This window comes from Lonchura striata, chromosome 10, assembly GCF_046129695.1.
Source record: "Lonchura striata isolate bLonStr1 chromosome 10, bLonStr1.mat, whole genome shotgun sequence".
Taxonomy (NCBI): Eukaryota; Metazoa; Chordata; class Aves; order Passeriformes; family Estrildidae; genus Lonchura; species Lonchura striata.
The window spans coordinates 13,051,149-13,339,506 of NC_134612.1; the positions used below are offsets into that span (position 1 = coordinate 13,051,149).

General features: G+C 38.9%; 2 protein-coding genes across 4 annotated transcripts; one reads left to right on the forward strand and one right to left on the reverse strand.

Annotated features, from left to right (window-relative positions):
- Positions 1-20,664: 20,664 nt before the first annotated feature.
- SLC9A9 (solute carrier family 9 member A9) lies at positions 20,665-200,988 on the reverse strand. Of its 2 annotated transcripts, none has more exons than XM_077785661.1 (16): positions 200,668-200,988; positions 194,866-195,068; positions 191,912-191,992; positions 191,225-191,301; positions 160,351-160,466; positions 152,260-152,365; positions 129,591-129,729; positions 128,647-128,752; positions 118,578-118,666; positions 99,672-99,785; positions 98,109-98,220; positions 92,599-92,752; positions 68,884-68,932; positions 63,733-63,812; positions 23,099-23,204; positions 20,665-22,593 (listed from the first exon to the last, which is right to left on the reverse strand). In XM_077785661.1, exons 1-16 carry the CDS (start codon positions 200,840-200,842, stop codon positions 22,372-22,374), a joined length of 1,929 nt encoding a protein of 642 aa, XP_077641787.1. In that variant the 5' UTR covers positions 200,843-200,988; the 3' UTR covers positions 20,665-22,371. The 2 variants fall into 2 exon arrangements, with proteins under 2 accessions (XP_077641787.1, XP_021392594.1); XM_021536919.3 differs by having other exon boundaries at positions 20,666-22,593; positions 191,912-191,989.
- Positions 200,989-225,207: 24,219 nt separating this feature from the next.
- On the forward strand, positions 225,208-243,567 carry DIPK2A (divergent protein kinase domain 2A). 2 transcript variants are annotated; one of them, XM_021536915.2, is made up of 3 exons: positions 225,208-225,918; positions 237,530-237,833; positions 240,213-243,567. In XM_021536915.2, exons 1-3 carry the CDS (start codon positions 225,265-225,267, stop codon positions 240,542-240,544), a joined length of 1,290 nt encoding a protein of 429 aa, XP_021392590.1. In that variant the 5' UTR covers positions 225,208-225,264; the 3' UTR covers positions 240,545-243,567. The 2 variants fall into 2 exon arrangements, with proteins under 2 accessions (XP_021392590.1, XP_031361504.1); XM_031505644.2 differs by lacking the exon at positions 225,208-225,918 and adding an exon at positions 226,209-226,346.
- Positions 243,568-288,358: the final 44,791 nt, after the last annotated feature.

Here is a 288,358-nt window from a genome sequence, read left to right on the forward strand (position 1 = left end):
AACAGTGAGAGTGACTGAGAGCATGACACTTCTACGACTGGTAGAAGCTAAAATTGAAATGAGAGATTTGCTTCAAAAGAATAATATAAGGTGTATATTGCTTTGATGGCATTCCTTGAAGTCATAACCTTTTCTATATGAAGCTTGCTGTACGATGTCTGAGAAGGCTGAATGTAAATTGGTGCATCCTCTGAAAAGCTGGAACACTTTAGGGATCATGTTTAAGCAATTAGATTTGAAATCTTACTCCTGGTGTCAGGCCCTGGGCAACAGGAACAGCGTCATCTCTGGTCAGTAGATGGTTGTCTCTGCTCTGTGCAGTGATGCTGCTGGCTCAGACAGTAAGGCAGTGTGTAGGATCCTGGAATTATGATCTGATGAAAAGGCTGCTGACCATACACCAAATACCTTGTTCATCCTGCAGATGATCTCTTTCCTGTATAATATGGCATATAAGTTATTTTCCACCTATTACACTGATTCCCTTGAATAAAATGTATCTCTCAATCATTCTGTATGTTAATTCTTCTGGCTGCTTGTAAAAGTATTTTGTGATAAATTCATGGAGAGAAATTGCTTAAGGTTGCCTCAGAAAAAGTTAGGCACAAGTCAATTCTGTTTCCAATTGCAAAGCCTGGCTTTCAATTATGCATGCTATTGAAGAATTTCTCCCCAGTGAGTAGCCAGTCTTATGAGGCAGTGTGCTTTCAGGGGAGGTTCTTCAGTAGCTGTATCCCTAATACCAGCACATATGGGAGCTTTTTGAGCAGTTCTGCAGGAATGTACATCATCTTGCTAGACCATATGTTCATAAGGAACAGGAATGTAGAAGTCTTCTAGTATTTTTCAGGCACAATTATTAAACTGTTTCCTGTTTTTTCAGTCCAAGTGATCAACTGTGGCATTAGCATCATGTGGGGAGTTGTGATAACATGTGCAGGATAGGTTTCTCTGAGGAAAACAAGATGTAGAGTTTAAGGGATTAGTAGGAGCATACCTTTACTTCAGTCCAGGGTAGAACTGAGACTTGTGAAAACTCAAGAACAACAGCTGTGGTAAAGCTCCCCTCTGAAAGCAGCCATGCTTTTGAAGCATGGGCTGAGCTATTGAGAGTAAACTTGGGATCCTGAATGGGTTTGTGCAGGCCCTGGTGGATCCCAGGGATCTGCAGTCTTACTGATATAGATAGGAGCTGTCTAGCCCAAAACTAGTTCGAGTGTTTTCTTATGTACTGCAGATACAGTTCTTGACTGCATTGCAGATAAACTGTATATATAACTTGATTTATGTATGTACATATTTATTCACCCTGAAACAGAGAAACACAAAGACTGTGTGCAGCATTATCCTTGCTGTGCAAAGTCTTCCAATGACAATAAGCTGTCCAGGGAAAAACTGTGACTTATTTGCCTAAAATGAATAAAGTTTTCCAACTGCTTAGTAGGATTTCTTACAATTTTGACATCAGCTTGCATCATCTTAAAGATGGATGCACGCTGATGCACAGCAAAAATAGTTGAGGAAGCTGTCTCTGAGTTACCTTCTGAGTGTCCTGTGATACCAGTGTAGTGTGTGTGATGCTCATTGTGGTTAACATTTGGTGAACTGCTGGCACCTCAGGTAACATGGGAAAATTGGAGAGCATATGCCCAAACTGTCATTAAGATTTTTAAAAAGGATTCCTTTATTATGGCCTTCTTTAACTCTTTGAGGGAATGACTGCAATTTCTATTTATGTTCAATGAAATATTTAAGTATGTGAAAGTAGTGATATGTGAAGTGTCACAAAAAATACTGTAATCTGTAGCAAAAAGAATGAAGTGCACCCCCAGCGCTTCATCGGGGAGGGGGGAATAGCAATTTAGCCAAAGGTTCAGAGAGAATTTTGTCTTCACCTGCCTTTTTGAAGTTTGTGAACATTAGGCAGAGGCAGACTTAAAATTCAACATGGCTCTAATTGGTGACTGAGGAAAGAAGGTGTATTTGTGTATCAGCTGGAAAAATGTGCTTTCAAGGACTTGGCTTTGTTAATCTTGGATCTGATTTCAAATTGACTGACTTGCAAAACAGCCCTTTAAACTTAGATAATGCTTCAGAACGACTGTCAAAATAGGCAAAAACCCAAAAAAGTCCCACATTTCTAACCCTGTAGTATATGGGAAAGAAGATCTAGGAGCAGCATGGCTGACTCTTGTAAGTGATGTGCTGCAGGCATCCAGCTGTGTAGATGTAAGGCTTCTTCCTCTGGAAACACATGTGCTTCCCTCTGTGTCTGCCGAGGCATTATCCAAACTCAAACATACAATATTTTCTCAGGAATGGAACTGCATTTTTAAATGCTCTAGTGGCCTCATCAAAGAGTCTGGAAGAAACACAGTTGACTGCTGTATACATTTGAAGACAGAGGAACAATCATGCCTTTTCCAAACAGGGTTACGTGGAACAGAGATTGTAGAGGTAATGCTTGTCCAGAGGAAGTGGTGAGATTTTATATAGTCTCCCAAGCTGTCCTATGCAACTTTGTCCCACAGTTCCAGCAGCAAATCTAGGATTTTTCAGATGCATCTGTACATTTATGGTACGATTCAAGCATGAAGAGGATTAATCTGCTGCTGTTCTGGGTTCAGGTTTTGCAAAAATATATTTGCCTGGTTAGGAGTTCTTTGGTTATTTAAGAGTTTGTAGGATTCAAAGAAAGCAGAGTAGCTTATAGACTGATGCTAGAAAGAGCTGATCAAAAGTTGGTGTGTGTTTAAACAGTTTTCAGTTTGCCTTTCAATTCAATTTTCACACTCAAACTTTGTGTGTTGTGTGTGTGCTTTTCAATAAAATGGGGGGAAAAGTAAGTACTTATTTTGATTCCCACCCTTCCCCCCCCAGTAATAAAGTAGGGTTTTGGATTATTTCACCAACATAACCCTTGTTCTCTGAAAAAAATTGTTGGAAATATAATTTTGATCTAGTTGAACACTCATTTTGAACACATATTGGTATTTTTCAAGAGAACATAATCTGAAAATGTAAATAAAAATAGGTATTAAAATATCTTCAAGAATCCTCATCTACATTTTTAAAAAACATGTGTGCTGAGTTTGACATGGGGCTGTGAATGTTTTTGTTCCCTTGGAACTGCATTTCTTTGAGTTTGGAAATGGATGGAGAGAAAATGCTCTGTCATTACTTGCTCTTTGATGGGAGACAAATGGTGCTCTCCATGTGCCCAGTGTTTGTGAGGGGGCATTGCACGGACTTGTGTGTTGTGTCATTTCATGTTACAAGAGAGGCTCAGCCTTGGACAAAACAGACCTTGGTGAGGTCTGGGGCTCCCTGGAGCTGCCTGTGGTGCTGGAAGCAGCAGAGCTGGAGAAGCAGCCTGGCTGATGCTGCACACAGAGCTGTTTTCCAGGGCACCTCTGCATCTGCAGGTTATCAGCTGCAAATTGCTGTTGCCAAGCCTGGTCTTCTCCAAGTCTGTACATGTGTGTCAGCAAATTACAGCAGGGGAACAAGTGGCCTGGCACTCCTGGCTCGGCTTACTCCCAAAAAAAGATCCACCTTCACAATCTAAATTTCTCTTGACTGTAGGGAAGCAGGACATGAGTTTAATATTCTGGATAATAAACAGGATACTGGATTAAAGCAGGGATAATGCAGCAGACACAGAATTGTTTGTGCTGCTCTGCTTGTCTCTTCAGGCTTTTTGCCTAGCTGGCCAATACCCAGGGAACACAAACTGCTGTGGTTCACTCCAGGAGAGCAGCAACTGAGAGAAACTGGTTGGGAATTAAGTCCTGGTTCCCATTCCTGATGATGAGAGGCACTAAGCGAGTGCAGCAAGGGATTTGATGGTTTTTCTAAGGAAAGCAGCTTGACAGTACTCCAGAGGGAATGGCAGCTGCTCAGGGAAAAGGAGCAAAGCATTGGGTGCAGTGGTGCATAAGGCCAAGCCTACAGCTGTAACAGAAAATGTTATTTTAGAAGTTCTGAGCTGACTCAAATAACAGTCTGGCTGAACAACTTCAACATGTAACACTGCCATGATGAAGGCACTGTGAGAGACCTGCCTGAAGCACCAGGGCAGCTGGAGGTCAGCAACTGAGGAAGCAAAGCAGAGCAGCCTGTGGAGAAGTCTCAGGCTTGATCAGGGTCCAAGTGGGAGTGTGGCTGTGCTGGGAGCTCACCTGGATGCAGAGAGAAACTGTGCAGGCAGGGGAGCTGCCCTGGGGCATGTGCAGACAGGGAATAGAGTCAGTTCTGCACTTGAGGTTGTCACAGGCACTCGGGATGTGTGTCATGGGAAAGTGCCCACAAGCAAAAAAGGGGAGAAAAGTCAGGAAGCCTGCTAGTGTCCACTGTGATGAAAATTAAAAGGGGAAGAATGGAGCATGGAGAGAGAAATGGGGAAACTGGAATATTGAAATGTAGTGGGCAAGAGGGATTTGGAGGCTGAAAATATTTTTTGGGACCAAATTCTGGGAGCTGCTTTTACTACAAATGATCCTGTTCCTCTGTGCCATAAGTTTCTCCCCTTTGTTAAACTGGGACACTAACAATTGTCAATCTAATGTTGTGGGTATGTGCCCATCATTTTTGTGTGGGAAGGCCCAGAGACCACAGTCAGAGGCTGAGTCTTGATACCAAGTGTTGTAAACACCAGAAATGCCCAGCCAGCTTTTAAAATAATTCATCTGCAATTTAAGTGTATTTATGTACCACTCTAAGGAAGCTGTTAGGAGAGTCCCAGCAATATGCTACAGCCAAGAAAAAGAGGACATAGGTGGGAAGTGAAGAATAACTGTGAAATGGCAAAAATAAAATAAATGAAGCTTGCAGATTTTTAGTTCTTAGATATAGACAGGAAATAAAGGCATATAGGCAGAACTGAGAATGGTCTTTCCTGACCTTTCAGTACAGATGAAGATTAAAACCAAATAAGACTTGTGATGCTTAGGAGAAAGGGGCACAGAATTAGAATGGATTATGCTGCTCCTGCTGTGAGAATAAAGGTCATCATAAGTTCTTACTCTGTTACTTCTGTGGCTTAATATGGTGTATATTGGTAATTATATGATTTGGAATCATAAAAGGACTATTTGGTGTCTTGTATGTGTTAACTGGCCCAAATATGGTGCCAGATTTTGTGGTGTGGTTGTAGTTTTTTTTTGTTTTGTTTTTGGGTTTTTTTGTTTCTTTTTCCAAATGAATAGTATAGGCAGAGTGCATTCAATCCCAATCTGGTTAAGAGGGAGGGTTGTTAAATGGGAAGTGGTTTATTGATTACTATTTTTGCAAGCTGTGATAGCTTACCTTTATCATTTTAAGAGATTCTTGTTTTGCCCTTTCACATAGTGCAAGGTCATAGAACAATTGATTTGGCATTTGGTACAATTTGCAGTTAAAGGGATGGGTGAGAAACTAAAATGGTTACAGTGTTTGCTTTACTTCCTGCTCTTCTCACCTCCCCCATATGATTATTTGCTGCATTTTCAAGGAAGATTAATAGTCAGATTGTCAATCGGTATACAGATTTCAGTTTGATCAAATGCTCAGCTGGATCCAATAGTTTTCTCCAGCAGGTGTTGAAGATAGAATTCTTCTGCCCTTATCCACACCCTCGCTCCCTTTCCCTTCACTAAGAGAGCAGCAAATCCATATTACATGCTGTTATCCAAAAGTGTAATTCAACATTTGGGATGTGTGCATCATTGTTTTTTATTTTCTGTATTAAATCCTTTATAAAGCTCTTGTCTAACATTACAGCTTTTAAATTGTAAAAAAGTGTGATTTGACTTTTGTCTGAACACAGAATTTTGAATTTTTTTTAAAAAACTGGACCACACCAGAAACTAACACTCAATAAACTATCTATGACAAAGATGCTCTATTGTGATGTTAGATATTGATTTGACATAATGTCCCTCATAATGCAGCATCTCTTTCTCCATAGGGGATAGAGAGGTCCTGCTGTGTTTGAGCATTGTCAAAACTGGTGGGGATTTTTCTGCAGTGTGGATGGGCAGTGGTTTGGCATTTGGGTTGGAACAAAAGCAGCAGCAGCTCAGTTCCAGCAGCTGTTTGACACTCCTGCCATGGCAGAATTCCCCAGCAGCACAGCTGGGTATCCCCTCCGTGCTGCCAGGGCTGGGCAGGAAGGGCCTGGGCACCTGGACAATGCCTGGCACTGCCCTGTCAGTCACAGGCACTGTACAACTGCTGCTCTGTGCCCAGCACTCACTGCAGGCTGGGACGAAACACATTGTGACATGTTAGCTAGAGTTTATGGTAGTTTATGTCCAGAACAGGTCATATGGGCTATAGGGTCCAATGGAGACACTATTCTTGGTACTGGGGACAAAAATGAAATATAGACTGCAGATATGTCTTTCCTTTTTCTTTATGAAGAGGAGTTTGTGATTAGAATAATTTGTCATAGAGCTGATGCAAAAAGACAAACCAGCTTATGCTATCTGGTATCTAAGACCATTTTAACTTTAAAGAAGACTGTAAGGAGCAAATTGTCCTTAACCCTGTTTTCACAATGAAAACGAGTAAATATAATGAAAACAGAGAAATCTAATAAGCCTTTTGTCACTAGTGATGATCAGACACAGATATCACTAGCCCAATTCTTTCTGTGCAACCTCTCTAGGTAATAGATTGCTCCTCGTGCTTTCTTAAGCGACATATTCTGTTAACAAGCTCTATTTAGAATGTGCAAAGAGTTAATTATATCCAGTACTTAATGAGTTCTTAGCTTCTGAGAATTTCTCTGGCTGAGGCTGAGAACTGTTGACATTTTTCATAGGCAAACAGTTTGCTGTTATCTCTGCTGCGGTGAATAGCTGTAATTGCTTTACCTCTGTAGGTGCTGGTTGGTACTAGAGCAGAGAGGTGGATAATAGGAATGGGAATTCCCTGAGAAAACTGCTATAAAAAAGTGCTGTGTAAATTCCAAGTTTCCTACTTTTTGTATCCTTGCTCTTTCAAGCCACCCAGCTTCAGGAAAAGCAGCTGTGTATAATGAACTACCTGTGCTATGGAACCATTTAGAGAGGAAATGTGGGGATGAGGTGGCAATTCCCCTAGACCTGGAAATAACATGAAGATGCACGATTATTCCTTTACTTCATAAGGGAACTGGGCTTTGTGTTTATAATATTAGATAAGCTTATTAATATTGCAGTTTCTTCATCTTTATAAACTGCACTTGAAGATGTGGGGAAGGCTTAAACTGTCTGTTGTTCCCACCTAATTTTATCTCTAACAAAAATCTGTGCTTGAGAGCTATTGCCTTTCATGTCTTAGAGCTGAGGATGCCCAGCACTGGACAGGAGGGAACCTTTTGTTTGTTTTCTTCTGATGTAAATCAGGACTAAAAATCCACGGATGTGCTGACATGGTTATGGTGAAAGAGAGAAGAATGGACCCCTATGTTGTTATTGTGGTCTTTTTGATTTTTTTTTTTTTTTTAATCGGGATTCTGGCTACTGCAGTGGAACATTGCATGTGTGAATGATAATGACAAATGAATCAGGAAATGTATGGAGGACAGCATGTCAGGAAATGGCAGTTAATATCAGCTGAAAATAAAATGAGCTGTGTACAGCACTTAACACAGCCAGGAATGAAAAGGACAGGAGCAATAGTTAATATGGCTTCTTTCATCATATTTAATTTTTTTCATGGGCCTGAAAGCCTGAAAATAATCTGGAGGCAGCAGACTTTGTCTAATCCCCAGGCACCTCCCCCTTTTCCAATGTAACTAGGGGAACCTGGCATTAGTCATCCCTGCAGGTGACTGGGGAGCAAGAGGGATTTATGGCTGAGAAGTGAAGGGTTTAGAAGTCAGCCACAATTCATCTAATCACAGCTACTGAACTGACTTCAATTAGAGAGCATTTGGTGTGTTGTTGGCAAGCTTTCCATCTATCATAAACAAAGACACCAAACTAACAAAAATACTTGCCAGCCTCCTTACCTCCTACATGAAAACATTAAAAAGGCAAATGGCAAAGACATATCTGATAACGAATTATTACTGGCAGGAATGGGAGAGCATCTATTGATCTGCTTCATGTAGGCATGTCTGTAACTCAGATGGCTGTGTTAAGATGAAGTAGCAGGTAGAGATATGAGTTTTAGTATTGGCAAAGAAAGAATCTGCCTGCAATAATTATATGCATGGGCAAATAATCTTTTAAAGCAAATCAAAGTGAAGCTTGGTCCAAATTCAACTCTACTATACTGTACTGAGGGCAGTAGTGTTACACCAAGGATGGATTTGTCTTTTAGGCCTTCACAAAGGGGATGTTATTGAGGCTGGTTGAAAGAATTGCCAGTACAGTGGGTCTCAGGAGGGGGTATTCAGAGCAGTAAAAGCCCTGGCCTTTTTTTTGCCAGGCGAGTACTGCAGCCAGCGCAGAGGGCTCTGTGTTCCCCTCTGTGCCACAGGGAGGGATCTTTCTTTTTGTGCAAGGGAAAGGTAGTGATGAGAGAGAGAGAGATGGCAGCCTACCTGCCTATAGGAGTAGTCATTAACATGAGAGGAAATAATCAGCCCTTTGTCTGGAGAGGTGGAAACAGCCAGCAGCCTTGCTGAACAAACGAATATGTTCAGCCAGGTTATGCACATCTCTGCTGGGGCAGGAAAAGGAAGCAGTTGTAAAGCAAGTGCAAAGCTCATGTGGTAGTGCTATTCTGTTTTATTTATGGTTCATAGTGCTTTCAACTCTGGCTTCTTTGTCCTCAGCTAAAGAAAAGCAGTGCTGGACATCCCCAGACAAACAGCCTTCCAAAAAATGACTGTAAAATGATTCTGTTGATTCAGTGAGTGGTAATGTTTTTTCCTGACTCAGTCCTATAGCACTAGGAGGCCAGGGGATACTGTATCTGTCATTTATCTCAACACTAATAATGAGCTCTTGGTAACTTCTGACAGAGAAGGCACCTGTTCATCTTTCTGAGAAAATGTAAGAGATATATTCATGTGGAGAGTCAGCTGCTTCAGAAAGAAAAATTAGGTTATTCCAAATGAAATGTTTGTCCATTGATTTACACATGCCTGTAAAGGTGTAAGGGCTAAAAGTACCACTTCTCTGCTTAAATTTTCACTCTAAAAAGTGGAAGTGAAGAGAAAGGCTTTCCTTGGCTCATGCTCCAGTCTTTCCCAGCTGAGATGAACTTGGCTTGGGCTGTTTAAAAAAGCAGAAAAAGTAAACTCATTTTCTGGGAGAACATTAAAATCTTCAAGTTTCTGAAGGGTGTAAATGCCAAGAAGAAAGAGGCTTCATTTCCATAATGATGAGCAACATGCTGGGAGCAACAGATTGAAATTAAGGGAAGAAAAATTTAGGCTTTATATCATGAAATATTGTCTTTCAATGGAGCCTATGTGCCACTGGCACATTCTCAGGAAGAGGCACACCATGTCAGCAACTGACTCTTTTAAAAGTGGGGAAGCTGAGACACTGATCCCCTAGTCCTGGCAGTAGCTGGTGAAGGTGTGATGGTTTGAGACCAGCACGTTCAGTGAGACTGAGGTTATCATTTTGTTTGTGCCTCGTGCTGAGTGCTGGCATATGTGTCAGAGATTTGGGTCAGTGCTGTGCTCCTCAGCAGGAGGGATGCAGTGCTTTCCAAGCTTTGGGCATGTGTAGGCACCATGACTTCAGATCTGAGAAACTGCCTGAAAAGCTAATTGTGAAATAATTTATTTTCAACATAGTATTAAATATATAAGTATGTATTAAATATTTTATGTGGCCCTTTGGCACTGGAAAACTGGAGTACCTAGAGGAGATCAGGAGACTGGCACTGGTGACCATGTGCACAGGCTTGAAGCAAAAACAAGGTGACAGATGAAGGAAAGAGTCAAAACCAGAGTTACAATAGGAAAATCAAACCACAATTCTCAGCCTTTTCAAACTTGGGGTAGAGATCCTTTAGGCCTTGGCTTCTGGCCACTCCCAGAACTGGTAGCACAATGCTTGTTCCTCTCAAAATGTGGCTGTTGTCTACTCTGTAGAGTTTTTGCAAGAGAAACAAGAAGCAGCCTCTGATGCAATCTGCTCCCAGCAGATGGGTCAGTTTTTGTGTTCAGCCTCAGCTCTCTGCTGCTCTGAATATAAGCCCACCATAATTCTATCCATCTGAACACACATTCCCCAGCCCATCTGCAGCTTGTCATCCAACAGGGGCAAAGCAACAGATTTTTGTTGGAGGAAATGAGACCCCTCAGTTATCTAATGGTTGCTGATTTGCACAGAATTGCTTCCAGCAAACACAATTTATTGCTTTGCTGATTAAGGCTAGGTGAATTCAAATTGTTAATTTCCTCATTAATATTTTCAGTGGGGTGGGGATAGGAAATTAAAGCCCCACAAAACCACCACTCCCCCCTCTGAAGGTGAGGAAACAGAGCAGGAATGCTTTATATGGCATGTCCTCAGTAAGAATTGTTCAGCCAGCAAGAAGACGTCGAGAATAAACCCACTCTCATAAATGTTCTCCTTTAACTGCTCTTACCAACATCCCAGCTGTGTAAGAGCAGTGCCTAAGTCCCCTGGCCTCCTACTCCTTGGAGCACTGACCTCGAGTTCATCTTCTGCTCCAGCAGAAGCGATGGTTGCAAAGGCTCTCACAGCTTCGCCTCCCGGTACCGCAGCGTGTCTGAGTTCAGCTGAGGGCAGGCGCTGCTGCCCCGGGCTGGGTTGCTTGGCAGCCCTGGCAAAGGAGGCCAGACACATGCACAGTGACAGGGGGCTGGCACGCCTGGCCTGGGAAACCTCCTAAGCTACATTCCCCAAAATACGGGGACGAGGCGGCTCCATTTATGCATCTGATTCCCAGGTGCAGAGGAAAGTGGTGCTTTAGGGTGAAAGGCAGACAGGGTATTTTTGGTGTTATCCCCTTTAAGTTCAAAGTTCAGTGAAATAAATTGATGTTTGCCTTCTGAGTTTTTAAATTTCTCAAATCAAGCTGGTCTCCATCCTTCAAAAATAAACCTGTAAAATATAAAAAGGCAAGCCAGGTTCCTAGTCAGAAGGATATATTCTCTGAGAAAAACCAATTGGTAGTGCATTAGAGAAATTGGCTGCTCTGTTCAGATGTATGCACTGTTCCACTCTTCAGATTGCTGGAAAACCTACTTTAGGTATTTGAATTCACACCACTGATGCAAGGCAGGAAAAAGCAGCATCACAGAAAAGGAAACATTTACAGGGTGATGGCCACTGTGCATGGCAGGCCCCTTTCTTAACACAGGAATACTGCCTGCTGGAACTAAATCCTCAGGATGCAGTTTTTTACTCATAATGGCAAAACCAAAGCTGGGCTGATGCACACATTAAGAGTTCTACAGGCAGATCTGAAGTTAAGATCACACTGGGTCCCCATAACTCCTCTCTTAGGTGAACCATGCCTGTTTTGCTGACATCTGAGAATCAGGATGGTTAGAACTTGGGTGTTGTTGGGCTGTTGTGAGGGTTGCCAGCAGCATCTGTGTCATCAGCCCTGGAAATACAGGTGGGAGGCACGTGGGGAGCTGCCTGGGGGTCCCAGCTCTGCTGGCTGGGAGGTGTCCCAGGGCTGCAGTCTGTGAGAGCTGCTGCTCCTTGTCCAGCCCCCAGCACTGCTGGCATCCCTGAGCCAGCTCTGCTCTGAGCGCTGAGATTGCCCCTGTGATCTCCTGGCCTCCCTCAAACTGAATCACACTTCATGTTTTAAAATGTCCTAATTGCACTAAATAATTTAAAGAGATGGGGTGAAAAAAGCAAGGCAAAAAAAAAAAAAAAAAAAGAAAACTGATGCTTCTCAGTTACTTTTGTGCATGCAGCTTTCTTTTGAGCAATAACAAATTAGATTTTGTGGAGAAATAAAGGCATTTTTCTGTTGCTTGGTTTGAAAAAGATATTTTTAGTTTGTCCAAGAGAAACTCTGAAGAAAATTAAAGCGTTTTCTTCTAATGTAGAAGTCCTGATTTTTATACTCAGAGGTGATTTTACTAGGAAAATGATTCATATACTTTGTCTCTCCAAAAAAGTTTTTTCCTGTTTTCTAAATTTTGTTAGATACATTCTTTTTTCCTCAGAATTTTTCTTAAAAAATCACCACACCAAAATAAACCCAAACTTTGCAAACTCAATGTGCCAAGTTCTCCCAAATATATGATTCCTATTGTATAGGTTCCCTTTTCACATAAAAATATATGACACTTGAAAATATCTTTTTTCCTTGTAAGAGGATAAAATTAATGTTTGCCAAAAGGACAGCTTATATAAATGACTTATCATTTTATTTTTAATAGAAATCTGTCAGCTATGTGCAGCTGGGTGTTTAATTCATAGTGAATAATTTATGCAAGAAATTTATCTTTTATGTATTCACAAACTGGAGTTAAGCCTGAAATTAAGATTATGTTAAAAAAAGAATTTGACAGATGCTTTTGCTCGTGATCATATTAATAGGCAGTTGTCCTTCCTTTAACTAGTGTGAGTTTCCTGGCTTTGTCGTCATGTTCCCATTTAAACCTCTGGGGGATTTGAGGGCTTGTCATGGAAAAAGATGATTGCTGTGGGATGGAGTTTATTTGGGTGAAGCCGATGGGGAGCCAGGAAAGACAGGAAGTGAGCTGCTTTGAGAGTGCTGGAGTTAATGTGATAAATGACATTCTTTGCTATCCTGTCACTGGCTGGAGCAGAGAGATACTTCTCCTTTCTTATCTGGGAGGCCCTGTGCAAGTCCTGCATCCCCAGAGGGGCTGTGGGCTGTAGTAATTGGGCTGGAAGCAGCCTAAAACCACTGTTAGTTAAAGTTCAAAGAGACATGTTAGTGTTTTTATGGTGGTTAATCCTAGGGGAGAGAGAAATTGCTTCTATCTGAAATACTTACTCCCCTTCTGTACTAGAATAGAAGCCTGAAATTTCTTGAGGACATTAACCATTATTGTGTTGTAACTGAATTATTTTAAGATTTGCTTGTGAATTTAGGTATAGTATATGGGCAAATAACATCACTATATTAATTTTTAATGCATAAAATTAATAATAAATGGGCAAAATTTTACCACAACAATCAAAATTATTAATGTTAGACTTCTGTTCCATGGAACCTCTAATGAAATCATCACAACACTGTACAGTCTTTAATTTTGATGCAAAGACACTTTTTTGTTGCAAAATATTTGAGTGGTATTTTTGGCCAGTTCTACAGTAAGTGCCCTGCAAAAACAATAGATAATTTAACTATGCCTGAGTCACTGTGAATTCCATAACCTATGGCAACACTGCAGTGGAACAGCAAAGGCATGATTGTCCAAGAAGGAATAAATATAAATGAACCAGCAGTGAATGCCAAGGGTTCTCTGAGTTTGTCCTGTCAGCTCTTGCACTGACTTTGCCACTTTCTGCACTGCTGAGACAAGAAAGAATATTCTTGTCTCTATAGTGGGGGACAGAAGAGGACATGGCTGATTCTCAGGGCAGGAGGGTTTATGGCTGCCTTCAAAGGGATGTTGCTTGCTGACCCTTCCCTTCATACACTGCATTTTTCATGGCTCTTGAGGCAGATCTGGCCCTTCTGAAGATGACAGGAGGACAGTTTGCCATCTTCAGGGAAGCAGCAGCATAACACTGTGACAGCAGACACTGAGGATAAGTGCTGGGAATGAGGGATTTGTTTCTCCTGCCTCCGGGGCTGGTGGCTTCTTGTCAAAGCAGTTTACCTGGGAGTAGAGTCTGGAAATACTTGCAGGAGGAGAGTGGGGAGGGTGCATTTCTTGCCTGCCTGGAATGGCTGCTGTCCATGCAGGTGAGGGCAGGCTCCTCTTTCCCTGGGAGCTTGTGGAGCATCCTTTGAGGGTCCTTCACAGAACTCTGCTTAGGGAAGCCCCAGTGCCTCATCCTCAGCAGTTAGGCAGCTGATACCACTGTGTCTGGGAAGTTGGAAGAGAGTTTGCTGAGGTATCATTTGTTAAGTAGGTGAAAATAGATTGAAAAGCCAGGGATAAGGGCTGAAAGCTGTACTTTAAGGAAAGTAGATAATAATGGAATTCCTTCATTGTACTGTGGTCTGAAGGCTTTTAAAAAATGTTGTAGCTGTAACATAGCTTGCTAATTATTCAGATTTTAATTTCTAGGTAATAAAATCTCTAAGAATCATGTGATGACAGGTGATGTATTAGTGAAATTGGCTAGTGTAATTAGAAAATCTTTTAAATCATCCTAGTTTCAAAGAGTTTGAGTCTCTACTTCATAGTATGAAGATGTATGATGGTGAATTCATGTAAACTGGGGACTTCTTTCACTGTGGCAAAAAGTGAAAGCATTAGAGCTTCTCAATTTATGCCTGAAGGAGAAACCTCAGAGATGTTATGAATTATTTTCCTTGTATGCAGTATATTCCAGTATAAACTGCAGAGCTTATCTATGTAGCTGCTTGTGAAGTGTATTTTCTTCATGTTTTCAGGATTTGGAAGAACAGATGGTGAAAGATCTTCTAAATAAACTGAGTCCCAGCCAGGGCTCTCTATATGCATAAATCCTGGATCCTAAAACCACAAAGAATGCAGGAACTTTAGGCACTGGTTCATGCTTCTCTAGCCCTGCACTATTGTGACCTGGAATTATAAGTTTTTGTATAGAAGCTTCAGAAAAAATCCCTATCAACTAAGGCTGTTTTGAGCACGAGGCCAAATCACACAGAAGGCATATGCTGGAGCAGCCAAGGGAAAATAACCTGCAACACACTGGGCTTCCACACAAATTATGGCTCTGCTGAGAATTCATGCAGACTGTTCCACACCACCTTGACTGGGAGGCTGAACAAAAGAGGAGGTCATCACTCCTCATGCTTAGCCTGGTCCACCCCAGGTAGCCTTCAAAAAAGAAAAAGGAAATAGAAAAACCTCAAACCAAATCCAGCACCAGTGGTCTGAAGGGGGTCAGTCCTGTTTCAGTTGCTAATTTATTCCTTACACAGAAGCTGAGTCACCCTGTGATAAAATCAATTTCATTCCTGGAATGGGGAGCTTATTTTGCCAATCAAAGTAAGGTGTGTTTTATGCTGTATTTTTGTCTTGGATGCTCTGCTGGGAGCAGTGTGTGTTTTGGCACTTCTATGGACTAAATTCAGTGTGTCTTTAGGGCTGTAATAGATTTCAGTGTGAGTTCTTGAGTATTCATCACTTGCAAAATTTTATTAGTACACACTAAGTGTGTCACTACTTGTTCATTGAGGGTAGTGTATGAACAGAAAGGAATATTGCAAATTATTTTTATAGCTGCATGTACAGAAGGTGGAGATGTCTGTAAAATAGCCATAAGAATTCTATTCCTTGTGAAGTTCAGCTGGAATCCTGCCTTTGGTTACAACATGTGCCAATAGTGCTCCTTAGGTGTATGTGGGTTATTTAGGTGAAAGTAAATTTTTGGCAACTGTGGTTTACAGTTATCCTACCAGAGCACCTGAACTACATTAAGAATTGGGGAATCTGCATCCATGTACCTTTTTACTGAAATTCTCTTCCAGTGCCTGAAACTTTGAGTTCAGGGATAGATCACTGCAGTTTTCCTGTGAACCAGGCTGGTGTGAAACCCTGTCAGATGATGGCATCTGGGGGAGCTCATGCAGAGGGGGGAGGATGCTTGTTCAGAGCCAAATATACTCCATTACTGGTGTTTAGGCCTTCAAATATCAGGGGTTCGGTGGTTGTAGACAGATTCTTGCTGTAAACGAAACAGTTAAGAAATAGAGCAGTGTTTTAATTTTTTTTTTTTGCATGGGCCTGATGGTTCATTCAGTAGAAACTGGAGTACTTGTCTCAAGTGTCCACTTCACATTAGCTTTCATCAGGAAAGATGCTCCAGTCACTTCTCTAATCAGCAGTGGCAGCAGTACTCTCTGAGTACCAGTAGAAAAACGTGCCTGGACCATGAAAGAGCAAGAGAGCAGCACCACATTCCCTGCTCTGCCAGCTGGAAATGTCTGCTTGGTTTGCTGCAGTTAAACGTGAGCTCTCCCATGGGTGAGGGGGTTGTCCCTCCTGGAGATCCTCAGGCTGTGGGAATTTGTGCAAAGGCTAAAGAGAGGGTTTGGATTTGGGGTGTGTGTTGGTGTTCCTGCCTGTGTGCCAGCCCCTCCTGGAGCAGTGCAATCCTGTGTGCCCAGGCTTGTGAGAGCCCATCCTCACAGGGAGAGAAAACCATGCAGACAGAGTGCTCTTATCATGCTGCTCCTGGCACTGGAAATCTCTTGTCAGCCTCACTGAGAATGGCTCTGCAGCTTTTTGTAAGGGTTTTTCCTCCTTTTGGTTCCTCTAGTTAAAAATACATGAGCTCTTGCTCTTGGCATCTGCAGTGATAGAGAAGTGCCTAAAGGATATTGCAATGTGTTTGAGCCCCTGATTTTGAGCACCACTACCACTTGGGGTAGAAGTTATGTAGTTCATGCAATCTTGCATCATATTAGTTTCTTTTTGAAGAACTATTTAAAATTGGGGTGGGTGTGGGTATCACGCAGAGGGAGAATAGGACTTCATAATACTGTTAGCTCAAGGGATGGGAAAAGTAAAGTTTTCATCTTAAAGATAAGCCAGAAAAAGTATAAGAGACAACTAAGTGAAGAAAATGAATAGCTGGTGAAGGAGGGAGGGATGAAATCGGAGGGCTGAAGAACTTACATCTTCAGTCATTTTTTCACCCTTCTGCAAATACAAGGCTTGTCTTGCTTTTATTGCTTTCCAACAGTGCTATTGGAGGATTAGCCTTTCAGCTTTGGTCTTTCTACTTAATTTTCTTTAAATTTGGTCAATTTTCAGCCAGTAGCTGTTCCTGCTTTTAAGTCTGTGGAATACCTAAGGTTTGCAATATAGTAGTGTCAGAGCTATCTATAGCTCAGTAAATTTTTAGAATTTTTGAGATAATCCTTAGTTTCTCACACTGCTTAATTTGGGTTTTAGCCTGCAGTTGCTATGAATATGTTTCTGATCTTTTTCAATTTGAATCTCCTTGGCAATGATTCTTTTCACCCTTGCTCCCCCTTTCCTTCCTTCATCATTCATTTTTTGGTGTCATCTTTTATATTTTCATTTCCAGTCAGGCATAGATTCTAAAGTTACTTTACCTCTGGAATAAGGAAATCTCATTATGCTTATGGGATATTATCCTCTTTCAATTCACTTATATATAACTTGTTCTAGATTTACGTGATACCTAATATAATGGACTAAAATTATTTCTTTCAGTGTTTAGATTGTTGGGTGTAAGGCTCCATGTAGTCTCATGTCCTTATTCAGTAGAGTACCCATACTTTTTTTATGTCCATTTGCTTTTGCTGTAGCACATCAGAAGCAGACAGCTTTGTGGTAAATAATGATGTAGAACAGTAGCTGGAAAATGCTCCTGGATATTCTCTACTGCTTCCTGCACCAGAATTTCAAGGTCTGCTGGGTCCCTAGAAAGATGATATTAATTTGATGTGCTCAGATTTGGGAGCCTCTGAGGTCTGAAACAATATTTGTTCTTCCATACCTCAGATATGATTGTTGTAGGGTAATAATATTGACCAGTAACACTGAATTAGTTGGGGAAAATGTAGCTTCTGTTCTGACAATGGTGGTGGGGGAAAAAAGGTTTATTTGTAAGCAGAATCATTCCTGTTGCAGGTCTGCAGCAGAGCTTGTGCAGCCCTTGCTGCCTCCCCCGGTGTGGGGAGAGAACTCTGCCCAGAGCCAGAAGGGCTGGTGTGGGAGGAAGCCAGTGTGTGCTTGTTTACAGTGGGACAACTGGAGGGATTGGAATTCCAGTTTCCTAATTTGAGATACAAAGCCTGTGGGCTTTTCCTGTGGAATTCCGTGACATGTGGGATGATCTTGGCTGGTGGCTTTTCCAGCACTGCTGGGCCCGTGCAGAGCCAAAGGTGGAGATGGACACCTGACACACCTTGGGGAAACCTGCAGGAAAGTTTCTTTTTCACAGAGGAAAGACAAACCTGGGCCATAGTTTGGCACCATGGGGCTGACTGACACTGTTTTGGTTTTTAAGAATTAGTCTGCATTTTTCAAGATATGCCAGGATATTGAGTAGGCAGTTTTAAGACTGGAAGTGTGACTTGCACCACTAAGCTGTTGAAGAGAATATTCACCTGGCTGATGCCCATCACTGCACTAGGCTGTCTTACTCTTTTAATCACTTGAAAGGCATGAATAAAGAGAGAAATAATTCTTATATTGGCAAAGTTTTCTTTTGTACTGTTCAGAAACTTGCACTCTACTATGTGAGCATGATGTAAAAATGTATAGGTTACCAAGAGCAAAAACCCCAAAACACCAATAGACCAATATTCAAGGAAACATGTTTTGTGTCACTCTCCTGAACAGTAATCTATATCTACCACAAAAACTAATTACTGAGCCCAAGGAGGGATGAGGTTTCATCATCTGAAAACTGATAGGTTATGGGACCAAGGCTGTGGGATAAATTAATATTTGATTAAAAAATTTGGGTCAACTGGAGAATTTTCAAGTTCTGAAATGCAGTTTCTAAAATAAAATTTTGACAAGTCCTTTACAGTTCACTAAGCAGAACTCGTGTCTGTTGGGATTATATTGCCAGAGATGAGCTTCCCTGTATTAAGTTATTTAAAATGCTCAGAACTGGTTTGCTTTAAGATGTCAATAAAGGCTATTTTCCACTTTGCTTGAAGGAAGTAGGGGAAAAACAATTTTGTCTTTAGAAGCATAGAATCACAAAATATATGAGTTGGAACTAGTATTTTACAATTTCTGCAGTGGCTTTCAGGATCTTGTCTTGGTCCTCTGAAGTTTATAGTTAATATTTGTATCCTAGGAATTCTCAATCTCTGTGAAAACAAAGAATTTCAAAAGCAGGCAAAAGTGTAATGCTCCTGTGCATCTAAAATACAGATCTGACTATTATTTATGTTGTACAAATATATACAGCACTCAGGCTGTTACAGGGCTCACATTGCTTGATGGCTGATAGCAAAACACAGTGGAAGAAAGGAAAGAGACCAGCTCAGCAAGGCACAGGAATAAGCTGCTAGGTTAAAAAGGTGTGAGCTGCTCTCAGCACTTCAAGGCAATTAGTTTCCTGGCTGATGCTGTACACAGGGTTCATCAGTTTGGAGATAACCTTTATGTTGTTACCATTGAAAGGTTTAAGCTTTTAACACAGCAACATAAGTGTTCACTTCCAATGGCCATTATTTTCAGTGAGGTTACCAAATATTGCACTTCTCTGTGAAAGTTATCATAGTGATCTGATATTTTCAGTGTCTTTTTGGACTGGCTCTGCTGTATAGCCAGGATCTGTTCCACTGTTTTCAAACTTAGCAAAATGCTCTTCATAGTTCTGTATAAAATGCTAGTTATTACTTTTGAAACCTGAAAGGTTTAGCAGCATTCCAGATTTCCACCTTGCTTCACATTTTGGCCTTCATTTTGAATATGTAGTCGCTACATTTTTGACAATATATATTACATTTCATTTTCCAAGCAGACGTTTATTAGATTAAGTCAGATAGAAGGAATAGCCTCATATTGATAGTGAATGACTTGCACATTCAGACAAACACTCTGTGATATTGAGTAGCTTAAATCTCCAGTGTATAAACTGTAAATTAACATTGAAGACCTCTCTTAACATTCATTACTCTGTTTAAACAGTCATGCAGAATTACTAGTTGTCAGTAATTTTTTCTTGAATACAAATATGTAATTTGTTCTGATGTTGTAACTATCTTGAGCTGTGTGTCATGAAAAGAGTATCTTAAAATAGGGAAATGGTGAGTGTAATGGACAATTGAGACTCTTATTGCCCTTTAGCAGAAGCTTCAGGTTTGCTTGCAGCTCATATTGCTAATTTTCCTAAAAGCCAATGATACTTTGGTTGCTGAGCATGATCCCAGATGATAAATACCCTTCCTGCTGGGACCACTGATTCAGCCTCTTTGGTAGTCTTAGCATAAAAATCTGAGCTGGGAAATGTGAAGTATGACTTGTCTGTCATAAGGGATGACTTTCTTTATCAAGTAAAGTACCCCTTAAAGGCATAGGGGAAGAACAGTGTGAAAAGTATTTGTTGCAGACTTTTTTTATAAACAGAGAACTGCAGACCCCAGAGCTCTCCATTAATCATTGTACAAATGTGAGAAATCTGGGCATAGGCACAATGAATAAATCAGTCAGGAAGCCCCTGTACAGTATGCTGCAGGATGCATTTCAGAGTAGAATCTAAGAGCAAAATTATTGAAGAGCTTGTCATTTCCAGTTCATGTTGCAGTTGTGAAAAACAACTTTGCATCTTCGTTATGCTACAGCACTTTATTGATTTCCAGGATAATCTAAGGACTGGAATCCATGCTTCCCAAGAAATTTAGTAAACCTGGTGACACGCCTCAATACTTCCAGAGGGTGAAACCTGAAACTGGCTGCTGTAGTCAGGATGGTGTTAGCACCTACCCCAAGAGCTTCTTGCTGTGTTGCCACACTTTCACCTCACTCCAGGGTCTGCTGCTTCTCTTTCCTCTGTTCTCTGCTGTTTCCCAGTACTTGGCCACAAAACCTTTCTTTCTTACCCATTCTCCATTCCTTCTTGCAAGCTGCTGCATGTTTTTCCCAGCCCATGTAGCTAAACAAAGCAAAGCATGGAGTTGGAAATTCAATAGTTCTAAGAACTTATCATGCCTGAATATTATTTATTTTAAACCACATGAGGATTAAGGCCCTTTGAAAACTCTTGATTAGAGTTTAGGGAAAAAAATAAAAAGCCAGTTTAAGCTTCTGATCTTTTGTAACAGCACATACAACTACATTGTGTTCAAATTTGTGCTTAAAATGGTTGTTCTAGAGTCACATATAACCAGAAATTAATTACATAGGAAAATAATGACTAAAAATTGATTATATTTGTATTTTAGGTGAAATTAAGACCTATTAATCTTTATGAATATTAATAGAGAGAGTTTGATTTTAATTCTTCTAGATCACAAATTTCTTCTTGCCCATTATCTTTGTATACTAAGAATGATCTTCCTTAAAAGCTCCTGATGTCTTGACTTTCTTAGTAGGAACATCATCATGCATAGTTAGTTGAAACTTCTGCTGTGAGGAAAGGCACATGCTCTAACAAGAGAAGCCTGGCTCTGTCCCTGGTTTTGCACTGCTTAGCTCTGCTGTGTGCCAAAGCTATCTGCACTAATGCTTCATAGTATCTGACAGCCAGCTGTATGTATGGCTGGGCAGTTGCTTATCCATTTACTGTCTTTATACAGGACAATGAACACTTTGAAACCTCTCTTGTGTGGTGTGGGTTTTTTTTTTTCCTTTTGTATCTAACCACCACAGTCCTCATTTCTAGTGTAACACTGAGTGCCCAGCATAAGTAGAGAGACAGACAAATTTATCCTTGGAGCAGGCAGTCTGAAGATATAACTGTTTTGCAGAAATATTTGATTAGAAACAACTCTTCTTAAACAGTAAAAAAAGAAACATTTGAGTTCTTAAATAAAAGTATATGTTCAGAATGATCTTTCAAAACAAGAAAGCCTTTCCCCCCATTAAAGCTTTGCTTGTTGCCAGGCTGTAATGACAAATGCCTTTTGGAACAGCTACTGGTTTTAAATAGTGGTTTTGCCCATTCAGTGCTGCCATGAAGGATGTTTGTTGCTGATTTCATACACCTCAATGTCTCCTAGTATCAGTGTTCAGTTTGTGGCAGCCTAGTGAAACCCTCTGTGGACCAGGCTATAAGGTGCATTTAGAAAGCAAATATTTGGCTGGATGTCAGGAAGAGTCTCTACCGTGGCTATGAGGCTTTATCTATCAAGACTGAGGTGCTGCAATGCATGTTTTAGGCATCCTCAGATCACACACTCCTTGGACAAGGAATCTTCTGCTTCTTCCTTATAAATCTAGTAGCTACTGAGTAGTTATGTGGGGATTTTGTCAAGACCAGCTATAGAAAAGAGCTGTCATCATGTGAGCAAGAATGTTAGGAAGCTATTTCTCTTCATTTCAACCTACTGAAGACTCTAAGTGATATTCAAAGGCCTGTGTACATGTGAGGGGCACAGTACAGCCAAGTGCTGAGACAAAACATTACTGTAATGGATTTACAGTGGACTGCCCTATGTTTTTGTCCTTAAAACTGCTACAGTCATAAAACCTGCATATGGTTGTAGATATATGGATATGATTGCAAATTCCTTTCCTGGTAGGAGCAGGCATTTAGTTGCTGAAATCTAAATTTTCTTTGATTTTTGTGCTTAGTACATTTTTTCTGACCTGTGGTTTACATAACAGGATCTTTTGTTTCATTGTTTCTGTCTTCTTTCTTGTGATTAACATTACATTGCTCATGCCCATGAATTCTTCTGGGGTTGACCTGCAGTGTGTTGAAGCTGGAGTTTGTATCCTCCTAATCCTAGGTCTCCTTCCTGAATATCTTCCTTGCCTGTAGCCTGGATGGAGGCTGTGCTGTCCTGTGCTGGCACTGGTATGTGAGCAGATGATTCATAGTTTTCAGTCAGTTCATCATTATTGATGATATAAACTGTGTCACCATCCTTCAGTTGGTCCTGTATTCAAACAAAGAAAAAGATCTGTGGAAGAGAGACTCTTGAGGGAGATTTTTGTTAAAGCTTAAATGAACAAGAACTCTGATGCAATTTCACTTTCATTTTGTTTCATTACTTGCTTATTTTCTCAGGTGTTCATTTACCACCTTGCAAATTAAAGCCAATAGTTGCTTACCATGTTCTGTTCTCAAGCAGTGTTGAGAACCATAACTTAGCCTTCAGGTGTTTTAGATAATTTCAGTGCTTAAATATTGCTGATGGGTAGCCAATACGTTCAGTGTCTGGATGAATTATTTAGAATATATCACTCACATTTGAAGTTCATAGTATTTAGTGGCCATTCATGAAAATGTACCTTGTTGTCTATTTCACAACTGAATAAATTGTATAGTTCTTAGCATTAAAATTAAAAATTTTTAGAAAAGGAACTGTACTGAAGTGTTCAACCTAAAGTGGCAGGTTTTGGCTAGTACCTTGAGCACAATGACCCAAGCTGGGTACTTACCCCATATGCCCTGGGGCTGGTCAGAAGCCTGGCAACAGGGCTGCACCATTCAGGCAAGGTTGATGTGAGAGGTGGCCCAGCGTGGGTTAGGAGAGGCTTTAGATATCTGTGAGGTTTGTTAAAGGATATTTGCAGTAGTGATACTGGTGGCAACATGCTGCTCTATTACACTAAGAAATTTCATTTTAAAGCACGAGAAAATAATCTAATGAAAAGGAAATATATAAAATACTATCTCCTTATCCCCGCCACCTCCCCCATTACTACATACACTCACCTGTCATCAGTCTTGTGGAAGGTTTTTCAGTAACAGGAAAAAACAACCTGAAAGCTCCCTCACAACCCAAACTCATGATGCTCAAAACCTATCTTGAAAGGCTATCAGAATGGCTGAAGGGAATGTCATGGCATACATAATGCAGCAAAAGCTGAAATACAGGAAGTGTATACTAGATTGCCTCCTGATCAAATTGCATAAGAAATCAGACTTGGAGCAAGAACAGAAGAGTAAACAAGACAATTTAAGATGCCATTCTATCAGCTAATTTATATAAGAACAGCAGCAAAGGTTTTCTTAAACGCGTATCTTTAGGCTTTTGAAAAAATCAATATAATTCTTTAACAGACAAAGCGTATTTCATCAAATATTAAATTCCTTTATTACTGGGAGTACATGTAAGTTTTTCTCTGTAATATTTATCTTCATCATTCAATGCATTTCTATTCCACTTCATACATCAACTCTTCTCTACATAAAATTATGTAAGTTGGGAACAGGCTTTATGCTATTGTCTCATACCTGTCTTTCCAATCTTTTTATCCAGAAGTGCTTTATTGAGATAAAAGAAAAACCTCACCTAGAGCAATTACATCATCTGCGTGTCTGTCAATAGCAGCTCTCCCGTGAGTCCTTCAAGTTGCCTTATCTTCTCTGCCATTTTTACTCGCAAAGTAATTTTCAGTGTTCTTTGGGAAGCAGACCTGTCAGCTATTTTTGCTGCAAGGGAAAATTTACTTTATTGATTTGTCGTCCCACTTTCTCTCCCTTGCTCTTTCTTTTGCTTTCTCACTTATGCCATTACCCCCAGTCTTTCTCTCTGCCTCCTTAAACAGGAAAGGAACAAATGTAACAGTAGTGATTCAGGTTCTATAGCAATATTGTGGAAATACTGAGGAAGGAACACTGGGCCTTGGGCCTATCCACACCAGTGCCTCCTTTTCTTTCATTGTTAGCTGTTTAAGGTATCACTGCTTTACACACACTCTTTATACTGAAGAGGTGTAAAATATGCTTCCAATCTCAGTTAAAAATTAAAAGGCCAAATAATTTGCTGTGTCCTATATGCTACAGACATGGAAATTGTTCTGCAGTTGTGTTTGTACATGCACATTTTGTATTTGTTTTTAAAAGTTAAGCTGCATCTGTCAGAAGATTGGGTGATTTCTTCACTCAAGGTCATATACTGAGTTTGTGTGAAAAATTGAGTCTACTTCAGAAAAGATAGTGAGATCTTAATATAAATTCTTATCAGAATTATGATCAAGGTGAGAATCTCATGCGGTCTGATTGTGGTAGGGAAAGTTTAGATTTGTCTCATTTCTTTTAGAGTAAAATCAAGCCAAACAATCTTATCTGATCCATTCCCAATTTGATCTGAAACCTCCAAACTGGCAGGCTATTAAGAGCTTTTATTAAGAGGCAAAGTATGAAAGCCATTAATTAGAGTTGCTCTGTTTTCAGCACTTCAGAAAAACCTAATTAAAAGGCCAAAAATGGAAATACAAGCCTCATTCTAAGTTTTTAATCTTTGGGAATATTTGCTTTGTTATTGCAAGCAACTTGAATTGTTTGAACTAAGTTGTCGGACTGGGCATGAAAAATAAAGGCTTGTAAGGGAAGCTGCATTTGATTATACTGAGTTCTGTCTGCTCTGTTCTTTCATTCTTTTCCAGAATAAGTAATTGAAGATGAGTATTACCCTACCTTTCCTAATCCGATGATGTCTGAGCTAGGCCTTACTTGTAAGCAGCCTTAGCATTTCCTAATGAGCATTTATCCCACTCTGTAAAAATGAGTCCTGTTTTTGCCCATGCTAGCACAGAGCCTTGACCACACAGAGTAGGAGGGGCTGTGTGCTGAAGCAGACAATCCACCCAGCCACCACAGAAATCTTCAGTCCCTTGGGCCACCACTACTTTTAGTGTAAACTTTTGCCTGGTGTGTTTAACGGGCTGGCATTTATGTATGTGGACATTCTGAAGTTGAGTGATTACTCCATTTTGCAACAGGTTCTCTAAATCCCCTTCATTTTGCATTTGCTCTGAAACATTCATTGTGTGCTGTCTGTGCTTCTGCTCTGAAACCTCTTGAGATGCAGTTTAAAGTGAATGCAATTTTCTTGTGCTTGTTGTGTTGATTCTGTAATAAATTATTTATCTTGTTCCTTATTTAACTAGTTATTATTCAGCCCACTCAAGGAACTTAAATTGTGCTGGCCTATTTTTCATTGTTTTAATAACCTGTGCAATAAATGTTTCCTCTTTATAGTTGACACAGTTCCTTTATAGTATTACAGACATAACCACATTGTTTAGGGCAGCATAAAAGAGGAAGAAAAAAAATCTGTGTGCAGTGCTGGCATTTCAAAAGCATATCAGATGTGGGTCCTACAGCATTTTAAGGCTGGCAAGAAGCCTTATCACACTCCAGCTGCTCTGGTTGCATCTCCAGGGAGATGTAATTTAAATAGTGTAATAGAAAAAGGTAGATGCTGCACTAAGGCTGCTTTAAAAAATTGGAAAAAAACAAAGTGCAAACCTCTTGGCATAACTGGGAAATTACAGACAGACCAAGTTTGCGCCTGCCCCATTCAGGGATGGGGAGGAGACAGCAGGGCAGCTGCTTTGCCCTCCAGCCCTCCCTGGGCAGCACAGCCCACCCACACCACACAACAGCCTTTCTTAAAGAATGCTGTTACTATTGGAAAAGTGGCAACTTCTGAGTTGTGAAACTGGATTAAGAATGCCAATATAGGCATGTGCACAGAATTTTAATCCATATATAATGCAGGAATGTTACCCTGCCCTGCTTTTATAATCAAATACCCATTTTCCCATTGATCTCCTGGCTTCCACTCTCAGTTTACATGCCCAGAAATGTTACCCTGGTTTGCCTCATTGCTGTTTGGCCATCCCTTTGCCCAGGCAGTTTCAGTCTTGTCAGGCACAGTTCTTTTCCCTTTCTGTCTCATTGACACCAGGCTCAATAACTAAATCTGCTTCCTCAGTCCTGGTTCAGCTTCTGTCTATTCCGTTTGACTGATCTGATGTTCTCTTTGCTCTAAATCTCATGAGGATTTATCAGGAATCAAACCATGGAATTGTGATTTTTTTTTTTTTAACATTGTCTGAAACAAATATCTATTATTGAAATCTTCCTCCTGTGTAGCTTCTACTTCACAAAGATACAGGTAACCTGAAAGAACATTTTTAAGTGAGAAGTCACAGGTAAATCTGAGGAGAAATGCTACTGCAATTAGCTGTATTGCAGAATGTTTAGGTTTTCCATGACACAGAAAAATTGAAGATGTAGAAAAAATTTTTGACTTAATACTAGGACAAAAAATCAGAACCTAAAAATTTCTGTGACCATACTTTGTTTAATTGATGTGTTCTGTCTAATTTTGAGGATGTTGGCAAAATTCAGTATCTTTTTGATAAAATAGCATTAGCATGTTCAACTTGAGAAAGATATTCTGGCAGAAATGTTGTGGCTGTTTAGACTTGGACTTCAGAGTTCACTTTCCTTTTGCTGGAGGAGCAGAGTCCTAGTCCAGCTGTGACTCTGCTATGAAAAATATCATAGGAAGAGAGAAATAACTTGCTGGGGAGAACAACTGCCCCCCCATAAACCAACCACAACAACAAAGAAATTCAAACCCAAGCACCCCACCCACCCCTCAACAAAGCAGCAGCTGTGGTCCCAGGTGGATATACACCTGGCAGCTCTGTCAAGCCCTGCATTTGGCCCCAAAGGTGGTTTGCCTTTTGCCTCATCACATAATGGGGGCTCTGTAACAGAAGGCAATCCCATCCTCCTCAAAGGAAAATATACTTTGGGGCTTTATTTACTATTAAAAAGTCCCAAAGTGTAGGCATTTGTATATTCTATATTTGTATCTTTAGATACTTGTACCTATATGCAAAGTATATAGGATTTGATACTAATCAAAATTACATAGAACAATTTTTCGGAGGATTTTCTTATGTCATACTGCTATAAATGCACAATTGTTACATATGTTGTTTGGTATTCTGCAGCAGCCATGAATCTCTAGAAACTAATGTCACCACTCCCCAAATCCATCCTTTGTGCAATGTTTTTGAGATTCCTTGAGCTTTTCAGCTTTTTGTTTTAGTGTCTTTTTGTGAATATTTTGGAGTTTCAATTTGCAGATTACTTATGAGTTTTTAATATTACTTTTTGTTGTGTTTAAGAAGAAATATTATTTAGAAAGGTATGAAAGTAGTCACTTCTATTTTTTCAATCTGTTTTGTTTTTGTTTTTGTTTTTTTTTTTTTTTTTTTTTTTTTGTTGTTTTTTTGTGGGTTTTTTTTGCAATAAGGGGACCTCACATTTTGCTCTTTGTTAGAGTTCAGTTTGTGTTTGTGGCTTTTTTGTAAAGGATGGTTTGGTATAAGTTATGTGTTAGCCTAAGGAGCAAACACTCCCATTTTGGTAGCATTTGACTGGGAGCAGGCAAACCCTGAAACTTTCCTCTGGCTGAGCTGTGCATGTGGCTGACTCCTGCTAGCAGCTGACTGAGATTATTGGGGTGCTGAAGAGCCCAGCTTGTGTACGTGAGTGAGCTGGGGAGGCATCGCCAGCTCTGGAGTGCATGTGCAGCAGGTTAAAGTGCCCAAAGGAGGGGAGGTGTTTTAGAGGGAGTTCTCCTCCTGGCTCTTGCAAGAGAGCTCTACATGCTCTTGTGTACCATGGAATTTGTAGAGAATGGGGAGTTATCAGTAGACACTGGTTGAAAAATTGGGTAATGGTTATGTTAGGTGTAATTGTTAGAATAGCAGATGTGTTTTTGAAAAATTTGTGAGATGTACAGTGATTTAACATGTAAAGATAAATTAATCTGCACTGTGGAGAAATCACTAAGTCTGGTATAAATTATATTCTAATTTTAACTTATAGCTGTTACTAGCAAATTCTCTTCTAGTTCTTTGACTTTTTTTAATCTTTTCAAGGATTAAAAAAAATTAAAAAGTCTGCTACTGTTGTAACTTAAAATGCTAAACAATTGAGGATGAAAGGAATAATACTGTAGCTCTGCAAAGTCAAATCATCAGGTCTCTTTTTTTAAAGGATTCATTCTGTCTTTGTCTTTCTCCAGTCTGAAAGAAGGAAGAGTAATGAAAATCAGTATTAATAAGATCTGGTTCAATGTGAATTTATGGGAAAGTCTGATTTAAATTCCAGATCCAGATGTAATGTCAGACCCTAAGAATTAACTCTGCCTTTTTTGTAGAATAGGGCTAAAAATATGCTGCTTTATACTTTGAAACTGGAAACATTGCAGAGATGTGGGCAAAATGGAGGAAGTTAGTGAAATTAATCTTAGTCACAAATTTTTATATATAAGCAGTTGCAGACTGAGAAGTGGCTTGTTCTCTTATGTGTGTTGAGTAAGATGTCTGGGGGATTTGCAGACCACAGTCTTAGTTACTTAGATCACTACTTAGTCTTGTAGTTATCTCCCTGAGGCAGAGCAAATCAAGACATCTTACTCAAGTTATTTGAAGTCTATTATATCCTGAATATAACACCTCCATGTAAGTAAAAATCAGAGACCTAAATGGAAACCTGCTTTTATAACTGCTGAGTGGTAATGCAGCTACTCTTGAAAATGGAAGGATAGAGCATGCAAAGGATGAAAGAATACTCATATAAGATAAAAAATATATGAAGAGACAAATTAACTTTAGAAAAAAGGTTTGGAAGATGTAGACTCTTTATCTACAAGGCAGATAAAGAGTAGAAGAAAAACTTTCCCTGCCATCAGTTGTATCATAACAATAATTCTTCATAATCATAACAATGATTCTTCATCTGACAAAAACCAGTAACCACCACTCAAAACAGCCTCCAACCTTTCCCAAACAAAACAAGCACTACCACCTCTACCACCAAAATCAAAACAAATCAAATGAAAAATACCAAAAACTTGCAACCAACTAAACAGCACCACCAGAGATGCATCAGAGTCAGCTACATAAAATGAATAGGCAAGACTGCTGCACTAATCACATTGTGCTCAGTATGTGCATGGACTTTTCTGAAAAATGTGTGTGATTTTAAGTTGACATCATTGGTATCCCTTATTTCCAGACACATTTCAGCAGGATATCAGGCAGACATCTAACCTGCCAGTCTTACTTTTTCATCAGCAAAGAGAAATGGCCAAATCCAAGACCATTAAGTCCAGCACTGAAGGATAAGACTAATTGGAACTAATTGAGGTTAGGATGAGTTTCTTTCCCTTTCTTGACTGTAAAACAGTCTAAACAATTAAATTAGATGTAGATGACTAATAATTAAGTATCTAAAACTTGGTGAAATGAATCTCGCTTCAGAAGGTGAGACTATAGAATTCCTAAGGTAAAATATAAGAATTCAAACACAATGTCCTCCATATCAAGGAAATTAGGACTATAAAAGGCATCCATTTTCATAATTAGAAAACACTACATTAAATACATCTAGAAGAAAAAGAAAGGTAAAAAGCATATAAATTTCTGTGTAAGAAGTATGGTACCAAACCCAGCAAAAACTTCAAACATGTTTAGCTAGTGAAAACCTGGGTATACATGGGATTCATGAAAAGAAATTTGACCTCTGAAAACTTAAAAGGATTTCCTGGCATGTGTTAAGGCATAGAAACTTCTCAGGACAATCCAAAATTCCTCTGCCTGTAGTTTGGCAATAGGGTTTCTTTTCCTGCAGAAGAGGAACTTCTGCACATGGTACATTTAACATGATTACAGAACTGGAGATACCATAGGTATGAGTAAGATAAATTATTGCATTAGAAAGGATGAACTTTGTTGTGACCTGGCTGTGCACGGATGCTTAAAGCCTTAGAAAGTCTCTGGTGCTAGCTGCCTCAGGTGAGATCACTTTGAAGCTCTTCACTTGAAGTACAGCTTTTGTATAAAACACTTGAACTCTGGTGCTGGCAGAGTGACGTAATTTAGAAGCACAGGCAAGTTAGCAGGGGTTTCTGCACTCTGTGTGGAAGATTGTTTCATGAGATTGTCCTTGGCATCACCATCTGGCAGAGAAGTATTCCAGAAAGCAGATGTGTGAAGAATGTGAACTGGCAGGAGTTACACCCCTTACTAATGATAGTTTAATACCAGTGGCACCACAAATCTAATAATTTGCACGGTGTAGGGAAATAAACCTCAGACATTAAATACAGTGAAATATAAGTACAAATTGGTTTTGATTAAGTAAATTACTTCAATATCACAGAGGAGAACAGAGGTCTGATTCAAATGAAGTGAAAGCTTTCAGAAACCTTTCATCAATAAATTATGTCAGGTAAAATGAATCCACACCAAGACAGCTCCTGAGGATAGCAGTGGTTGTAGTGTCTCCACCCTGTAACAGGAGAACCTTGGGACCAGGAGCATGATGGAGGTAGAGAGTAACAAGAGAATATGTGAGCAAGAGTTTCCAAACCAATGGGCTGTATTCTCCTCAAGCTAAAATACTGCAGTGAAAGCAAGGCAAGAAAATGGCTGCTAGAACTTTGTGAGTAACAGCTGGGTTAATAGTCCTGCTATGGGCCTCTGGTGATGCAGATGGAGAGCTAAAGCCAAAGCACCAAAATTATGTTCCAATAGAAATAATTATTTTGTATTTTTTCAATAAGTCACATGAGATATTTAATCAAATACATGACATATAGCAGCAAAATAACAGATCTGTGGAGAGGGTTTTTGAGAAATCTCCAGCTTCTGCATTGCCATGAGTCAAAGAATGCTCTCGGTGTTTTAAAGGTACAACTTGAAAGGGAAGTACAATCCCTTATAAGAAAAATCCTGTAAAGAACTTCTTTTCTTGTAGAATTTAGTAGAAGGACAAGCAACAAAAGTGGAAGAAGGCTTGGAGGAACAATGTCTCTTTTATTCTGATGCTTGCTTGTTTTCGTAAAGGTTCTAAAAAAAAAAATAGAAACAAAAGTGATCATTCTCTATATATTTTAGAAAAAGAAAATCTGTATAAAGATAATAGAATCTCTCTGTCAGAAGACTGCTATAAAGAATAAAACACAAGATTGGTGTCATGTCAGAAGGGAGCAGTAGCTCCAAGAAAAATGAAAATTCTGGAAAAGCTTTTTGAAGACTGTTTGGTACAGTAGTGAAGGTAGACTGGAGTGCTGCTGTCTTAGCCCAGTATGAGTGTGCAAAGAGAACTTGTAATCAGGGTTGTTTGTGTCCCTATGGAATGTAAAAGCAGGATCCCAACATGAGCTGTGCTGGGTGAAGCCCTTGAGCGAGCTGACAGCACCTGCAGAGCATACAGTGCAGTCATGGAAATATAGCATTGCTTTTTGTGTGATTGTGAGAAACCATGCTCATTCCAGATATGGAAGTAGATTCAAAAGCTGTGTGGCAAGATCAGGACATGGTTTGGCTTTTTGCAGGAGTGTATTTTACTAAATGGCATGTTGTAGTTCAGGCCAGATTGGTAATGAGTAAGAAGTGCTGGGACTGGCTTAAAATAAGCAGTCCTTGGATCTCCCTGTGCTGAGCTGCTGAGAGCAGAAGAACCTTTGTAAAGTCTTGCTAATAGTCTGTTTAGTTTAAATACATCCTCTGAAAATCGCTGCTCCTATGAGCAGGTTGGTCCAAAGACTGCATTCCGATTCTCCAGCAGCTTTTTCCAATGTGTAACCCATGTTACAGACACAATTATCTAGTTGGATGAAGTTGGAACTCTTTAATAGGTTTGTAAAGAAAGCACATTAAGAAGGGGAGGGTTCAGTGTTGAAGATGTGAAGACACATTGCCTAGGAATAGGTTCTGCTGTGATCCAAAGAAAGCAGCCTTCTGGCAAGCCAGATCTTTGCTGTTGTAAGGATATTTTAATACACAGAAAGACCTGCTAGAAAGCCCTCACAAAATAATGTTCCCTAAGAGATATGGAAATTCGATTGCAAAGAACAAATTAGGATAATTAATTATGGCCCATATCTAATAATAAAATAGTTTAGTGAACATGGAAAGAAATGAGGTATTTATTCTCATATTAGTTTAAAATTCTGTGTAGACAAACCAGAATACTTTATGAACAGTGCCAGATTAAAAAAACAGAGCAGAGGATACATATTAAGAGATCAAACTGCCTTTTGATCAGCAGAGCAGCTTATCAAATATAAATCAGAAATATGAAAAGCAAATGCCTGATCTCCAGCCAGGATGGCTCATCTCCTTGCTCCTGTCCCTGCACTCATCTGAGCAGGACAATTGTCTTGAAAGGACCTGAGGCTTTCCTGTGAGCCTGTGAATGCTGGCAAGCTGTGAGTGGGGACAGTGAGATGTGATGGGCAAAGCTGGAGAAACATGGGGCAGGTCATGGGTGGGAACAAGACAGATTTTTGCAAGCATGACGAGTGACTTCTGTAGTTGGTATCAGTCCCTTGTGTTGATTGCCAGGACACTGCACACACACACTGGTGCTGCCCCTGATACCAATACAGACTGTGACAGAGGTGGGGAAAAGTACAGTACAGCATGAATGAGCATGAGGTTTTTTCATGCTGTGTTTTATTACAGGGGGAGAGGTCACTTGTTTAGGGTATCGGTCATGAGCTGCTCATAATAGAAAAGCCAGAAATATTGTGCATAAGTAGGTGTAGCTATTCTATTAACGTGATTTAGTTAAGAAACACATTTATTGAGATCACTGTTTTTGTTTCCCATCTTTGACAAATCCTGTGGTAACTCATGATCCAGAGTGGATACCAAAACTGTTTGCTACTCAGATTTCACTCTAGTCTTTTTTAAAAATTTTTTTTTTTGATGTGTGGTCAAATTATTGGTTGGTAGCTGCTGCTGGATTGGATGACAACATTTAGATAGCTAAAGCTATTGTTCTGGTTTTCCCATGAGAAAGCATAAGAAGGAATTTGGTCACTTGAAGACACTTGACATGGAGTTCTGACAGAATTTTGTTGTTTGCAGAGGGGACCTGTTTTGAGCAGTGCAGCACACTTGCATCACTCTGCAGTCTGCTGGGGAAGGGAAATGAAGCATGGTCCTTTCTTCTCTGGGGCTTCAGTGCTCATGATTTATGTTAGCTGCCTTGTTTGCTTTGTTTTCCCAAAATTCCTATGGCTGGAACATATCAGATACAAAAATGACTTCTAAGCCTGTGAGAGGAGCATGGATAGCCAGGTCCCATAAATAACTGATCTTCTGCAATGGTGAGACCAGAGCTAACTCAGCAACAGCCCCGAGCACTCTGGGGCAGGGAACAGGATCAAGGGAAGAACTGAAGTCATGTTGGGACCAAGTGGAAGAGCTTTGAGCAGCTGCAGCTGTAACATGCTTAGAACTTAACTTTCTATATGAGCTAAAGCAGTGGATAAGGCACTCTGTGTGTGAACTGCAGAAGTCCTGTGAGGTGGTTGGAAGTGAAAATCAGAATATAATATACATTATCTTGAGCTGTGCTTCAAACTGAGTTTGTGTTAGTTTTGTGTGCTCTAAGGGCTGAATTGTTTGTGGGAAGCTGTAATAAATGCTTGGCCAGAGATTCACCATTAAGATTTACAGGCAAGGCATTCCTTGGGAAATCCACCACTGACTGAGGCCATGGAGTTCTCCAAGCTCCTGCCAAAATGAGGGGCAGCACTGCCAGAGACACCTGATTTAGCAAGGCTTTCCAGCACTTTGGTATGGCCCACTACATCTGGATTTGTCTTGTTAATTAATAATCCAAACCAAGGGTCACTTGTTCTGTATTAGGACAATGATAACTTCTAATAATTTTTGAAATCAAAATCCATGATGGCATCTTAAAGAAAAAAAAAATGGGCAAAAAATCCCAAACACATCACCCCAAAATAGAAACCTAAGCCTCCCAATAAACCTTTTGAAAATATGGAAACGTAAAACACATTGCAAAGCTCATTGGGTAACTTAGCAGTAGCAGTCACATTTTTGAGTACTTAATGATTTTTATGTAACACTGCAGTACAGAAATTGCTGGCATCAAGGTATGTCCTTGAAGATGCAAAGCTTGCAGTGCTGTCCCAGGAAATGAGCTGCCTGGAAAATTCAAGTCAAATTCTTAAAACAAAAAGAAAATAAAAAGGGGAACAGCAAAGGCTCAAATAAATGTAAGTTTTCAAGAAATTTTAGAATAGACTACATTTATCATCATCTGGTTTACAGTGAAATCTAGGGACCAAGTACAAAATAGGCTTAATATTCTAAATTGTCAAAAATTATACTGGTTTGCCGTTTTTATTAGTGAATTATAACTAGTTTAATATTACATAACAGAAATCTTAAAAATTAATTTTCAGGTGTTTGGTATGAGAAACCTTTGCCAACCCCTGTAATATAACCATTGCCCTTTTAAGCTGTATTTGGCTCTTTTTTCCTGTGGCTGTTAAGGAAGAAGAGAACTGTAACACAAGAACAATAACATGTATTTAACCTACATATAAAGCTGTCCAGAAAGTTTTTATAGAAAATAGGTCTTGTCAGACCAATCTGATTTTATCCTGAGATGAAATTACAAGTCTGATAAAAATGACATGCCTTTAATGAGCTTTGTTAAGGCATTTGGAAAGGCCTGATGATAAAATTCCCTCTACAGTATCAATAAGACACAAATTGGTTAAGAATTGGCTGGTTGATAGATGTTAAATAGCATTTGCCAGTGAAGAGCTGCCATGAATTGGTGAGTGTTTCAATGCAGGTTTGAGAAAGGTCAATGGAAAATTTAATATTCAATAATTTCACCACCATGAAGTTGCTCATGAAAGCTCATGTGGATGATGCAGACAAAATCCCAGTAAGGACAGAGTAGTCACATAACCATACCTTGAATGCTTGGTAAGATGTTCTGTTATAAATGGTGTTTTGTAATTGCATTCCTGAAAAAAAATAAGTGATGATGGCCAAACTTCCCTGCAGTGCCTGTCAGTTGTAGCACCAAGACTTTTCATGAGCTCCAAGGAAAGCAATGCATGGAAACAGTGAGTAAAGAATTAAAGCAGTGTGCCAGTCTTTTGTGTCAGACAGAAGGAAGACCAGAGCTGAAATACTATGTCCAGTGTGGTGATCCATGTTTTAAAGTGGTTATCAAAAAGTTGGAAAATTTCTAAGGAAGATCCCACTAATTCATCTCACAAAATACAAAAAATATAAGAAAAAGGAAAATAGTGACTTAATGAACTCTTTAAGTACATTTTCATGGGTAACACACAACATGATACTGGAATGTATATTTAAAAAAATAAATTAATGCAGGCAATGAACTAAATCTGTGATAAAAGATCTAAGATATTTTAACAGTGACTACTCAGTGGTAAATATTCCTAAGAAAAGAAAAGATATCTTCATTGTTGGTATTTTCTGATCAGGAATGGATACCTTCCTGACACATGGCGTCCTTTAGCATGCACAAATTTCTGAAATCAATGCAGGATGAAAACTGTGTCTCTGATGGCCAGGACTTCAGACTTGATAATGTAAAAGACCATGTGCAGCCTAAAATTCAGGCTTTATTAGTTTAATTAACACCTTTAGAAGGTATTTGTAGCTAGGAAAGCCAGAGAAGTACTTCAAGTTAATTCTTTCTGCTAAGTTAGTTAAGTATCTGAGGAAATATTCAGTCTTCAAATTACACTTTATTTTGGTCTTCCTAGTTGTCCTGGGTTATATCTGTGTCACTACACTTGCTAAACCCTATCTAGTTACTCAGCTCTGCTTCATTTATCTTGCTAGCATTCTGTAGGAGCACATCAACTTGGATCCTCTTTGTTCCAGCAGTGGAATAAGCACTTCATTGTCTTTGTGTGTGAACCTGTAGTTCTTCAATGAATTTTACAATCCTGTATTGGCTTTGTACTCAATTATAGTTATTAGCTTGAGGTTTGTTCACAAAGCAACACTTAACTCATTTAGCATATTGAGAAAAATGCTTTGTGCAATTTATTTAGAATTTAAGTAGATTTTTTTTTTGTTCTTGTTAAACTCCTATTTCTAACATAGGAGAATACATTTACAGTAATTGACTATTCTCTCTTATTCTGGGGAAAAAAAAAGTCTGCAAATTGCATTGTAGACCTTGTGGAAATTGACACCAGTTCAAAGATTCCTCTGTTTCTGCAGAATTGTTAGCAAGGTGCAAAGGGAAAGCACTGTCTCAGCCAGAACACGATTAGTGATGAACAGCATTCAGAGGCTCAAATGTTTATTCTGCTGCAGGTGTTGAACAAAATAGGTGTCCCTGGCAATAGATACCTTCAGTACTGTCACAGAAGCTGACTTAAAGCCCAGTTAAGTAGACTCAATCTCTGTGAACATGATGATGATGAATGTTTCCCTGGTGAACAGCTGGAAGATTACCAGGCAGTGGCAGTATCTGCAGCAGCAGTTCAGTGTGTGGCCATAGATCGCCCTGGACAGCCAGGCCCATCTCTGCATGCTGTGCCTTTCTTCACCCCTGTGCTCTGCAGCTCCTATCCTGGTGCTCTGCACAGTCTCTGCTTCTCCTGCCCAGGGACTGCTTTTCCCTCCTTTCTGCCTGGCCACTGGTGCCTGTGCTCCCCGAGGAGCAGAGCTGGGTGTGACCAGCTGTGCACAGCTGGGCCGGGATGCTGCAGGGAGGGAGCTGGGCTGGGACAGGCTGCTCCAGTGCCTCTGCCTGAGACAGCTTCTCTACCAGGTGCATCCCTTGCTCATCTTCTGGGAGCTAAGGGACCTCCAACACAGAGATGCTGCTATGGTCTCCAAAAATCTGATCAGCTTTTTGTCCACAAGGCTTCATAATGTGGCAGTAGCCGATATCTGGTGTGTGAACAATAATCTGTGACTGTCAATGTCATGAAAGATTTAAATAAGTTGCCTCTCTTTAGCTATACTTCCTCAGCCCACAGAAATAACCTGAAAGTGTCAATTTCCTTTCATTCATTTTTATCATTGGCATAGATAAGAGATTGAAACCTTTACTAAAAATATCTATTTTTCACTCTGTAGGTAACTGTTTTCCACAGCACCATTGGAGCAACTCCCTCTGCTATTTCTGGCTTATGCATGTCTAGATAGTACAGTCTAGAGGTATATATGCCAAATTATTTAGGAAGCTTGGCCCTTCCTAAATTATTATTTTATGTATTTGCGCATGATAGTGGGTGTTCCTGGTTCATTCATAGTTGTTCTTGGTCCACTCTCAGGAAAGCTGTTTGATCAGTGAGGGATTTGACATAAATTTCTGCAAGACATTAAGTTATCATTTATAATAGGAATATCTTTGATTTCTCAGTAGGAAATAATTCTGGGTTTAGATGCCAGACAGTTCAATAGAAAGTCAAAATTTTTCAAAGGTCTTTTTCATTCAATTGAAAGCTTATTTTTCAGTTAAAAATTTTTTGACCATCGCATTTAATACAGCTTTGTCTGACTTATAGTAGTCAAGGACAGAGATTTGTAAATATTTTGGATTGAGGATGGCTATGGATGTCTGACCTCAGTACTAAACAAAGTCTTTGAACTACTTTTGAAGGGAAAGGGTAGTTCAAGGACATGGAGGTACATGGAAAATTGGATAAAATGCAATGTGTTTTTAACAAAAGCCAGTTATGTCCGATTAGACCAATATCTGTTTTTGATAAGAACTGTTTGGCTGGACAAGGTTGAAGTAGGAAATCAGATCTATATATGTAGTTTTAAGTAAGGCACATAAAGCACACTGCCTCACGGGACATTATTATTTGAGAGAAACAAAAGGGAATAGTATGCATTTGAAGACCGATAAGAAATTAATTTCCTGTTTAGCCAGCTTGGGTCATCTTAGAAAGGGCATTTAGAAAGGGAAGAGAGAGCATAGGGGGTGTGCCTTGGGCTGAAGTCTTGGCAACAGAGAGCTTTGAATCTGGTAGCGATGCATGGCTGTCCTTTGCTATGTTTGTGAATATCAGTTACTATAAAATGTTATGCCCTCTCTGTATCATTCCCTCCTTGATTTTCTTATTTCTAGTTGTTTTTCTCAATATCACACTGATTGTCACTTACAGTAAAGCACTCTGACATATGAGAAGTGCCTGAGACGTGCATGTTTCCTCTCCTGTCACTCTGGGGCACTGAGGCATTGTCCTGTGAACCTTCTCAGGTGAGCAAACTGAAAGCAGCCTGTGACACATGAAGTGGAAGGAATTTAAGATGCAGAAAGTTTAATAGCAAAGCACTCTTTTGACCTCACAGTTTTGACAAAGAGACTCTTAAAATGTCATATTGAGAGGCAAGCATAAGACTTTTTATCCTGAAAGAAAAGATGACAGCAGTTTATCTTTTATGGCTGCAGTAACATTGTCTGAATGGTTAAATCAGGATTCTATGTTTGTGTAAAGATGAGATGGAACTTAGACCTATCATCATTTTGAGATTCTGTGTGTCAGGTTTTATTTGCCTGCATCTCAGCTCTGTCACTGAGGAACCTGAGAGAACTCATTCAATCTTTGGCCATAATCTGCTGAGCTACATCCACTTCACGTTCTGTTCCTCACTTCAGCAATGTACCCAAAATACTCTGCAGTTTCCTTGAGGAATTGAGACTGGCAGGTCCCAGCTCCCAGGCAATATCTGTGCCTCTGCTGTATCAAGTCATTCTGGCTTACTCAATAGTGCATGGTCTGTACCTGCAGGGTATGACTTTCAGTTAAGGCATGGCTGATCCCTCTGTGTGTGTGATAACACTATGGGGCAGCCTAGCAAAGAGCAGATAATTCAAATACACAATGCCAGTACTAATATTAGTTTGATTTTTCTCATTGGCAGTGTAATGCTTTATAGGAGTTCAAATAGCTTAAAGCTACTTGAACTCATAGAAACATTTCCGTTTTGAATGTTTTTTTGGTAACCAAGGGATGATTGTTCTGGAATACATTGTGATTCACTTTCCTCCCTCCTCCAGTTCTAAACCTGCCCTAATGATCTTTGTCTTTTAGATGCCAAGATAAACTATTGTACACGTGCATTTGTACTTATACCATGAAAATTAATATGAACTTGGAGTTGGGAGGTGATAACAAGGGACAAGGAACAGCATAATTAGATGAATTTTGCAACTGGAAGATTCTGACCCTCTGTCAAGCAAGCTAGATGCAGGGGTTAGGAGAGGAGGCTCATCAGCTTGTCATATTGTACTCGCTTCTGATGTTTGGATGGAGAGTTGGCAAAGCCCTCAATAAGCAGGTGGATAGAAAAAGTAGTAGCATGTTCACTGATCACTCAAACCTGAGCAAAATAGTTTTGAAGGAAAACAGGCTTTTGTGGGTAATGTTGGTTTGTACCATAGTGTACATTGCATGCCAAATGAAAATAGTAGAGATATTGTCTACCTTTTGGAGCTGAAACACTGCAGCTTTAGAAGAAGAGCAAAGCCTTTAGGTGTGCTGCTGTTATTAAGAGTGAGATCCTGCTTAAGGGGTTGTTGACTTATGCCCTAGATTTGAGACTTGGCAATAACTTGTCATTCTTAATCCCAGAGGGTTTGTATACACAGTATGTCCTCCCTTTTTGTTTCTTCTTCCTTTTCACTCTTTCTTGTCATTTTCCCCTGGGTTTTCTACTTGACATAATTTTCACAGATAACTCTCACCCCATCATTCCTCTCTTACTCAGGATTAAGAATTGTCTTCTACCTCTGGTTGTCATCATTTTAGCACATGTTATCTACACACTACATTTTCTAGACAGCATGTTCTTTGTGTTGTCCCTCTCACTTTCACTGAGTTTTCTTAAACAAGTACTTCAAAAAAGCTTTAACTAGTTTAAGTTCCTTAAAGTATTATAATATTATATAAAAAGTATACTATGTGCTAGAGAGAGGTACAGAAACAAATTATCTGTATCTCTGGTATTATGTCTTGCAGGTTGCTATCCTGTAAGGTGTGGGAAAACTGGTATTTGTGCAGTGCTGAGCACAGCAGAGCCTATAGTTTGTTACTGATTGTTCTGAGAACAAAGAGTGTAGGAGTAGTAATAAAAAAATAAGCTGATGATTTTTCATTAATGGTGTGCAGGAGTTTTCTATCATGATGTTTACAGACACATTTGCCATTGCACCTCACCCCAAATGCTAAGTATAAAAAGAGATTTACAATTAAAATAGTGCCTACTCACCATTAAAGATCAAAATTAAAACTAGAAAAAGTAAAAACCCAAACTCTAAGAAATAATTAACAATTTGTGTTTCTTGGTTTGTTTTTCATTCTGTTTTCTTTCAGTACCTTTTTACCCTGTGCAGGAGTAATTTCCTCAAAATGAGTTTCTCTTTGACTTTTGGGCATTAATGTGCCAATTTTCTTTCTGCTGCTGAATATTATCTGATCCTGAAGCTGGCTACAGTTGAATTAATGTTGCTGTCAATCACAGCTGCTTATCTGAGTTTTCTGGGGCTGAAATTGAAAATTCCGTAATAGTGTGGTGTCAGAGCTTAGGTATTTTTCTCAACATGGCCAAATGGTGTTGTTCCCTCCCTCCTTGCCCTCTGCGTGCCCCATTCTGTCACCAGCTGCAGAGGGTACAGCCTCTGCCAAGCCTTGGGTCAAACCTGAGCATTTGAGCTGTGAAATGGGAGGGATGCAGTGGCAGGAAGCAGACAAGTTCTCCAGCTTTCCCTCTGCACTGCAGCAACGCTCTTGGTGCAGCAGCTGCTGGAAGGTGAAGCTGCCCTATCACATATGAAGGAAGATTCTGACCCAGTCTACCCAGGCTCTTTTCCTGGGTTTTGCTGGATGCTGCTTCCTTCCCCTCTACTGCACAGATCCCAGGAGATGTTAGAATAACATAATGTCCAGATACCTGTCCTCAGACAAACAACTCATATTAATAATTAATTTGCTAGCAAGGCTTGTGTTTACCAGAACACTATTTACATTGTGAGCAAAATTTGATGAAAATCAAGTTGGGAGAAAAAACCAAAAGAAAGCATCAAAGGGTATTTATAAAGTCATAGTGGGAAATAAAGTTATAGAAAAGAAATTAAACCACCATGCAATTTTGAAGTATTGAGCAAGAACTTAATGCTCTAAACCCACCATTTTCCTTATAATCTTTATGATGGAGCTGTGTAAAGGCATGATTAATTTTAATAGACTTAATAGTGTTTATGCATAGCATAATATTAAGTCTGAATTCTACACAGATAAAGCATTGATTTCTACTCCTTCAGAGAACTCATAAAACAAAAATAAAAGGTCCTTTTTGCAGCTTGTTTCATGCACCTTCTCTTTTATATTTGATATAACTAGGTTGAATCACATACTCTATGGAAAATTTTTGTTTAAATTGGTGAAGCATAGCATAAGGCAAAGTAGTCACACAGCTTCTAGCACAGCACAGTTTTGGTGTTTAGAAAGTTCTGGGAATCTCTCAAATGCACAAGATTCAAAAATTGGAACCAGGGGGAAACAGTTTCTCTTAGACAGATTTTCAGATTTTCCTTTATCTGTTTACATCTCTGAGTAAATATCCTCAGGTTTTGATTCTGTGGGATTAATGTAACGATTCATATGAAACAGTTTGCAAAATAGGTATGAGTTGTTTGGCTTGTTTCAGCAAAACTTCTGGAGTCTCATCCACATTAGAGTTTTTGATGAAGACAAAGCATGCTGATGGGTATTGGAGCACACTGAATCCCATTAGCCCACTTGTATGTGTGCACAGATGAATCTATTCACACCAGGAGCCAGTGCAGAACAGATGTTACGTTGAAAAAATTGATTTGTTCATAGAGTTTATTTATTCTGTTTGTGCTATTAAACTTTGGCATCTCTCCAAAGAACTGCTAGAATGCTCAGACTTTTTGCTGTGTTTTGCTATTTAATTTGTTAGCTTTGGGCACATTTATATTCAGGGCTGTACCACTGAAACTTAAATCAGGTAATTCAATCATAAATTACGTACATTGAGTGTCTAGTCACTAAAGGTGTCCACTCGAGGTTTTGCCTGACTTAAAGTCAGTTTTAAAATATCTCTATGGAGACAGCGTGACTTTGAATAAAGATTGAGTGGAAGTTCCCCACCTACTTAATGGGGTAATGCTGAGAACAGGGGAAGAGAGACATTTCACAGGTAACATTTACAGACCAGCAGTCACATAAACCAAACTGCCAGATGAAAATAGCAAGCCCATGCAACAGTCCTGCAAAGATGGATTGTTTCCCCTTCCCCTGTCTAGCCAGTGTGACTGGGCAGGACTTTGTTCTGAAACAGGAATACCCTGTGCCACTGCCTGGGCTGCTGACACCTCTTTTAAAAACAGAGAAGGAAGCAACTCATTTTTGCAGTCAGCAGTGAACCAAGTGTGGTAGTTACACAATAATGTAGAAAAGGTAATGAACACTTACATGTAATTATATTATTTTGTTATAATAGGTCAATGTGTGCAGTTCTATAGGTCTTGTTCATAAACCATTTTCTCAGCAACCCCCTGACTTTCTCATTGGTGTAGGTACTATGCAGTGTGCACAGGAGCTCTGGTGCTCCATCTGCTGAGGTTCTATAAAGTCCTTATGAAATATCATTGTGAAACTGATTCTTTGGGATATTTGGGTGTTGCAGTAGTCATCACCTAACTGCCAGACCCCAAAGTGCCTGTGGGACTTGTGAGCTTTGAATTCTGTAATAACAAGGCTGAGTCATAAAGAGACTTTAGAGTCCTGATGAGTGTAAATTCACTGAAGCTGCATCAAAATGAGATACTGAGAGAGGGTGGGAAGCAAAAGTTCCTCTCCCTGTTTAGCTCTCTGCTCTGGGGGGCACTCGCATCAGTGGATCTGCCTTGGGGTCTTGAACTAGAGTCTCTGTTAAATATTCTCTGTGGAAAGCACTACTGCCTCCCATAACTCCAGACACCTCATGGCCCAGGGAATGGAGCACATTCCAAAGCCTTGTTCCACATTTACTTTGCCACATCCAGAGTTGCAAGGTGAACCACAGTGAGGCTACATGGCATTCTGTGCTAGTGTCTGTGGGTCCCACCTGTGATAGCAATGGTAGTACTGTTTACCTATTTAGATGTAAGCCTCAATTTTCCTCATATGACTCAAAGACAGGCTTCAGTGCATTCATCTCTCTGCCTCAGGGACTATTTAATAATTTAGACCAGGTAAAGTTGTTCTATTGTGAGAAACCAAGAGAACTCTATACCTGAAGGGGTTTTCTAAAAATTGGGATTCATTCTCTGAAGCAATTATGTGGCCCTTTATACCTTAAATAGCCAGTGAGCTCTGCTGGGATGGGGAACAAGCTACCCCCAAAGGGTCTTGTCTGCTTGTGAGCACACCTACAGAGTAGGAGCAGAGTGGCAGCAGGCAGGGGATGCCAGTCTTCAAGCAGCTCCGGGCTGGCAGCACTTAGAGCTGGGCTGAAGGCTTTGCCTGCTGGTGGCAACACAGACATCTGGGCCAGGAATTCACCACCACAGAATGTAGATGCTTCTGGAAACTGTTCACAAATAACCAGTATCATGTCTGCCATTTAGATTGATATGAAAAGGCTGTGAAGCTTCTAACTTGTTTTGGACACATTTTCTGGAAATTATAGAACTCTGATATGCTGCTTCTCAAGCCCTTGTATAATTTTACTTGGGTACACTGCAAGTGTGTTCTTGAATCCAAGTTTTGTTCCTTTGGGTTTATCCCATGAATCATGCTATAGCTCTATGGAACAAGCTTACAGCCCTAAATATATCAGGAGCATAATGTATATAAATATTATTTTAGCTTAGCACTGCAACCATTTTAGAGAATTATTTACACAGAGAAGTACAATAATATAAGAAATATGTCATGCAAGATGTCTATGCAAATCAAGTCAGTATATACTAAAAAACAAGAAGTAATTGATGCCCTTGGGTGACAGACTAAAGAGGAAATAGAAAAGTGAGAAATAGCATAATAAATCTAAGTATTATTAGAATTAGGAAATCAGTTTAGGATATCTGCCTGCAAAATGGAAGAATATTTTATGGAATTTTATTTACATTAGCTAGCCAAGAAGACTATTTACTGTGCAAAAATGGAAATTATTCTTTAACTTTAGTTTGGTCTTCTCTGCTTTCAAATGCAGCATGGTTCAGTGCTGAATGCACTGGTTTTTGCAGGCTTAGATGCTTATCCAGAAGATTATTGTCAAGTCATGCTAAGGATTTTCTGTATTGAGAAAGCCAGGTGTGTGGGGCATGGTATTTTGTAATAAAGTGGGCCCTTCCTTAAGGTCTCAACTGGTTTTTTCTTTTTAGTATCCAGATACACATATCCTTTGTGTGTTTGAAGCTGGAGACTAAGAAAAAAGAATGTTGCAGTCAGTAAGAAAGGTGTTCATAGCAAATACATGTAGAAAAAACCCATAGTTAAATGAGTATTTTGGGGAGAAAAAAGTAGCTCAATTTTGCCCACAAGAGGTAGTTCTGCTGTAGGATTTTTTTTTAGTCATCTTAGTATCACTTTAAAACATTAGGAAAGTTGAGTAGTGCTCTTCTAATTAACCAGAAATAGATGGACCTGTTTTGTCTTTACAAGTCTGCTTGGGGCATTCCTTTACCAACTGAAGCCTGCTGTGTTCAGAGTCTGCTCCCCAGCAGCCAGGACTGTGGAAAGGCAATAATCCTAAATGGATCAAGCTATTGAGAAAAGCAGGAAAGCAGAGACAGCTGGCAGCACTGGAGACTTTCAGTGGAAACACAGAGAAGGGGGAGGACTGGCTGATTTCCTTCCCTGCTCCCTCTGCTCAGGTCAGCATTTTAGTCAGTCACAGATAAAACAAACATCCTGTATGAAGCTTTTCCCTGCTAGTTTTTTGCCTTTTTCTGGCTTCTGTTCCAAGCACTTTTCTCTTTTCTTATAACTCACTTTTTTAATGCATGAGTAATAGCTAATATTTTTTTTTCCCTTTGGCATTCAGAATTACATTCAAAATTTCTATGTTTAATATACTATGTTGTAACTTTGGAGTAATGTGTTTTACTGTTTTTTTTTTCTTTGTATCTAAACCCACAAATACTTTGAAAATATGTTATATGTTTGACCTTTGTGATTACTAAACCTGAAATTTGTTTTGGATGTTTTTACATCTTGCTTTTCTCTGTCAACTGAACATTGTTATGATTGAGTTAGGTTTGTGTGAGGTTTGTGTATTGCATTTCAAATATCTTGTATGATTTTGAATACATGTTGGCTTTTTGGACTAGTTATAAATTACTCTTGCTTTTAGAAACACAAGAACTGATGCCCATGCTTGATATCTGTCCAAAGAACACAGAAAACATTCAAGTTTCTACTGTTGAATCAAAACATATTTTTTAGTTGTAACCTGAAATATGTTTACTAATCTCCTGCTTTGCTGAAAGCATATTCTTCATTGAGAAAAAAATCCTTAGTGTTGTTTGACAGTTACTGAAGTACGAGTAAACACAAAGATCTATTTTATTTTTCATTCTAGCTTGGATTTACTACCAGGCATCAGATTTAATAGCAGGGACTTAAGAGCTTGTGTGTTAGGCAGCATCAAATTTTTATCTAGCATTATGCATTTATCATATAATTCCATTATATTTGAGACACATTCTGTCTCTCCTATGAGAAACCCTTAGATACTTCTACTCAGGACAGAAATTAAATTAGCACAGTGATTTTACATCTTAATTTTAAGAAGTGCTTAAAATGGAAAATAATTGCTTGATACCTCATATGTGAAGATAGTACTTATCTGTCCTCTTTTCTGAAGTTCATGAGATGTCCTTCACACCTGTCAAAGTAACAGGACTAATTCTTCTTCATATGGCAGGTATCACTGCAGGTAGTGACACACCATTGCACTGTGGTGCAAGGGCACAGTCTCCTTGAGAAACTTCAAAGAAAAAATGTCTGTCCTCAAGAAAGTCTTCTTGATCTGGTAGATAAATGTTACTAGATCAGCACTGATAATGGCATTATAACAGAAATCACAGAATATTCTGTGTGGGAAGGGACCCATCAGGATCACTGAGTCCAGCTCCTGGCCCTGCACAGGGCACCCCAGGAATCACATTCTGTGCCTGAGAACCTGGTCCAGACTTCTGAGCTCTGCCAGGCTGATGCTGTGACCAGTTCCATGGCGAGCCTGTTCCAGTGCCCAGCCACCCTCTGGGTGAAGAACCTTTCCTAATGCCCAACCTAAAACTCCCTTGAGGCAGCCTCAGGCCATTCCCCCATCCTGCTGCTGGTCAGCACAGAGCAGAGATAGAGCCTGCCCCTCCTCGTCCCCTCATGAGGAAGTCTGAACTGCAGTGAAGTGTCCCCTCAGTCTCCTCTTTTCCAGGCTGAACAAAAAAGTGACCTCAGCCGCTCTTCATGTGGCTACATATGGCTGGTTTGGTTTAGGTTGGCAGACAGTATTGGCTTCTTCACAGAAATATGGCAAATGAAAGGGCAGATGGGGAAGACATTGCTCTGGGATTCTCATTGTGGTATTAGATAAAATTCAGAGCCCCACCATGAACTTCAAGATAAGGGAAATAAATCTAGAATACAATAAAGATACCTTAAGGTCACATAAATATGTCAGCCTACTGTAAACATAGAGCTTTTGAGATGAAATCCAAAGACAGCAAAATAGAGAAAATGTCATAAAATGCAGATTAATAGGAGCAGGATATAAAGCTGTGCCAAACTTTTTAGAATTTCTTCTAAATCTAGGGATGCTAGTTAAGAACCAGGGCTTGGATCTATTTAGTTAATCTATGAAGACTCTGTGGCAAGATAAATCAGATTCTCAAAGACCAGCATTTTACATAAGCTTTGCTTTGTTCAGAAAGTTGCCAATTAGTAGTTAATATTTTATTTATTTGAATAGTGAAAGAAGGTGCATTTTACTCCCTGTCTTACTACCTGTGGTTTTTCCCAAATTAGATTACTGCAAAGAAAATAATAATCTGGTGAGAGCTGAAGTGAAAAAATGCATGGCACCTCTCAAGTAACAACAAGTGCTCATCTGCCTTTTCCAGACTAAGGCTGACATTCCAGCTGCAGAAACCAGGGAATTGTTCCCTTAGAAAACATGCACATCATTTTTCTTCCCTTACAGAGAAAGAAGAGAGAAGGAAAATGTACAGAAATCCATGGAAATGGGAAAAGTCTAACATGATTTTCAAATAGCTAATGAAATAATATTAATTTGTGGGAAATTATATATTTTTCATTAGTGTGTTTGTAGAGTACTAAAATGTACTTTGTGTTTGTGGTGAGCGGGAAAATAAGAATACACATCTTTTAATGTTGGCAAGTGTGTACACTTTGGAAAGGACAGCTGCTATTACATTTTTCTTTTCCCAGTAGGAAGTACTCTGAAGTCATCAGGCTTCCACATATAAGTAGGTCAAGAAAGACTTCCAAAATTTTTACTTTTTAGCTGCAAACAGGAAAGCATTCCTCATTTTTATGTCCAAAAGGCCATACTAAACCTGACCTTGAGCTTATGTACAGTTTTACTTGACCTTTATTTAGAATCCCTTCTGCTAGGAAATTGCCTTTTGTTGTCACTAAAAATATACTTCACTGTCACAATGAGTCAGTATTCAAAGAGAAAAGCTTTCAATCCAGTAAAGAGATGCAGTGGATGATGTCAGTGGAAATGTTTCCACCTATTCTGATACTACTAATATTTTCTTTCACCTACTTTATTATGTCAATTGCTTTGCTTAATTTTTTCCCCTTCTGTTTTTTCTCCTCTGGATTACAAAAAAACCCCAATTTTTTTCAGTGGAGCAGGATATGTGTTTGTACATATAGAAGCATTCAGTTCTGAGTTTAGGCAGTGGCAACTACATGGTGTAACTGGAATTTTTTATCACTCACATATTTATGAAAGAAATGCTATTATTTTTGCTTCTCTTCAATTGTTTAACATGTGCACAAAAACAGAATTCACAAACTTGCTTCTCAATCTGTTATTTCTTCTAAATACCATTTTTTTTTAAATTTATTTTTTTTTTAGCACAAATAGTGACCCTGCCTGCAGGCAGCAATCTTGATAGCATAAGAAATCCTCACTGGCCAGTTAACAATAGCAAAATGCAGATCTATTAAGTTAATGTATTCTCTTTTCCCAGCAGTTTAAAACACTCTAAGTATTATGTTTTTCCAGACTGTCTTCCATACCATGAAGACTTTTCCTTTCCATTGGCAAGTACTTTTATATCCACTACTTGTGGAGAGAAATATCCTTATAAAAAGTGTGAATCATCTTTGAAAGCAAAGTTGCAGGTGCAATTTGCTGTTACTGCATCTGTAGAAATGAATATCTGGTACTTTAAAGGCTCTGTACTGTGGTTTATTCAGCAGCAAAATGGGAACAGGAATATTTATATCATACATGCTTTTGAAAGAATAAATATTGTAGAGTGATTTGAGACCTGTGCTGACAGATTTTTCTTACACATGCATTAAAGGCCTTTGGTTAGAAAATTTGGCCTAAAGAGGCCCAAATCTGCATGTATTGAGAGATAAACAGCTTCCCTTGATTTCACCGGTGTTGATCATGGCCCATGGAACTTTGGCAAGTTACACAGTGAAATGCTGAGATTCTGGGCATACAAGTCAAAGGTCCTTTACCTTACAAAACTCTGTCATATGCTAAAATCTACTAGTAAGTAGAAATTTCCCTAAGTTTCTTCTCAAAAGTTCAGGGTAGTTCTAATTCAGCACTTCTTGACTATTTAGTGTATTTTGTGAAATTTGACTCCTAAAATTAGAGCTGTTTTTAAAAGGGAGAAAAAAAAATCAGAGAAGTTGGGCAATATTCTTGCTTTTTATGTCCAAGCAGTATTAACAAATTGAGACATATAGCAGCAGCATGAAAACAAACTTGCATACTGTTTTGACATGTGCATCTCATGGAAGGATTGCTAATTGGTGAAAATGCCAATCATTACAGAAAGTGATTCATGCTCAGGGGTGGATGATATCTACTGGTGCCACATGGCATAGAATCAATGCTGTGGGAACCAGCCATGACCAATATTTGAAGTATTTGAGAGATTTCAGCATTTGAAATAGGACTTCCATAGAAATAAAAAGCACAGAAAAGGGAGAGTTGGTTTTTAGGGGAACACTGTTTTTTAAGAAGAACAAGAAATTGCTGAAAGAAAAAAAAAAAATCTATGTATCCATAGTTTAATGTTCTAAAAAGGAAAAGTGATGCCACTTGCCCCGCTCTAGGCTCACACAGTGGTGTTGAAGGATCACCGCAGTCACCGTGGGAATGGGGTGGTGTGAGTGGTGAGTGCCCAGCTGTTGGATGCTCCCCAAAGCCCTGCCCGGGCAGGGCGGTGCTGCTGCCTCGGGGACAGCCCCGGGCAGGGCTGCTGGGGTGCAGCGGCTGTCTGTGCTGTGCTGGGAGAGTGGAAAAGGGACTGGGTGAGCCGGAGCTCTGTTCTTCCCAGATGTTCCTCCGTGCCCTCAGCGCTGAAGATATTGCTGTGCATCTTATTAAAAAAATAAAAATCACATAGTCTTTTGCCCATCCTTGTCTCCCAGGACTGGAGACAAAGCTCACCTCGGTGTCTGCGGACCTGCCAGCTCCGTGAGGCAGGACATTGGCTTGTGTCACGCCAAAGCTCACTCTGGTTTGTCACCTATCCCCTGGCTGCAGGGATGTCCCCGGTGTCGCTGCTGGAGCCCGGCCGGGCTGCGGAGCGGGGCTGGCCACAGGCATCACATCCAGCGAGACACAGCGGGCTCTCCTGTGCCACGGATAAAGAGCAGCTGAAGTTTCATTAACGGGGCATTGTCTAATGCTTGGGAACATCATAAAATAATCCACAATTTGCCTTCTCCACTGGCTCTTAGTCACAGCCTGTTGGAGTTAGAGCTTACAATTTGCTAAGCAGTGGCCATGCTGGGGTATATTTAACTGAAGAATGAGAAACCTAGAGAGATGTGCACTTCAATTGTAAGGAACAACATTTCAGAAAAGGCTCTAAATGAAACATAAGCTAAAATGTGTCGCAGGAACCAAGTGCTGATTTTCAAATGGAGGGCAACTTGGTGCTCCTGGGGATTGGGGTGGGGAGGAAATTCAGCTATTTCAGAGTTTCACAGATTACCAAAACATAATTTTGTTAATGGAGTAGTGGGCAGAACCTTTTCTTTCTGCATCCTTTGCAGAGAGTTCTCTGCCTTGGAGATTTCTCCAAGTACTAGAAAAAATACCTCAGCTAGCTTTTCTGAATTGCAAGTTTGCTGCCTTGTAATTTTCAGGCTGGAGGAGGAGAGCTATGTTTAAATATGTGATCCTGTATTTCTCCCCTTATAGATCAGTTCAAAGTACTGCGATTTGTCCTAGTGAGGAAGAGTGGAGATAATTACACTGGTGGGAGGCTTTGTGTGTAATTATGGAAGTTGCCTTCCACAGTAAATAGAGAGGTTTTGAATAGCTCGGTTTGCAATTGTATTATATTGTATGGGGCTTAACTAATATTTATGGAAAGGGCTGTTCTTACTTTTCACATATATGCAATTCATGTCATTTAATGTATATGAAACTTAAAAAAAATGTACTACATGCATATGTACAATAAAATCTGCATGTAGGTCTTCAAAACCAGTCATGAGGCAACATTAAAATCTGAAAAATCTGAAAATGCTGTAATATGGAGAATATGAGGTAATACTGAGAATATGGATGCTTCCTATAAAGGTAACGAATCTATGAAAAGAATACCTGTTGATTTGTTGGTTTATGGAGATCTTTTAACTTAAAAGATTGGGGCTGATCAAACCCTTGTTTCTTCTTCTTCATATTTTTTTTTTGTTTGTTTGTTTGTTTGCTAGAAGACTTTACTCACCTCTTCTTTTTCCCCTTTCCTGAAATTTGTGCACTCTAGCAGCAGTCATCAAAACTGCAGGTATTAAGGCACATGGTACAGAATCACAGGAATCCAATAATCTCCTGACTTTGATAGATTGTAGCTCATGAGAATTAGTCTTGAGCATTGTTTGATAGTTACAGTTTTGCACACAGTAGCTCTAAAAAATACTCATTGCTGAGGAACTTACATCCACCCCTGCAAGCAACAAGAATTCAAATGAATGGTAATGAGAATTGTTCATGCATCAGAAGGGGGAAAGAATGCAAGAAAAGTAATTTCTCTCCTGAAGCAGCCTGTCTCCTTGACTGTCAGGAGAAGGAACGCATACCTTAGGAAATCAGTCTTCTCTTGTTAATTCCAGCTGAAATGGCTCAAAAAGGTTTCTTCCAAGTGTTTTGACAGAAAGTACAGAGAAGGATAAGAGATCTATTCCTCTGATACTTCAGCTGGAACTAACACAGGAAGGCTTTTAAAGAATATAGTGAGGGGGCTCCATAGTCAAAATGGGAGCTTACACATTATTATTCAAGTTAAAATAGAACTTCTACATCAGAAAAATTCAAAGCAAAATAAAAAGAAGGAAAACCTTGCTGGAAAATAGAAGCTTCTTAGCAAGTGGAAATAAGGACTTAGTCCACTTGTCCAGTGGCTAGAAAAAAAGGGCTCACAAAGGTTGGTGCTGAGAGCATATTTTATGAGAGGAAGTCAGGAAGGTCCTCATGCACCAAATGCAAAGCAAATAAGCATTTTAATTCAATCTGTCAAAATTAATTAGAAACAAGATTAAAAAAGCTCCTCACAATCAGATGAAGCATTAGCTTGTTAATGTTAATTCCCGTTCTGTTGTTGTGATAAATTGAGTCATAGCTATTTGCTTTGCAGCTGATCAACTGCTCTGCAGAAATTTTGAGTAGAAAATATCTGTAATGACAAGCCATGGAGAGGAAGGCAGGGAGCAGCACACCTTTTGGGAAGGGGATGGGAGAGGGTCCCCTGTGTATCTTCTGAGGAACTCCTGCCAAAGCCCTTGTGATGTATGTGAGCTTGCAGCCTGATCCCATCGCCAGCTGTGCTTACAGCTGAATTCCACAGCCAAGCTCCCTGGTCTGTTCCTGACAGGGCATGCAGGAGGCAGCAGCTCCAGCTTGGCCCACTCTCAGTGGGGTTTCAGGGGCAATTCCCTGGCACAGGGAGGCAGAGCAGGCTCGGGAGCATTTGGGCTCATCTGTGTGGAGTGGGACTACCCCTGTGTGCATGAAATCGTACCCCAAACTTCATGCATGTGTCAGATTTATCTGAGCAGCTCTGTAGGGATGTCCCTGTACACCCCACTGTCTGCAGGGCTGCTGAGCACTCTCAGAACTGCTGCTGCCCAGGCTCACTGTGGTGAGCTTTGGTCCAGGAGATGTCTTGTCATCAGACATGTCTCATATTAGGAAAATATTTTAAGTGTGTCATTACTGAAATAGGTAGCAGATTCTGTGCTGTATAAATGATAGATATGTTAATAGAGGAAGACTGAGAAAAAGCAATCCAAGGCATATTCATTTTGCAGTTGTACCATAATGGAAGTATCCATGTACTTATGCTTAATAAATAGGACCTAGTGCTTCTATGTGCAAAAGTAAAACTATCACCATAAAAACACGGCTGTTTTGTTAAATCTGTAGCAACAGAGCCTAAAGCAAAAACATAGAGAACTAGGTGTATTTATTGCTATGTAAGAAGTTAAAGTAAAAATGTAATTTTCAGCTGTACTTTGCGTGCTTGGAAAAATTGGTGAGCGTGCATAAAAGGAGCACAGTTGGCATTTTACCCTGTTAAGAATAAACCACAAGTCACCTGCATTATTAGCCACTAATCTCCTTAGGTTTCTAATCATATCCCTAGGCTGGAAAGAGATGTATCCAAGTGGTGGATGCCTTAGTATCCCTATAATTTGGAAAGGGTTGTGAAAAGATTTCATTTCTGCCTTATTTCCTAAAGTGACATGCTAAGTTAGTTGTCCTTGTACCATCCCTAACTTATTGAGACAGCAGTGAATTCAACCAAAAAATCCCTCATGCTGCCAGGTGAGTTACTGGCTATTTTTTTTTTTTTTAACATAATAGCCTAGGTGTTAAAGCAGTGATCTGTGAAGGGAAAGATCAGGATTTTTGCTTCCTCTTAGCCCAAGAGGATTTGAAACCACTGTTTCTATTTCCTAAAAATACCCTAGCAGGCATGATAGAGATCAGCCTGTGTTCAGGCTATGCTTTCTCTTTTCAGTCCTGCTGTTGAGGTTGTACTGCTGTGTGAGTGAGAATGAAAGCTGGGGAAATGACAGTAGAAAAAGATTATATTCAATGTGGACAGCATATGGATGTAAATGTGTTATATTTTAATATTATGCTTTCCTTAGATTTTAAAATATAAGGTATTGTTGAATTGACAATCAAAGATAACTAAACATAATAGTGTTTTTATATTGCCTCTTTAAATCTTATGGAACAATCTGATCCAGAGTTGTTTTATCTGCATTTTCATGGATCACTAACAAACAGCATTTTCTGCATCACACAAAGTGCAAGTCTCCAGTTTAGCTGGGAGGACCAAGCCCTAGTGACCAATTGCTGTCTTAATTCACTGCTGGTCCCATTGATGCTTGCCATGATACAAAATATCAATAGCAATTTAACTGTGTCATAGAAGCCTGTACATATGTTTTTTTTTACTACTGAGTTTTAACTAAATGGGAATGAACATCATATGCAGCCATTTGTACAGCAAGTGTAACCATCTTTTATGCATTTGAAACTTTTGGATGCCTGCAGTACATGAAAAGCACTCTATGGGTACTTGCATTATTGCATATTTCATTATAATGTAACTCTGTATTAGATATTCTATTTATGCAGAATCCAAAAATAGTTCATGCTGTGTAGCAATGCAAATTTTGGTGAATAATCCACAAAGAATTTCAAAGCCTTAACCATTTGTGACATACACTATTCTGTATCTTTAATGAGGACTCAACCTTTGAACAAATTATTCTGATCTTTTTATGAGTAAAAACCATTTCTGTGCCTCCCCATTAAAGAATAGTCTATCACTTCTTATCTTAATGATATCAGAAATATTAGGGGTTACTGTTACTGCTCAAAATTCCTCAAACTGGTTTTAGATCAGTAGTAGAAGTGTAAATCAGGTTTCTGCACTTCCCCCCAGAGAAGGGGGACAGCATCAGCACGGCCGAGGCTGTGCAGGGCAGGCAATAGCTGGGGACAAATCCACTTTCCTCACACTTCACCACAAAGAACCCAGCTTTAAACCCAGGTAGAATGAAGGGAATATCTCACAGTGTGGGGAAACAGCAGATGTGAGTAGGAATGCCTTTTTTTACCTGGAGTATGTAAGGCTGAAGGGACTGAAGGCAAAGCTGTGCAGTGCAAGGTCCCAGTGAGCGCTGCCAGCCCGGCTGCTGGGCTCCACTGCGTTCTGGAGCTGGCACGGCAGCTGCCACCACAGCCCTTAGTGGAACAAGCAGCAAAATGAAACAAGGGGGGAACTTCCTCTTGAACTATTAAGTGATGTTGTAAAGCTGGGGCTTTCTACTGTTTGAAATAGATAGCACTGAGCAGAAATTTGCCTACTAAGTATATAATAAATAACATTTTACTGAATCAGTTCAGAAAAGCACCAGCTTGCTTTAAGCAAATTGAATAAAAGATTCCTTATAAACTCCTAATGAGCAAATAGCAAAGCACTCCAAGTCCATCAGCACTAGGAATTTAAAATTTGAATGAGATTTTACTATTCATAGTACAACTGTGTTCAGTATATAATTACACAAAAGAACAAAATAAAAAAATCTGTAGAATTGCCTGCCTAAATAAGACATCCTTTGCTATATTTTAAAATAAGTATTTAAGAGATTAAAACATTGTTCTTTGGAAATATTAATACAGGTTTAAAAAAAATGAAGATTAATCAGATCAAAATACTTATTCCATTCCTTCATGCATTTAAGCATGCATTTCAAGAAACTTGTATTATAGTGTAAGAAGAAAGACAGCCTTTGTCTTGGGATTTTGCATCCTCTGGCAGTAGTTAAAGTGAGCTAGTCAGATGTGGAAATCTGCTGCAATACCTCATGCAAACTTGTAGTCAGCCCTGTATCGGTGTATTCATTCCTCTAATCTGTCCTTTCCACCTTTCCTTGGCATCCCCTTGAGAAGAGCTGAATTAAGAACTGGTACTAAGATTGGTTGATTCACAGTCTCTCAGAATGCAGGATGATGTTCATGTTCCAGTGAATCATGTGCCTATTTCAATATCAGAAATAGAAAATGGCTCTTGAGTTTCTCTGCTGCCAGAAATTGCTTCATTTTGAATTGCTGATTGCCAGAGTGTCCTTAAAAATAGAGGCAAAAATTATTTTTTCCTCTCACATTTGCACATTTGCCTCAGCCTTATTGGTGATGCTGTGTTAGGGTGCTAAAGTAGTTTAACTAAACTTAAAACTATCATAGCCAACACAAACTAAGGGGACCAATGGTGCTTTTTCTAGAGCAACCACCTAAAATGGGGAGGATGCCAATAATACAGACCAGTCTCCAAAATAAGAATTGTATGGAAGGTCTTGTTCACACCTACTCAAAGGCACTGGAACATATAATTGACTCTACAAGGAGTTTGCATCTAGCTATTAACTTTCTGTAAAAGAGTTCAATTTGACAATATTTTCTGATAGAAGATCATTAATGTGCTCTTTGCCATTCCTGCTTGATAAAATTAATCATCCTGATTCCTTTAGTCTCCCAGCTTTTACCGGAATACCACTGTAATTTAACATTAATAACAGCCCCTTACTAGGAAGTATTACCAATTTCTTGCCTAGGTGATGTTATAATTAGCAGTATCTTGCTGTGACAATTGCTGCTGTGAAAAAAGTGCCATTTATAGATGGTATTACAGATGCAGATGTGCTGCATGCACATCCAGGCATTCCAATGTACATTAAGTGTCTGGAAACAAAACAGTGGAAGACACACATGCAGAAGAACACTTTAAAACACTTTAGATGTACTGCAAAGTAACTTTTTGCATATACAAAGGTGTAAATGAAATAATAAGAGACTTGAAGGAGAATTTTAAGTTATGTTTGATTAAATCTGTGCTATAAGCTTCTGGTACTCTATCATACTTGGGTCTCTTGGGTGCTATTAAGTATTGTCAGTCAACAAACTATAATTTCATGCTTGAGTGGACTTGATACAAGCCTAGGCTTCTGCTTCTTTGTACAGCCAGCCTTTGGTTTGCTGTAATAATAAAGTGAGAAGGGGAGGGAAATAAAGAATTGTCACACAGAATGATAATACTTATCAGTAAAATCAGAGACTATGATGGTGTAAGATATAATTTGTTCAGGTCAATAAACTGTGAGTCCATTCACTTCACTAAGCTTTAACTCAACTCCTTCAAGTTTTGTATTTTCACTTGACAGGTACTATAACAGGCAGCTATGCAGGTAGAAGTAAGCTGCAGAACTGGAAGGTGTTCTTTGGGTTTTTTCTGTTTTTGTTTGTTTAGGTTTTTTGGAGTGGTTTTGTACTGGAAAGACCAAAGTGTATTTCCCATATGAACAATTTTATTTTTAAATTATAAAACCCTATATGGGATGATGTTTGTGATTTCTACCTATTGCAGGTTCTAGTAGTTTTAATATATTACATGAAAGAATGTTATATAGTTGCATAAAGAGCCAAGTACTTACATTGGGCCACCTAGAATCTGTGAGAAGTCTCTGTATTCAGGTTAGGTCCTTCTTATCAGAAATTCAGAGACCAGCACACACAAAAGGTATGTCATGTGAGCCAGGATGTTAAACAGAAAAGCTGGTCATTCTAAGCAATTGTCCACAATGAACTCTAGGCCAGGTTCTGCTTTTGATGCTGTGCAAAATTTTATAAAAATCAATGAGCATTTGATGCAAAGAACAGAAAACCTGGTCCAGCATCTCGGATAGATGACAAGGATTTGGTAACAGCTTCCAGAAAACATTCCCTGCTCCTCAGACTGCAAGGATAATGGCATGTTCTCCTCCACTTGTCTCATCCCCACATTGCTTAACCATTATTTTGAACATTGATTTTTTTAAAAAATGCCATAAAGTTTCTCCCATGTGACTATTTCTTCCTTTAAAGGCAAAAGGAATGCATAGTACTTAGAAGGCTTTAAAGAAATCAAGAAGTTTGATACAATGACTTTGTTACCAGTGTAGTAGCACCTTTAGCAACAAAAAAATCCTATTCCAGAATGACTTAGTGTTTGTATTATTTGATGTAACTTTAAGAGTTAAGATTACACTGTGAAAAAGGATCTTATTTTTCTATAGTTTCCCCTTGTCTGTTCCTGTTCTCCCTAATTTAATTTTTTTTGTTTTAAACATATAAACAGGCCTTTCTGCAATGTACTGAATGTCAGGATGAAAGATCTAAATAGTAAAAATTCAAGCTTTATTTCCTTTTGATTATATTTTGTGGAAACAAAATACCTGAAGCTCCCTTTTTCCAGGATTGTGGTGAAGCAGGAGTGGGCTTAAAGATTTGCATTTTTTTATAAAAATATCAAGAAATGATCATGAAGAATCTTTGTGTGTCTCCATGCAATGTAACTGTGAAAAGGATCATATGTCAAATAGTGTAAGACCAAAGATTTTTCATTTAATACTTTGTACTTAATTTTGTATTCATACTTATTATTTAAGTCATGCTTAGTAATTGTTCATTGTAAAAAAAAAAAAATTGGATATGAATGAGACTTTCAAAGAATTGACATAAGTGAAACTTTACAAATGAAAATTATTTTACTTGCTTATTCAGTGTGGAATTGTTTCAGAATTATTTATCTAGGTTTCTTTCTGTGAATGGAGGACAAATTGAGGTCACTTATTATTCTGGTTAATTATTAGCCATGTTTATTTATTAGGTTAATTTGCAGAGTTTAAACAATCCTGTGTCCTTGAAAGGGTCAGGAAATAGCACCAAATCAGCTATACTGATTATCTGTGCTGCAGAAAGAACAATGAGCTTTTCTAGATCATTTTCTTGAAAATATATTTTGGGAAGGAGCTTTGAATCAAGTCCAGGCAATTGTTTCTAATGATAAAATCCCTTCTGGGCCCCTCCAAGTGCTGTTTAAGTTTGCACTCTTGGAGGAAGCCTTATGATACAATCAGCTGCTTTTGTTGTGCTCATATTATGAGGTCCACTATAACTCGTTTACTGTGGTTTTTGCTTTCCTCTCAGCTTTTATGATCTGCTTTTAACAGCTGCAAAGCTGATTCTTGGGCTCTCTTGGTATTTCTGTGTTATGCTGGCTGCCTTTCCTGCTAGCCCATTCTGCTGTGGTATTTGGCTTGACTTGAGCTCTGTTATCTAATGCTGCTTTGGCTCATGATTGGACTGAATTGTCTCTCAGATAAGATTCTTTTCTGTTTGAAAACTGTCTAGCAAAATTAATTTCTGGGCCAAAACTAGGACCCTATGTGCTATTTTGCTGTTTCCACTGAAGTGCTAAAAGAAGAATAAATCAGAATATTCGTAATTAAGAAACTTTTAGTTCTCCAGCAGGTAAAAGAAAACAGAATGCATGTGCATGCTTTCAGGCACTTCCTTGCCTTTTCCTTCCAAAGATGTCTGTCTCTGATATGAGAGTGACAAGCCAGCCCAGAAGGAAAATTCAACTGAAAAGACCACAAAATGCTGAGTTTGTCTTTGATTGTCAGTTCACCCTAGAATGCACTTTTGCTTTTAGTAGGTTTTCCATTTTCTCCCAGGCACAGAATAGTACTTATCTTGCTCAATAGTCAGCCATTATGTCTGTTTTATCCACATACAAAGCACAGGAGAAATAAAATGATAGGTGCCCCGATAAGGAGGATAAACTTTTGAAGTCTACGAATAATGCAATTCCTTTTGGCTGATGGATTTCAGGCAAGTGCAAAGGACGTAAACAGCTTTTTTTTTTTTTTTTTTTTTTTTTTTTAAACAGCCTGAAAGGCATGAATTTCAAGATGGACAACTGCAGTTTAAGCAGAAACAATTTAAGGAGTTACTTTCTGGAGAATTGTCTCACTCTGTCCCAGACACCTGCTTCTATTCAGTGTAACAGTGTTAGTTCCTCAGGTTGAAAATAAATCTGTAGAGAAGGAGAAAGCTCTCCTCCCTCTGCTTTCCAGGTATCAGTGTGTGTGAGCAGCTCAAAAAGCAGAGCTTAGTGCAAAGTTAGAAGCTGCATTGTCCGTGGGTAGCTTGGAGCAGTAGCAGGGCTACAGCAGCCCCGTCGTGGCAATGCTCTGGGAGCATCCCAGGCAGCTGACAGTAACTATTTTGTTCTCATTGCAAGCTTCAGGTACTATCAAAGTACCTGTCCCACAACACAATGTGGGCTGCTTCTTATCAAGATGGTGAACATTCCTATCCAGAAATGTCTTAGTGCATGCATTGCACTCTCCTTTTCTCATCTTTAATTTCCATTATTTTTGCATTGTTTTTGTGCAGCAATCCTAAGTCCTTCCTCCTCTTATCACTATACAGCATAAGAAGTTGGGTGAAAATTGCAGTTATCTTTCAGATGGAAGATAACAAGAGCAACAATGCCCTCACACGAGGAAGCAAGAATTAGATGGATTCTGGGAGGGAATGACTCCTTAGTGGATGAAGAGACTTGTATAGAATTATATGAAGCCAGAAATGATTGCAGAGTTTAGTCTAGAGTAGCTGGAAAACCAGGTGAATGTTGCTTGCAAGATGCTTTTATTACAGTAATTTCCCTTCATTTTTAGAATTGTAGCTGGAATTCCAGGCCAATGTAGAGGAGGAATTCCAGCTCTAGTCAGGTACACAATGTCTCAGGACTTTGCAGGCAAAAGGAGGATATTTGTCTAGGGTAAGCAAGTAGAGAGGCTGAGACTGAGCAGAGTTAAAAACAAATAGCACTTAGCCGGGGGCAAAGTTAGAACTTTTTTGGGGATGCTGTGGAATGGGAAAATTTTGCTCACAATTTGCCTGAGTTCTGCTCATATACACAGAGGCTCTTGCCCTCGCAGGATGAAATTTCCACATACTCATTCATTTGTTAGCTAAACTAGCCTACATCTGCTTTGGAAAAACACAACAGTTTAAAGATGTATATATAATGCTGTATTGTAAATCTGGTGTCTCTTTCTCCTGATAAATTACTGAAAAACCTTTGTTTATTCCCTTGCTTTCCCACTAGGTTTCACGAGTACATTATGTCTTCAAATGGTGTAATGCACTGTAGGCTGTAAAAATAAAACTTGACTCACTGGAAGTTGACCCCTGTCAGATGCAACTTTTATTTTGCATTTTACTTGTTTAAATTATTGAGATGGAAATCCAATAGGATAACTATACCTGCTTAAATGATCTAGTCTTAATTTTTATTATTTCAATATTATAATTTCTTAGCCTAGATTTTAGAGAATGATATATTTTTCCTAGGTGTCAATAACTGATTAAAAAAAACTTTTACTGAAAGAATACAATCCTCATTGAACCAATGTGGCTGGATTGGGCTCCTGATGTTTCTTTCAGAATAAAAATAAAATGTGACTCTCAAACAGAATTGCAGGGATTTTTTGCAGTTCTAGCCTAGCATGGTGTGTTGCCATTGCCTAAGATCACTGAACTAATTGGGAATCATTCATAATGACAGCAAGGAATAGCACAAGTTTTTGATTTCCTTAGTGATTTTTCCTCCCTCTTGCTTTCCTCCTGTGAAATAAATATAGGCATAAGAGATATTATTGCCAGAAGAGTGAGTAGATTTGTGCTAATGCCTAAGAGCAAATGTCAAACTATAGAAATGTCACAGTCTTGTGTGCTTTCGAAGTCCATGAACAGATTTGTAGGCACAGAGTTTGTGGTGATTGGGGTGGGGCTGTGGGAGCTCATCCTCAGTGGGCTCAGCTGTGAGCAGCAGGTGAGCAGCACTGACACAATGAGCCATGGAGTGCCCAGGGGCACTGAGCAACCCCCAAAGGGAGCAGAGGGCTCACAGGGGCACTGCAGCAACATGAGGGGATGAAAGGCTGGGCTAAAGAACAAGGGCAGATGCCTGCATTGCAGCCTGCTGAGGTGACCTGATGTTACTCTGCATGGGCAGATGCCTGAAGCCATCTGAAGTGGTAAGGTGTTACTGTGTATGGAGAATGCTTAAAGCCTTCTGAAACTGTGTGGTGCTACTCTGTGTATCGTGGCTGTCTCAGCTGTGACACAGGTTTGCTGTATCTTTTCTTTGAAAAGTTTATCATAATCCTCTCTGCAATCTTGTACTGGGGACAAGTACTGTGATATGTGGCATTTTCTTCTTCTAAATCTAGCAGCATGGCTTTACAACATTAGGCAGAGAAAGGTACAAGAAAGTTTGGGTGGATAATTTTTCTTCCCTTGAAAATGATGTCTTTTAGAAATAGTTATACCAAAGAAAAGCTTAGAGCTGTGAGTCATAGCATTAGTGGGTTGAACTATCATTCCATGCAGGAATATGGGCATACACTTTCAGGATTAGTGAAATGTAGATGTATTATTTGTAATAAATATATATTTTAGGGTAATGGCACAGCTATAATCTCTGAATATCTGAATTCTAATGAAAGATTATGGCTTGACTTGTAGTGAGACTGACATAAATAAATGTCTTCTTTAAAAACTTCCATTTTTAAAAATCACTTAAATATTTTTTTGAAATGCAAAGGATGTAGAAACCAGAATTTTTAGAATAAAGCAACAGGCACCCATATTCAAGATATTTTCCATACAGATAATCTCTGAGAAGTGTTGCTTCTGGTGCTTTCTGCAGACTTTTCATTTTGTATGTACTGCTGTTTGAATTTTTCACATTGATGGCTCTTTCCCTCTTCTGCCTCTGTCCCTTGTTTTCTATCTCTGCCCTTGTTCTCTTTTATGTCTTTAATTCATGCTTCTGTCCTCCTCCTGCCTTCCACATTTTTGGCTTGCTCTTTTTTTTTTTTTTTTTATCTTCAGAGGAAAAATTCCCCTTTCCCTCACCCTGTTCATCTGTTCCTTCTGACTTATAGTTTCTAGGCTATACCACCACAGGCTATTTCTTCTGAAAAAGGGGTGGTTAAAGCCAGTCAAATTGGTACTCAACATTAACATTTAAACATATTTTCGCACTTCATATAACATTTGCCTACTATTTCTATGTATTCTTGAAGAATTATCCAAGGGAGAAATTCTAATGCTAAGTGCTTTTTGGTCTTTAAAACTGCTCGAGTAGATGAATTAAGGAAAAAACATCCCTTTTTAACCAAAAAGGTGTTTTTCCATCAAAACTCTCTTTGAAGGATAGCTTCAGTTGAACTCTCCAAGGAATCTGTAGTCCCAGAGAATTACATTTTATCAGCTGAAATATTTCATTCTAATTTGCTGCAGCTGGTATCAGGAAAAACACATATGCAGCCTGAACATAAATTTCTGCTCAGGAGTGCAGGGTGACTGGCCAATAGGTGTGCTGCTGGATAATGGAGACAGCATTGGCAGGGCTTTGCCTGCTCAGCTGCTGAGCCAGGATGTACAGAAATCAGCAGGTGGGCTTCTCTCACATTCCCTGTGTGTCTGCTAAAGGCTTAGGGTGGGATTGTTACTGTGGGATCTCACTGGCAGCTGTGCAAAGCCTGAGCAGAGTCAGTTTAAAATGACAATAAATTAAAATGGTAGTGTTTGCAGTTTTTTTTGCACAGGCATTAGTGTCAGACTGTATGTTCTGCCTTGGCTTAGGGAGGATGTTCTTTTATACTTAAAATATTTTCTTGAAATGCAAAAGACATGGAAACCAGACTTCCTGGAATAAAGCATCAGACACCCATATTCAAGGTCTGTACTACACATGCCTCAATGGGAATGTGAATAAAAGCACAAAGGCTCAGGAATCCAGGGATTAGGAAACATGAGCTTCAGGGAAGTCCTGGGAGGTTTTCATAATGGATGCCTCTTTCTCTGTGTTATTAGAGGTGTGGGTAAACCAGTGTTGTCTTATTTTTTTTCTTAGGTAGCTACTGCTTCCTGAGTATATGGTCAGGCAGCAGGCATTTGGCTGCTTCTGGCTCCAGCCTCCTGGTTCCCCAAGCACAGAATCTACACCCTATCTAAATAATGATTGGATTCGTTTTATCCAGGAGTTTAGGAAGGTGAATTACTTTAAATGTACTGTCTATATTCTACTATAGCTCAGAGCTCCTTAACTTTTTCCCTCTCCCCACAGCCTCAGTCATGGCTGGACCTTCTGCTGCCTTGGAGTGCAAAATTTCTCCTTAGTAACACATTAAAATAGATTACACTTATGGTTTGGTTTATAAAAGTATAATAGTTTTGGTTCTTAAATATTTGGAAGGTGAACTGTAGTGCAACTCTCATTCATGGTTTATAACAGAAAAGGATACTTGTGGTCAAAGCCATACCATATCCTGAACAGCCATGCACTCTCAGCTTTGGTTGTATTTTTATCCAAGTTAGGTGCACTCTGCAAAGTAAACAAATTAATGAAGTGAGAAGTGTTTCCATAAAATAAATAAAACATGGAGTTCTGATATTAAGAATACATGTCAAACCAAATTACAATTAAATGCACTTTTTTTTTTTTTAATTTAAAAAGCTTTGTTGTTGTATAAATGTCATCCCTGTGAATCAGTTCAGGAGAAAATTGGCTCATACAGCACATTTCTCATTGCTGCACTCATTGCAAGAATGTAGCATTTACTCTTATGAATGATTCCAATTTATTTTAAGCAGTTGAGAAGTGTTATGCTCTGAGATCAATAAAATGATATTTTGATTTAATTGCTGTTGTGGGATTACTTCAGTTTACTCCTACAAGATCAGAGGCTGTTTGTGTATGTCTAACAAAATGTCTTTCCCAAAGGGATTGAGATATTCTAATAACAACGAAAGTCCTTTCTATACTTCTTTCCAAGGAAAGGGGAACATGAGTTGAATTGACAAGGCTCAAAATACCCTTTCCATTCTGCAAGCTAATTCTGGAACATGTTGCACAGGTAGAGAGGTGGACTATCCTTTTCCTCAGGGTCATAATTTGGAATAATAAATTAGGAACAGTTATCTGTACAAAGACAGTCAGTTTGGTCATACTCTAGGTATCACATCAGTACTAATGGAAGAATTACTAGCAGTGTAAAATTAGGAATGGGATGGCCAGTCCTCTAAGAGTACACAACTGTTTTTTTGGTTTTGTTTTGTGTCAAGTTAGGTTAGTTTAAATGAGAATATTTTTATTAATGCAGTTTTAAACCAATGAATCTGTTAATTTTCATGTTTTAATCTAATAATATATTAGAATAACTTAGAATAGACTAATATACATGTAAATTGGTTGATGATTATATCAATGGTCTGACCCTCAAAAGTATAAGGTCTAGTTCCCAGGCAACCTGTTCATGGGAACTTTGGAACAATGGGAATATTGATGTCATTGAGTTTTGAATAAGGTTAGACAGAATCCATGTTGTAGCTGTTATGATTTTGCTAATGTGGTCATACTGAACGTGCCAATGCACCAAATAGAACAAATATTATTCTTGGGATCTGTTTCCTTGTTGACTGAATTGAGTATTTGAGCAGCTCTTCCCAGTAACTGGGGAAGCTGGGGGGAGAAAACGGTACTAATCCCTAACTAAGCAGCAGAACACTCTTCCAAGCTCTAAACATCTAAAAGTGCATTTTGGCAAGATAAAGATTGGGAAGAGGGTTGAAACATTTAAGCAGGAAGTGTGATTATAGGCAAAATCTGTGTTAGGTCAGAACAACAAGAACACTGAATAAAGGAGAGGGAGGGAGTTGAGTGCACAGGGGTAGAGATGAGGAAGAGGAGGACAGGCATGGAAATAAACATTGTGGAGTGGGCTACTCATGTGTGGTGCAGAGGACAGCTTGTTAAAAGCACAGTGAGCTTTGTAGATGCCCTGTGTCCGTGGTTTGATTTGTAATGTTGTTGTTGGTTAATTCATCTTTCCAAGCTCATTGTACCTCTAGCTTCCTTTTAAGGAAAATGGTTTCCTCATTCAGGAACATGAATTGTTGAAAGCAATGGACAAAGAAGTCTACACAAGAGTATAATCCCCCAGGGGTTTTCTAGTCCTCACCTGGGCCTTCTTTTATTTCTAGTTTGACATGTGTTGCACCTTCCTTGTTTTGTCTATGAAATCTGTGTTTTGTTATCAGCTTTTGCAGTAGTGGGAATCTGGGTGGTTTTCTGGAGTGCAGCTCCTGCAGAAACACTGCAAGGGCTGACAGATGTTGGTGTGAATGTTTCAGAGCTCTTGCAGATCCTTGGATCCTATTTTGGATCCTATGATTTTAGAGGAACTTTTCACTTTCCCTACAGTTCAGAGAGGTAAAAGTACAGGAGACAGTGCTCTAGCAATTCCAACATTTTTCTCTCTGGAAAGGGGAAAATGCCAAAGTTTTTTACATCTCTTTTTCCATATGGGACTTGCCCATATGGAGATTACTCTCATTAGTCCTTGCAATAAATTCACCAACCAGCTGGCAGATGAAACTGATGAGAACAGTGTAACTAAATTCCTTATTATGCTTACAAAGATGTAGGGACAAAGTTGGAGATGCAGATTGGTTTGCCAGAGATGATATTGATAAGTGTTTTGCATGCTATTTAGTTTTTTCCTGAGATCAATAGCATAACTACATTTTTTCTGAAGTGCTTGCAGAAAATATATTCTTACCCACTCTCAACTGAAGTTAACATAGCAGAATTTGAGATACATAAGCTATCTGAATGAAATATGCTATTGACTGTCTTTTTTAATGTGAATTTAGTTAAATAGCTCACTGCCATAAAGCAGCGCCTTTTAAAAATAGGCCAACTTTGTAACTATGCTTAGTGATTGTGTCCCTTCATTGTGCTTTTTAGAATTAGCTTTTGATGTTTATATGCTGCATGTACATGATATGCAGCAAAGTGGTTTGTTTTTACATACTATTTTCTATACAACAATATATATTATTTTAGTATATATTTTGTAATTTCTTTCAGAACTGTTATGACAGTCTATCAATAAGAAAATGGGTATGCATATGAGGCTACTTTCTTTTGTTTATGCTTATGCTGTGATCATGATTTAATGATAAATGTAAGGGTGGCAAGACAGAATTGAACTGAGATATGCTTTTGATGGATCATGGTATGGTGAAGTGCAGATGTTAATTATACATGAAAAGGCTCTATACCTTTTCTAGGGAACAAGCTCTGGGTTCCAGCTTTTACAATTTGAACTGGAATTTGCTGCCAGCTGACGGCCAAAATTATTGGTTCAGGTAGCCCAAAATAGACTATATCCAGAAGTTTAGAAATAACTGTGTGCATAGAATTATTGAATAAATCAAATCTCTTCACAAAAAATTGAATTTTTGGGAGACAAAGGAAGGAAAGAAGGGAGATAAAGATGAGAAGGTAAGGAAGGAAAAGGGTTTTGCAGTCAATAGCTGGTATTGCATCTGATATAGTACCCATGAGGTGGAGTGTCTTTAAAGCTTCTTCTGCCCCTAAAAGAAATCTAGGTATGGTTGCAGACATGGATTGAGAGGCTCCCACAGCAAGGTACACATGTCCTGGTAGTTAGATTGGTCACAGAGGAGCTAAATTCAAATCTTGGTAGCAGACCTTGTAGCTTTTCCATGCTGGCTGAGTACTCTGAGCAGGGAGGAGTTAGAGGTTTCTTTTCTGTTAATTTTTGCTCTGTTTTAAACATCTTACTTTTGAAGATTATTTCTCCTCTGAACACAATCTCCCCTGAAGCTTCAATTAACAGCTCAGAGTGGACACATGGTCTAAAGTTCATCTGGGCAAGACTTTAACTGGCAGTGGGAGGTACTGGCACCTGACAACGTTATTTGTGCATAGAGGTGTAGGAAAATCAACTGCTTTCACTGTGAAAACACAGTAACAGGAAGAAAATAAGTAATGAAAGGTAAACTAAATAAAAACATCATTTTGGAAATAAAGGGAAAGAAAAGAGAAACACAGGGGAAGAAGAGGAATGAGAGAGATATGAGATGAAAGAGAGAATTAGAAGAAACAACCTGACTTGAATAACTATGATAGGTACTGAGTTAAAACAGTGAGCAATACAGAGAATGCAGCAAAGGTCTGAATTACTAAAACACTGAGATGTCAAATATAAAAATAAAAAAGTCAGACAAATGAAAATAAAATACCATGGGATGAGGGAAGGATAATCAGAACAGCAAAACAATTTTTCAAGGTATAGTATACTACTATGAGGTATGCTGAAGTGGACATGATAGGACATGAAAAGTGTTATATTTATTTACACCTTCTTTGTTGTATTGCTTAGTTTTGTCAGAAGTGATAGGTGTTAATTCACAGAGCACAGTTGGGACACTGGATGTGTTACTGTTGTAAATAAACATTATTATTTTCCTTTTCAGTAAAAGAATGAGAACATTAGATTCCTAGCAGCCTCTGAAGAACTCAGGTTTTTGCAAAACATGCATTCAGTCAATTTTATGCTGCATTCTGCATTCCCCAATCTTTGATAACTTGTGAGTGCTGAAAAGGAGAAAATTTCTGCAATTCTGTATCTCTGTACTCCAATCAAGAATAGCCTATGGTTCTGTGTCCTGCTCTTGTTCAGAATTCAGGCAGAGGCATTGCAGGAATTCCTACCAAGATGCTTGGGAACATGAATTTAGCATGAGTCCCCTCAGACTCAGAATAAAACAGTGCCTTGCCATCGTGCAATGAAGGGTTATGCTAAACTCTTTGAAAAATGACTGGGCTGTAAAGTGAAAGATGTGGTCAGTATATTGATATTGGTTTTCCTTCTTTTAAAAGAAATATTAGGATAGTTAGGTACCTGAATTTTACTTATTACAATGAAAATCGAGATTCACCTTATGTGCCTTCAGATACGTGCAAATATGTAAATGTTAGGAATACTCAGTACATAAGACACATTAAGGTTTTGCCTAATGGTATCTCTAATTATCTTCCTCAGCTTATTGTCTACATTTATGTTATTGTTGGATGATTTAAATTTCAGTTGCAGTTATGCGGTCTGAAAGGGTGCATGGGATGGCATCACCAGCATTAGGCACTTGGCTTTTGCTTTGGCACCTTGTCAGCTGTTCTGTGGCTTCTCCTCAGTCCTGCTGCTGCTCCACTCACTGTGCTGAGCCACAGGTCAGGTCTCTGTGCATTGACTCTACAGATTTCTCCTGCTGCTGCAGGCAGTGCTGCATTTGAGACTGCACTATACATATGTGACAAAAAATGGAAGGGCACAGATGAAAGCTGCAGCTTGTTCAGGAGCCCCCTTTAGAGGTTTCAATTTCACAATGTACTCAGGCTTCCATGTGAAAAATAACTGAAAAATATTTTCATACACCTAACCTTAGAGTTGAACATTGCAGTCTCCTTTTTAATTCTGAGGGATTAAATGTTGTTCTGAGATGTCTCATTTCCACAGATGCAGCCATGATCTGCCAAACATTGAGCACTTTTAAATTCAGCATGTATGTCCAAAAGCCTGACATACCTGGCTCGCAGCTCTAGCTTTCAGATCTTCATCTGGATCTACGCCAACTCTGTAAAAAAAAAAGCCCAAAAACCAAACCTGAGGACATATGGTAATGATCTGGTGTATATTAGACAGCTTTGAGTGTAAAAATATTTCTTGTGTCACTCATTTCCTACTAGGTGAGAAATGAGGAGAAGATCTGGGAAAACATTAGGATCACTTTTTAAATTAAAGAAGTTCTGAAGTTTTTAGAAAACTTAAGTTTCCATGTAACTGCCACTCCTAACACCTGAGACTAGATCTTCATCCTGGCTCTGATCCATCTCTGGGGAGGGACAATCAAGCTGTCACCCTGTGCTGGAAATGCTGAATTGCTGCCAGAAGAGCAGGGCTGAGGTACTGCAGTCGGTAGTGGAGGATGGGATCCAGAACTCCTGTGTGCATTATGGATCTCTTGAAGCTCTTGGAAAAGGCTTTACTTGGCACACCAGGTACAGGGAAGAAAACCAGAAGGGAGAAGAGACTGCAGTGAGTGATGTACTGGATGGTGATAACCTGGGTGGCACTTTCCCATCCCCTGTGGATAGGAAAAAAATAAAATTGGCTATTTAAAGGGGTGCAGTTTAAAGGAAGAATTGACCTATTTTGATTATGGCTGATATGCAGAGTTGAGTAGAAATACAATTGAAAAATGTTTTAAGTTGAACAACAGAGGCTTGTGCTGATGAAAGACACAAGAAAGTATGGAAAGCAGTGATGGATGATAAATAATACACCTTGTTATCACTCAAATCTGAAGTCTACAGCTAAGGTAGCCAACAACCCCCATACCCCTTGCAAGCTCCCACATAAGTAGCAGGTCCACCAAGATAAACCAGAATTTACTGATGTAAAGAAAATGTAGTCTTCACTAGATATTAATTTAAGGCTGCTATAACGGTTTTCTGATAGTGTTAATTTTTGAATATAGTTTTGTTTCTGGTAATAACACATCACAATATATTTTTAAATAATCTTTAATATTAACAATTGCATTCCTGAACATTCTTTCCTGAGAATGTTATGCATGCGCTCTTATTGAACTGGAGTCAATGACAGGAACTATATGCAAAGTAGATGCTTTTTATATGTAAATACTGAATGGACAAAAAAAAAGACATTTCTTTCTATCATAGCTCTAGAACTTCAACAAACCTGAGTCCTTCAGGCATAAATATTTCTATCTTTTTATTAAAAATAACCATCCTGGTGGTGACTCAACAAAGAGACAGAATTAATAGCAGATTCTCTTTCTTTTCTTTTCTTTTTTTTTTTTTTGTTCTCTTGGCCCTTAAATTGCAAGAAAAACCTTCTGATGACAGTAACCCTACTCATTAGTTTGGAATAAAGCAAGTAAGGTATTTCCATTTCATTAAAATGGAAACATTTACATATGAAAAGGAAAAGAATCATTACCCAGGGGTTTAACCATCTCTCTGACAGTGGGTTTGTCGTTGCCATGTGCAGAACAGAAGTGTCCTGGGCCTTATCTGTGCTCTGCCCTGTAAACCAGAGCAGTGTGAGCCAGCCCTGCCCTGCAGGGGCTGCAGGCAGGGACAGTGGCAGCAGTGAAGGCTGCAGCAGTGGCACGAACGTGAGTGCTGTGGTCCCAGACTCCTAACCCAGGTCAGAATCAGAAAGCCAATCTGCTTCCTGAGCACAGACACTGTTTATTAGACTGTGCTGGTTCACTAGACGTGTTAGCAGCACCTGGCCAAGATAAACACCAGCAGCACATCAGCTGGAGACTGCAGAGTTCTGGAAGTGAAAAAAGCCAACATATTTACACGTGATAAGTGCAGCAGAAAGGCAGGGCTGCAGCACAGACTTCCCAACACTACTCTTAATGAGCTTAACTTGATCTCAAAAGAGGTCACTTCTGGGACAGAAGTAATTTAGCCTTCATGCAGTTCTCACCTTACTGGAGCTGAGAAACCACCACTTCTGGCTGACTCTGTGTGTTGGGGTTGTGATGTGCAATTAGAGACTGAGCTAAGACAACAGAAAACATCTCACTCAGGACTCAAAGGACTGTAATAGCAAATGGGAAAAGGGGGAGGCCATGGGGAAGATAGGACCAGAGTTTCTGGCTGTGGTATTGATTCAGTAGCAGGGATATAACTAATAGCTAATTCCACTGACAGCAGGAATTAACTGGTATTGTAAATCCAAATTTTTTCCTGAGTTCTGCAGAATTTGTGGTGTGCTGAAGCTTCTCTGCATCTATAATTTCTCATCCTTATAGCTAGAGAGACAGCTAGACATTTTGCTTTGTTTATTTTGCAGACAACAGATTATAATAATATGGCACAGATGAAGATTCTCACATGACATCCTAACAGGAATATTAAATTTAAAGCTAGAAAAAAGCAACAATAAATAAGGAAATCAACCTTAGGTTTTTCATGTATGAAAAAGAAAAGAAGGCTTCTGTGCCACATGAATTCACAATGCCTGAGCTGACTTTTTTTGGTCTGTTCTTTGCCCTCATTTAAAATACATGGTCAAATGTAATTGCTGTTTTTCTCATGGAATAGTATCTCACTACTGGGAGTTAGTCTGGATACCACAAAATTACCAAGTGATTTAAAGTCCTGTGGGAAAAGAACCAAATTATTCTTTGTATTATATGGGAGATTTCTTTAATGCATTAAAATAGCAATACATTTCTGTAATTTTATGAAGTATGAACTATGTAAACTCAGTCCAGTCAGTTCTGAAATTGTGGCTAATTATTTCATATCCAAACATAGGCTTGGGAGCCTAATATCAGGTCCCTAGTGTTAAAAATCATGGTCTTCTAGAATTAGCTCTGATACTTGACGTGAAGTAGAATGCTATTTATAAATATTAAATACTGAAAAAACAAACTCTACAAAATCATATGAGACAGTCAAGATGACTGAAATTAATCACAGATATTCACTTTGAGTTTACAACCTTGGCTTCTTCAAAAGGCCTGCTAGATCTAATGCTATTGCCAGTAGAATTTTCAAGCTTAAAATATGTATGAATTACTCTAACTGTCTCTAAGAGATACCCTGGTAATATTTGTACAAGCACCTTTCCCCTTTTAACATTCTCAGGTTTCCATTCTTGTGAGAAGATCTAATGGATGCTCAGAAAAAATATTTTATTAGTATTTTTTCTCTTTTCTTGCTATCAATTTTTGTCTTCATTCTCCTGTTGTCTTTTACTTCCTGTGGCCTCTCTTCTTTCTGTCACACTTTCCCTGGCTGCTCTCTGTTCCTTGTTTGTCTTCTAAATATTTTATGCTTTTATTTCTGCCTATTTCTGCATCTTATTCTATACATTTAACATTAGGATGATTTATCTTCCATGAAGACAAATTCAAAGACTCCTTAATCAGTTCTACACTGCAGTGAAGTTTACTTTATGTATTTAGATAGGCTTTAGTAATAGCTCAGGTCCAAATGCTCTAGATAGGAAGGAAATCAAACCCCTGACAGCTTCTCTGTATTGTCCTGTGGGAGATTGGGGTGTGGTAGGGCATGTGCTGTGGTGGGTTTTTTTTTTTAAATAAGGACTGGATCAAAACTTGAATTTAGAGAATGGTTCCAGTTGCTCTGCTCAAAACCTGGAAGGGAAGATCTTTACTTCAGCCAGCCTCTAGCAATTAGGCCTAAGAATTGCTGGGATCTGTGCATTAATCTGCACAAGTACCCCTGGCAGTGGATGGGATTTAAATCCCTGTGTGCTACCAAGTGCATCATTTTTTTTAGCAAGAGTCAGAATGCCTTTGGTAATAAGAGAAGGAATTTGTCACTGAATACAAAGCAGTTGATAACATCTTTTCTTATGTGGTTTGAAAAGAAAATGGATGGGAAGATAAATCCCAAATTGCCAGGGGAACCAGTAGTAAGAAATACTCACCCAATCCCAAGGAATACTGAGTTGTAAATCACTATTCAGGCATTGTAAACTTAATTCCCTCACATCACCACAAAATCAACAGTGTAGGATAAATTCTCTGCTTTCTAAAGTGAAGTCACATAAAACCCTGTATAGACTCACATCTCCATGAGGACCTAGGCATGCAGAGCAGAAGTGTTGGTGTCTATACTTAAAAGTGTGATTCTCAGCCCTCCCTCACTTTCAGTGCTGGAAAACTGCAAATAGAGGCATTTCTCTGAAATCTGAATTCTAATTACTGAAATTGTCTTTCTGGGCCTGCATAGGCTTTCTGTACTGGCACAGCAGAGCCTGGTTCATGCAAGTTAAATCTGGCTTGCAGTCCTACCTGGTCTGGTTTGCAACTCCCATGGACTCACATGGGTCAATTGTGCTCCAGCTGAGGCAGCCAGGACTGCTTCTATTTGCAACCTTGTGCTGAGAGCATGTAATTAATTGTATCTAGTTGAAGCTCCTAGAAAAATTGGTTATATCTGTATTATTTAATGCAGCTAATGATTTAATGAACAAAAGATCAAGCCTGGGAAAGAGAAATCTCTCGTTATGCAAGTAGCAACCTTCCCCTGATCTAAGTGTGTGTGGTAAATGTGCACCTGGAGGAACAGGACATCACTGAGCTGTCACACGAGGGTCAGGATCAGCCAGGTGTCCTCTCTAGCCTTTCCTACAGCAGTGGGGAAACAAAGGCAGTGCAAGAGGTGTGAAAAGTCTGGTGTCTCTTCATTTCTGGCCTCATAATATGAAATGGGGATAACACCACTTCTTCACCCTATTATTGCTTGTCTGTTTTGTATATTTAGCTTGTAAGTACACATCCTTCATTATGTTTGTACACAATCTAGCACTGCTGTGATTTTGTTTAGAGCTCCAAGAGTACTGCTGTAAGTTAATTAATAACAATATTGGCTTCTTTGCTTGTCAAAGGTTTGACTGGAAGAACTCTGTCAGTGCAATTGCCTCAGCCTTCCAGTGGCTGTCTCGTTGTAACTAAACCAGTCCCTTAAGCCTCAGCTTACATCTCACAAGCTACACATCCCAGGAAGGGTTCTTTGAGTAAGTGATTTAGAACCCAATTTTCCAAGATGGCCATTAAACAGCATTTGCAACAGGAGTCTTGAATATTTTTGCATGAATAAATATCAAGCTTGTAGCTATCCATCATCAGTATATTGCATTCAGTACAGAATTATTAACTGTAAAGAATAGAAACATGAGCAAAATCTGAAAAAAGGTTGTTTCATGATCTCTAATAAATCATTGTAATTGAAATTAAAAAACCTTCAGGATAAATAATATTTTTTTTAGGACATTATTCTTGTCCATATGGCAGTAAGTGTGATGTGTATTCCTAACAAAATGATACCAAAAATCTGCTTTGGCTTCTAGATTGCTCTATTGCTGCTACATGCTGCTTTTCTGTGGACTAATGCTGTCAAAAACATCTGCATTTTTATAGCACAGTATTTCATTGACAAACCCATGAGGAATTATGGCATGAGTATATATCTTCAAAGTTCAGCTCAAGATGATTTTGTTAATAAATGAAAACTTTTCAGTTTAAGGCAAGAGTAATCACTTGCATCTTACAGCAGAAAGAACAAATCAGTTTAATTTCATGCTGAGGAGGGTTAAAAGTAATTAGCAGGTAAATGATGCTTCCCAAATGGTTATGACAGCTGTTTGTCATGTAGTTGATGCTTTCTATATGCAACATGTTGAAATGGAATGAAAAGTATAATTTTAAGCTTTTCAAATCATGTAAGAGGTAAAAGTGATATAGTTTGACCTTGGAACTTGGAATTTCATAAACCTGGTAAGATAATTAACCAAAAAAAGCTAAACATTTGTTCTGTGGTAAAAATCTATGCACCATTTTTGGTGTACATATGAAGAACTACTTGGTTGCAGAATTGACAGTTAATACACCTGTATAAATGGTGTCCAAATAAAAGTGGGGTGAAATGCATGAAGATAATGGGCAAATGCAAATAGAAAAGGCTGAAGAAAGAACTGTAGAGCTCTATAAGACATCCACAAGTCTTAGTTTTTAGATGTGACCTTAATCAAAAAGATTGTGAAATTGAGAGTAATGTCACTGCATAAAATTTAACTACTTTCTTATAGCTGTGCAGCTGTGTGAAGAAAATGCTGAAGTTTAAAAACAGATGATGGCTTGCATTACATTATGAACTTATTTGCAGAGCAGCCAGAATGATGAACTGGATCTGCAGATAGCTGGTAACTGATTCTCCACTCTGATAATCCTATTTTATCCTAATATTGGGGCTGGGGCACTAAAATAGTATGGCCACTTTGGAGTCACAGGGTATATCTGCATGGCAGAATGCAATGTCAGATGTTTTGCAGTCATGGGAGTAGGGCACTCCAGTGCACACCCTGAACAGCAGTGATTTGCATCCCTACAGTGCTTCTGGCACACAGAGTAGATTGTCAATGTTATTGTGCTGTGTGAATATACCTGTGGGGGAGTCAGGCCTCTTGCTTAAAAATATGAACCTCAGTTGAGTCAAATTAACATAACTTCAGTAGAATTTTTAGAAATCATTATTTGTAGTATTATCAATGCATATGAACAGAATTGGAAAAAATCAGCATGAAAGTTGGCAGCAACTAAAATAACATAAACTTCTGGTGACAATGTCAGAACTGGGATGAATTTTCAGGTTTAAGGAAAGATTATTGTAATAGATTCTATGACAGAATAAATGGTGTTACTGTTTATTATGACACTTAGGCTTGTTACATCAAAGATCACCAAATCTAGGTGGATGAGAAGTGCAAGTTGTGCATTTATGTCCACAGATATAATAATTACACAGATTACACCAAATTCCATGGAAAAATAGCAGCTACTGACTGTGCCAAACCCATCCTGCCCCAGTATCATGGTACTCACAGTGAGCTGAGGAGGTTTAACTCACAGCACAAGGCTGCAGGTCAGCTCAGCACTTCTTCATCCCCAGGCAGGGGCTGCAGGGGGTTCCTGTTTTCAAGTGTGATGCTGAAAAATGCAGGGCTTTACATGTTTTATTTTTACATCCTTGTGTCCATATGTACATGTGTCTTTAGGGACCCAAACTCACAGTTGTTTCCTGCTTCTGATACAAAGTGAATGCGTGGGAAATTTGATTTCTGTGCTTTCTCTAGAACTATTGGATTTCACAAGAATTATACAATTAAATATATTCAGTATGTGGTTCATAGGCAACTAGTGAAACCCACAGACCCTTGGCAGCAATGTTAACTATCCTCTTGGGACATCAGCTATCAGCACTATTTTGCTTCTTTTGCCTCCATGTCCCCCTCCACCTTTGATTTTGGTTTTTCTATTTCTATATGTTTATATCATATGTTGTTCCTGTACCTTTTATTGCACTGTGATAGGTAATCCAGCTCTCACCTTCTACTTTGGTGTGTATAGCTTGCTTTGCTGAGTAACAACTCGCATGTTTTATTTTTCTACTTCAGCCTTAGGGAGAAGAAAGACCTGTCATAAAATGATATTTTTAGTAATCGACATTTAGATTAATAAACTTTCTATTCTGAAGTATGTGGAAAACAACACCATTTCCCCTTCTTTTTTTATATCCTTATTTGGAAAACACATCTCAGATACAATTGTTTTTCTAGGAGCCTGGCAATGCTCAGTTCCTTCTGACAATTTGGCAAATCCTTGTTCTGTTCTAACCTCCTCAGTAAGGACTGGTCTGTGTGTCATGTGCTTGTATGTGAGCCATTCCACTCTCCCTGCACCAAAAGAGCAGGTTTTCTTTTTAATCTGTTCTTATCCTAAAATGCAGCCGCTGGTTTTGAGCAGTCTCTGGGTTGCAGAGTGTGAGGGGAGGTTTCCCCAGGGCTGGGCACAGCTCTCCCAGCTCCCAGGCAAGCAATGTCACTGGTGGCACTGACTTCACAGGGAGCACAGCTACACCAGCACTGTGTCTTTCCTAAGACAGTTTCCCTGATACTTTTGCCAGCTTCTCAGCATTTCTGAGTTATATTGGGGTCTGGTGGTCTTTTTAACTTTCCACTTAGGATTGTCCTGGGCTCAGTCATCAGCTGGGTTTCACTAACATTACCTGGAGACTGGCACTCACTGGCATTGATGTCGTGTGCTCACTGAAAGAAGGAGATAATTTTATGTAGCCCATTTGTGTTAAACCTGAGCTCTGTAGAACAAGGTAAGAACTTTGCTTCCTGGTTTTCAAGCATTTAGATTCTGTCTATAATCTCCCTCTTGTTTTGAAGTGCAGGAAGGGCAGGAATTCCAGAACAGGGTTATGAGGAGGCTTGGCCACAGTCAGTTAATGGGCACTGCACTTACTGAGCAGGGAGGTGATTACTTGTAGGCAATCAGACATAGATTTATGGGCAAAGGATGGGAAAGCTTGAAAGAACTGTAATCCTCCTGAATTTTTATTTTTAATCACAGTTACAGAAAGAAGCCAAACCCCAAACCTTCAGTAAATCTGAAATTCAGGATAACTGCTACCAGAAATCTTCTAAAATGAAACTCTCGTGCTAACAGTAGATTATTTGATATCAAAATATTATAAAATTATTTAAAAATTGAGTAGATTGGAAAAAAACTGTTCAGACTTAGTTGAAATGGAGACACCTCTGGAGAAAAATGTGGTTACAAGGGTCACATAACTCAGGAATACTGTGTTCCAATCAAAGAAACTGAAGAATAATAATGTGACATGAAAAATAATGTGACTTGAATAATTTTATAAAACTGCAGGAGAAGTTCAGATATGAGGAGTGTGCATGGTAGCAGCTGAGATATACCGGGCAATTATCACTTTCTCAGCAAGGTGTCATTTTGCAATTTAGGTTTTACCTGAGTTTTATATCTCAGATGAGAACTGGGACTTGGAGAATAAGAGAATCCCTAGATATCATATTATAGTGTTGAGGCAGCATTGACTTTGAAGGAAGGATGGGATTGGGTCCCTTCTTTGGTAGTAATGATGTTACTTCTTTTGAGTGCCAACCCAGTTAATCCTGACAAAGGTGACCTTTTGAGATACTGAATCACAGCACAGTATGGGAAAGTTGTCACGAGGTGACTGTGATGCCCCCCATCCAAAATCTTTATTTTTTTGGGGAATTAAAAAAGAGGAGCAGATACATTTTGATTTCCATTACTTTAAGTCAAAGGTGTTGTATTTTGAATAACACCAACCTACATATCTTAAGGAGCTACTGGTGATGGCAAGTGCTTTTTTTGCTTTAAGACGTTGCAAATGGGAGATTTAAACACACACATGCATCTGTGTATCGTCTTTTCAATAAGAGGCAGTAAAAAAACCACAATATTGATCAGCCTCTGTGTGCTTTAAGAATTTAATTATTATTACCATGCCTCTCCCCATGCTGTGAGGAAGTACAGATCAAATCCTCTGTACACAATATTGGAAATGTATTAATAAAAAAATCCCTGGCACATTATTAAAAAATATTTTCAGTTAATGCAGAAAGGCAGAAACACCACTGCATTACAAAAAGTATCATTTTTGCACATAGTAAAGATCCTAACTGCTACTTTACTGAAATCCATGGAGATGATTAGAGCTTTTAAAGAACAAAACAAAAAAACAGTCAAGGAATTAGGCTGTTTTGTTGATGCCTTGCTTATGTTACTAATAAACTTTGTCAGCTAGGAAAAATGAGAACTGATTTTACAGGAGATGCGTATGAGAAAAAGAAACTGTACACAGATATATTTTGACAAAATCCTATAGATGAGATTAGTCAATTTCTGGCTCAGAAATAACAGTTCCCTCCAGTGAATTATGTCAATGATTTTTAAAGCAGTAAAATGTTTGTTCTCTGAATCACTTTAGGTGTCTGTTCCTTTATTTTCCTTGAACATAAACAGCACAGTGTTGGAAAGAAGCCCAGGCCATAGTAGATGCATTATATTATTGCTAATGTGATTAACCCAGAGTAAAACATTAAATCCTCCTGAGGCATTAGTCTAAATAATGAGATGACCAACTCTAAGTTCCGTGGGCTCACGGCATGGGATAAAATACACGATGCACTTCATCTCTTGCATTGACATTTGAAATTTATCATATGAAGCTGGCACTGGGAGCAATTGTGCACAGAGCCATTGTAAGGCAGAGTAATGCTGGTCAAGCCTGGTGCTCGTTACAAGCAGAACGTGCTGAGTAAATGCTCTGCCTCTGCTGCTGGGATCTGATGCCATGGAAGCCATCACCCTTCTGCCCATTTAGCCTACTCCTTTCACAAGAAGCTTGTAAATCAGCTGCATTGTTTAAGATCATATTTAATTCCTTCTTTGAAGTATGTTCACCTAAGTTCTAGCTGAAGTGCTCAGAACAGCACGGAATTGTAGTAAGGACTTGTATGGATTGACTGACCCAAGGCTGCACAAAGCAGGTTGAAGGTATATTCTCCTGTGTACCATATAAGATATGCTGTACTATTTTTTAAAATCAAATATTAAATCAAAGTGGAAGTTCTGAATTCTCAACACTGTGCAGCACAAGGGTGTGTAGAGCTGAGGTCATTGCTCATAGGCAGAGATGCTGCAGTGCATAATCTGAGTAAGCACTGATAGGATCTTTCCATGTTTCCTTATGTAGGAAAAAGGGCTCAGACTCAGGAAAATGTTAGGTATTTACCTAATTTTGCCTAATTTTTCATTGTCTGATGTACACAGTGCCAGTAATTATTACCCTTTTGTTTAAATGACAGAATAACACCTGTGCACGTTTGTGTCAAAACACACTTCAAAGCCACTTTAAATACAGCAGGATGAACAGTAGTGTCTTTTCTGAAGGCAATGTTCTAAGACACTGCTTAATGGAAAATTAACTTCTCATTTATTTTCCACCACTTTGCTTCTCAGCAAGACAGAATAAGATAGTCGCTCAAAGACACCCATTTTACTTAATTTTTAGTATACCATTTAAAACCCCAAACCTACATAGATGATATCCTCCTGATATAGCAAATACCAATTAATGCATAATGGTCTTTTTGACAGAGTGACTATAGAAATGCTGGAAAAGTGTGCTTTCTTTATCTAGTGTTTATGCTGTTCAATGTTTTTATTTCATGAGTTGTTTGATAATTGCACTGTTTAGTTTAGACAGTGCAAATATCTGCTGATTTTAAATTTGTTTTTGCAATATAATCCTTCTTTAAGAAACTTGACCATCCTTACCAGTTTCAAGCAATACATTTAGATATTTTGTGACTTTTTAAAATAATATTGAGGCCATTCATACAAAAACTTACTGTACCTAAAACAGACACGGATCTATTTATGCTCTATGTATTTGCAGTGTTTGTAATGTGAGGCAATGCAAAGCTGTTACATAAATGTGTGTGTGTGCATTCCCACAGACACCCTCCAAGCCCTTGGTCTGCAGAGGTTTCAGAGAGGAAAAAATATTTTCTGATGCAGTTGGGAAATTTGGAGCAGATGTCATCCAAAAGTGAGACCTGCCAGTGGCACAGGGCTCGTGGAGCAGCAGATGTTGCTTTGGGACAGAGCTGTTAGGGGGCTTTGTTTCCTTTTCACTTTGCAGGTGATTCTCCCTTGTACAGCAACACCAGTGAAAGACAGACACTTGTGAGTTGGTTGCTGTGGTTATCAAGAACTATAAGAAATGGCCTTATTTCTCAGTGTGCAAAGGCCCCTTGTAGAGTTCAAAAAATACACTACATACAAATGCTAGGCTTGGGGTTATTTTGAATTGCTTTTACTCATGGTTTTCTTGAATTGTTTTTATTCACATTTGTCTTGAATTGTTTTTACTCACATTTCTAAATATATATGATGTGCAAAAAATTTATTTGGAGAGAATAAGAGTTTAAATGGAATGTAAATGATCCAGAAGTTCGAATCTTGTGCCCTTACAGATGAAATTAAACTCGAATTCGTGTATTTGTATTGTGTTACATTGAATTCAGAATGGAGGAACTATCAGGCATTTGTTTTGCATTTGAGCTTTCTTATTCTGACAAAGAAAGGTTTCAGGTGTCAATGTTGGCTTTTTCCTTTTGCATCAGCAACTCAGCTGTGGCTGCAAATCCCTCGATTCTGTTGATCTCAAGTCAAAAATTTCCTGATTTTGTTTTGGTAATGAGCCAAATTGGCATTTTTGCCTCATTTGCTGGGGGCTAGCTTGTAAACATGTGTTTTGAGATTTTTTTTTAATACTGTCTGCAGCAGTCCTTGCAAACTTTTCATGAACAGCCAGGAGGAGGGTTAATCACCCCTTTGTTGAACAGTACTTATAATGGGGAAACACTGGTAAAACACTTTCATTTTAATTAAATTAAGTATCTTTTTTCACAAGTGCATTTGAAGACACTCTTCAAAGTTTCTAGTGCTTGGGTTTTCTAATTTAAATTTTGTCTTCTCTCTCTATAGCCATATACAGCTTGAGCAATAATCCTGAAGCACTCAGTTGGAGTTTAAAATGAGTGCAGGGGAAAAGGAGTTCTGGAAGGATGAGATAGGGAGTGTGCTATAAAGTTTCATAGTTTTATTTAAGCTTCTTGTGTTGCTTTGTAGTGTGTTGGGAGGTGTTTGCTGCATCATGGTTAAGAAAAGGACTCAATTCCCATTGCTTTCTTGTAAAAATAGGAATAAACTGCTCTATGTAGCAACTATGAGCTATCTGAATTCTAGCTGTGATGACAAGGAAAGCAATAGCTTGCATGAGATTAAGAAGAGACAAAGTGAGAAAGTGGAGTGACAAAATTGCCTTGATCAGGGATTCTGAAAGCATAGTATACTTCTGCCTACAGGCCAAGAAAATAAATGAATGTCATTATGACATCCTGCACCAGCTAAGGATCTGTCCCCATTTCTCCTCAGCTTCCCTGGGGCTCTAAGTACTTTTCTGTGGCCAGTGACTTCAGGCAATGTGATATTTCTCTTGGTGTATTCATAAATATGTGATATTTTGGTATTGGCTTCAGGTTCCTACCTTACTGAGTACAGCTAGTAAACTTCAGAGCTGAAAGGCAAGTCTACTGCCTAAAACAAGTCTAATGCCTAAATCTCCCCAGAGATTCACAGAATCATTTAGGTTGGAAAAGATCTTTAAGAATGTGGAGTTCAACCATTAGCCCAGTACTGCCAAGTCCACAACTACAGCCTGGCCACATCTACATCTGGAAAGACAAGAACCTTCTTCCCTTCTTTTGTGAATTAACTTTATTTTTAAAAGTGCATCATTACTCCTTTCTGGGACATGAAAGCTGTACATCATATTGACATTTCCTTAATCTAACCTGGGGAGCTTGTATTTAGAATTCTGATTTGCAATGGAAGTGATAGGAAAGTGGCTCACACTCATTATGACTTAGATTTCAAAGTCACAGGGTGATACAAAGAAATCTGATGGAGAATTCAGTGTCTCTTTCCCAGTATTGCATTGAGCATAAATAAGAATGTACCTTGGCTGCAGACTGTCTTTTGGAATTAAGTTGAGAAAATAGAATTCAAATTCAAGTATATGTATATGTAAGGGTTACTAGATCAGAAAGGATGTGAGCAGTCATTCTTCTGTAGACTAATGAATAGGGTACTGGAAGACCTGGATTCTGAATTTCTGTGCCAAAGATTAATGTATTTTAGTTGATAACTCATTTAAAATGGAACAGAAATACTTGCTTGGACAGAAGCTGGCATCTTCTTTGTGAACGCATTAGCCACCAGTCTACACAATAATTTTATCTCATTTTCTAGTGAATTAAAATTATTTTCTAACTTCTCTGTTTTCCTTACCTCATGATGCATATGCAGCCAGACATAGAACTGGTGAGGTTTGGGCTAGAATTCTTCCAGAAGGGTGGAAGAAATTGAATGAGGCAGAGGAGCAAAGCATCAAACCCACGCAGGCACGAGGGAGAGCGGGGCTTGGCTGCTGTGGCTCGGTGGGAAACAGGCTGCCCTGGCACCTGCAGGGATTCTTTGGGGTGGAGATTAGAAAAGGCTCAAATCAAGATGCAGGCACACTCCCTGAACCCACTCTGTAATTTCTGACCAGGCTTAGTGCTCATGAATAAGTGAATAGCAAAGGCAACCGAGTAGCTCCAAGGTCACCCTATACAACACTTTGTACGATAAAATGAGCAAAGAGTATTTGGTTTTTTTTAGCATTCCTGTTTGGGTATTGTACATAAACAGCACTTATACATAAACTTTTGTACAAACATCTTTTCTGTATATTTATATGCATAGAAAATATTTTTGATTTATAAAACCATAATTTTATGCATGTTTTCAAGATCCCTTTATATATTTGTCACTATAACAAAATGGTGTATCTATTTGGAGAAGTCAAAAATGCAGAAGCAGAATATAATTTTAAGAGCATTGAAATCAAGTACTTCTTGCTGAGACAAGAGGTGATTTTCTCATTTAAAAGCTCATCAATGTACTGACCAACCAGTCACTGTTGGGCTGTTTCTGATAACTCACTATACAAAAGTCTCTATTACACTGTAATTATCTGTTTATTAAAAGCTAAAAGCCCAGACTACCATACAGAGACTAGATTACTTAATATCTGCTTTAATTAACTTTTCACATTCAACTAATTCTGGAACAATTTGATAGGCTTGTTATCAAGCATGCCAGAACTGTCCTTCCACTCTGCATTTTAAAAAAGAACACAAAGTTCAGAATTTCCAGAAGAATGCTTCATGAGAACTGAAAGTTTCATGAAAGTTGAAGTCACAGTTCTCTTCTACCACAAAGTTCCTCTGCAAACCCAGATGTACCCAGTAATGTTTTTATTTTTTAGATTCATTGTTTTGTTAAAATATTTTTATGTCATAGTCCATATGTTGCATAAGACCGTTAGGACCTGTAAAATCCCAGATCTTGCCAGTTAGCACCTTTATTCTTGTTGGAAGACACAAGGTCTGTTTTCAGGGTTTTTTTCCTTGATGTAGAGTTTAAAAATAGAATGAAATATTTTTTTGCACTTTGTGGAATATTTGATAACAGAAAGCTAAAACTACAGGAAAGATTAAAAAAAAAATCTGAGAATGTTTGAAAACTTCTTGGTCTTTTTCATACTGAAATGATATATTGGGCCATGCTGAAAACTTTAATCCCTTCTAAATGAAACATTCATTTCATATTTTCTTACTGAAGAAATTCTAGTATTCTTAGTCAATCAAAATAGGAGAAGGATGAACATACACACTTTCGAAATTATGTAAACTAACAAATGTGAAAACCATTAATTCCATGCTCTTCTGACAGCATCACACAGTTCTTAAAATATCAAAGTTCAGTGAGTTTTGTGGCCACTTGTTTTGCAGAAAGCATCAGTTTCTGACCAATAATAGAAAGAATTAAGCAGTATCTTGTTCAATAATTGAAGACTGGGAGTCTAAGATTCATCTTAGTAAATATGATCATTATTTTTTATAGAGTCCAGTTTGATACCAGATATTTATCTTAAATTTTAAAGGCTCAAACTTGTTTTTTGTACCTTTTGCTTACATTCAAATGACACAGTTTGGACATACGATTGAAATAAACTGGGTTTATGCTTGCTCCAATTTAATTCTGACAGAATAGTTAGAGCTCCAGATTAATTTGGGATATTTTGGTAGAAAGCAATCATCAGTCTCATTCCAAAGTTCCAAATAAGTAAGATGTTCCCTAGAACTTTTTCCACATTGGTTTATTTGATTCTTTGTAACTTGAATAACTTCATTATATTGACTGCTGCATAGCAGTTACCTTTTGTATGACAAGGAGAAAAGTTTTAATGGGAGAAAAAAGTTACTGCATTAGATGGAAGAAAACTTTTTTAGCATACTCAGATGTATCAAAGCAACAGTATTTTAAAATAGGATAAACCATATAGTTTAATTGACACAAATCCAGCTGGATGGTTTCTATTCCAAATTATAGATTTATTTATAGTTTTCTGGAACTATTCATGGGTTTTGGCCTGTGGAAAGTTAATCTTATAATTTGCTGCTAGTAGACTGAAAGGCATGAATCTTTTATTGTTGTGTAATTTTCCTTCTCTCCTGTACCAAAATATTCTAGCAATAAAAGAGTATCTTTCATATATTTCTTTTTCTGTTTTCAATAGCCATGTGGAGCTAGACATACAAGCTGTGTGAGGTGGGATTTAACTGTCTGCCCTGTTAGGAGACTGCCCAAAATTAGACCCTTCTGGCCAGTAAAGACCAACAGAGTGATAGCTGGAGTCATGTACAAATCATGCACGAGTCACAACTGCAATCCAGAATCTCCCATTCAACATCTGCCCTGAACTGCCTTCACAGTGTCAGTCAGAAAGCCAAGTCCTCTGTATTTTAGTCTTTTATTTTGTTATCAAGCACAAATGTTTATAAATCTTGTTTAGTGCCGTTCAGGCAAAATGCTGTGGTGAATAACTGTGAGAGATCAAATGCACACCTAATCTTTGCAGAGAAGTCCCCTGCAAATAAATGACAGGAATTTCAGGAGATCACTGAGATTCATTACCTGGATGATTTCTCATTTTTATATAGAAATGAAAGGAAATTATCCAATTTCTTTTTTTTTATAATAACATCCAAGACGTTTAATATCCAATTTTTAGTGCTTCTTGATTTATAGCATTTCTCAGGCTCATCATGCTCTAGCTACCATTCAAAAGCTGTTACCATCTTAACCCTTTCAGTGTGGGGGTCCCCCAAGAAATGTTTCCTTTACTCAAAGATAATTTGATGTGTAATGTTGAACTCCTCTGGGTTTGAGGCAGAATGCCTTTGTAATATGGCTTCAGTCAGGAACTCCAGACCATTTGCTATTTCTTGTGTTTACTGCATACACAAGAAATATTTCATACACACAAATACAGAACTGGTGGCAAAAACCACCAACCAAAGAAAAAGTAGCACATCTACCAATATTTTTGTATTAAAAAAGGTCTTTGACTCAGTTCTAACCCAGTATTTTAGCCTGTGCTACTACAGGGGATCAAGAGAAAAAAAGTAATAAACCAGCATCTGATCTTTTGCTCTCTGTGACCCCTGTCACAAGTAATTAATACATTACCATGCAAATTATTCAAATGCTGAATGTCAGTGATCTCTTGGCTGAACCTTTCTGCCTTTTCCACTGTCTTCCTGGACCAGTTGCTCCCCACCCTGCTGGGTAGGTGAGTTACTGGGTGGACAATGACTGGCAGCCATGCAGTTTCCTAAGTATTCACAAATTCCTTTTTTCTGTTGTACACAGAATATGTGCAAGCATGATGGAGCTCATCAGCAAAACAATGTGTCTTGAAGATAATGCTCCTTCAATAACTCTGGGACAGCATTTCCTCTGAGCTGTCCATTTTGTGAGCTGTCCATGAACACACGAAAACTTCCTTGTTTGTTTAATTTTACTTGAATAATTTTCAAGGTATTCTTCACAATCATGAAAATCACTTTTTAATGTAGATTTTGTGACCTGAGAGTCTGCACATTGATCATTAGTGCTAGTGCAGGAATATTCAAACTATCATCAGTATAAAAGGTGCCACGCAGAAGGCTGTCCTACAGATGTTCACAGGAACAAATAGTTAGCCAGCTAAGGACAGAACATTAAAAATAGTTGCAGCATTTATGATTAGACTTGTTACATTAAATTACAGCTGTTTCTGGATTTCAAAGGGGTTTTTTAGGATTAAATGCTTTTCCAGGCAAAGACAATGTGATCTCTCTTGAAAGTATGCTTGGGTGGAAAAAATTCTCAATGGGCTGAAGAGATTTGGCTGAAATTGGCCTCTCAACAGAAGGGTTTATTGCAGCGTGATTTAAATACACACTGTACCATGGCTAAAGTACAATATGACCCTGCAAACCAGATCAAACTTTGTTTATTGGAGATATATTTGTTACTGAGAGGGAACACCAGTTAGGCTGATTATGACTGTTCTAAACACAAAACAAAATAATAGCCAGTACAAAGTGCAGAGAAATACAACTGTGCTCAAAAATATCCTGCCTTTATTTGCACTGTTCATCTCTATGTTGTGGTCACTCGCAAATTACAATTGAAGACTCTGTTTCCAACAGTAAATAACAGATGCTTCACTTCAAATAAACTGCTTTCCTGGACTCTAGAGGAAATATGACCCAAAGGAATATGGTTATAGAAGAGAGAATCTGCCAAGGCCAGGAAAAAATATTTAGCTAAACCTTATTTTCTAAACTGGCTTTCCTTCTTCTTCATAAATGAGGACAGGAACATGTGTTCAAAGAAATACAAGCAAAAAAATTAATAAGGTTCATAATAATTTCTAGGTATTGAATTATGGATCATCTGAAGATATGTACACACACTCTTGGCTGGTACATTCAGTGTGTCTCATGAACCAGCTGTGTTTCAGGATGGATAATCCTTGTGTGTTCATGTGAGGGAAAAAGGAAAGCCAAGATGTCCACCCTTAATTTAGGAATAAATGAGAGGCATTAGACATAACTCTAGTTTGACTCTAGTTCATAGGAATGGCTGTAAGGAGATGTCCTGCCTCATGCTCTTCTCCATGAGCAGAGCAGCACTCTGTGATGCAGTGCAATATTCTGATGAGGCTTCTCTTAACCCGGCACAGGATCATTCCTCCTTGCCTCAGCTGACTGCAGCCTGGTGCCCAGATCACCTGTCAGGAGCCCATTCTGTCCAGTGCCTTTCTGCAGCACCCCCTTGAACACAGCTGGACACAGGGAATGCTACTACAGAGTTTGGGAATAATGAAAATAATATTTTTTTATACTGAAGCTGTAGTGGTGTAATCCTGGCCAAGATCATGTAACAACATGGTGTGTAACTGTGAGCAACTCGGTGAGCTACTGTGGCTGCTCTGTCATAAAGTTCTGTCTTCCAGCAGTCTGTAACTAGCTGTTAAAGGGTTGAGATAAACACAGAACCATATTCTATTAACCAGATTTTTGGGTTGTTTTGTGGTACACAGCCATAGTCATACACAGTCATGGCACAACATTTCATACCACTGCCCATCTGCATCCCTAATGAGCCATCCTGGTAAACATATGCACTGCCTTAGCCTTTGATGTTGAAACAAACTATTGGATACTGAGGGACCCAAAATGTTGGATACTTCTGCTGACTGCGAATCTGAGTTTTGTCAGCCTTGGTCATCCCCCAAAAATGGGGAATGCCAGGCCTCAGTACTTAGAGAAAATTGGATGTTTGGAACTGAAGTTTTAGGTGAACTAGAAATGGTGTGATTTTAAGGGCAGCCAGGCACACAGCTCTTTTCTAAAATTCATTTATCAACAGCAATGGCCAGATAGGCACAGTAGTAAAAGCTACAATTCAAAGCTGCTGAGTATTTATTTAGATTATGGAATAAAATTTGTCCTATTAACTGAACAGCTGCAAAGAGATGCACAAAGAGTCTGGGAATCTCTTGACAAACATTTACACAGAAGGTGATGATAAACAAACAAGACCTAATACCTAGCACAATGCTTTTATAGGACATGTTTTATTAACAGCTTTGAATTTTTGCTCTGCCTGTCAGGAGAATCCTTTATTCTCAAACCTCTCACTGCAGATTTACTGTAAGATGTAGCTCTCTATTTTTAATCAGAGTATGGGGAAAGAAGGGAATTATATATCCAAAAGCATTAGCAAGTAATGCTTAGTGTCTCTGAAGGCACATTTAATGAATAGCTCAATTTGACTGCGAACTTAAATGGCTATCTCTGTTTTGGTGTTGATGTATTATGAAATTATTCTCACATGCTGATCCAGGGTTATTCATTGTCTGCCAAGAACTGCATATTGTAGTCCTTTCACATGGGGAGTAAAAGCAATTTTTTTTCTGTTACAGCTTTAAGATAAGTCAAAAGACAATGTATTACTTAGGAATGTGGTGCAGCCAGCTCTGCTGTCGGTGTGGCAGCTGATAGTGCTGCAAACACCTGCACCACCTCTGTGCTGGAAGCCTGCTCTGCACCAGACAGATGGGAACTTCCAAATGCAACTTTATCTTCAAAAAGGGAACACACAACACCCCCTGAAACTCAGAGTTTCAGGTGTTTAGAAAGGAGACAGCTAAAATAAATAAGACACTTCCAAAAGTGTGTGTTTCATTCTATTAGAACAAAGTGAAGAAATATTCAGTCTTTGCCAAGAATTGTAAGACTAATTTTGAAGGCTTCTGTGTATGAGTAAATGCAGTAGTAAAATGAGAATTATTGGTATGGATTTCTTTTAAAACTGTGTTTTGACATATAGTCACATTTAGACATAAATTTTGTTTTTAGCAGGTCATATTTCCAAGGCTTTAAGAACTTTTCTCAGATTCAAGATAGAGTTGGAGTAGGAATATATGTTTTAATAAAATTAATTTTTTAAATAAAGGGAACAAAAATTATTATTAATAAATTAAGTGGATTTCTGGGATCCATTAAGCTTTTTTTTTTTTCCAAAAGCTCTCAGCTGGTTTCTTGTGACACAGCTGATTGGTATTGCTGCATTATATGGGAGATGGAAGTTGAGCCTTTTTGGGTAGCACATGGTTAATTTTGATAGTGTATCTTACTATATGCTTTAACAACAATTTTTAAAGTGTTGTATAAGCCATACATATTCCTGGAATAAATTAACTGGTAGCTATCTCTGAGGACACATCCTAATCTTGCCTCTAAAAATAGAGTGACAGATTATATTTACATTATGTTAAGTTTTAACTGAAAAAGAAAAGCATGGATCTGATGCTATTGCTGTGAGGAGAGGGGGACAATTATGGGAAGTCCAGTTATTATGGAAACAAAGACTGATTTTTTTTCAGAAGTTTCATTTATATTCTTATTTTAAAATTGTCATTGTAAGGGACTTATCATTCCCTTATACACCAACTGTCCTGGACACTGTTATGAGAACTTCCCAATGTAAATTATTGAGAGAGCAATAAATAATTGAAACATGGTAGAATATGTGGGCAATATTATACAGCAAGAAGGCTGTATAATATTGTATCTGTCTTCTGCCCTAACACTGTAATGCATTATGGTAGAGCTAATGGTGAATATATGGGTGTGAGTTCTTTCTGATTTATGTAATTTTTACGTATCTTGAACTGAATGGATGATATATTTATTTATGTTATAAATCCAAACTGTGGGTAAGTTGGTCTGTACCATATAAACTCAAGCATTTATCTCAAGGATAAGACTGAGCTGTTGACCTTGAGGAGTTTAGAGTTGCATCTCCTGAACTAGTGATATGAACTGGACCCTATTTCACAGAGGGAGAGGGGACACAAAACAGTGCATGTGGATGAGACTCAATCCATCCAAATAGATTCAGAAATCACATGCTCCTCTCTATTAGTCTCTGAATACCTCCAGTTCAATTAAATACAGTCTCTGCCAGATAATCATTTTATGACGAAAAATTGGCAAAAAAAGCACACTCTGTTTGAGACTGTTATTTGCTTGATTGTGCTGTTTTTGACCATTCTCTCCTGAGAAGGTTTGCCAATACAGCAACTTGTAGTTTCTGCAGGGAAAGCCAGTGTACTCACTGTGATCATTCATATATTTTTAATTTCCCGGAAGCGCTATTTTGATGAGGTGAATACCTTTAGTTATTTAGATTAACTGAGCTGGCACTGTACTTTGGATTTAACTGACAGTGGTAGATCTGGTTCCCTGGAACACTGGGGAATCTCAGAGAGGAGTTTCAAACTGCCCTGGGAGGGTGCTGGGGAATTACACCAAGCAACTGGTGTCATTTGCCACAGCTCCATAACTTTCCTCAGCAAACTCATCTACCAGAATCCATACAAGTGTCAATTTTCATGAATTACCACCACCTTTGAATACAATTACTTAGCATAATTAATTAAGACTAAAAAGATAAATGCTTGTAGCTGAGGACAAAAGTCCACATTGAGCTGTAATAAATTATAAATACAATTAAATATCTTCACTTGAAGGAGAAATCAGAGCCTCAAGATAAATTTGTAATTAAAGATGTCTATTTAAAATTTTATCTCAATTTGACCTCCTCATAATTTATGATGATGTATGTTCCAATGTCAAGAAATTAAGTGGAAATTATGAATCTAATAGCTTTATAGTAAAAAAAAAAATCAATATCCTGATTACTAACCCAATTTATATTATTGATAAAAATGTCTGGCAGATCTGATGGGACTCAGAGAAAATCCTCAGAGATAGGCATTTCATATCAGTAATCATTGTCTACTTTCAGTGTCTTTGGTGAAATCTATTGTACAAGAGGCCAGAGAAAGAAGCGCATGCATTGAACAGTATAAACAGTTAATATGAGAGTCAGCCCCTCACTTGTGGTCTTGGGGGAGCTTTGCACCTCTGGGTAGCACTAAGTAGCAGAAGAAATGCCATTGAATCCTATTAATTTTCTTGTTAGTGAAAGCACTGCATAGTCTTAATTTAAAAATTCCCTAAAGAGCTAAACCACGGGGGGAATCTAGTGTGACCCAGGCTCTCAGACTGCACATTGACACTGCTCACAGCCTTTTTGCCTCATTGTATTCTCAGCATTATTCCTTATCTCCCATTGTAGAAACCCAGACTGATTTGCTCCCCGAGATCTAATGAGAAAGCTCTTCCTCACCCACGTTTCTGTTGCCACATAGAAAAACTCTCGCTGACTGACAGTAAAAAAGTGGCAAATCTCAGAAAGATGACTGATAGTGCCGGAGTGTATCCAAACTGTAATGGCCTTGATTGACATTATGGGACATGAGACATGTCATGAAGAAGAATCAAACTGTCACAGAAATAGAAAATCTCCACCCTGTACATGGATGCCTGCATCCCTGTTTATCCAGTACGCTAGTCCTTATTTTGTCTGCAGTTTCATCTATGCTCTTTGTAAAAGCCCCATTTTGGTTATCTTCAGCTGCTGTTTTATAGCAAGAGTCTGACATGAAGGTTTGTAATCAGACACCATTTTGCAAACAGGAAAACATATGCAATATATAGAATAAATGGTAAGGAATTGTGAATTGCAGGCCTATCTCGATACTGAGGTTTTCTGTGGTGATCTTGCAAATCACAGTAGGGAGTTGTGAATGGATTGTGAAGTAACCATAATCAATAACCAGCATGAGTACACTCATTATTAAAAGTTGGGTTTCAAAAAAGCACACTTGGAAGGACACTGCATTTAAATTAGATCCTTTTTACTCCAGTTTTCTATTTCCCTCTCTCTTGTAATTTAACCTCCCTTGTCATTCGCTGCTCTCTGTGAATACAAGTGACTATGAAATAATTTTAAAAATAATATAGTGAAGAAGAATATGCAAAACAATGCGTAATAAATTAATGCCTGAATGAGGCAGCAGCAGAGAAAGATTTTTCCAGCATATTCTCACTATAATCAGAAATGCACGATTTATTACGTGTTTGTGTAATAACTACAGATTTTAGGATGAAGGCAAAATCTGCCTGTATAGCTCTTTCTTTAGCAGCAAGGAGGACACTATTAAGATGTATTCATGGTGTTTAAAAGGAGCAGTAGTGAAAAGAACTCTCAGGAAACAAGGATGTGACTGACCTACGTCTAAGCCCATAACAAACCTAGGAAGAACCTGTTCCTTGTGGTCTGGAGCCTCTAACAGGTACATAAGCACTCCCTTTGTGTGTGCTAAAGCTCATAAAAAGCACACGCGTGAGCATTAGGAAGCTGTAAGGACGTAGGGGTGGATCTGCAGTACTGACCTGATGTGCAGCCAGGTGAGCATTGGGGTGGTGCCCCCCCCAAACACCCAGACCGTGAAGAACACCATCAGCAGGGCTGTGCTGAACATCATCTGCTTGGGCTGCGAGTCCGTGTCCCGAATGGCCAACGCAAACGCGATCGCGCCTCGTAAGCCTGAAACCAGACACGGGTGATGAGCGTCACGCGATGGAGAAACAGGATTTTAATGTTTACAGTCCAAACCCCGTTCCAAGGGCAGAGGAAATGTTCAGATCATAATCCTGCTTATAAAGTACTGAATTGTGCTAACTGAAAGGGTGGGATTTAATGCAGCAAATTTGCAAGAGTGAACAATGAAAGTACTCTCATATTCACATAATAATCATGCTTTTGTTTTATGTTCACTGAATTCTTTGTCTTGAATAATTGCAAATTAAGTAGTAATCTGAATTTAATGCAGGTTGAAAGAGAAATCTATATCCTATGTTAAGTAGGACTACTCATGAAGTTAGGAGAAAGTGAAAAAGAGGATTGACATTAAAATCTGTACCTAAATATGCTATTCATTTATTCCTTGAAAATATAGAATATATTCCTTTAAAATAATTTAATGTTCTAAGACTAGTCAGAAAAACATGACTTACAAGCAATAAATAGTTTTTCAAAGATGATTTTAAATATCTAAAAGGGGATGCAGAATAAATTAATGTATTTGAAACATTATAATAGTTGTAAAATTATACACCCATAGAGACTGAATAAATAAGAAATTACAAAGGTGTTGAAAACAACTAAATGAGTTAAAAAAAAAAAAGCCCCATAGGTAGTAATAAGGGGACTAAATAGGTTTTGATGAAATGCCATATTTAAAAATTGAGGAGGAAAAAGCCTGCTAGTGCCTGCAGCCCTCAGAATGCATAATACAAATAGTACTCCATATTTTCCAATGCCTTTCACTTATCTATTTAAATGTACTTTATCGTTTTCCAAAAAACTTCCACAAAATAATTCTAGAGAGCAAAGTCATTAAGTGTATACAATGCATGCTAAGCCCAAAAAGTACCTTGCAAAGTATTGAGAGATTAAATCTAGTAATCAAACCTCTTGTGAAGCACTGATGACATGCAGAATCATTTAATTAACTGCTAAATGCAGCTATTTTTGGCCTAGAATGCCAAAGCTCTTTAACATTACATAGCTAGAATGTGAATTATTTGGTGTAGAAACTGGGCCTCCAATTATTTGGTATAGATGTTTATCCAGGAAACAGTAAAAAGCCATTTCTGCAAGGAAAAAGCAGACATGGGTTGCACTATCTGAAAATACTCAGTGGCAGCAGGTTCAAAACCCTGCAGGCAGACACTGGGCTTGTCCTTGGCTTTGCTTTTGTGTAAAAGACATCTCTGAGGATACAATGCTTTACTATTTTCTAACAGGGAAAGAATATAATCTCATTTTAGGCATGTATCTGAGGAGGGAGTGAACTACTGCTGAAATGGTCTCTATTTCAGTGGTTGCAGTGGTAATCTGGATTATTAGAACATCTACATTTCAGTGGAAAACAATGCTGCTTCCCACAGTTGCATCACACCTTTAATTTTAAATCTAAAACACCTATTTTTGTAAGAGGGAATACATATATCTACACACACACATATATAAAAGATAATTAGAACACCTTCTTGAGCAGTAGATTGGCTGTTTCTTCAGTTCAAAAAAATAGTGAGTGACTTCTCTGCATTTTTCATTTATAAAAGGCTTAACATAGTCTTTAAGAGATAATTAAATTTCAACTAAAGACATGTCTAAAGCAAAATAAATAATCAAGCTAAACAGCTAAAGCAGTGGGAAGCAGATGAATACACTTAAAATGTAAAGACTCAATGAGAAGCAAGGAACACTACTATATGTGTGTATATATATATATATATATATATATATATATATCTCAAAATATATATATATATATATATATATATATATCTCAAAATACTTTCCAGGTAATAATACAAATGAAGGAAGGGAATTTTAACAACCTCTGAAAATGCTGAGCTACTGAAATGGACTGAAGTTGAGGAAGAGTAAATTTGCTGTAAAACTTCAGGGAATGCCACCAAAGCCCAGTGAAATGATTGGATGCAGTAGATGTTGGTACATTTGGGCAGAGTGGTGCAGCAAAGGACCAACTCTGATGAACCATTAGCAGAGATTTTCTTCCCTCATCTTTCAGAGGTGCACTGATGGCAGCTCTCCACATCTGTGTTAATCCATTCATCCTTGGGCTGAATCACAGATTTCCTAACAGATTTTTTTTTTTTTTTTTGTGCCAGCCATTAGGGAGTCATCTTTAAGCAATGTTCTTTAATGTGCCAAAGCCTTCAAAGCAGACCAGACCAGGGTTAAGGTCCAGAGTCCCTAAACAGGACTTGTGTGCCCTGTAGGGCTGTGAGCCATCCTTTGCCCACATCCCACACAAACACCTCTCCAAACCCAGCCCTCTGAAGAGTCCATGGGCTGGAGTGTTTCTTGTTGGTGGGAAAATAATCTGCCAGGAAAGAAGACTTTCTGTGGGTAGCCCTGGTGTTGTTTCAGCTGTCGCTTTCTGCTCTTTTCTTCCTTGCTTTCTTTTCTATTTAGCTGATTTCTTCACATTGCAAATTCCCACCTCTGTGTCTATATGAGTGTGTAGATGTAAATGCTTGCACAACAGCTGTCTGTACATGGGCATCTTTTGGCTTAATTCTGCATTTGTGTTCATCTTTTCAGACTCCACTGATGCTGTAATGCCTTATATTAACAGCAACCACCCCTGTAGCACTGTGTCCCAAAAGCCTCTCTGTTGCCTATTTATGTGTTGTAGAGAAGAAGAAAGCAGAGTAAAAAATAAATAAAGATGTTGGGAGAAGAGTGGAAATTGCTATAAAGTCTAAGACTTTAAAATGTTTCTTTTTCACATGAGCAGAGACTGTTGGACTGCTCACTTTAGCTGATGTTCAACTTAATTTGAGAAGCCCAGGCTTAATTAGTTCTTGTATAAAGGACTAATCAAGTTTTCATTTACAATGGAATTTTATCAGGAATCACGATTAAAAACAGTTGTAGAACTGAATCCACCCTCTGTAATGTATTTTTAGAGGAGTGGTAGAAGCAGATAAAGAATGTGATCAATCAAAATGCTCCATAATCCACGTCCAAGCCTAACTCTTCCACCTTTTCTCAACTGTATTGATATGCATCCAAAAGCAGAACTTAGTGACTTCACGAGAGTTCTTTGCAGAGTAAGGTATAATCAAAGGCTAATCAGCAGTGTACTTGCCTGACCTTAATTGCTTTTCTCAGCAATCACTTCAGTGATTGTGGCAGTAAAACAAGCAGTAAATGTTTGGTGGATTTGGTAATAAGATAGAAAACAAAACTAACCCCAAATTCATTGTTTTCTTCATCTGAATATTTGATGCTGTGGTGAATGAAGGCCATTTTTCACTATGATCAACTAGAACCTGATGCTTTACCAGAACAGTGAAGGTGGTAAAACCCACATCGAGGTGGTGGATGCCCCATCCCTGGAAACACTCCAGGTCAGGTTGGATGGGGCTCTGAGCAACCTGATCTAGTTGAAGATACCCCTGCCTATTGCAGGCGGTTGGACTAGAAAACCTTTCAAGGTTCCCTCCAGCCCAAATTGTTCTATGACAGTTGCTATAGATCATTGTAGATAATTTCCTTCAAACTCAAATTCAATGTTTTGTTTACTCATCAGAAATGTGTCTCTTTTCTGGCAGCCATTGTCCTCTCTGCTTATCACTATATGCAGTATTATGAGTTTATAGCACTATGAACATTATTGGCAACTAAACACAAATCTTGGTGCATCTTAAAAAATAAAATTACACAGAAAATCTGTGTATCCTGTGAAGTGTGCAGCTGCTGCAGATTATGCCATTACTTTATTATAATGTAAACACATTTTTCTCTACAAAATAGAGGGGGTTTTATCTTTGAAAACTGATAAAAAATACCTGAGAATTTTTACATTTACATTTTAGAAGCCCACAATACTACTGTTTCAGTTCTCAGCTGCCAGATTGTCCTGGAAAGTTAATGTGTGTGAGTTCTCACATTCAGCTGCTGGCTGCAGGCTGCTTTCTGCTCCTGTTCTGTGGAGAATGAAATTTGAATGCAGAAAACAAGGACAGAAAAGTTAAAGAATAAGAGAGATTTCAGAAGGTTTTCCATCCTATACTTTAGCTGATGAAAACCATAAGCCAAAATGGAGCCCAGGAACTAGATACCAAAAGATATGAAGCTATTTTTCATGCTGTTGTCTAGCTGGCCACCTGCTAGGCTTACCAGGGGGATCCCCAGATCCAAGTCACCCACGGAACAATGGCAGGGAGCAGTTGGGCTGAAAGGCAGCTCCTGCTGGATGTGTCATCATCCCTCACTCCAGTCTCACCGGAATTAGCTGACATTTTCCGTGGCAGCTTTTGGCAGAAGGATTGAATGGGTATAGAAATGAACTGCTGTGTTGCTCTCTAGAGAGCTGGAATTACACAGGCACAAATGAGGCCCCCTGATGTGGAGTACTCCTGATGAGGGAGCTTGAAATGCAGCACATTGTATTTCACTCGTTATCTGGCTAAATGGATCTCTGTACATCAAGGCTGTCAATCGAGAACTTTTATCCATACAAATGTGAAATACATTTTTGCATAAAAAGCAGGAAAATTAAGCAAAAAATGTGCTGGGTTTCTAATTTTAGAAAATTATATCATCAATAGCGTAGGGGTATCTGCATTTCTGTCTTTTACTGAACAGATATTCTTAGCTTATAAGTGAGTTTTTCCTAACTAGCATTAGAAAGTCAAGTGGAATTATTTCTAGCTTGTACAAGTAAAAAAATACGGAATCCAGATGAGCCTTAACAGGTCTGGGGAGGGTGTGCAAATCAGACTAGAACATGGCTCCCTCTTCTGGATTTTAATTTTTTGTATTATTCTACAAGGTTAACAAAATAAATAAAATTAAATATCAAGCTGGAACACATAGGAAAAGGTCTGTGGAATTGAAATGATCTCATCTCATGTTTAAAAGTAAAACTGTTCCAGAAGTTTAAGGAATTGCCAAAGACCATGTTTGATCTTAGTATCTAACACTGTCCAGGTTGGATATTTATTTGCTGCTATGTAAAATACTTCCAGATATACTACAGGTGTCTCTGAAACAGCACAGCAAAATTATTGCTTCCCCAAATTGTCATGGAAGTGTAGACAGGTGGGGGACAATGGATTGAAAGACAGTGGGTTCCTGGGCAGTGAGTTTCCAAAATGCCAACTAAAACAGGGCAAGAGCACAGTGAGGCTGATCAGAAGACATGCATTTGCTTCAGTAGCTTTGGAGAAATGACCTTGAGTTTTAAGATAACAAATTCTTTGTGATCCATGTGGCTTTTTCTAGTGATAGATGACTATTTTTGTCATTCACTAAATGTGCACAGGAAAAATACAAAAAAAGCCAAAATAGATCTTACCTGAAAACATCATCATGTGCTGAAAGGCCCAGGGAATCTTTTGTTTTCGACCCAAGTTCAAAAGGAAAGAAAGTGGGTATATGTTGGAAGCTCTTGCTACAAAAATTGCCACCTAAAATGTAAAATGTTGAGGAAAATAGTGGACAAACAACTGATAAAACCAGAATTAACCCAAATATTTATCTAAAATAATTTTTAGATGTAATTAAACAAATATGATATTATCTTCTTTCATGTTTTATATGCCATGTTCTAACGCTCCCTGTTCAGTGGCAGAGATCTGCCTTCCCCAGACATCCTAGTTTTATATTCATCATAATATATCTCACTTCAATCACTCTACTTCTCTCATCACATTTGTGTCACATGTGACTTCATCTTCAGCTCTTCAGGAAAATGCCCATCATCAATTGCAGAGAGAGCATTATCTCCTTGAGCAGCAGTTTGCAGAGGATAAATGTGCTTTTGGACCTGATTATTACTTCTTTATTTCCTGGAAATTCTTATTGTCTATATCCAGCACTTTTTGCTTTTTCTTCCATTTCTCTGTGGAGATTCTTCTGATGAAGTTCTTTATTACTCCGCTGTGGAACTATCCCAAAAGTTGCCTTAATTAGAACCATGAGGCCGTTATCAGATTTTAAAAGGCAGTCTGATCTCCTTATATATGCCTTATATATGCCTTATATATGCTGTGCCACTGCCCTGCCCCATCTTGGGGCTGCAGGACAGGCTGTGCCACTGCCCTGGTGGGGCACAGCCACTCCTGGCTCCTCGCTGCCATCCAGCCCAGCCTGGAGCCAAGGGAGCTCTGGTGCAGTCCTGATTATTCATTTAGAAATTACATATAACAATTACTGCACATCAACAGTGCTCCCAACTTTCAAAGCTATTACAGTTCATTTAAAAGTGATAAGCAGAGGGCTGCTGCTCTGAGCCAAAAAAAATCATTGAATAAATTGTCAGTGTGAAAAGAATCTATACTGCTGTACAAGTAAGATTTATTGAGAAACCATGGCAGAATTAAAGACACAGAGCTTTTCTTACCTCTTAGGCACATGATGGTGTAAGTAATTCCATGTATGCTAGAGATATCAAGTATAAAGAAGGAAAGATTTGAGCAAAGCAGAACAGTGTGATTTTTAAGGACTTCATATTATTTAAGTAGTTTTGGGGAAGTCCTGCTTATGGCACACATCTGTGTGGAGGCAGCTCTCCAGTTTGTGGATCTGCACTGGCTCCAGACAGGAAGAAAGGTTTTGTGTTGCACCTCACTTGTAAACAATTGGCAAAAGTTCCCCATATGGTTTAAAGCTATTTGCCAGTAGCAGAGGAGCAAAACATTAACTGTCCAAAGAACATGTGCTTACATGCATTGGGGCAGTAATTAGGATATAGGAAATAGATGCTCTTGGAATTTACAATATACTGATTTTTAGTATTAAAGGAACTGATTGGTTTACTTGTTGACTTCTTTTTTCACATGGAACATGCATTCTTTTTTTATATATACACACACACACACATGTACGGAGATATGTACTTCTTTAAAGCAAAGGATACAAGTGCACCAAATATGAAAAGAGGATTGAAGATGTGATTTTGAAACGTAAATAGCGCGAGTCCCATGTAACAGAAGATGACATTCTCAGCCAAAAAATTCATGAACTCGAACAACTTAAATGAGAGAGAAAGAACATAATTATGACTCATGTCTACAACAAACTAATGATTATCCCAAGCTCCCTTGAAATACAGAACTGTTTAGATGAAAGGAACAGAAATTGCTGCTGTTTTAATGGTGGATTTTAAACCCACCTAATTTGCTGGCAAATTAGACACAAGGTGTCTTTTAGCTTTAAAAATCATAGTTGCTTGCATGTTTTCCTCTGATTTGTATTTGAAAACTTGTCATAGACAACTGCTAAAACACATAAAGAGCAAGTAAGTTACAAGAGCTGCAATGCAAACTGCAGGGAAGCTGAGGGAAATTAGCTTCACTCATGTTTACAGGGGCGAGCCTGGGAAATGGCTCATGGTTACACAAGTGCCTGTGCATAATGCAGCCCTGGGTATGGGTACACTAAGGCCTAGGGAGAAAAAAAAAACATCCTAAATGGACTTTTAAGTACTCGTTCCTTTAAAATATAGCATGGTCTTTCTTATTACCATGAATATTATCTTGCAGATGGAAACTCTTATTGCACTCTATGGACATCAATATCAATACTAATTTCAAACCAAACTGTTTAAAATGTCATTTACAGGTATTATAAAATAAGCTTAAGATACATGAGTAGGGTAGAATTTCTTCTGTGAAAAAACAAGCAAGGCAAAAATATTTATTTGCCTTGAGGGGATGTTTTTTTATTATATTTGCAACTGATTAAATTAAAACTAATAAAATAAATTTTCTTATATAACCACATCTGGAAAAAAAAATCAATCATTGCTGCCAAATAACCACAGAGAGGAAAAGTCTGAAGTCACTTTGAGCTCGGGATTCTATGCTAGCAAATCCTGGTCCAGTGTTAGGACTGAAGTTTGTCAGTGTGTCTGCAACCAGCCATACATCAATATCCAGAATGTTACTATGGAGATGTTTTATTCATCTTCAGTGGGCTTATGTATTTTTTGTAATATGTTTGTGCTTCTAAAAATAAAAATCCTGTAACAGTCACTAAGATTTAACAAAGGAAAAATGAGAGCTGCCACAAACATTAAAACAAATTTGAGTGGCAGAATGGCAAAAACCCATTAGTATATGGGAGAATATTTTGGACCTCATGGCAGCACCATCAATTATCTTAAGCACATATTCCATAGACCTCATTTTGTGCTGCAATACTGAAAAACATTAAAACAACAGAAAATATTTGCAGGTTAGCAGTCTTTAATTATTTAAGTTTAGATGAGAGGAACTAGTTGTCAAAAACTTCTAAGTATGGGATCTTGTGACCCATAGTAATTATGATAAATTCTTGCATTTCCACTCGGGAGCAAATGTGATCCCATGTATTTGTGGGAATATCATCTGATGCATTATTTGAACCAATAGAAAAATATACCAGGAGTGCCATAACAGGATCTACACCTCTCTAAAATTGATATCTATGTATATATGTATATAGGTTTATGTGTATATATATATATATGAAACTGGGAAGGATACTGCTATGAGGACCCACAACTGCATACTTTAATTGTTGGGGTGAGATACAGTACTCCACAGGTTTTAAAGCTGAATGATATTTCATTTTTCATGTAGAAAATCTCATTGAAGACTCAAAAAAAAAAAAAAAAAAAAGTAGATGTACTATTAACGCATTTTAGAAACAGAAATTCTTAAACTAAATTTCCCTTCTTCTATCTTCAGAACTTCCCTTAATATACATTTTTTGGAGGAAATTGCCTTTGCTCTATACTTTTTCTCAGCAATCTTACTAAATTCAAGCTTTTACTCTTGCCTGGAGTGCTTTCATGGCGTAGCTGATTTTAAATTTCTCACCCCTTGTCTCCCAGCAATCTGATCAAGATACAATCTTTATGGATTTCTTGCAAATCCAGTTTAATGCCCCTTTTTCATTTCCCCATAACTTTACCTCCTTTTACTCACTACATGCCTCCTGCTTCTTCCTACCTCAAACTTGCAGGCTGATTTCAGTAAAAGTTAAAGTGAAAAAAAAAAAACCCTCATTCCTGTCTGGTGTTTGCACTCAACATGAACAGCACATTTTTCCTTTGCTCTCTGGGTGAATGTGTTGTGTCCCACAGCACAGCCCTGCTGCTTTCCTTGGTCTCTGTTCACGGTGGATGCAATATTTGCAGCCACAGCATCTGTGTCAGATGCCTCCAATGCTGGAAATGAATTGCTGGACGTGATTTTTTTTTTTTTTTTTTTTTTTTTTGGTGAGAGCAAATATAATCCAAATACTGTCTTTTTTTTTTTTTTTTTTTTTTCCTGTGAGTTTTTCTTTTTTTTTTTTTAATGTGTGTGTGTCTTTGCTGAACTGTGCTGGTTTTTTCCTCTTATCTCTAGTTTCTCTGTATTTTGATCTTTCACTATCAGAGCACGGCTTGCTTGCTGGGAGATTAAATCCAGACTACTTTTCTTCCTTTGTGTAGCAAAAATCCAGGTGCTATTTCAATAGCTAGATCAGAGCTGGCTCCACTCCTTCCTATTCTAATCACAACCATGATATGGTCTATTATCAAAGATTCAGCTTCTTAAAATGGTAACAGTAGATTGTTAGCTTCATTTAGAATCTTCTGTGTTCCCCACATAGTTTGCTCTCTTTTTTAAGTCTATCAGTCACTCATATGGCACATTTCTTCACTGACTGCAACTTATTCAAATTTCTCACCATGAGTTAGAAAAAATTAAATAAAACAACTGCTTCAGAACTAGTTATTGTCATAAAAGGAGTGATATCTGAATACTTTTTCCTGGAACATGACACTTGGTGATATTGCAAAAAAATTACCCACTATTCTCTTGACTTTACTTTTATTCCTGTATTTAAGAGTAGTGTTTTATTTAGAGTTCGGCTTCTGTGTTTTGTTCAACAGTAATACAGAGCCCATGGAGATATTCCATTTAGCACTTTACTGTCAGTGCTGTGCAGCATAAATCCCTTCAGAGCAAAACAATTTGTTCTAAAGAGATATTCTGAAAACCATGTTAAGAAGCAGCTTCCATAGGAGTGGTTTCCCAAATTGTCATGCCTTTCAGTCAAATGTTTCTGTAGTTATTTTAAAGAGGAGATGTAAGGATCTTTTAATGAGAAGTAGAAAAATAGGAGCAATAGGCTTTCAACTGGAATTTAAACATTCTTGGGTGATCCAAGGAGTTGCACCATCCACAGCAGCTCCCAGGATGTCCCAGTAGTGCCATCCTCTTCTGTCTGAGGGGCCATGAGCCAAGTCCATGCTGTGGTCCATGGGCTGCTTAAATGCTATTCAAAAATTTGTAATATTTTGAATATATGTACTTGCAAGTGGGATTACTTTTGTGGGAAGAAAAAGTCAGGATTAAAGTCTTCTGGATTCCAAGTGTTTGGAAGTATTTTTTCTATAACCATAAAATCCCTTCCCTTGTCACCCACAGAAAACAAACCTCTTTCTCCTCTCAATGAAATTGGCATAAAGTGCTTATACACTACTATTAGTTTTCCCAGGGCTACCAGAAAACCATTTTAATATACCCATAGCAATAAAACATTTTTTTGTTATAAAACTAAAACCCCTCATTTGTAATGTGGCATTTCTAACTCTCCACAAAGTCTATAAATCTGGTTATACTTTTAATGTAAGAGCTGTAATAAATCACCAATGTCAACACATTGCAGAGTAGAGTATTAATTACAAGAACACTGGTTCAGAACTAATCCAGACACTTGGTTTAGGTGTTTAGCTCAGTGAATTACTGAAAATGGTATTTGCTTTGCTTTGGTAATTTCCTCTGTAAGTAGTGGTTATTACAAAAGATTTATAGCAAAATTGACATAACATTTATGTATTTAAAAGCACATCATTCATGAAATATGCTTCACTTTTCTATTGCTCTCAGCTGTTGTAAGGACTAAGAGAGATGTGCAGAAATTCTGTTTTAAGCTGGGACATTGTTCCTGAAAATGCCCCTTGCAGTTCAGTTCTCACTGGCAGAGGAAGGAGTCAATCCAGACTATCTGTATTTTAAGCCTTGCTGTAACCACTGAGTTTATCTCACACCAATGTTTTATTTTAACTCAAGTGAAAAAATGTATATGATATAAAACCTGTATTAGTTTTATCTTTTCAGTGAGATAAGGAAAGCGTGATCTTTTTTCCTCACCTTCCTTCCTTTCCTCCTCCCCCACAGTTTAGTTGCAGCCAATTAGAGCAATAAGCTATGCCAGAATGGCTTTTGCAACTTGATTTATTTTCTAGAACTACTTCTATTTTCACTGAGTGTTGGAGATATTTTCTAGGTAAGTAATTAGTGCACCTGGAGATGGAACACACTAAGTACCAATCTCACCACCAATGAAAACAGAATTCCTTAAAGGAGCATCTGAAGGAGAAAATGAACATAATCTGTGGCTGGGGAGATGGAAAATGTAAGATTTTTCAAATACTGATATTTTAAGAAACACATCTCAAGAGAATAAGGTTAGTATGACAGGACTGGGTAAAAGCAGAATGGCAAACAGTATTCTTTCCTCTTGAGGGAATAACATTAGTAGGGAGGTATTGGGCAGAGGCTGAATTACATCCTCAAATTCCTTCCAGCAAAATTTACTGAATTTTAATCATTGATGGCAATATTGCATTCGTTCACTTGATTTAATATTTGCTGAAGGAATGTCATCCACCTCTTGCAGGTACCTGCAGGCCTTCTGTAGTTGCACTGATTTCGCTGAAAATATGGAAGATGCCACCTTTCTGAGGGGTGCAGCCTACAGTGATATATTCTTGCATCAAAACAGGGAGAGTTTCCATATGCCAACAGCAACTAGGAAGCTAGGATGTAAAATTGATTATAGTTTTAAGGGAGATCTAAAGGTGGCAGAGCTACTAAAAACCCAAGAATTCAGTGCTAAGTGATGGTTACAAAATTTATTATCTTGGAATAATGTTATTTAATTAGATCACAGATATCAAAATTATCCATGAAATCAAGGATAGTGATTAATAATTGATGAAAATTGCTTTTCCTTAACTATTTTGAATTAAAATGCAGTGAGAATTCAAACTACTATAATTTTCCTGAGATCATAGAAACCTTTATTATAGCCTAATTGCTTTATTTTGTTTCTTCTGATTAGAAGTTTCAAAATTGGTAAAAGGTTTGGATTAGAACCTTTTTTCTTGAAATCTTATACAGCTATAATGAATGTACACAGCATAGTGATATAATGCTCATTTTTGAATACGCTTAGATGAAAGAATCAGCAAAAGTAACTCAAATTCATTATAGAATATAAACTTGTTTATGGTATTAATTTTGATATGCAAGCATATCTGACTCTCAACTTGAAAACACACCAGCAGAGAGAAATTCTTACAGGATCTTTAATGTCCTGGGGAAAAATCTTGGTCTTTTTTATCAGTAGGCTTTGCTACTGAATTAAATGAATTTCACCCCAACAGATTTATGGAAGACACACAATAACTTTCTATTTCCCTACAGATCTGGGAGGTTTAAAGGATTCATAAGGCCTAAGAAGTAGGAAAGAAAAAAGTTCTAAAAGAAAACAGTAGCACCAAGGGGAAGGAAAGGCCAGCAATATTTTGCATTTCCATTGTATAGCTTATTCTTTCTGACATAGTCTACTCACCATCACCAAAGTTCAGCTTGGGAGAAGCAGGATAAACTACTGGCACAGAACACACTTCTGACCACCAACAGCAAAGCAAAACTGTTGGCCTCAGATATAAAGACAAATTCTACTATCAAAATTATCATAGGTCTTGAATGGCTTTGCTTAAAAAATTAAGTTTAAACCAAAAGTATTGAAAATTAAACCAATAAGAATTTGGCATTTAAATTAAACGTTGCTGTCAATCAAATTTGGATCTAGCTGTAGATCATTAGTTTTGTTAAGTTGCTTAGAAAAGGAGATTTCTGCACAGTTGTTGTTTTTTTTTTCAAACATGGTCCAGTTTGTGAGAGAGGGGACATTTTTAGATCAGTATCTCCTTTTCATGCAGCACAACCAACTTTTGCTACTATACAGCACCTTAAATGGTACCTAATAGTATAACCCTTGAATGACCCCTGAATGGAAGGTACCACCAAAAAAGAAGGGATTGGGGCCATTGTTCCTACAGCTGGTCAGCCAAGTTCTTCTTTGCTTCACAAACTAGAAACAGCCATTTCCAAAGTGCTTATTTATCCTAAATTCCTGAACTGAGACGTTGCAGGCACACAGGAAGGAGTACCCCAGTGCTCTGTTGTCTCAAGATTATGTGCTCAGGGATTCCTGCAGTTCAATCTCGCTAAGTTTATTTTAGCAGGACTGGTTTCTGCAAGGATTAAGGAAGGCTTCTGCTCCAGATGGGGCATAATAGAGTGCAGCTGGAAAGTTGTTTGAAGGGATATAAAGAACTTTTGACTGGTCAGCAAATAGTGGTAGTACTGGAATAGCCGTGTTCAGGCTGAATTTGGACATTTTTGCAAATGTTGATGCCTCTTCTATTCCCTGATGGAGGCAATGATGGTAATGGAAAATGAAGAGGCTGTTAACAGGCTGTGCTGTCCAGGATTAAGCAAGTATTATGAAGCTGAAATCAGACTCTGTGTAGAAGAAAAAGAATAAAAAATGCCAGATAATAATAACATCACTGAAAATGAAGCTTAAGGACATATTCTGAACAACTTGAATGACACTTTCTTGGAATGTTCTTTCTGGGATGGCAAATCAATGATCATGTGGAAGTGGGGACATAAACTCAGAGTTAAGAGCTATGTGGAGTAATGGTTAAAAAAATAAGCAAAAGAAAGAAACAACTGGTGGCTTTATGAGAGCAAACTTCCAGTAACAAAGGAGATTTAGTTGCTTTAAGATATGACAGATCTTCTGATCAAAGAAAAATAGGAATGTTGTCAATGTAATATAGTTATCTTTAAAATGGCAATGAGCTAATAGATCCTTTGCATCTCTGTATTTTTATTAGAATTAGAGGAACTGCTGTTGATATTTCAAAATTAAAACACAAAACCAATCTCATCTTTCCTTTCATTCCTCTGAAGTTTGTTTTAATTTTTTTCTGTGACCTGCCACCGCAGTCCTAACCTCTTGCAAGCAACTCAATGTCTAACAAGGACAAATGTGATTTATTCTATTTCAATTTGTTGAGAGGAAATATACTCTAATACTAATTATTGAAGTGTGTTCTTAAAAACATTTTCCTTCCTCGCCAAGTTTTAGATATTGGAAATAAATTCAGTTAGACTTTAACATATTAGGAATTAGTCTTTAACCTATCAGGACTAAACCCAAAAGGTTCTTATGAAGTCTGTGGGGTCTTTTCTTCATGACTATGAGATTTCAATTTCACTGCAAATCTAACACTACAGGACAAATACTTGCCCTCTTTGCATCTGTTCTATAGACATGATATTGCAGCTTCTACCTACCAACAGTAATGTTTTCCTTCAAAGTTTGTAAAACTAATTCTGTGGAAAAATAAAGCTATAGAGCTATAAGGTAGGAATTCCTCTATTTACCTAAACCAGACAGCAGTATCAGTATTCATATGCATTGTTCTGATGCCATGTTGTTGTTTTCTTTATTCAGAGCCTAATCTAGGATAAAAGAGTTTTAATAAATAAATAACTTGTCTAGTTTCTGTGCAACATTTACTTGTTCAGGGTTTCCCATATTTACACTGCTTTGTTTATAGAGGCTGGAGGAGAATGGACACAAGGCATTACCAGTTTCTAACCCAGGCAGGGCATCCTCATGCTGAGAATTCTCTTGCTCTGAACAGTGTTGAATAGTATGAGATCCCCATTATATTAGGCTCCTTTTACTTTTCTTTATGACCTATTATTGATGAGTCAACTTTTAACTATGTTACCTTGGCAGAATGCCACCATGGAGTTGCATTGGGCAGAATTATTTGCAATTACTCTGCAATTCTAATATCAGTATCTGAAGCAGAATACTGAATTAGTATGTTCACTGATCTGCTCTTATATGTCTATATGTGGGAATTTGGGAAGTTCTTTTGTTTCATGTCTACAGTCATTTTTAAACAGCTTCCCTGCCTCCTGATGTAGGCTGCTATTCAAGAATTGAGATTAATTTGTCAAGAAGTCTGAGAAATGTGAATAGCAGCTATGCTCTGTGTGTCACACTATCCCCCTAAGTATTAGAGCATGTGGCTTTTCTCATCTATCAGTCCTTTACACTTGAAGCTGTAATCCAGAGTGCTCTATGGAGATGTGAGAGATGAGACATAATTTGACTCCAGCTGAAACAGAATAGAAGATGCTGAACTGTTGGAAAAAGTATTGCAAAGATTTCCAGTGTTTTCAGGTCTACTAAATTACTTATGAACTCACTGGTGATGTTTTACTGACATCACCAAAGGGGAAAAAAGACAGTAAAGCAACCAGAAATTAAAAATGCTACACTAAGAGACATCTTCAACAGTACTTAAATCTGAAAGCTCTGGTGACTGTTTTACATAATAGTTAATAATAAGAATCTGTAAGAATTAAGAATCTGTTATGAAAAGGTAGTAATGCATCTTAAAAATTCCTTTTGTAAGATTCTGTAGGAAAGCAGGTGGTGGGTGTACTAGGGACATTTCATTGGGCACCTCAGAAAAATGCTTTTAGAAGAAAAATGCTTTTAGAAGTAAAATATTAATACGCACATGAGTGCTTCTGAGGGTGCTGAATGTCTGTTTGGAATTTTCAAATGCTCCTAACTCTTCTCAGATTCTCTGGAGGCATAGTGTGGTCAATACCTCCTTTAATTTGTGTGACTGAAGCGGAATTAAAAGTCAAAAGCTTGAAAAAGGTCCTCAAATTTGTACCCCAGTTCATTATTGTAGGTTAATGAAAGTATAAAGGCATCAAAATATGTGCAAAGATAGGGCACCTTTTTGAATCCTAGTCATGATTGAGACATTTAGTCTGAAAACTTTTGACAAAGGGCATTTTAGCCCTTATGTGCACAGACAGTGCCATGAGGAAGAGATGAGCTATAGTCAGTTGTTTAGTATGTTTTGCACTGTGCTACCATTTGGTACAAATGTCTCTTTGGAAGGTAGGAAATCCATTAATCATGTAATGGAAACACAGCTGTGCAGTCACTAAAAAGACAGGATGCTGGCAAGGGCTTTAGACTATTATAATGCCTTATTTACATGTATTTATTTTCTTCTTGCACTTTATTGTGTGAGAATTCTATTGTTACTTACATACTTCTAAAAGTTTTGACAAACGCTTTTGTGCAGTTCCTACTGCTGATAAGGAACTTTGTAGATAGTAACCCTTGAAAGAGAATTGTAAGGGATCAGCATTCCTGCAAAAATCATGTAAGTTAAAAAGGAGAAACATCAGACTGCAAGAAATGGATCTTTGTCAGCAGCAGTTTGGTGTTGATAGGAATCACACAACAGCTCGGATTCCTTAAGGGCTCCCATGGCCCCAAGGCTCTCTGGGCAGGGCAAAAGCCTTGCTGTTGAAAACAATATAAAGTAAAGGAGTAGCAAAGCTCCCAAAGCCCACAGACTGCTTTGGGTGAGGTCAGTCCCCATCTGCAGCAGAGCTCTGGATGCTCTGCAGAGATCCCAGCAGCCTCTCCAACCACGCCAGAAATAGCATCTTAATTGTGTTTCCAAACACAGGCCTCGCAGGAAGAGCAATTACGAACCTGGTGACACATACTCATGCAAGTGTAAGGCAACACAGGGTTCTAATTAAGGTACCTATTACGAATGCCCTCAACTTTAAAAACTATTTTAGCCTATGTGCTGAACAATTTTACTGCATTCCAATTTAGCAATTTTAGCAATTTTCTGTACTATGCACAGAAATACAAAACAGACAGGGTTTTTTTTAGAGGTTTATTCCATAACTGAAGAATTTATTGATAAATCCTGTATTAAAATCATCTAACTCAACAACAGCAAGTGTCAGTGTTTCCAAGCTAGAGAAAATCATTACCATTGGGACATAACTATGTTTGAAGTAAGAGACTGAGTGTTTTTACCTCTATTGTCATTATATATATTTAGAACTTGCTCATTGGCAATAAGCCAAATGTCATTGAAGTCAAAGGGCTTTGGTTCATTATATAAAATTCTACTAATTTTTTCCTAAATGATTAAGGAAGACTTAAAAGGAGAATCCTACCCTTTTTATCCTTGTCACAAATTCTCAGATGAGGGTGTTCTGACTGACTATGTTTGAGGGAATTGTAATTATCAACTTTTACAAAACCTGAGATTGTATAAGTTATACTTCAAACTAAAGTTAACCATCTTTGTTCTAAGCATGGGATGTTAAAGCGCACCCAGCTCTGTTTCAGCACTACATGTTGATGATGTGAGAATATGTTCCCAACCCAGGACTAGATTGATTCTGGTTTGCTTTTTCTCTTTATGCATTCCACAGTTGCTGCTATCAGGGTGGCAATAATTAGGACGGGCTTGATTTTTCACAGGCTACATACATAGAGAGAATTCTCCACAAGACTAGATGCGCTTTACGCAAGTGGGGCACAAGGCTGGATATTTGCATAGCTGCAGACTTAAAAACTAGGGAGAAGTGCCAACTCCCCAAAGCAGGGAGGAGTATGTCAGAGGTGGCTCTTCAGAGCCCTGTGGGACTGAGCAGCGCAGCAGCGACCGCAGAGCTCTGCGAAGCTGGGTTGGTTCTGCAGCAGCTCGCTCTGCCCCAGCCGCTCTGACCCCACCGCACAGAGCAGGACACAGGAGAGCCTCACCTGTCATTCAGGGCATTGCAGAGGAGCTCTGGCACAAGGCTCCCTTTGGAAGTTCCTTACACGTTTCTCCATATGCCAGTGTGATTTTGCCCTGTTACGATTCCAACTGGTCTATGTTAGCTAACTGCCGGCATCTGATACTGTGCTAGAAGAGTAAACTACAACCTTAACAATCTAAGACCTTTATTAATATTTAAAGAAAATGTTTAATGTTTAAACAGATTGTAAAAACTTTAATGAAGCCATTTGGAAACTAGTTTGCATATGCTATTGTGTTCCTTAGCCTACCAGCATCAAAAATGACATAATTTTTCAACAAGATGAGCTTCTCTGTAGAAATACTGCTTCATTACAGTTCTGGGTTACTTCAGGGTATAAATTGCATTTCAGTGTGTCAGTTTCCAGTTTCTGTGCTTAAGCAAAATGAAGGAAAATATTTTTTCTTTGTTTTTCAAGAGAATTTATCTTCTTCATAGGTCTGAAGTATGTTTCTTTATTCTGTGTGTGTGTTTAAGACACTAGAATATGATATTCTTCATAAAGTGCTGATGACAAAGGGGTACACGCCTTATGGGAGCTAATGAGGCCAGAGCACATCTGCACATTCTCAGTTAAGGATTCGCTAATGCAGGTGTACAAAAAGAGGGAAAATGGAAACTACAGAATGAAGTATAGAACTGAATATTCTAATGAGATTTCTGTATATGGACACCCAATATTTTCAGTATTATGGGTAGGAAAGCAGCTAATTTATTATATAAACCATAAATGACGTAGGTTATTACTGATACACAAGAATTATAAAGTCTGTTGTTATTGGTTTACTCATAGCAATGCTTTCTAACTGATTACCATCCATCATGTAGCTCACAGCTGAGAGGAAACAATTACAGCATTTTCACATAAATTTAAGGGGAATCACATGTAAAGAGACTGCAAATTAACATTCTTTTAGCATGGTGAAGTAATCAGGAACATCAGTCAGATAATGAGAGATTTTGTTTTAAAATTCAGATTGAAGGACATGGTAGTATAATTTCTTCTGCAGAAATCAAGATTTCCTTGAGTTGTTATGATTCTTCTTGTTAAACCCATACAGTAAGCAGCTTTAGATTTCTTTATAGCATTACACTGTTCTACAGGGTTCCATAAGATCTTATGGTACATCTGGTCAAACAATGCACCTGGCATGTTTCCAACATTCATCTTTTCCTGCTAAACACAGAAAATAGCTGTGCAGAGAACTGGAATTCATTGTACACTTCCTGTCAATTGCAATCCATTTTGAAGGTAACAATTATTACAAGCACTACGCATGTGGTGCATATTCAATTAGAGAAAAGAAGGCAATTGCTGAAGGAGGACAGGCTGTTTGTGACAGACCAGGGGCTCTGCAGGGATGCTCTGGCTCTGCAGGCAGAGCACAGGGCTCAGCCAGCACATCTGGCACTGCTGGAGCTCAGGATGGGGGGAAACTGGAGCTTAGAAGGGAAAGCACAGGACAAGAATGAGGAGCTGCTGCTCTCCAGGGTACACAGGCTGGAGCTATAATGATAGTTATCTCTAGAGACCTCAGCTTTTTGACTTTTGGAAGAGTAGAAGACTCTGGCTTGTGTTATTTCCAATATAGGCTAGCTACCTCAAAATTAGAAATAGTTTTGACCTACAGTTTCAAGTATATGATCCTAATAGCCATAAGATAAATGCTGCATAAACCACTGTTTTTTAAACTGTGCTTTTTTTTTAATGTATGTATAATTTTCTTCTCTCAAAAATAAAAAATACCAAGGGCATTTATATGTTCTCCCTGATTGTTTTCAACAGCATCAAAATGAAGATTTTTGTTATAGGCCTTGTCTAAAAAAGAAAAAAATCTGGGTGAAATACCAGAAGACAAGAGCAAAGTTTTCCCCTAATATTAGTAATTTCCAAAGTATTTAAGCAAAACTGGCTAAAACATGGGCAAAACTATGCTAATGCTATTCCAGTACAACAAAATATTCTCAAATGCTATTTTATTTTCAGAATCTTGTTATCAAAAGGAGTATCTTCTCCAGACCTTTCTATTGAGCCCTGATACTTGGTCACTTGTGCTGGTTCCTGGGCAGCACTGCCTGAAGCCTCAGTCTTTATCACTTTTGAGTCTGAACTTGCAGGAGTTCAAGGAGGTTGAAAATGAGGGAATTTTCTTTTGTTTGGCTGCAGAAAGGGAACCATAAGACAGTGCCCATCAGAGGTAACTTTATGCTCAGTCTCCACTTACATGGCAAAATGTGGTTCATGCATGCAACCTATTTAATGCTCACCAAGAATTTGGACTTTACTGGATTCTTTAGACAAAGATTCCTTGTGTATTAATGAAGAGTGCTAGACCTGAATGCCATGCATTAGCCAAAAAGAATTTCCAGTTTACTCTCCGAGGTTTATCAGACAGCCAGATATATACCTTGGAGGAAAATAAACCCCCCATTCTGGTATGAGATTTTCCTGTAGGCACTGAGATTGTGGCACGCTGGGAAACCAGATTCCTCCTGCACAGCACAGATGCAAAGACAGATTAGAATCTGGTATTGGTGGTAACCTTTCTGAGGGATAACTTTGCCCTCACTCTTTCTCTCTGCCAATTATTTGTGTGGAAATACCTGACCTCTTGCAGTGCCTTAAAGGTTATTTGTCCCTAAGAAAAGCTGCTGAACAAATCATAACAGCTGTCAATTAGGCTGCTCATTTCAAAAGCATGAGAATTATCCTTGTGTATCCTTATGTGTTGTGGTAGTTCTGCCTTGCTAATAATCTAGGGCATTTAATTCTAAGTAGGGTTTTCCTCTGCCTAGAAATACTCTCAATTTTTTTATAAATTAGGAGTTTGAGTTATAAGAGCCATTATAACCTGACATTTGTGCATGTACTTTTCTTCCTAGGAGTATAAACTCATTATCTATATACAGTCCAATGTTTGATAGCAGAAAATAGTAGGCATTAACCAGAGATAAATTAATATAGACTATGTGATATACAAGCAAGCCCAGCTCTCTTTGTTTGGACTCTTAAACACTCACACAAATAGCAGAACCAAAGCCCCAGGGCACACACATGTCCAGTGTGACTGTGGAGGGTTTAAAATAAAGGCACCAAACAATTTCATTTTGTGCTGCAGCTGAAGTTAGAGGGCTGCTTCTCCCAGGTATGGGTGCTGGATATCTGGAGTGGAACCCTCACAAAGCAGATGTGGTTTGGGTGCTGGTAGTGCAGAGTCATCTCTCCCCAGCTGCTCTCCCTCTCTCACAGAAAGATAACAACAGTAGCTGCAGCTCCTGGCATGTGCTTTTAACAACAAACTCAGGAGAAATTGTTCTGCTACTAAAGCAGAATTTGCAGTGCATTATTTATTTTCTTATCAAAAGACAGCTGATGGGAGAATCCCATAAGACAGTATTATGTATCTAGAGAAAAGAGATATGTTTTTTCAGTGCTAGCTGTAGGTCTGCTTGTAACTGGTTTACAAGATACATAGGCCAGCAGAAAAGCAGAAGAATGCCAAGATCCCACTGATGGTGCTTTATTTGGATACAGTGACTTCAGTTACCTCTCTGCCTTTAGTCCTCAAATGCTCTTTTTAATAAACATTGTCTGTTGGCATTCAGGTAACACCTTTGATTAATTGATTTTTTCCCCCTTTCAGTTGATTTGGATACCTCAATTGCCTTACTTTACTTTTGCTCTACCGTTTTTCTTTGCTTCTGAAGTGAATCCATAATCAGGGATGGAACAGCTCCCCAGGGAAGTGGTGTAAATGCCATCCCTGGAAGTGTTTAAAAAATGAGTAGATGTGGCATGGTGGTATTTGATTGATGATTGGACTTGATGGTCTTGGAGATCTTTTCCTATGTCAATGATTCTGTTATTCTAAGTCTATATTGAGACAATACTATAACATACTGGGGTCAAGGGAATGTAATGATTTGATTTTCAGTTTTTAAGAAATTAAAAAAAAAATTAAGTACTTTTTTAAACCTATTTTGATTAATGTGATTGATTAAAATTAAATTTATATGCTTATAAACACAATTCTTTTACACCAAAGTGTCTTTGCAATGCAGCTTAATTTCTGATCCAGAAATCAGCTGATTGATCCCTAGCCAGTGTCCCTGTTGGAAGACAAATAGCTGCATTATCAATGAGCTAGGAATATTTTGAAAGCTTCATGTATTTTCCAGGGATTTCCAGGAAATATTAGCTGCTCCACTGCAAAATGATGACTTTCATTAATCAGAGATAATAATGTCTGCTTTATAGTGGAGAGATTAAAACTTGAAGCAATCAGTAGTATGTCCATCAGTAAGCAAAGCCCAAGAGCAGTCTGAACTTTCAGTCCTCCAGTGCAAACTGATCTGCTCAAGCCTCTGAGTGAGACTGTATGTCTTGGTAAAGTTACTGACAAGTAAATCAGCAGTGATCTCTATCTCATTCTCCTGCCTGTGTTAAACCTTGGAGGTGAAGGGCCACTGAAATCTTAACTTGGAATCTTGCACACACAGCACGCCCGGTGCAGCTGAACAATCAGGCCAGCAGCTCTTGTCTCTAGGGCAGCTTGTTCCCTTAATGGGCTTGCTATCAGGAGCAACACAACAGGCGAGTCACTCTTTAACTCCTCCTGTGATTAGAAAGGCTACTACACCTAATTTGAGAAAGCAAACTGCACCAAAAGTTACACACCTGTCTCAGAGGTGACCATGAGAACAAGGCTTAGATTGGGGAATAAATGGAGACAGGCAGGGCAGTGTGTGACATACTTCCTTCATGGCTGGACAACTCATTAGTATGATGGATAATATTTATGGCCATTAGACAGTACTCCACCACTAAGAAAATGTACTGGTCTTAGCTTGGCATTTGAGTGAAAGTGATAGATGGCAAAGAGAAAAACAGAGCAAGGAATGTCTTATCTTCCTGTAGAAAACACAATATTATCCACGAATCCTTTTCTAGAGGTGACCTGTAGGGATTTACACTCTGCCCACCTTTAAAAAAAACAGGGGTTTCTGTTTATCTAACACCACCCTGCCCAGCCTCTGACTTACTTGTAGCAGAGCAAATCAACCCAGCCCAGCTGTACATCTGAAGCCTAATGTAAAACTGGAGCTGCAGAGTCCCAAGATTTAGAAGCAACTGCCTGGCTGCAGCATAACGTGACGGGAGATAACAGCTGTAAATAATTGTGGAGAAAGCTGCTCAGAATCAAATAGCTTTTGATCAGATCCCAGCAGTTTCATCTTCTCCTTCACTAAAGATACATTGGATAAATTAAACTTTAAGTGCCTGAAATTCAGGAGCACTCGTGTTAGACCTGACCTTGCTGCCATGGAGGGCAGGGTCAATCTCATGTTAAATCATGATGGTTGTTGTCAGGTCAATGATGATGACTTAAAAACATCACCCATGTTAAAAAAAGTCAGTAAAAACACACAGAATTTTTATAAATCTTTAATGAATATTGGGATAATTGAATTGGCTGAAAGCTATAGAAAGCCTCTGTTTTTACTATTTTTTAAAAATCTTACTTTTCTTATGAGAGTGTTAAAATAATTCATTAATTTTTGAAAAGATTAGTGTTGCTTTATAGTTTCAGATTCTGTAAGTTTCAGGTGCTTGAAATCTAATATTTCTCTTTTATGGAATCTTAAACAGTGATTGACAGAGTAATAAAGGATACATGGGGACTAATAATTACATGGCATCTTTTAACAGGCCTTTTTAATAGATGCTCTTAAATTCTCATTTAAGAACTGTAGGTAAGTTCTCATTTTACATCAGTGACTGAAGAGAATCTTTTAAATTTTTTTAGAGCAAAGGATGATGCATTATGAGAAATGCAGAACTTGGCACCAGGATCAGAAATACCTTCTCTATTACTCTATACTGGATTTTATCATCAAGCTATAAAATTTTAAAAGCAAGCAAAAAATATAAAGAAAATTATGCAAAGCAGTGAAGAAAAAGTGTTTGTTTAAAAACAGCTAACAGAATTTTGCAATCTGATTTACAATTTTAAATCTAATTTCCATAGTTTTTGTTAGCTTCAGCTTCAGCCTTAACTCACTGTTTTGTCAAGTGTGCATTACAGTTCAGCACTCCTTTCTGAAAGATCTGTCATATTGTAACAAAAGAGAGAGACTGCTTTAGAATAATTCTATAAAAGAACTGAAAAGCCCTTGATTTTGGCCAGTAATGAGTAATAAAAATGACTTAGATTGGGAGCAAAGCCAACCGTCTAAGCAACAATATTCATTGAGGATGCACTGAAGTTATATATGATTATGAGAATGCCAAGTGTGTGGCATATTAAATTTGTTTGAAGAGAATTCTTGGGAGGAGAGAAAGAAAGGCAGTGCAGATCTCACTGAAACAGTTGCATATGAAAGGGTAATATTTGGATTAGAAAATAAATTAGAAGTATTCAAAGGAATTCAACAACAATGTTTGAACCATATCATAAAGGAGGCTGAGGATTAAGGGCTTATGAGGAAGAGAAAAACAGACTAGAAAAGTGTGCATAAAACTCATAGCTCCATAGAGAAAAACATAATCCCTTTTCTGTGTGTTCAAGGGTAAATTTGGTTTATTTTCACTATTTTGTTTTGCACTTGTTGAATAGGAGGGAATAACAGAGTAAACGTGAACAAAACCAGGATGCATTTAAACAAAATATTACTTGATTCTGCAGCTGAAAAGCTTCATAGATAATTAAAAATACCCCAGCCTTGGCTTTTTATGTGTCTCTCTGAGGCTATGCATCATTAAAACATGCAGATGATACCCTGAAAAAACCTTCTATTCAAATTATAAGTTATATGCAAGGGGAGTAATGGCATATGTAATTCAGTCTTTCTGCAGAACAGAAACAATTCTATGACAGATTTCAATGTCGTTCCCTTACAATACAGTTATCAGAGAAAGGTTAGTTCTCTGCTGGAATACTTTCTGAAAGCATCAGACTCTTCTGCTATAAAGAAATACAATTGAAAAGACCTATCCTGTTCCATAGCTAACACTTTATTATGGGAGTAGTGACCAGAAACCTTTTTGTGATCTAAAATCTGTGAGACTCCAACAGCTGAACTGATACTGTGGCTAGTATCTTTTTCTATCAGTCTGTTTTTGATAGAAAATTGGATTTTTGATTAAATTGAGATTTGCAAGAAGCTATGAATTTTTCTATGTAAAATTTCCAATGCTGAAAAGAAAGGAATTGCTGAAAAAGGTATGAGATTGCTTCATGAAAATTATAGTATTGGGCCATAAGTTTCCATTTTATTCTAGGAGATAGATTTCCTACAACCTGGGGGTTTTGGGACATACGAGTCAATGTTACAAGGGAAGAAAACTGCATTTAAATGACTTCTACCAGGATCTAGGTAGTGGCAGGGTTGTCTAAAATGACTCATGCTGAAAAGTGTTTTGAACACTGCAATACCATAGATCTGAGAACAGCCTCACATTTTAAAAAGAATTACAATTGTACTAGTCACTTCTTCAAACAAAAACTAGGTGATCAAATTTCACATTTCTAAACTCTAAATAACACAATGGAAAGAAAAAAATTCTCTTTCTAATGATGACAATTCTTAATTAAACCAGAATTAAATAATGTCACTGCTTAAATCTGTGGGGCAGAATGCAGTTTATACAATCCCTTCTCAAAATCTGCAGGGATCCAATCCACTTCTGTCTTATTAGAGCTCTTTGAGAAGTATTTTTGGATGGAAGTTGGTGTTATAAGCTGTTATCTCCATACCTGTCTGACATTTCAGGTCTCTTGGGAAGAACAGATACTTATATTTGTATATATTTTTGCTTGTCCTGGTAATTGTTATTGTTTTCCTGGCAAAATCTCCAGTCTTTCCCCTGATGAAGACATAAGCCTCTTGCTTATGAAATCCCATCAATGAAATTCCATCCAGCTGTATTCCAGTAACTGTTACTCCTGACACCAGTGTCAGACACGAGGTCAGTTATTTCTTACCTGTTTAGTTCTCATTTTGGAATCTGGTGACAGATTGTTGTAGGTGTAATGGGCCTGTGTGACTCCACAGAAAAGGACAGCAACAATACCTGAAATTCAAAGAAAAAACAGAGTTAGCTGCTTCTGTTTTCTTAGGCTTGCAAAAGGCTACATAAAAAACCAAATTAGTCTGTTAACAGCTTTTTATAACAAAAGAAATTTGAGATATGTGTTCTAAGGACAATGACGCTTTCATAGCCCTTCCACTGTTGTGTATTTGGAAATTCAAAGGCTGTAGAAATTTTTTTTCAATTAATACATGGTATGATCCAACCATGATCTGACAGTAATTGTAAGTGCAGGACTAACATGATCGTAATATGTAGGAATTTGGACTATTTGAAAGAATTTGGCAGGGGCTGAATAGGAAAGGAAAAGAAAAAATTGTTACATTTTAATGGTTTGAGACCACTTGGTACTGAATGACTGCAACAGGGTAAAATAATTTCAGTCTGTGCCTGATTGTATCTTATCACAAGCAGTGTGTATCAAGGTCAAGGTGAACAACAACACACTGCTTAAAAGTGATGCTCTGGCAGGTGCCAGCTGTGCTGCCCAGAGCAGCAGGTCAGTGACTGTGGACACGTGGCAGCAGTTGCAGTCCCAGCTGCTGGAAGGTCTGGAGGGGCAGGGAAGCAGGATTGTCAGGAATAATAATAACTAATTGGTTTTATAGGGATATTTTTCAATACTGCCTTGGCCCTGGTTGTAACTTATTAGAATCACAGAGTAACATCAGTCAAAGAAGCTGAAAAGATTGTGAGGTCTGGACACAGATAATGCAGGAGGAAAGCACATAGGGAGAAAACAGAAAACCAAAAATAGTGCTCACCAGTAGCCATACGTAAATGCCCATGGAGGAAGAAAGCTCTGTCCTTTTCTTAAACCTGGGGCATGTCTACATAGATAATTATTTACACAAGAGCTCAGGGCTTTCTTGTGTCCACTCTGATCATTGTTCTCTGAAACCCTGCACGCTCCCCAGGCATGTGGGGCTGAGCAGAGAGCCAGCAGTGGGACTGCTGTGTGCCATCTCTGTGCCCACACACACACAATTGTCACCCTCCACCCTTGTGCCCTCCAGCTCTGCTCCTCACTGCCTCCCGAGCAGGAGCTGCTGCGTGCCCTGATCAGCCTTTTAGTTCTGCTCCCTCATGGGCTGCTCTGCACACTGCTGGATCATTTGCAGCTCACAGGCTGTTCACTGGCATTATACTGACAAGTCTGAGACAACACAGCAAGCAGATATATGCCTGTCCAGGCTTAGGCACTATTCATCCTTGTGATGTGATTGTGCTCCAGCATTCTAGGCATTTATGGGGTTAAATAAGCATGAACCGAAACATATAAACCAGTTCCACTGGAGGCAAAGAGCATGAAGTGGAATGGTGAAAAGAATCTCTGTCTGTTCCCCCAGGCCTGGGTGGGAAATGGGATAAAGCTCCCCCCATCTTCTCCGGGATGGTGACTCCTGACTTTAGGGGGCCAGCAAGAAGGGGCTCACTAAGGGGGCAGAGTCTGCAGCACTGCACCTCCAGCACAGCAAACCCAATACAAACAACCTGCTACTTCAAAAGCATCAGCTGGAGTCCCTCTGAAGTCCCTCTGGAAAAACGGATAGGAACAGACTGAACAAGTGTCAGCTGCCTCAAGCACTGGTGCCTCAACAGGTTCTTTTAACAGGTTTATCCAAATCTCTAAATGCTTGAATTTTAGCAGCAAGAGGGCCCTTGAGGTAGGTGAAATATCCTCCTGCCCTGAATCACAGAACAGAAAAAGAAACAAATCAAAGTAATAATTTAGACTATGCTGAAACTATTTCATTTGGGAGAGACTGTGTGTGTAGGATCTGTGAATTCTTATGTACCAGCTAAATTAATCAGTACCTTGCCATGTTTTTCTTTAGACTCTCCTTATATTGCTAACCAAGGAAATATTGGCAAAAAATATCCAATTTTCTTGCAAGCCCCTCTCTTTTCTTCTGGGAAGAACTGAGGCTATTAATACACCTTTGATGGAAGAAAAAAGTATGGAGTAAATAATTCTGATTTGATTTGGCCCAAGGAACAACTGTCATCAGAAAGAAAACAAGGAAACAAATATATATATTTCCCCACAAACCACTGCAGACATTTTTTTGCTTCTGGGTTCTCTTTATATTTTAAATTTACCTGTACTGCTTCTACAAAACACTGACTCTTTAGCCAAGAGAAGTTCCACTGAACTTTTAGTGTGTCTTTGTTTTTATATTTATTTTCTTAAGTCTGTTTTATTTTATCCCTAGCTACACTAAGACTTATCTTCATGGTAAATATTGTGGGGTGTGGTGAGATTGTCACTGCTGAAATACATTCCAGGAAGTTTATATTTTTGTGAGGTCTAATTGCTCTCATAAATGTATCTAACTCTTTTTTCTCAGTAATTGTATTTGATTGTGCAGAACTGATCTGGGGAGTTAAAAAATTCTCAAGGCATTAATAATATGCACTGGGATGCTCAAACACTGACATTTCAGTTAAAAATACAGCCAGACAGTAATGTTGCTAAGTATCACTAGCTTCAGGCTCAGTAACTGAAATGGAGATAAGAGTTTCTGATGCAGTTTCTTCTCTATTAATCATCAGGATGTCAAGTCTTGCATTTTTAAAATTGACTATTAAATTCATCTGTGATTATAAACTGGTTTTGACTGCTAAGAAACTGTTAATTATGGGTAGTGAGAAAACCGAGAGAGTGTCATGAAGAATAAAGTGGCTTAAATCTGATTTTGCAATAAGAATAAATGAACTGAACCATGCAATTATGCAAGTGCAGAAATCAGATACCCTGTTTCCAGGGAAGACTGGGGGAATGCAGTGGAATATTTCAATTGCTACAATTGAAGCTTAATATGTACCAGCCATGACTCTCACAATGAACAGTTCGTTAAAAGGAGAAAATTGTTTGTAATGAATATCCATAAAAATGATTGCTTAAGAGTAATGACCAATTACATGTTAACTGAAAAGGAAAGAGAGGTACCTAAAGAGGCAAACACAGATGTCTTTAGTTACAAGGAAAAGACAATCTGGATTTATTTGTAGCACTATTAAAGCTGGATTTTGAAGTTGGCTGGGTAGCAAAATACTGTATGACCAGAGTGTGGCACAGAATGAGGTTGCTTTTGTGGGCTTGCTTTCACAGAGAAGCAGGTAAGAGCAAATATGGCAATACTGGAGCTGTAAACAGAAAATATCCATTAGATGCAGGGAGGCAGATAAAGCAAGGTGGCTCTTTTACTTGTCCTCAGTTTCAGGCAGTTGGAGACAGCTCAGTCACTTGCTACTTGTTCAAGTGGCAAAATTAGCAATTTCTGAGACTACTACAATTGCAGAACAAAATGCTAACTTAAAGTAAGCAGAGAATGTTTTGAGTTGAAACAGGTGGTAAGTTGTTAAGTGAAATACAGCTCATTGTGTTACTTAACAGATTACTGAGATTTTTCTCTTAATATAAAAGATGAGACACTTCACAGAAAAAAATGCTTATATAACTAGTAAATTTTCAGTCACAGCTCAACCTCTTTTTTTTACAAATAAAAGCCTTACCATTTTATTTGATTTTTTTTGTAACAGAGAAATTGAGACAGCTTGTTAGCTGTTAATACAGCTAGAGAAGTTATTCTTACATTAGTTTTTACAAATATAAGTAGTTGAAATGCTTGTTGAGTCTAAAGTTAGTAATATAAAAATATAGCAACTATATAGGAGCTTGTACATTTAATAGTAATTTCCTGATGGTGTGATACTTAAAATTATAGTGTGAGAATTAATTTACAAGTGCTAATCTGAAAATAGCTCCTATATTGTCACTAAAAGACAAAAAATCTTATTTTACATAATTTCACAAACATGCAAAAAGGAATGTCAGGGAAGAGCAGCATGTGCAATGTTTTCTTAACACAAACCTGAAAGTGAGTGGCCACAATCAAAACCTGAGAATTTGGCTAATTTAAGAGATTAAACCAGACATTTTTCTCCAGCGGTCAGGTCTTTTGGTATAAAAAAGGGAATTTAGAAAAAGAAAACTCCCAAACTGCTACCTTCTGGGGGAGCAAAGGAATAGATAAAAAGTATAGCTTCATTTCAAAAGACCTGTAAGCAAACTGAGCAGTTTTCATCCCAACTTCGAAGGTTTCCAGGGCTTCTGGGATGCCGCTCTAAAGATGCACAGCATCCTGAAATCTCAGGATTTGCAGGAACTGCTCTTTCATCAGAGGTGGGGAAATGCATGGAAAAAGGAGCAATGAGGATTGGGTAAAAGAGAAATTCCTTAAATCAGATAACATTTACTTTGGAGTAATATTTATGTCAGAATCTCCACAGCATCTCCTGGGATGCAGCTGAATGTGTGAGTAGCAGGAAATGAGACTGCCCCAAGGTGCTGCAGTAACAGGGCCACACACCCAGTGGCAACAATCTCCCATCCAGGCTGTTTTCACTGGGGGTATGAAGCGTGATTAATCATTTCCTTGATACTAAAGAAAAGCTTTAGAGGCGTCTTACACCAGACCTGCACCAATGCAGGATCCAAGCTTGTGCTTTGTTCATGAGGCTTTTATCTCTGGAGTTGTCTGAGGCTGATTTTATTTTGAAGTGACAGAAAGCAACAAAAGATGGAGCTGAGGGGACTTTTTAGGTCCTTATCTGAGGACTGTTCATTGGTATTGTATCTGGCTGCTTCAAGTGAGACCTGGGATTCAGTGTTGTACTTCTGTAACCCCAAATGAATTGCTGAATTCAGTTTACACTGGAACTCCTATGGTGACATATAACAACTTTTATTCTGGCCATGCTAAGAGTGCTTACCCTGTTTATCCTGAACCTCTGCACTAGCAGTAAAACCCCACTATGCACACTTTATGCAGCTGATCTTTGATGTCAGATTAATGCCTTGCTAGAATATGTACTTTTCTCTAAAATATACACATTTCTCTTTTTTTCTTACTGCCTTAGAAGACTACCTACAGCAGCCCCTAAATTAGGCAGACCCAAGCCCTGACTCCAGTTAGGGATTTGCTGCAGACCAGCTCAGTTGTCATCTCTCTCTGCACAGCTGGGCAAATGCCATCTTCCAACCTATTGTTTTCCTAATTAGGCTTGGATTTCATCCTGTGCTCCTGGGAGTGGCAGAACTAGAGCTTACATGAATTGTGGTCTCTTTCCTGTTGACCTGGAAGCCAAAGTATCCCTTCTCCCTCCTCACTGGCAGGAGTCTGCCTACTCTGCATGACACAGCATGGTACATTACTAATGAATAAAGAAAAGAAAACCCCACAGTTTAAAACTGAAAGCCCAGAATATCTTCCTTGTATAGAATAATGTCAGCTCAGTGAACTAAGGCACATCAGGCACCAAACTGCCTTGGGCTCACAGTGCTCAGAACTGCAGGCAGCAATGTTTTGGTAGATCCCTCCTGAGAGTGTCCACAAGAAGACCTGCTCACAGCATTTTTAGAAAAGCAATGTGTAGATGATAGATTCTAGACAAATCACAGCAACCAGATAGGAGAAGTGAACAGCATGAGGATAAATGCACTTTGTCAGCAGTATTAAAGAAAATTAAGTTGGTGACATTCATGTTTGCTATGTCCTAAATAGAAAAGTAGCACAAAATTGCCCCAGTGAGAGACCAGGTCCTTGGACTCATCCTGGCTACCTCATTCATAATATGCTACTTATTTATTTTTGGAGGAAAAGGAGGAAAAGCTTTCCTGCTAGGTAGACTCTGCTCTCTTATGAGCGCTGAATAAGAGATCAGGTATCACAAAGGCAGAAACACCACAAAATGTCCAGACAAGAACTGCTGAAAGTGAGGAAGCAGCAGTAATTTATTATCACAAGCTTTTTTCTTTCTAGTGATCAGAAATCAAAGAGCTCTGAAAACCAGTAAAGGAACAAAAAATTACACTCTCCAACAATTTTTTCCTTCAAGGTCTATTGTCCTTTTTGTCTTCATAATGCAGGTCTTTACTGTGTAAAAATCAGAGGAGCTTGGCTGCAATTTTGATGCCTTTACACCGAGTCACTGTGTGACTTTGAAGTATGCATCAAATGAACACATACATACAAGTCAATTCCCATGCATATGCTTGAGTGTATTTCTGCAGGTAAATTAATCTCTTTTTACTTGAATATCTGGTCACTTCAAACAGCTGTAGATAGAGAAGGTCCAAGTGAGATGACCATTAAAGGCCCATGTACATCATGGAACCTTTCTCAGACTGAGTGATCATTCTAAATTTAGAAAATGTTGTTAATTATAAGACAAGATAACAAGCAATTAATAAATGCAAGATGTGCTTTCTTAATTTATTTCAACAAGTGTTTAATTTAAATTATTTATATTTTTTTTTCATAGCCTACTAGTAAATACTATGTAATGAACTCTGCAAATGAAAACATCTCTATTAACACTGACCTTACTCTAGTATTCTGCTATTACAGCTTTGCTCAGCAGTCAGGAATGATATACTCCAGGGCAAATGAGAAAATGCACAAATTAGATTCTACTGTATAAGAATCAATTTATCATGCATGTGTCACAGCTTGATGATATAGCTATAAGATTAATAACCATAACATTCATTTATAATTCTCAGTTCCCAGTATAACAATAATTGTGTAATCATCCCAGATTTTTATTTTGATTTGCTGGTTCGATCACATCCATTTTTCAGCCAGGGTCAGGCCCATATATTGTGTGTTGTATATCATGGGATATCTTGAGGCAGAGGAATGAAATATTTTCTAAAATATTGACCTGTACTACTTTCCATTTAAATTTTATTTTAGAAATCTGCAGGCTAAACAAGTGGGCCCTACCACCTGCTTTACCCACTAAAAAAAAACAGTATAGCCCATTATTTCTAAATTATGAAATTCTTCAATATTACACTTCCAAAAGCTCAGAATGATTGAAGGACTGCTGTGGAAAGCATTATAAGCATAAAAATGATTTTGCAATTACATTATTTAATAGCTACAGGGAAGTATTAGTCTAGTGTTAATCCTTTGAAGTTCATTTAGAAGGAATGAACAGAGAAAACACAATATCCAAAGAAAATGAAGATGAATATAGGCATAAATGTCTAATGGAACCAGTTACTTTTTGAAGCATGTCGACTCTAGGAGTGTGGTGCATGGAATGCAGTGGTGCATGGAATGCAGCGGTGCAGCTGTGCCATTGCTGCAGTGAGGCTCTCTGCATTCTCACAGCTGCTTGCAAGGACAGGCACAGGGCTGCAAAACCAGAACCTGCGTGCACTGAGACAAAGGGCAAAGCAGGAAAGCTGGGAAAGACTGGAAGGACAGAGTGTGGATGAAGAGCTGAGTGTGTCCTGAAGCATGGCTGCCTTTCCTGGGCTCCCCCTGCCTCCTGCACAGGTGCTCTGTGTGCACCCACTGGGTGGGCACTGCACACAACTGCACTGCACTGATTTCTCAGCATGGCTGCGAGAAACCAGAGCTGAACCAAAGCCTGGTTCAACCAACAGAGTAATTCTGCTCCTGAACTTGGAGTTTAAAATAAGATTTTGAAAGGAGGAGAGCTAGAACTGTTTCAGAGGAAAGGGAGAGAAGACAAAAGCAACATCAAAACTGGTTAAGCCAGACAACTAAAGGGTAATATCAGCATAGTACTAATAAAGTAAATGTCTTTATAAAACAGCTTTGAACTTCTGAAGCCACAAGAAAGGCTCCATGATTTTTTTCCATAATAACAGCTTCTGACAAAAGCCTTTTACAGAAATTAAGTGACAAAGATTTAACTGATAAAAGTTTCAAGATTAAATTTTGCCTTCTCACAACAGTAATTAAACAATTTCCACATGAAACTCAGAACCCATGAAAAAATACCCATGAAAAAATGCTAGTGATAGACCTAAAAACGCTTGATACTTTTTATTGGAATATATGAGTTGGTGAATTATCTTTCCTCCATCAGTTCCTTTTCTGATAAAAATTAGTTAAATCTTCAAATAGTTTTCTATTTTTCCCTTAAATTGAAACTTTACTTTGATTCCACTCTCTTCCTCTGTCTCTCCCTCTGTTGATTTAAAATTCCTTACCATGGCTACCACCATCTGTGGTGTTCAATAATTAAGTCTTTTATTTCAGATATTTTATATATTACAGCAGAAAAGAGCAATGAAACACTCTTAAGGGTAACTACCAGGAGAGACTCTGCTGTCCATCATCACGTTTCCAGCATGCAAAAAAGACACATGCCAAATATTTTTGTCTGGCCATAGAGTCTGTTCCTATGCCTGAGAAATGGAAATTACCTTTGGTGCAGCACCTGAGGCTCTGAAAGATATTAGTGTTTCCTTTACAAATCCACTTTTTGTGTGTAATGTATAATCAATTGTTCGGTTGCTGAAACATGGCATCCTTGTGCTCTGTGAGGAATGCATTTTCAAACAGCCCTTACTTGGAAGTCACTGGATTAGGAAATCAGTACCCCAGTAGCAGGCAAGTGATCAACAATCCTCCTCCTCTGCTGGTGTTTTCCTGCAGTATTCATGCCACTCTTTTAAGAGGTTGTTGAGTCTGACCCCAGGCAGCAGCTCAGACTCTCAGCTGCTCACTCCCTCTCTCCCTCCTCCTTGGTGGGATGGGGGAGAGAAGGAGACAGGGGTGAGAGTGAGAAACCTTCTTGCTGCAGCCCCTCTTGCTCTGCGGTGGCTCAGCTGTCCTGGCACCCTCAGCCCCTCTGCTGGTGCCCTGAGGAGCAGAAACCCCTTGGCTCTGTGTAAGTGCTTCTCAGGGATAGCTGAAATACCCCTGAATTACCAGGGCTGCTTCCAGCACCACATTAGCTACTGTGAAAAAAATTAATGCTACCCTTGCCCAAACCAGTACAGAGTTGTTAAGAGACAAAGTGGACTTTCATTCCACCTGGCATCTGATTTTCTTGATGTAATGAAATATCACCCTTTTGTTCAGTTCATGTGCCACTATTTTTATTCATTGGCCTGAAGAATTTGGCAATAAACAGGATGCAAAGTTGTATAATTAGTAAGACAAAGATGCAGATATTAATACCCATTCAGAAATAGTTTGATTGTGTGGCTGATATTAGAAAAGTAACATGCTGGCTCCAGAGAACTCAACAAAAATATAACTGCTGCCTTCAAAAGGCTTTGAACAATTTTGCAAACAAACCAGCATGGGCTGCATTACCACTCCATTAAGCATTTTTCTTCTGATTTTCCCTGACATTAATTAGAGCACTGGATTTCAGAGGTGACAACCTCAAGAGCATTAAAACAATCAAGGTCATAGAAACTTTGTTCTTTTGAATCACACTATACAATAGGTTGCTGTGGAGGGAAACTATATCCATTTACAAATTTTGCCTAAACTTCTGTGTACCCTTTAATGGAGGCCCTGGTACATAACTGACTGTGATTGTACAATTTCCTTACTGGAATTAATGAAAAAACAATGGGATCACACATTTTTCTACCTGTCACTGGGACATGGCTGTGCCAAGATGTCCATGTAGGTGCACTGAACAAGATGACCTTTTTTTTCGTAATTATAAAGGTGGATACAACCTACTGGCCCTGTTCTTGTTTTACTATTGATAATTGGTCTCAATTATTGACAATTGAGAAAAATGAGAAGGTCCCAGGATATGGAGTGTGTGCAGAGGAGCACAGTCTGGTAATCACAAGGCACTGCCTATTTCCTTCCTTGTACCTACTGTTATCTTTGGTCCCATAGCTGCCCAGAAAATAGGAGGATTAACAGAGAGACTAATAGGGATGGGATAATGCAGGGAAGAAAGACTGAGGGCTTGAGCCTGATCTGTTATGTCTTTATTCAGTGTCACTACAGAATTGTTCTTAAAGATGAAACAACCTTCAGTATAGCAACAGGCTTTTAGAAGCTTTATACAGGATGTCATACCTAAAACAAGCCATGCATTTTACCCACACTAGAGGCATATTATAAAATTGCTTTTATTTAATTAAATGCAATACTCACCTGTAAGCCCAGCCGCTTCTGCTGATAAGAAGGCACTCCAGGACAGGAGGAAAAACAGACCTGTCTCCAACATGGGAAACTCACACAGCTTTGTGAATTTTGTCAAGTGCTAAAAGATTACTAAGGAAAAATAAAAACCCAACTGTTTTGTAAGCTGAAATTGCCCCTAATCTGAGAAAAGATGAAAGAAAGAAAGAAAGCTCCCACCATACGTATCTACACATGTTGAATTTGGGAAGAACTGCACAGCTTCTAACTTATCTCAAGGAGGAAAATCCAGAACAGATTTTAAAGTCAGCTATCTTAAGTACTTTTGTGGAGTTTGAATTATACCTAGTTGGTTGCATTTGATATTCTTTTTCCCAGAAAAAAAAAAAGAAAAGGAAGTAATTTTGTCCAGTTTTATAAACAAACTGGCATTTATTTACATTTGTGTGAATGCAAGAAATATCAAAATCACTGATCTTTCTATAGTAGCATTTTATATGAACTGTAAAACATGAGAAACAATGCAGGGCAACAGACAAACCTTTCATTTCCAGATTAGTTAAACTGATGGGCTTGCTGGTCACACTGTCACGGTGTAGTGTTTCCTTTCTATTTTTGTATAATTGCTGTTAGCCCGGAGTTCATAAATAAGTTGCTGTTCTTAATAAATTAATGTTTGAACCTCAATATACTTCAAAACACTTCCTTAAAATACAATTATTTCCAAATAGGGTGATAAAGGCCAGAATCCTGCCTAATGGTAAAGATAAAAAAGAAATGTGTAGATTCTGACAAATTACATTTCCCATAAATTTATGATTTCTCTGTTTCTTTATGAACACTTGAGCCTAGAGTGAAAAGCTTCAGGCACAAACTAAAGATGGTCACTCTCAGATATTGTATATTTTTTCCAACATCTATAGATTTGCTTCCTGAAAACAAACCATAAAGGATATTAAAGCTGTGACAACAGCATAAGAGGATCCCATGGCAAATGATCCAGCAAAGATCCCAAGAAAATTTCCCACTGACTGGAAGAAAGCAGCAGCATCAAAAGCGTTAGGATTCTCCTTAGGACTGTAAATGGATATAGAGCTGAAAAGAAAAAAAGGGGTGGGGGAGAGGGAGAGAGAAAGAAATAACAAATTCAATCACATTGTAACAATTCTGGAATCAATAATTGCAAATGAACAGTTTTAGGCACTCAAAATACAAAACAAGTCTTCTCTGGGTTAATAGCAGATGAGAGCAAAGCAGATGGAGACTGGGGAGAACCAATTTATTTCCAAGGTATCACACTGGAAATAGTCTACTGCCAGTCAGCAACACTTTTATACTAGAAGTGCCATAAACAATATTGTTTCCAGGCCAACAAAACATTAAAAGGTGGTAGGTGGATAAGAAAACTGCAGGGAAGATAGATAACTTTGAATTATTTATTGGCCATATGTCCTCAGAGCAGTTACATATTTGCAAATATCCTTGATAAAAAGTGCAGCTTTGTGGCTGAGGTTCAAATGGGTGACACAAATCACAGCAGGTACCACACATGCAGCAGCAATTTTGTCACAAACCACTGAGCATTTTCCTACTTGGTGTAACCCTTCATAACCAGGGCTGGATCTGTGGCAAGGAAACTTGTGGACAGAATGAAAGCTGCCCAGAGAATGGAAGTGCTGCAGTTGTCCAAGGTCATCTCCTGTTTCCCACCCCAGAGTGCAGCCACCACAAGTATTTTGGGATGGGAAAGGATGTCACCAAAGCAAAGGGGTTGTGCACTAAATAATTCTATGAGCATCTCAGAGTTGTTATTTGCCAGCAGTCAATTATTATCCAGAACACCAGTAATCTCATATATGCATGTCCTTTTTCTTGTTGAGATGTTATATTGAACAGATACAAAATAGCTCTAAGCCTCACAAACTAATTAAGAAACATTTTATATCTTTGTGTTCTGTTGCCTTGAGTACTGTTTTGAGTACTTTTGTGATCCTTGTCAAAGAAAATGCGCTGAGCTTGGCTTTGGATTCCAGAATGTGCCTTGGATTGCTGGAAAATGATTGGCATTTTAAGAATTGAAATTTAAAAATTTTTAAAAAGTTGTGAATAATTCAAGCTTTTGGAAATTAAGAATGTGATCCTTGCAGTCTGATGTTTTTCATTTGGAAATAAAGCTTAGGGTTAAAGGTCTGTATAAAGAATTTTTTACACAGACGCATTGAAATAACACGAAGATGTGAAAACAGTTCTGCTTTCAGTCTGCAGAAATGGCACAAGGATTCTCAAGGCATATGGTGGAGTGCCATAAATATGAGGGGGGAATGCTCATGTACCACAATAGAAGTAACGAAGCACTAAAATCTCTTATCTCTAGTTATGCTGATTTGCACCCCCACAAAATCACTGAGCTGATTTCTAGTGGAGGTGCTATTGATACAAGGACACCAAACTGGCAGCAGAGGAACTGGTGACCAGCAACATGTTGCTATCAAAATTTTCCATCCTTTTTCAACTGTGGCTTTCTTGGACCAGGGGGATCAGTAATAATTCTTTGTTTCTCTTGCCTAAAAATTTGTACATGTGTCTTGACAGCAAAGCAGCCACTTGGTTCTTTGATGTTTGTCCCAGCCAAGTACAAAGACTGCAGCTGCTGGTTTGTTTTGCTTAGTGAATTATAAACTAGGAAATGTTCTTTTGTGCCACTGGTGCTCTGGCCTGCATTGAGTGGTGAATTCAGAGAGGTCTTAAAATCAAGGAAAATGGTTCTGTTAGAATGATGGGCTCCTGACCATGATAGGGATGCTCAGTAACAAAAAAGGTATTGATATGGAGTGAGAATTTATTAGTCAAATGTAAGCCATAGTCAGTAAATTTTTTTTTTTTTTTTTTTTTTTTAAGTATTTTAATCTTAGGGTAAAAAAAGTTGGCTTTATTAAGACAGGTTAGGATTACAGTTTGCCCTCCAATCTACCAACAGATTTCAGGGAAGAAGAAAACTAGAAGAAAGCATCCTATTCTTAATATAGTTATTTCAGGAACAAGTATGAAGTGACTCATTTTCACTGAAAAGTTTTTCTACTCATTGTGTCCCCTATGATTTTTTAAAAGCGCCATAACATGACATATGCTCATTATACTACTGTGGTTTCTTGTCTAAATCTTTCAAGAGCTCCTCTTTCCCTGCAGCTCAAAGAATACCTGCTTCTATTTTTCATTTTGCATTATTCTCTAGTAGAACTGTTTATTTTTCTGGACGTGTTTCTTTTTAGCACTAACTTTTAATCCTTTCAAGCATCCAAAATACAGAATTTACCTGAGATTTTCTATATAAACTGCAATTTAACAGGCCAGGATTTAATCCTGTTTATTCCACTGCTTTCTGCCAAACCAATTATTTGACCTATAAACAATATTGCAAAGTTTAACACTGGAGAGAACCATAATTAAAATTATAGTGCCTCTACCCTTCTTCCTTTTCCTTGGAGAGCAATTCAAGAGCCCTGCTGGCATGACTTGCCCTCTCTGCTCTCTGTGCTCTCTGTGCAAAGGGGGTGATTGCAGTTCATTAATAAGCAGTGCAGGTGGGTTTGATGCTAAATTTAAAACTGTTTTGAGGTTGTAGAGGCTTTCTAAACACTGAATGAGTTTAAGAAAAAAAAAAAGGGTTTATTTCTGTAAATTTGTATCAGAGGTGGATTAAGGGAGTCCTCAAAGTAAATGCAGCAGAAAACTGTTTTCAGAGACTGATAAATGAACAGATTTAATGGCAAAAGCCTGCTTTATCTGCCAGCCATAATGGCAAAGAGTGCAGGGGCAGGAATGAGAGAATTTTGTTGACTCCTCAGTGAATACTCAATATATGTATCTCATAGACACCTGTCCCATCCCTACTACCTGCCTCTGTGTGAGCTTGGTAACCTCTGCTGCTTCTTCTAGCTGGAGTCAGGAATAATGCTTCACCTCCTGGCTGGTTTCATAAGGATTAGTCAGCATTTTCTATATTAGACAGCTATTTTAACAGATCTCTTTTTATTTCCAGTTCTTCTGTGCTTCCTTGGGTCAACAACATTGGACAGGCTCAAGTGCTTTCACAGCTTTCAAAAAAGGAAATACAGGCAATATTTATTTATGCAATATATTGCAAGTTGGGGTGGTAGTTTTTTCTTGAAGCAGATAGAAGGATTAACAGTTTGTGTCAGTTGTACCACGATAAGCATCCCACTTCCCTCCCCTCATCTGCTGAGATCACTTTAGGATGAAAGCTCAGCATGACAAACACGTTCACTCTACACACTTTAGAGGGGTCTGATACTAAAGGTCTGCATGACAGAAGGGCTTTTGCAATAGAAAGCATCCAGTCACTGTTCCAGTTACATCTTAATTGATTACTTTTTTGCATCTTCATTTATTCAAAAGATATTTTTCTTCCTGTTAGTTTTCCCAGTCTGTGAGTACAGCACAATATTTTCCCTTGAAAAAAGAAATAACATAGAAAGCACTTAGTATTCAGCAAAGATTTTCCAGTAAGTCAAGTTTTTTGAGGAAAAATCTGTTGTCGAGGTTAAAGCTTGTATCCTACTTTTGTTTCTGTCCAAACCTGATGTGCAGAGGGCTAATCTGGCAACATCAAATAAAGAGATGTTAATTAGTCTTAACTAGCAGACCAGTATAAAGATTCTTTGTTTTGATATAAGCCAAAGTGAAGCAACACCTGTATCGGATGAATTTTAGAAAAATGCATTATGCTGAAAGAAAATACCCCCAAGCATCAGAAGCAAAGTGTGTGCAAACAGCAGAAAATTTCTAATAAAATTATGTAGAGTCAGTTGTTAGAAATAACCAGTAAACAGACTGGTTTATTCCTGTCTTTGTCCTGTCTATTTGACCAACATGAAAATAATCAGCTTTGGAGAAGAACAATTCTTTCCACTTGCTAAGCCACAGGGCTTCCTTTAGCCAAGTGCCCTTCTTCCTCTTTGCCACTTCATCACGTGCCATGTAACACTGCACAGAAGAGAATCAGGAACAATGTGAGAAAAGAAAAAAATACCTGAAAATACAGGAAGGTCAGATGTTCCCTAAAATACCTTCTTTGAAATAAGTGGGATCTCCCTCAGGTGATAAATAATTATAGAACTACATTGTGATTTCATCAGCTGCTAATTAAGAAAAATAAAACAGGCCAGAAAAAAGTATTCTAGAGTTCAAGGTTGTTTTTAAGAGGGAAAGAAGGTTATTTTTCCTGAAATTATAATTATGCAGTAAAAGGTAGGTCACTACAGCATGTTAGAAAACTTGAATCTTTCAGACAAGTGGATGGAATCAATTTCTGTTCCCACACAACTTTTTGGCTATATAGTTTTCCTAAAAGTGTTGAAAAGAAGCCAAAACGTCAGAGCTGTAATTTACCCCCAACATGTGCTTGCAAGAGAAGCCAGGTGTGAAAGTCCATGCATGGCACCAGACACCTTCTCTTGGCAAGCTGGGAGAGCCTGCTTAGGCTGCCTCACAAAAATCTCCTCCCGCAGGAGGAGCAAGGAGATGAACTATAAAGGTAAAACAGCTGGGGAAGTTCGGGATGTGACCGTGCCAAGCCAGTAAAACCATGAATTGAGCAGAGAAGGTTTGCAGGCAGTTAAGGCAAAGTAAAGACATCAGGCAGGAAGGCCTAAGGAGTAGCAGAAGTGGTCAATTTTAACAGTTTTGAAACAAATATGCAGAGATCTTCTAGATGAAAATTTCAAATAACAAACAAATGCATTTTTCAGATGTGTTAAAACAGTGATCAGTACATAAAAGGAACACGGAGGAGTCTTTTGTACATCTCTCTGTATAAACAAATCTGTCTCAATGGAATTTACTCCTGACAATATTGGCAAATTCTTAGATATTTAAGGTTCCTGAAGAAGAGACTTTGCAGAAATATAGATATTAAGCTTTCTATTTATGTAGAGCTTTATATAACAGGTAAAAAAGAAAAGAAAGAAAAAAAAAAGAGACTGGTAGTTGAATTACTGCCCAAGGGGCCAGTGTTTGAACCTTCATTATGGGTATCCAAAATTTTATTCTTCCTGGCAATACAGCAGAACATGGTTTTTATTCCACTTATAGCCTGGTTTCATCACTGCTAGTATTAGTATTAGTATTACTGCTTTTAATTCTAGAAAAAGGCCTAGGAGAAAACTGTTTCTAGAAACTATTTTCTATCTGGGCTTACACTCTGTTTCTTTTTATCTGTGTCATGGCTTATTTTCTTCCTCTGTTTCTGATCTTGCTTTGCTCCTTTGTAGGCTTTCCCAGAAATTCTCAAATAGTAGAGGACATTTTACCTTGATTACTTTAAGCCAAGCTAACACTTACTGTTGTTGTATATGAGCTTTTTTTGCTTTTACACTGGTAACTATTTTCCGTTTTCTTCTGTGTCCAAGCCTGAGCTGACACACAGCAGGAGCAGCTTGTCAGAAAAAACAACAAATAGTTTGTGTTGTTCCAGGTAGAGTTTCTCTAATGCAGATCTTAGTTGTCATCTATCCCCATACATCAGGGACTGCAGAAAATCTGACATCCTCCCTTCTTCTCTGTCTCCCAACCCATTATCCTCAGGAAGTCTTCTCTGCCTCCTATGGGAGCCTTGGAAGCCATCTATCCTGGTGATCCCATTCTTGCCCTCAAATTCCACCACCTGGGCCATAAAAGGACCTGGCATCTCACCCACCTGAGTGGGGTTGAACTCAGCTTCCCTGGTGCCCAGGAACAGCTTTGCCAGTCCCTGTGCAGAGGAGCTGGACACGCTGCATCCTCCTGAGCCTGCTCAGAGCTTGCTCGCTACAGGGCTGCAGCCACTTTGACTCGCAGGAAGGAGATGTGAGATGAGAGTTTTGACAATGATTAAGGACCTAATGGGCCTGCAGGCAGAGCAATTTCAAGTCTAACATCATCTCTGATCTGGTGTGGAGCTTCTCTGCCCCAGTGCACTTGAGAAATGGTGTGCACTGTCATCTGTACAAATATCTTAGCTTCTCATTACCTTGTTCTAACCCGTTTTTATCTTTGACAGAAAGAAATCCTGATGAACAGCAACATGGGCTTAAAATCTATGTAAAAGAAAATTAAGGCTTTAACAGTAAAATTTGTTCACCTATCTGAGGCTTGGCACAGGAATATTTCATTCTCAAATGACTGCTATTGCTTCTAAATGCCTAATTTTCATAAATCTATTTGGAAATATCACAGTCACAGTGACAACTCTTTCCTGTCCCATATCTTTGAGAGGAATGAAGCACATCAGCAGAGAACAGATGGCTGATAGTGGGTTGTCTGTGACAGCATGTGCTGCATTCTGTGTTATCCCTCTGACTGTCCTTACTTATGGGCTGATCATATCCAAAGGCACATAATTTACACATTTCTGTGCCTGCAAATGTGATCCTTTCTCATTTGGGTATCAGAACTGTAATCCAACTGCCTGTTTAATTTCAATTTTTATTAAACCTTGCATGAAGAGGAAAGGCCTGTGTCTATCTAGAGCAGCTTGAAGTCTGTCCTCCCAGTTAGGGAGATTTTAGTGGCTTCAGCAACTGGGAAGATGCAGATAGTGCTAAGAAACTAGAAACAAATAATCAACCACCAAGGAAGAGATATTGTACCAATACAAGAACTGGACTTCTACCCTGCCTGTCATCTCTCTGTAATCACTTATGCAAAATAGAGCAAGGTAGAACAGTACTGTAAAAAATGCACATTTTTTTTCTGCAAAGAAAATATGACTGTAAAAGTTACAACCCAGCCACCCCCTGAGTTAACAAGAAACAAAAAGTTAAAAATTCTAAAGTCAATATCTGGAAAGAAAAAGGAAATAGTTTTTTCTGTTATTTGAACCAAATCTGCTGCATAATGCTAATTGCGCCATAAGGGGAGTTACATGTGCTGTATGTGTTAAGACTCTTGCTAACGTTGGTTTATGATCCAAAAGAATTTTTTTGCCTCCCTACCCCTGACACTTGAGTTAGAAGCTATTGTCCATTCCTGGATCTTCCACTACTAACTTTACATTCTGCTTCATTATTCACCTTTGTGTTATCTTTCAATTTTTTACTTGTGAGCCACTCTTCTCCAAAGTTACTTAAAGATCTGAAAAATACTGTGAAACATTTCACAACCTTCCCCTTATGTGACAGTTCTTCCCATTAGTGTAGGATGACAAGACCCTGGTATAAAGATTTTCTGTGAAAATGATATAACTCTCTTGAAAGCCAAAAATTGAATTAATGTGCAATTGCAAGTGTTCTGTGAGCATAAGCAAGATTTTAATGTGCTCCTGAAGGCCTAATTCTATCCATGCCTAGCTTTACTTGTACAAAAGTGGCAGAATGTGATACTATGGGACTTCATTCACTCTACAAATGGAGAGCAAAGAATAAAACAGAGCACATTCACAAGACACTGATTCTGTGTCCATAAGGGGTAGGGAAGGTGATTACTGGAAGAATGGGTAATCTTATTTAACACCCCCTTTTTCTGCTAAAATTTTTGGATGAGTCAAGGATGAGGTAACAAAGCCTTTCAACTACCCTAGTCTTTCACAATGACTTTGCTCCTGCAAACAAATTTTACATTTATCTATGTCAAGTGAACTCCACCTGCCTGTTGACAAAAGGTCTGGTGGGTGCCTTCATGGAGCAGAGCGTTAGAACACTGCAGCAGATTATCAGGAAATCACTGTGATTTATGTCATCCTGCTCTAGAGGAGAAAGTGCCTCAAATTACCCTTATAGTGATGAGTATCTGAAGTAACTCCACTCATTCAGTGCAGCTGGTATAGATGTGCACTAGTGTTGCAAAAAAAGCAGGATATGACCCAAACATTTTAAGGAAGTTTATAAGCAGGTTGGTTAGCTGTAAAAAAGCCTTTGCTCTTATGGGCAACTAGCAGAGATTAAATGGAAGGAGTTTCCACTAAATCTTTATTAAATAGTAATTTTCTTATAGTCATACAGCCCATGATTTTGTTCAGGAGCAGTTTAAGACTGAAACAACAGAAAAGGATGTATAGTTTATGCCAGACAGTATTCCCTTCATTTAGGCTTTGTCTCATCCTCATAACACTGCAGGAGAACCCACTAGACCTGTGAGCACTGTGAAATACCCAGGGATGAAAGCAGCATTTCTTTTGTAGTAATAGCTCCTTCTTATCCTTCACAAATGCTTAGTTCTACTCACCTCATTCTCCTCCAGGCTTTAGACCAATTTGTCCCTGAGATTTAGCTCGTTAAACACTACTACAATACACTGGAATCTTCCCTGAAATCCCCTTGAATGAATGTGGACAAAGGAGTGAGGGGTAACATCACATTGCTTAGCTGATCAATGGAACAACATATACAGCAATTTCTCATTTAATAGTCAAAGGACTTTTTTCCTTCTGTGACCTCTGCTTATGAAAATCTGATGTGTTTGAGGGTGGTGCATCCCGTGTCCTTTCACAGACAACATTGCAGATGGGGAGGGAGCCTGTCTGTGCACAGCTCAGTACCCCAGACACAGGGAGAGGAAGCTCCAAGTGCCCAGTCCTGCTCACCTTGAGGAAAGCAGGCTGTCCTCTCACTGCTTCTCCTCCTGTCAGTGGGACAGGCAAGGATCCTGTTCTCACCACTGCTCTGCCAAGCCTCAGCTGTCCCATGTCACTGCCTGAAGTGTCACAATGGCTGTAAAGCTTACCTAGGAATGCTGAAGAGGAGGGACAGAATTGGGAGCATGCTGCTGGGAATATGCTACAAACAATTGAAAGGTTAAGTGAGAAAGCAGGAGAAAGAAAACTATCTTTGTGATTTCTACCAGATGTCAGTTTTATATTCTACCAGTTATATATTCTACCAGATCTCATTATTAAAATATAATGTGCTAATTACATGCTTTCATAGATTTTTCTCAGGCACAAGGTGTAATTTTGTTTTTTCTTATATTTTTCCTGTTGTCTCCCTGAAATAAACCATCTTTGACATAAAAGTAATCTAATGAAGACAGACTATATAATAATCCATGTTTGCAATAAACCTAGAGCTTAGTAAGTATGGGTACTCTTTGTCTTTTAGGAGATTTTTATGCTACTGTTTGTATTTAAATCATTACATCCTAGACACAGCTAAGTGTGCTGCTAGAGGATGCAGGTAGTCCCTGGAGCAGCTGGGTAATTCACTGCCAGTACTATAGGGTGCCAGAGTTTTTGGCTGTGCCAAATTTCTGGCCTATCAACAGCCTTGAGCTTTTTCACTTGCAGAATGTTTTCTGACAGAGATTAAGAAAGGAGCCCCTGGTCTACTGCCTTCACTGAGCTTCAGCATCTTTAGGAACTTCTGAACAGACCAGGATGCTGGGAGGCCTGATGCTGAATGTAATTGATAAAGATAAGGTACACAGAATCCCACAAAAGTTAGAGTGGAAGGAGAAGGAAAGTATGTATAAAGTTTTTTCTATTTCAATGTTCTCCCTCACTCCGCCTAAGACTTTCTAATGTGTAATAAATAGGAAGAAATGTGGTCTTTGGTATGTGGTATATCATCCTTGCATAGCCAGTGCATGCAAAACAGATTCTTTCATAGTCAGAAGGGGGTTACATGAGAAAATTCTACAGTTCGTGTAGCTTTTTAATGTCTGCAGTACAATTTGTCTGTCTCCTACCCAGATTCTTAGAGAGATTTTTTAAAAAATTAACGCTCCAAGAAATTGCCAATTTCTTGGCATTCGCATCTATTGCCAATAGATGCAAACAAAATGGCCCACATGATTCCTAATGTGCCCAGACCATGCATTAGATGACCCCACCCCTGTCCTGACTTGGAACAGCCTAACCTTGAGGTTGTGCCAAACCTCTCTTTAGCCACATTTTACTCAGGAAAACAGTTCCCTTCTCTCAGGTGCTCCAGTGCAAGGGATGTGAAGGGCAGGACAGCTCACTTGGAACTCTTCTGTCTTAGCACTGCACGTTGCATGTGGAGTTCTCCTTTGCATTTATTGTCAGCACTCCTCAAGGATGGCTCACAGCATTTTTTTCCTCCACTGAAGACACACCCTGTGTTCTCAGTTTTCAGTTTCTGTGCTGCATAATGAAGGTTCAAACACTGCTGTGGGAATGGGATTTTCAGAGCTCCATAGCCCTATCGATTTTTCCATGTGCCCACCAAACAGCTGATAATTTTTGCCTCTTGCTAATCTGGATTTGAGATGAGCCAGTAATCTAAAGAAGAAAATCTTTTTAATCTCCTGAGCTGTTCAATCCCACCTACATTTCATTATTGAAAATATTTTCTATATTTTTATTCTAAAAAATGGAACAGCTAGGGAAAAATTACTCTGGCATTGTCTGAATGAAATGCTATCCTGTGTGATAACAAAGCTCCTCTCACAAATATTAGTTCCACTTCTATTGCTTTATAATAAATGGCTGCAGCTGTTGCCATGGCAATTTTAATTTTTAAAAATGTATCCAACTGAAGACAAGAAATGCAGCTGTTGTTATGAGAAATTCTAAAATAAATCCAGATGTGAATTGTATGATCTAGTGTTGGCAGTAATAATGTCAGAAACAGAACACGTTACATGTTTTGTTTTTTTTTATATACCGGAGCTGAGGATGGGGATTTAGGGATATTCTGAATTGTAAGTCTCTGTTCCTGATCCAAATATAGCAAATAAACAGAATAAAATTTCACCTTAGGGAAAGGCACTCCACTTGCTAGAAAAGCTGGTCAGCCTTGCATAGAGAATGGCACTAATATTCCTGTAGGAGAAAAGTGGGCTTCAAGCTCCCCTCTACCTTTCTGCTAATATGCTAACATTTATTCTTTACATCTTATAAAAAGAAAAATCACGGCCATGGTAGAAATCTTAGAATTGCAATATTACCTATTGTTTACTACCTTATCACTCTATAGCCTGAAGTTCTTTAGCCTGTTAGACCTTTAATGTTAGAACATTAAAACAAAATTGCTGGACAGTGCTCTATAAAGAAAGCATAATCCAGCAAGGCCCAGTACACATACTAAAAGTTATCCACTCAAAAATTTCTCTGTGCTGGGAAGGTAAAAAGTCCATGTAAGTCTCTTTGGGGAAAAAATATTTAAAGAGAGAATTTCTGAGGAGGTGATAGAAGAATAGGTCCCGACTTGTCTGACAGTGAACTGTAGCTCTGGGGTGTGCTGGCTGAAGAGCAATAGCTCAGCAAGAGCAGAGAGGCGCTGGGAGCAGGGCGGCACACAGGCGGAGAGCGGCTTGGATCCCTCTTGTTCCTATTCCCTGGCCTTGGAACTGCCAAGGCTGCTCTGCCCGGAGCCCCTGGAACTGCAGCTGGCTCTGCAGAGCCTGGGGGGTTCCCTGCAGCAGCCTGGGGCTGCTGAGAGCAGAGACGGGGCCGCTGAGCCTTGTGGAAATTGGTTCGCTCAAGCGTGAAGTCAGCGCTGATTCCGGCACCTGCCAGCAGCGCTTGGCAATCTGGGGATTACTGAACTTCACTCCTGGTAAAATTAAACACAGGGAATCACCACGTATGCAGGGAAGTTGATGTGGATGGGATTTCAGTCCCAGATTCTAAGGCAATCACAACAGTAAAACTTTCTTTTTATTCTTAAGGATTACAGCAAGAAGAGAAAACAAGAAAACACCCACAAATATACACTCAAACACTCATTCTGTTTCTCTGACTTCCATCTTTGGGAACATTTTACTCAAAATAATTGGAAGTCTGTCTTTATCCTTTGTATAAGAATTTTGAATGATAAGTCACCTTTAAGCCTTGCTAGTTAAACATATGATACTTGAAGGATATCTGAAAGTTAATGGGAATCTTGAAAATAATCTAAAGGATAATAAAATCCTACCCACCCCAATTTCTTAAATATAAATCACTTGATCAAAGTGACCTAATACCAAATATACTGGATGAGAGGTTTTGCTTTGATAATAATGAATTATTTGTAAATACACATGCTAAGACTTTTGGACACACAGCTGATCATGAATTATTCCTTAGTGCTAAGATTGAAAGAGTTAAGGAACATCTTCCTTTGTTAAAATTAACGTATATGCTATTGGCCTATCTAATGCATTGTGAAAAACCTCACAGAAATGACAGGCAGCCAAACAGATAATTTTTCTTTCTGGCTTTGTATAGACTCCATTGATTTATGGATAAACATGCATTATAACACATTAATTTCCACCACTTAGTTTAAAAGTAAATACTTTCCCTAGACAGGAAGTTCTATGAGGCTTAAACACAGCTATTAATAAGATGAAAATTATTCTGCCTAGCTTCATTACCCCCATAATTACTAGAACGTAGGAGTCTTGCCTCAGAAACTTTTGCATTCACTTCACTCTAACAATGCACAACAAAAACACTCTCCAAGCTATGGAGTAAGTCCTGATAATGCTAGAAATAAAATGTAAAACTGTGAACATCCTATAATGAGAGTTTAGAAATACCTTTCACCTTACTCTCTAGGAATGAAAACACTGTAATAAAGAAGATGTACACTGTTAAATGGTTCAGGGAGCTGATACATTTCTTCAGGAATATTTTCATTTAGCTATAACCTTCTCCCAGTGTGTCTGAGGCAGGAACAGCAGCCTGCTAGGCACTCCATTATTCTCATTTCTCTCACTATCGCTTCTGGCTGTGCTTGCTACAGATCAGTAGAACAATGTGGAAAGAAAAACAGTTTGATTTCTTTTAAGTGAAAATAAATTAAACTTTCAGTGAATGGGGATACAAAATTAAAATGTTTTAATGTCTAAAATCTATATAACTTTTTTGAGGTTTTACAATGGAGAAATTACTAAGGGAAAATCGTGAATATCAGTTTATTTAATGTATTGTTGGTATACTATTTGTTCAAAATTTTAATCATATTTAAGCCTTCATTTTCAAAATTCAAATTCTAGCATCACTATGTCTCCCCAGAAACGTGCTGAAATTTCATTAGGAATCCAAATAACATATATCTATACACATTACATTCAGAATATGTAGATCATTATAATTAGCAAGTAGTTAGGGAACATCAATGTTCCAAGTGCATTAAGAGCAAACTGATAAGAAGACTGGATGTGTTTCCTTGGTACAATGGTCTTCACAGGGAATGTTCATAAGTCCTATTGCCCTGAACACATAGAAATGAACCAGCTCTGTCACACTGAGTTCTCTCAGGGCCACTTGCACAACTGCTGCCCTGAGTGTCTTCTGTCTCTGTCACAGCTTGTGACTTTGCCAAAATGTCACCATTGAGACTACATTGCCATGTTGCATTTGCAATTTCCATGAAGATTTTTTTTTCTCTCTCTCTTTTTTCTTTTCCTCTCTTTAAATTGGCGTTCTGCAGAGCCATTATAGAGAGACTACCTCTGTGCTTATCTTGGACAGAAACCTTACAACCACACATTTACAAAGATTTCTCGCTGTACCACTTTGAAATTCAGACTTGTCATTTCCAAGGGGAGGAAAGAAGAATTTATCCATCTGTTTCCTACATATCTTTTGCCCTTGTGGAAATGTGACAAAATTATGCAAATTTGTAAGGGTTTCCAAAATGTTTAGTTGACAAATCTCAGTGGAGATCTGATAAACTTCATCAGCTAAAAATCTTCCAAGATCTCATTTTTTAGGCATGTACTATCTAAAACTTAAATATGTGGCATTTACCCCTGCAATTGCTGGTCCCCAGACTCAGGCAGCTGCTGTCCCCAGTGCTGTGACCGTCACATCACCCCTCTTGTCCTCATTACCTCTGTTTGTCACAACATTATAAGGATAGTGATGAGGTGCTTGCACCAGAAATGAAGACAGGGTTTCTCTTGACTTTAGGGTATGAAGGAGGTTGGTTACAGTCCTAGATTATCTCTAGAAATAATTTCTTTTTATCTCAGGTGGGAGACCTAGGGACTGGTGAGTGCCACAGAAGTGGTGGAGCTGGTCATGCAGTTCAGGGCAATGGGTAGGGTGAGATGGAGATGGTGACCATTGTCTTTCCATTGTCAAAGGAGAGAAAGATTGAGACCAACACAAAAGCAAGTGGAAACAAGGAGAGAGTGGAATTTTGTAACCATTGGAATAAAACCTGAGAATAGAAATTTGCTGATCTCATCATTGAAGTAGCTGTGAAGTGCAGTAAATAAAGGTTTGCAGTCACTCCTGCTGAGCCTGGCGCTGAAGGAAGGCAGCTGACGCTACCATTATCAATAATTCTCTTTGCTCAAGTGACAGAAGTATATCTTGAAACCATTAAAGTTTCTACTCCAAAAGGTGAAACATGCACACTGAAATGATGTCTTGGGTATGGAGAGTGGAGGAACACTCTGTATGAAAAAATAAACTTAAAAATTATATTTAATAAAAATGTTTACGAAAGGTACCTCTAAATTCCTCGTGTCAGATATGAAATTTTTTGCGCATTATGTAACTTTTGAGTATTTGATAACATTTGCATTATTTTGGTGTGCTTTTTGGACAGTTTCCCTCCCCTCCCCCCCCCCCCCCCATACATATATATATATTTTTGCACATATGCACATGCAAAAGAATTTCATGAAGAGTTGTGTCAGTTCTAAAGCCTCAGTAGCTAAAGGATTTGAGCCTTAAAAGATCAAGGCTCGCAGGAGGAAGCAGTTTACCTGATATTGTTGTTAAAAAAAATATAAATGCTTAGAGCAGGTCAGAATGATGAAATTCAAATTGAACCATAGCACAGGGGTTCTGGATTCCTTCACAGAGGGATCACGAGAGACATCAGTCTTTCCTAGTGTTCCTGGGTAGCCAGTGGAAATTGTCCATTCTCCCACAATAGGAATGGGTTCTTGGTTCATGTAATCATAACTTGATCTCCAAGGAATAACAGCATTTTTATGGAGTATCCTGTTGTGACAAACTCTCTGTCTCTCTGAGATAGCTGTGCTCTCCAGTACTGTATTTCTGGGAAGGATTTGGGCAGTGAATAGGAATTGGTGGCTACCTCACAAATGAAATGGCAGAAAGGACTGCCTCACCTTTCTGACACACACTCCTCCTCTCTCTTCTCTGCCAGGAGACATGATATTTATGTTAATTTATTATAAGAGCCAGTCAGACTCTTATATACAGTATTTCATCCAGAGAGGATGAAATTTGCTTTCTTTTGGAACACTTCAAGGGAAATAATATCAGTACTATCATTTTAAAATAAAAGAGAGTTCTGTATGTAGAATTAGACTCTATGTAATTATCCTGCTTTCAGGAAAAATCTGTCTTATTCACTAGAAAAAGGTTATTTGGACAAGAAAAAACATCTGGAAGAGCTCAAAAACAAGGCTGACTTGTACCACAATGTACTTCAGTTCTGAAGAGTTCCCAATAGAAATCTTTGCAATTAAGAAGCTTTGACGCCAATTTGGTCATTTGCAGGGAAAGTGTAGCTAAATAATTGCCACTTAGGTGTGATTTGCAAGGACTGCAAGCAGTGCTCTTAATTCTGAATTTAAAACTTACCTGTTTGTGTATAAGTGGATGGAGATACCTGCAGCTACTCTGGTTTGATTGTGTCTGACAAGTACAGACATTCCCAGCTGATTTGAGCTAAGCTCTATCTTCATACATCCCTTAAGGCAATCTCCAGAACGTTGCTTACTGAAATCTACTCTAGCTTAGCAGTCTGCAGCTGAGGGCTGCCTGTTCAAATGAATTGCACAGACAAACCTGTGCCAACTAGAGAACTGTGGAGGGCTGACCCTGGCTGGGTGACGGGTGCCCACCCAGCCACTCCATCACTCCCTCCTCTGCAGGATTGGGTGGGGGGAAGAAACTAAGATGAAAGAAAGCTCAGGAGTGAAGATAAAGCCTCACTAATAAAGTAAAAGCTGTATGTGAAAGCAAAGGACAACAAAGATTTATTCTGTGCTTCCCAGGGGCGGGTGATGCCCAGCCACCTATGTGGAGCAGTTGCTCCAGAATATAAATGCAGTAACATTTATCTGCCCCTTCCTTCTTTCTCTTAGCTTTTATTGCTGAGCACATCACATGCTACAGGATATCCCTTTGGTCAGTTTGGGTCAGCTGTCCTGCCTGTGTCCTCTCCCAAGTCTTTGTTCACCTCCTGCACTGGGATGCTGGAGGGACAGAGCTGCTGCTGGTGATCAGCACCTTCAGCTCCCAGTGCAAGCACAGCTCTGGGAGGGCTGCTGGGGGAAATGAGCTCCAGCTCACACAGACACAGCAGCACAGAGAGCAAGACCTTTAGCATATATTAACTAGAACCTAACTAAAATTTTAATATGGCAATAATCTTGGGAAAAATATACAAAATACTGAAATGTGAAAAAAATTGAGGAATGAGAACTACTTCCTTAAAATATTCTCTTCCAAGTGCCCATTTTCATACTGAAATTTTGGCTTTAAGAAGCATTACAGAAACTGAACAGCATTTTTTCCTTTCATTTAAGTGTAAGACTGGTCTGTACAGTAAAGCTCATGGAGGAGAAAAGAAAGAGGTTTTGTTAAGCAAATGTACAAACATTTTATGTGGGATTTCCTCTATTTTGGGAGAGAAGCTCTTTTAAAGTTCCTGCTAATAGCCAGTTTGGTTAGTTTCCCAGTGCTCACATCTCCTGTTCCAGATGGTCAGTGACGTGAAACTCTAATTATCATCAACAAAATAAGCTGGGACTAAACCCTTCCTCAAAGGTAAAAAGAGCAGATGGACAACCAAAATTTCATTATTACAGAAATAATACAGAAAAGGACTACTCATCTACCTTTCAAAATCACTCACTAATGTGATGCACAATTAACTCTTTGCTTTATTAATATATAAATTACTCTGTTATTTGACTTTGAATGGCTGCTTGGTATATAAATCTTTCCAAAAATATTTGGAATAGCAGCCAAATCCATCTTGTATAAGGGAACCAGTAAGTGAAATGATTGGGCTGAGCTTCTATCCAGCATTTTGTTTGCTTTCAGGTTTTCAGGGGATTCTATTTTATTCTCCTCCACAATGTTACAGACATCCCTCCTCAGGAATCTCTGTGGGAATAAAATCACAAATAGCATTTATCTGGAATGAGGCAAAGCCTGTATCCAGAGAACCAGTTAGTCATTCATCCAGAATTGTAGCTCACAGACATTGAAATCCCTAAATATTTGCAAAGGATTCAAAGTCATGAGGTCAGTACCATGGAGCAGCTCTCCCTGTGCCTGTTGGGTTCCAGTGCTGGTCTCACTTTGAGCTGTGATTTCTGGGTCAGGCTTTGCAAAGGCAGCCCCTCATCTAAACCTGCCCCAGCTCAAACGGAGCTCACACACACCTCAGTCCCTCCAGGCTGCCCAACCAGTCGGTGTAAACACAGCTGCAAAGAGAGGGTCTGGGAGCAACCCCCGGTATTGCTGGCAGAATCTCATTCCTTTTCTGAATTCAGATTCACTGTCTGATTGCAGCATAGCACTCTTTAGAACTGGCTGTTCTAATTCCTATTCTGTTGCCATTTTTCTACAGTTCAGAAGTAGATTTTGATGTACTACTTAAGGATTTCAACATAGGTATTCATTACAAACCAATATAAAAGGGCAAAATTGCATCAGAGAAAGATAATCAGGTTTTCCTTTGCATGCCTATGAGTAAACAAGCTTTTCTTCCCTCTAAGTGTCCTAGCTACAGGTTTATGTATCACTGTCATGATCTGTAGTTACACAATGAGACTTTGTTTCTTGCTTCTTTTTCCTAGCCACGCCTTCACCATGTCCATTTATTGCTTTCACCAGCTCATTTTGTTTCACCATCTTTATTTCACCATCTCTTCTCACATTAGAGATCTATTTTCTTTAAACAGGAAAATGTTGTATGTGTTGATACTTTTTACCTGTCACCTGTCTGATAGCACAGGTGCTTTTATTTCCCTCTTTCCTCCCTTGAAAGGTTCTGTGCACGCTTTGTACATTAGTTGGCAAGGAGTGAGGCTTTTATCCTTTTGAAAAAGAATTCCTAGGCTGAAGAGTTCTACGTGTAAGTACACTGAAGCTATTAGCTGTGTGTACATAAGGGCCCACTTATGGATAGAAGTGTTTTTTTACACTATCTCTATGAACTGATATGTCTAGGACGTGTGAATAACATCTTAGCACTCAGATACATGTTGAGAATAAATAGAACTTAAATTAGTTTCATTTTCACTCCAGTGGCTGAGACAGTATTGTAAAAGACACTAAGGAATTGCATGAATACAGGGTTTAAAAAGTGGCTAAAACTATAAAGGCCATAGAGAAACCAGTATCCTTTTTTTCTCTTATGCAATGACTCAATACTTTTTGCCATTTGCTAATAGTGCCTAACAAATCTCAGCACGAGGAAGGGGATTCAGGCTGACAGAATTCCCTGTGTTCTTAGACTGAACAAACTCCCAGTTACTTACAGGTGAGGAGGTAGCTGAAACAAAGGATAAGCTAAAAGAAAAATCTTCATGATACACATGAAACAAAAGATTTTGACACAGTACATATGGAAACCCACAATATTGCTTTTAAAGGCCACTTTCAGAATATAACTATAAACATTTTGTGGGAAAAATATGATATGACAAGATTCAGATGTCTTTCCCCTGTAAAATTTATTATTCAATGTGTTCAGGGATCAAAGTGTGGCAAAAACTATACAGAATAATGCTTCAAAAATGGAAGGGCAAAGGATCCAAATTAGAGACAGTCCACGACAAATGAAAAAAATAAAAATATAATCATAAAGGGAGCTTCACATCTACTGAGATATGCATCAAGGAGACACCCATTACAACTTTCAAAGCCAATATGATTCCTGTAACTCCCAGCTCTCAGCTTAATTATTCAGCAGCATGGTTACAATATCAGTTCTTATCCTTTGCAGAACAGCTGATTTTAATGTAGAATACTCAAGGAACAACAGTTAGAAACTGTGAAAAGTAGGGAAGTAACACTTGCTGATAATGGACAGTTGGCCCTCACTGGGATAATGACCACATGAAATACAGACTGAATACTTGCAATTGCATTTGATGTTTGTCAGTTGTCTGTTTTTCAGTGTCTGGTTACATTTCTCTCTTGTGTATGCTATATTCAAGTTCAGTGACATAACAGAATTAAATCCACTGAAATAATAACAACACAGGTAAACAAGTACCTAGAACCAGAAAGGTTTAAAGATTCTCATTAATTTTCTATTTGAGGTCCATTATATCACAAGTTCCTTATATTTTGAAAAGATCTAAACTGTACAAAAAGTACTAATACGATGTCTGTGCCTACCAGTGAGAATCACCAGTGTGTCAGAAGGAATTCTCTTGTCTGCCTAAGATAATTATAGGAATCACTGTCTGAGAAAAGACAACTTTAGAGGGTGCTCAGCATCTAAATTGAGCTGAACTCTGGCTTCTGAGTTATTTTCCCTGGAAATTGACACTTTTTTTCAATACATTTGTTATTCTTTGAATAAATCAGTTACCTTTGCAATGTTATTTTAGAAAGCCCTATACAAGCTTCTGCCAAGAAAGAAGGGTTTGAGCATGATATTGACTTCTATAATGTATGTCTAGACTAGAATGAAAGTAACTTTTGAGTGAAGAAAATGTACAATGACCTGAGTTGGTATATGTTCATCCTGGAAATATTTAAGAGGAACCAAAAAACTAATTTTATCAGGATTTTCCTCAGTCAGTATTCTGGGAAACAATGTATGTAGGAAGTGTTTGTGGCTTAATTAATCATATGTGTTTTTCTGGGAGGAAGCAATAAAAGTCTTCTAAGGCTCTGCTATAATTTTTCTTAAATACTTGGAATTACTGATGTTTATTTTCTGTGAGAATTCTCACAAGTTTTTATTAAAAGGAGAATTTTATCCTAATAATGAAAAGTTGTAAGAAACTCCGGAAGTGATTTCGATATGAGAAAATCCTTGCTGCATCTCCCATGCCCTTGTTTAGGGAGGCCCTTGTGTGTGTGAGCTCTCCCAGATGCACAACAGCTCGTCAGCCTTCCTGCAGCCACTGCTGCCAGTTTGAGTCACAGTGATCCCTCCTGCACGGATTATCTTCAGATAGCACCCTAGAAATGACACCTTGCAGTTGCCACAAACAGCCAGGTGTTGGTGGGGCAGGGTGGCAGAGGGGAGCTGTTAAGCTGGCCCAGAGGATTGGTGTCCCTGGTTGGTGTTTTCACTGTGTGCACACATTCTTGCAGCAACACAGCTCCTGTGACTTGCTAAAGCCATAGAGAAATGCAGGGGTGGCTGGTCCTGCTGCTGTCCTTCTTAAACTGAATGATAAACAGGAGAGGAAAAATAGAGACTGGAGGGAGAAGCTGAAAGAAAGGAGAGAGATCAATCTAAGCCCTTGTTGGCAGCCAGCCATGCTGCCTTCACCTTGCCAAATTGCCACCTCCAGCCATAAGGGCCTTTTCTCTTTTCTCTTCCTGCCTCTCCTGCAGTGAGTCACTCCTGCAGACATTATCTTACCTGTTCCGTTAGATAATGGAAAACAATGTGTATTTTCATATTCTATTTTTCTGGTTATCATTATGTAGCGTACTAAATTACTTACTCTCGCTTTTCTGGATTTGTAAACATTATTCTCACACCTTTTTAAATAGACATCTAGTGCTGTAATTATGAACATGTTGTGTTTACATACAAGAATGGTATGGGTTACATGACAAAAAATAGCTGTTCCTTTGCAGTGACAGAAAAACAATTTTCTTCATTTAAAACTCAGGTTGTTTTAGTAGGGTGTTGGTTTAGTAGGGTGAAGCTGGCAATATTAACAGTATATATTTACTTAAAATGCCAGGAAGATTAGATTGGGTTGCAGAAGTATTGTATTTGTGCAGAAGCTGATTATTTAAGCCAGAGAGTAATGAAATGTGAAACTGATGATGCCATGTATTCTCTTCAGTCTCTACAAATTACTGTAGAAATCAAAGAATTAGTCACAGTGAATATATAAAAAAAAACACATCAAATTTCCAGTGACAAGAGATTCTATACTAAAGATTTGTAATCTCCCATGTAACAGCAAAGAAAACATGAGAAGTAGATAGGCTGAGGTGCATAACCTAGACTTGAGTACTGGGGAGAGCAGAGCTTAGAAACTCATGAATCATGTACTGGAATACTGATGGAACTGGAATCAGATGGGACTTTTCCTTTTAGATTTGTTCTGCAGCTGAGTTGCTCCTTTGGGAGATCTGTGTGCTTTGGCATCAGGGTGGCTGAAAACTAGAGATTCAAAATACTCCGAGGTCCCTTAAGTTGCTTGGAGCCTTTCTGTTCCTCTGTGGGAACCTTGCACTAACAGACGAGGAGTCTAAATGAGCTGAAAATGTCTCGGCTGCTATTAAACAATGCCCAGGGAGAGAGATAAAAATCTCAGACATTGCCACCTACGTGTCTTTCCAATTCTAATAGCTGCTGCAGCGCTTTTCTGTGGCTCTCTCTACCCGGTTGTCTGGTCTTTGCTTACTTTTACTTTTGTGCATTTTATTATCTGATGTACCAGAGCTCTCCCAAGTGCCACATTCCAGCCCCAGTCCCGGATGTGACAGCCACGCTGTCTCTAATCCTGGACTGCTGTACTGAGACACCGACAGCGCTTGAAAACTCTGAAAACTCTGGGAGGAGTTTAGTGTAGGTGAAGGTTACTAGACTGATAACTGGAGAATAATAAATTAAATAGAAATGCTATTTCTTTTTTGTTTTGTGAAACAAATGCGGTTTTCTTGCAGCAATGATTATAAGTTGAAACTCCATGGTGTTTAAGACAAAATATTAAACTCATCTTTTAACTACTGTACAGCCTTTTATTCTGAAAGATAGGATAAATCCTTGTTCAAGGAACCATGTTTAAGGAGAAAGTTGGCACTGAACTGAGGCTTACTGTGAAGCACATTCAAACATCGTGGAGAACTCAATTTGACTTTGCAGTTCCTGTTACTTTTAAGATTATCTGAGAGGATTATTTGTATTTCTAGCAAAGCTCTGGGAAGCATATAATACATGTAGAGTGGAGTAAACTTGAGATCCCATTAATCATGTACTTAGCATCTGTGTTTTTAGGACAGCACATACTTGTGCAATTTGGCCCATCATTTGTGATCTGTTTGAGGATTCCTGAGAACAAAAAAGCTATATATAAATTTAAGATACTATTATCAGCTGAAGTTCTGCCAGCTTCCATAGACAGAATTAGATAAACAGATACTGTGTACCACTTTGTGGTTTTAATCTTGGAAAATAATAGATTGCAAAAAATACAAAGAACCTGTCTTGATTTTATAGTTGTTCTATATCCCAGGTGCTCATTTAGCATTATTTTTTCAAGATATCATAAGCTTACCATTTCACAGAATATACTGCTTTCTGGGTTAAAGAACATGAACTAAAATTGCATTCTGGATATATAGTTGCTATGAACAATATTGGAATTCTAGTGTTAACAAACCAAGAAAAAATTCTAAAGTTACATCTTTGTAACAAAACCTTCAAATGGCATTGCTATACTTGAACAAGCTATATCAGTGAGAATGATATCAGTGAATAAACCTTTAACTATCTCACCAAGTAAAAAAAGAAGGTGGGTGTAACTTACTGAGTCAGCACGATAGCCACAGCATCATTTAGGACACTCTCTCCAAACAGGAGTGTGTATAAATCTGTATCCACATTCAGCTCATGGAAAATAGCAAGGACTGTCACTGTATGGAAAGAAAGCAAAGAGAGTTGGCATTTTCATATTCCTCTGGCAGTTCAAGAAATAAAGCACTGTTAGATACTGGTTTTGAGAAGCCCAGTCCTATATATTGCCCAAGTGGATAACAATGAGTTAAGAAGGATGAACTGGAAAACATAAGATCCTTAAATTCGTTAAGTCTATGAGTTTTTCTGCTTCAGCTGAGTTAGGAAGAAGCTTTCCCTCTCACACAGAGAATCCTACAGAAATTAAAATGTCACAGTGTGTTTCACTGTGCATAAAGCACTGTGATCTTGTGACCACAGAGGAATAAGGGTGCTGAAAAGAGTTGGGCTTGCTCTGGATTTTGTGTGTGATGAGTAGGGGGTCTGCCTGTTTGAAGAAGGATATAATAACACTTACCCATCTGTTACACATGTTCACTAAGGGATGTGCAGCGTAACCACCCTGTCCTGCCCGATGCCCAGCAATGTGCCTCATGGTATCCAGGAAGCCTCGGGCCCAGACCAGAATATTTAACAACTACAACCCATTCCAAGGCTCCTTCAGCACACCATAGTTTAAGTTCCTTCCTTCTCCCTGAGTGATACCCTATATTTGATTTACCAGTTCACCAGTGCAATAGAAAAAATAGAATGTGGTGAATTTAAATTGAAGGTGAGCAAATGATTTAGACACACATCATCAGGAGTATTTAGACATTTGGTTCATATTCAGGTAATTAAGTCCTGTAGATATTAACTTAGGCCTTCTCTGTTCTTCCTTCTTCCCTGCAGACAGGGGATCACAGTCCTTCCTGTGGTCTATCTTGCACTTCATCATCTCCAGCTGAAGAAGGCTGTCTATGTTCTGTGTATGTATTTTTTGAATTCTTGTTATTCTTACTATTTTCCCTTTGCGTGGACAAAGCAGAACTTTCTCATTTCAAACAAAATTCAATGTGAAGATCCCCGATAACTTGTCTGGTTAAAAATTACATGATAACTCACTGCTTCACTGGTGCTCATTCTAATACATATTTGTGCAGTTGACTCTGTCCTCATATCCCAGGAATCCCAAAGATTAGGAGTGCCTCTGGGATGCCAAGTTCACATCTGACATTTTAGAAATAAAAATTATACACTTTTACATTCATGTGACTGCTGATAATTCATTGAAGAGCATGACCAGCTGATTATGCTTTGTCTTATAACATTTCTTGGAACTTTGAAAGCATTGCTGCTAAGATTTTCTAAATGGCACTTAAATATCTATGTAATCTCAAAATCAGTTTATAAACCCAAAGTAGGTTCTCAGTTCTCCTGTGAGATTTTATGTTAAAGTGATCTCTGTTGATGTGTTATCTCTGAAGAATTTTGGAAGTGTTATTCTACAGAAGACAATTTAGGAGATGTGTGTAGCTGAACATTTGCTGATATAGCTATATTTAAATTAGTTAGTTATATTTAACTATCCTGGTAACCTCACCCATCTACTCCCACTGCAGTTATAATTTAAACTAGGAAAAGAGTTCTTTCCCCAGAATAACTCAAAGGTGTAGGCAGAAGCTTTATTGACAAAAGATATTTTCTTGGTTCACCAACATCTATATTCAGGTTTTTGCCTAATTAGCAATGCTGACTTAATGTGCTAAAAGTGGACTCACTTTAGTCTCCTGCTCTCTAATGTCATTGGCATAAAACCAGACTTGTTTTCTAAAACTATTTGCCACTTTCAGCTTTTGCTTATTAGCTAATTAGTTTGGGCTCTCGTTAATAGTCCCTGTGATAATGATAGAAGGAAAAGAAAACAGTAATCAAAGTCAATGCACTGCTGGGGTGTGTGTGGAGCAGGCCAAGACAATTAGACAGATGCCTACACATTCCTCTCCTTCCTCCTGCCTCCTAAATAAACAACATTTTCTTCTTGCTTTCTCTCCCAACTCTACCCCAAAAATATTACTTTAAAATTTTCAAATGAAAGCAAAATAATAACGCAAGAAACACAGTAATGCATCAATTGCCTCTTCTGGGAGAAACTCCCCAGTTCACCCAGTTCTCAGAAGGTATCTTACATTTCAAATGTTTGCCCACTTCCAGGGGAGGTTACTGGATCTTCTTTACCTGTCCCTGACTGAAGGGTCCTGGTCTCTGCTCTGTCTCTCTGCTTGTCTGGCCCAAGGCAGAGCAAACTTCAGCCCTACCTCTGCTGACAGAAATTTATCTGAATTGTTTTTAAAGAACTGAAATGATGCTGGTTCCACAAAACTCAAGGGAGTCTAACTGGCTCTTCAGTATTCATACCATTTATAAATGCAATTATTCCTGAATCATGTCTAACCCAAATCTCCCCTCCTGCTTTTCAAGTCTGCAATTTCCATTCCTAGCCTAATGAGAGACAAAAATTTGTCATATTTATTCTGATTTTCTTTCAGCAGAATTTGTCTATTCAAAGACTCATTTCAGACATCTCCTCCCTAAAATGACTCACTTCATTCAATCTCCTCCTTTAGTAATGTTTTCTTGCCCTCTAATCAGCTCATATCTTTCCTGAAATACAGTGCCTAAAACCACATCCCAGTAATGTAGTTGACATTTGCTGTCAAGAAATAGAATGAAAAAATGCTGTAGAACATGTTAATAAATCTTGTTTTCCTTTTTCTTGCTATGTATTGGTACTGGTGACTCACTTTCATAGGTTGTAAATTCGAAATTGTTTTCAAAAGTGAACACTCACTTCTTATTGCTTATCTATGAAGATGCTTTTTTTTAAGTGTAGCATTTATCCTTGTCTATTTTAAATCATTACAGGAATCATATTGAGTTCTAACCATGCCTTTCAAAGTGTTTGCAATCTCCTTTCAACAGAATGTTGTACAATAAACAACATTCAAACCCTCCATTGCATTAGCCAACTCATTAATGAAAATTATAAGTAGTATCTGCAGAAGAACAGAGATCTGCAGGATCTTTAGCACATCCACCCTTTTAAGAAAACATTTTCACCTTGTTTTGACCACCACTGTCTAGGCACTTCTTCATGACCACAACTGCCTTCATTAATTATGAGAATCTCTGGGCATAGGTCAGAATGGACACATCAAAGGGGATGTGCTACTCTGCTATGGAAGAAAGTTAATTTAAATTACCTTAGAATAATGCTCTAGGAATAGTCATCATGTCCAAGGAAGTCACATCATGTTTTGTCAAATAGATGACATCAAAACTCAAGGGAAGTAAATTAAAATAATCCTATACCACAGTAACATGTTCAGTCTGTGAGAACTCTGATAGCTAAGAAAAGTTTGCAGATGCTGCACTGCAGTCAGCTTGTCCCTTGGCTTTCTGAAGGCACAGTAAGTAGGGCTTGGTCTTTGTGTGGTAACTACTCAAAGACTTCTATAATTCATTAGATACAATCTGTATTACAAAGATACCAAACTACTTTTCATTAAAGTACTCAGCATCTCTTGTTTCAGTGCAAGGTAATGGGGACAGAAAATGAGGTGGGTATAGAACTGACTGGAGGACAGGTCATTGGGGGAGCACCAACACCTTTTGTGGCAGTAGAAAACTGACACCGACAGGAATACCATGTACCAGAGCTGCTGACTCAGAAAGGGTTGTGAACTTCAGTTAAAAACTCAGTGATGGGAAGCAGGAAATAGTGAGGCATCTGAGATTTTCACAGATTTTATTTATGCCAACAGAAGTCTGATTCACTTCTTCCTTGACTTCATGGGCTGAGGTAGGATCTGTCATATGCTAAGCCCAACATGATTTCAGTTGTACCCAAGTCATAGAAGCGTCTGTGGAGCTGCTTTTGAAAGGTACCTTTTGACAAATGTAGATACAAATTGGCTTGTTATAGATGCCTGTAAAAAGTATATTTACTGAAATACCACCAAACTGCAACAATCCATATGCTAACTATATCTAATACTACTTTGCTGTTACTTTTAAAAGAATAAGGAAACAAAAAAAAAAAAAATTACACAATTATAAAAAGTATTAGTATTATTGTACCTCAGTCTTCTGACTAGCACTATTAATACCTTTCATAGCTCATGGGCCTAAATTCTTTTAGGAGTGCAGTATCAAATGTGAAGAAAATAAGATTAGAGAAATCTAACTTTTATTTCCTATTGACTTTGTCTAAAAATAAAGATTCCAATTTGAATTATAGACTTTTTCACTATTAATAAGTCACAGCACTCTCAGATTAGTTCAGTGGCGAATAAGAAAGCAGATATATATTTAAATTAAAAACACATTTATAAACTGTTTTACATAGAGTGTTTGAAATGCATTACCTTGCTGTATTTATACATTATGCTTCTTAATGCAAAATCCCTTGATTTTATGAGAAACAGAAACTGCTTTTTCTGATAAATATCCAATTTTATCAATAATAAGAGCAGTGCAACCCACAGCTCCAGTTCAGCTGTAACCATAGTAACTTGCAAAAGGGAAGAGTCTTGTGATTGTCAGTGTGACCAAAGGTAAGGGAGTTCATATAGCTCAGAAACAGCTGTGCTCCAGCACACTGTGAAGGTACATCAGTTTTCTATACTTGTAACATCAAAAATTAGAAAAAAAAAACAACCCAAAAAAAAAAAAAAACAACCAAAAGGAAGGGCTGAAGGCATGTAAAATGTCTTTGGATGAAAGTGGTTGCCCAGAAGGTGCTACCAGCAGCAGCCCTGGAGCGTGCCCAGAGCGCCGTGCTGCTTGTGCAGTTTTGGTCCCCTCTCTACACCCTGTGCCGGGTCTGTGCTGTCCAGGATTCCACCCCAGGCACGTTCCTGCAGCAGGGCTGCCAGCCAGCCCCAGGGCCGGCTGTGCCACCAAACCCGTGGGCACTGTCACTGGCAGGTCTCTGGTGGGCAGGGACCCCGAGCTGGGCTCCACAGCCCCGTCCCTGCTCACTCTGCTACCTCTGAAGGGAGCCCAAAAACACTCCCAGAGTCAGGGCACATCAGAAACCAAGTCCCAGTACCAACAAAAGGAAACCCTTTCAACAGCGAAACAAGGAAATCTGTGCTGTTTTATGCAGATGAAACAATAAGACATTATTTCCTTGACAAGGTGATGAATTATGCCTATTGATCAGAATAAAGAAAAATGCAAATACTGGTGTCATGCTTTAAATAAAGAATAATGAAGAGATAATTTGGGAATTTAAAAATTCTATTTCTGAAACTTTAACCTCTCACCTGAAATCTTAAAATGAGAAATTTTCTCTACTGAAAATTATAAATTATTGGAAGGAGATGTTCTCTGTAAGATGAATTATTTGGTCGAGAGTAACCATGTTTTGTCCCTGAAGTTTCTAACTCTGCTTTCTAGAGACATGAAAGTTTTTTGAATCAACACAAAATCTTGTTGATATGTAAGGATCACAGTCTATAATGCAAAACATAGTCCCAAGTATATCCAGCCCTAAATTAATTTCTTAATCTTAGTTCAAGTGCTAGTTTTCTATGTAAGAAAACACACAGCATATAAAAGCAGTTCTTCTGAATTATTTCTATGCCAAAATATCTAGATTAAAAATCTTCAGATAAACTTCAGAACTAAAAGCTACAGAGTGCTGTGACAGTATTTCTTTCTTCTTAACAATACTAGAAAATTTTACCTGGCATACGTTTGTTTACTACCCTGACAGTAAAGGTCTTTATTTAAGATGTAAACACCTACCAGTCATCTTTACTATCACAAATAAGGAGCTCAATCAAACCAACTTCTGTCAAGTCAACAGATCAGTTTTTAGCATCTTTTTAGATTTAATTGCTTTCCGTAGCCAAGGGAAATTAAATCTCTTTTTGAAATGAGTTCATAATCCTACACAGTGAAGAATTAAATGAAAAATCATGTAGGAAATCTGACAGGAATTTATTATTTAATCTTAAGACTAATTTATTTTTGATAACACTAACAACATTTCACTAAAGTTTTCTGAAAAAAAACCCAAAGTGAACCGTAGTTATCACAGATAAAATCTTTATACTGATTATTTTATGCCCTAATACGTATCAGTCCTCTAGGGGACCATATTTGAATTGATTTTGGAATGCCAGTGAGCTCTTTACACACTTGAGATTATAATTCACTACCAAATGCTAAAACACAATTAAATATTTTCAGCAGTGTTGAGCATTTAATTGTTGAAAAACTTAATTCAAAATTCTCTTAAGTCTTTGAGAGGTTCAAATGTATGGGTAAAATTAGTGAACACATGAAACAACTTAGAATATTGTGAATTGATAGCAGAGGGAGCAAGACATTAAAGAACTCTTGGATGTGCAGAGACTATATAAGCAGAGAAGTAATTAGAAACAATATTAATCAATGACAGTTTGTCACACTAAAAATATTTTTCTCAACTGCAGCTTTAGCTTTGTAAGCCTGTTTAAAACTCTGGGAAAAGTACTCCTTGTAATTTATTCCTTATAGTTCAAGAGGAGTTTCTTTTTTTTTTTTTTTTTTTTTTGTTTTGTTTTGTTTTGTTTTTCTCTTGACTGTTCTAGATTAATCAGTGGTTATTTAATACTCATAGTCAAAATCAGTGCATTTGTCCTATACATTACTCATCATAAGCCAACATTTGTGAAACTAAATAGTCTTGGACTGGGAAATGGGAAAGAAACTAAGCCAGCTGCAAAACTCTATTTATAGCACTATCAAGAAATATACTTGGAAATTGTAAAGACACTGTTATTCCATAAGCAGTTTATTTTCCTAAGTTTCCCTTGTGCTTCCAACTTCTGTGTTTTTCTCTTGTTCTGAGGATAGGCTTCAATCATGTGCTGAATTTTATTAATATAACTGGGTGGTCGAAGAAGTGGCAGCATATTGGATGTGTGGATTAATTTGAGAATAGCAATTTGATGCAGCTTTTACAGTAACCTTGCAACAACTGTTTTTGTGGAAATCAATTGTTTTTTTACTGTACTTTTAAGCTGTCAGAATGATAAATCACAAGCCCAAAATATTTTGTTAAATATTGAGACTTCATTTAAAGACTGGAAAAAAATTGTAGAACAGTATTGATTTTTCTAATTTCTTTTAAAAGCCAGGAATTTGAAAGCTTTATTCCTAAGTATTTCAGAGAAGCTTCTCAAGGGTAGTTTTTTAACACTAATGCAGCATTTCACATGCATCACAAAATGTTTTCTATTCTGTCTCCTTTAACAGCTCAGCTGAAAATTTTGCAAAAATCCATTGCACCTTGCAGATTTTCTTTTTTGTCTTAGTAGATAGCCTCTAAAAAATATTTGTTCACCTTCTCCTTTACTGTGTTCCCACAGCTGCAAATAGCAATACTTTTAATATCTGAATACTCTTATTGACATTTTGAACATAACAAAACCTGGACAAATCTATGAAAGCTAGGCTAACTTTTGAGATGAGACTGTTTTAATTAGAAGGTGGGACTAGAAGACTTCCAGCCATCCCTGCAAATCAAAATTATTCTGTGATTCCAAAACTGATTGAGTCTGCTGCCTAGACATTGCCATTTACTGTAACTTTGGGCTTTAAATCTCACATCTGCAAACTCAAGCCAGTTTCTTGGAATCTGTTACTTTGCAGTTGTATTTATCATGAGAATTCATTGATCTCACACAAACAGGATTTATATGGCCAGACTGGAGGCTCCATTCCCCTGTCTTTGGTGGCTGTGAGTTGTGATCATTATCTGCAGGCTCCAGCTCCCGGCAGCTCACGTGGTGTCCTGAAGATCAGAGAACATTTCCCAACCTTTTCAGTAACCTCAATTATAAAGTTTGTGATCTCAACCTAGGAAAACTAGCTACTAAAAAACCACAAGGGACCTCAGGAGCTGGCTTGGACTTTGATTGACTTTTGATTATCAGAATAACAGGTATTTAACAGCTAAGAAAAGAAAAAATACCAAAACAACAACAGAGACTTTGAACATTTCTATGGCATATACAGTTCTTATTTACTCTTCTGACTTTTGAAAAAGTAATTTATTTGAAATGGTTACCTGGATCTGTGGCAGACATCAGTGATCCAAAAAATAAACAGTCAGTGAAGTGGAATTCCCATTGCTTTAATTGGCCAATGTGTACCATGGCCTTCACAAAGCCATACATTATCAACCTGTCAGGGCAAGGATAAGACTGGTATTCAGACAGAGTTATTAATACTTATGTTTAATTTACAGTATTAAACATGTTCTTATTCTCTTCAGCTTCTTTTCAATGAATGTATCACATGAATACTGAACATAAACTGCTATAACAAAAATTCTATTTCCTGTTCAACTGTCAAGTATTGTATTGAAACGTCAGAGACAATTCCAAATCAAAGGTTTTCTGGGTAATTTTCATCTGCTGTTAGCAGAGAACAATGGTTTGGGCTGTTTATTTTTCAAAAGGAAAGATGAGATAAGATTAAGAAGACATTATTAAGACAAATTTGTCTAATGCAGAATATTTAAACAAAGGAAATTCTACTATCAGCTCTGTGGCTTGCTCTGTATTTCTAAGTGAATTGTTTTATTTTATCAGCTTTTAAATGTTAGTTCCACATAAGGTCTCTAAATGGGCATATTTAGCAACTCAGTGTCAGTGAGCCAACAAAGTCACACTTCAAAATGCACTGCTACAGCCTCACTAGTTTCACAGGAAATGTTATCACTGGTTTATGTAACTAGACAGTGCCCTCTGAGACGTGCATTCCAATTAGAATATTGAAATAACTTGGAAAAGAGATTCACTTGTTATAATCTGTTGCAGATTTTTACGTTATCGTTAAGGTTCTGTCTAGTTAATAAACTCCATTGCATTCAATGCCTGTTCCATAAACAGATAAATTGACACCTGTGCTCTTCTAACTTCAGACTCTAAACCAATCATTTAAACAAGTTCCATGCATGCTCATCCTGAGCTAGGTTTTGCCCTCAGCTTTTCTCCTAAGGTGCTCCTGAAGTCACATGAACACAGACCTGAGGGACAGATAAAGTGCAATTAATAAACAGCCTGAGAGTTAATTACAAATTGCTTTCAGATGCTTCACTAAGCTCACTGTATTGCACAAGGAGAGAAGCAGAGAGGTCACCACAGCCTTCCCCAGTGGCCCTGAGTATTTGTGTACATATTTACAGAAGTTCTCTAGCACACAGCTCACCAGCAGTCACCCTAAACCCCTGTATGCAGTTGTGGGTCTCCTTGATTGATGAGCTCACTTTCTCTACCTTCCCAAAGAAAAACGACTCAAGACCTTACAGTGAACTTAGTCTTTTTATCCCCAGTGAAATTTGTCAGCTTAAGGAATGAGTCCTTCAAAACCTGACTGTGGTGCTGCTCTCCCAATTTTCAGTTGTATCCAAAGCCACAGTAATGGAAGTGAGCGCAGCCATGTCTTTTAGAAATAATTCCCTAAACCTACTTGCAGGTTTGACCAGAGACATTCTTCTCCCTCATTTAAAAATATTTTAAAATAGTAAACCAAACTAAGTTCTAACTATTTGGCAAATTTAGTACTGATAATTCTACCTATTGAAAAGATGGATCCCAGTGGATACCTGAACTCCCCATGGTAGTGATATTACACATCATCCAGTAGTACCCAACACAGCTGTTCTGGATGGAAACCCAAGAAGGAAAGCACTCCCAAAGACAGCAGGATATTAATCCCAAGGAAATGTTCTGCACTGATGCAGAACTACTGCTATTATAAAGTAGAATTGGAAAAAAATAGTCTTATTGATTTTTAGGGCTGCTGTCATTTAATTTGATACATTTAGTATATTTTTAGCAAGTTTACATCAAATTTCAGTAAATCAGATATCTTTATTAACCAAACATCCCTTTAATATATGTTTAAAATTCATGAAATGTCTACTAGTAAGTTGTAAATAAATCAAAGCATCAGTGACTGAATTTCCTGTGGAATGTTCCTGTCCCATGGGAACATGCTCCCACCCAGAGCTCACTGCTGACACAGAGCAGGCTATTGACATCAATGGAGTTAACATAAGGAGCTCTGAGTCTGTTGAGTAGGATAGCACTTCTATTTCCAATTCCTGTCTGTGAAATCATCCTTTTTACTAATAGACAATGCTACATTTTATTTTTCATTGCTTTAGAATTTCAGAATTGAGATCTTCAGGGCAGTGTAAAGGAAACAGAACTTGAGTGGCAAATCAGTGTAACTCTAATTTTCAATGTGGCTTTGAAAAATCTTAATTTTAAAATAATACTGCAAAATTATTTTATATACTTTGTGAAAATATTTTTTTAATCTATATTGCAAATACCTTGGTAAAGCTGTTGTCTCATAAAATGTGGAATCTTTATATCTGTGTTCTAAATGATTCTTATCTGATAATTTTATAGAGTAAGAGCTGTTTTCTGTAAAAGCCTGGATTTTGCATTTATATTGTGAACTATGCATCATTTAGAGCACTGTATTTACCACAGGAGAAAGTGTCCCTTCATTTTCCCCAAATGAAGCAGTGGGTAGGAGTCTGTGGAACAAAATGAATGAGGCACAGACCTGGGATAGGAGACTTCTGTTGAAAATCTGAGTCCTCAGAGCTGCTGCCTTAGGTCCCTGCTGCACTTTCATCCACAAAGGCTCTTAACTCCCAGGAGGTTTTTTGGGGGGGTTTGTCCAGCACTGTGTGTGTCCAGCACGTCCTGGCTGCCTAGAGATCCTCTGGGATTCCCAAACTGATGAATGGCCTGTCTGCCAGTGAGAACTGTAGGGAGAGCCTGACTCTCACAAAGCCCAAAGCTGCAGGCAAAAGAGGTGGCTCCACTTTGCAGTCCCTTTCCACTCTCAGAGCCAAAACCTTGCTTCACCCCATTGTCCTTTATTTTTCCTACACTAAGATGCCAAACAGGGTCCCAGTTCCTACAGGCTGCCTCACCTTGCTCATAAAAAGCAATTATTCATTAAATTAGGCAGTTGGAACGTGTATGAATGTGACACTGGGATGTGGTACCAAGGTGCCATGGGTCCTATCCTGGGTGATGGAAGTCTGACCTTAAGCCTACACTTTGAAGTCAAATTCTTTTCCCTCTGTCCCTCTAATTTCGTGGGTCTCGAATTCTCCTAGGTGACAAAGTATCCCAAACAATGCACATTTTTTTGCATCTAGGTATATATGTCTGTTCTATAAGCTACATAGAATCAATTCCAAGCAGGGAGTTGATCTGGAATTGTCCTAATTCCTTATTAACTTCTTTTTGTCATGAATAAGTCCTCAAATTAAGCCATGTATTTTTGTGATCAGAAAGTAGATGATTAGAAACATACTTTAGAAAAAATTGCAGCTAAATTGATCAGTAATTAAAAGTTGCTGAAAACTTCTCAGTTGGACTTAGTGATGGTTTGGTTCTTCAGAAAAACGTGAATAACTGATTTGTCATAGATTTGGAAATGTCATAAAGTAAGAAAACAGAAGAATAAAATGCAGATTAGGTTTGCTGCAGGAGACCTGACATTTTCTACACCCAGACATATTTTTTTAAAGTCTGGGGAGGAGCCCATCAAGTTAGAGCAAGTATTTTACCACTTCAGCAGGAAAAGAGAAAAACAGTAATGTAATATAATGAAACCCATGAGAATTCAGATTTTTCCAGATTACTCAAGTCTGGCACTTACAGTGCCTCATCACTAAAAAATGCTATATAGAATGCTGTCATTACACAGTAGAGGACACACCATATAAACATTTGACTTGCTGAAGTAAGAACCTTCTGGGAAACTGAACTTTAACTACCACAATTTCCAGTATGAACCAGCAAGTAAACCACACAAACACACAAAATCTCAGCACAACGACACAAAAAATCCCTTTTAACTGATAAGACTAACAAAAATAAAAGTAAATAATCAGAACAAAAACTGTTTGAGGCTTTAATTATTCTGAGCATTGGGTTGTCCTTGGATTTTTGCAGCCAGGCTGAATTTTGAAGTTTGTTCATGTAAAAAAGTGTGGGTGAAGAGTCTCCATTTGTGCAGGGTCCATTTTTTTACCACCACAGTTCTGCTATGCATTGGGAAATGGAGTTTGGAAAGCACACTGGCTGTCTGTGTACTGCTGGAAGGGTCCAATGAGTTTATTTATAAAGCTGCTCTTCAGGAAAGCTTCTCTGGGACTGGGACATCTGTGGGCTAGCTGCTGTTTACATGTAGAGGGAAAAAAAGAGAGCCATCTCTAAAGGCCTTGAAAGAGTAATTACAACACACAAACCCTCAAAACTTTCTAAATGCTCAGGAAGATCTTTAGATGCAGCTGAACAGGAGTTTTTGTTGTTGTTGTTGTTTTTGCAAGAGTTTCCTTTAGTAGCATCTGGTTCTAAGGGATCTGAAAAGAGATGGCAAAATTGCTTTGGGGGTTTCAGGAAGCTCTTGTCAGAAAGCTCTTGGTAGCAAAACCTCTCTTCAGCAAACTGCTAGTGGAAGAGAGATAATTGGTAGTTTTAGAGCAGAGGAAGTGGGGTATGTCTGGTGCAGAATGGGGAGGCTGCAGGAAAGGTGCAAAGGACAGAAGCATTGGAAGTAATCACAAACAGGATCAGAGCACACTGGGAAGGGAAAGAGTCTTCAAGACAGAGAGGCTGAATGTGACAGGTACATTCTTCTCTCTCTCAGGATTTTTTCATAGAGGAGCACAGAGGAAAGAAAGAGAAAACAATTTCTATTTCTGCTCCTTGTTTTCCCATGTGGAAAGTGTTTGGAGAATTGTTTACCTGGGGTGATTGCTTGATTGGATTCTGGTGAGAATTGTTTGAGCCTGATGGACAATCCAACCCACCTGTGTCTGTACTCTCGAGAACAGGGTCAGGAGTTGTGAGTTAGTTAGATATGGTAGTTAGAAAAAGTATGTATGTAGTTTTAGTATCTCTTTTAAACAGTATATTAATGTATTATAGTATAGTTAAAATGAAGAAATCATTCAGCCTTCTCAACTGGAGTCAGACATCATTTCTTCCCCCTGGGTTCACCTGCACTTACAAGAGCTGAAAGCCTGGCAAGAGCTCTGGGGTGGCTAAGAAAGGCCATGTGGGTAGCAGGTAGTGAGCACAGCACCCCATCAGACAACAGAGGCTGTGCTGTTCCCAGGGCAGCTGGGGAAAGCAGCCCGGGACCAGCACCCCTGGCAATGTGAGACTGCAGGGCTGTCCAAAGGAACTGTTGAGAGCAGCTATGAACTGTGCACAAAGGGGACAAGATGACAGTGCATAAGGTACCTTAGGTACTTGTGAGATGAGACAACTGCAAATTGAAAAAAATCCCTTAAATTCCTTGTGGTAAAAATATGCCTCATAGGTATAGTCAAAAATCCCAGCCACGCCTTCAGCTTGCAGGTCCTGGCATCACAGCACCTATCCCTCTGCAATAGAGCAAACTGAAAAAATCATGGCAATAAATACATATTAGCAGGGTATTTTATAGGCTACCGCTTCTTTGCATCCTCTCATGCAAACTAAAATGGGAAAACCTACCAGTTCTCAAAGAATCTACTCTTAATTTAAAGCTCTAGGGGACATAAATAGAATGCAACAGAACCTGCTAAGTGAAGATATACAGCACACACACATGCCCTGTATCCTCAATACAGATAGCCCCATCTGCCTGATGATTTCATCAGCAGATGTATTTTATTCAGCTTTGTTATTCATTGCATTATCACTGCTGAATCTCACTATGGGTCTTGATTGTGTTAAAGGTTTTAAAAACATAATTCCAGATTTAAAGTGTTTGTGCAGTTATGCTGTGTAGCATGGAAGAGATTTGTAATTTAAACCTTTCTTGCCAAATGTGTTTTCTTGTCTGCAGAGAATTTTTTATCTCATAGTCTAACTCCCTAAAGAATCTTGCCCTATCTAGACATGATTATCTTGTAGCTTGGAGCCAGTTGAACATAGCTACAGATTGTAATCATGCAAGTAAAAGATGAAAAAATGTTTCTTCCTTCACATTTCTTTTTCACAAGGAATAGTGATATTAATAAACCAACAATAGGAAAAGGGGATGATTTTATTCTCAATTGTATCTCAAGTAACATAGTGATTGACTGATATCATACTAGAAATAAAAAGTCAGTTTTTATAGTCAGAATTTAAAATATATGCTGAAAACCACAAATAGTAGAGATGAAAATTAAGAATTTATTTATTTATTTTGATCTTTCTGTTTCTGACATACCAATATATTTCTATAATTTTTCCATACAATAGAATTCTTCACATCAAATGCTCTGGCCGCAGTGATCCATTATTTCGAATTGCTCTGTGTGCTACTACTTCCTTCTTTTAGTTCTCTTTTAAATCAGTTTTGTCACTAGAAAGGGCAGTATCATGGGCTTTTCTCCAAAAAATAATTTTCTCACTAATCAAAGCAGGAGAAAACCTCACTGAAGTGTGTCAGGTAACAATAAAGCAATAGTAACATTACCTAAAGTTATTCTGTGTAAATCACACAAGAAGAAAACCCCTCTGGCTATAGAAATAACAGATCAGAAAAGAACCTGACTTTACAAACCACTGCATCCCCAGTTACCTGGGGCACAGTGAGTGTCCATCAGCTGAGCATTACAACTCCAGAGCTGCAGCAGATCTGACACAGCTCCAGCGAGCCCCGCTCGGCTGCAAAGGGCCCTGGCTTGGCTCTTCCCAACGGGCAGTGCCAAAGATCTGCCACAGAGATTTTGGCAGTCACAGGTCATCTTCTGTGTGCTTGGTACATCAGAAGCTGGGATGGGAAGGCTGAAAGGAGAGAAACACACTTTACACCTCAGAGATGGAAAGAGAGGCTATGTTTCAGTAGCCCCCAGTCCACAGGCAGCTCCTCAGACCATCCTGTGCTTCTGGAGTTTTGGGAAAGTGAAGGCAGTTCGGAGTTATTCAGTCAAGCAAACAGGTATTGAGTGTAAATAAAAAACCCAGCCCAGGTTTCTGTATCAGTCAATTTGGGGGCCACTGGTAATAGAAAAAGTGAAGAGATCTGAAAGAGGCTTCAAAATTGCAGGGCTGTCCTGCCCTGTTGTTTCAGTTAAGGGATGACCAACCATATTTGTGTTTGAGGCTTTGGGACTGGCTTGAACAAGATTATGCAGAAGGCCTGAGTGCTCAGAAAGCCTCAGTGTCTGAGCCTTTGCTCAACTAAAAATATCTTCCTATGGATTTGTCCTCATGAAAGTAAAGAGTAGCCACATGTCAGTATGAATTTTATGTTGAATGTCTTCTGTAGTACATTCAACCATGGCTTGAAATATAAAGATATTTTTCTTCAAAATAGAAAAAACCATTTTGCCTAGGTTGAAAATTTAAAAATAAAATTGTAGATTTTGCTGGTAAATGCTAACAGTGTAGCAAAAGTAAAGAGTGATAAAAAGGGGGTAAGGCGTGAACACACATGAGATGAAAGTTCAGGTCACTAATCTTCCCTGGAAGCTGTCAATAAATGATATTTCTTTCTTTCTTTTTTTTTTTTTTTTTTTTTTTTTAATCTCTTATCTCTTTTTTCAGCTGACTTTCAAATATCCCTCACTGTATTAGAGGTTTACAACAGTGTGCATCACAGACATACAAACTTATTCAACACCACTCATGACTGCACACTATAATTTAATGTATATTTAATATTTCTCTAATGAGTATAATGCAGCTTCAGGATCCTGTGCTCCTGAGCTCCACTTAAATTAGAGGCATTATGCATTATATGCATAACAACCTGAACCTCTGCAATGAAAAACCTGCACTTGATCTCAGAGTGCCGAGTAAAATGTAATAATTACTTGGGTAAATGAGCCATGAAACACTGTCAACTGTACAGTGTCCCAATCATAGTGACACTTAATATTTTATTACACTACACAAATTTAAACATTATCTCAAGATTTACTTTACTCATTGTTATAAATTGAGAGAACCTTTGAAAAGGGAATGAATTACTGACAGTCTTACATACATAATTTGAGACAGATATCCTCATGACAGTAAAAATTAACTCTAGAAAATATTTTCCATATACAATAATGGAAATTATTTTAGAAAATCCAAAATCACTGTTTTACAGAAGGTGGTGGCATTCTAAAAAATATATTAGTGACACCAAGAGACTTGCATTATGAAAAAAGGACTGAAAATACCCAGTTTACAGAGAGAAAATAAGACAGTGATTGTATTATCTACAGGTGTTAAATGTAATTAAATGTCAATAACTCAGACTTCTCTGATTACACAACTGTTGTCTCATCCTGAACTAACACACCAAGTCAGGGTCAGGTAAATTGGATTCACTGGTTAATTGGCTCATTCAGTCAAGTCAGCAATGAATTCACTTCACCAATGAGATACTTGAATGATGACCATAATTCTAGCAATCAGAACATACAAGGTTTTTCTTTACCTACAAGAAGTAAACATTCTGAAGTCTGGTCTAAATATTTAGGGGTTTTCTAAGTTCAAGAAAACCTGTTGCAGCTCATAAAATTGCCTCCAATATGAGAAGCTCCTCTCTAGTTCTCAGCTGAGTGGGTGCTTTGTATTCTGAAATGTTAAGACCCCTAATCCCATCCCATTATCAATATAAATGTCTGACTTCAATATTAAAGTCTCTGCTAAATCCATGGTTTTATCCACATGTGATAGCACTAAGTGTCTCAGATTAGCTATGGACCCAGAACAAAACTTTGTATTTGTTTTCTTCACCTTTGAAGCTTCAAATATGCCAACATATAATATCATATAATATCACTGTGTAGCACCTTACTATTATATTGACAGAGGGATATATGAGAATAATTTTGTGTTTTCAACCTCAGGAATATTGTATGTGTGAAGAAAACTCAATGTGTTTTCTTCAGAACTCCACATGACAGAAAAATCCTACTTTCAGAAATAATTTTCAGGACAGTCAAGAATGCTAATATAAAGAGAATGCTTTCCACTGTCTGTGGATAGTCCTCAAACCTTTCAGATATGAGTGGTTAAAAGGAAAAAACAAGTCTGATTCAGCAGAAATTCACAAGAGAACTATTTTGAGTTAAGAAAGTGAGAGCCAATAATGTTTTGAACTGCCTCTCCAAGTATAGAAATGTTACTGCATCCTAACCTGCTATTAATCTATGTTAAAGGCAGAATCATGCTTCTGGTTATTATTCATGCTGAACTAATTAATGAACAATTCAGCTATTCTCTAAATTTCAGAATGAACTCCTCCAAAGATTCTGAAACAGCAACACATTTCCCCCACATTTGAAACTACAGTGTAAGTATTGAATTTTACACAAAAAACAAGAAAATATTTTCATTTAGTATTTCACATCAAAATACATAAACCCCATGATCTCATTTGCAAGGAAAATCTACAGTAGGTTCTCACTGCAGCACCTGATGTTTCCTTTAAATTAGTTTGTATTATCATTAAAAGGTAATTAGGATCAGTTTGTGATTTCAGAATAATGTAAATTAGATTAGAGAATAGCCTGCTGTAAAATAGGTCATGAAATGAACTATAAAGAAAAATGTTTGAAACAATTTTAGCATTTTTATTGGATTAGCTCAGTCAAATAATGGTACAAGTAGCTCAAGAACAAAGAAAAGAGGAATTCACAGCGGCATTGTGATTGAAGATTGCCAGGTACCCTCGACAGGCATTTAAATTAATGCAGTTTTCAAATGTAAAATTTATTGTTTTATGAAAATGTTAAATGTGTTTAGGACAGACAGGGATATTGCAAGGCTTGAGAGTTTCCAGGTGCCTACCTGGGCTTGGTTCTGTCTCCCTTAGAAACAGGGGACACTTTGGAATATCAACCAACTTTAAGATATTGAAGTTCCACTTTTCTAAATTAGAGTGTGGTTACATCTTGGCATTTGGATCAGCCTTGTGCCTCAGTAATTGAAATCTAAAATTGAGACCTCTGAAAGTGTGAGAATTTCTCTAAGTGTATAGACAGGAAAAGAACACATCCAGCCTTTAACAAACATTTCAAGTTTAGGTTTGTTTTTAAACAGAATCCTTGCTCTAATAAACAAAGATGGAGGAGAACAATAAAATTTCTTGTGCCCAGGCTAGCTCCTGTTTCTAGGGATATGAGTATTGATGTGCAATGATGGTCATTGCTCAAGTGAAAACAGTTTTTTTGGTTGGAAAAGAAAAATTAACTGATGGACAGGCATGCAGATAGGCCTGAAGTGATATGAAACTACTGTCATGAACTTTCAGGAACAGAAACCTTCAAAGCCAATAAATAACTTCTCAGGGTGGAAGTATTTGTGGTGATATCATTCAGAATGAATCAGCAGTACATGAGCTTCAAAACATTTAACCTGTGGAAAGCAGATTATACTGCTTATACAGTTATCCTTAACTGGTGTGCTATATAGAAAGAGTTTTTAATACATTAAGTATGGCAGCAGGGTCCCCAAGAAGCCTACTATTGTGCTACTGTATATTTATTTTAAACACTTTTACTAATAAGTTGTACTAAGGAGTTTGACAATATCAGTGCCCTACAGAGGAGGAGTCTGCTGGCTTTTGGGAGCTGCCTCCTCCCACCAGACTGTGCTCCTGGATCACATGGATTCAGTGCCAGCAGAGCACAAATATTTCAGTCAGCGCCTTCACACAGTCGTGTTGGTTCTTCTCCATAGCACACAGCCGTTTCTTTGTTATAGTTTTGTTATTTTTAGATCAAAGTGCATCAAATATGTATCTGTTCTTTAATTATGGCTAATTGTGATAATAAGAATTATGTGCAGAAGATTTGATATTTACCTCTGATGCCTCAAAATGTATGGCAAAAGCCTGGGCCGTCTGGGAAGGAGGGAAGAGTGAATTTGGGTAACAAGAGTGAAGTAAGACAACTTACATTTCTGTGTTCCCTCAGGCAGCCTCAGGTTTTATGCCAGTGACTGGCCTAAAAGGTTCCAAAAATTCCTGCCACATTAGTTGCCAGAAATATCTACCTTCAGCCTTAAGAGGTGCAGCATTTTCATGGTAAATCCCTTGGGGCAATGACTCATAACAACCAAACACGTGGAACATCAGGCAATTGCTGTTTGTGAGGAGTGTGAGGGGTGGGATGAGAGAAGCCATTCCCTAATCCTCTGCTTTTAAGTGTATTGTGAGCAACTTGACAAGTTCAAGGTAGTGAATGAAAATGCCAGTGGAAACATCCTGTCCCCACTACCAGGAAGGTTCTAGATACTCAGAGTGCAAGGTGCTTTCCGTCAGACCTGTACATACCAGGGGGATCCTCACAGCCTTTAACCACATAAAAAGCCCTTCACAGAATTATTTTTTCCCTTCTTTTACTATAGATGACACTGCACAAAGCCCACCCACAGAGCAGTAAGTGTATGCTGTGTGGCTCTATCCTGTATCCATGCTCCTCACTGACAACAGCCAAGGGCAGAGCCCATTTAAGCTTAGGAATTGCCAAAACATTTGGTTAGTTATTGCTAGCAGAAGGCAGTAGGTGGAAGTTATTTCTTATTCCTTCTGAGATTTAGGATATAAACCTATAGGATCCTGTAGGATATATGATTGAACCTCTGGCATAAATCTACAGATGTGTCAGGATGTACTTCACTCCCTGTCCAGGTTTTCATTTCCTTTCCCCCGAAGGCAGAACAACTATCTAAATAAATGTATTTTAGTTTTTTAGCACTGGGATGTGATAAGGAGACTTAACACAGGCACAAGCTGGATGTGTAAAAGAGAGTTTTACTACAGCATTTCTGAAGAGTTTGTGGAAGTAACATCTGTAGGACAGATTGATTTGGTGCATCTCATGAAGGTCACTTCTCTAAATAAGGAATGCCTGTTACAGGACATGCTGTTCCCATTACAACAATTTTTCACTATTGTTGTGTCTTGTTTAACAAACAAAGCTTCCTATTCTACAGGATGACGTTTGACAATCTTTAAAATCCAAAGCTACTGCTGTAGCTTTTAGTGGAAATGATTAAATGGAAAATTGCCTTTAATGTTTCCTGCGTGAGGCGAAAGAATGATAATTAAATTCATTAAATGGAAATGCAGTTCTGAGGTACTGGCTGATTTCTCATGGAAAAATTGACTTTGTAAATACATGAAAAAATGAATTGTTTTGATGATAAAAATAGAGATATTTGTTTAAATAACTTTTGACTTTGGAACAGTGCTAACAGTGACTGGATTACAGGAGATAAAATTCTTAAATGTTTGTGTAAAAACATCATGGGACGAATGTCTGATTCATGTACATTACATATCAAATTAAACAGAAGTGTAAACAAGACAAATACATGGGATTTGGCCAGATTACAACTCTTCTGTGCTGGGTGATTGAAAGCAGACAGCTATATCTGTCCTGAGAACTGCATACTAAGCTTAAATTTGCCTTAAATTTCCAGGGTTTGTGAAGGCAGAACAAAACTACTGATTAGTAGAAAAGCAGGTGCAACTCATTGGGATTCAGGAAAAATATACAAATATGTGTCACAGTGTGCAGCTACGTTAGCATCAGGAGGTAGCAGTGGCTCGATAGTGCTTATCACTGATAAAAGCATGCAGAACAGGCAATGAGAAACAGCTACAGCCAAAGCTGCTGGGGAGTCTAGGTGAGGAAAATACAATGTGATTATTAAGGCTAAAGCTAGCATGGCTGCTGGGGTAAATATTACTATTCCTGCAAAGGTGTGTAAGGGGATCTTTCCGCACCCATTATTTAGGGTTTTACAGTTCTAGAAGCACAAAGGCCTTTGCATGTTACGCTGGGCAGGATTCTGTTAGAGGCCCAGTTACTGAAGTACTGACAGATACTGCTGTGATGTTTCCTACACACCAGCACTGCCTTCAAAAATTCTCCCCCAGCCCCCTGGAGATGTGGGCCAGGGCACGGGTGAAGTGGCTTTGCAGTAATGCACTGCAATCAGACATAGATTTGACTAGAGACTGGAAAATATTTTTCCAGCAATAGGACTGATTAGGCATTCACAGCTACAGCTGAAGCACCGTAGAAATGCAAATAGATTTGTTCTCTATAATGGCAGCAATTACTGCTTTGCTTCATCCTATAGCTGGATCAAAGCAGAGAGAAAAGGACTGACATTTCTGCACACTAGAATTGCTCCTTCATTCTTCCCATGCTCCCAGGGCTTTAGGTATACTGGACAAAACAGCCAAGAATGAACTGCAAAGTAGCCTTTTAGCGGTGGAAGAACGAGCTCTACAGTCTAATAACGCTTTCACTGCTCTAATTCCTATGCCTCGTGATCTACTCCTTCATTTCAGGACTTCAAAGATCAGAGAAAGATTATATTCTTAAATGAGCAAGACTGAAGTACATTCCCTCATTGGGAGGACACCAAGACAAATTAACTGATGCTACATCACTGAGCATGGCTTACCATGAAATATAGTAACTTTTGGAATTGATTTTATACAGCAGTTGCAGCCAGATTAGTTTAACACTGCATTGGCTTTGTGTGGTGGGATTTTGGTAGTGAGGGGGGCTAAGGGTGGCTTAACGGGGTGGTTGCTGTGAGAAGCTGCTGGAAGCTTCTCCTGTGCCTGATGGAGCCGATGGCAGCAGGATGCAGACAGACCTGGCCAAGGCTGAGCCCACTGGCACTGGTGGCAGCACCCCGGCAATGAGGTGTTTCAGCAGGGGCACAAAACCTGCACAGATGGAGACAGGAGTGAGGATATGGAGAGAAACAGCCCTGCAGACACCAGGGTCAAGGAAAGAGGGGCAGGGGGTGCTTCAGGCTCTGGAGCTGAGATTTTCTCCCTGAAGCCATGGAGAGGCAGCTGTGCCCCTGCAGCTCCTGGGGGTCCAAGCAGGAGCAGAGATCCACCTGCAGCCCTTGGAGGAGCCCAGGCAGAGCAGGTAGATGTGCCTGAAGGAGGCTGTGACCCCAAGGGAAGCTGGAGCCCGAGAAGAATGTGAGGAATCCTCCCCTGAGCGGGAAGGAGCAGCAGAGAGGTGGGATGGTGTGATGAACTGACCACCACCCCCCTCCCTCTCCCCCTGTGCAGCCATGGGGAGAAGTGTGACTGGTTAAGTGGAGGAAAAGAGAAGGGTTTTTCTAGGATTTTATTTGATTGGCAATAAGTTAAACTAATTTTCTCAAGTTATGTCTGTTTTGCTCTGAAAGTAACCGGTGAGTGATCTCTCCCTGCCCTTATCTCGACCCAAGAGCTTTTTATTGTATTTTCTCTGCTCTGTTCAGCTGAGGGGGGCAGGGACAGAACAGCTTTGGTGGGTCAGCAGGGTCAGCCTGGCACAAGAACAGTTTAACAGAGGGTCTATTTAGACCTTGCTGTAAGTTGCAGAAATATTTTTTGCCCTTTAATCTCATATAGGCAACTGATTACTCAAAATGCTTGCCAGTAGCAGCTTTTCTATAGGTTGAACCTCAGTTCATCAGATACTGCTCATGTCACATTAGAGAAGTCCTTCTTAAATCAGGCCAGGCCTTCACACATGGAAAAGAAACTGGGACTGCTCACAAAAGTTAAGAGTGCTTCAGAAGTCAGTAAGGATTGTTTTATGCTGCCTGTTGGCATAGCTTCAGGTAATTAAATTAGTAATTATTTCTGGATTTTCTTGACAAAACTTTAAAAACTGGTCTTAAGATCTCCACTTCCTTCAGTTTGGAGCTGTTGCTGTATTAACTTTATATTACACATTTCATATTTCGGTTCAGGTATTTTTTATACCTGCAGCCTTTTTTATTTCATGGCAGTCTCTCGTGTACAAAATCACTGGTCCATGGGAGCACTGACAGAGATGTTACAGATTTACTCACAGTCCCAAACTGGAGGCACCGCTCACTTGGGCTGAACAAGGCACCAGCGATGGCACCTGAGTGAGCACAGCAGAGCCAGCTGCAGCCAAGCTGTAGCACCAGCAGCCAGAGGTCAGGGGACACATCTGGATCCACTCCCCAGCTGAGGGAGCCCCGGGGTGGGCAGTGCCTGTGGGATCCTGGCCTGGCTGTGGAACCCAGGCTGGGGGAGCCCCAGCACACTGAGCCTGCATTTGCCACCCTCTGTTTGGGGTGAGACATGGTGTCCATGGGGCAGGCAGGATCCTGCACCAAAGCTGGTCCCAGATGCCAGTCTGGCACCACCATGCAGTGTATGCCTTGAACCGCCCTAAGGCGTCCCCTAGGATGGATTATTCCAATTTTCCTGCTCTTCCCCATCTTGTTGCAACTTGAGTCTGAAGAATACCTGTTCCTTGCATGCTCTAGAAAGACTGTTTGTGCCTTCTTTTGCTGATTGAAAATATCCAAACTGAAATTAATTTCAGAGAGTTAGAACTTCTGAAGGATAAAAAAACTGGTCCAGGGGCTCCATTTACATTCACTGAAGCTTGAGTCTATTCGGTGGCACAGAAAGCAGCACTGCCTGCAACACCTTGCCAGGAGAAAAAGCACAGATGAAAGGAGGAATCACAGAACTAAGGATTTTACATTTCCATTGCACTTTGATGTTCAGCTCTTGCTGCCCTCCCTCCCTGAAGCAAGCTAACACCCTGTGTGTGACTACACCCTTCTAAGTGCTTGAATCTGCCTCCAGGCGTTCCCCTCCCAGCCTTCCTTGCTACATTTGAAAGATCATCTGCCTCCCCAGCATCTGCTCGTGAGCGATGACGATCAATGCTAAAGGGAGAGCAAGGGCATCCCAATGGCAATTTTATCAACTGGAAATCATACATGAGCCTTTCAAAACGGGCCAGCAAGAGGAAATTATTAATGGGTTAGCATATAATGATCAAACAGATGAAAGAAATGCAAGAAAGCAATTCAGACATCTTTTTAGAGGCAGAAAACCCTGCAGAAAAGAAAGTATAAGGCACAGATATCGCAGCACAGCATTTTGGCACTGCACTGTTACACAATTCCCTTGAGATAGCACAGCTTACATAGTATCACTATGGCAAGAAAAGAGTATTCCAGCAGGGATATTTGCTGAATAATACTGCAGTGTTTCCATCCCCAACATGTTAAAAACTTGGCAAAAGATAAATAAGCCCTTAAACAAGATTTTTATTAAATTACATAGTTTGTATTCTTTGGATTGTTCAGCTTTTAGTTTGCATCTGGATCATGTTTCCCAGTTTTTTTGTCTTAATGAGGCACTAAAAAATAATTCAATGTGATGTCTTTGTGCAACAAGAACATCCTCAAGAGTAGCATCATAATTAAAATATCAAAGATAAGGAGGTTTGCAAATAAAGTCAGATTTGATAACACAGAGGTGTGGCACTCCTCTGAAATGTGTTGCCGGGCTTCAGCCATCTGTCCTGGCTGTTACTGAAGGTTTTTGTCCTTGTAACACAATGGGGCTAGTTGTTGAAAAAAGACATATAGGCAGCTTGAATAATTAATTCTTTCACAACAGAAGCCACACAAGGGCCAGTAATGAGAAGAGGAAGAACACAGAGGAGAAAAAGTTTTGAACTGTTTACAGCCCACGAGGAGCTAACCCCAAGCATTTTCTTCTCCTTGGCACAAAAACCCTCCGGAGACTCTGTAATCAGGGAGAATATTATCTGAGAAGCTTTGTGGAACTGTTTGTCCTTCATGGAGCATTTGTGAGCAATTACTGGGAAATGTGTTAAACTCTTAAACCAGTGCTTTACTGAAGTGGAAGGAGTCTGCTTGGATGCTCTGCAGCTCCCAGGTCAGTTTAATGGGAGAACAGCCAGGTTTAAAGAATCTTCGAGAAAAACTGAGGCACAGTGGAGAGATAATGACGTTCCTTGACTGCATGCATCACCTCATGCTGTCAGCCAGACTGTGCTGTGAGGGACACCGAGGGAGTGCTTGGGGACAGTAGTGACAGATGGATTCCTAATTACATAAATTTCTTGTCTTGGTGGAGTACCTGAACAGGACCCCCTACTGCCTGCCTGAGAACAACTGCTGTTGCCCTACAATAATGTTAGTGCATTTAAGTCAGTTGCTGTGTTGTTGATAGATGTCTGGTTCTTAATTTAAAAAATATATACATACATTTGTGTATATATATAAATATAGATAGATATGTATGTCATCCTTGCATATGGAAAGAGTTTTAAGTTATCTAGAACATCCACACCGCTAATGAGAGAGTTTTGAGGGGAAAGGAAGCTGCTTTATGTTACTGCATGTGTCTTGGCTCACTGGGAAAATACAACAAAATTTATGTGCTTACAATTATCATTAGATCCTAATTTTTGGCAGGTTTAACTACTTACCTTCTCTTCCCATTTATTTTTAAGTGAGTTGTGAGTTTGTGAATGTGCCAGTTTGATGGTCCCAAAGACAGAGAGCGTCTGTTTGCCTATAAAGGCAATATATTTACAACATTCACTTCCACAAACTGCTCCCGAAAGAGCGCTTCAGTGGCACACTTGAGGGGCTAACAAGAGGATCAGTAATGTAAAACCCCCGTCATCTTGCCAAGATTACTAATGAGGCTGCAATTTGCCAGCGAGAGGTTGCAACTGTAATGGGTTTTGCAGTCTATTCCTTTTACTAGGAGGGCATTGTAACAACTCCTGCAGGCTTCTGAGTCACCTCCAGTTTTCCAAGCGTTCCCACAAATTGTGTAACTTTGTTAGCGACGTCCTTAAATCGTTGTGCACAACTCCAGAACTAAATCCCTACTTAGAAAACTACATGAAAACTTTTGAAAATCAGACTGATTATTAACATTCTGATAATTTTACAGACTGGACAACAATTTGAGCTAAGAAACTCTGTGGTGTCCTAAGACATCCCTAGTTTTCTAATAATTGTTCATCAGAATAGTTTCATTTATTGTATTATTCAGAACCCGTGGCTAGATCAGTGTCGGGAAACCGACAAGTAAAGGATGATGCTTGTTTAGTAAATTGTGGTAAACCCAGTACAACCCGTGCTCAAAGTCGGAGAAAAGTAAAGCGAGAGTCCTGGCTGATGCTGCCGCGGACTCTTGAAAGCTGCTCTGCCACAGGATAAACGGGAGAGCTGGCGCTGGCTGCTGCTGACCTGCAGCACGAGCACACGCTGGATCTGGATGTCCCAGACCGGGCCTGCTGTCCCCAGGAGCAGCCCCGAACAGGAGTCCGGGCGATGGGTGCAGGTTTGCTGGCGGTTCTGCTCGGTTCCAGCCCGGCAGAACCCAGCCCGGCCCGGCCCGGCCCGGCCCGGCTCGGCCGCAGGCGGGCGGAGCGCGGGCGCCGCCCGGCGGCGGCTGCGGGCACTGCGGCACCGGGCGCCGTTCCGCCGGCGATCTCCGGGCCCGGCCCGCTCCTCCTCTCGTTCGCTCGCGTTCTAAAAGAGCTCGGGATGAGTTCTTGCTCCCCTCCTCTTTCTCCCCTCTCTGGCCGAGCAAAGCCGACGGCTCGGCTCTGACGGCGGGAGGAGTTAAAGCTGCACAGCCCCAGCCACGCGCGCTGCGCGTTGGCCTTTGATTAACAGCAGGACGGGACCACCGGGAGGCTGAACGAAAGCACAGAGGCTCTCGCACCGGGCTGGGGATCAGACACAAATGAGCCTCTGGCCGCAGCTGAGCGTGCTTTGGAGAGGTGCCGAAACGGGATCAGGGCAGGAAGGCGGACCCTGAGCATTGCAGCTACATGGATAAGGCTTCTGGCTCCGGTGGTGCCGGTGCACCTCTCGGGCTGCTCTCCCTCCTGGTACCGGGTACCAAGAGCCGCCTCTCAGCCCGGGGCAGGGCAGGGCGGGGGCTGAGCGGTCTGCAGCTCTCGCTGACACCCCTGAGCAGTCACACCTGAACCTGCCAGCAGCGCCTTTCTCCACATCTACAGTGACACCTGTGTTCCGCTTCCTAGACATCAAGCCCAGCCTAAACGGCATTTTAACACCTTTAATGAGAAGGTCTGAGTGGCAGCAGGTTGGAGAGCTACTGTGTTATGCTTTAGCATAAACCATGGATTTCTATATGTGCCAGACAAGACAACTTTCATAGGAAGATTACTGAAAGCTGATTAAGCCACCCATCTGGGAAGGTGGCACAGCCTCCTCCTGCTGGGCTCGGAAAGCCATGGCCACTGGTTTGAAAGCCAGCTGCACTTGGATACTAACGCTGCTCCTCAGAGATGGACACCAAGGTGCATCCCAAAAGTGACCAGCAGGCTCCACAGAACCTGCTCCAGCTTCTGGAGTAAGCCTTGTTTTCATCAGGGGATTGGACCTAAGGTAAATTCTATCCTAAATCATTTGTTGAGTGTGACAAAAGAGTGGTGAAGAGTAATCTCACTCTAAATGTTATTCAAAGGGCAAGAAACTGAAATTTTCACAGGGTAAGAAACTGAAATCAGCTGTATTCACATCCCAATAAACAACAGAGGGCAACTGCATAAACCACATGGCGTGATTTGCTAGAGAGAACAACTTCAGATACGTTCCTCTTTCTTACTTTCATTTTATGATACTTATTTTTTATTGAGGTTGCATAGACACTCACTCTTTCCCCTCCCAAAATCAAATAAAAGGACATCATTCACAGGGAACATACCTAATGTCTTCATGTGCAGTCCCACTTGGGTTAAATAAAATAGGCAAACAGAACTCTGAAAATAATTCCTATTCATTGAAAAATCAGATCTTTCCTTGTTTTCATCAATGAGTGGGTAGTAAGGATGGAAGAAAGGAATGTGAGCAATTAAAAAAAAAATTGGATTTTTCATTTGAAGTCTGAAAAAAAACAACCCTCTCATACATCAACAAGGCTATGAAAAGGCATATCTGGTGGAGTCTCTGGGTCAGTTGCTGTGTCTGTATGTGACCTTAAATTCTTGTTGCAGTGGTTTTGCTGTTACTTACTGTCTTTTTGCAGATCAAGGTGCGTTTTACTTTTTTTTTTTTTACAGTGACATCATCCTGCTCAAAATTTTCAGTGTGCACATAAAAACCATATTGGAGATAAAATCACCCATGCTTTCAATAATGGAGAGGTCAAAAAGGAGTTGCAATTGTGGTCCTTTCACATTTCAATTTTGGTTGCTGCTAAGCTTCACCTGGAGAGTGGCTAGCTGGGGAGAGGCGGTATTGCAAAGAGCAAGGAAGAGCGCAATCAGTGTATTACGGGAAGGAAAGTGATTTTTTGCTTTTTAAGGTATGGAGCTGACTAAGAATTGAGGTTAATTAGCATTTTAAGAGCCATCTTCATGCATAAAGTACTTGCCTCAGAAGGAAGTGAAATAATCCTAACTTTATTTCAGAAAGACCTTTTGTTTCATTGCAGATTCCATATTTTAACAAAAGGTAAGGAGAAATAAAAATATCCTGCAAGCTAAGTGTTGGGTATGGGATGATGGAGACCAAGATAATTGAAACAGAAAAATTAAAGTAGAAAAAGGCTGAAAGAGATGGACTAGGGGCAGGATATGTTCTGCTGTAAGGTTTGTTATTTACAGCAACATAGAATTTAGACTAACTTATGTTAGAGGATGTCTGTTGTCAAAATTCCTACTAAAGCAAGGTTCAGCTATGAGCTCAAACCAGAGTAGTTGGGGCTTTAGCCACTGATGTTATGAAAGTTGCAAGCATGGAGATTACACATCCAGCATCTCTGGACAACCTGTTCTGATGCTTGAGCATCCTCATGCAGAAAAAACTTTTGCTTATATCAAGTCAAACCTTTTGAAAATACAGTTTATGCCTGTCAATTTTTTCCTCTCACCAAGTACTGCTGTGAAGAGCCTGGCTTTTCTTTCTTGGTAATCTCCCCTCAAAGCCCCTCCTACTTAGGCTAAATGAGCTCAGTTTCTTCAGTTTCTTCTTTATGGGAACAAGGTTTCAGCCCCATAAAGGTCCATTTGTTAGCCATCCACTGAACTTGCTGCAAGTTATCATCATTGTCAAATGTATGGAATATGGAATCAAATGTAATGGAGTTCTTTAGACAATCAAAATTTTAAGGAGAGCCAAGGCTCGGGCCACACTTTATATGATTTATTGTCACCTTAAGAATCAGAAGGAAAGCTCTGTGTACTACTTAAATGTCATCTGCCTCTCACTGCATAGGATCTGGTTACCTGACCAGACCAGCTTTTGTAGGTTCTGTCTCCAATGAATGCAGCATCTGTCCCAGAGCCATCATAAAAACTGGAGTGCTTACAGAACATTTCAGGCCAAAACCAGTTGTACTCCTTAAAAGACTTGTCAGATACAAGAGCACCATTTGATCAGCTGGCTCAGAAGCGGGGTATGTGAAATGGTGGTGGGTGGGAGAACAAAGCATCCTTTGAGCTGCTGTATTATGAATTTTTCAAGGTAACAGGCAGGAGGTCTCAGTCACCCCCTCTCTTCCTGCTCCAATGAGCTGCTTGCTGCCTGTATGCTTCCCAGTGTTGCTCAGCATTTGATCTAAGAGTAAACATGTCAGTTTGAAGAGACTGCAGGTTGCAGATAGCTCCATGCTACTGTAGTGGAATAGGTTTTTCCTCCTCTGTTTTAAATTTCTGTTGCACCTTTCACCATGAGGCAGCTCAAAGCACTTTGCAACCAATTCACAAGCCCATGTGCCTATTTTGGCTCAGAAGGAAACATGCCCAGACTCATTACCTAGCAAAGCCATACAGGTATTTATAGCCTGAGCAGTGCCCAGCCAGGGCTGGAGATGCCTTCCCCAGTTCTAGGCTTGGTGTGCAGGTTTCTCATGCAGTATGGAAAAATATCTGTAAGAGGTGGAAAATGAACTAACACATCAGAGTCAATGCACCTCCCTCTGCTTTCCTCTCCTCTGTAGCCTGGAATTGTTCTGGAAAGATAGGATGTACTGAGAAAGGCAGTGGATTTCAGGATAAGGGGCCATAAGGGATGTTTATTTTTCATTTCACCAGCTCTGTAAAGATGTTTTCCCTAAAAGTCATTGTGGAGACTGAAAGAGTAGGCTTGCAAACTGGAGACTGCAAATGATGCTCCAGGGAAGCTTTTTTTGTACAGGTATATGGGTGATCTATAGCCAGAGAAATAGGAGACTGGCAATCTTTGGAATGTTCATTCTGAAAGGATGCATGTTCATTCTGAAAGGATGCATGTTCATTCTGAAAGGATGCATGAATATCAGGGAAGAAGACATGAGGAGCTCTATTCAAGAGTATTCATTCCTGCAGTTAAAGCTTTGACATTCAAGGCAATTGGGAAGACACTTTGTAAAAAAAAACAACCCAGAAAACCAAACAAAACCCACACAAACAAACTCTTCCTTCCGGGATAGGGTTTCTTCCTGGGAAATATCTGGACTTGAGTGTTTAGCCTGTTTTGCAACAAATGTCATTTGCATGTTTTTCAGAAGAGCACACAATTTAAATTCTTTGATAGATTCCTGGAGAACCTGCTGGATATCAAATACCAAATTAAACATACTTTTAATTTTAAATTAATCTCCTGCTATTCCAGGTTCTGTTTGTCTCTGCAGTCCCACACCTTTGGTGTTCTCTATCATACATTTATTTCCTTTGTATGCTGAAGGGTTCTTCTGGATGATACAAATAATTACATCCTGCTGCTTGGCACATCTGTTTATGAGAAGAAAAACTGGTTTTTGCATGATCAGCTCTGCTGCACTAAACAATGTCAGATGCTTATTGTGAAATAGCGACAAATTCTGGCTGAATTTGCAGCAACACATACTTGAAGGCATCAAAGTATTCTTGGAAGAACTTTCCACTCTGTGTGGGTGTCAGTGGTCTGGGAAATCCTATTTTATATCAGTGTCTTGACTTAATCCAGCTTCATAGCCATAATTTCACATGTCATAGAAACAGGACGTGCATTTTAAAATCCTTTGTAACTTTTAGACCTGTCAGAACTCTCTGAGTTATGGCTATGAGGAAACCTCTTCCCTTTCTACTTCCTATGCAGAATTCCCCAACTCAAGTATCACAATGGGTGTATATTTTCAAGTTTCTCTAATCTTGCACTTTCCAAACCCATTTTGGATTCACCACACACCTTTGAACAAAAGTGAGAAGCAGCAATTATGTCTTGCAACTGCAGCTCTGAGTTGTAGGTGGCAACTCCACAGACTGCAATGGAATTACCTCAGATTTGGACTGACCAAAGAATTAAAGCTACTGCTTTGGGCAACTGAGCTGCACATTAACAACTAAATATCAGTTAATTTCCTGCTGGAGATTGGTGTTCATCTGCCTTGGGAGAAATCTGGAGAGACTTAGCTTGATTTTTCAGCTAAATTATCTCTGTTGAGTTTCCTCAAGTCAATGCAAACCTGGGACAATACTGTCTCGTGAGTGAAAGAAAATGCCTGCATTCCTTCCCGGATGGGACATGGAAGCAGCCATAACCTCCAAAAGGAATACCAGCACAGGCACTGTACTCTTACAACAGTTATACTACATTAAGTGAATGTTTTCTTACTAATTTTGTCTTTATTTCCACTCATAGGCTGAATATCTGGCCTCAAAATATTGTTAGATATTATTGAAGTCAGACACCTGATGTTCAGGGGCTTTTACCACTGTGGAGGGAAAGTGGTCTATATATAATTTTTCCCTTTTTCTCCCTCAGTTAATTTCTACAGCACTAAGATACTTTAACACTCCCCCTCACCAGTTTCTGTTTGGACCAAAAAGCAAGCTTTTATTCTTGCTTGTGGGGAGGTTAAGCATTTGCTATTTACAAGTGGTGTGTGGAGAAAAGACGGACCTGGGGGCTTTTTATGTGTAATTTGATAGGAACATGCAGTGCAAAAGAGTATTTCAATTAGGAAAAAATATTACTTGTACATGAATTAAGCCTAAATTAATACAAAAGTTATCACCTGGAACGCAGGAACTTATCTGGTACAGCAGCAGATAATCCATGTAAAGGTATTTGCTTAGTTTATGGAGAGCTCTGTAACAGAGATTTTGCTTTTTGTTACCCTTAACCTGGCCCCATTTTCCTTTGCAGAAACAGTTCCAAAATCCAGAAGAATCCCACAGCACCTCACAGTAAATTCAAGCCAAACAACATTTGGCTTTGCTCTGCTGGAGCACATAGGTACAAGTGTTTCATTTCCAAGCTGTAAAGTCTATCCATAGCCCCCCAGTGAGAAAGAACAGCCAGATTTTAAGGCCAGTGCTGCTTCCCATCAGCAGACCCCATTTGTATGTTCCATTAAGCTCTCGGCAGAAAGTAATAAACACACCCATAACCTCACTAAACCCCCCTCTAACCCAAAATACTTATGAAAATAAAAAAATATTCCCCAGTCTTGCAGAGCTCAGTAACCACAACTACTGCCTGCTGAAACTTTTGGGAACGTGTCTCCTCACTTTTAGAATAACATTTGGGCAGGTGTAACAGTGACAGAACTAATCTCTGACTGGACATTTCTGTCAGGATGCATCTCACCCTGGTAAACAGTGTAAAGGAAAGTTGAATGTTCCTTGCTAGTGCTGCATTTGAGCATCAGTGTTATTAATTCAGCCCAAGCCATCCTTCTTTAGAAGGCACAAAGAGGGACTGCTGTAACACTACACTTAAGAGTAAAGAAAAAAAATTTAATGTGATGGTGGAATCTTTATATCACAGCCATTTGAATGGAGAATGTCTACTTTTACAGAAAGTTATGATGGAAAATCTAATCTCATGATCAACAAAAATATCTGTATTGGTATTTGTTATTCTTGATACTCCTTTCTTTTAAAATTTTTTACTTATGTATGTATATGTTTATATACATACAACAAAAAAATGGCTCTGGTTTTCAAGTAAAAACCATTTAAGATTCAGATTATAAAAGAAAGAATTTAGAAAGTATATGTTAATTACATTGTATTATATTAATTATATTTATTATGTTGTATTATTATAGTCTCAGCATTTAGTGATCCTATGTGGACAGGTTTTGAGTATACATTTATAGAATGGTGAGGAATGGCAACGGAAGGGGTTTTTGAATGCCTGTGAGAATCAAATATGATGACTTATTCTTCATACTTGAATTTAAATGTCAGAAGAGACTTTGTCCAAACTGTTAGTCACTGCAGTTAAACACAGATACACAGAAGAAATACTTTGATTCTATAAGGGTTTTTAAATTAGAACTCGGATTTTGAGCACTGATTGCTATGAAGTGATCTGACATGGTTACTGTAAATCCAGCATCCATGTGCTCACAGATGTATTTGAATCAATCAAGCCAAACTAACTGCCTGTGGCTCCCGTTGAAATACGGAGCAGTCCTGTCTCCCAGCCAGAGAAGGTTGTGCAAACTGAGCAGCTAATAAAAACACCAACATCTTTCCTCTTAAAACAGGGATCATCCTGGAATGATTTTTCCTAACACCACTATTATAATTTATTTGCATTTCGTAACTTCACTTGCTCAAAACGACAGTTACTCTACTTTTTCTGATCCAAACCCTATTTTTTTTTTTTTTTTTTTTTTTTTTTTTTGTCTCAGTTTATTCTCACTGCAAAATTCTCACTGCAGCCACAAAGACAGATCTTACTTGGCGGACGTTTTCTGTAAATACATTTGTTATTTGAGTTGCACACTCAGAGAGCTTTAAATTCCAGAAAAATCAGGCCTTGCCAAACGTAGTAGACAGGCTGGAAAAATATGAGTAAGTGGCTGCAAACACACTGCATTCTGAATATCGAAAATGTGGTTTTGGCATTGCAATTCGAGAGAACCCAAGTGAAACCAAATAAAAAAATCACAGATAAGACCAACTTAATGATCTCTGTGCTCACATGCATAGGCATCTTGGCCCTGGCTGCCACTGAGAATGCTGAGCAAAGAAGTCAAAAGAATTTCAAGAGGGGGAAAAATGCAAATAGTTCTACATCCTCTGCCACTCAATATGTTGCTCTGATAGGTTGTTATCACAGTGTCAAGATTTTTCCAAATATTTAAGCACTCTTCCATTATCAAAATAGAAAATATCTATGACAGACATCAATTCTGGAAGATGCACTCCAGCACAGTTTATTAAAAATAGAATCTAAGGGAAGAGAACACTATTCCTTGCAAAGTTAACATTAGGTCCTTCTCCCTACTTCTTCCTAAGATGTAAAAAGTAAAAAAAAAGGCAAGAGGGGGCAGATGTTCATGTAATACTTCAGCAGCCCAGTTTTCATGCACTCACTGGGTAGCATCAGCTCAGTGGTGCTTCAGCTTATGATGGGCATAATACACAGCTAAGAGTGAGGTACCTATGGAAAAGCAGAACAGCCCTATGCAGCAGTCCCACAGAAGCATGGCTGGCTGCACAAGTACCTGCAGAAAACCCCTGGAGTGTTGCTGTTGAGTTAGAAATGACACAGACTCACCAGAAGGCTTGTTTGCACAGCCTAGTTGCTGTACTTTGAATTATCTCTTTTTATACATTGTTCTGCTATAGTTAGACTAGATTGGTCAATTAATCAATACATTTCACCTGATTGGCTAATTAACAAAATGCTTTTCTTATAAACAATTTTTGAGAAAAACAGGAAAACAAGACTGGGAAAACAACATCTGTGGGTTTGTTTATAATAATGAACTATCATTATTTGTTTTTAACTCCCTAAAGTCTCACAACTCACTTCTGGGGAAACTTATCTAGTTTTTTTGCTCTCTGACCAGGTTGTCACATCCACACTGGAGAATATAAATGGAGCACAAATCAAAATGGGACTTCACAAGAGCACCTATGACTGCAAACCACATTGTGTCCATGGCAGCAGTGACAAACCAAGAGAAGCCATTAAGTCTTTTGTTGGCACCTGGAGGTGACACGTGGAATAGAATGCTTCATTTTGGCCTGCGGTACAGGGAAGACAGAGAGGGGACAGAGAGCCACCAAGGTAATTTGAGGGTTGTGGTGTGTGAAAAGAGACAGAAGCTGAGCTTCCTCATGTAGGAGGGAGCAGAGCTAAGTGCTGGCTTCAGGTGGGTACAGAGAACATGAAGCCCCCTTCTGAAGGCTGCATAGGGAAAGGATGGGAGGCAAAAGTTACAAGGAAAGCAAGGGAAATTCCAACTGGATAAACAGAAAGACACTCTTTGTTATTTGAGTTATTTGTAGTGAGGGTGGTTAAGATTGGAACAGGTATCTCAGAGTTCTGGATGACTGGAGACATCCAGATATTGCTTCCAACCAAAGTTATTCTCTGAGTCCATGAAATTCAAGAAATCTCCTACAGCAAAAGACTGCCTGGCCTGTATCAGGCTGAGCCTCAGAGAGACTCAGCCTGTATGGTTTTTCTCAGGAAGAGAGGTCTGTCTCAGTGGTTATTCCACACTATTCTTCAGAAGATAGGAAGTTGGAACCACTGACAGAGAAAAGTTTTGTTGAAAGACTGGATCTTCTATGATCTTATGTCACACAGACCTGGAGACAGCAGACTCTGTTCACCATGAAGGGGACCACTTCAGCACTTCTGCAGTTAAAATAGGGCTTCGAGAGGGGGAATTTCCCCTTTCCCTCATGGGATCTCTCTGTATTGATCCTTGCTAGTCAGATTCGGTGTGAAGGGCATAATTTGTGCACTGTGCTGGGAAAGCTTTATATCTTTTATATCTGTTAAGTGGCTGAGGACAGCCTTACAGCTAACATGGGCAGGCATTCCTTAGAGCGGTACTTAGCTGAAAGCAAGTACGTTTTGGCAAAATCTTCACTAAAAAAATCAATCTCTCTTACTCTTCCTTCCCCCACCCTCAGTGGGAATATCTGATTGCAGCCTTTTCACTCAAATTCCACACAGCTCCTCTTTCTTGAGGCCTTTCACACAAAAGCAAAGACTCACAAAGAGCAGACAGGCACCATTGTATCCCTGTGTTCCATGGCAACGTTTTAGCACTCTAAGAGTTGCAGCAAATCCAAATGCTGTTTCTGTTCTTTATTAATGATATTTCCCAGCTGTTTCTGGTTGACAAAGAGAGGTCTGGGCCTTTGTTCGAGGCTGTGCCCTGCCACATCAGGGAGCCCCAGAGGGGTTCACACCGAGCTCTGTAACTCAGGCACCAGGAGCACAGCCCCAGTGAAACGCTGCAGACACGCAGAGCTTGAGCCTGGGGATGTTGAGGTACTGCCTATGTGTGTGCTGTGCTCACATAATGACAAGAAAGCACAAGTTTGATCATACCTGTGCACAAAATATGTGTCCACAGCAGTGAAACCTAGAAGTAGCTCAGGGTTCTGTCCTTTTTTTTTTGGTAACAGCAACTAGCTGTTTGCCCTTTCTCTCTTAGGACATATTTTTTTTTTTTAGGGCTTACTTTTCATTCCCATCAGTAAAGTTTTCATATCATCTTTCTTCTTCATGCAGTCATTATCTCCTTATCCTGACATGTGCATTATGCAAACATGCTTCCCATTCACACAAGCCCTGCTCTGAATATATTACTGCCTTCTCTGCAGCGGTTCCAGCGGGGCTGTGGGTTTGTACAAGAACAGTGCAAGGCCCAGTGCTTACCACACTCTACCCTAAGGTTTCATTTGGATCTTTATCCCTGACTTTGGGCTTGAACTTTGAATTGCTAGTAAGAATTGTTCCTAGTAGGAACTTTTTATAGTAGATTCTATCTGCATTTATTCTGTTTTAGATAAAATAGCACGGCTACAGGAACGAAAGCATTGGGAATAAAGGCTAAATTAAATATACTATGTTTATTTTAACAAACGTATCAAAGCTGCTCTGGCATTTTCCATGTACAAGGGGCAATGTCAGAGTCATAAACCAGGTGCATATCTAAAAACATTATTGGGCTGGACAACCCAAATGCCTTCCTACAATCTCACAGATCTGCTGGCTTTGGTTTAGGTTCAATAGCTGAGACAAGAGAGAGGAAGCACAGGAAGAGTCCTGCTGAGATCCAGAACCACTGTTACCTCAGAAATGTGCTACCATTTGGCTCAATCTGTTGTTTGGTTGTAGAGTTTTCTAAATGAATTTATAATTTCAATCTTAGGCATGCTCTCTGCCATAGATGGGTAAGAGCAAGGGCCATAGGTATGTTAATGCAGATAAATGTAGGGGAAAAATATGAGTGCTGTAGCTGTCCAAGCTGTGAACGTCAAGAAGGGATGAGGTGCCATTTCTCGAGGAAGGCAAAATTTCAGAAAGAAAAGTGAGATTAAGCTTTTCCTCCCCAATAAATGGGACACATGGCACAATGCCTCCTCTACTTACAAATTTGGGTCTGAGGCTGAAGGCATCCTTTTTCCTGAGCCCAAAGATGTTTAGTGGCTTTTTATATGAAGGGGAGATGGCCACATTGAGAGTTTACTCTGTATTCAGCACAGAAGATGATACTGCAATAATACTTTGATTGCAGAGTCTAACTTTTCCTGGCACTAGGAGCAACCATGGCTTGCAGAACTTTTAATACCACAAGGCCTCTGGTGCATTATGCTTACTAAGCTTGATTATTAGAAATCTAGGCTATCAAGATAGGCATGATGACATACCCATAAAAGAATGGTTTTAAAATCATTGAACTTGAAGTTAGAGGTCATTCATGTATTTTACTATTATTAAAATGACATTAAAGGAGAGAGTTTCATCACATAATAATGTCAGTAAGGGCTTTATACCTTGATGCAGCACATACATCTTTACTATAAAGAAAGGGAAAGCCAGACATTAAAAAAATTAACTGCTTCTATTATTTGACACTGCTGTGAATAGGTACAGAACCGTGATCAGTTTTAAATGCAAGCACCCTCACAATACCTGAGGTTTTTCCACACACCTTTCCATATCATGCAGAGATTAAATGATATATTTCAGAGTTCTACAGCCCAGGCCCTCAAATAAGGCCTACAAATAATATTGTACTTCTTGGTCTAAAGATTGAACACCAGAGAGTTTGGTGACTTTTTGCCAATTTAACTCTGCACAATTCCAGCAGGAGCAAGGCCTCTCAGCCAGACTCACTTCCTCACAGCACTGCTCCATCACCTCCCCAGACCATGCACACTGAGGTAGCTCAGCCCAGCACAGAAATGCCAGGGGATGTCAGTGATGCTCAGGCTAAACTGGGAGCAGTGCCCTGCTCCTTGCAGTAAGGTTCTGGGCAGGCACAAAGACTCTCTCACTGCAGAGTCCAACTCTGCTCATTCGTTTGCATCTGCATCAGGAATTTTCCCAGGATGTGAGAGCTGAAGTGTCTTTGTGATGTTCATAAATATTATCAAAATCTTAAAGTTTTAAGGTCCAAAAGGATTTAGAAATTATTTGTTTAATTTTGATTGAGCTAATCACACATACAAACAGAATTTTTACACCATGTCAGTCTGGAAATAAATAATCAATTTCTGAGTAGCAATTATTTTCTTTAGTTAGGCAAATTTTGACATAGAACTAGAAACTTTTCCCTAAGCAGGTCTGGAAATAAACCAGAATATTTTGCCTCTCTGCTTTTTTCCTTCCTCTTTTTCTATAGAAGCTGTTTAGTCACACCCAGGCTCAATTCACACATGGTTCCAGACTGAGGCATTTAATGTGATCTTCAAATACAAATTTCACTTAGCCTTTGAAATTACTCCAGTTACTTTACATACATGCCATGAGGTATCTATTCATATGGCCCGTGAGATTTAAAGTCCTTCCTTTACTGTTAGAAATTTGCTCTTTTCTAGAAGAAAGTCCAAATAGAAGCATGGAATTTCAATTGAGAAATTCTTATTTCTCAGGACAGATGTTGAAGCTGTGGAGTGTTCATGCTTACACCAGTCATAGGTCAAAAATGAAGGACACAATTTTCTCAATGCCTGGAACAGTTCTTGGCTATCCATGGGTTTTACCTTTTCCATCTCAGCACTCCATGAGAAGGAATTACTTTATCTGCTACACCAGTTGCTAAGTATATGGACCATGCAGGCTTGGCAATTCTTTTTTCAGTTTAGTTTTAAACTGAAAGAAATACCAAACATGTGATAATAGCAGAAGGCACTCACTTACCCTATGACAATGCAGGAGATGGCAGTTCCCAAAAAGGCGTAGGTTAAAATTGATCCCAAGTTACGAAAAAAATGTCTCTAGGGAGGAAAGTTGGAAGGAAAGTCCTTTGTTATATAGTAAATTTAAAAAGCATTCAGACCAAGTAGAAACACATCTAGAAGTGCCATTTGTTACAACATGTTTCTCATACAGAAGATGGAGCGATATTGGCTGCCTCAGTTATTTTGGAAATTACAACTTAATTGTAATTTAATTACAATTTAATTTTTTCCCTTGGTGGAATGCCATCCAAATTCCCTCTTTTTATGTATCTGGCCAAATGTTTCAGGATCATGGCAGAAGTTCACAATGGAAGTACCTGATGCAAATGGTATCATGAGCCCATCCCTGAACAAAGTCCTGAGCAGGCAGGATATGAAACACAGGCTGTTCCTGCCTGCAGTTCACAGCACTCAGAGGGGTCTCTTCTGGAAGCAGGGAGGCCTAAGTGCTACAAACTGCACAATCAGATCTTTGCACAGGGACAGAAAGAGAGCAGAATGAGGGCCATGAATAATTCATTTTAATCCATTCCTGCCAAGTCCTTCCAGGCAATGAAATTTTGAGCTGACTGTCCTCTGGCCTGTTGGTTCTCCAGAGCAGCAGCCACACTCAGACCCTTCTGTCACAGAAAGAAAAGACACCTACCTTCTTCAAACTATATCCAGCATGAAATATAATGGGTGGCAGCAAAATGTTGAAGAAGATGGAAGGATCAAAGGTCATCTGCTAGGAAGGACAAAAGAGAGGATAAGAACAAATAAAGTAGCATTTAATTTGATATTATAGTGTTTTAATTGTATCTTCTTATCAGGACTGATCTCAGGCTCACCTCCACTGTTTGTGGGATTATACTGAGTTGGTTTTTGCAAGTATAAATGTGTAGTTCCTTACATCTTATAGATACAGAATACTACTTGAAAAGTATCCCTTCAAGAAGGAAATCAGTCATGCTACTTTACAGGGAACACATAAAAGCAGCTGCCCTACCAGACATCCAACTTGACAGTCCTGGGACATAACTCCAGGTTTGGACATGAGCTCCTGGCCACTTTCAGGAAAGACACCTCAGCAGTGTTGTGTCTCAATTCCCCATGTACAGAAGGGTGATAGACGTCCTACATCACCAAAACCAAGGTAACATTTCCTTTGAAGGAAATGATTTATAAAATAGCCATTAGAAGTTTTAAAGTAATGCTAGAATGAAGAATTGCACTGATCATATTGGCCTTCAACTTCTGGCACAGAGAAAGGCCAAGGACATTGCTCAGCCATTGCAATTCAATACAATAGAATAGAATTCTCTTTAAAATTATGGCATTGCTGGAGGGAAAACAAAACCAAACAACTTAAATAAATCCATGTACTGCTTAGTGTTCTGTCAGTGGGCTATATTATACCAATACTTTTAAAATACAGGAAATAATTAGTTCAAAGACTTGCAGCTCCTTTGTTCAGAAGAAGTGATATTTTAAGGAAGAAGTATTCGATATTATTTCCCTTCAAAACAGTAAAACCTGCCCACAAAATGACTTCTGTCTTCTTACTAACAAACAGCTTGATTCAATAAACAGGAAGTGAGAGCTGAGACTTTTTTCCATTCTGCTCACTTTGAAACATAAAGCTAAAAAATCTAACTATATAACCTGCCAGCAACATTAGCTGTGCTGGCACCATCACTGAAAGCCTGATGAAAGAAAGATTTTCTTAATTCATGAACTAACATTCTTAAATGTTAATTTTGGAATTAATTCAGCAGATATGTTAAAATATATTTTCCGTGGGCATCAGAAATCCTGACTGCATGTTTTATTATTCAAAATCATGTTCTGAAGAATACATGTTTGTAAGTCATGTCACAATCTATTTTCTCTGATAAAAGGCACTAAGTGAATGCTTTTAGTGCAGTCAAAAGGGAATTGCAGTTGTACAAAACCCAGAGTGTGGTGTGATCATGCTTTCTGTTTTTTATGTTAGTGTTTCTGCCAGTCAGGAAGGCTGCTAGGCATCGTTATTGTCTCCTAAATACTGCTGAATTCATCCCCTTTACTTTTTTATTTATTTTCTTTTCAAGAGGACATCTGCCAGGTAATTTTAAAGGAAAAACAAGTAAAAATCCAGGCAGACTGAGATCTCTCCAACAATTTAGTGGAACTAAAATTCACAGACTGAGATCTCTCCAACAATTTAGTGGAACTAAAATTCACAGTTGAGACCTTCAAGAGCCTTCCAGCAAAGTGAGACTATAGAAACAAGATTGGGCAGTTTCCTGTAAGGGCAAGAGAAATTTCTGTGCAAGTCATTGCTCCTCCTTTCTCTTAAGTCAGCTCCAGAGCCAGGTTTGATGAAGAGGATCAAATGTAATGGATTAGTACACGTGCCCTGGAAATGAAACACACACTCTGGCTAAGACAAAGCTGCAACTGCAACCAACTAGCAGGAAAAAGAATGGAGATTCAGCAAAATCTGACTGCCACAGTATTTTCCTGTCTCCACCCACCACAACTCTAATGGTCCTTGACATTCTGGTTCTTTTTGAGAAGGGCAAGCCTGGCAGTAACAGCAGACAGGCACACAGTGGTGCTGCATCAGCAAGAAATTTGAGCAGATGGTTAAATCCTAATTCTGCTGAGCTCCCCAGTGTACATTCTAAGCATAACTTAAAAGTTTTCCCAACGATAACTTTGTAATACACAGAATCATGTATTACTGTGCTAGACAAACAATAATAATACTTGGAAAAAAGCTAAATAATACATTGCAATATTGTAAAAAGGTATTGGTAAGGGATTAGGAGCTTCAGTGAATATACAATTTTTTTTGAGCACAAATCCAGGCTTTAAAAAGTGTTTCTGCAAGTCAGTGTTCTTCAAATGGCTGCCATTTAAAAAAAAAGTGAACATTATAAGAAGCAAATATTACATGGGCAGGGAAAGACTATACTAACAAAGTAAAATATTTTTTTTTTATATACGGGAAGAAAGAAAAGGCCATGACATTGTGAAGACTGCAAATTTTCTCCCACACTTCCCTTTTTGCATCCAGCCTGAATTGCCCCAGTGCTGTCTCCCTGCTGAGGACCACTGCAGGAGTAGAAGAATGTATGAGAATGCTGTGATGACTTTAAGTGTACATATTTACAAGTACATACTTACAAGCTTGTGCTTTTAAAATGTTTAGAGTTTGCAGTTTCCTGTGCTATCCACAGGAGGTAACCTCCCCTTGCATTATCCTGCCAGAGCGAGTCACTTTGAAGGCAGAGAAAAAATAAAGATATCAGTGGTGTTTATAAAGGCTTAGTGGCAATGGATCCAAGTTAACAGCTGTGTCTGCAATGAACTTGGTGTCTGCAGGAGCTGGGACTGTCCTTTGAAACAGCTCAGGCAAACATTCCATGGGTGCACAGTCAGCTTGGAGCTAAATGATGCTCAGGGTTCTACCACACTTCTCTCCTTTTACTGTTCTTCTTCTCCACCTTAAATTCAGAATAGACTCTCTCTCTGTCTCATTTTATCTTGAAGCTCATTTTTCTCTCTCAAGCATGAAAATAAAATAAATATCTTACAGAGTTTAGAGCAAATTTAAAATAAGATAACTTTTACCTTTTGAAGCATTGCATTGCCCTGGTGACTGTTGACATTGTGGTGGCTGATCTCTCTTTTGTATTGATATTCGTAGACCTGGTTAGTTATATTAATAAGCAGAGTGGATGGCCCAGATTTCAATTTTTCACATTCATAAACAGTCCCACTTTCAACATCTGGTGATTTTGTCACATATCGTATAATTAATCCCATTACAAGGCCTGGAGAGTAAAGAAAAAAGAAAAATTAAATTTTTTCAAGTACTTTTAAGCATTTGATGCCACACATTTAGAGAAAAATTAGCTCTGCAAAAGCTAGGATACCTTCTCAGTGTCTCTACATTTACAGATCCTCTCTCAACACCTCATGGATGACCACAAAATATTCTTCCAAAATGGTAATTTCATTAGAATGCAGATGTTGGTTTGACATATGCACAGTCATATTCCTATTTTTGTGATCCAGTTGCTGGCATAATAATTAACTGAGTTTCTCATCCACTGCATTTTCAATAGCTATTTAGAGCAGGGAGATGTCTGCACAACTCATGTGCTGAACTGAGCATATAAACATCAGCTGTGCCGTTGGGGTATTTTACACACTTCATTTGTGGGGACAAAACACTGGCACATCCTCAGGCACATTCTGCTTTCTGTAGAAGACAGCATTTTTGAGACTGCATAAACATAGAAAAATAAAATCAGGAAGAATGGAAGGAATAATAAGACTATTTACAATTTAGGGCTCTTACAGCTATTTTGTTTCCCTTTACATTTAACAGAAAGGAAAGTGTACTTCTGCAGCCATCCTCTGGACAGTATGGCTCTTTCTGTTGGCTCTAGTGGGAGGCCACATGTTTACTTTAGGAGAGGTAATATTTCACTAGATAACATTACTGAGATTATTTCCACTCTCAGAGACTTTGATTTGGTTTCAAATTTAATTTCAATAATTCTTTCATGTCATGTATTCTTTCAGTCCCATGTATAGAATGAACAGCTTTACAGTTACTAATTATTAACCCAACCATAAAATGCTAAGAATGCTCAGATGAAATATTGATGGAAGACAACTAAACATCTAGATAGATATACTTACTATTAAAAGATAAGAAAGAAATTAAATTACATGAAATACCAGAGAAGCATCTGCAAAATATGATGTTAAAGTTTCAGCTTGGTCCCATAATCAGAAGGGGATACAGGTGATGACAAGAATCACAAGAATCTTAATTATTGTCACATCATCTCCTAACAGAGACTTTTGGAACTGCAGATTCCTGCCATATCTGTAAGTCAAGTTTGTAGCTTCTTGGAGTGGTGCTAAGTAACAGCTGTAATGTCTGTTTTAGTGTGTGCATGCATTTGTGCTTGTTTAGAAACTATTTTTTAGTGTGGTTGCTTTCTATAAATGATAGAGGATTTCAAGAAGCTGTAGAAAATCCCAAGATCTCTCTCTTAAGTTACACAGCATTCATGCAAAAAATCAGATAATAAATCTAGCTGTAGTAAAAGACAGAATTCCTCAAAATGTTAGGGGAAGGTATGTATATGTAAAGGGAAGCAAGCACTGCATGTGTACTGTGAAATATGACTTCCACAGTGCTCAGCCCAGATGTCCAAAATCATGAGTCAGAAACCAGGAAACCATTCATTAGTTAAAACTGTCAGGGTTTTCAGCTTATTTTTATTAGATTTCCTCTAGAAGAATCACATATTTAATTTTTAAATTCAATTTCAAATACATTAAAAATTCAACTTGATTTGATAGACTTGATGTTTTTTTCATTCACTGGAGCAGAAAACTTACAGGTTTTCCTTTACCATTTTTGTCTTTATGACTCAGTGTTTTAAACTACAGCCTCTGATACACTTCTATTACCAGGTATTACTTAATCTTCTCATGTAACAGAAATATTTCGTATTTTGTAATATTTTGTACCAAGGTCTGTGCAAGGACACTGGCAGAAAAAGACTAATCAAAAAGTGTTTTAAGCACATTTATTTAAATGCAGCATTGAAACAGAAAAGGGTGTCACTAATGTTACAAATGTCTTTAAAAAAGTCTCAACTGTCCTTTGAAGTCAAATCTTGCAGGAAAATCTCACTCTAACTACAGTTCAGTCATATTTCAACAGAAGGCAATGCAGGTTCTCCAGGTTCTTCAGTGGAAGCAGGAAAAAATCCTTAATTACAGATGGGGCTCTTGGTCAGCTTTTTTAGTCATCGTGTCAAACTCCTGAGCTAAACAGACTGTTCTTCCCCAGGATTTAATCTAGTCAGCTGTTAAATGCTTTTGTAGTAATAACACTCAGGAAGGCAGTTTTAGTCATTACCTGATTTTTCCAAATATTTAAGTTTTTCTTTCAAATTTCTCTGTCTCAAGAATGATGTTTCTTTCTTCACCTCATCACTACAAAATTTCAGTTTTTGCCTTAATTGTGATTTTTCCTATGTCTCTTCTGGGTCCCAACAACCTTTCCTCATTGTGAATGTTGTAATCAGGAATACAATGAAATACTCTGTTTTGTTGATGTTCAGATTTCTCTTTCTGGCACCTGTTCCATCCATTTCTGCCTGTGAGATATAGGGATACTCAGAACACACCATAAGAAGGCAAAAAGAATTATTTCACACAAGAGGCATACTGGATTTAGAAGGTATAATAATCACAGTGCTCATCATTAGACACCTCCACCAAAGCTGAATCCAGAACTGATTGTGCCTCACTTCCAAACTGATTGGGATCCTCAGAAGGGGCTGCCAAGGGCTGCTGTGAGTCAGCCTTCCCTCTGCACCCCTGTCAAAACCTGTCCCCTCCAAGCCTGGTGAAAGTACTGCAACCCAAAGCCATTTCATGTGAGCACCACAATGGCTCTTCTGTCATTCAGCCTGTTTATGTTTTCCTTCCAGACTGATCAGCTAATGCCATGGAGCACAACACTGAAGGCTGGTACCTCTGCAGCCAGCCTCACCTTCACCCAGGGGGTACCACCCACTCCCTAGGGTTGACACTTACTCAAGCTGAGAGCAATTTCAATTTAAATCGGTAATTAACCTCCCATGTGAAAGGCACAGCTTGACTTGCTGCTGGTTTGGGTTTTTTTGTTGTTGAAGTTCAATTCTGGCTGCCAGCTTGCCAGAGTGTTTTAGCCTCTCACTCAGAGCTGAGTGGGCCTGTTGCCTGTTCTGGGGAGAATGAGCAATTTGGATACTTGCACTCAGTTTGCCACTGCACAGCTCTGGGTTGTTGCTGCACTAATGTGAAGGGTCATGACTTGCATCTTACATGGGGGATTTGGCACCTGATGGTTTATAGCTGAGGCATTTAGAGATACCTGGCCTGGCAGGAGGTGGCTGCAGGCACTTTGGTGTTCTATTGGCTCCTGGTGTCTTCTCCAGCACCGAGGCCACATCCCAGGGCTGCTGTTGGGACAGGGCTCACCTGCTCTGATCCCAGGCAAGTGGCTTTGTTTGCATCAGTGCTGGTGCAGATCATCTCCCACACTCTTCCTGAGTGTGCTGTTGCATAGGAAACTCTCTTATACCCACCTCTCTCCCTGATATGCAGAAATCAGGAATTAAGTTGAGTTTACTTCCTGAGACTCAGGAAAACCAGAGAATTAATGAACAGGTAAGCCTGTATTCTTCCTTGTTCTTTGTGATTGATTTTTCAATTTGGTGTCAAAATAAACAAAACAATTTGAGTCTTTAAATGCTTCCAAGCTAAATGTCTTGCTCTATATATATGTATGTGCATATATAAATACATAGACAGACTTTTTAAAAGAATGTTGAATTCTTGTGAATTAATTCTGCATGATTCAACATACTTTTTGTTTTCCTTTACTTTATAGAAAGATTTAAAAATTCAACATAACTATACTTATTGTTGAACCATTGCTTTGGTACAAAAAAAATATACCTCAGTTATTTAAGTTTCTAAATAGATAGTATGGTTGGATTTTTTTTTTTTTTTTCCTAGCTGGAACTATTCAGCCTAAAACTGAATTCTGCTACTGAGCCTATTAAAAAAAAAAAAAAAAAGCCACCCCCCCCCCCCCCCCCCCCTTCCATTTGTTCTCTACTTTAAATAGCACTTTCTATCAGGCTGTGTTCCGTTTGGGGCATTTTGTTCAGCATTTTGCAGTAACTGTAAAACTTCCTGGTTTTGTCTTTCTATGTTTGTTTTTTTCCCCTGTGTTCCTCCCACTGCCTTCCCTGTCCTCTGCACTGCTACTCCCCTGAGGGCACAGTCGAGGAATATGGGCCCACCTGTCACCTGTAGGACACAGTGCAATAGGTGCCCATATCCTGTCACTTGAAGCCAGTTTCACTGTACTGCTATTCACAGATCTAATATATAGCTCAATGGGCTGGAGCAAAACAAACTGTAAGAACTGGGACCTCTTTTTGTGCAGAAAAGGTACAAATTGGAATTGTTTGGAAAGGGAAGGTGAAATTAAGTGAGGGCAGGACTTGTCCCACTGTCAGTGCTTGGTATCATGAAGATTTTCTCCCAAAGTTGCTGCCAGTTGATCTGACAACTTCTCTTTTGACTTCTGAATTTCCACTCTCTTTTTAATATTGCCATTCTATGGCATTAAAGATAACTACACCCATATCCAAAATTTTGAAGGATAAGAAGGACATCATTAGCTTTTTATATTCTAAATATAAGCTTTTTTCCCTGTTTGAAGGTTGTCATAAATAATGCAAGACTAAAGAGATAGTTTATTTACAATCATGAGGAATGTTTTAATAATTCAAAAGCTCTGTCCTCCTGGAGCATTCATCTCTTAACCAATCCAAAGAATATGAGCAGGTTATCCTCATGATGTGCAGAGTATGTTCTGGGCAGGCAGCAAAACAGAACGAAATGATGAATAGAAATCTAATTCCATACTTATTTATTTTTGTTTTGTTGTGTTCTCCCACATTTCATTTCTGTTTTGACAGCTTTGGCCTAAATCCTCAGAAAATGCCATCAGCTGCACATGGCACACAGCACAACAGAGGAGGAAGCCATGCAGTAGAGGCACCCATCTTAACCAGTTTTGTGTATTGCACTGCCAGAGGATGTGGTGTGCATAGAATGTGTCAGAACAGGCTGACACTCAGGTAATGACTGAGCTGTTGATTCTATCTTCCATTTTGACAGTTTGCCCTCCTGTATGTATCTTATGGCAGTAGAGTCTCTCAGTGAAACAGCACTAAGAGAGTGACAGGAGGAGTCATTACATTTGTGTGTGCCATTAAACCAGAGAGTACTTAGGGGACAATGTGGAAAGTTCAGTGTGAGAGCGAAATGCAACATTGCAAAACCTCATCAAAGATTAGAACTAGGCAGGCAAGCTAAAGTTTCCTGACAATGACAGCACTGAGAGCAAACTTGAGACACATTCTTCAGTGTGCTTTTCAAAGGCACAGAGCAAAGGCAAAAGAAAGCTCTCAAGATCATTTCAGCATTATTAGACAACATGTCTGTATCCACAAGGCTCCTTAGACTAACAGCTTTGAATGTTAGGAAAACCCAAGCAGACTGTTTTTGTAAAGAGTGAACTCCCCAGCTCTCTGCTGCCCGAGCACAGGGAGCAGGATGCACATGCTGGGGGCAACCAGCTCGTCACAGTCCCCTACCAAGGCAGCCTCTGGCTGCTTCAGGAGAGATGCTGTCACATCATTATTTTACCCTGCGCTTATGGAGCTGATGACATTTAATTCAGCACATTTCTGAGCTTTGTCAGCACTTGATCTCAAGTGCCTGATCATAAATATGCAACTAGTCCAGTGTTATGCTGGCACTTGAATTTATACTCACCATAAAGCATAGCTCCTCCAGTTTCATGCAGAAAGCGGAATCGATGGTTTTTAAACAACCAAATTGTTAATATTGTAAGAATGAGTAGAAAGTTAAAGATGAGCAGCTCCACAGCTCCCTGATGATAAAAGTGATCTTCATCTTTCCCTGATACATATTTCTTCAACGTCTCCATTTCATTCCCTTTATAGAAAGTATGTGAAAAATAAAAGAAAGAAAAAAATATCCCAGGAAGGAAAGTGTTGTCACCTTCAGTACAACAACTTCAGACACTACAGAAATTCACAGCAAGCACATCTGTTTCATTTGCAGCCTCATGGTAAAGTGCCCCAGCTCAGAATTCAGCTGGATTCTAGTTACAGCTTCCTGTTTCTCTCTTAAAGCTGCCCTGTCTCATTTTTAATGGTACGATTGTGTTGCTGGACTGTGCTTGCTCTGGCTGTGGATGCACAAATTGCCTCCAAGGCTCGAACTCTCCATTTCTAAAATTCTGTAGTAAAACTCAGGTGTGTTCATCATGTTTTCTTCCTGTAGTTTACAGCCCAGTCCGAGTCCTAGGAGTTCTCTTTTGTCTTTGCATTTAAGTTGGAAAAAATAATGTTAAAAAAATGGTATAACTACTTTTACTACATTTTGGAAGTTTAAGAAGCTTTCCTCTTCCCACTTCCCCATGTTGAAATGTCAGTGACATAGAATAAAGGTGGCACATTACTGTGGTGCAAAGACAGAAGAAGAAAACAAATCAATAGATAAGGACTTCAAGATTTAGGCACTTGTATTGATGCTGCTAGAAGACAGATCTCTGTAAAAGCAAGGGTCCAATTACTTGAAATTAGAAGTACTTAAAACCTTATTGAACCTTATTGACCTTATTGAACTGAATAAAATGCAGTGGAATATACTTTTCATAATTTCTGCTCTTTGCACATTTTTATTTATTTAATTCATTATTCCATTACACCAGAAAAACTCTCTATATAGCAAATACTCCTGGGCTTTTCTGTTTGTGGTCATCGCTGCGATGCATTTACATGCAGAGAATTTCAAACAAGCTCTAATCTTCCTCAGAAAAACCAGCAATTCTACTTCTCATTTTAAAAGATTATTTATCTCCAAAATGTGTTTAAAAAAAAAAAAAAAAGTTATGAGAATTTAATATCAAAATATGAGAAAAATTATCTGTACAAAATCCATTCCAAGTCAGGCAGGTGTCAAAGGTGAATAACCCTGGAATACCCAGCTGTCCATACTCTCAGCAGTTTTGGAGCTGTACCTCATAATAGAGTGTTCCCAGGGAGGCACTGTTTCTTCAATCAATCTAAATATTTTGTTCTCAATAATCAATCAGTTCTGTCCTCTGCATAAGCAAATTTCACCTCCTTTACAGGTTTCCCCTTTTTTCTTTCACTTTCTAAGAATATTATTTTCCTCTTAGCTCTTTTTTAATTAATGCTTTTTCTTTTCTTACCAGATATTTTTTCAGTCTCTGTCAAAGTGGTTTCACTTTGTTCTCTTTGTGTTTCACTGTTTTCTCTTCTTTGTGTTTCCCTTATTTTCTCTTTCTTTTTCTAGGTTTACATTATAATTTGCAAACACAGTCATGGTTGTTCAAGTTAAAACTGTATTTCTCAAGTAATTTTCAAGGGACCCTCTGTGAGATGCAAAGCTGGCAGAAACCCAAGGACACCTCCCAAATTAATGAACTCTGCAACTCAATTTTAAGCAAGGGTAATGATGCTAATTGGTATTTTCTGAGAATTATTCAGTACTGTATTTTGAATTTAAAAAATAGTGTAAGCGAGTTGGGTGTAGCAATTTCATTATACAACTAATGCAACTGTTTACAAAAAATGTTGGTCACATAGCCAAGGCTTATAACTTTCATAGGGGAGAAAAAATAAAAATAAAGGCTTGATATGGTTTTCATAGTCACAATTTGGAAATGACAGTGACCTCAATTTTGTGGGTCTGATCATCCATCTCCAATGTGGAAGTATCAAAAGCAAGCAAAAAAAATCAATTTAAAATAATCACATTTGGTTTCTTTTGCAATAAAACCCAAAGATTTGTTTATTATGAAAGCCAGTTCTTTTCCACCCTGTGAAATAAGTAATTTGCAGGCACTTATAATAAAATCATTGGTGAAGCAGCCCAAAACAGTGAAAGAAGGTAATTTTATTCTGGAAATCTCCATGATGGGACTATTCATTTCAGATTTGGGAGACCAGGCTCAGGTTTTAATTTTAATTTACCTGAACTCAGATTTTCCACTAAATAACAAGGAGTTCCTTAATCTTACTGCTACAGCAGGTGTGGTATGAGGTATTTGAAACAAATAAGTGTTAATTTCCAAAGCTGCCTTTTTTCTTTTGCAAAATAGTGTTGTGATTCTGCTCTATCTCACAAGATAATGGGATGCATCTTTGTGAAGCAATCAAATATTACAGCAATTTGCACCACATCAGAGCTTAAATGAAAACAGAATTTCAGGGTTTGCATCAGGCTTGCAGGTCTTGGACTTGGGGATTAAATTCTTCCAAAGTTCCTTATGTAATTTTGGGAAAGTCTGGTTCTAAACAGCACTCACCATGTTACAGAACTGGGGTTTCAGGTGTTGCTTTCCTCTCAGGGGTGTAAGACAGTTTCAAATCAGCTTTGCAGACCCAGCCACTCATCATAGTTGCAGCTTCTGAGGAATCCAGAATTGGCATCTAAAAACTGTTGTTTTTCTTTGCATTCTCAACCATTGTATTCATTATTACTATGCACTCTCTGAAATATGCCAAAGATGTGGTGATTAAGGCAGAATAACTGTTGCAAGATGTTTGTAAGTGATAATTTTATACATGCATTGTTGGGGGGAAATATATTGGAATGAAGTAGTGCAGGACCTTTAGAATGCTTTTTGCTTTTAATAATCTGGTGTCATTTGGTACCTATAGGCTACTTAGAGGGATGCCTCAAACGTTCAGAGTCATACATGGAGAAGAGCTAATGTGAAAGCTGTGGGTAACAAAGGAGTTTGCATGAAATGTTTCAATCCTGTTAGTTTTGTTACACCTTTCTCTGCATGCCATGTGATTTTATTAGAGGTACGCAGAGCCAGAAACCTGTTGAGCTAAATTAAGCCAAATCACCTCTCCAGTGGCTCTTTAGCAATTTTTTGTTATGTACAGGTTTGTAAAGAATGATGAGTCTGAGTAGACTAGGAGCAGTTCTATTGAGAAAATAGAGCTACCCATGGAAAATACAGTAAAACAGTATGGACTCAGAAAACCTTATCTGGGTTTGCAATAAGGTCTCACTTGAAAAACTGTTGGCAATGTGATCAGTTGGTTTTTTTTTTTTTTTTTTTTTTTTTTGTGCTTAGGTCTTTCCACATTATTTCAGGTAAGCCTATTTTTAGGGGTATCCCAGGCCCTGCAGCAATTTGCCTTCCTAAAAATGGAATAACTTCTCTCCAAGTTTTGGTTGGTTTGCAGGTTAAATAGGAAAACAATCTTTTGCAACAGCTGCATCATATTTCCAATACTGATAACAGATGATAAATTAAGAAGGAGGGGAACTTGATAAAATAGATACATTTTGGCTTTAAGAACAGGCTACCGGGTGAATAAAGAAAGTCTTCATGGGGAAGATATTCTGAATATTACTTAACAGGTGAAAGAGACAAAACAAGTAAAATTTTTTGTGGAAGGCAGTATGTCAAGTAATTCTCATAATAGTGTTCTTACTTCAAATAGTATTTGCTTCATCTCCTCTGGCATGTATTTTTAATGAATAAGAGGTAGTGCTCTTATTTTGTGTATCCACCTTATAAACTCTGTGAATTTCACAGAATAATAATCCTTATTTTGGCAGATGTAGAAGTCTGCCCCAATAGAAACTATCAAGATGAAATAGAAAGCAAGAGGAGTCTTGTAAATCAGTAGAGGGATTCTCACCTTGGAAGATACAAAGTCAGAAAAGGAGCATAATGTAAAAATGGTAATAAATTATACTTAGTGGGAATTCCAAGCAAAGATACTAAGCTTTAGCACCACTAGCAATTCTGCAAACATAGGAAAAATATAGACAAGAGTAAATGCAAACACTGAAAACAAGTACATCTGTATATATAATTAAAAGACCAAGCCAAACCAACTCTGAAACTGAGAAATCAATCACTTTGTGAGTACACAGATAACAAATGTTCTGTCACAGCTCGCTTGCCTAAAATCCTGAGACAGACTGGAACAGGATTAGTGGGATCACAAGTAGTTATCCTTCTCTAATCCATTCCAGCCAAGAAGATCTGCCTTGCTGGCTCCTGCTCTATACACAACTGCCCAGGAAATACTGTGGGCTAAGGCCACTTAAGGCCACTAAGCCTGCAGTGGTGGGCTAAGCATCATTTATAACTGCCAGGCCTCTGTGCATTTTTAAATCTTTTCTTCTACTGCTTAGAATAGCCCTCCTATAAAACCAGTTTATTTGCTAGTTACTATTGATCTTGTTCTCTCTTTACCTGAGGTCAGACTTGGGTTTTTCTTATTTGATATTTCTGGTATTCAATCTACACGGGTCACAGAGCCTCTAGAGACAGGAATGAATCCACATAATCTCTGTATCTTTATGTTACAGCTATTACACTTAGCTGAAAAATAGTTTTAACAATAATTTCTGTTTACTGGAATACAGCTTTCTATCCAGAAGATGAAGTCTGGTTTGGTTTTTTTCCCCTCCTTGGTTCAGAGCCTGTTTTACTGACTTATTAAAATACTGTACTAATTATGATGAATATACATGGAATTGAGTGGAACTGGACTTTTAATCTCCCAAGACTTGTGATCCTTCTGCTCATATGTCACTGTCAAGAAGCATTGTATCAACAGAGAAAAATATTATCTCTCCTTAGAGCATGAGTAAATTTGATGCAACCTGTGATAACAGGTAACAACCAGCTGATCATGCTGGAATCTACCTTCAGAGACCAAATTCAGTTTAGACAGACCTGAAATGCTCATGGGTGCTTTTCTCACTGGTAAGTCAGAAATGCAAGCATGTCTGAAGAAATAAAAATTTTGAAAGACAGGAAGCACTTTGGTTCTATGAGTTGTTAGAGGAGAGTTAATCTGTTCCAGTTTAGACAGTTTAAGGCAACAGGTTCAGAACTAAATGACTTCTTACAAAATTGTGGAAAACTGATATTATCTATTTATACAGTTTAAATTAATCCATGTAATTGAATGTCAGGTTTATGAAGGAAGTAATTTCAAGTTTACTTCTGTGGGTTTAATGCTCATTTTCAGCTTGAACTGCTGTCCTGTGGTATTTTAAAAAATATTTTAATAAACTAAAAAACAATCTAGATAATTTTTATCATTACAATTTTAAGTTAAATCTTTCTGAATTACAGTTTCCTCAGAGTAGACTACTTTGGGGAGCTGACTCATATTCAACTCTTCAAACTGTGGACTTGTGCATTTACACTGGTTTAAGTTTAGTTTCCTATAAAAGCAATGCAATGCATCAGTCTCACAGACTGTGCTACAAGCTGGAACGTGTTTACTAAAAACTGGGGCAAAAAGGTCATTGAATTCCTTTGTCTTTTCTGTGTCCTTTGTCAGTAGTTTCTCTGCCCCACTGAGCCTGGGTGTACACTTGCAGGAGCCACTTTTGCTGCCCTTTTCCTTCTATCCCTGCTGACTTCCAGCTCTGTGGCAGTGTTTCTCTGTGTGCTCAGGCAAGGTCTCTGTATTCCTCCTGGGTTACCTGTTTCTGCTTCCATTTCTCTACTTCCTTTTCCTGTTTGGGCCCAGCCAGGTGTTCCTTCATCCACACCAGCCTTCTGCCAGGTTTGCTTGACTTTCTGCATGTTGGGAGGTCCTTGTGGTTTGAGGCAGTTCTCTTGGAGATCAGTCTCTCCTGGGCTGTTGATTTTAATACCCCATGCTTCCATATTGATGGTGATACCACATCACTGACTCAGTTGTGTTGAGTAAACAGCAGCTATAGAAAAACTGCTGAATTCAGGATGGCCACACCACAGCAGTAAATATCTTGACTGTAAATATCATTGCCATTTAAGGCTTAAAAAAGCCCCCAACAAAAATCCCCCCTCCCTCCCAAACCCCCAAAGGCTACCTGGAAAAGTATTTTGGTACAGAGCTTTTTGTTTTGCTCAGGTTCATTGTTCAACAGTGTGTCATTTGGTGACTTCTGTTTCAGGTACAAGTTATATTACATTGCACTGTGTTGTAACAGAACGCTAGTAAGGAATGCAGGAACAAATACCTGATTTAACTGCCTTGCATGACAAGGGCTGCTCTTTCCACGAGTCGAATCTGAAAGCACATCCCACTAGAGGGCTCTCCTTACACGTGAAATGGAAATCTGACTCGAGCACTACTCGGTCTTTTATCAATTTTCCAGGTTAAAGATAGGTTTTGGTTTATTTAAACAAAGCATTGTAGTACATCAGTATACTGGATTGGATCCTATTTGGAATTCATAATTACTTTTGTGACTTTCTTTTCAGAGGAAGCATGCTGATCCCACTGAATTACTTTTAGTTTGTGAACATCAACAATTTTAATAATTCCTAATTAAACTAAACATCTTGCCCCAGTTCTTATTTCCATTAGATCAGTAGGAATCAGATTAGTCTGAAGTTATTTTATAGGTTCTGCCAATATCACTAAACTATTCTTTGTGGGGACTTACATTTACATATGCTGGCCTTTCTTATGTGCAGATAACCCTGCTGCCTAGCTCAGAGCCTAAAAGCGTATTTTACAGAAACAGACCTGTAATTAACACTGCTGTTTTCATCCCTAACAGTATCCAAACAGCAGCTGTTCCTTTTTTCATTTCAACACTGTTTATAAACTTGCATTTAAGTAACATTAAGAGCAGTTAATCATCATTTCTATATAATTGTACTGTGCTATGTTTCAAGAGAACAGATTGTGTTCTTCCATTTTGAAGATGAACAGGGCTATGTTTGTAAAGGAATGTGGGCACAAGAAATGCAGGCAGGTGCTTTTGAAAATCCTGGTGGACTGTAACTCCTATTGCAAAGAAAGTTTGGCCCTGCACTCTTTTGTAGTAACCAATTTTTCTTTAAGAGAATTATGTCTGAAACATAACTAATTTAGATCTGGGAATATCCCTTTGGAGTGCCATATTGCTTTCCTTACCCCTCTCTCATCTCCAGTTGAGCCCCTGGCCTGTGCTCTTTCTTCCTTTGCCATTCTCTGTGTAAGTTTGGGACAATAATTTTTCTTTACTCCGAGCCATGTTTTACCCTTATGTTGCTCTTGCTTCCGACCTCCTAATTCACAAACCTCTTTTCTTCCAACTGACAGTTTTCAAATATTTTTCTTGTTCTCTGGAAACTCTAGTTGCTATAGAGACACCTGATGATTATAGAGACAGTGACTACCTTTGTTAGAACCTCAGTTGCTATAGCAATGACTGTTGGCTGTGGGTTCAATGAAATCTGCTGCATGGTTCATGCCCTTTTGCACAGCAATACAGCTTGTAAAAGCTTCTTTTAATTGTTATGCTCAGTAATGAGACTGTGAGCCAAATTCTGTTCTAATTGAAGTCAGTGGGAGTTTTGCCATTAACTTCAACCACAGTTTGATCCTAAACTCCTCTGTCCATAAATAACAAAAGGAATCCACTTTCAGCACTGTGGCCAACAGGGTAGGGCTTCATTCAGTCAGTAACAGCTGAGCCTGGGAACAAAGCTTTGATGTCTGTGACTGTATTTCAGTAAAGTCTGACTTAAATGATAATCTTTTTCTTTTGAATATCATTGAAGTTCTGTGACTAAATAGCCAATTCTCAGATCAAACATATCATAGTCCTTGTAAGGACCTATGTGTATTTATTTAAACAGAAGATTTGTGAAACAAAAATGTAATCTTTAAAGTACTTAGACTATATGTTTTTCTTCTAGGAGAAATGTTTCCCTTTTGTTGCTTTGTGGGAATAGTGACAAGAAACTAAACATTTTCAAGGAGATATCATCACTTCACAGAAGAGGTATCCCTACTCAAAAGGTGGATATAATGCTATTCTTCCAAAGGATGTTATTTCTTCGCAGTATCCCTGAGGTTTTTGTTTTTTTTTTTGACACTGTGGGAATGACCTCTGAAGAAGGTCTTAAAGTCAGCTTTGTCTTTGAGCTATTTCTGTTCTATTTAAGGTATCCTGGAGATATTTTCAAAGTCACAGCAATCCCATTCAAGTAGAAGTTGAGGCTGGAAAGCACTGTATTTGATGTGTCCACCCACACGTGTTTGTTTCATTAGGTCATACCCAAATGATCACATATTATGACTGTTGTCATCATTTGTGCTTTTATCTGGCAGCCTCTTCAGGAATTCATTATTTTTCTCCTCTTTTTCCTCTCTCCTTCACTGTTTCTGTGACGTTATGGGGAAATTTGCTATGAGTTTGTGTCAGAACAGTCCTTACCCTTGATCACATCTATAAGGGTTAAGTTACAGGCAAAATTACAAAAAATATAATTTTCAGCATGCCCAGAATAACAACTCTGACATGCCCACTTCAACAGCTGCTGCAAAATGAAAAACCTAAGAAGTCCTCTTATAGACTTCTACCATGCATATTTTGTGTGACAATCTGCTCATTTTAAGCAGTCATGACTAGATGCATAAAAGTACCTGAAATAAATGCCATTGAACTCTTTAGAAAGAGCTAGGCCAGAATGATCAGAGTAGAGATTTTCATTTGCTATGGGAAAAGTAAGAAATTGTGAAAAATTGCCATTACAGTTGAAAAACTCAAGTGACACCTTGTATCAGCACATATTGTGTATGCATTTCTAAAAGAGTCACTCCCCAGGTACTGTCAGATGCCTGCAGAACATCAGGACTCTCTGGTACTCCCATGCTTTTGGTGTGCTCACTGCTCTGTAGCATTATTTTGTACCCAGACCAAGATACAGAAGGAATCCAGACTCACCTATCTCTCCTTTCCCTTAATATAATTCCCTCAAAACCTGGCATTGTCTTTCTTGCTGCAGTAGTAATTTTTATTTCTCTTTCTTCTGCTCTCCAAAGATAAGCTGTGCAATAGTCCTAAGACAAATCATGAAAAAAATCCTTTCTTATGAATTCTGCTCTCCTCTGGTGATCAGTTTCATCTGCTGGTCAAAGACCATTTAGGCACTCCTTTGTTTGTACACAAGCCTGTTGGTCAAAGTGGTTGTTCTTACTGTTTATGAATGCCAGGCTTTCTGTGAGTAGAGGCTCATGAATTGTAAACAATGATCTATTGTGAATCCTGTGCAATTATCTTATTTCGTTTCTGATTAATTTAGCACAAGAAAAAAAAAAATCAGAATAAAAGAGTAATTCAGATTTGAAGGGACTTCGTGGGTCATCTTGCCCAAAGTCTGAGTCAGCTAAGATTGGGCTCCAGGATGCTCAGTGTCCTACTGTTTTTTGTTTGTTTTTCTGGGTATTTAATTTGCAGGTATAAGAGAGAGGAAGCAAAAAAGTACTGCATTCCGTAGTGTTAGACTTTTGAGTTGTATACACAAAAGAAAAATTATAATGTAGAGATGAAATTCAAAAGTCATACATAAACTCCATCATACTCAAAGCATCTTATGGTGACTCCAGCATTTTCATTCCTCTGTCAGTTTGGACATGGAATAACATTAGAACTGCTGCTTTTCTTGCTTAAGTTTCACTTAGGCTTTACGTGAACATCTTCCACAGGTCTGTTATGGAAGACACAGGAGACTGAAATACTAGAAATTTTTGGGGACCATTAATTTTTGTGAGATTTTCTGCTTTGCTAGGAAAAGCTTTATGAACTGTGACTGTGTAATCTGTTCTATTTCTGAGCCATATGAGGATTTTTTTCCTGTCTTCTAACATGCAAATACAATGTATTTTAGATTATTCATATAGTCTGCTTGGATGTTTAGTGAATTCTTGTACAATTTACAGACAAACTGTGTCCTGCTATTTGAGAGATATTATTTTCTCTGCCCTTCTAGTAAAAGTGCATTATCTGACATGAGGAACAAACAAACCCAGGGCTGTGTTTGTTGCTGTCTGAGGGCAAACAGATACATACTCCTTGTTTGAGGCTGTTCTTTCCATTCATGCCCCATAGTAGCACTTGCAGCAGTTCTCTGGCCCTGGTAGGGAGAGGAGCTGCTGGGGCTCCCCATTCCAAGTTACTAAAGGCTTGGAACAAGCTGGATTTGTGAGTCTTCGAAGCACACCTGTTTTCTGACAAGTGCTCTCTAATAAATGCTCAACTGGTTAAACAATGCCTGCCAGGACACTGAGACTGCTGTGGATGTTCTTGTCTCTCACAGGTTAGGTTAGATACTGTTTAGGAGGAAACAGCATACTGCTCAATATCCTTGAAGGTACAAGAAAAGAATTTTAGGATAAATCAGCTAAGCATCCCAGACATAAAGTGGTAGGAAGTTACTTAAACTGAGCCAGCACTTGTGGCTTTCCTGCTTCGTTCTCATATTTGTTGTTAACAGTGCTTTTTATCCACCTTGTCCTTTCCATTGCCCATCTTCTGCCTCCATTGCAGGTCAGGACAAGCAGTTGTTCCTTATAGAGCAACTTAGCAAGGAAAAAGGGTTTGGATTTAGATTTACATACTGCTGGTGCTTGACATGGTTTCTCTGGAGCACAGCTTGGACTCTTCCATTAATGCTCTCTCCACCATGTCTGGCAGTCCAAACCCAGCAACACTCTGCCTGCTGAGCACAGCCCTGCAGGGGTGCGGAGCACTGCAGGGGAGGGCCTCACCCACCAGAAACAAGATTCTCTCAGATGGAATGAGCCATAAGTAAGAGATTATGAAATCAATGTCTCACACCAGTCCTTTTAAAATTTGCTTTGGTAGCAGCAAACCCCAGAACTTTTGTGAATCCACATATTCTCCCACTTCAAAGAGGAATCAACTGAACTGATCTTGGAAAAGAGGAGAAATTGGAACTTACTGACCAGTTGCCTTTTACTGGATGTGAAGGCAGAACAGTCATAAAGATTGAGCATTCCGCTTGTTGCTTGGATCTTCTTCCTGCCTTCTAAGTGTATACAGAAAAAGTCTTTAAATGTAGTTCTTATATATTTCACAATATTCCCCATAAGAAAAAAACCCCAGGGTACTTCTGGGGTCTTAAATGGGATACAGTACATCATAAAACATGTTTGCCACATTCCTGTGCAAGCTTAAAGGTTCTCTTTGTTTCTCCGGAAGACTCTGCCAGCAAAACACAGGCTATTATGTTTATCTGTTCTCTGGTTTTGAATATGGCCTTTTGTTGAAAGATCCATTTCAACATGGGTGAGCAAATGGTCACTTATTGCCTCTGAAAGAAAGCAATTCCTTGAGTTCCATTTACATCTTGCATATTGATTTAATTTTAGGGGCTTTAAAAGAAGTAAAACTGAAAATACCATTATCTGGCTTTGGAAGTTGTTCCTCTATCTAGGAATTATGAATTTAAAATATAATATTATTACTAACAATATTTGGAATGTGGCTATAATAATGTTTTATAACAATAGATATTTTTCATATGTTACAATAGTAGAAAAAAACAGAATGTTGGTATTCTGGTGACACAATGGGTTGCATTTTCCTGATGAAAGTTCAGATTTCAACATTTCCTCCTGAATCTCCCATAGAAAACAATTCCATGGAATTTAATAATTCCCCTCTCACATAGAGCTAAACTTCTCAGGAAAAAAGTTAGCAAAAATGTTTTAATATATTATTTAAAGTTACTAAAACATTCAGCATATTCTCAAAATGAAATATTATATGCTGAGAAAAATGTCTTAGTATGTTGTTTTTTTAAAAGAAAGTGTATCTCATAAGTTTTCATGTAATATTTCAACAGATATACAGCATTTTAAAATGTAATTTTTAAACTGAATTGCAGTCATGGTAGACAAATAGAGGAATATTTGGATACCAAATGGGAATTGGCAAATTATTATGTTCTTCTTTAACAATTCTAGAATTCATATTAAAATTATATTTTTTAAAGGAAAATAGGACAATTTTTGATATTGCAAGAACCCTCTGAGACAATCCTCAAATTTATCACTCATTTGGGAAGGGACCATAAGAATAGCTAGCCAGATAAATAATGTATTTTAAACAGAACTTTTGCTCAGGAACTAAATCTAGAGTTAGCTTGATTTGCCATCTGCTCAACCATAAATTATTGTTGTTTTCAGCTTGGCTTTTTCTTTCTGTGCAATATAAATCAGACACTTTTTTTTGTTTTTGCAGTTCATAGAGTTGTTATTGCCATGAAAACAAACAATCACTACTTGTTACTTGTGTTCTGTCATTCTACCTGAATTCATTATAAAAATAAATCCTATTTGATATTTTTACATCTGTATTTAGCCATTTTAGGCCATCTTTTTGTTTTTAATACCACATACTGTGGTTAAATATAGTATGTTCTTTGTCCTAAGGAAGCAGTAAAATTACTTTAAATAGTTCAAACATTCTCCTGTAAGTGAGGTAACATTTTCAAAAGTACTGTAAAGAATGGATTTTGTTTCCAGCATTCATATCTGTAAGCAAAAGTTGCTTTCTGAGCTTCTGTTGCAAAGCAAATAGAAGTCAATACAGTGTGACTTAGTGAGGAAAAAGATATTTTTCTTAAATAACAATAAAAACTTGGGGCTTTATAAATAGGATTTTTTCCTCCTACTCCTTTTCCCATGATGGATTGTCTTACAAAACCCCAACCAAACAAAACACAACAACAAAAACCAGACAGTGATTATGAAATCTTGAAGGAAAATGTAAAAGGTCTTCTGGAATTAAATTACTCTTCACAACAAATCAGCATGTATTTTTCCACCTTGCTCTTCTTGAGACATTGGACAACTGTTACAGCTCATGGTAGTACATCTACAAAGAAAATGGGAATTGATCCCACCTCTCTCTCATGAAGAGGCAGAAACCATTTCCCATGGGACAGTCACATCATCTTGTAAGAAAACTCGTACAGGAAGGACAGGCAAATTCAGTTAATATGTAGAGTCAAGGAAAAACTCTGAGCCCTCAATACTGAGAAGAGTGTTCAGATGGAACTGGAAGCAGGCAGCATCACTCGAAATACGGATCCTGTAAACCAAGAGAAAAACTGTCTCAAAAGCACAGAGGTGATAGGAAGCCACTTCCCAATAACTGAGTGGTTTTGTTTTTCTTTGAACTCAGCATGACTATTTTGGGAGCTATGGCACTTCTTTTTCAGAAATTGATGCTTTTGGTAAGACAAACTTGGAGGGAAAATTGCTAATAATAAATGTAGAACTGATGAAGTCAACTTCTTCTGAAGTCCAGATATGAGATAGCAGAGACATCTGAACTCCTTTCCTGACTTTGCCACATATTTTCCATAGGGTATTTATCATTTATGACTTGTGGGATATAATTTATTTCTGTTTCCAAGTGATTTTGATATTCCTGAGTAGTTACAGTACAAGTGTTCAGAAGTGTAGTTGAAGCATTGCCAAGTAATTCAACATTTTTCTAAAGTAACGTATCCAGCTATAGAGGGGCTTCATATTTTGATGTCATCATGACCTACCCTTTATTTGAAGAAATGCTGCCAATAGTTGTACAAAGGACTTTCCCTCCAAATGCCCTCTGCTTCAGTCTCATTTGCAGTAATCTGTCTTTGCTCTCTAAGCACTTAACTATGGAGTGTAATTCAAAAGCCTCCTTTTTAAGTTACTTCCACAGTGTACAGAGGTTTGCATGGGAGAATGGTATTTCTAAAACTGCAGAATCACAGAAAGCTGGAACCTTGTCAGTAGGAGTACAAAATTATGGTTGTCAAATGTGTGCATGCCCAATTTCTTTGTGTATTTGTAAGTGTGAGATGTATATTAACACCACTGAACAATATTGTATCATAAATGGGTTGAAAAACACCTTCTGTTCACTTGAATACTGAATAATATACTGAGGAATATGCAATCAACACCAGTTAGTGCCATAAATAAATAAGTGTGGGGAAAAAGTAGCATGGAATCTATGTATTAAAAGGTGTTTTCCAGAACAGCAGACCTTGATGTTTAGCATGTCTTTATATATGAAGCTTTTACTATAAACTCTGCAATGTCTTTTTCCTTGTACCATTAATATCTAGGAAGCAAGATTTTAATCTGCAACAGCAGCATTTGGACAGATACTTTAAAAATTTAATTGAAAGGAAAAAAGCCGTTGCAGTGACTTGGTTTTCTGTCCTGTCCCTGCTGGAGACACAAGGTTGGATTCTGAGTTGAGTCACAAATGAAGGAGTAATTTTATGCCAGTCACCATCTGTGCAGCATCCCAGCATTACCACACATCCAATCATGGTTCCTAATGCTCTGAAATCCAAGTTACAGGGACACACATCCTTGCCTGAGTAGTGAGAGGTACTGACAGTGCTGCTTGGGAACACTTAACAGCAACTGCATGATGGTTCATTGTGTTACTGCTTCACTTATTAAAAGCAGGTCCTCATCTCTCTTGCATCAGAGGAAAATGGGATCACAACTTGGCACCACAGCAGTGAAATAACTCATGTGCTGCCTAATGCATTATTCTGTTAAGCACCAATACACCAACCAGTCCCAGATATAATCCCCTACTTTTTGTTTTAATCCTCCTGCACTTTCAAATGTACTTCCAATGTTGGAGATTTTTTTCTGCATGGAAATACAATTACATCTTTAAGTTTGGGCAATGAAACATTTGCATCTGGCATGAGTGACTTTGATACCTACAGATAGATTGCATTAAGCTGACGTTGCTGCTGAAAACTGACAGGGCTTACAATTATGCCATCACTGGATCTGCAGAAGCAGAGCAGGGAAGCAGCATTTGTGAGGCTGCTCTATGCCAGATGGCACACCATGGCAGAAAAATCTATTTGAGCCCTTGTGTTCTTGCATTATAACCAGCAGATTGTCAGCTGGAGTAAAGTACAGAAAGTATGTAATTTAACTGACCTTGTCTCTGTAGGAATTTTCAGATCAGAGGATGAAACTCTTGATGTTTTTTCCTTGGTGAGGCTGTTTCATTTTTTCCTGTCTCCCTTGTATGAGATGTATCAGTAGTTGATAAGGACTGCTGCAAAACTTGCTCTGAAATGTGAATGATTTTTGAACTTAAAAGACATGCCATTTTAATAAAATGGCACTCTACTGCTGCTCAATCCTATGACCTCAGATCCCTAAAAGTAAGTTTCTTTGGACTGCAAATTACAAAGTACAGCTCTATTCATTTTCATGAGTGCATGCTAGAAATTGTGTAATTTCATGTTGTGATCTTTAAGTCAAACTTCAGACACAAAATCAGGCTGCTTTGTAATTCGTCTGCAACTTCCCTGGATAAACCAGTGTGAAGACCAAAGCACCTTGTGATAGAACACAGAGTGGCCAGTAGGTACCAACCTTTGAGCAGAATTTGCTGTGGTTGTGACCTACCTAAACCCACCTGTGTGGATGTAACCACCTTTCAGGAAAGCCTGAGGCATGAGTAGCCATAATCTCTTTATTCTCGTCATCGTTATTACAAGGTCTGCAAACACGTAGGCCTTGTTGCCATGTCCATCTGCAAAGCTGGGTAAGCACTATATGTTTTTCCATATGTGAAACTGTTGGCTGAAGCCAAAACTAGCTAGAACTGGCTTTCAAGTGACACAACTTGACAGCAATTTGTTATTTATTTCTCAGCAAAATCTCAGCAGAGTGTTAAGCAGATGACTACATATATCAGATGCATTTTTTTCCTTCCAATATATCTACTATTGTAACATATGAAGTTCTGTTTTCATGAGCTTCATATTTCCTAGACTAGAAAGGACACTTTGATGCCTTACATACTGCATACAATTAAATTTAAAAAAGTTACCTCTTGATTAAGCTACATCCATTGCTTAACTGATCAACAGTTTATCCTGCAAACGTGAATTGGAAAAATCACAGAATCACAGATTAATTTAGAATGGAAAGGAAGTCAGAAGATCATGTAGTCCATTTCCCTGATGAATGTATGCCCAGTGTGGGTTGATTTCAGCTGATTCCATGAGACCTCAACCTTTCTAGGCTTGTTATCAACTTGTTATGAGCCTTTGGGATGGCAGTGGAATGGCTCTGAACATTCCAGCAGTAGGTGCTGACTTACACAGTGGATTCCACCTCTCAGCAAAAATTTATTTTCCAAACTTGCAAGCCAGCCTGCAACATTTAAAGAAAATTCTGCTTCCAATACACCTTGGTTGTTTTATTGATTTTTAAGAATCCTCAGTGGTTGCTTTACTAAGAAGAATGAAAAATCTGCCTGCATAAGCCAAGGCAAAATTGTTCTAGATAATTATTTCCTTTCTGGAGATGAATTTCTCTTTTATTACACAAAGACTTTGGAAAGATATTTTCCTAGACTAAACTAATTAATCTTATGAGACAATATGGAACTTTTCATAGCTCCTATATAGTAATAGTGCTGATTCTGCACTAAATAACATTTCTAACATTCAGTTAAAAAAAAATAAATTATTTTTGAATTGTATTTTTGGGGAAGAGGTGAGCTAATTTCCTATGCGGTCAGACTTTTCTTTGAAAGCATAGCTCTTAGAATTTTTTAAAATCTGTCTGTCCTGGTGTGGTTTATTATTCTCCAAGTTGCTTCTCTATATGATCTCTTTCATGTAAGAGTAACAAAACTAGTTTGGTTTTATCCACTAGTTTGTGGATTTTCTCCATTCTATAGAAATTAGAGCTTTATCCAGCACTTAGCATTAAAGCAGAAATACTTTAATTCTCTTTAGCAGTGATGTTTTCAGTAACTCAGTCTTCCATGCTTTTTCAAAAACCCTCTGCTGTTTGTTGCTTTAACACATACTTCCTTGATGCTCTCGCTTATCAGATATAATTATGTTTAAAATGAGTGGTTCATTTATCAGTGACGCTTGAACCTGTAAGGAATTAGCAGTGGTGCCTCCAGAGCACTGCAGCAGTGCTGACAGCTGAGACGTCTGTGGCTGCAGTTGTGACCTACACAGGAGAAAACTTGAGAAGTCCTCACAGGAAAAAAGAGTAGCCTTAGTTAAGGAGGGACATGTAGGCCATTAGTGGATCTTGGTACACTTTCACAGTTTAGTCCTTTACTTTGGATATCTGATCTTGACTGCAACATTTTCTAATTAGAAGCTCATTTCAGATCTTCCTTTCTTAAGCAAATATTCTTAAAATGGTGCAGTCCCTTGACTATAATTATTTTTAATAGTTTGCAGTGTTTTCAGAAGTTGTGCTTAAAGACAGCTATATTGGCAGCCCTATGCTAAAGCTTGAATGTATCTACCAACTTCTACTTGTGTTCTACCTTTTCTACATAAAATCTTAATTTTTAAACATATTTATCACCATGTAGTATGTTCTGTTTTCATTCTTTGTATTTAACCCTCCTTACAAAAACTTAACTCCTATTATCGTAGTTTAAAATTTAACTTTATATTTCTTGTTACTATTATTCTCATTAGCTGTCATAACTTGTTCTAGCACATACTTCATACCACAGTAAAATTGATTTAATTTATCTTTAGGTAATTATTTATCTGCTAGATTAAGCTTTAAGATTGTTTGGCAAGTATGGCATATTCAAATACTTAATTTTCTCAACAATTTCTATATTGGGTTTATGTGGCAAGATTTTGCTTGCAGGGGTGTGGTGTGTGTGTGTGCTGCAGGGGCGGTATGAATGTACCTTAAGTGATAGTGATAAAGGAACAGAAAAGACATCAGCTCTTAAAAAAGTAGCCTCTTTTATGGCAGCTATTTCTAAGTCAAGTTATCTGTTTCATGACTGTGGTTAAGTACTTTCAGAGTTACCAACTGTTTCTTTGTTTTTTCCAGTATGACTTAATTTTAATGAGCTCCGTGATTTCACATTACATTTCCTACTCCTGGAAGTTATCAAAATGCAGTTAAGAGAACTTCTGTATCCTTTAGAAGATTCATCCCAGTGGCAGCAAACTTTCAATTAGGTTTTAAAAAATATATCAATAAATGGACATGAAAGAAAGTGTTTTAGCCCTTCAGTTTATACTGAAGTTGAAGAGTTTGAAGATGCAATGTTTTGTAAACAGAATAATAATGGAACTACTGTCAAACAGTTGATCTGCTGACAGTGTTCAAATATTTGCATTTGTTTCATGTGTGAAAACCAAATATAGTAAAACTAAATATCTTACAGTTGTTTTATACTTTGAAAGGCAATACTGTTTGCAGGGTATGGACACTTAGGGACAAGCTACTGGGCCAAAGCTAATGTCCCTGTAGACCAGCAGCCTGTCATGAGGCATTATCCAGGAAATGCATGTCTAAGAAGCAGCAGGAATAGGGTGTACATGTACTGTTGCCTAATACTCCTGCAGACTTCTTGCACCTGAGCTATCCTTTTCAGCTCAGGGACTTCCAAAGTCAGTTTCCATGTAATGGAAACCATTGTGCTTCTTTTTTGGAACTCTCCGTTATTCCTTAGAACCAACAGAAACTCTGGCCGTCTGCAATGACTTCTGGCCTGCAGTTCCACAGCTCTATCAACCAGTGCAGCACTCATTGTTCTGAAACAAGATCCTACAAGCTTAAGTTGTGGGGGCAGGGTTAATTGGTTCTTGCAGTTCTGGTGGTAGAAAAACCGAAGAACTTCTGAGACATACCCAGCCTTTCCATCATACTCACCATCTTGTACTTTATCATATCCTTCCATAATACTTTTTCCTCAAACCAAATAGTCCTAGTTTGCTTCATGGCTCCTAGGAAGGAATTTGTATTTTTGGTCAACCTTCAGCTCTTCTCTGAATCTTTTCCAGTCCTAGTTTATGGTTTGTTTTTTTTACAGACCAGCACAACAAACTGTAAGTTCAGATTTTAATTCTTTCAACCCTTTTCTATGCCACATAATGCTCTACTTCTACAAGTAATACTAGAGATTTCAATCTGACTTGTAATCTCTCTGTGTTATATTTTCCTCATCTTTATGAAAGGATAACATAAAATACTTCTCTGACAAGATTTCTAAGAAGATGGATGTGATTATTTTACTCTTACTGACATGAAGAACACATTTCATATTTTCTCTGCCCACTGGACCAAAAGACACTCTGTTTAGGAAGTGTCTTGATGGCACAGCACAATGGCATAGCTTAGGTCTAAAGACATCTCTGAAATGTAAAACCGAATACAGCATGGAGCTGGAGGACAATTGACTGGATTTTAGCTCTTAGAGTATGGGACATTAAAAATGGAACAGAAGCCCTGGTTATAGATTCCTCCCAGAAAGGCTGTCAAGAGAGAAAAACTTCGTAATTATTGACTATAATTGCTATAACAATCAATACATACAGATAGCAAATTACTGGAAAAATCTTCTAATGTTTTGAATTTGACAAAACAGCATGGAAGAGCAACTTCTCATTGCACAAAATCATGTTAAAGCTAAGGTTCTATCTTATTTTTCAATAACTCTGAGACTGAAACAAAAAGCCTAAATAAACCTAACTAACAGATTGGCTGCATTTGACATCAGATGTGTAGCTTTTGAAATGCTGATGTCTTTTTTTCAGCTACACATGTTAAAACTGAATGAAGAGGCATTGTCAGCTTTAATGTATATATGCAACAGCAATGAAGAGCAAGCAGCTGCTGTTGTGGTTCCCAGTTACCATAGTAATGCATTCCCATAGACATTTTCAAACTCATTTATAATAACGGTGCCTTTAGTAAACAAGAATGCAAAGTTGCTGATAACATTCATGAGGCTTCCTGTATTATGGATTTTAGATGTTTACAATAAAATAACTTCATTATCGATGAACAGTCCCCACTGAAGGAACATGATGAAGTAAATTATTATTTGAATCAGTTACTTCAGACAACTCCACAGAAGTCCAAGCCAATATCCAAACAATGATATATTACATTTGGTGCAATTTTACCAGGTTCACGCTTATACAAAATAATACAAAAAGAAGAATAAAGTTCACATGCCCACAATTTCCATGCCATGAAAATTCTGATTAGTATAATATAAAACAGTCTGATCACAGAGTGGTATACAGGAAGAAAGAAATAATCCAACCTAAACCTTCCCAGCAGATAAACCTGAAAATCCATGTTAAGCAATGATACTTCTAAATGAACAGATGTCAGGTGCTATATAATACACATAGAGCTAATTGAACAAAAAAATGTTACACATAAAAGGAGAAAAATTCTCCACTGAAAGTAGATATTATGGGTTTATGGTAAAATTCTTATACGGGTTTATGGGTTCTCATATGGGTTCATGTTAAAGTTCGAAAATGACAACAAATTATTTTCTTGAGAATCTCAAAATTTCCATCAGAAACAAAATAATTAGACTTCAGCCAAGGACATAAGCACTGTCACCCTGTTCTTACAACAATATAAAGAACATACTGCAAGAAATCAGCATAAAAATAGATGTTGACTTTAAAGGACAAAGACCATCCTTAATCTGTACTTGAAGATGTGAGGAAAGGAGAACTTGAAAATACTTTTGCAGCTTTTGATATTCAATTTCAGTAGAGTAACCAGGCACTGGTTACAAAGTAACCAGTAACAGTATCCGATTTATAATGATAAAGTGCATTTTCTAGTGTATTGGATGTGTATTCAGCTAAATAATATGTAATGTTGTTCAGCTGCTCAAAGGCTGTAAAAGGCAGCAATCAAAAGGAATAAGAAATTGAGGAAAAATGCCAGATTACTATAAGCAAAATCCTACAGAACCAGTATTTCTGTTACACTGTACTAAATACAGTACGTTATGTGCATAAAATTAAATACAATTAAAAGTGTTATGATTATTTATAAAATTGCCATCTTGTTGCTTTTTATTTTCATTTTTGCTTTCACTCTAAGCAATAATTAGTATTGTACACAATTAAAACTCCAATTTACTGCAATTTTTTATTGGAAAGACACTGCCTTCCACTCATAAGATTAACAGACTTTTAGGTGTTCCAGATGCACAATATTAATTTTATTTTGCCATCAGTAAGAACATAACAAACATAACAAACGAGATTTTCAATCTGCAGAAGGTGGAGCGCAGAACAGAAGTTGTGCTACACATCTTCAGAGAACTGCTAACAGTGTCCCCCTGAGTGTGATGGATGGCTGGTTGGACAGATCCTTCACACAGCCCAGCCACCTATCCAGATTCCTTCAGATATGTTCTACTTTCAGCTCGAGGATCAAATCTGAAAGATGTCTGAGGATATTGAATGTTTGTCCCAACCTGTGGCTGTGCCCCAAACATAAAAAGGGGAAAATATTCAAAAATCTCAGGCATGCCCACTGCAGCCCTCGCTGGGACACAGGCTTCAGAACTATGTGTATGCAGTCAGTCTGATGCAAGTGAACATAAATGAGTAAAGTTTGGGTTATAAAGGTGCAGAACTTGGAATTGTTCTTCCCAGCATGTCTTTCTGACCTGCCAGGCTAATAGGGACAAAGATCCCTATTTTGAAAGTGGCAAGATTGCGTGTGGGAATGAGTGTCTAGACAATTAAGAATAAAATATACTCCAAACTCTTTTGCAGTATCTGCAATGATTTTGAGATAGCTGCCATTTTGAACGGCTGCTTATTCTGTAGTTTGAAACAAGAGCTCAGAGTGAAGTGCCCTAGTAAGGGAGAGTCTGTTATCATACCTTTCAGTAGAGCTGCTGGATTATCTTTTCTTTCTAAACTGTTTAAATTCTGAGAGGTTGTTTGCTTTCTCATTATGGAGGCCTGGAGCTATTCAAGTCTTCTTTTGAATCAATATGCAGGATAATTTAACATTGTGTGGGATGTCTCTGCAGCTGTAGAGTCTGTGATCACCTCTTGATGTCTCTGAAAACAGGGGGAATATATTATGTCTGCTTGTATAAAAGGTCTACAAAAAACTCCAACCCACCACTGTTATGGGAGATGTATAAAATCCCCAAAAGGATGCAACAGTATTAGGTAATTGTTGGAATGGCCCTTCCCACCACACAGCAAACTGAGCCCCTGTTACTGTGCTATGGGCCAGCCCTTTGTGAGAACCTGCTGCACAGCAGAGAACATCGTGTGCACTGGCACTCCACTGCTGGCCTGTTTGCATCCCAGTCACTGCAAGCTTTTATGATTTATATTGCCATATATGATGAGATCTTCCCAGGAAAACTACTGTAGTTGGTTTTGAAGGCTAATCATAAGGTGGCAACTCTAGAAAGACAGAAAATGCATGCATTATACTGCATTATCTAGTTTATTTTACATTCCCCTGCTCTTTGAAATGGATCATTTACAAATCAAGCTTTTTAACACAAGATATACCTGTCATTCTTTCAGAATTAACCATTTTTACTGGGCTGGTCCCCCTCCTTTGCTTTATCTTTCCAACTCTGCCTCAACCTTTTCTTTCCACACATTTTAGTCTTCTAAATGGTTGCATTTTCCATTCCTTATTTTATTTCATTACCAAAATTTGTAAATCTGTGTAACCAAGTTAAAGACACATTGGAAGGCAGACTCCACCTTCCCTTATCCCTCACAAACAATTCCCATGGTCTCCAGTGGATGCCAGTGAAACCAGAAATAGCTACAGAACAAGTTTTCTGATCTGTTTAGAAACAGCGGATTTATTTGTTTATGAATTTGCAATGTCAAATGCTTTAAGAACATGACATTGTTGTTGAAAGAGCGTATTAAACTATTTAAATGATTCTTTGTACTTTAAAATGTTTTCATCTAGTAAAGATTAAAATATTCTGTTTGCATTCAGAAGGATCAAGCTGTTTCCCTATAAATGAGCAAATGAGAAAGCTTGAGAAATAAGCAATGCAGAAAATAAACATGAATTCAGTATATTTGTTTATATTTGGATTTGTTAGTGATTTAATAACATACAGCCTAGATATTGTTAGTGAAAAAACCCACTATCAACATGTAAAGACCAAACACGTTTAGCTAGTGAGTTTTGAGTTTCCATGCAGAAAAAATATCAGTTGATCTTTTAAGATCAATTATTATTTGGAATATGCTGTCAAGCAGTGCATCCCCTAATGAAGACTTAATTAAGGGAAATTATATATATTTATGTATGTAGTGATTTTGCCAGAAACCCACTGGTTTGTAGACCAGAATTTGTTGATGGAATGTTTTGACCCTACCAGCGGCATTTAACAAGGTATATTGAAACAGATACGGTCAGTGACAAAATCTCAGTAAAAGAAATACTTTAGACATAGAAGTGTCAAAACACAGTACATAGGGATATCAGTACACGCCAGGATGAAAAGACAAATGTATGTCAAATGCTCTAGATACTAAGCATCCAAATTTTTGTATAGTGCATATAAAATAACTGGAAATTATGCAGTCTGCTACACTTCTTTCGCAACGACCACATCACCACTGCACTTTTGGGACTGAACAGGTAATAAAGTGAATTACTTCTCACAGTATGAAGGCTGTCTTTTATTTGCGATAGAGTCAGACGAGATGAAGACTTTCACCCTTTTTCTTAGTCTCTGTTGTTCTGTGAAGTGTGAAGTTTTATAGAACGGTTCTTAGCCTAGGGCAGTGCCGGTGACTCGCAGGGACGCTGTGGAGGCAGCCTCAGCACGGTACATTGCTCGGCGCGGGGCTGGACGGTTCTTGCCCCGGAGTGGGGACAGGCCGAACCCATTTCGGAGGCTCAGGTGCTCCATTCGGCACGCACGAACTGCCCCATGCCAGCTCCGGGAGGACAGAACCCGTCCCGCGGTCCAGCGAGCCGGGCGGGGACGCGGCGGGACCCGTGAGGGCGGGCGGCGCGCGGCGGGAGGGACACGGGGGTGGCGGACCCCGCCGGGCAGCACGGCCGTCCCGGGCCGGCCTCGGGCAGGGCGCTTTAATCCCCGCGGGCACCGGGAGAGCGCTGCTGCGCCGGGGCGGGCACGGCGGGCAGACGCGGACGCACACAAACACAGCCGCACGCAACATGGCGGCAGCCCCGGCGGCCCCGCGCCCCCTCCCCGCCAGCGCCAGAGTCCGGCGGGGCCGGGGGCCGAGGGGCGGGAAGGGCGCCGCGCCCCGCCCCCCGCGCGCGCGGCGGCCCCGCCCCCGGGCCCGGGGTGGGCGGGGCCGCACGCGGCCGCGCCGCGTCACGCGCAGCCAACCGCTGGCGGCCGGCGGCGCTCGCGCTAGGCCCCGCCCCCGGGGCGTGTCCAGCGGCGGGCGGGGGTGGAGCCCCCGGGCGGGGGAGGAGCCCCCGGGCGGGGGGGGGGCCCGGCGGCGGCGGGAGCGGCGGCGGCGGCGGAGCCCGAGCCCCTCCCGGGGGCGGGGCCGCCCGGGCCCGCGCGCTGCAGGCGCCGCCCCCCCTCCCCTGCCCTCCCCCTCCCCGCCGGCCCCTCAGTAACTTGGCCGCCTTTTATCGGGCGGGCGGCGAGGCGGGGAGTTTATTGGAGCCGGAGCCGCGGCGCGGCCGGGGCGGGCAGCGAGCGCGGCGGAGGGCGGGGGGCCCGGCGCGGCCCGGGACGATGCTGCGGCTGGTGTCGCTGAAGTTGGGGCGGCTGTACCGCTACGTGAAGCTGGCGGTGCTGGGCAGCCTGGCGGCGGCGCTGGTGCTGAACACGCACTCGCTCCTGGCCTCGCTGCAGCGCAACGAGCTGTCGGAGCGGCGCTTTCTGCAGCTCAATAAGTGCCCGGCCTGCTGGGGCACCAGCTGGTGCCGCAAGTTCCTCAACGGGCAGCTGCGGCTGGAGAGCTGGGGCCGCCTGCGCCTGCTGGACTTCTTCAACGTGAAGAACGTGTACTTCGCGCGGTACGGGGAGCCCCGCGAGGGCTCCCGCCGCGTCGTGCTGAAGCGCCTGGGCTCGGCGCAGGAGCTCGCCGACATCGACACCAAGATCTGCCGCCGCGCCACCGGCAGGGGCCGCTGCGACCTGCTGCAGGCGCTGCCCGCCACCGAGTTCGCCAGCCTGAACGGCGACGTGCGGCTGCTCACCCCCGGCGCCGTGGAGGGCTGGTCCGACCTGGTGCACTGCCCCTCGCAGCGCCTGCTCGACCGCCTGGTGCGCCGCTACGCCGAGACCAAGGACTCGGGCAGCTTCCTGCTGCGCAACCTGAAGGACTCGGAGCGCATGCAGCTCCTCATCACCCTCGCCTTCAACCCCGAGCCGCTGGTGCTGCAGGTAAGCGCGGCGGGCGCTGCCCATCCCGGCGGGACCCTCTCCGGAATGGCCCCTCCTGCCCTCGCCGTGGGGCCGAGGGCTCCCGGCCGCTGGCCCCAAACCCCGCTGGACCGCGGGGCCGCCTGCGGCTCCGTGCCGCGCCTGAGTCTCCTGCAGAGGTGCCGGCGGGGCGGGCTGAGCAGAGGGTCCCCGGTCCCTGCCTCGGGGTAGGAGGCGTTCCTTTAGCTCACTCAGCCTCATCAGCTCTCCTTCTTTCCTCCCTCAAAGACCGCGTGTGTTTTCCCGATTTGCCGCCCTCCTCAGGGTTTTTTAGCTCCATCCCCATCCCGCTGTGCCGTCGGGTGCCGAGCGGCAGCCGCGGTCCCCCAGGAGCGTGCGGGTCAGTGCTGGAGGCTGATGCTCTCTGCTGCCTTGTGCCTTTCGCACAGGTCGGTGTCAGCGTGTTCCGCCGGTCACATATTCCCGGGCAGCAGTGGGTGCCCGTGATTCATTTCTTAGGGTCTAGTTTAAGAGGCAGTGCGTAGAGACTGTGCTTGCGATGCTGTTGTGCTTTCCGTGTCAGAAACTGACTCATGTGCTATGTCATGTTCTTAATGCGAACTAAATATAGTTAGTGCTGGTAGAAATTAGAGATAGGTATTTGTAGCCTGAAAATAGACGGACAGATAAATGAACAGTGTTCTCTTTTCAGCGATTACATGTTTTGTAGTCTTTAATTAGGGGGACGGGTTATGTGCACACACCTGAAATTTGTGCTTTAATATATTATGTAAATTTTTAGATGAAATATGCTTAGGAACTTTCTGTTCTGTGGTGCCGCTCAGTTGTTTCTATCCTATATCTGTTCAGATGGGGAGCTTTGCGTTTTGGTTTTTGACATTATCAAGGGAACTCCCAAGTGTGCCTTTAGCATTTAGGTTTGGAATCAGAACTGTTTTGTCTAACTACTGAACTGTCCTTGCATTTATCCAATGTATGATTAAAATAATATTTGCAAATATGTTTTGAAAACATTACCTCATGATTACTCTTAACATCTGCTGTTTCCCTAATGAGAGGCCAAGAAATGCTCAAAAAGCAGTGCTGCAGGCTTTACCCTCCAGAAAGTTCACCTACTGACTAATTTCTAGAAAATCAATTTATGAACTTTATTACAGTTAGGTTTTTTGGTAGTATGCCTTCTGCCCTTCAGTCTCTTCATGTACAGCTCTCTTTAGTTTTGTTTTCAAAGTGTGTTTCCAGTTTGCTTCTCAGCAGACTTGAGGGTACAGCAAGTCTCACATTTTACTGTGAAGTTCCTCCTGAGCACAGTGAGAAAGGAAACTCTGCTTAAGTAAGAAAATCAAAACTGCTTCGCTCTTCTGAGTATATTCAGAAACTCTTTGAGGAGTGATTTGCTTTGGTTGCCTTTCATACAGCCTACTTTTTTGGTTTTGAACAGTGGTTCCAACATACTGAGTGTAGACCTCGATGGCCAGAGAACAGCTGTTTCTTCATAATTCTTTACAGGCAAAGGATATGGCACAATTGTGGCATTGACAGTAGTGGGCTGGATCATAAATGGTGGGCAGTGGGTTGATTAGGAGCCTTGATTCCTCTCAGCTTCTTCATGAGCTGTAGATGAGTCCTGAGACTGTCAAGCAAATCTGTTGAAGAGAAGAAAATCTTGTGTGGACTTGAGCACTCTGCTCAACATTTATCTTAACAAGGGTGCAGCTGAGAGTAGAGCTAGTCAGATTTGTGGGAAGTGAGGCAGCCTTCAGCAGTTCAGAGAGAAGTAAAGCAAGTCTGTTAAGTCTGTTGCCTTTTTACGGATCAAAAGTGTTTCATAGAGTTGTGTAAATTTTGATGTTTTGGCATATCTTGGACAATATTTCTGGGGGGTTTCAGGCCAGCTTTGTGTGCTTAAACACTCCTAGTGGTTTCTCCAGAAGAGTGTTAATTTGGTGTTGGGTACTCAAGGTTTGAAGACTTTCCCTCAATTAGGAATGAAATATGTAAAGTACATGAATCTATATGATCTCTTCCCATTCCATAGTACTCCAGGTTTAGTCTCCATCTGAGAAACTGGAATGGGTAATTCTGTGTTCTGCAGCTCTTGCAACAGCAACATGCCAGACACTCTGAGAGGTGGTTACTTTCTAGAATTGATAATTGACTACTTCGAAGGTTGTTTGTGTTTGTACATAACATTTGTAAAACATTTTATCCTATAGTTTGTGCAGTATAGATGAAGGCAAGTAGTGCTATGGGAATGAAGCTTGTAGGCTGGTTTTAAAAATCAGATGCTTCCAAGAAAAGAAACCTGCATGATGTTGTATGAAGAATCAGATTTTAATTTAAAATAAGGCAATCAATAAATTGATACATTTAACTAATGCTGTCTGTCACCAAGCGGGCACAAGGGAAAATATTACTTGTTTTTGCCTCAAGCCTTTCATGGAACACTACAGTGACTGACTCTGTTGTTCATAACAGTGAAGATGATGTCTAAACTCTTGGTATACAGTGCATGCAAGTTCTGTGTTGCTTCATTGTGTTACAGACAAATGTAAACAGGCAATTTAATAGAAATTCAAAGCTTGGTCTTTGAATTATAGTAGAAAATTCACTGTAGCTGTCTACAAGAGTCAGCAATTTGTGGATTGTGAGGCTTTTCATCTGAGGCTGGGATTTTAGCTTGAAGCCTCTGAGGAGTATGGATTGTTCCTGAAGTGGTGTTGCTTATGAACTGCATTGTCACAAGTGATTTACAGCTTCTGCTGTGGGAATTTTCCAGGTGGGGCTTTAACTCATAGCATGATATTACTGTTCAGGGACTTGTATCAAAAGTGTAACACTGCACAGTTCAGGACAGACTACATGTTGTAATCCTAACTTTTATAACTTTCTTGTTAGCTTTCTTTGTTTGCACTTATTTATTGTGTAGGTGTACTCAGGGAAGAACTCGGCCTCTTTTGCTGTTTTAATTTGTTAAGCAAATGGAATGACAGCTGCAGTATTGGTCAAGTACACTTTAGATATTTTTTGGGTATTAAAATACTAATTTTTCTTCTGTAGAATCTTGCTAAACTGCTCACTAATTAAATACTCTCACAATTTTCATCTGAATTCACATTTGAACCAAAGAACTTGTATGCTAAAGATTTAATTTCTGATAGGTCTGGGATTTTTTCATCTCCCTTCCTAATAATTGTTTTCTGCAATAAAGATGAATACTTTTTAGTAAAAGAAGGTCAGATTTGTAATCAAAATGCTACATTTAAACCAGTATTTCATATAGGCTTGAACAGCTTATTTGGACAAAAGCAACAACCTTACTTGCTGCTTGTTTCTACTCATTCAATGATAAACAGAATGTTTTATATGGAAATCACCTGGAGTATAGGATCTATGTGTGGCATCCTATTCCAAACTGAATATGATGGTGTGCGTCAAACACTTGCAAAGATAGGTTGGCTGAAGTTGCCTCAGGAAGAAACAGAAAAATTGAAAAAATTATGTGGATTAGAGACTGAGTGTAGTGTGACTGTTCACTCTTTGCCGAATTCATAGAACCATTATGGATGTAAGCAGGTTTATCCTTGTCTCGTGACTTTCTATAAACCACCCAGTTTCTAGTTTGTCTTGTAAAATACATGTAGTGGAGAAAGTTTTTGAAATATTTTCAACAGTGATATCTGTTTAAATAGTGGATGTTATTCAACTTTATCAAGTAACTTGGTTAATTTTTATCTTCACTTGCAAGTTGGAACATAAGCTTACTGGTAGTAGAACTGAAAGGTGTAATGCCTCATTTTTCATAGAGCTCCTGCACTGATCCCTGTGAGCCTCCAGATTTCCTCTTCGGAGCGCTGTGCCCGTGTCCTGGCAGTGTGGATGATTGTTCCTGAGCTGCTGCTGTGGTGCCACTGTAGCTGTGCTGTGAGCCCCGGTGTGCAGCCACGCAGTGTCTGACACATTCTGCCACTGGCAAAGTGTTACCTTCTCTACTTAAACATGAAAAATCAACAATGCCCCAAATCCTTGTTCTCGGAGTTGGGGGAAGTACAATGTGGCTCAAGACTGCTGAAATAAGAAATTGTTTATTGATAAGAAAGCTGTTTTTCAGCAAGGTGGCTGTATTTTTCCTAAGACCTTACACTTAACCTGAAAAGACAGTTTACATCTGTACTGGCAAAACCAAAATACAGGATTTATAAATTGTTTTGGCAAAAGTGCATCTAGAGCTGGTCTTGTAACCCTCAGTCTTGCCTTTGTGTTGGCTGTGTTGTTGCTTTACAGTATTGCCAGGTGCCATATGGAAATGCCAGCTGTGTTTGCTTTGTTTTCAGGGGTGTGGTTTAACCCCAGCTGGGAACTCAGCCCCACGCAGCTCCCTCCCTTCACACTGGGATGGGGGAGAGAACTGGGAAAGCAGAAGTGAGAAAACTTGTGGGTTGAGAGCAAGGCAGTTTAGTAAGGAGAGCAAAGCTAAACAAGAGATTCATTCAGCAATTCCCATAGGAGGCAGGTGCTCAGCCATTGCAGGGCTCCATCACAGGGAATGGTGACTTGGAAAGACAAATGCTGTCACTCTGGATGTGTGTCCCCCCTCCTTTCTTCTCCTTCCCCCAGCCTCACATGCTGATCAGGATGCCATATGGAATGGAATGTCCCTTGGATCAGCTGGGGTCAGCTGTCCTGGCTGTGTCCCCTCCCAGCTTCTTGTGACCCCCATTCCCCGGGCTGCTGGGTGTGGAGCAGAAAAAGCCTTGGCTCTGCTCAGCAATAACTGAAACATCCCCGAGTTAGCAATGCCATTTCCTGCACAAATCCAAAACACAGACCCATACCAGCTACTGTGGGAAAAATTAGACTGGCACACAAAGTAAATTTGGAATTTGCACATATACTTTGCAATTAAAAGAAAGTGCTTGCATGTAATGAAGATTTTTTTCAAAATATAGAAGGTATCTATCAATTAAATCCAGAGTGCATTATGCAACTTTGTCTCGAGCTGTAGCTTTTAACAACCTGTTTAAATGAACATTCGTGAAAGAATGATGGTGAACATTTGTGTCTTGTATGTAAATTACAAGTCTCAAGGACTTTTATTTCTCTAAGAGAAATGCCAATCTCAGTGTGCCAAATAGCAGTATTTCTGCATTTTTAATAGACTGTAAATCATTGCCCCTCCCTCAGATACGGTTTTAGCTTTCTAAATGCTTAAGCTTAATGACTTTATTTTTCTCACAACTTCTGATCATTCTTATTCCTTGTGGGGAAAAAGCAAAACAAAACAAACCCAACATCTGTATCTCTATTCCTGGTGTAATTACTCTGCATGAACAGTCTGTTGCCACATAACCTAAAATTCTTCTGGTTTCTCTACATGTCATTGTTGGGCTTTCTGTTTAGTTTTGTTATGGGAAGAACAATAGTTGACATCTGGTAAACATATATTAAAACTTTAACTGATCAATTTGAAACAATTTCTTGCACAAAATTCACTCAAAGTAGCAATTTAGCCAAATGTTCCAGAGACTCTTTTTGCTGATCCATACGTAAGTAAATGGGCAAATTCCTCTTTTCTATTTTTTTTTTTGTACACACTCTTCTAATCATAAGTTATTTTCTGTAGTTCTAAAGAACTTGGTAGAATGTAGAATGCCAAGTTAGTTTCAATACTTTGTACCCTTTAAAATGTCTTCATTATTGAATTTGGTGTTTCTGTTCCATAATTCTAATGCCATAAACCAAGCAGTGGATTTAAGGTGGTATCTGCACTACCTGACATGTCTTTGGCTGGACTTGTGTTATTTAAGTCCTGGCTCATACAGATACTAGGATTTTAACAGACTGAATTTCCATTATGAACCTTTCTAAAAGGGACGAAAGATTGTTTCTTTGTTGAATTAAAATTGAGTGGCCTCATGTTACAAGAATATTCTACTAATGTGGTTGTATTGAAAACTGAAGAATTCATTTTTTGCAGTGACATATGACTGTACATATTAGACCAGAACTGGCTTGTACTTGTCATGTTAACTGTCATGTTTAATTATGTTCCCTAAGTTATCAAAACTATTTTCATCTTTCTTTCATGGTGAAAGTTCCCTAGAGTGAAAACATGTAGGGTGAATTAAAAGGGATATTTTAAAATAGTCTAGAATTTCTTGAAGTTATTGTGGGGTATGTATTATGATGAATGGCTGGCTGAATTTAAAGGCTGCTAGGAAGTCACTATACAGACTTAAACATAAATTCTTTTGAGAGGTTATCACTCTTCCAGTTTCCAGTAGCAGAAAAAAATTTTTTCACTCTACATTAGAAACATTGCAATACCAATGTTCTGGTATATCAGATGTATGGGGGAGTTGTGGTTAACCTCCCTGAATTAAGTAATTGAGGCTTTGTTTTAGACTCCAATTTTGCAAAGTAACTTTAAAAATAAGGCCGTCTCTGCTAGGACTCCTTTATAGTGACATATTCCAGGCTCATTACTGATGAGAAGTAAATACACAATGATTATTTGCATCTTTTGCAACTTTAATCTGAAAGAAACTTCTATGAACTACAAACCAATTTGAACAGGTGACAACCAATAATGATATTAAATTTGGTTTACTATGGCTCTTGAGTTTAATCATTGTTCATTAATTTATTTGGAAAAGTGGCATATGTCTGCTGGCGTTTTGAAATACAGCTTTTACAGCTGAAGTGTTCATCTTAATGGCTGAGTATTTAGAGTTTGTTTTTTTTTTTTTTGTCCTATAGTGTGTCAAGCCAGGTGTGAACCTCTTGTTGGCATTAATTGTATGTAGTAACTAGTTGCAATGTAGTCAAACTTGAACAACAGTCAAATAAACTAAAAAACCATGGTTTCAATAGGAACACCAATATCTGGAGTACTTGGTGAAATCCACTTGCCGCTGTGTGCATAGGCTATATGTGTATAATTTCTGTGGGAATTTAAATAAATGTCAAATCCTGTAGTGTTTAGCTGTAATTACTTGGTTTTCATTGTACTCACTAGCATTCAGAAAAACATTTGAATATGTATCTTCCAGAATGCAGATCAGTTCCTGACAAAAGGAGGCATCTGTGCTTTGTAACTCCTTTGATCCAAAAACCATCATGGTAAAATCTGCTCTCCGTCTCTTCATGGTTCCAGAGCTTTGCTTATTTGCCTTGGTGATTAATACAAGTGCTACTTGTGCTTACACTGCAGAATCAGCATACTCTGAGAGAAAACTCATTTTCCTTTTGAGGATGAGCATGTTGAGTTCTCCTTGCCCCACCTGTTGGTGCCTGCGGTTCAGCGGGGCGATTCAGTGAAGGTATCATTTTTCAGTGAGGGGGTCATTTTCCATTAAGTTCCTCAGTGTCCTTTGGAGACAAGTCTCCGCTCTGTTTGTGTTTGTTTTTTAAAATTTCTTCACATGTAAGATGCAGCTCTTTGTTTGGGCAGGTTTTGTCCGAGGTGTTTTTTCTGAGCTGGAACTCACTTTATGCAAACACTGGAGGTGGCAAATAGAGCATCTTCTGGAACAGTTTTGAAAATGAAAAGCATGGTTTTTAACAACAGAAGTGTCAGTTTTTACTTAAACTAGTTTGGATTTTTGGTCTTGATTATGAGGATGAATTACATGCTTCATTATGATAAACTAATATTCTTTTAAATGCTTAATTCAAAGGGGCTTTGTGTTCCTGCAGAATACAATAGGCCTTACCAGCTTCAAGCTGGTGAATCTTCACTGCCTGATCTAGTTCACAGCTCTGAACAAAAAGCACTGGCACATTTGTGTATAATCTCAGGTTTAGACAGATGGAAGTGAGGAAGACAAATGCACTGATAGTGTGTTTTGTGCTTCAGTGAAGTGATGAGTTCACTCTGTTAATTCTTAATATTTATTCTGAGACTGCACTGTATATTTTAAAGGTATAAATGCAGTATTATTGTTTCAGGAACAGCATGTGCATTGTTCCTTTGGCAGGGTTTGTTTAGGTTTCTAAGCCTTGCTTAGAGAGATAGCTTGGAGCTACACTAGTTAGAGCAAGGAAAATGTGTTTTGGGGGTATGTCACTGGGAATGGAGGTAGCAGAAGCTTTTGGCATCTTTACTGTTTTCCATCTTTCTGTTAGAAGATATACATATTTCTCTGAATACAGAAAGATAATAATGAGGGGAATCATACTAAGCTCTCTGTTTTTAGATTTTCATATGCATTACTTTATTTTAAAACATATAAAAAAGTCTAATTTTCTGTGGCTTCTCTGGCATTTGTATGTACGTTCAGAGATAAAATGTGAGTGCATCAGAATCAGATTCTTTTGTCAAACAGCTGTTTCTGGTTTTGAACAAGAGCTTAGTTTTTAATTTGATTGTCAAATGCAGGTTTTTAAGTCTGAAAAGAGCATATTCAAGTACAAAATATCTAATTAAATATGCAGACTACTAAAATAAAACATAAAGTTATGCATTATTCCCCAGAAATCAGATTTTTGATAATGATGTAAGATACTTTCTAAATGCAACTTGTTCATGGAATACATGTTCATTAATCATATAAATTTGTTTTCATTTCTTGCTGGCTTTCAAAATTTTAATACATGAATAAAAAAATCCTCGTCAAGTTAGCTGCAGTTTCCTCTTAGAAAACAGCTTTCAAGATAGAATAGTACCAAAAGTTTTAAACTGCTGCTTGCAAATAAAAGAGATCTGCACTTCAATTAATATTCTTGTCAAATTCACCAAGTGAATATAAAAACTACTGAATGAGGCACTTGTACATATTTTTATCCCCTTCTTCCGCTACTGACTTGGGTAATGAAGTGTAGATGTGGCTCTTACATGCCAGTTGGAAGGGAGCCAAAGCAGAGATGTTGTTTGTACATGTGCAGACCTTGGCAGGATTCCCCGCTCTCCTGTTGTCAAAAGATGTTTTTATTGCCACAGCGTTATAAATATATCTGTTACAGCATGGCATGCAGATATTCTACTTGTAACATGAAGGTGTGCACTTCTAAATAAACCTGACTGCTCCTAGAATTTCTTGTCTGCAGTGCAGGAAGCATAATAGATGTCTTTAGGAGATGAGTGACTAACTCTGTACTTTGAAAATCAGTTTAATCCATTACATAAATCCCTGCTGCTGCTGAAAAGGAGAAGTCCTCTTAGCTTCTTCCCTGTTCTGCACCCAGCTGTGGAGGCCTTCTCTTTTCCTCTCAGCAGTGCATCTTAGCATGGGGTGTGGTGTGGTATGGATCAGGCTCTGATCCCAGGGAGCACTAGCCTGGCAAGTACCAGCCTTCCTTTCCTAATGATGTGCACGGGATTGAAATTAGTGTGCTTGGTGGGTTGGGAGGGAGGGATACCTTTGCTTCCAGTGGTAGCACATTCCTTGCCAGGTTCAACTGTTTATGGTTGAACTTGTGTTTGAAAAGGGAGGCAAAGTCATAAGCAGGGCAAGATTGGAACATAGAAAAGGAGAACTGTGGAAAAGGAGCAGGGTGGTCCAAAGTAATATTTAAATAAAAATATTTAAGCATCATTGAATTGAGTGCTGATCAAATGCAGCGATATGAAAATGTCATGCAGAGTTGGTGAAATTAGTTAAGCTTGTGTTTATCAGGAAATGTAATCAGATAACTTTTCCCCAATTTAGAGAGGTTTGTATGATGTAGATTAAACAGATAATTTCATTTGATGGACAACAGCTATTTGCTTCTTGTTTTGTTTTGGTCCAGGATTGAATACAGTCATAGTAAATGCACATAAAATACCTCTTTAGTGATATTTACTGATGCCACAGCTATGTTTCTGTTATATAGTCTGTTCAGAATAACTAAGGAAGACTGAATTAGCACATACTTCATTTGTTGGAAGGTTAACCACAAAACAAGTGAAAAAAAATCCCCAAACCCTCTTAACTGTGGAATGTCACACTTGACCTGAACTGGTGGCGATTTGGCTGTACTTCTACTTTCATTAATTGCCCTGAATCCTGCAGGTAAATAAGCCTGCAGGCTGGATAATGTCTTCCCTTTTGCATGGTAGATGCAGTTACTGAGAGAGATTTAGTTCTGCTGAGTTACACGGTATCACAGCTTGAAAATACCATACTGCTCTCAAACCTGTCAAATTAGTTTGTATTACGCTCAGGATTTATCACAATCCGTTTTTCTTATGTGAATAGAGTTGAAGTTTGGACATGTAGATGTGTCAAAAACTTTGAACCTATTCTGTTATCCATATGGCTCTGATGTCCTTTTGCCCAGCCAAGAAAAGTGGTTCTTTGTGGTGGTAAACATGGTTGCTTACCCAGAAATTGTCTTCTAAGATTTGCCACCTTAGAGGGTAGCTTCATGGCTTTTGCTATAGAAACAGCAAACATTGTAAATTATGTATATTAGTTGTGATTTTTGTTTCTTCAGGTGTACTACATAGACCAAGTTGGTTATGTGATGCACCTCTTCTCTGCTTGGCCTTGTAGTTCAGATGTGTTTTACATGGTGTGTTTCCTTCCAGTCTCTTTCCCCAGGTGACAGTGTTTTCTGTCATTGTGGATTCCAGAAGGTACAAGGCTTTCATTCATCCTGAAACCCACCATGCGGGTCATGCCAGCTGTGGTGAAACCTTTGCCATGTCATTACTGCAGAATGGCTCATGAGTGGTGTCTGATGACACCACAGCAAGGCAGAACACTAGGAAGGAGCATGGGCACCTGGTGGTATCTCCTGATAGTTAAAAGTGGTGTACATCACAGTAATAGAGTGCTAACTTCTCTAAATTTGGGGTTTCTTAAATCAGTGCTTTGGTGGTTTCTTCCTGTTGCATTCCTCCATAGTTTAGAGGGTACCTTTTAAGTGCTTGTCTGTTCATATTCAAGTCTTAGGGCACGTTCAACACAACTGAATTAGGAAAACCATGCTGGTGTGTTTTGGGTTTTTTTGTAATTTCTTGTAGTGTGCCATTTCTATTCAGTGTAATAGGTTAACTTCCAAGAAAGGTACTGGTGGAGACAGATTTTACTGAACATTGATAAAAATGTTCTGTGGCTGTGTGTAATAAGCACACAGTATATATGTATTTGTTAATCAAGAGATAGACTGTTAAGGTATGCTAGAAAATTAAGCAACCTCAAAGGAATCCCATCAACTGGGAAAATGGAAGGGGTGGTGGTGGAGAGAAGAAGGTGCCACTTTGTAGAGATTTTTTTTCTTTAGGTTGTTAAAAGAACTGGTTTTAATTAAAAGATCAAATGCAACATTTGATGGGAAATATACTTGCATTACTACAACAGATGTGTAATAAAACACCAAGAGAAAAAGATGGTTTGTGAAATTGTGTGTGCAAATACATGTGAGTGTATGTGTACAGATGGAAAGCTAGATATGGGTTATGTATCATTTCAGATCATCCAACTTTTTCCCTGCATTAGTCCAGCAAGGCCTCTTGGTCACAGAAATACATTTTGTATTGTTTTTCCTTTCCCCTCAAATGTTAGAAATATATGGGTTATTGTGTTGATGGTTATTTGCAGCTTTCTCTTCTAAGTTTTATTGAAAAGCCTTTTAAAATCTAAGTTGTTTTGTATTAATTAAACATTTATTTTTTTATATACAGAGTTTTCCATCTGACGAGGGTTGGCCATTTGCAAAGTACTTGGGAGCATGTGGGAGAATGGTGGCTGTCAACTATGTGGGAGAAGAGCTGTGGAGTTACTTCAATGCACCATGGGAGAAACGAGTGGATCTGGCCTGGCAATTAATGGAAATAGCTGAGCAGCTGACAAATAATGACTTTGAATTTGCACTCTACCTCCTTGATGTCAGCTTCGACAACTTTGCAGTGGGACCAAGAGATGGGAAAGTTATCATTGTAGATGCAGAAAACGTTCTGGTAGCAGACAAAAGGTTAATCAGACAGAGTAAGTGTCTTCTTTCACTCACCTCATGTGTCACTTCTTTCTCTGCAATATTTAAAGTATGTGTGGTCGCTAAATACATTTCATGAACTGTTGAGCATACCTGGATGCTTTTGAGTACTGTAAACGTGCATAAAGGCAGAGGTGGGGGTGGGAGGAGAGGGTGTTGTCACTGGGTGTGTTTGGACAGGTGGAGGGACAGATAGACAGAAAAGCAGCCTGGCTGTCTTGTTCACCTCAGCTAAGAGAAAAAAGTTTTCTTTTGTCTTTTCCAAGCACCTGTGTCACAATGGAAGTCTTGGAATTCTACTTTCTGTGAATGACAAACAGCATTAGTGCCTGCTTTGCCTTAGTCCCATAGCCTGACTTTGCTTCCCATTGGTTCTCTGTAATGATGGAACTGAAGGAATGGGTAATTCTAGTGCTGTTTCCAAATTAATTTTCTTTCTGTCAATTGTAAAAGCTTAAAGCAGTGGCAGCAGGAGAGGTGTTTGACAAAGTGGCATCACATAGGTTTATATTCTTTTTGAGCTTATAAACTTACAAGACCTAAAGACTGGAGACATGGAACATGAAACTGGATTCTGCAGAAGTTCATGGCAACAGGCCAAGTGATTCCAGTTTGCTTCGGGTGAATGGATTATTTTAAGCTTTGCAAATAGGCTTCATATGTTTTGCTGTGGAATTAACTTTTAGATTGGGTTTTTCTATCCACACACTTTTCTACAAGGAAGTGTATTTTGGGGTTGTGTGGTTTTTTTTATTAGATTTATTTTATGTTCTCAAGCAGCTTTGATTAAAACTGTGTGAGCCTACCAAGGAAACCTTTTAATATATTGAATATCCAGTACATTTAATGTAGAACCCTTTCCTTCTTTTCCTTTCTCTTCCATTCCTTTCCTTCCCTCTTAAAATAATATTACTGAAGGCTTTCATTTTTGGAGCCTGTCTGAATGGCTCAGGCAGAAAGATGTCCAGATGAGCTCTGAAAATGCTGATACGTACGTGCAATAGGAGCGAGTAGCTCCTTGCAGAGGCTGAATGCTGCAAGTGTCACATCTGTTGTCCAAGTCAGGGTTTTGGTGTGATTTATGATCTAACAATCAAGAACACAGAAAACAAAAGAGGACATGAGAAAATTCTTTGTATAAACCTGTGTCATGCTTGATGTTTAATACGGGTTTCATGCATCTTTGGGAAGGTTCCATGAGACAGTCTCTGTCCAGATTGATCAATATGCCTGTTCAGATACTTCGATATGTACCTTCTGTCCAGTTGCACTGTACAATAATACCTAATTGTGCTCTGTTTGGGATGTCATATTTGAGTTTTCTGAAGCCCTTTTTTCCCATTCTCCTTTGCTGGCTTTTTTTCCCACATTGACTTTGCTTTTAATTCTGCAGATCTTACATCATGTTTTTTATAGTTTCAGCTGTCATCCTTCAGTACTCTTTCTTTTCCTAAACTAACTCTCAGTGTGCTGTGAATAAGAAGACAATAGTCAGCTCTGCCAAGCATAGATTAATTTTTCTTTGTACCACACACTACTAAGAGACATCTGCAAAACTCTGGGACTCCATGATAAGGACCTGTTCTTGAAGCTGGCAGTAGTCTGGAGGCATAAGATGAAAGTTTTCTAAAAAAGTAGTAAGAACTCGGAGAGCTCACACTTAGTAACCTTTTAAGTGTTATTAGTGCATGAGGTATTTTATGTAAATCAGGTTTTGAGTTAAAGCTGTGACAAGGAGAAGGGTATAAATGTGTATAAATGCTGTTTGCCTTGTTGAATTTACTTTTTTCAAAGATTATAAGTAATACATCTGCTTTTTTATATTTTCTGGTTACTGCTGTGTCAAAAGTAAGCTGGCAGATAAAGTTTCAAAAGTTCATAGCAATTACTTTGCAATGTTGTTTTAGTCTTTGGTAGACCACTTGCTAGCAGTAGTTTCCAGGGCAACTGGAGAATCCAAATCTATGTTGCTAAAATAAATCATGTTGCTTGTTTGCTTTTCTCTCAGCTTTGGCTCTGGATTGTTCTCTTGTACTTACTCATGCTACATTTTTTCCTCTGGGTATGTGTGAATGTAGGTTTCATGTCTTTACTGTGCTGATTTTTTCCCTGCCCTCTCTTTGCTATCTATTTTGCCCTCTTTCTTTCTTCCCCTTATTTTTTGTTTTGCCAGGACCATTTCAGCTGAACGATGTATCAGGCTGTCAGAGGAAGTCTTAGGCTCCAGCATTTCTGGGTTTATCTAAACAAAACTGGTTTTTAGTTTAAATATTACCAGTTTGCTGTGTTTTGAGCTGCTGATTGTATTCAGACACACATAGGCTCTTTGCTCCCCTCTCTCACTTGTTTTACTGTCTCCTTGCATTTCACAGATAAACCTGAGAACTGGGACGTGTGGTACGAAAGCAAGTTTGATGACTGTGATAAAGAAGCTTGTCTGTCCTTCTCTAAAGAGATTCTTTGTGCTCGTGTCACTGTGGACCACAACTATTATGCCATTTGTCAGAACCTTTTGTCCAGACATGCCACGTGGCGGGGCACCTCGGGGGGGCTCCTGCACGACCCCCCAGCTGAGATTGCCAAAGAGGGGCGCCTGGAGGCCCTGCTGGATGAGTGTGCCAACCCAAAGAAGAGATACGGCCGATTCCAGGCTGCCAAGGAACTCCGGGAATACCTTGCACAACTCAGTAACAATGTGAGGTAGTCCACAGTGAAATTCTTCTGCAGCACTAGCTAATACACTATTGCAAAGACATGTAGAAAACAGAAGCTTTGGACTCTTCTGTTAAAAAGAGAGAATAAAAAACCCTAGTTTATCAGTTTTCTAGATACTGTAAAAATAGAATTTTATGGTGTTATAATGTTCCTTTGCAAACAAACAAGGTACTTACTAAATTAAAACTTGAGCTACTATTGACTGTTCTCCCTAACTGTTTAAAAGGGAGTGGGTCACAAAAGACTGTGATAGCTTAATTGACAGCTTGTGTGTCAAAGGGTACTTTACCTGAAATTGCATTAGTGTCACAGTTTTGTGAAACTGATGTTCTTACTTGGAAAGTCAAGTTAGACTGGTGGCCTGTTTTAAAGGCCTTTTTCATGACATCATTGTCTCATTTTTGTGTTTGTTTAAACACCTTGAAGTGGCATATACATCCAGGTAAACCTAGCTGTCTGCATTGTTTCAAACTGAACGGGCTTTCATCTTAATGCTGTGCAGAACATTCTTACTGTGAGTGCAGGATTCCTGAGTTTACTGTCTAATTTTAGGGGGTTTTACACTGTATTTTACTATGCTTAGACATTGTGGTTTGTTTTTTTAAGATCATCATAAGCCCAAATCTCACTTGAACTAACATTCATTTAATGTCTTCTGTGGTTATGCCATTGGAAATATCACTTAATGTAACTATTGTACAAAATTTACCCTTCGTGCCAGTATATGCACATGGCTGTTTAACAGGAAATCATGGTATGAGTAAACTCTTACTTTTAACAGAGAGAATTTGAAAATTGGAAAGACACAATAAAAAGATCTGTGTTAATTTAAATTGGGGATAGAAGATTGACTAAAAATAAAAAAATCACTAATCTGGTGTAGTTTAAGTATAAGCCAAAGAAAATGGTTTATTTACTAGTTTTTGAACATGCAGTAAACAAAGAATGCTATACTGTTGTGAAACTAATAATTTTCAAAATTCAGATTTTGATGGTCCTTGGTTGCTTTCTGAAGAACTTTTGAAACTGTGTACTTATGCTAGAGAAAACTCTAATTTGAATAATATCAAGTTGGCAGTTTGTTTTACATTCTTCCTAAGAGTGTTGAATGGAATTTTCTGAATATTCATGTTTTAGTTTACCAGTAAGTTGTACTCACTCTAGGTACCTTTTCTTGAATGAAGTTTAACTATTCCCAGTACAGGTTTGTGTAAATATGGAATTGTTCTCATAAATCACAGTTTTTATAAAAGCCTCAGTTACTGCTACAAAAACTCACTTGAAAGCTTGCTCCTCAATTTTTGGTTTTGCTTTTTGTTTTTACAACTACTATGCTTAATTTCCCTGAAATCTTGTTCATACAAAGATGCTCTTAGGAAATGTGTGCATATTACTTCTGGTAACAGTAATGAAGGAGACTAATATTTCTTAAATGTGTGTATAAAACACTATTTTGTACAAGCTAAACTTAACTCTGAGCGAGGTAACGTGTGCTGCTTCCAAGAGCAGAGCTGCTCTGCCTCCTGTACTGCATTGGAGCCTGATGGAAATTGTTCTGCAGGTGTGGAAAATGGCAAACTCACTGACTTGCCCTCCTTTCTCAAAGCTCAGAGGGGGCCACACAGAGATGCAGAGTGCTCTTTGATTTCTTAGGTCACTGTATTTGGAGGACATGGTTTAATGATGAACATGGTGGTGGTGTTGGGTTGCTGGTTGGACTTGATGATCTGAAAGGTCTTTTCCAACTTTAAAGAGTCTATGATTAATGATATTTTGGAATTGGAAATTCTCACTCTTAGGTTATAATTGCCTCTGTAGTCTTAATTTGTTCCCAGTCCCTTGTCTTGTTTTCTGAAGTTAGAATGCCCAGTGCAGCTTTTAATTTTAATTCCTCCCCTCATTTGAACAGTTTTATGTGCTTGTTCTGGCACAAGCTGTTGGAGAACATTCGTGTTACTTTTCTTCATAAAATCCACTTATTTGAAGAAAACAGAATAACCCTCAGACTAGGTACTACTGATGCCTTAAGTTTTAGCTTTCATATTTTCCAGATTCTGTACTGCATTAGTATATAACTCTGAACTTCATATAAAGTGTTAGCAAGTGCTCTTCACAGCTGAGTAAGACAAAACAATCCTTTTCCAGCCCGAGAGCCAAGGATACCATTGCAGCTTCAGGCTCAAAAAGTGCAAACAACAGGGAGTTGAGGAGAGCAGTCTGGGAGGATGGGTCTTCATACCCTGAAGCTGTAATTGGACAATTAACCCCAATATGGAAATGGATCAAAACCAAGTGTGAAAACTCTTGGCCTGGTGTCCATGTTGGGTAGAGCCACTTGAACTGCCTAAGGTGTATCCTTTAAAGGCCTTTTAATAAATCTCTACTTCATTCCTTTAACACTAGCCTCTGTTCTAGGTAGCCTCTCAAGGCATCACTACCACCCTACCATAAAAGCCTTGATTTACCACTCCAGTTGATTTTTAATCATCTACCACATTTCCCAAAGAGAGAGTGGACTGTGATTGTTAAAGTTGTAAAAGAAACAAACACTGCCAGTTTTGGTTACTACTTGACACAGTTCTGTAACTGTCAGACTGTTCTCTTAGATTTTGTTTGGGGTTTAGTCCCTCCGGAAGCAAGTTACTAAAGCCACTTATAAAAGGAACTTGGAAGTTAAAGGAAAATAAACCCCAAAACCCCCCACTGCAACAAAAACACTACAGGGAAAACATTGTGGAGAGCAATAAATCTTGTTCCATTTGCACCTGTCAGATATTTATTGTACAATAACAATTTATATTTTTAGTCATTGCCCATTATTATTGAACATGGTGAAATATTTTTGAATGAGATGTTTGGGGTTTGTATGTGCATTAAAATTGTCCTTTTGTACTGTAAGTTACTGTTTGTTTGGAATACTTTATCAAAACTGTCTCCCTGTGCCTTTATATTACAAAAAAGTTGTTTCTGCAACTTCTAATGATATTAATAAAGAATACTTTAAGAACCTCATCTCAGCTATTCATTTTGAGATCATAAGTCTTTCAAGATTGTCATAATCTAGGATGCATTAAAATATACATAGAACATAGTTTTGGTAGTGTACCATCATCAGAAGTGACAGATGGGAACCTTTTTCCCATCCTTCTTTCTAGTCTGATCCAAAGGCTGAAGCATCTGTCAGGACTCTTGGTGTCACCTCCTTGCAGGCAGAGCCTTTGGTGGCCTGGCTCCTTCTGCCCCTGCCCTGAGGAGCCTTGGCTGGATGCAGAAGGGCCCTGTGGCTCTGCAGAGGGACGGGTGATGGCAGGGACAGGGCAGGGGCTGTTTTGGCAGCAGGTGAGTCTGGTTGTCCTGCTGAAAGTAAGAGGAAGTACCTGTGTTGTGTGGCTGGAAATCAAGGCAGGTTTTAAGGGCATTAGTGATGGACATTACATGTTCAGGTCAGCAGGAAAGTTCTGACTTGAAAATATCTAAGGCTGTTTTTTGTATTTGGTGAGTTAACTCCACTGTTCTGAAAACAGCACAGTGAAAGCAGAATAGGCTTCAAAGCAAAACAGGCTGTTTAATAAACAGCTTCTGTTCAGGGAGGAAGAGCTTTTTTGAGTGTGTGGGGGGGTATTAGCCAGACAATATAATACACACCTTTCTATTCTGAACATGATGCTTATGCATAACTTTGACTTCTACTATGAATTCTGTCTTTTGGTATTTATGGAGGCTTGGTGCATCTGTTTAATGCCATCTTGGTAGAACAACACATTCCCAAATAGATATCCTGAGTAGTTTTAAAGGAATGTGATTTTCAAAATGTAGTGTATTTTAATTTTGTGGGGATTTTCCCTCCAAAAGTAGTTCTGAAAGTCCTCAAAACAGTTAAACAGGTGATTTCATTGCTGTTAACCACAAATGCAATTTAATTTTGACTTTAAAGTTCTCAGCTTCTTTGGTTATCAGGCTGGGATAGGAATGTCTGGTTTTCTGTAAAATGTACCAGTTGTCAGTATGCAGCTGTTTCACCTGAACCCCAGTAGATGTGTTTTCCTTACAAGAAAACACTTTCCTTTTTTTGTGAGGATTTTTGGTAATTTCACATATTTTAAAAAATTGCTTACTGTTTGAAATAAGTTTTAATTTTCTCTGTGAGAAGAAGGGCCTACCTCCATCAGGAGAGAGGGCATGGAAAAATAGGACCAGAATTCTGAGGAAAAAAAAAATTGGAATATTGCTGGGGAATGGAATGAAGGGAAACTTGCTGACTTCAGTGCCTCACAGTAGAAAATTAGAATACAAAAAATGGGTCTAATTATTCTACTTGTTGCAGAATATTGGGAGCAGTTCTAACTGTTTATTTAGATACTCATTTGAGAAACTATATGTGGAGGTGGTTGAGCTTAGCACACTCATGCTCACTTTCCTAAGGGCTAATTTAGAGCTCTGACAAAAAGCAAATTTAACAACTTTAAAGAGTTTCTGTCTTTAAGGACAGGCAGCAACTTAGAGTGAGGAGTGGAGTTTGTACAGTGAGCACACACAGTTACAGGAATATGGCAAAGCACACTCTGTGTTTTAGCCTTGGAATTCATGGCCTACTTTTTATCCAGTTCTAATATGAATCAATATACTTGAAAAAAAGTCTCAATTTACTTACTATTTTATAAAATCAAAATATGTAAACACCTGGGAGCTCTTGATTTCTTTTGGGGGAAGGTGAGACTTGGAAGAGGTTAGGAAAACACATTCTTTTCTCTGACCACTGTCTTATATTTGACTTAGATGTTCTTGGTTGTGTTTATTTTTTTTGTTGGTGATGTTTTGTTTAAAAACTTCCTAGTTTACAAAGGAGGGGAACTTGACAGGGAAGATAATAGCTATCCCTTCAGCTGTTTGCCTTCCTGTCCTCAGCTGTACATACTTTTGCACTTCTCCCCAGTGTCTCTTGTAGATACTGTCTGCAGTCCATTACAATATTTTCCTAATTATTTTTCTAATTACTTTTTTTCCTCAAAGGTATTATACAAAACTTCATATTAGGGTTATTGTTAACATCTTTTTAGAAAAGATGGTATTTTGTCTCTGCCAAATAGTAAAATTATGTATACATAATTTTGTCTTTGATCTTTATATAACCTGTTTATTTTCAGAATAATTTAGCACCATTACAGTATAAATAGACCAGATTAGCTTTTTGCTAACATTGTCCTTTTTTTCCCTAAATAGTTGGCAATTGAGCTAGAAGCAGTGTCACCTCATTCCCTGTTCCTTTCAGGTTTGGGTAAAAAGAAGCTGGTGAGTGTGATGGTGTTCATGGTTTGAAATGTGAAAGCACTATGGAAGTGTTACCTGGCACATACTTGCTATGATGTGTGCCTGCCCCAAGGCCATGTATGTTATCAGAAATGGTTCTTGTCAGAATTTTGTAGAAATTCTTTGCTTGTGGACACAGTTGTCTGGATGTATGAAGGTGTGTCATGTCGTGACTGCACTGGCCAGGTGATTGACCAGCAAGTGCAGTAGGAAGGAGACAAAAGCTGAGGAGGTCTCTGTGCCTCTGTCCCCTGGCTCTGCCCTCTGCTCCCTGGGGCTGTGGTTGCCCTATGGATCCCTTCAGTGCAGGGCTCAGCAGACTGAGCAAGACCTCTGCATCCTCAGGGGGTGCATGCCTGAGATCTGCCTCCCCCTCAGCTGGGACTTGTCTCCTCCACTTGTCTTTATTGTGTTTATGCTCAGTTAGAAGCTCCAATTTGTATTTGTTAGGGCTTGGAAGACACTGGGTGTGCACGTGGGTAAGAGCTGGTGGCAAGGAATCTGCTTCATGTGCATCAACACTGCAATCAAACCAGCACTGGGGAGCAGGAACAGGATTGAGACATTCATTTCAAATCTGCTTTACTCCTCCTGAACAGGGTTATTGTAAACCCAGACTCTGAGAGCTGAGTATTTTCTTCACTAGGCAGAAGGAGGACCCTGCATTTTGACTGAGCTTCCTTACAGTTAAGTTTGTGTATTATTTATCTATTAGCTTTTGCTAATGTCATAATCAAATTGTGTCTGTATATACAAATGTACATATAAATGTACACATATATATGTATTTAGCATAAGCTGCTGTTGCAGAATTCAGATTGGACTTCAGGCTCACAACTAATGATGCTTTAATTGTTTTACTTGTAGAAAGTCTGATAATCTGATTTCCCTGCCTTCTTGTCCTTATCTATGTGACTTTGTTCATCAGATCTGGCATCTTAAGGACCTAAAAACTGATCTGTAACCAGGTGCTATTTGGAACAAACTAAGGATCTTCCTTTTCTTAAAATTTTAAGTTATTTTCGAGTTTAAATTTTTGATTTGAAGTGTGATAACTGAGCTTACATGGTGCTGTTGTATTTACATTTTGTATTTTCATTTACTGAAAAGGAACTGTAGTTTCTGATTGTTTTGGTATTTACAAAGGTATTTTGATGTGGAATACTTCTCTTACAGACTTGCAGATGTTTTTTAGTACTGTAAGAGAAAGATTGCAGCTCTGGCTTTTAGATGTCCAGCAGCATTCCTCAGCCAAGTCCATTGCAGGAAATCTGAAATGCTCCCACAAGGATCAATTCTCCTGTAATTCACTAGATGTAGAAGCACACTGTCTCTTTTGATGCCTGGATTTTTGAGACATGAGAAACTGTAACCCATCTCTCTTGAGGCAAAAGTATTTTGGAAAGGAGAAGATATATTCTTATAGGTGTTTTTTTTTCTTTTTTTTTTTTTTCAGTATATGATACTTTGGAGTTCAACTGATTACATTTTGTGAGATGAATCTAATTTTTCTGCCTTTATAATGTTAAAAACTTGCAAAAGTACTTTTTAGCAATTTTTATTAGTGCCTCTTAAATAAAATTTTTAAAATTTACTGTGATGTATTTCCATAAATAAGCAGTAATTACAAACATTTTTTTGAAGTGTAACCAAATCTTTTCTATTACAATTTCTATGTGTTTTTTTCTCTATGTGGGCTAGCAGTTAATTAATGTTGCTGCCCCACATCACTAAAACTGATGTGTAGTAAGGACACAATTGCAGTTGCACATGAAGTGGTGTATGTTTCTGGCCTATAGCACAACTCTTCAGTGGTAGATTACCAGAACTTCTCTATTCTACAAACAAATAAGCAATGTGCTGCATTGCTTGGGTCCCAATGCATGACCACAGTCTGAGGTGTGTTGGGGTGAACTGAAGGGAGCTGGTGAAGTTAGAGAAAGTATATTAATGAACAATATACCAAAGCAACGGGTTTGAAGTTAAACTCTCACTTCACATGCATTTCAGGCAGAGTGAACCATGTTTAAATAACCCACACATTGGAAAGTCATCCAGAGAGGAGCTTTTGTTCCCATGAGGTACACATGGCAATTTGTGTGTGGTATACAATGGTATCAGCATATGAATTGCAGGAAAAGCAGGTATCGGGGGGTCAGGATCTGTTTTTAAGATTTATTTGTGCTTAATATTTAGCAAAAAGAAAAGAAATATAATTAGAAGACCATGAACAAGGATAAGAGTTTTTTCTTCCAAAGCAGAAACAATGAAGGGAGGATGTTTGCTGAAATAGCACCTCAGTCCAGGCAGCTGTCACATCTGCAGAAGGAAATCTGGTCAGCAGCCCATGATCATCCTGTGTTCCACGTAGATGTTGATTTTTTGTTATATTGATTTCATTTTGGTAGCTGTTTTCTGCTTTGCATTCAAGAGCCAGAATAAATTTGACTTCTGCTTTTCCTTACCTAGTGACAAAGGAGCCTCAGGCCGAGCATTGGTGGGTGCTGGTGGCTCTTGGAGCAGCATCCTGCAGGAGGGGACAGGGGCTTCACCTCCACAGCTCTCCAGTCTGAAAAGGCTTTGGGGGAAATGGTTTCCCAGTTCAGGCTGGTGAGAAGTGGTAGCTTGTCAAAGGAAGCTTTGGGGCAGCTTATCATTGCTCCTTGTCAGGTACCAGTTAAAAAGAAAATGGTGTTTAACTGTGGGATAGCAAAAATGTGTCTTGAAAATTCTGTTGCAGTTCCTGCAGCTGGACTGAGCCCAGTTTCCAGGGAACTTTCTCCAATGTCTGTTGGGGATGTAATTCACAGTGGCTGAAAGGTATGGTCAGATGGTTCCCCTAAAGGCAAACCACTTAAGACTAGGCAGACCATATGTTTGTAATTCAAAAATCTGAGTTATTTAGTGCTATATTTATTGAAGCCTATTCTTTATCCTTTTTCAAGGCCTCTAGGTTCTTGCTAGTTGTCCTACTTACAGACAGCTAAGTAGCCTTTGATGTCTGTAGCAAACCACAGGGGAAAACAAGAACAACAGCTCACCAATGCCTTTTGTAATTTGGATAGATGTCCGAGGTGTCAGAAGTGCTTTGGAGTAATTTGGTCTCTTAAGAAAAGTACTTCATGCATTCAGGGTCTTTCAAAGCCAAGCAGTGTTTCTAAAATGTATTTACTTCATATGTTGAATACAGTTTTGGGGTGAAAATGTTCACAGATCCCCTTTATATTGATCCTGGTTGTACATCTGTATTTTCCTGCTGTGTTTGGGAATGTTTTAATACTTACAGATCACATTTCAAAGCTGAATGGAATCTAGTCGCATTTACCCTACTTGCTGAATATGCTAAAATCCAGTAATATTTAACTGCTTTGATAGTGTAAATTCTAGATCATAACTGCCAGCTTGTTTTCCTAGTGAAAAACGATATAATAACATAACATGTGCATTAACTGCTCCTTAAACTGTACAAAAGGCTGTGGTAAACCTCTCACTTCTATTTGCTGTGCATAATGTCTCTATGCTATTCTGTACAATACTGTGTGATAGAGAATAATATCACTGCAGTTAACCCATGTACAACTGTAAGATTTCTTTAAAAAAATGATTTTGATACAACCTTGGTTTTCAGTAGAACAAAACAGTGCCTGGAGAAATTAAAAAGAAAAAAAGATAAAGAAAAAAAAAATCTGCTTGAGTATTGGTGTGGCTGTGGATGGATCAGCAAGTGGTGTAGGAGGTGACAGCAACAAACCTGGTGAGCTCTGGAAGCTGCTGCTGTGGTTCCCTGGCTGAAATCTTGTATTTTCCTGGCCACAGGCATCCTGGCTGTGGGGAACAAGGAATCTCACCACAACTCAGCAAGGAAAGGGTGAGCTCCCAGCAGTGAAGGACACACAAGAAATCCACTGCAGTTGTTGTACAACGTGTGAAGATTTTAAGCAGACTCTTCTAGGCTAAGTCTTTCCCCAAGGGAACTCTTGGGAGCTGCTGAAGCTCTGGAAGGGCTTCAGCAATTCTTTGGGGTGAAAAGCAAGCCTTTTGGGTGAGTAAAGTGCCACAATTGGGGCTTTAAAAGTTGTGAAAATCTCTCACAGAGGACTGAATGTTCAAAGTTTATGCTACAACATTTATTTACTTTATTTTTGAAGAATGTAGCAGGAAGTGTTTTCAAACCCGGTAAGATAGGGATAACAATCTCCCAGCTGGTTTCCTTTGCACATTCCGGGTTTCACAGAAAGAAAATACAGGTGTGTGGGCTCAGAGCAGTCCAGGAGCCCTCTGAGAACAGGGCTTGAAAATAGCTTGTGGTTTATTGTAGCAAGTAAGTTGAAGTGCATGAGAGAGGCTGAGAGCTGGCAAAGAATCCTGAAATGTAAAGCACATGAAAAATCAGTACTATAATTCTGATTTTCAGAAAATATTTTGCTTCTTCCCTCCATTCTCCCTGGTTATGCGCACACCCTTTTCTTTATAGTTTTTGCTCAGCTTTTAAATCCAGATGTACAATGCTGTGAAGTGAATGCATTTATGTGCTGTGCCATAATAAGTTAATATTTTCCTGTATAGAGTTTCACAATGCAAACCTCTGTGGAAAAAGGTAACTCAAGAGCTCCAGCAGAAACTTTTCCTTGTTCTGTGTTGGGAAAAAGATAAACATTTGTGCTCCCAATTCCATTTACTCCAGTGCTTTCCTGTCAGCTTGAAAGGATCAGAGGAGTTCAGTCCTATTAGAACTGGTTTTGAAGGATTAAGATTTGAACACTCTGATCTTCCATGTACCACAGGGCTGAATGGATTCAGCAAAGCACTTAAAGAGACACTTTAAATTGAGGTTTAAATGAAGTTTCACAGAATGCAGTTTACATTTGTGTTTGTTTAAAATGTGTTTGAGGGTCATTAGCATCTTTACCCTTTCTGGAAACCTGTATTAGACACCAGAGAAAATTGATTACATCTAGTTTTTGTGTAACCTTAACATGCACTGCAATTGCTGTCCATTAGGTTTTGGGTTTAATTATCAGAATAGGAAATGAAAAAGAAGAAAAATATTTAGGAAACTATTACTATAACTACATCAAGCTCCTCATGCAGATACAAGGCTTTAATGATAGTGAGAATATTTTGCTCAGTAAATAGTAGAATTTGTATGTTACATTTTCAGCTGTTGAATATCCATTTGGTTTTGCTTCTCTACTAACTTAAGTCTGTAATCAAACAATCTTAAAGAAAGATTGATCTCAAACTTCCTCTTAGAGTTGGAGTAATACTTGACTGAAGGGGGGCAGCAAATTGAGTAGACTGATTTAATACAATGCACCATTCTTTTTCCCATATTTGTAGCACCTTCTCAGCAAAAAGCTCCTGTATCTATAAAATAAACTTGCAGAGGGGGAGGAGGTCTTTTTAATAGATGGTGTAGCACAGTTCTTCCTTGGTTTACAAAGGAGATATAATTATATTGATTCAATTTTTTGAAACTGTCTTTTGAGTAGTTATTGTAAAACTTTAAGTTTTAGCTTGGCATGACAGCATTCGTTTTTTAAAATACTGTCTTCATTGAGGGTGCATCTCAATACCACCCCTTAACTGTCTAAGTTCTTATACTCTGATCCTTCCATATATAATGGAGAGGCTCTTTCAGACAGTAATTTAAAACATACTTCTAGAAATATGAATTATATAATATTACCTTAAAAAAGAAAATAAATTTAAAAATGAAACAATAATATTCAGGAAATTCTGCTAAGGGAATAGACAAAGCAAAAATGCTGCTGTACGGATATCAAATTTAATGCCATAGATTGTCTGACATAAGAGATATATATGAATGTGGGACTGTCATTTAATATTTCCCAAATGAAATTGGAAAGGTAAAAGTTAAAAGTGATTGTTCTGGTAGTGTGTGCCTAGGAGAGCTGGCTAAAATTGAAAAAGGTTCTTCAGTATTTTGAACTTCGAAGAGGAATATTTCCTGAAATGTCACAGTTCCATTACATATGGCTCATAACCTTTAAGTGTGGTTACAGTAAACCAAAATGTATTTCAGATTCAACACACTAATCCTTGATGAGAGATGTGCAGAGCTGTCATTTTCTCCAGGCATTCATATATGGTCACTGGGGTTTCCACGGGTCTGTTCCACAGAGACACTCTGCCTTTTAGCAGGTAAACACAGATTTATTTTTTCCCCCAAGGAAACTGAGCAAAATCTGTCCTCAGAAAAAAAGTAACTCCATGCAATCTGCAGTGCTACTCTCTTGTTTCTGTTAAATATTCAAGAGCTAAGAAACCACTTCTTACAGTGCTGCTGTGAAACTTTGTCTTTATTTGTCTGTGGTTTTCTTAAACATCTTTGGTAAACATTGTCAGCGAAGCTGCATGCTTTCACCCAAATGCCATCTGGAACTGTCCATCTTTCAACCTGACTGTTTAAAAAAGAGGAGACTCAGAGAGGAAATCTATTTTCTCTGTTGGTTTGAAAATGCCTGCATAATGCGTGCTAGCCTGTATATCCCCAGCCTTTGTCAGTGTTTTGGAAGAGTGGCTGTTCTTTTGAGTTTATTATTTGCCAAGCGTCCTCTGTGCATATGTAGGTCGTTGCATGACATGGCACTGAAGCTGTATTGCTTTGGGGGGATAGAAGCATTTCCAGAAATATTTTTAAAAGAACAATGACAAATTGTTCTGAGGCGGAAATTTAGCAGCAGTGGGATCCCTCTGCTCCTATGACTCTTATTCTATAAATTGTGATAATAATTTCTGAGGGAGGAAGGAAGCTGCATGCAGAAACATCTGTGCTAAATGTCCAGTAGCTTTGGCACCTGAGCAGTGAAGCCTCATCATATGAATAGGCTCTGGCTGGTGGAGACAACAGGGAGAGAAAAAGCAAGAAAACTCCTGGATTGACATAAAGAGCTCTTAATAGGTGGAGGAAAAACCTCAGTGACACAACGGGAGTCACCCACCATGTCCCACCAGGCAGCCCTGGAGCAGCAGCTGCCTTGGCAAGGCAGCCCCAGCTCCTGGCTGTGCCACAGTGGTGCTGGGGCTGTGGGGTGTCCCCAGCGTCCCCTCCCAGCCTCCTGCCCTCCCCTGCTCCCTGGGGCAGCGTGGCGACTGCAGAAAGCCTTGCCAGGACGCAGCAGTGACTGGTGCCTTATCCAGCCTGGTTTAGGCACAGCCCCGAACCTCACCACAGTATGGGCTGCTGTAAAATGTTAACCTAGGCCTGGCCAAAGGCAACATGAAATTAATCCAGGCGGAACCGTGGAACAGAGACTCACAAAGGTGGCAGTTATAAGGGAAAGTGTGTTTATTCCAACAATTTAAGCTTAGTTTAAGTCTCTTAAATTTTGGGGGTGATATTGCCCTTTTAGGAGCTCAGATGATAAGTGGTTTATTGAACATGACCTAATTATATTGAGGGAAATGGGAAATATTTTCTGACAGGTTCAGAAAAGCTCTGTGGGAAAGAGCTACCCAAGGTTGTCTTGGTGTGTCAGGAGGGGATGAATGGAAATTAACTCCTGAGAGGCTGGTTCAAGCACATGGGCATTTGGAGGATGGGTGCTACACAGGAACCCAGACAGATCAGTTCAGCTGTGTTTGAACTCATTGAAGGATTATATCCCCTTCAGAGCAGCAGCATGATTTTGAGTTTCTTTGGAGTTCCCTGCAGTGAGTGAGTTTATATGTCTCAAAACCAGACAGATAAATGAGTGCCTGCTGTAGTTTTCTCAACTGAGTTTGAGTTTGTAGCCGTTGAAATTCCCTCCACAGAAATGAGCAATTACCCATTACCTCAGCAACCCCAAAGGACTGGGCTCTGTTTTCCTACACGAGGTCCCACGGGCTGCACAGTTCAGCATTTATTTCAAATTCCCTGAAATATGCCAGAAACCAGCGGTGGAGGACGTGATCCTCCACGGGGTCCCACACGATTCACGTTTCCTACTGGCTGCATGTCAGTAAAAATGGTGGCAAATGGCCCCAGAGCTGGAAGCTGGGCCAAGGGAGGAGGAAAAGCTTTGGGGTTCCTTTGCTGCCAGGTCTGAGGCTGTGACCCAGCTGAGGAGCTGCAGGAACGGAGCATGAGGGACTTTCAGGAAAAGCCTTGCTTGGTTTTTCTGGCCTCTATCATTTATCAGTGAAAGCTGAAAAACCTATAATCGTCCAAAGGAATTACAGTCTTAGTCTTAAGCTCTCAGGATCTCTACGTTTAGAAGCTTTTCCACTGATTTCAAGAGTGTGGCTGTGAGAAATAATATAATACATATGAGACTGTAATTCTGGAGACATTTGAAGGAGAGAATACAGTGAAATTGGTTGCAAATGTCTCCCTCCTTTATTTTTTTAAGAATACAGTGTTCATAATACCTTGACTTTTAACCTCTAGAATTGCTATTCCTGTAAGCATCCCTATCATGGCAAATACACTTTTTCTTTTTGTTCTTATTTTATAATAATGATATTGCTATAACAAAACCAATTACACAGAATAACAGCAGATTCTGAAAACAATTTTGATCACTGTTAATATTTTGAAAAATAAAAGCTGGAATTTCTGGATAACTGCACTGTAAATTCTCACAAAAATGTGTTTACCTTATCAATTATGAACATTTTACAGCTCCTGTAGGCCTGTATTTGAATGCATTTGTAGAAACTACTGCATTGCCATTATGATTATTGTCATGTAATGTTATTGTCATGGCTCAATTTCTGTGTAATAAAATGTTGGTTTCAATTGTCACCCATATTAAATTAAATGGCAATTTAAAATTGATTCTGATAACTTTAAGAAAGTAAGGCTGGAAGAAGTGACAAATACAGAATTTCAAAAGCATTCCTATTGTGGATCACAACATTTCATCTCAGATGAGTAAGTAGGTGATTCTCATGAATGCACTGATGTCTGGCCAGCGGTCAACCTGCTACATTAATTTTCTTTTTTTTTTTAATATTCATGGACTGGACATTTTTTTTTTTTTTTAGGTAAGGGGAAGAAGTTGTTTCTTAAGGTCTTAAGTGAATGAAACATGTTTGCTGTGGACTGTGTTGTACCCTAAGCCCCCTGAACTGGTTTCCCCTGTGTCCCATCTCATCACAGGACAAGAACAGCAGTGCTGGGGTTTGGAGGGAAAGCTGCAGACTCTCAAATACTGCTGATGGGCAAATATCTTTAGTTTTTGATTCTGCTAATCTTCCCTCCTAGGATTTACTAATTTGGGTCTCTCTTCAGTACAAACCCAACTTGACCAAAACCCTTGAGAGGCACAGTTAAGTTTGAAGCCACAGCTCCATGACAGAATAAAAATCACTGTTCTCTCACCATGTGTGGGTAGGATGGCTCAGTACTGTATTTGTTGAGAGTTTGCACGTTGCCTGAGCTTTAGGTGTCTCATAGCATCTAGGGAACCAAATGTTATCCTCTGTTATTTTAATGAACTGAATGAAAATATATCCTTTTAGCCTCGTGTGTTATAAAACACACGCTCAGTGTGTTTTATAAACTGGACATTATTTCTGTTCAAACAGTAGGGAAGTTCAAATATTTTAATTAGCATTCAGAGCAATATTTTTGGATTTTCTTGTGGTACTTTCATTTTCCCCCCATAGATCTGTAAATATTTTTTTCTCTGAACAGGTAAGTAGTTTTTGGTAGCATGTTAGAACAAATTTGCCTCCCCTAGTGTCTAAAATGAGTCCTTCATGATCCTGTATTAGAAGTGTTACAGCCTCTCCTCTGCAAAAAGCACATTCTGTAAGAAGTTAATAACAGTAGGAAATTAAGCTAAGAGGCAGGTGCCAAATAACCCAACTATACTTTTCACAGTAATGAGTATTCTGTGCTTCTTTCCTAATGCCCTGACTAAAAAGGCTTGTTTAGTGTGTGTGCTTCACGCTGTAATATAGTGCTTCATTTCCCTCATAATTTCTGGAGCTAGGAGCTAAAGTAATGGTTTTCTGGGCCTTAGCACACTGCTTGATCTTGCAAAGTCTATTTCATGGTCTGCTAGATCCTAATGGAGATTGTTGGTAATGAGATAACATTTATTTATATAAAACGAAATTTACTGCCAACTGCCTAAAACTCACAAGCAATTGAAGTAATGAGTTGTTTTAAGTTTTTAGTTTATTTTATCAGTATGTAAGAGAATATACAGAGGTCACAGTTTCAACTCTCTAAAGTGCCAAAAATATTATATAGGTCAGGATTCCAAGATCTAGCATCTTTGCAAACTTTTAAATGAGGCTGCATATTAATTGTTCTGCTGGAGATACATTTCTGTCTGGAGCTGCTGCTTCCCAAGCAATTAAATAATTTGGCAATAAATGTTACACCTCATTTGGTAAAATCAGATATTATGTGCATCTGTTAATGTAATCAATCTTAGAGCTGAAGCATGAGTAAAAAGGTGGGGAACTTGTGCAGCTGCTCTTGAGAGGCTTTGAGGGTGACCTTGGTATCAGCTGTGCTGATGGCATTTCTAGCAGAGCCTCTGCAGGAGGCTTTTGCCTAGAGCCACACTGTGAGTTATGCCTGCAGTGGAGATTGCATAACTGTTCAGAGAAATGAGGAAAAAGTGTCCTTCTTAATTCCCAAGTGAGATCTACAGCACACCAGTGAAGGCCAGGCTGGTGAATCCAGCCTGGCAATTTAGATGCTGTGCCAAAGAGAATCAGAAGATCATTCCCCCCAAGAGCTTGACTGCAGTGCTCACCATCTCAGCTTTAACAGATGCAATTTGTCTTTCTGGTATGCACACAGAGCTTTATTTTCAAATGGTGGTGCTGTGGATGCCCCACTTCAGATTTTTGAGGAGGTTTTGTTTAGATGTTGCTCATTTTTGGTTGGTGAATGTTTTCTGATTAGAGAGATTTCTGGTTTGAGAACTGTAAAAATTGCATTCCTTTTGCAATCATGAAACAAATTATAAACAATGAAATACTCAAAAATCTGTCAGCCCATGTATGCATTTACAGTAGGGGGAAAGAATATTGAGAAAGATCTCTCTGTTGCTCACAAGGTTAGTAATTGGATTATATATTGATTTGAAGTTCAATTCTCTATCTGTAGAACAGAGTAATAATGTAATGAATTCAGAGGTTCCATGAGTTCAAGTTTGAAGTAGTGAAGTCGTGGCTTAATTTTGTAGGTCATACCAAATCTGTGCCAATAATTCTTCAGGGGATAGCACATTATCTGTGCACCTACCACTTTTAAAGGCTAGAGACTCTTAAAAATATCTATTAGCCCTGTTTTAATAAAACCTTCATATTCAAAGTGCTGGAGACACTGATGATTAAGATTTCAAGTGTAGTGGCCTCAAGCACTGTATCTAACTTTCAGAAACCTTTCCAAGTTATCTAAAATAATAACAACTTCTTCACTTTTTACTTTCTTGTTTAAAAATTCAGGATTCTCAACGCTATGAAGTTGGCAGACTTTACTGCACAGGAAAGTTTATTGAGCAACTTAAGTTTTACGATCAAAGCTTATTAGATGGCTTAAGATATGCTTGTTACTTTTGAATTTATACAATGCACAGCCAATGTGGAAAATATTTTTAAGAGGTTGCAAGGGAAAGTTGATAGCAGTAAGAGGGTGGGGCAAAACCTTGCAACCTTGCTAGTATTAAGGGAGGTGAGATTTCCAGTTTTGCAGTTTTCAGGTTTTGCTTTGTCTTGATTTTTGTAAATGGTGTTCAGTTCCAGCTATGGAATTTTGTCTTATTTTGATTTTCCTGGAGAGAGCATTTGTTTGGGTTGAGGATTTTTTATCTCTGCTTGGTTAGTTAAGAGAAAGAGCAATTGTGCTTTCAATTATACTGATATTAATATAGAATAACTAAATATTAATGTGCTGCTAGCCTAGACTAGATGGGACAGAAAAGCAAAACCAAGCTACAGTATTTGTTGATGAGTAGGATAGAGATGAGACTTTAGAGAGGAAGATCTTAATTCCAGTCCAAATACTTCTGGTATGACTGATATTAAATACAGGTTTATGTTTTAGGAAAGATTTAAAATACTGGTTCAGGAAATAAGTGTAAGGAAAAGAATCCTCTTTGATCTGCACATATACTACTGAGAGAACAACCTTTTGCTCCTTCCCTGCCTTTGTAGCTGTGAAAAGCCAGCCAAGAACAGAAGAAAGTTTCCAGAAAGCAGCTGAGCCTGCAGGTTCAACTCTCCCTGTGGCACCCTCAGCTCTGTAGTTCTGCCATCGTCCTCACTCACGCACTGGCAAACCTGCAGTTGTTTGGGCAGCCACTCCAGACTGAAAACTTGTGATGAAAACCAAGCTTTCCAGCCCCAGGATTTCTGAACCAGCTCCATGAACCAGTTCACTTGGCAGCTACATTCTAGGGTTTTTGCCATTGCTGGGAATAACACTGGGAGGAGTAGGGTGAGGCTGGGGTAGGACACAGGACACTCCTGGAGCTGATCTGAGTGAGCATGGATGGTCAGCTGGGAGCTGAGGGTTATCTCTGATGGAGAACATGTTAGTGATTCTTAAACTCAGCAGCATCTGCTCCATGCCCAGAGTGGCTGGCTGCTAAACTGGCATGGTGGAGTGGCTCCGAAAACTTGTGGTTGGCACTTGTCCCTGTCCCCAGAATGCCTTCTTCCACTGAGGGTTGGATTTTACACTGAGGATTTTACCCTGCATCAGGAAAAGCACAACTAAAACTGCACATCAACTAAGTAGTTAACTTTTTTTGAGCATAGGTTAACACCAGAGCAAATTTATTTTGTGTCAGTCTTTCTTCTGAATTTATAAAAGGACCAAAACTGTGTTCTCCGGGCATCTCAATCAAATTAAAGCACAGAAAACTGATGAATAAACACTACAATCAGTGTAGAAAGAAAACAAGTAGAGTAGCAATCACCCAATATCTCACCGAGTAACTGTGCAGAGCCAATAATTAACACTAATGACCTGTCCCTGTGGTGCAATCCTTCAGCACTTTTAAAACACAAACCCAAATCCCTCACAGCACATCCTTCAGCCAGACAATGGCTCTATTTTAAATCTGTAAGGCAGAGGCAAAGTAAGGGTCCTGAAGTGGCTTCCTATTTTTACAGAGCAGAGCTGACCTTGGGGGATTGGCTGCTTTCAGCTGCCCCAGTGCTTTTGGGGGCCAGAGAGAGCCTCTCAGCAAGGCAGGTGGCAGATCAGACAGGGCTTAGGTCAGAATCTGCATCTTGGAAAAGTGCAGGTCCCTCCTGCTTGCTATAGAACACCCATGGGATGTGTTCATGTCACTCACTCGCACTCTACAGAAATTCCCTCTGAGTTGCTGTCTTGTCCTGTTTTGTTCTGAAGATGGATATGTGCCCTGTCTTGAGGCTTGTAGAAGCTGACCAGACACTGTGGAAGGTAATGTCAATAGCAGTTAAAAACTCATATGAAAAAAGGTGTCATTCTGTGCACCAAAAACATGCATGACATTCTAAGCATATGGGGTCCCCAACAGAGGAAATGCCTCTGTCCTGCCTTAAACATATAGAGGTGCCACTGACATCCCAAAATTATTTAGGCAGCAGCTGAAACCCATTCTAGCAAGGCTCTCATCCATGCTTGTGGTTTTTGTAACAAAAATGACATTTGAGATTTTGAGTTTGTTTTTCAGCATCACCCTGACAGAGCCAGCATCACCACGACAGCCAGCCCCAGAGAGCAGCACAAACCTGTCACAGCAGCAGAGGCTGCACAGGCTCAATGCTGGGTGCCTAAAGGGGAGAGCTTCCCAAGGGTTACCTGCAGGACATTCTCCACTCCAGCGTCAGCCAATGCGCCAGTGTGGATTTAGGATACTACACTGACATTAAATTATTGAATTTCCAGCTTCAGCTGGATAAATATTTACTTTCTGTGATAAGTTGCTGGCATTAAATGGTCCCTGTATTCAACATTACTTTTCAGGCAGCTAACTGTATGATCCATAAAATTGTTATTAAGTTTTCTTCAGGAAAGGTATTATAAACCATAAATGATTAATAATCTCTCATATATCTGGATTTTTTTTTTATTTAAGAAAGTGGCTTAGAGTGTAAAAACAGTAGGGCAGATCATATTGAAATGCTAGACTAACAGCTCTAGCAACTAAGAAGGTGTTGCATTAAATGTTGAGTATATATTTTGTATCAGAAATGGGGGCTTTTCAAAGTACCAAGAGTTTCTGTTTCAGCTGGAATAGGGAAAAAAGAACTTTATGTGAGAAGAGCATGCTCTAGGAACTACATTACTTTGATCATTACACCCTTTACTAAAATACTGCATAATAAAAATTTCTGTAATAAAAATTACATAATTTTAAAAATAATCATTTTAGGCTGATTTTGAGCTCAGAAAAACACACCAGTGCTGAGAAACAGATGAAATGACAAAGCTGTACTGGAAAAGAACCAGTATGGTAAAATATTAATAACAATTATTTTAATTTACTGTGCATTGCCAAGAACTGAGAGCTTGAGAGAAGGTTGTCACAAAGAAGTGATATAGCACAAGTGGTAGCTGAAACTGAGACTGTTAAACAAAAATCTACACAAACCAGAACTAAAATGACAATTCTATAGTGGCAACTGTGTGTGTGAAACCCAAATTGACTTCAAACCAACAGATCTGGGACTGGTGCAATTATTGTGCTGAGCTATTATTGCAAACTCTCCATTCAGCTGGGCCTTCCAGGGCACCACATGTAATGAAGTTTAGAGGCTCTTACTTAATTTAAAGCTGCTCATAGAGGTCGATGCCTCTTGGCAATGCTGCCAAGTCTTGTTGAATCTTAAAAGGGAGCAGCAGGCTTTAGGCTGGAGGTGTTAAACGTGGGAGACTCCAGTGGATTCCCGTGGATTCAGAGGTGGTTTTGATGTGTAGAAGGAAGGTAGAACGTGCTGGTGTCTGCCTGGGGATGTGAGCAGGTGAGGCACGCAGCCCCCAGCTCTGCAGGGCCATGTGGATGTTCGTGCATCTGAGGACAGTGCCTGACCAAGGCACAGCTGTGAACGTCCCTCTGCTGCTACTTGGATTCAGTGCCTGCTGCAATTCCCTATGGCACCTAGCACAGAACTTGGAGCATTTGATACATTGGAGATATTTGGGCCTTTTATACTTCTTGTCATATTCAACCTTGACAGATACAGCTTTAAACTTCAATCTGTCCCATTCCAGTGTCTCCATTATCACCTTATACATTTGCTTTATGAAAATTCCTAAATTTGTCAATGGATTTTAAGGCCTTCCCACTTAGGAGACTATACTTCTGTCCAGATACTCAGCTTGCAGAGTTAGGCTGTGCTTTAATGATATAATAAATCCCAATTTAGCACTCCCTCTTAGTACTGAAAAAATTGCTATGGCACTTGGCAAAAATGCTGACTCTGTGTAAAACCTGGGCATGTTCTGATAAGTTTTTAAATTATTGACAAGTTAACATTGTACCAGTTCATTTATGCTGAACAGGTATTATTTGTCTTTTGCAGCCAGAGTAATGTTCCATAAAAGTGTAAGGCAGCCTGAATTTCAGAATTGCTGCTTTGGCTGACTTGGAAAATGCATCGGGATGGATCCAGGTTCAGGTCCAAAGGCTTTGGCACGATGGCAATGACTGTGAGAGAACACTTCCAGCACCGTGTATGACAAGAATTGTAAACAATGCTGTGAACAGTGGATACACTGGAAGCTGAAATGACAGTAATTACTGACATGTTTTTATGTAAAAATTATTACAATGAAATTTTGACATCATTTTAGAAGCCCCTGTTTACTGCTCAAGTAATATTGGAAATTACAGAACTAAATTTAATATTGGAAATTACATGTGGCAAGCACATTTCTCTCCCTCTCAGGATTTTTCATAGAGGTGCACAGAGAGAAATGAAAGAGAAAACAATTTCTATTTCTGCTCCTCTATGAAAAATCCTGAGTGAGAGAAATGTGCTTGCCACAATTACAGAACTAAGTTTATTTCTGTTTTTATTCAGAAACAAAACTAGTGTCTCTATTGAGAGGGGGGAAAAAAATTACACTTAAGAATGGTTGGGAAAGCAAAGATCACCAGTGCACTTTGGTTTAAAAGTTGATCTTTCTGAGCACAAGAAGTGGAGTTGGGACTAGTGTTTACATAAAGGTATAGTTTATCTCTGAAAATTGTATTGCTGCATCTGGCTGGAAATTGGTTTGCTTTGTGTGTTCATGTGTTTTAAAATGATAGATATGAAAACAAATCTTTAGACCACTGTGAAATACTGATGCTTATAGCAGACAGTAGTTTCTAGAGGTGTATTTTCCTCACTGCTTATGGACCTTACACTTTGAAGAACCGGTCCTGCTATGGTTGCTATTGTGACATTTTCTTCCCTGGTGTAATTTAGCTGCGTAGCCTAGCTGCAGTCCTGGGTCTTCTGGTGGGTTTTTGTTTGTTTGTTTGTTTGTTTGTTTGTTTGTTTTTTGTCCCTATTTAATGTAAAAATGTGAACATCTTCCAAAGAATGTGACCATGTGTGACTCTCTTGCAAGAAAGAGGAGAGGCCAGGTTACATCCATTTGGAGGAAGAAGTAGTCTGGGGAAATAGTCTTTCTAAATAAGATCTTGGAAAACAAGACACAGCAAGTTGTTAGACTTCATGTTTGCCTACAGTGATGTGAGAAGCCTCTGCAGAGCAGGGAAGTTCAGTTCTTCCTGCCTTCAGCTCCTCCTAATTGCTAAATTCTCTTATGTTTATCAGAATTGGCTGGTGGTGAGAGGCTGCCAGATTTGATAGAAATAAGCAGAAACCTGCAGTGAAGGGTGAGAAGTCTGTAACGTGGGCTTGTTGTAATGACTAATGTAATCAGAATGAAGGCTGAATGACATTGATTCCTGTATAATAAACACTAGTGGGTCAAGATCTGAACTAGTGTACCCTAGGAAAATGCAGTTATATTTAGGAGAAAGGAGAAAAAAAAAAGCCTGAAACATTCCTGTCAAATCACATTTCTCTTAGTTATGTTTACTCTTTGACTGTTGTCTCTTCAGCTTTTCCTTTTTTGTGCCTTTCCTTGTAAGCATTGACAAGACAGGCAATATTGTTACATTGACACATGAGGATAGAATAAGAAATGTAGGAAAGTATTGCGTGAAAATGGTGGTCAGCCCAACTTTTCTGGTGTTTTTCTAGACTTTTAGTTTAAATATTACATTCTGGAAACTTTTTTTCTATCTCTTACCTAATAATTTAATCCTATAAGTTTACCCTCTGGGTCACTGCACCATTTTTCTCTAGCTGTTCCTTTTCTCATTTCCTGACTTCTCATTCACACTTGGACACTTTGATGAAAGAAAAAATCAGCAGTACTGCCTGTAAGGATTGTCCTGAAGTGTCCTGCACTTGTGTGCCTTTGATGGCATGTGCTGATGCAACAGGGGATGCACTGTGGGGCTGCTGAATGCGTGAGTGGCTTTCATGCAAGTTGCTTCTTCATGCCACTGCCTGCTCAAGTGCTCAGCTTAGGTTTAGGAAAAGCCAACTATTCATAGTGGCATTCAAGCACATATTCAGTACTTGGTCAGAGTTTCAGTGATCTGTTTTTTTACTAAATTATACCAAATTATGTAAATTACTTACACATGGCTTTGGAACATAAGACACCTTTTTGAGATGTAAGCCTTGTAAAATAAACAAAGCAAAAACCCAGAGGGAAGAAAACCTGCAATCCTTTTCTACATTTTAAGCACAGAATTCTACTGCAGCCAAACCATCTTCCAATAAAAAGTTCTGTGGTGAGTTAAAATATATATATTTATATATTTCATTTTCCCCTAACTTCATCTTGGTCATTTGGAGAACTTGAAATTCACACTCCACGATGGAAAACTTGTAAACCTTGTAGTGGAAAGGCACAGAGCTGCAGGCCAGGAGACCTGAACATAGCTCTTTTGTCTCCTGTAGGCCCAGGAAATGTACTTTCACTTCAGGCATTTTATCCAGGATGGAAGTGGATTTGAAGCCAAAATGACAGTTTTGCAAGTTTGTCTCCTTGCAGCAGGCTCTGGAAGCTCTGTGCTCTGGGTGCTGAGCTGTGAGCTGCAGTGCAGTTGTGAGCACAGCCCCCTGTGTTTCACTGAGGGGTTTGGGGTTGAGCACACACTTACACTGAACAGTGTTTACTCACTTGGCAGTGTTGCCAGTCAAGGATCATCCCATCCCAATACTTTCCTCTTATGCTAAAAAATTACCACTAAACAATTCTGCTTCTGCTTCTGACTTTTCTCCAGTAACCAAAAAGAATACTTCAAAATCCTTATCAATATCATGGATCTCATTCTCATATGAAGCAGACTTTTATTAGAAAACTGTAGTCATACGTATTTTCTTACTCAAGGCTGATGGTTCTGCAAGTACAGACAAGATGAATGTGCTTCATTCTTCCTGGGATTCTGTGTGTTCCTTATTTCTCGCAGCTCCTTCACTTTTAGGATGGACATTGGTTTAATCAGAGCAGTCTTACCAGTAATACTTAGTTATTTTTGGAGACATAACCTTGGCTAGTAATTAATTCTGCTCTGAATTTGTTACTGAATTCAGGTTCAGAACATGGTAATATATATTCTTATATAGTATCACACACTGTTCCTATACCCTAGTCCAACATACCTGATTGTCTCTAGTGGTCTGATATTCATGGCAGAATTCTTTGAAGATCTAAGGTTAGGATTCTTGTCAGCTCCTGGACTAATGGCATATTATCTGAGAGAACTGCTCAGCAGCTTATAATACCAATGCTTTCTGTGATTTTATCCTCAAATCCCTACATATTCTTCTCCTCGTATTTTGTGAGAACAAACAGAAAAACCGCAGCAATATCATTTGTAAAAAAACCAGGACCTTTCTGGCTGTCTCAAGCCAGGAATTCACACTTAGTCCTTGTTTCCCCTCTTACTTGGTGGCAGAATTCCAGGTGCTGATTGAGCAGTGCTGCAAAAGAGGCAGCGCTAACACTGCCCCTGCTTTCTGCTCTCCATTTAGTCAGGGATTTACCAGTCTGGCAGGAACTGCTTTCCTTCTAACTGTGCAGCCTTCACAGGAGAGAAAATGCCTTTTTATTCTTCCGTAGGAGTTCATCTCAGTTTCCAACCTATGAATAAAAACATTAGTTGGGAAAATGAAAGATTTTCTTATCGATAAGCTCTTCTTTGATCTTTGCTGGAAACCACCATATACACAGATTTCTCTGTTCAAAGAAATAGAAGAATTAAGCATTAAATATCTAGAAAATATAATGAAAGCCATGACCATTTTTCTGGGAAATAATGGAGTCACGTTATGTTTTATCAGTATAATTTAGCTTTGCATTATATAGAAAATAAAACCTTTTAAAGGATTTTGTAAGGAATAATTAAATAGATGAAAAGTGGCATTGTTGAAAATAATCAAAAGATATTTTTGTCAGTTGTGGGCAGATGCAAAACCTGTTGTGATTTGAGCTGGCTTTCCTATAGAGCCCATAGAACCCTGAGTGTGCTGCATGGAGGCTGCAGTATTGCTTCTCTCTCCCATGTCAAAGAGTAGGTGACTGCAATATGCAAATTTCAGTCAGACCAGGACCCTGTCTCAGTTATGAGTGGTCAGCAATCATTCTGGAATATATGAACATGACTTATAAATCATGCCAAGCATAAATTGTTTTTTCTATTTTGTTAAATATAATTATTATCCTGAATGAATTTTACTTTAAGAAGAAGAAAATATATTTTAAATGGTCTTGGAGAAAGACTGCAGAAAATATTAACAAGAAAGATGCTGGTGCCATGAGAAAAAAAGAAAACTTGCTACTTGAAGCAGAATAAATAGTTTTTCCTCACAATAGTTTTGACTCATGATGCTGATGGTAATGAAAATATATCTAAAAAGTGCAACTTAGAAGTTATGTAAATTCAAATTTTAACTTGTCTTGGAAAATGTCCTGGGAAAAGTCTAAATCATGAAATTCTAAATTAAGAAGCAAGCAAAAAGGATAATATTTCTGGAGTGGTATTTGAAGGTTTTCAGAAATGCTTTGTTAGCCAAGAGCTGAAAATTTGGAATCTGTGAAGTCAGAGTGTGTAATACAATGCTACCATTTGTGGGAACTCTTGTGTTATCAGATATTCCCAAAAGGCTCCTGGCTATAATATTTAAAGTTAAATAGAGAGTCAATGTAGAAACAATTTTATGTTTAAAACTGTGGTATAAGGAACAAAAGCTGTCAAATACTCAAGAAAAAGGCAGGTCTCTTTTCATAATGTTTTTTTTGGCATATTCTAAAGCTTTTGGATGCTGTCTTAAACCCATAATTTGAGATGCAGTCTGTCTATTGTCTTTATCTTTCATTGTGGACTTATGCAACAAGAACTTTGCTTCCAGTCAGTGTGTGGAATTTGTTAGTCAAATTAACGACTCAGGGAACATGAAAGACTCTGTAGAATTAAAATATTCTGTATATCAAGAACACTATTATTAGTAAGCAAAGGTATGTATTTAAGCTTTCTAAAATGACTTTATTCTCAAGAGAAACTGCTTTACAGCAGAAGCCTTATTTTTCCGTATCTGGATTTAGCTGTGCGTATTTAGTCATTTAGTATAATTAATGCAATGTACCTTACAAAGTTGATGCACTAATAAAATGTCAGGCCTATGGTGAAGGCATGAAGCTATACAACTCATTGTATTATTCTCAGATGTCACTGGAAGCACAGTAGTTCACTGAAAAAGCTGATCAATGAAGCAGAGGTTCTTGCTGCTATCTCAAATATATAATCTGAAAAGGAGCCAGCACTAGGGAAGCACTGCAACCCCCAGCTACCCATAAAGTGGCAGCTTGTCTGTTTGAAAGGCTAGTTAAAAGGTCAAGTTCTGTACAGAGTCCTGATGTCACCTGGTAGCATTCCTCAGCAAGAGCCGTGTCTAAGCACAGCAGAGTGAGTGGGAAAGTGAGGACAAATCACTGCTGCTAGAGAAAACTTGTCTTTGGAGCTCAGAGGTAAGGAATAGAACTAATTTATGCTCATTTCTCTTTTATCTTTTTTCTTTCCTTTGGGGAAAGGAAAGTGAAAGAAGACCACATTCAGTAAATGTGGAACTAAATAAGCAGTGACTGTTTGGCTGTAAAACTCAATCAATTCTGGTCTTCCACTGATTGTGTGTACAAGATATTTTATTGTCAACAGTACAAAAACCTATCTGGTCAAGTTCATTAAAAATAGGTTTAAAGTCTCACATAAGCCTTCGGTTTCTCCCATGCAGATTCTTAAATTAATCTTGAAGGATCCTGCTGAAAATTTGATCATTTATTTCTTAGCAGCTGAATAGCCATTGACTAGAGGCTGGAAGCTCTGTGATGAACAGAAAATGGCTTGGGTTAAGAACTGACAAAAAAATTACAGGGTATGGGGAAACACAAACTTCCAAGTCTTTATTCACATCAAAGGAAACAGAGTGCCCCCGGATAGCTGTGGAGATTGCCAGAGCCTCATGAAGGTACCAATAACCCCTGTGGGATGTTCTGCTTGAGAAATGGAAAAGGGGTGCACAGTTACCCATAGTTTGAGAACATCTTGCCTGTGAAAATGGTTTTACTCACACAGAATCTAAACACCAAATCTGCAATTTAGTCTGACATGTATCTGTTTTTCATCCATAATCAAACAGTAGAAATACATGTGTCTTTTGCCTTTCTGTATCCACTATCCATGAGGAAACTGAGGAGGGCCAATCTGACTATGGAGATGGACTTGTAATTAAAGCATGGTGACCTCCACTGTCACCTATTCAGGACAGGCTGGAGGATACAGCTCTAATGCACCACTTTCCTATCTAGGGCACAAGAACAAACACAATATTTGTATTTAGCAGTGGCTGGCAGCATTGCAGCTTGTGCCTGCACTGCAGTTATCTCCAGACTTTGTCACAGAAATTGCCTACCTAATATCCCAGACATCTTTTCCTTAGGGGTAGGGTAGAACTGGATGTCTCTGAAATAAAATAATCATGTGTATTATCTAATTCTGCTGGCAGCTGAAGGGAGCAAATTTGTGCCTTCTAAAATGTTCTTCTCTATGTAAATTGAACAATGTTGACTAAACCACTAAAAGCTTAAATGTGATGCAGTTATTGCTTAGCTGTGTGAAGTAACATCTCAAAAATGTTTCAGAACAGCAAGTGAAACACTTAGCTAAGATTTTAGAAGAAATGCTTACTTCAAATATAATGTACTTAGAGACTTAGCTAAACTTTGCTTTTTCATTGTAAAAAGTGCTCTAAAATATTTAATAACTTCAAAGGTTGAGGGCTTCAGTTTTACAGTAGCAAAGTGCTGACTGAGCCTTTCCTCAGAATGAGTTCAAAATCAAGAGCACAACTTTCTTTGATCAGAGACATCTTCTTAATTTTATTATGGTTCTAGTGAAGTCTGCATTGCCTTGATAGCTGCAACTGGTAAATTTCACCCTTCTCTTCCTCCATCATACTATACAAAATAATCACTCCACATAAAACTCATGAGGTAATAAATTATCTCCTTCATTGCATGCCTCTGATTTCTGATTAGAAGATCAAGAGGAGAGCCTTCAGTCCTACACATTCTAGCAGAGAAGAGGAAAGGAAAACAGCCTTTCTGAGGTGGTGAATGCCCAGGTCAACCACTTCAAATATCTGAAATCTGCAAGCTAGAGAATGTACTGTTGTGTTATTTAATAACTAACAGCTGTGCTCAAGTCTAGCAAGGCATGGCCATATTCCCCAACAAAGGGTTACATTGGCATGAACAGGGACAAGCTGAGCCCTGCTGTGAAAAAGAGAACAGAAGAGTGCTATTATGCAATTTAATGCCCTTACTGGGACTAAACACCTGTCAAGGGGTTGCTTGTTTTATAATCCTTAAAAACCCCACAATATATCCACCTTTTATGATTGTGAGTTAGGTAAAATGAGATGCTGATGAACTATTGATCTCTTCTTTTCAGCAGATCACTTCCTTTCAGGCGAGACTGGGCACAGTGGACGACCTGACAAACCAGACTGGACCCAAATGCTGCCAGCTGTGCCAGAGGAGAAAGGATGTGAAGCCTCACAGATGCTCACGTAAGTGACAGAGGTGCAAATTTGGCACGTGTTAGCATCTGTCTGGGATGTCACCTGTTCTGAGACAGCTGCCTGGGCTGTCCACAGGGACCTCAGCAGGGACCTTCCCTGCCCTGTCCTGGAACTGTGTTTGTACCTATCCTGTCTCTACACCATTTCCCACTTGTTTTCATGCCTTCCCTTCTAAATTGTATTTTTTTTATTTTCTCCAGTCATTCTTAGTAAACTTTTTTTTCTTCTCCCTGTCACATCTTTCTAACTTCTTGCCTTTCCAAACTGTCCCAGCTTTTTTTTTGCTGAATTACACAGCTTACTCTTGTCTTCAGAGCCAAGACTACAAAAACATAGGAGGAGTTTCTCTTTTCTTGTTTCTCAAGTCTGGTGTTAAATTAACTGTGGCAATTGAGCAATTGCAGAAAAAAACTTTCTTCAATTCAAGCCAGAAATTGCAAATTCAAGGCATTTTACTGTCAAGCTGTACCAAAAGTCTCAACTGTTCATGTGGGAACTGGAATTTTGGAAGCTTATATTTTAAACAAATTTGGGAGGATTTTCACACCATGATACTGCAGTGATATTTTCCTTCTGCCACATTTCAATTTCTTACTCTCTAGTTTGAAGGTATCAAAAAATGAAATTGTTTTTTCTTTTTTTTTTTTTTAATTGTAGATTGTTATTCACTTGCATCTTTCTTGAAATTGGTTCATTTGTTTAAGCTGATGCTTTCCAAAATCTTTCAGCTTGCGGCAAGCACCCAGCAACACAGGAAATTCCTCAGAATGGTCAACACTGGAAAAGTCAGAAACAACTAAAAATAGGTCTTATCATGGAAAGCTTTGAATGTGCTGACTGTAAGAGGTACTGTCAGCTCCACATGTAAGAGACAGAACAGAGATCCTGGCTTTCTTTAGAGGTACTTTGGCAAAGACATGCTCATCTCCTGAGGCAGTTCACATACACTGTTTCTGGGCATGTTTCCAAACAGAAAGTGGAGTAAATGCTGCTCCGCAAGCCAGGACAGGATTGAAAAACTGGCTCTGTAGCCCTTTTCTCTCAGAGCAATAAGCAAAAATGTTAGGGTGAGACTGTGGTTTGTATCCTTACAGATCCCAGAGATTACTGTCTCCAGCTGGTCATCACCACCTCCTTTGGCATTCACAGTCTTTGTTGATTTGCCAGTTGCAGTAAAAGTGCTTGGTTAGATGAGAGAGCTCACTCTTATTTCAAATATGAAGGCAAAAAAAAAAAAAATCAAAAAGCTGGAGAAAGTCTGGTTTTTTTTTCTGGAAGGACAATGGCATGGTTACTATACTGTGGTTCAGAGGCCAGCTTTCTACTAGTTTGCTTTAAATAATTTATTCTTATGGAAATGTTACTCAGTTCATCCTCAAGTGCCAATAGATCGAGCACTGGGGTGTTCTTAACCTCAGCTGCATGAGATCAATAGGAACCAATGGTTTTCTGATTAGCTCTATATTGATTGACCTTAATCTAAGAGTCATGTTCCTCCCTAGTAACACTAATCCCTCAGGAATGCCATGGCTTACATGATGATAGATGACATAATAATCTTCATTACATTCTTTTCATTGTTAATTTTGAGCTGTTTCTCCATGCAAGTCATGTCTTATCCTTATTACTTTACTTTGGATTTGGTAGCATCATTATTAAGGTTAATTAATTAATTTGCAAAACTTTTTATGTAGACACCTGTAGTTATTACTTCTGTGGAATGAAAAATTGCCAGTTTTTTATATTCATTATCTCAGTAAATGTAGTTTCTAGAAAGAGAGCGTGGTGTGCCACTGTGGAAATCAAACCTGGTTATTCTAGGTCTGTAAAGGTGTCAATGAATCAAGGAGACTTTTTCTTTTGTCATGAAATTTTATCAACTGTCCTCTCTTTATGCATAAAAGATTTTCTACAATCCCTATTAGCTCTGTAATCCTCACCTAAATCTGAAAGCCAGGGTGGATACTTTCCTTTCCAACTCTGCTGTTTGCAGGAACACCATAGGCTAAATGAGGCCATCACTAAAATTTTTTTGCTCCCATTTATTTCTCTCTTAAGAGACAACTTGGAATAAACTTGTCCAAACCTATTAGCTTTCAGCAGGATTTGCAGAGGTGTAACCGAGGACAGCCTGGCCTGAAGCAGTTTGTGCTCTGCAGGTGACAGCACATGACAACACACATAACCAACACATGACCTGAACATCTCTGTCTTTCACCATGCCTTTTGAGTTTTGCAAAATGAAACACTTGATACTGCTTCAGTACAATTACATAGTTTCAACACAAGTGGAATAAATATTAATTCCCTGTAACCAGAAAGATTATCTTTTTCTTCTAGATCAATTTCCAGAAGAAATTTGCTATGTACCAGCTTTGGTGTTTTGGCTAGCACAGTTTTAAATTCTCCAAGCATCAGGAGATCCACTGATGCTTTTTAAAGACTATTTCATTTTATTAGCTTCTATTAGGGGAAATTTGCAGCTTTCCTATTTTTTAACTTAACATTAGCAAACCTGTTCTTGTCACAGGGAGTAATGAACTAAAGAAAGTTCATTCTCTGTTCTCATCTCCAATTACTGTTAAAGCACAGCAGTTTAGTGTTCCTGGGTGTTCACAGGAATCAAATGTCTTCAAGAGGTATGGGACACCTACAAAATGTGTTTGTGTTTTATTCATTCAGCTTATTCCCTTCAAGCACATTTGGCTAGAAACTGGCTTTTGATCTAAGAGTGCCCCAGCAGATTTTGGGACTGCCTAATCAGACATCTTGGGGCGTTTCAGAGTTACCTGAAAGTGATGCAACTATGCTGTAGGAAATGGAATTAATACCTGGGAAATAAAAACTGTTTCAAATACAGTAACGACTTGAGGGCTGCAGGTTTGGATGGGAGAGGAAGATGGTGGCAATTTGTGCTTGCAGAATCAGCTGTGCTGGAGGAGGGGTTAACACCTCTGTGACTGTGGCAGCTGTGTAGCTGATTCCTCTTAGCTGAGGTTTTTTTGTTGTCATCAAGGTTTAAATTGTGCCTGCTTAACTGAGGAGGTCTTCTAGGTGGCTGCCTGAAAGGAGTCTATTTGGGCATGTCCTAGCTCTACTTCTTGATTGTTGTTTAAGAACAATACATCAGATAAATCAGAACACAGAGCTGCAGGTAAGACCAAGAATGGTTTTTGTCTTTTGCTATTGTGAGAGGTGATTCATGTGGTGCACATTCAACCTTTTGGGGTGGAATTCCTGGAGCTATGAGCAACTGGCAGAAAGCACTGGAAGCATGTTGGTCTGAGGCTCCCCAGCCCCCAGCTGGTGTCTGCCTGGGCCCCACTCCCATTCATCTGAGGTTCAGCCCAAGGGTAGGAAAGAATGTTGGACACTGGCTCCTTCTGGGTTTTACCTGGCTGAACAGTCCTGATAGCAGCTCAGAGATGTTGCCTAAACCCTGTCAGGGACAGCTGCTGGGGTTGCCCAAGGGACTAACAGCTTTTACTGGGGCTGTGTGTGGCTTCTGGCATCCGCTGGCCTCGGCGTGGGGAGGTGCTGTGGGTGTGCTCTGCTGCTGTGGCTTTCTTGGTCTATCTGCAGGGAGGCTGAGATAGAGCTTAACCCTAGAGCTGAGGTGAATCTTATTACTGAGGTCTACATTCATCTCTCTGACAAGTGTGCTGCACACCTCAGTGCGTTTCTACTGGATCCAAATAAATTATTTTTCCTATGGACAGTAATCTGCTTTAAATATAGCCAGTACCCACACAGCACATGAAAACACAAGCAGGTGCTTATGCCAGCATGCTTCAGCTATATATTAGTGGGATAATTCTTACCAAAAAGCTAGCTCAGCAGATAGGAAAGAAATGATCTTTTGTCAATCCTGTACTGGATCTGTCTACTATTTTTGTATATGTAAGGTTGTGTAAATAATAAATCAGGAGCAAGTGAATTGTATGAAGGCAGAAAGCCAGTCAATAAATTTTAATCATCTCATTATGCTTGACAATATCTTTAGAAACTGCTTCTATTATGATGGGGATGAAGGGAAACTTTCTAGCACAGTTACCATTTTTTTTTTTTTCTGGTCTAATAAGATGATACTAGTTTTGAAAGATAAATAGCTAACTTTAAAAAAAAATGAAGTGTTTTTTTTTTTTTTTTAAGAGAATGAGTAAATCTGATCAACATGATAGTTGGTTTGAGAGTGATTTGGGAACAAAGCATGTGGTAGCATTTGTTAGGCTTCACAGAAGCAGAAAATCAATTTGCCTCCTGCAAGGGTGGTTGTAATCTCTGGTGTGCCCATGGCAGCCCATCATTTCTGGGGCCTCTTGGTTAAAGATACTATCATCTTTAATGAAATTTAGCTCATTTCTTCAAATGATCTCAAAGTGAATTACTATTTAAAATACACAATAGATGCAGTCCTGTTTTACGTTAGAGAAGATTGATTTCATTCCACCAGTTTAAAAGGTCTACCAGTGAGCATGTTTTATGGGCTGTGTAGAAAAACATAGATCAGTAAATCCAAGAGGCAATGTTCCTTTTTGCTTTTCTGGTATTATTCTCCTTGCTGAGATCTAATCTCAGCTGGTTACTGTGCTGCCTGTATGTTGATTGTTCTGCTGGGTGTGGAACTACTTATAAGTTAAATTATGAAATGTAAAGAAAAACTGGTCTGTGGATATTTTCTTCCTTGGTATTGCCAGGATTGTGTACTATTGTATGGGACTGAGGTCAAACCATAGTGCCATATGAGTATAGAACATTTAGAAGAAAAAGAGATATTCAGAATGACAATTTAACTGAAATATTTTTATTATTAATGTGAAAAAAGAGAACTGTTTTGCCTTTCCTGTTGATCTTACAGAACATTTCACCATTTCCTATTAATCAATTTTCTCTTCAAAATTATACCTAATGAAGCTTACAGGAATCCCATGAGATATGTTTTTGGAAAACACAATACTCCTTTTTTTTTTTTTTTAATTTCAGTTTGTTTTGTATCAGGTACCAAGTTTCTGATTTATTTCAGGTAACACAGAAATAAAGGCAGAAATAAGGAAATGGCTGTCCTGCCTATCAAGAAACTTAAAGTATGACAGAGTAAATCTTTATTGAAATACTTTGATGATTGACCCTCTTTATAACCTGTGACAGCTTAATCTCTCAAGCTATTTGTGCAATGACTTCACTAGTTTCTAGTTTGGCAAAATACCCTGAAGACGCATTACTTAAAATTTGTAGTAAGAGTTGAGTCAGCAGCTGTCTAGCTTGAAAAGGAGAGTCAACAGTTCAGCATATTTTCATCAGCATAAACAAACTTTGAAGAAACATGATCTTCTTAGAATTATTTATTTGTCCAAATCAATTAGTCCCTTTTGCCTTGCTCTTTCCTCTGTCACACCTCTTAGCATAGATGTGTTGTGCAGCCAGGCTCTGTGTGCCAGCTCCATGTCTGTGTTGCACTGGTATAGCTCTGTACTAGCAAGGGATGCTCCTCGACATTATTCCAATTAAGAAAAAAAAAAAAAAAATATCAGCAGTGAGGTTCTGGAGATGGCTGATGAGTTTTCCAGTACTAATTTTGACTTCTTAGAATTTGATAACTCACTGGCTGAATGGGAAAAAAGCATATTGCAGTAAATCCTTGGTTAAGCATATGTTTGTGTGAAAGCTTTTGGTTCATGCATCCATTTGATTGTCAGCCACCTCTAGGAACAGTTTTTTTTAAAGCAAGGTGGCTGTTTATAGAGCTTGGTCTGTCTGCAGCTTTTGGGCCTGTCCCTAAAGGTACCTGTCGGTCTCAGATTCAGTCAAAGAGAGAAATGGAAAGTTCCTAACCAGGCAGAAGCCTGAGAAAGTGCTGAAAAGAAGGTAAATAAGGTTCTTTACTTCTTGTTCACATTGTTTATAGTTAAGTTCTACCACTGTGCATCATGCACTGTGCACCAATGGTGTCAATTGTTTTCACTTCAGGATCAATAGAGTTGGTCTGCACGAAGCTCTGTATAAAGAGCGATGTATTTTGAAATAAATCAGAGTCCCTTCATTCCCATCCTGCCTCAACACCGTCGGGCACCACCTGTTTTGTCTGTACTATCACTTGCACTGTGCTGTGATGGTCAACACTTACTGACCATCCTGGCAGTTAAAGCCTTGCTTTTCCCACCCTTTACTCTTATCTGTGTTTCTGGGTTTGTTTTGTTTTTGTTGTGTGCTCCTCCTGGGAGTCCTGCTGTGCCATCTCTCCCATTGGGCCAGGCCCTGGGCTGTGGTGGTGCCATATTTCCCTTGCCCCAGAAGAGCCCAGTTCTGGGCACAGGGGACATTGTGGTGAGAGCATCCCATGAGAGCACAGCGACCCAAACCCAGCAGCCCAGGGGACGGCTGGGAGAAGCTGGGAAGGGAGAGGAGAACGAGCATGAGAGTCCTGCTGGAGCTTGGCAGCCCTTTCTCTTGTCTCTTTGGAGAGCCTGTGTGCCAGGGAGGGGCCGTGCTCTGCCTCGCTGTGGGGCTGTGCCGTGCTCTGCATGTGGAAAATGTCTGTGCATCCCATGTGCCTGGGACACTCGTGAGGGCGAGCAGAGCGTGATCGGCAGCCCAGCTCCGGGGGACAGCAGCTGGGAGCTTTGATGGAGGACAGGTCTCCTGCTCCAGGGCCTCCTTGTCAGCCTGCGACAGCCAGGGCCCAGGAGGGCCGACTGACTCCCCTGGGAGCGCTGCTGCTGTGCCTTTGTCCTGGCTCTGCTCTGGGGCTGTGCTTTGGTTGTGCTCTGGGTTTGTTTCTGCCTGGGCACAGCAGACGCCGCGGGTGACAGCGGTGCTGGCATCCAAGCCCTCGGCGCTGCCCCGAGGCCCGGCCGTGGCACTCCTGCGGAGATGCACAAACCACCCGGCACCTCACTGGGGTGCCTGTTCTTTTCAACTAAAAGCCTTCCCATTTTTAAAGTTTTTGTCAAAAAACTTTCTAAAAAAGAAGTCATCCCAAAATCACACGGTGAACGTGATCCACAAGTATGTGGTGAAGTGGTGCTTCACTTTAAGCTCATAAATGCTTCATCATCAGTGTATTCATTGCACAGCTCGGCTGCCTAAGCAGCTGTCAGAAAACAAAAGTACTCTGGAGAGTAATACATTCTTCAGGCACCATTTCAGATTATGTAGTTAATTTAAGATTAACCCTTCAATGCTTTAATAAGATTCAGGATTTTTCATACTGTTACAACACAAACCTTTTGGAGTGATGCCAAAGGCAAGATGACTTTTGTTATTAGTTTCAAGTGACAGCAGTAGTTTTTCTGATATTGTGTCAGTATGTCAGTATATCTAGCTGTTTTATTCCCTGTAATGTTTCTAGTCTGAATTTTATTTGCAACCTTGTCTGTCTGGGTTTCTTTAAATATCAGAACATATAATATGTTGAATGAGAAATTACTATTTGTACCAGGTAAAACTTTAGGATGTTTTATTTGGATGTAACTGCATGACCTAAAGTGTTAGGACTACGATCAAGTATAACTAAGTAAAATAAGAGATAATTATTTCCTACCTGAAAGATTCTGCTGGGATCACTAAAGAGACAAGGAATTCTATTGCTTTGTATTAACTCCATCTGCCTTATTATCCTTCTATTTTGATTGTGGTTGCTAGTTTGCAAACAAAATGCCTTTCATACTTCATATCCTGTGAGTGTCTTGACTCTCTAGACTGTAGTCTTAGATTTTTGTTCCTTTTTCCTAAGGTAGTTATGGACAGAATTTATCCAAAGAATATTGATGAAGCAACAAAACTTTGTCCTTTATTGAAAATGATCATAGAGGTCTGAGCAGCCAAAACACATGTGGTAGTCTTCTCCCGTGAAATTCTATAAAGCCATGATGCCATAATCAAAGCTGTCTTTGTTATTACAGGCTGATATTCTTGTATGTATGTTTAAGAGGAATCCTACTGTCTGACCTTTTATAATATGTGTGAATATTTCACAGATAGCTCCAGTATCATGCCCACTAGCTAAAATGATTGCTGAACTTTAATCTTCAGTTTTTGGTTTGAGACGTGGTGACTGTTGGAAGCCTGCCCACGTACCTTGATAAGCTGTTATAAAGGTTAATTACACATTATTTTACTTTCTTGAAAATCTGTTTCATTTTCTGGTCTGAAATTTCCATCTGCTGTCACAATGGGGCATATTCCTGTACAAAATGTGTTCCAGTGGGAACATTTATGGGGCCAGAGTTCAATATATTAATGCCTTTCCTCTAAGGTGAAGTCAGGCAAGAAATATGTGAAAGACTTGCAATAGATAATATGTATCTGACATGGAAGGCTACAAGAAGCTGAGAGACCCAGACTGGAGGTAAGGAGGGAGAGTAAGATGCTAAATTTAGGATGAGCCCTTTTTAGGATATAGCTCCGTTTTAATTTGATTTGGATTTCTACTGCACATACCTGCAGATGCCTCACTGGGGTTCATGGCATTTTGAACTTTGAGCTAAGTACAAGCATACAACTGCTAGGTGCCCTGGCAATGCAAAGGTGTCACTTGTGCTATTGTGTTGCTTGATGTGGAAGTTTTCTGAATCTTAAGGTGGTGTATTACAATTTTCTCATGTTCCTGCATATCATAATACAGTTTGAGTTGGAAGGGAACTCTAGTTCAACCCCTGTGTGTGAGTGTTTTGTGGAAGCTATCATGCAGGTGGGTGCAATTCACCTACAAGGTTAGACAAAGTGTATGCCACTTTTGAAATTTCTGTTAAGGAGCAGTGCTGGTTTCCTTCACTTCAAAGATTAACAGAGGGTAATTGTTGTAAGGAGCACAATAGTGCAGTGTACTTCAACCTGTGATCACTAATCTGACTGGACTGCAAGTGAGCACAGAGGCGTCAAAACATTATCTGTGAAATGTTTGCCAAAAACTGAAGTGCTGACAGGGTTAGCTGGAATCTGGCTCCTGGTGATTGTTAGCACTCACTGGCAACAACAGCTACAAATTGCTAGAAATTGCCAGCAAGCAATTTTAATGCTGAAGTTACAATGCTGTGAACCAAACGTTTTCTGTTTAGCCTGGTAGTAACTACTGTGGAGTTCATGTTTCCAGCAAAGAATGAGGACAACTACTCTTATAGCAAGTCACAGCAATGAGACTTGACTTGGCCTCTTCCTCTCTCCCTTTCCCCTGTCCCATTTTGAGCTTTCAGTGTAAGTGTCCAGAATAGAAAATTATTTACTTGCTGATACTAACTGTGAATGCCTTTAGTTCCCTATTTAATTTGGAGTTGTGTTGGTACAGGAATGGGCAGTGGCAATTTTAAACATGCTCAGGTGTTTTAATGAGAATTCATGCTATAGCTCTACCACCTTTTCAAACTAATAGAAAACTAGCAATGAGTGAGGGAGTGGGAAGAAAAAGAATATGCATCATAAAAGTTGCTTTGGACACTTGTATATAACTTCAGACATTAGATTTCATCTTGAGAAATAAATGCAGTGTCTCTCTCGTCAAATTCTGTTTTACAGACAGTTCTACCTCCAGTGATTTCTAGTTGCTGTAAGGAAAAAGTAAATTCATTATTTATTCAGCACAACTGTAACACACAGGACACATTTTATCTGTGCACAGCTCCTTGGTACCTTAACTGCATCATGCCTGACATTCAAGAATGTTGTGAAAATACAGAACAGGTTGTTATTTTTATGAAGTAGCTTTATATACAAATCACATAGTTCTTTCTCTTTGGGCTGCTGGTTACTCATCCCCAGTCATGATCCTTATTCCGAACAACTTCTGTTTCTTTCATTTCCCCCTTCTCACAAATTCTAATTGTAGTAGCAGTGTCTCTGGCAATATTTCTGCTGTTGTCTTGCTTGGATAACGTCACAGCTTCCCTGGAGCGCGGTGTTGCGGCGCTGACTGCGAGCAGCTCGGTGTGCCAAGGTCACTCAGCTGCCCTGCCCACGCTCTGTCCTCCCTGGGAGAGGCAGCACTGCCAGGGGCTGGAAAGCTGCCACTCCCTCTGGTGTGATTCCTGACCCAACAGATGTGCCTTCAGATCAGTACGTTCTGTACGGCTCCCACACAGATACATCTTGCAAGCATTGTTTAATGCTCCCCAAAATGCTGTAATACTCTAAGGAGGAAAGCAGATCCTATTAGAGTGACGAATGGTTTAGTAATTGGAATTGTCCTTCTCTCCAGAAGTTCTTCACAGGTCACGTGAACGATCAGTAATATAAATTGTCTTTGTTTAAACACTGTTTTATCAGTGATTTTAGGCCCACATGAATGGCTTTTGTACAGGATTAAGAGTTCTAATTTTTTTAAGAAGGAATTTGAGTTCTGGAAGGGAGATTGAAATTCTTCTACCTTATGAAAACTCTTCTTTTTTTGAAGGGGTGTTAAATAGACAAATATGTATAATGTTGAGTTATAAGTGCATTTACATGTGTAAAAGATTTCTGTACTGTGATTTTACATTTTCATCCAGGAACTAGTGCTGTATCTTGATCCAAGCATTGAAACAATGCCTGATGTTAAAAATGCACATGGCCAACCCAAATCAGCAAGGACTATCTCCAGCTGAAATGACTTCCTGGATTTGGTCCAGGGGGCCAGACAGGGGTGGGTGTTTAATTCCTAAGAAATAAAAATACCTTGGTTGCCCTGATGTAATTCCATCCCCTCCCACCTTTGTCAAACCTTGCTATCCACAAGGGTAGGATGTGGCATTGGAATGATAATAGTGTGCTCCTTGCAGTCCTTAGCTCTCATGGATAGAAAGAGATTTTAAAAATTGCTAAGGGCTTTTCATTCAGATCTTCCACTGGAAGCCAGTTATTCAGAACTGCAGATACTGTTAGGAAGTTGACAAAATAATTTGGCCTCACTGATGATTAATTTATAAAGGGCTTAAAGGCATTAAACCAGTGACCTGGTAAAAATCATTGGTGTCAGATAAAGGGAGGCCTGCATTAACAGAGCTGAGGCCTTTTAACAGCTTTAAGAGGAAAAGTATGTGTTAAAAGCATGCTAAAAATGACACTGTTCAGAGAACAAGATAGCCAAAGTAATTTGCAAAGAGAAATAGTGTGATATTTTTGCGTACAGGTTTTGATTATTGCAAATACTAATCTAGGCCTACAGCAGCAATGAGAGATGAAAGCTAGAGAAAAATAAATTCCCAACCTCTGTTTTTATAGAAAGACTGTTCATTTTTCTTTATTATTAAATACTTGGAAATAGGAAACTCATCTCTTCTTTCAGTTTTGGATCATTGCATCCACCTGGAGTATCACTTAAGCTATTTCCAGCAAAAGTGATCTGTCTGAGAATTGTGCCTCTTATAAAGGGGCCTTATTCTGCAATTTATGCATATTCCCTCAAACAATTTCTGATGTGTTCTGATATTGGTGTTTGTCTTATGGCTCATATTTGTTAATGACATTTATGGAAATAATTTATACAAACTCTTTACCACTCTAGATACAAATGTAAAAACTTAAATATTTTTGAAATTTTATGTTAAATTCTGCAATTCCAAAGACTTTTTTTTAAGTGGAACCTAATTTCTTTTGTTAAACAGTTGAAGAAACTCATATTGTTTGAAACATGTGCCTCAATACGTCAGCCTGACTTCTCAAATGCTTGGCAAGCAGTATTCCAAACTGACTTGTTTGGGAAGGAAGGTAGGCAGCTTGCATTTATTTACAGATTGACTGTGTCATGGATGATGTTGGATAGGGTTTGTCAGGGTTATTTGCTTGCAGGCAGCGCTATATCATTGTTACATGACTGCCTCACATGTTGAGGTTAATATTCTCAAGTTTTGCAGACCTGTGCATTGCAGAAAGAACCACCTCCAGTTCCTCAGAACTGCCTATTCAGTATATATTTCAGGGGAATTCTACTCCTCTACAATATACTTGTATACAATATATTTTGTAAATTTTTGTCTTTTAAGATTGTGGCTGTCATAACAGTACTCCTTTCTTTGCATTTAAAATGGCCTGGGTAATGTAAGTTTTAAGCAGTAATTGCTACTACATTAGATACCTTATCTGCTCTAAGGAATGATCACACCAATTAGATTTTAATGATTACGTGTAAAATTAAAGCCACTAGTCTCCATATAGAAAATGCCTACTGAGACAATCAGTTATTGCAAGCAGGGAAGAAACAGTAATTCATATCTGTGGTGTTTAAATGACCACGTTGTTTGCCTGAACCTGTGTCCAATCTCTACTATTCAACAATGCTGTAGCAGAATATCAAGTCTTGGGCAAGCCCTGCAATAAAAAGAGACAATTATTGCAGTGCTGCAGTTAATGAATGACCTTGCTGACAGAAACAATCATTACAATTAAACATAGCAAGGTTGTTCTTCTGTTTGTTTTTTTTTAAACCCTTCCTTCCTCAAAGAAAAGTGCCTTTGGTTTTAGGAAGGAAATACTAATCAGATTATAACTGAATTGTAAATGAAATAGTGCATCTCCTTTACTTTCAAACATCACTGCTGGTTTGTGTTTATTAGCAGACAATATGTGTTTGGTGCTGTTCTGAAAAGGATTTTCAGCCAGTACTTAGCCAGCAAATCTAGAGTTCATTTTCTGAAACAATCTATCTTGGGGGCACTGACACTGAAGATACATATCCAGGAGTTATTTTTCAGTTGTGGTATAGGCTTAGTCAGTTCTATTATCTGCCCTGCCTTCTCAGTTCCCATTTTTTGAGCAGTCAGTTTGGTCACAAGGGTGAAGAACTTCTTTGAGCTAAAAACAACCACTTCCTTGCTAGGAGAAAGGTTGTGTTAGTCCAAAGGTTCTACAATGAAAGAATACTTTTGCTTAAGTATGCATGTATTGCAGTAGATAATTTTACATTCTTCCTACAGATGAGAAATGGAGTCATTATGTCCAGTGACATTGCCTAGATTAACACAAGATATATTTATCTCCTTTTTTATTTGTTCTTCTAATTGAACCATCCAATCCCCCAAACACAGTGGAAATGAGAAGCAGTACTCCAAGTAATATTAATAGTGTGGAGTATAGAAAAATAATTACAGAATTATTTCAAATGTCAGTATTACGGTGTTTGGTTTAGTTCATGGGATCCAAGTTAAATAGAAGAGTGGGAGTATTAGAAGTTTTTGAAGAAACATCTGTTTTCCATTGTGCTTGAATGAAACTGCCTTTTCTAAACTTTTCATTATGTACTCTGCAATAACGTGAAGGGATTCTTAAAATGTAAATGTTTATATTGAATGGGGATACTGTAGTCTGTATAGATAAGAGACTTTTTTGCCCATGAAACATTGAAGCTGATTTTCCATGCTCATTCAAAATTATTTTTGTTGTTGAGGCTGAGCAAAGTAAAAGTGTAACCAGATGCATTAATTTATGAAAAGAGGAAAACTATTTTACAATTTTGCTTTTATGATAAAGGTAAAAGCTGGTGAATTTAAATGAGTCCATAAAATCCTCACTGGATAAGTTGTCTCCTATACTATCCCACTAAAAAATTGTCCTGCTTACTGTGTGTCAGGCACCCTTACAAGACAATAACCTGACTTCTGTATATTGTCTCTACTTGAGATTTTGTATATGTATCTGTTCTTTCAGGGAACATTGCCGTTGGGGTTTGGGTTACAGTTTTCCATAGCAATCCTTCAAAGGAATCTGCTATCAAGGGGATATGTTTAAGGTTTTTTTAAACAAACTATTTTGAAATGTTTGTTTTTGCTGAGTAACCCCTATTCTAGGCTAAGTTTTAGAGGGGAAAAATTGCCATGCTATGTTCACTATGCACCATTGTCTAAACTTAGCAATTACTGAAACAGAACTTGGTTGCAATCTCTTCCTTTTTTTTTTTTTTTTTTTTTTTTTCTTTCCCTCTCTCTTTTTCTCTTTTTAAAGAAGTATATTCAGGCTTTGCAGAGCTGAGTGATTTTTGAAAAATTCTTGCAATTTCTGACAGCCACCTGCTCTTTTGGTCATAGATTAATAACACCTGACCAAGCATGAAAACATGCTGAGTCCATCTGCCTCTCCCCATGCAGGGGGCATTGCAGTGTTGCCTTATTAACTCCCCAGCTCAGCATCCTGTTCAGAGCCCTGTTATCAGTCCTGTGCAAGCAGCTCATTTGACAGAATGTGGGATCTGTTCACAGCACCTTGGAAACAACATTTTTGTCTGGACTTCTTTTGCCATAGTGCTGCCAATCCCTCGGTGTGTCCATTATTTGAGAAGAGCTTTATTGTTATTTAATATTCCCATGAGATTCTTATTGAGCCTCTTTCAATGAACTGCAGGGATGCTGACTGTTTGTTGGACCCTGTCTCATAAGACTGCCTATAGATTATATGTACTTGCTTAGTTCTGAAAAGTGCTAAAATAAAAATTTCAGTCACAAAAAGTGTTCCTGAAATAAGTACTAGGATGGAACAAAAATAATCACTAAACTAAACTTTTATTGTTATTTCAAAATAAATTTTAAATAAGAAAAAAAATTCCACTGAGATAGCTGTAACTGGCAAAAGGTATGAACAAATGATGGCTTACATCTGCACAGAAGATATTTCTTCAAATAGTACTAGTAGGTACTAATGATAATTAGTACCTGCAGGTGCCATCAGCCTGTACTGTACTTACATAATACCCAGCTGTATAATTAAGTGATCTTATTTTCAGCTTGATCCTTTCTTTTTCCATAATTATCTGTTAAAATCCTACACTTGTGAAGCCTGACACTTGTGTTTGCAGTGTGGTTAACCCTGGTTTAAGCTGTGCAGAGCAACTTTTAGCATCAGTTCAAAAGTTTAAGCTCCTTGGGCCAAAGGCCCCTTCCAAAGTGCTTTGTTGTTAGAGCAGACCTTGGCTGGGCACTCTGACAATGCTAATGACAGGCTGGAGATCTGTTTCCTAAACTTTTCCAAATCTGGGTAGAAAACAAGGAAACAGATGATTTTATTTGTAGGAGCTGTTATAAATAATGAAAGGTAGAAGTCAAAGTCATATTCTAAGGCTTTTAAAGCTGAACCATAATGCTGAAAGAAGACATCAATATGAAATGTAGTAAATACCTGCTCGTTTTTGGAAGACTGTAACCCCTGTCCTGCCCTGTTTTTTAAACTCATATCTGTACTGAATTTTTGATGAAGAGAAATATGTACCTTTTAAAATAAAACCAGAAATTGCAGTAATTTTGGGGGAATTAGAAGGACATATACTGATGTTTCCTTATCTACCCGATGCTGCTTGTAGGTACTAGATGGGCTCTGAAAGGATTTATCTTTCTTGCTGTGTACTTCTGCTTTTCACATTGCTGGTCTTTGGAACTTTTAGTGCTCAAGCTTGTGAACAAATGAACATCTGGACACAAGCACTGTATGGGGTTGTATCTCATGCTGTCTACTTATGTACAAATATTTTGCTGCTGTTATTTAAATGCTACAAAACAAAAATACTTTTTGGGAAAAAATTAAATATTGTGCTTGAGTGAAAACAATCACTTTATTTTTTAAAAATTCATTTCTGAAAACAAAATTTGAAAGCATATGCATTCTTCTGTGATGAACCTGCTGTTTTGTGTCACCTCTGATCAGAAAACTTATTGTACTGGGGTTTTCTTTGGGATAGACGTCAAATTATTAATATTACGATGTAGCCTAACTGAAGTGCCTATAAAATAGGAGAAGTTAGTAAAGAACTGTTGGTTATATGTTCCTGTATCTACCCTTATTTAGATTTCCTGCACAGCTGCTTTTATAGACAGCAGAGAAAAGAGACCATTCACTTAGAGGGAACTTCACTGGGGAAAAGGTGATTGAGTAATATGAGTCTAAGCCCATTTTTAGACAAGTGCTATTGTTCAATATAGAATGGAATATATATAAAAAAAAATCCTCATTTTGACCACATTGAAAGCAAGCCTTTTGTCCTGAGAATTTGGAAAATTAAATTCTTTTGACAATGGATTTCATTTAACTATAAAAAATTAAACCAGTTTCATGTAAGGTTTTTATTATGCAGTGTCACCTCTGCTACACGCAACTGTTCCTTTTCTTTTCTCTCAGTTCTCCTCCTCCCTTTTTCCTTCCACTTTATGGATGACTCCTTAATCTTAAACAAGTGACAGCTGTATCTGACAAAACCCCTTTTTAGGAGTCCATGAGGTCACAGAGGTTTCAGGCTTGCTTTCAAACTCCTTATGTTTGAATCCCTGGGTTTATTAAAACTGTAGGTGGAAATTAGATATAGTTTTGAGTAACCTTTAGCTGCTTTGCAACACTTAAAGATTATTTTAGCTTCTGCAGTGGATAAAACATTCTCAGTCAAAATAATTGTCACTATCTGGCAGATCACAGTGAAAACTGCTTGTTCAGTCTTGAGCTGCTCTCATTCTCTGACTGTGAGGAGATGTTTGCCACACCTTTTTCAAGGTGGAATGAGGTTTACAGTCTCCATCTTCCTTGTTATCTCTACAAACCTGCACTCAATGGCCGGCTTTGTTGTCATGATCAAACACCACAAATTTTTCTTTATATGCTGTTAGGATGCAGATACTCTTATAATTCAATTCAAGGGGTGTTTGGATTTGGCTTTGATTTGGAGAATGTTCTGTAAAATTGGTTTGCTAGCTATATAAATCAATTTTTACGCTGATTTTAAAATTACTGTTTACTAAAATCAAGGCTTTTAAATTAGAAAACTATACTTGAGAAAGCAGGTATGTGAGAGAACCTATGGAAATGTCAAGTCCTCTCTGCTTGGGAGCTTGTATTTCATAAATGGGCTCTAGTGTGTTGATATTTCAGTCTAGGATCTCACTGGCTGCCTTTGGGTGAGGCTGCAGGCTCTTTGCACATCCCCAAATCTGTCTGTCAGATCCATCAGACTTCTCTTGCTGGTTGATCTTCTTGGCCTGTGTTTTCATCAGTGCAAGCTCACTACAGATCTTTAGCCTTTGGTTTATTTGTTGCTCTGCAGTTTTTTTTTTTTTTTTTTTTTTTTTTTTTTTTTTTTTTTTTTTTTTTCTATGTATGGGAGCTTATTTTACATCTGGGTGAAGAGCTTGTATTGTTTCACTTTAAATGGATGCTTTTCCAGTTTTATTCCCTATGCTTTCTTGTCCCTGACCTGCAGTCAGATGGGGTTGGAGTACAGTTCCCTGTAGTTTCCAACAGCAAGGTTCTTCTACACAAAAAGCTCTGTTTTGCAGCCATCTGTGGAAAAAATATCTCACTGTTATGATACATATGATCTGGGATTTGTTTTCCTCTCACTACCTGTGGCCTTTTCAAGAATATTCCTGTTTGTGTAAGCAGAATTTAACCATCAGTGTGCACTATTTACCTCTTGTGCTCCTACGTGCAAAGTGTTAAATGGCACAAAACCAGATGTGCATAATAATAAGGGGGTTTATCATCTCGAGTTTGATGTAAAGAATGCTTTAATTATTTTAGTTGGTGTAGAATTACTGTAAAAATGAAATCTTTTAAAGAATGAAAGACATATGCTTAGTTTAGAAAGTGTATGGTAGTGAGTTAATATTTGAATCCAGTATTATTTAATCTCTGCCTCAGGGTCAGAATTTGGTATTCCTAATAACACTGGTTATGAGCTGCCTTTAGGGAAGCTGTAGAATGAAGTACTATTCACTGTAAGGAAGAATTGTAAAACATTTCCCCAAAATAGTAAACGTAAGCAAGAATTGCACAGGTATTAATCTGACATGCAGTTACATTGTTTCAGGGAAATCTGTCTATCTTGCAGTTTCTAGATGGAGGATAAGTCCAGCAAAGCACTCAGACTGTCTGCCATTTTCTGAATGATTGCCAATAATTATGTCCCTCTTTTGAAATGATCTACAAGTAATTCAAACTGATGAGAATATGAGATGTGCCAAATGATTTGGCAAAATACCAGATACCTTTGAACATGGTGGCTCCTGCTGACCTGCTATATAAAATGACACAATGTGGTGTGACTGACACTGCATACATTAAACAGCATGTAGGAAATTGGAAAAAGCAGTATTTTCAAGGCCATGGTACTGAGGAAAAAATGTATTTTTGATGGATACCTACTTAAAAAAACTTGCTGTTTGTGAAATGTCATTTTAGCTTTTTGCTGTATTGGAGACTGGATTGTATGTCTGGATATGAGCCTTGGCTCTGATCAGCTAAAAGCTGCTGTTGAAAACATTGGGAACAGTGGTAAAATATTGGGTAAACAGTTGGATCTATGTAAACTCAGTTTTCTTAAAAGGGAGGGAGAAGGAAGTGAAATTTCTCTTATGAATCAAAAAGCTTAAACAAAAATACCATAATATTAGCTATTATCCAAGACTGGGATTCTCTCTTGGATTCAGTGTTGAGCTGAAATTTAAAGAATAATCTCGAAGAAGTGAGATTTAAATATCCTCTATTATTTATTAGTATTTTCCCCATGAACTGACCTCTCTGTCATGAACCCAGCTTTTCTCAGAGCAAGGGGACACAGGGAGTCAGTCTGGATGTGCTGCCTCAGAAGTGAAGAGCATTTACCAGTTACTCAGAGGCAAAGGCTCACCTGTGAATAGAGGTTGATGGAGATGATTTGCTAGCTTGCCAAAATGTCCTAAGAAATGCTTAATTGCCTCTGTAAAAGGTCTCTGAAAAATTTTCCATGGTTTCATTTTTCTTGTGGTTAGAATAAAGAAAAGGGACAAGTGGAAGCTGCATAGCAAATAGGATCTTACAGACTTGGGTTCAGATTAAGGAGGTGGATGGAAATTTTGGACCTAAAGGTTATGAAGTCACCTTAAAATGTTAAGACTAACAGCCTTGTCATACAAGGAACTAAAATGATTGAGTGCATATATACTACAGCTAATTTAATTTGTTTTTCTAATAACATTGATTTCTCAGTAGTGAAAAGAAATATATTTTTTTTGCTGTGATGGAGATTTTTCATAATTTTTGGTTTTGTTGGAGCAAAATACTGAGCAAGTTTCAAGTACCTCAGGAAAAATTCAAGAAGCACTAGCTCAGAAACAGTCCCAAGTGTCTTTTCTATGCTTAAGGCTATAGTGATTTACATGCCAGTGATATTTAACTTTTGTGCTGTTTCAGCTGCCCTTCTTGAGAAGCAAGACTGGAGCCAAACCTCTCTCCAGTGCTCACTCGCTCTCTCAGTTCTTTGATAGGTATCCTGCTGAATTCTGTGTGTTACAACTTGAGGTCTGAGTACAGCACCAAATGAAAGGGAAATTGTGCCTTGTTCTTATTGCCTAGGAAGGGAGGACAGTCTACTTTTCAGTTTAGCTCAGTGAGATTAGACTATTCCACAAGAGATTCCTGAGGGGAATGGGAGCAGTTGAAAGAGCATAAATGAGATGGGAAG

Excerpts from the sequence above, each read along its gene's own strand:
- SLC9A9 (XM_077785661.1), bottom strand. The coding sequence starts at position 200,842 with ATGGAGACGTTGAAGAAATATGTATCAGGGAAAGATGAAGATCACTTT. Across the intron at positions 128,753-129,590 it reads ATGCTGTTGTCACAGCTTTA|TTGACAAAATTCACAAAGCT; the intron begins ATATCCTTTATG and ends ATCTTTTAGCAC. Across the intron at positions 99,786-118,577 it reads CCAAAATGAGAACTAAACAG|TTGTTCGAGTTCATGAATTT; the intron begins GTAAGAAATAAC and ends CTCTCATTTAAG.
- DIPK2A (XM_021536915.2), top strand. The coding sequence starts at position 225,265 with ATGCTGCGGCTGGTGTCGCTGAAGTTGGGGCGGCTGTACCGCTACGTG. Across the intron at positions 225,919-237,529 it reads CCGAGCCGCTGGTGCTGCAG|AGTTTTCCATCTGACGAGGG; the intron begins GTAAGCGCGGCG and ends TTTTATATACAG. Across the intron at positions 237,834-240,212 it reads CAAAAGGTTAATCAGACAGA|ATAAACCTGAGAACTGGGAC; the intron begins GTAAGTGTCTTC and ends TGCATTTCACAG.